Genomic DNA, 262,726 nt, shown 5'->3' with positions numbered 1-262,726 from the left:
ATAAAAGATACAGCATTATGTTTTATATTACGTTTACTTATATTTTATTTATAGTATGTTATATTTATACCTTTTAAAAATCTTCTACTCCACAAGCAAAGAAAGGAAATACAGCATTTTTTTAAGGCACACTTGACTCCCATTCCAATGCCCCAAAGAGGAAAGAAATCCTGGGCCTGCTGATTAATTAAGCTAAGTTAAAATTTATTAATTGAGTCAGAAACTTTTAAGAGTCAATACTGTCTCTCATTTGCTTAAAATTTTTTAAAATCCTGTAACATTTTTGTTTTAATTTATTTGCTATTAATTTTACAGTGCTTGGGCATGCTTTTCATTTTAATAATGTGTCACAGTAAAATGAAGTTTCTCAGTGGAGAAACTTAGAAATGACTGGGTAAGAAGTGTGCTTCATAAATGGGGAAGGAATGAGTAAGTAGACACTTATCATTAGAACTGGTTTTTGACAACTACTTGAAACATTTCTTAAGTAGTTGATTCAATTTGTGATTTTAAAAAACACAATTTAACACTTAATGAAAGGTTGCGATAATCATGAAGACTTCTGGAATGGCTTTCCTTCAGCTTCCCCAATATTAACATTTTACTGCATCCATTTATTTGCTTTGTTTCATATATACATTTTTTTCCGAACTGTTTAAAAGTGAATCCAGATATGATGTCCCTTTAAAAAATACTTCAGTGTGTTTTTTTCTGGCATATACCCACATTACAAGTATCAAAATCAGGAAATTAGCACTGAAAAAATATTATTATTTAATCTATATAACTTATTCATATCTCACCAAATGTCCCAATAATGTCCCTTTTAACAAAAGAAAATCCAAAATTATGCATTCAATTCAGTTGCCACATCTTCTTAGCCTCCTTTAAATTAGAACCATTCCTCAGTCTCTCTTTGTGTTTCACAACATTGACATTTTTTAAGAGTATAGGCCACTTATTTTGTAGAATGCCCCTCTATTTGAGTTTTTCTGATGTTTTCCCATGGTTAAATTTAAGTTATGCACTTTAAACAGGAATACCAAAGTAGTGGTGGTGAATACTTTTCAATGCATTATATAAGGAAGCAGCTGCTGTCCAATGGTTCCATTATTGGCAATGTTAATTTAATCATTTGGTTATTTTTGTACTGTCAAGTTATTAATTTACTCTTCATAATGACTAACTTGCAGGTAGATATTTAGAAATTATATAAATATCCTGCTTTACTCAAAATTTGCCCATGTTTTTACTATCCATTGATGATTCTTACCTGAATCACTTATCATTACCATTCAGTAATCACTACTTTCATTATTCCTTATACATTTATTAGTTTGCTTTCTATAATAAAGAGGTTCTTCCCCCCTCCCCATTTCTTTGCTGTTATTGTTTCACAATTTATATCAGCGTGGACTCAAGGATTCTTACTTTGTTCAATGGTTGATCATGCCTTTTTATCAGGGTTTGGTTTTTTGGCGTTTGGGTTTTGTTCTCAATGCTTATGCTGTCCCAGATTTGGCCAATGGGAGTTCTGTCAAGGTGGCTCCAGACCTCTTTGGACATGCTCCATTATTCTTTTAGTACTTTTGCATTTTGGGCACAAGCTGTTCCAAGCACCTGTTGTAGTTTGTCTATGCCAGCCTTGAGAATCATTCACTTTTCCAATGAGCTCTGGTGCCCTTTGATAGAGAATGGTATTTAGACAATGAAATCCAGGTACAAAATGTGTTTATTGCTACTAGGATGTTCCTAGCCTCCTAGAAGACAAAGCTACAAAATAAACACACACACACACACACACACACGTACCATAAATATACCTAGAAATATTTCTTACCTTTTATGCAGGTGTATAGGACTCCATGGTGTGGTCCACCCCATTTTATTCAGCTACTGTTCTATGTTATTTTCAATGTTTTTCAATTACAAACAATAACAACCTTGTGCCTATGTATTTTCATATAATGGAGGTAGGAGTGTATCTTCTGAGTAAATACCTGGATGTCAGATTGCTGGGTCAAAGGTAAATGCATATATAGATATGTCACTTATTGCCAAATTCTTTTCCATAGGGGTTGTGCCAATTTGCATTCCCACTAAGCAGTGTGGGAGAGTATCTATTTCCCCACAACCCACCCTCATATGAGAATGTGTTGCTATTTTTCATTTTTGCCAATTTTGAGAATGAAAAATGCCATTTCAGTATAGCCTTAACCGGCATTTTTTTTTAATCACAAATGAGGTTGAACATCTTTTCATATGCCAAAGGGCACTGCTATATCTTTTTTTGTGAATAGTCTATTCATGTCTTTTGACCATTTTAATGGGGTTTTCTGTCTCAAAAAAGTAAAATTTAAATATGTATTTGGGGGGCACATTCTAACCACTGGACACAGTTTCGGGTGCTGCAGATACAATGATAGACAAAATCACTTGCAAAAACTTTACTCAGCATAATTATAGCTGATATTGAAATACAAATAGTATTTAAATCCTTGGTTGATGATTGTTCTGCTAGTTTGAAATAATTTTGAAAAAAAATAAAATCCTATAGATTCATTCACATTATCCAAATATATTTTAAGTTAAGATCCTTTTACAACTTTTTACTGAAGGGTCAAAAGGATAGTATCAAGGAGCTGAGCCCTTGCTTTGGGTAACATGTTCAAAGGCCTGCAGAAGACAAAAGGAAAAAGCTTTCAAGAAAATATGCAAATAGTGTTTGAAAGAAAGTAATGCCACTCTCTAATTTTTTTTCTTTTCTCATACAGTTGTACATCTTCAGGATGATCCACTTAGCAGATAGCTCTGGACAGACAGAGGATTTCTCCCAATGTGTAACACACTGCAGTTTTCCACAATGGTGGCATCAAGCCTTTTATAACTTCTTCACCTTCAGCTGCCTCTTCATCATCCCTCTTCTCATCACGCTAATCTGCAATGCAAAAATCATATTTACTCTGACACGAGTCCTTCATCAGGATCCCCACGGTACGTATTTCTTAGATTTGGTGTTCGTTGTGGGTAAACAGATTTTAACAGCAATGTTCACAGCAGAATGGCATGTACAAGGTGCCAGATACTGTTCAAAGCAGTTTGCATATTTAATACAGTAACTCCAAGAGCTAATACTTATATTATACTTTTACTATCCTCAGTTTACAGATGAAGTAATTTGGTATCTCCCAATGTTCCAAAGTTGTACCGTGAAATTAAAAATGAAATAACAATTTTCTCATTTTACCCAAGATACGAATTGGCAAATTGCTCCTGCTGGGCCACCACAACACTACGCCAAACGCCTGATTTCTAGAATACCACAAAGCACGCCTCATCAAGTGGTAGTCAAAAGACTTGCTAAGGTTAAGCTGTTCCATTTCCCACTCAGATCCCCTCTTCCACACAACATAACTGTATACATGTATGCATGTGTGTTTTGTGTGAAATACTCTTGAATATGGAGTTGACTCTTTCATCTGAATCTTCACAGCTGTGGTTGTACCTTTTTTGCTTCAGTAATCCAGAGTAGTCTCGAAAACTAAATTTATAAATTTGCAAATTAAGCGTGGCTATATTGGCCTGACGTCCAAAAGACATGTTTTCAATGGCATGGTGCATACTTAAACGTGGTACAACTTAACAGGAAAATCATCTTAATTACTGTAGCATGATTACTAATCTCAGCAGATATTTTCTCAAGGAAATAATTGTGGAAATGCTCTATAATAAATACTTGAGCAGTTCCCAGCACAAAATGGGTATTTGATACTTCTTAAGTATACAAAAACATTTGCCCTCAAAATCTTATCCCAGAGAAATTCAGTTCTATAAGGGATATCTAAGAAGGCCATATGGAGAATAAGAAGATAAATCCCAAATAGGGATTAATCGGAAGAAATGTGAGCTAGGCAGAAGCAGAGAAATAAAACAGCAGAGGCAAGGAGCAATAGTTCAATATTACTAACACAGATTTAGTTAATTAATCTTTTCTCTATTCAACCAATATGTATTAACTACTCAATATTGCTGGAAATGGTGATAGATGTGGATACCACAGTGGATAAAACAGCCCACTAACTATCCTGCTTTCATGGAATCTACAGTCTTGCAGAAGACGGTATAACAGTAAACCAATAATGATATGTGATGATATTTCAAAAGAGGTCGAAGGACAGTTATAGGAGGTTGAACATTTTTTCAGATTCAGCCCCTGTGCTAAGCCAAGATGCTTCCTTAAATGTGTCCATTCCTATTGATTGCTTTATTACTTATACCATTAGAGTTTACAGATACTGAGGATTAAATGAAATAATGTGTGAAAAGAACAAGGCCCATAACAAGGTACACAGTAAATGATAATTAGGTTTGTATGACAGAAATCCATAACCTACCTGTTCTCAATAAATTACTGACTTTAACATTTGTAGTCAAAAATTAATTTTACAGTTAAAACATCATGCACGCAAATGTTTTCATCCATATTTCCATTCTTTTGTGATCAGTGAATAAGAAGTTGCAAAATGGTTGCTTCTGAATAGCATGATCTATGTCCCTCATGAAACATACAGCATGGGAAAGGCATTTTTTGTTTCAAAATAGCAGTTCTGGCTTATGAAATACAAGAACAGATTTTGAGCACTTTAAAACTGCAGTTAAGAACTATGTGCTAAATTTCATGCAGGCAGCCTGTGAGTGTCAAAAATTCCATTAAACCCTAGTGAATTTACACACACACACCATATGTGACAAACACACACACCTCACATACACCACACAGATGCCACACATACAAGCTTCACACATACATCACCCACATACCTACATGTGGACTTTAAGTGATTTACTGATATGAAAAGGGAAATAGTTTTGAATATCATAGAGAGAAGCACATGGTTGAGAAAGATATTTTGGACATACACTTTCATCCATACGTGATTCTTATTATCTTTACTGTCAGAGATAGTAAGTATGGTTCTGTGTAAACACACAATTCAATTTAGCTCAACTTTAGTCTACTCTCAAATTTATGTTTTAAGAGTTTGAGTACCCATACATTTCAAATCCAAATTATTTGGTGGAAATTTATTTTTAAGAACACTGCTATCTTTTAGTCTTTTCTATTTGTTATGTGACATAGGGGAAAACTTGGAATATTAAACATTAAAGAAAATTTTCAAACAAATTTTCATTATGAAAAATATTGGAATTTGTTCCCTATTCCATTAATTAGTTTGAATTAGTGAATCTCTCTTTCTTATTTCCATGTTGGTTTTGTAATAAAACTGGTCTTTAAATATCTACTTTTTTCTCTATCTAACAGAATTACAACTGAATCAGTCCAAGAATAATATACCAAGAGCTCGGCTGAGGACCTTGAAAATGACAGTTGCATTTGCCACTTCGTTTACTGTGTGCTGGACTCCCTACTATGTTCTAGGAATTTGGTACTGGTTTGATCCTGAAATGTTAAACAGGGTGTCAGATCCAGTAAATCACTTCTTCTTTCTTTTTGCTCTTTTAAATCCATGCTTTGATCCACTTATATATGGATATTTCTCTCTGTAATTGATAGTCTATGTAGGAAGCCATATAAAGAAGAGCAAGGTGGTGAATTTCATCAAATGGGAATAATAAACACAAAGGTTGCAGCACATTTACGGATAAACAGTTTAAGATTATATTAACATCCTTTTTCTTTTTGAAAACACATTGTCAGAAACTCAAATGCAAATAAAAATCACAAACACAAAGAAAAAGAAAATTCAAGAAAAATAATAAAATATTCCCTCATAATCATAAACTTCTGAATTAATCTGTCCCCTTTCTGGGCTTCTATAACACATTTACATAGGTAATGTGTAATCTTATTACTTTCTCCTTGTCTAATTATATATAAAAATTTTAAATAGCCATGGCCTAAGGCATCGAGATTCCAAAAAGTAAGGCTGAGGGCTGCCTGGGTGGCTCAGCTGTTTAGTGCCACCTTCAGCCTAGGGTGTAATCCTGGAAACCAGGGATCGAGTCCCATGTCGGGCTCCCTGCATGGAGCCTGCTTCTCCCTCTGCCTGTGTCTCTGTCTCTGTCTCTCTCTCTCTCTCGTATAAATAAATTTTTTAAAAATTTTTAAAAAAGACAAAAAGTAAGGCTGGGAAACTACAACACAGCTTTAACCTAGGCATGCCTTTAAGAGTTTTTTTTTCCGAGTTCCCTGGGTGGCGCAGCGGTTTAGCGCCTGCCTTTGGCCCAGGGCGCGATACTGGCGACCCGGGATCAAATTCCACGTCGGGCTCCCGGTGCGTGGAGCCTGCTTCTCCCTCTGCCTATGTCTCTGCGCCTCTCTCTCTCTCTCTGTGACTATTATAAACAAAAAAAAAAAGAGTTTTTTTTCCAAGGAGCCTAGCAGCAGTTATATCTTATGTTCCAATAATATGCAAAGCACAGAAAATATCCCTGTCCATAGGATCAATTTTCCTTCCTCTGGTTAAAAAAATGCAACAAATATAATTTTTTGTTTGATTTCAAAAGCATTCTGAAGTTTTAAGTATTCAGCAACCAACTCACCAACCATTCCACCAATGTGATAAAACTTACAAGTAGTTCTCCTTTATCCCAGTCTTTATCCCAGTGGAACAGTGTGAAGCGCCTTCATAAAAAGAGGAGGGGTAGAGAGATTAGTATTTGGACAAAGGTTAGAACACTCCTCTAGGCTGCAGTCAGTGGAGTTCGTGGTGATTAACTGTAGTAATAACATTGTTTTTAATACAATCAAGAAAAGATTGATTATGTTTTATATATAACATGCACTCTATTTTAATATGAGAGATTTTTTCCATCTTCTGATTTTACTAAATCTATAATCCAAAAGTCACTGAGAAAAACAAATAAATCAAGCAAATGCACAAGTGAAAAGATATTTGATACATAAGAAGCACACTGAAAATGACAGTGTGCTTTAATATATACAGGTCAAAGAAATCAACAAAGTATTGAGACAAGGAAAAGAAAATTTGTAAATGGTAAGTAACACCTACTGATATTCACATTAAGTGATGGTTTTCAAAATATATGGGCACAAAACTCTTTTAATTCAGGCCTGTTTCTACCTGTTCCATGAAAAAAGGGGAGGATGAAAATTAGGAAACTGCAATATACACAATGAAAAATGTTTATAAAGGACTCTAAAGAAATTCAGCCATCCTTTAACTTCTTCCTAAAAAATAGGTAAAATACTATTATATTCATATGAGGTATGTAGTGCCACCCAAAGACAATATGTAATTTCCAATTTTCTAGGGCATAGAGAACTGTGGAAAGTAAATTACTAATTAGACTAATGTAGTCTTTCCTTATTTTTCTCTTCTCATACATATTCTTCAGTGTAGTTGTGTGTGTGTGTTGTGTGTTTCCACAGCCTATATTATTTTCTAATTTCCACTTCCACTAATCTGTTTGTCACCATTCAGCTCCTTCCTTCTACTCTTTCATTCATATCTTCTTTTTTACTAAGCCCATACCTTTAATTCATCAATCCATGTGCCAACTCCACAGTTGAATTGGTCAAGGTTCAATTCAAGGCATCGAGAAACATATAATGTTTTGAAATGCTCAAAATTAACTTTTAAGGCATGTATATTGATGCCAAGATTTAATAGTTCTACCAAATGACACAATATTGGTAAGTCACAACAAAACCAATTTTCTTCTTTAATCTTTATCAGATACTTATTCCTAATTTGATACAATTCTTACTTCCAGACTTAAAGGCAAAACAACAAACATATAAACATATATAAGATATAATTTAAGGGCTTTATTAGATATGTGTTTAATGAACACATGTCAGCTTGACTCTTAGAATCTCCAGAAATTGTTCTATTTAGATATGCTCTCAGGCATTTTTTGATACTAACTAAAGGGCTATTCAAAATTTGGTGCAGGGGTTAGTAACCTATGGTCCATGCACAAAATTATATTTCAATGCAACTGTTTTTCTTTTATTTCTATTTGTATTATTTTATGCATTTAAAAAGATTATCCTAAAAGAGGTTTATAGGCCAAACCAGACTGCCAAAGGAGCTCATGTCACAAAAAAGGTTGAGTTCCTTATTGATTTTGTATAAAAAACGGTTTTTACAATAAAATTTTATCAGAATGTATTCATTTGCTTATAAGCATGCATAATAATATTAATATTGGATTATTTCAATTTGATTACTCACCACTTCAGATTTAAAAATTTTCCTAAAGCTCAATATGTAATTAAAAACTTTTCAGAAATAAGTATATTATATAAATATAATATAAATTGAATTGTAATATAAATTATAATATGGATTTAAATTAAAATTTATAGCTCAAAAGGTAAATGTGGCTTTAAATTAAAGATATATACCATTCAACAGAGACTATTCAATACATTTGATATTCCAGTCATTTACTCAATTTCCAATCATAACAAAAGATGAAGATTCCTTGTAAAAAAAAAAAAGGATATATTCTGTAGAATGAATTCAGAATTCTATCTGGGTTGTCTCCTTTATGTAGCATATAAAATTGGGTATAGTTTGGGTTCCTCTTGCAAGTCAATTTAGTAAACAAATGACATAAATGAATGACAATGAATTGAACAAAGACTGCACTAATTCAATTTCAGCCCAAGAAACAGAGCTATAACAGCTGAGAAGGAAAAAAATAAACTATAAGAGAAATGGGTGTCATAAATATTACTTTCCAAGGTATGGTATATATCAGTGTAAATGAGCTAGGAATCTCCTTAAAGTGACCTGGTCTCAGAATTTACTTTGTAGTCATAAAGAGATAATACTTATGGACAGTTTAATATGTTTAGAATTTCACCTATTTTACCTGTAGCCTGGTTTCACATGTTGAGCCAACGCTTTGAGCTTGTCTAATTACTAAAAACTGTGTGCATAGAAAACTAAATAGAAGAATATAGTTGAGTTTGATCTCTAAAGTTAATTTAAATCTTCAATTTAATTGTTAGAGTTAAGTTCAAAAATCAAGTTTAAAACTATTAGCCTAATTTTTACAGTTATATAATTTATAAAATGTGTGTATAAGGGGGATGCCTGGGTGGCTCAGCAGTTGAGCATCTGTCTGCCTTCGGCTCAGGGTGTGATTCCGGAGTCCTGGGATCGAGTCCCGCATCAGGCTCCCTGCATGGAGCCTGCTTCTCCCTCTGCCTGTGTCTCTGCCTCTCTCTCTCTCTTTGTGTCTCTCATGAATAAATAAATAAAATCTTTTTTAAAATAATAATTAAATTAAATGTGTGTATAGGAACCATAGAAGAATATAATAAAAAGTACTGATATCATTATTTCTGAGTGATGTTTAAAATCTTCTTTCTTGTGAATTCCTTTAATTCCAAATTTCCAAAGTGAACATATACTGCTTTTGTAATGAGAAAAAAAAATAAATGTTTTATGAGTGTGTGCTTGTATGACTTTTACATGCCACTCTCACTGTTAGAATGCTTTCTGCTGTAATAAACGTCAGACTAAAAGTGACACGTTTTCATCTCAGGTTATAGGACGTTCTTAGGTAAGCATGCAAAACTAGTTAACTCGGAGCTTGAAGTCGTTTTCTCTGCCTCCACTGGGCTTTCCTTTAGAAGCTAATTGCAATTCTAAGTCTCAAGGTCAGAAAGAACGCATGGCTTCCCCTTTCCCAGAACTTTAAGCACTTCATCTTAAATTGGCTAGAATAGGAACACATGGCCAGTTCTAAACTAGTTACTAGCAAAGGAGAGGCCAATTACCTTAAATAGCTTAAAAGTATGTTTTGTTTTAGGGAGTCAGGGCTCATTTCCCCTAATATTAAGCTATCAGATAAAAATAATGTCCTTCATTCTCTCCCTCTCTCTGTCTCTCCCCCCTTCTCCCCTATTTCGTTCTCCCCCCCACCCAACTCTTTCTCCCTCCTCCCCCCCTTTTTCTCTCTCTCTCTTCTCTCTCTCTCTCTCTTTCTCCTAATAGCAGAAGGAGAATGTTTTGGAGGTCAGAAAGCAGCAGTAACTTTACTATCAAAATAAAAGTGAAACTATGTATATCACAAAGTTTAAGTAGCACAGTGCACAATTGAATACAAAGCATATAGACTAAATATAGTTATTGGAACATACTAATTACATAGTAATTGTAGCCCTAAGGCGAAAGATTTTATTGTTTTTCACAATCTGAATCCAAACCCTTTAAACTCCAGTAGTTGGAAGCTTCAATAGAAGCAGAGGGTAGCTTCTGCCCAATTATTTACTTTCTTGGGAACTCTTGGTCCCTGTTTTTTGTTTTTATCGCTTATTCCACTAAGAAATTTTCATAACTTTTTTAAAATTCTTGTGATCACTTCAGATCCAGAGAATAATTGTCAAATAAATTAGTATAAATATGTGGCAATCTGAAGCAGATTTTCCATGAAGCTAATAAAACTTAACTTCAAGTTCCTTATTTATTCGGTTCCCTTCTGAGGCCCTGGGAAAGATGTCTTCACAATGTCATATGTTTTCGCAAAATTCACAAAAACAAGATATTATCATTGTAATGGGTTAAGACTATCTCCTTCCCTTTTTATTCCTCTCTGCCCCACTCCTCCTCCCCTCAGATGAGGCAGTATTAGAATGTCCATGGATACCTTCACAACCCAGCCAAGAGTGAGTTGAAACAGGAATATATTAATATTGAAACTAGAGGGATATTATGTGGCTCTTGGTCACTTTCATGTACACACAGTTAAGTCACTGCTAACCACCACAGCAAGCCCGTAGGCATTGTACTAGATAAAATATTGGTAGCCGTCATACTGATTTATCTGTCATAGTGACAGGAAAATGTAAGGTCAGAGGTCATATCATGATGTAAATGTATCTGGACATATGGCATCAGAACGATGTGGGTAGGGGAGGGAAAACAGGGTATAAAATGTACAGAAGCTGATCTATGGAAAATTTTTCCAGCCCTCAGGATGTACACCCTAAAGTATTTCCCAATAAATCACAACTTTGTGCAATCTACTCTGAGGGCAGATGGAATCTGTGATTTGCTTCTAACCATGCTTTCTTATGGCAAAGCTCACAGGATATGATTCCCTTGGTTATGTTACATCATCTATCTTAGCTGACTGGAGCCAAATATTCCTGCTGCTCTTGAAAAAGCCAATAGCCATGCTATGAACTATCTTTGCAGAAGTTACATGGCAGAGAATTGTGGGCAGCCTCTAGGACTTACGGGTGGCATCCCATGAAAGCTAGGCATTCAGCTTCAGTCATACAGATGCAGGAAAATGAATTCTGCCAACAAACCTGAACAAACTTGGAAGTGGACTCCTCCTTAGTCAATCCTCCAGGTAAGAGCACAGCCTGGCCAACATTTTGATTGTAGTCTGATAAGACTGAACAGAGGAAACAATGTCACTCCAGGACTGTGTAGCCACAGAAGTTATGATATAAGAAATGTGTGTTGTTGGGGCCTAGTCAGGTAAGCATCTGCCTTCAGCTTGGGTCATGATCCCGGGGCCCTGGGATTGAGCTCTGTATCAGGCTCCTTCTCAGCGGGAAGTCTGCTTTTCCCTCTGCCCCTTTCCATGCTCATGCTCTTGCCAGTGCACACTGTCAAATAGATAAATAAAATCTTTCCAAAAAAATGTGTGTTGCTTTAAGTCACTATGTTTGTGGTAATTAATTCTGCAAACTAATCACTTTACATGTAAAATTTGAAGAAAAAGATTTGGTCCTTATCAAATCCTAGTCACTATGGAAATTCTCTGCTAAGAAATACACTCAACAATGAAGCATATACAATTATAAATTCCCTTACGTTTTTCCTTTTTGATTTAAAATATACAATGCATCTGAGTTTCTGTGTTGGTAGGACACAAAACTATATGCAGTACTAAATACATCAAGTATATCTGTTTTATTCATCTTAAAGTATCAGATGTCATTATTAATAAAGAATTGTGAAATTGAAAGAAAACTTTTTAAAACTATCCATATATAAAAAATATATAAAAAAAAATAAAAAAATAAAAAAAATATAAAACATTATTATACAAAAACATAATCAGGGAATATGTAGCCAAAATAATTTAGAGGAAAAAGTATTTTAGATTATGGCAAGCAAGTAATGATTAAAATTATTTCATTATTTTTATAGATTGATGTTTATGGTGTCAGCTTTTTGTAATTTGTGATTTCCTTTCTCATTCTAACAATATTTTTCCTTTTATACCCAATTATGTATTACAGAGAGCTCTCAAAATTGTAAAAACTTCAGGCCCCCAGAAAACATGAATCCTCTGATAGGAAAGAACTAAACCCCTACACTCTTTATTTCTTTTCTTTTTTTAAAGTACGCTCCATGCCCAGCATGGAACCCAATAGAACTCACAACCTCAAGATCAGGACCTGAACTGAGATTAAGAGTGAGATGCTTATCCCAATAGATGTAGTTCCCAGAACTAGCTCCACAAATTCTTCCCAAATCTACTGCAGAAAACAATCTCATAACCAGCTATTTGACAAAATACAACCACCATCACAATAGCATTTTCACATTCAATAGAAATAGATCTCAGAGAAATACAAATGCAGAAATTGATAAAGATCCATCAGAGGCAAGCTGTCTCAACTTCTCATTACTAAATCTATAAACCTTCCTCAAGAACATCCTGTTCTCTGTATTCTCCTATTACAGTGGAAGACTTGTCCCTGCTCCTCTTAAAGGTCAATCCATCTACCCTCTGTTCTAGATACCATTCCCTCTTACCTTCCAAGGACTTAACTTCTTCAGATCTCTCTCCTAGACCATCAATCTTCCTTTCTCTACTAAACCATTCCCATTGTCATATAAAAATGCTTTATCATCTCACATCATTGAAAATATCCTCAACTAGGGATACCTGGGTGGCTCAGTGAGCCTTTGGCTCAGGGCATGATCCCGGAGTCCCGGGGTCAAGTCCCACATCAGGCTTCCTACATGGAGCCTGCTTCTCCCTCTGCCTGTGTCCCTACCTCTCTCTGTGTCTCTCATGAATAAATAAATAAAATCTTAAAAAAAAAATCTTCAACTGTACATTTGATTTCAGTTTCAGCATTCACAATCCACTTTTCTATTCTTCATAGAAAACTTCTCATGAGGTGTACAAGCCTGATCATTCCTCTTCCTTAACTTCCCTTTTAATCTTCATCACATTACTTGGATTCTGTCCCTTCTACTCCAATGAAACTCTTGTCAAGGTCACCAAAGATCACCCTACTATCAAAGCTGATGATGATTTCTCTTTTCTTAACTTACTGTAATGCTCATCAATATTTAAACAATTGTCCACTCTCTGTAAGGAGCTTGGGTGAAGGAGGACTTCATTATCTGGGAAAATACTAAAGTCGGGGGAAATGGAAAAGAAGGCCTGATTTGGGAGAGATCACATGACAAGGAAGTGGGTCAATAGATTGCCAAGTACAAGGGAGCTTTATGGAAGCTGAACTGATGTCTAAAGGTCATCCTTTTTCCTTCAACTGAGTAAAGCACATTGCCCTCATGGAAGTGACCTATTAATGCTTTTCTTATCATTATCTAGTGATATCCTTCCATTTTCAGATATCTGCATATCATCCCTAGATCATTCATGAAAAGTCATCCTAAAGCAGTGCTGAACCCCAATCTGGATAACCACTTTGTGTGGAAATCCCGCTTTTATCAGTCTAGTACATTTTTAATTCCCCTGAAAAGGAGGAGAGGTTATTTTTTTAAGAATTTGAGGAGAAAGTCCAGCATCAGTACTTGAGTGGAACTGGACAGTGATGAAATCCTACACTTCTTTGCTTCCCAGTTGAGACACTTTTCTTAGTTCTGTGAAGTCATCCCCTCTCAATTTTCTTTCTATGTGACTCATAGTTCTTTCTGTTTTGTGTTCCTTCTCTTCTACCTAATATTTATATGGGCTCAGAACTAGGAATTCTTGGTTTGTCTGTCTGTCCTCTCCCCCTTGGGAGGAAGAGAGAGAGCAACTATACACACATGTGGAAAGCATACATTAGAGGAAGCAAGTTAGAGCAGTGCAAAGCATGGTCATAAGTCTGGCAGCACCACAGCACACATATCATCAGGGATTTTGTTAGAACTGCAAATTCTCAGGCCCTACCCAGGCATACTGGAGAAGAAATACTAGGTGGGACCCACAATCTGTGCTTTAACAGGCAATCCAGGTGATTCTGGTATGTGCTAAAGTTTCATGGCCCTGGGCTAGAGGTTCTGGCTATCAAGTCAAAGATGAGAAAACAAACCAAAGATGAGAAGGAGGATGATCTGAATATTGTTTCAGTCAAGAAAAAAGAAAAAGGTGTAACTTTGGGAGGCAATTGAATGTGATGGCAAGGTATGAGTGTGGCTGAATTTGGATCTCTGGATAGGGCTCTGAATGTCCTCTTTTACAAAAGGAATTTTTTTTTTTTTTAAATGAAGGTGACTTAATCCTCCCATTAGGGCAGAACCTGATGCATTAGCAGAACATTGCCTAGAAAGCCTCACTTAGGGATTTTTAGGTTTGTTGTCTGTTTTCTATCAATATTATCAGAAGGTTAAACTTAGGAGCATCACTTACTATGTTTTATCTCCATCCACCGTTGCATAAGTAATTAAGCCAAATAAGAAAAGGGTCTTAGAAAATTATATTTCCATTTTTAATCTGTGACTTATCTATTTATTGCTCTGCAGGCAATATTTTAAAAATATTTCAGGAAAATGTGATATGCACATATCCTAATTCATAGGCCACTTAAGAGAATAATTATTCACATTTTGAAAAGGTTTATTTCCCTCACAAAGGAATTCCTCTGGTCTCTTCTAAATGGTTAGCTTCAAGCCAGTTCAAAACGTGATACAACACCTTTGGGCAAAGAAGCCTGCCTCAAAACTCAGAAGGCTAGCTGCTTTCCAACTATGTTCATGAAGGCCTGACCTTGGGACTCAGTATTTCCTTTTCTTTTTGATAATTATTAAATGGGTGATCCAATTGTTGGGATCTGAGTATAATACTCTAGGAAAATACTCAACAGGGAATAAAATTGGGTTCTAGTCCTGGCTCTGATATGAATCTATTCAAGATATTTATCCATTTTAAATCATCCTTGATAAAACAATTAGGGTTGTATATGTAGATAATTTTTTAAAAGATTTTATTTATTCATGAGAGACACAGAGAGAGACAGAGACACAGGTAGAGAGAGAAGGAAGCTCCCTCTGGGGAGCCTGATGCAGGACTCGATCCCAGGATCACAACCTGAGCCAAAGGCAGATGCTCAACCACTGAGCCACCCAGGTGCCCCAGTGTAGATGATTCTTGAGTGTCCTTCCTTTTTTTAAAATTTTTTTTTTACTGGAGTTCAATTTGCCAACATACAGCATAACACCCAGGGCTCATCCCGCCAAATGCCCCCCTCAGTGCCCATCACACAGCCACCCCAACCCTCCACCCACCTCCGCTTCCACCATCCCTAGTTCATTTCCCAGAGTTAGGTGTCTCTTATGTTTTGTGACCCTCACTGATATTTTCACTCATTTTCTCTCCTTCCCCTTTATTCCCTTTCACTAATTTTTATATTCCCCAAATGAATGAGACCATATAATGTTTATCCTACTCTGATTGACTTACTTCACTCAGCATAATACCCTCCAGGTCCATCCATGTCGAAGAAAGTGGTGGGTATTTGTCATTTCTAATGGCTGAGTAGTATTCCATTGTATACATAGACTACATCTTCTTTATCCATTCATCTTTCAATAGACACCGAGGCTCCTTCCACAGTTTGACCCTACTCTTCTGCCATCTTGCCTTTACCCTTGAGTGTCCTTCCTGTGCTAATATTCAATGACTTAGGAATATAAAGTGAAAAAATGCGTGTAAAAAACCCTCTGTAATTATAAAATACAACATAGATGTTAAATTTATGATGTGAACTCTTCAATTTACAGAAATCCAATTGGCACTTAAGTTTTCAGGAAGATATTCATAACATTGTATGCGTATATAATGATCAAGATGGGGAAATATTAAATGCATTGTCATATCTTGGATTGGATCCAGAACAGGAAAAAAATGGCATTAGTGAAAAACTGGTAAAATCCAAATAAAGTGTGTGGTTATTTAAAAGTGTACCAATATTAATTTCTTTGTTTTGACAAATGTACCATGCTATTATTATGGGAAGCTGAATAAAGTGTATGCAAAAATTCTCTGTCTTACCTTTGCAACTTTTCGAATTTTGAAAATTGAAATTTCTAATATTATTAAATTATTAAAATTTTGCCAGATTTTAAAATAAATTATTGTGCTACTGTGCTTCTGAATTGCCTTTCTGACATTGAATTATAATCCAAATTCTGTAACTCTGTGGGAGAGAGTATTGTTTCTGTTTCTTTCTTTTGTGGTGAGTTCTTCCTTCTAGTCATTTTGCTCAGTGCAGGGTGGATAAAAACAAGTTGTACTGGAAAAAGGAGAAAAAGGAAAAAAGGGGGGGACAAACAAAAAACAAAAAATAAGAAGGGGTATCCTCTGATTCTGTATACTTTAAGTCCCTAGACTTCCCCTGGAACTTTCCAGGGCGGCTTGGTCAAGAACTTGCTCTTCCCCTGTCCTTCCAGCTGGTCTTCTGGGGGAGGGGCCAGCTGTGCTGATTCTCAGGTGTGTGCACCTGCGGCAGCTGCCCTGCCCTTTGCCTGTCGCAGGCTCCGTCGGAGCTGCTTATCCTGTGAGGCCTCTGCTCCCTGGTGGCCCGCTCCGTCCCAGGTACAAGGTGACACCAGGAGGAACAACGGTGTCAGCGGCCAGCTCTCCAGCCCTGGAGTCAGCTCCCACAGTAACAACCGCAGCTCCCAGTCCGCAGGGGCCTGGATGCTCAGGGGCGGGGGACACTGATCTGCACAGCTCGGGGCCACCTGGGGCAGGGGCGTCCTCGCTGTCCTGTGCCCTCCTGGCCTCCGCCTGTTGGGGGCGGGGGTGGGGGGGGAGCGCCGGATCCTGGGCTGTGTCCCCGGTGCCCTGGGATGGGGGCCTGCACCGCGGGAATCGTGCTCCCAGCAGCGCAGCCCCCTCCGCATGGAGCTTCCGCCGGAGCTTGCTCCCGGGTCCAGCCGAGCCCGCGCTGCCTCCCTTTAGGGAGCTCGGCCGCGGGGTGTGGGGCTCTCCCCGGGGCGCAGGTATCTGTTAGTACCCCCGGGAGCCCGAGGGCATCCCCGCCCTCCTGTGGTCCTGCTCCAACTCCCTGAGCGCCTCTCCCTCCGGGAAGGTTGGTGCAGCTCCTGCTTCTCCAGGTCGGGGCTCTCCTGTCCTGGGGGCTCTCGCCGTGGCCTCAGCCCGGCTCCTCGCGGGGCCCCTCCCCCTTGGGTGCTTTTTATTTCTTTATTTTTTTTTTTTCGTCTTCCTACCTTGATAGAAGTGCAAACTCTTCTCACTATAGCATTCCGGCTGTTCTCTCTTTAAGTCTCAGACCGAATTTGTAGGTTTTCAGGATGATTTGAAAGTTACCTAGGTAAGTTGGTGCGGACAGGTGACCTGAGGACCCTACTCTTCCACCACCTTGCCCTGCCTCCACATTTTTACTTTCTTAGTCCAAGTTTATCTTTCCTTTCTCACAGCTTTCAGTAAAACTTTTCTAACATCGATGATGTTTTTTGTTGCTTTTGTGAAATGTTAAAAAAAAAATATGGTGGTTTGATTTCTGTGATTTCCTGACTCTCTTCCTTCTCAACTTTGATCCACAAAAGACCCACTGTTTATTTCTGTTGTCCCTGTGCTGCATACACATATACATATATATGTATGGATGGATGCATAGTTATATTCCAAAGGCATAGCTACTGGTGGCTCTGGAAAAAAGCATAAAGGATTCAAGAGACTTCATGACTGCAGAATTTAGATCTAATCAGGCCAAAATTAAAAATCAATTAAATGAGATGCAATCCAAACTGGAGGTCCTAATGATGAGGGTTAACAAGGTAGAAAAACGAGTGAGTCACATAGAAGACAAGTTGATGGCAAGGAAGGAAGCTGAGGAAAAAAGAGAAAAACAATTAAAAGATCATGAGGATAGGGTAAGGGAAATAAATGACAGCCTCAGAAGGAAAAATCTATGTTTAATTGGGGTTCCAGAGGGTGCCAAAAGGACAGAGGTCGAAAGTGTATCTGAACAAATCATAGCTGAGAACTTCCCTAACTTGGGAAGCAAAACAGGAATTCAGATCCAGGAGATAGAGAGATCCCCCCCTAAAATCAATAAAAACCATTCAACACCCTGACATTTAATAGTGAAACTTGCAAATTCCAAAGATAAAGAGAAGATCCTTAAAGCAGCAAGAGACAAGAGATCCTCAAACTTTATGAGGAGAAGTATTAGGTTAACAGCAGACCTCTCCACAGAGACATGGCAGGCCAGAAAGGGCTAGCAGGATATAGTTAGGGTCCTAAATGAGAAGAACCTGCAGCCAGAATTCTTTATCCAGCAAGGCTCTCATTCAGAATAGAAGGAGAGATAAAGAGATAAAGAGCTTCCAAGACAGGCAGGAACTGAAAGAATATGGGACCACCAAACTAGCTCTGCAAGAAATATTAAGGGGGATGCTGTAAAAGAAAGAGGAAGTCCAAGGAAACAATCCACAAAAACAGGGACTGAATAGGTATGATGACACTAAATTCATATCTTTCAATAGTAACTCTGAATGTGAATGGGCTTAATGACCCCATCAAAAGGTGCAGGGTTTCAGACTGGATAAAAAAGCAAAACCTATCTATTTGCTGTCTACAAGAGACTCATTTTAGACCTAAGGACACCTACAGCCTGAAAGTAAAAGGTTGGAGAACCATTTACCATTCAAATGGTCCTCAAAAGAAAGCAGGGGTAGCCATCCTCATATCAGATAAATTAAAGTTTATCCCAAAGACTGTAGTAAGAGATGAAGAGGGACACTATATCATACTTAAAGGATCTATCCAACAAGAGGACCTAACAAACCTGAATATTTATGCCCCGAATGCAGGAGCTGCCAAGTATATCAATCAATTAATAACCAAAGTGAAGAAATACTTAGATAATAATACACTTGTACCTGGAGACTTGAACATGGCACTTTCTACAATCGATAGATATTCTAAGCAACATCTCCAAAGAAACAAGAGCTTTAAATGATACACTGGACCAGATGGATTTCACAGATATTTATGGAACTTTACATCCAAATGCAACTGACTACACATTCTTCTCAAGTGCACATGGAACTTTCTCCAGAATAGACCACATACTGGTCACATATCAGATCTTAACCGATACCAAAAGTTTGGGATCATACCCTGCATATTTTCAGACCATAATGCTGTGAAACTAGAACTAAACCACAAGAAGAAGTTTGGAAGGATTTCAAACACGTGGAGGTTAAAGACCATCCTGCTAAAAGATGAAAGGGTCAACCAGAAATTAGAGAAGAGATAAAAAGATTCATGGAAACTAATGAGAATGAAGATACAGCTGTTCAAAATCTTTGGGATACAGCAAAAGCAGTCATGAGGGGGAAATACATTGCAATACAAGCATCCATCCAAAAACTGGAAAGAACTCAAATACAAAAGCTAACCTTACACCTAAAGGAGCTGGAAAAGGAACAGCAAATAAAACCTTCCACCAGCAGCAGAAGACAGTTAATAAAGATTCGAGCAGAACTCAATGAAATAGAGACCAGAAGAACTGTGGAACAGATAAACAAAACCAGGAGTTGGTTCTTTGAAAGAATTAATAATATATATAAAACATTAGCCAGCCTTATTAAAGAGAGAAGAGACTCAAATTAATAAAATCATGAATGAGACAGGAGATCATCACCAATACCAAGGAAACGCAAAAGATTTTAAAAACTTATTAGGAGCAGCTCTAAACCAATAAATAGGCAATCTAGAAGAAATAGATGTATTTCTGGAAAACCACAAACTACCAAAACTGGAACAGGAAGAAATAGAAAACCTGAACAAGCAAATAACCAGGGAGGAAAATGAAGCAGTCATCAAAAACCTCCCAAGACACAAGAGTCCAGGGCCAGATGGCCTCCCAGGGGAATTCTATCAAATGATTAAAGAAAAAACCATACCTATTCTACAAGCTGTTAGGAAATATAGAAAGAGATGGAGTACTTTCAAACTCATTCTATGAGGCCAGCATCACCCTAATTCCAAAACCAGACAAAGACCCCACCAAAAAGGAGAATTATAGACCAATATCCCTGATGAACACAGATGCAAGAATTCTCAACAAGATCCTAGCCAATAGGATCCAACAGTATATTGAGAAGATTATTCACCATGACCAAGTGGGATTTATCTCTGGGATGCAAGGCTAGTCCAACACTCGTAAAGCAATCAATGTGATTGATCATATCAACAAGAGAAAAACAAGAATGATATGATCCTCTCAAAAGATGCAGAGAAAGCATTTGACAAAATACAGCATCCATTCCTGATCAAAACTCTTCAGAGTGTAGGGATAGAGGGAACATTCCTCAGCATCTTAAAAGCCATCTACAAAAAGCCCACAGCAAATATCATTCTCAATGGGGAAACACTGGGAGCCTTTCCCCTATGATCAGGAACATGACAGGGATGTCCACTCTCAACACTGCTATTCAACATAGTACTAGAAGTCCTAGCCTCAGCAATCAGGCAACAAGAGAAATAAAAGGCATTCAATGTGGCAAAGAAGAAGTCAAACTCTCCTCTTCGCAGATGACATGATACTGTACATAGAAAACCCAAAAGACTCCACCCCAAGATTGCTAGAACTCATACAGCAATTTGGCAGTGTGGCAGGATACAAAATCCATACCCAGAATTCAGTGTCATTTCTATACACTAACAATGAGACTGAAGAAAGAGAAATAAAGGACTCAATCCCACTTACAATTGCACCAAAAAGCATAAGATACCTAGTAATAAACCTAACCAAAGAGGTAAAGGATCTATACCCTAAAAACTACAGAACACTTCTGAAAGAAATTGAGGAAGACACAAAGAGATGGAAAAATATTCCATGCTCATGGATTGGCAGAATTAATATTGTGAAAATGTCCATGTTACCCAGGGCAATTTACACGTTTAATGCAATCCCTATCAAAATACCATGGACTTTCTTCAGAGAGTTAGAACAAATAATTTTAAGATTTGTATGGAATCAGAAAAGACCCCGAATAGCCAGGGGAATATTAAAAAAGAAAACCATAGCTGGGAGCATCACAATGCCAGATTTCAGGTTGTACTACAAAGCTGTTGTCATCAAGACAGTGTGGTACTGGCACAAAAACAGACACATCGATCAATGGAACAGAATAGAGAATCCAGAAGTGGACCCTCAATTTTATGGCCAACTAATATTCGACAAAGGAGGAAAGACTATGCACTGGAAAAAAGACAGTCTCTTCAATAAATGGTGTTGGGAAAATTGGACATCCACATGCAGAAGAATGAAACTAGACCACTCTCTTACACCATGCACAAAGATAAACTCAAAATGGATGAAAGATCTAAATGTGAGACAAGACTCCATCAAAATCCTAGAGGAAACACAGGCAACACCCTTTTTGAACTTGGCCACAGTAACTTCTTGCAAGATACATCCACGAAAGCAAAAGAAACAAAAGCAAAAATGAACTATTGGGACTTCATCAAGATCAGAAGCTTTTGCACAGCAAAGGATACAGTCAACAAAACTCAAAGACAACCTACAGAATGGGAGAAGATATTTGCAAATAACATATCAGATAAAGGGCTACTTTCCAAAATCTATAAAGAACTTATTCAACTCAACAGCAAAGAAACAAACAATCCAATCATGAAATGGGCAAAGGACATGAAGAGAAATCTCACAGAGGAAGACATAGACGTGGCCAACATGCACATGAGAAAATGCTCTGCATCACTTGCCATCAGGGAAATACAAATCAAAACCACAATGAGATCCCACCTCACACCAGTGAGAATGAGGAAAATTAACAAGGCAGGAAACAACAAATGTTGGAGAGGATGCGGAGAAAAGGGAACCCTCTTACACTGTTGGTGGGAATGTGAACTGGTGCAGCCACTCTGGAAAACTGTGTGGAGGTTCCTCAAAGAGTTAAAAATAGACCTGCCATATGACCCAGCAATTGCACTGTTAGGGATTTACCCCAAAGATTCAGATGCAGTGAAACGCAGGGACACCTGCACCTCGATGTTTCTAACAGCCATGTCCACAATAGCCAAACTGTGGAAGGAGCCTCGGTGTCCATCGAAAGATGAATGGATAAAGAAGATGTGGTTTATGTACACAATGGAATATTCCTCAGCCATTAGAAACGACAAATACCCACCATTTGCTTCAACGTGGATGGAACTGGAGGGTAGTATGCTGAGTGAAGTAAGTCAATCGGAGAAAGACAAACAGGTTATGTTCTCATTCATTTGGGGAATATGAATAATAGTGAAAGGGAATATAAGGGAAGGGAGAAGAAATGTGTGGGAAATATCAGAAAGGGACACAGAACATAAAGACTCCTAACTCTGGGAAATGAACTAGGGGTGGTGGAGGGGGAGGAGGGCGGGGGGTGGGGGTGAATGGGTGATGGGCACTGAGGGGGACACTTGACGGGATGAGCACTGGGTGTTATTCTGTATGTTGGTAAATTGAACACCAATAAAAATTAATTTATTAAAAAAAATAAAAAAATAAAAAAAAAACAATCCAATCATGAAATGGGCAAAAGACATGAACAGACATTTCACAGAGGAAGACATAGACATGGCCAACAAGCACATGAGAAAATGCTTCGCATCACTGGCCATCAGGGAAATACAAATCAAAACCACAATGAGATACCACCTCACACCAGTGAGAATGGGGAAAATTAACAAGACAGGAAACAACAAATATTGGAGAGGATGTGGAGAAAGGGGAAGCCTCTTGCACTGTTGGTGGGAATGTGAACTGGTGCAGCCACTCTGGAAAACTATGTGGAGATTTCTCAAAGAGTTAAAAATAGATCTGCCCTATGACCCAGCAATTGCACTGCTGGGGATTTACCCCAAAGATACAGATGCAGTGAAACGCCGGGACACCTGCACCCCAATGTTTCTAGCAGCAATGTCCACAATGACCAAACTGTGGAAGGAGCCTCGGTGTCCATCGAAAGATGAATGGATAAAGAAGATGTGGTCTATGTATACAATGGAATATTACTCAGCCATTAGAAATGACAAATACCCACCATTTGCTTCGACAAATGGATGGACCTGGAGGGTATTATGCAGAGTGAAATAAGTCAATCGGAGTAGGACAAACATTATATGGTCTCATTCATTTGGGGAATATAAAAATTAGTGAAAAGGAATAAAGGGAAATGAGAGAAAATGCGTAAAAGTATCAGTGAAGGTAACAAAACATAGAGATACCTAACTCTGGGAAATGAACAAGGGGAGGTGGAGGGGGGTTGGGGTGACTGGGTGATGGGCACTGAGGGGGGCACTTGGCAGGATGAGCACTGGGTGCTATATGTTGGCGAATTGAACTGAAGCAAAAAAAAAATTAAAAAAAAAACATATAAATTCATTGCACTATAGTTTGATGAACCAGTAAATTTTGTCAGCATAACTGTCATTAGCACAGAAAGCTAGATAATTTCAAATATATATGTTTGACTTCATGAACACCTGAAGTGACGGCTCATGTAAGCACATGTTTTGTCCCTAAATTTGCATGAACTTACTTTAAGGTACTAAGTACACTATGTATTTCTGAAGTCTTGTACACTTAAATATAAAGAACTAAATATAGCCACATTCAATTCACATTCCAAAATAATAAACTCCAATTAATTTGCAAAAAAAAAAAAAGAAAGAAAGAGAAAGAAAAGAAAGAAAGAAAGAAAGAAAGAAAGAAAGAAAGAAAGAAAGAAAGAAAGAAAGAAGAAAGAAAGAAAGAAAAAATCTGCCTTGGCATTTATCTTTACCTGATCCTGGCTCAGGTCAAGAAATTGGGATTGAGCCCTGCATCAGGGTCCACCCATGCTCAGTGGGAAATCTGCTTGAGGACTCTTTCTCTCCCTCTTCTTCACTCTCTCCCCTTGCCTGCTAACTCACTTGGGCATACTGTCTCTCTAACAAATAATCTTTTTTTTTTAATTATTTATTTATGATAGTCATACAGAGAGAGAGAGAGGCAGAGACAAGGCAGAGACATAGGCAGAGGGAGAAGCAGGCTCCATGCACCGGGAGCCCAACGTGGGACTCGATCCCGGGTCTCCAGGATCGCACCCTGGGCCAAAGGCAGGCGCCAAACCGCTGCGCCACCCAGGGATCCCTCTAACAAATAATCTTTAAAAGAAAAGAAGGCTAGAAGTGGGGTGGGTAGGATGGGTAAAATAGGTGAACGGAATTAAGAGTCACAAATGTCCAGTTATAAATAAGTCACGAGATTAAAAGTACGGCATTATAAATATAGCTAGTAATGTTGTGTTAACATTCTAAAAGAAAAAGAGAATAAACTAGAGAGAACATTTAACAGATTATGATTTCTTGTAAAGAACCTGAGCCAATCCCCAGGTCCTCTAGTCATTTTGATTGTCTGATGCTCATTCTCTATTAATTCTTCAGGAAGAGTTCATGATAATAGTGTCATCAAATATTGATACCATATCAAGTGTTGATGATAGTTTATACATTTTTTATGTGAGAGTTGCTTTTACTAGATATGAAAATCTTCAGCACACATTTTCCCCTTGAATATCGTAAATATGTTGTCCTACTTTCTATTGGCAAAAAGTCTATCAAAAGTCTAGTGACATTCCCATTTTCTTCTATTTTGCAAATGTAATGATACATTAAAATATGTTAAATTGGGGTATCCGTTATACTTTTGAAGTAATTCACACTATATTTCGTCAAATCTAAGATGACCTCAAATTTAAGAGTAGCATTATTTTCTGTATTGATGAACAAGGAAAAAAATATATTCCAATTTCAGGAATATTAAAATATAAAGAAATGTGGATTGTGGATGAAATTCAAACTACTCATTTTCTATTGCTGTATAACAACAATTTACTATAAACATAGTACTACAATAGAATCTTGAAAGAATGGGACATGGACCAAGTTCCTTTTAATGATTATGTATGAAAGGTACACAACTAGGTTAAGAAACCTGAATAACAGCATAGGTGAGCAGCATGAAGTTTCAGGTATTTGGAAATGTTCTATTTTGAAACGAGAATGAAGAGGCGCAAAGGAAAATGCAGTTTTGCCTGGGCCCTCTCTCGACAGTAGTGAGGAAGAAATTCTAAATTCAAAAAAATTCTAACTATAAAAAAAAAAAGCCATACTTTACAGAAGATGCTATCACACAAAGTATATGCTAATTTTTAAAATCCTACAGACGTTACTTCAAAAGTACAGTTTATTTAAAATGAAAGGTAAATGTCGAGTACTACTAATTCTTGTTCTCTGAGAAAGGGGAAAGAGGACCCAACGGAAAACACGAGGTGAGAAGGTGAAGACTTGATGCGGCAGTGACTGGGTCCGCGACCTTGACCGGGTCGCGCGGGCCGTCCGCGACCTTGACCGGGTCACGCAGGCCGTCCGCGACCTTGACCGGGTCACGCAGGCCGTCCGCAAGTGGAAGCGAACGGGGCCACACTAGCATTCACGGCTCTAAAAATCACGACTCTATTAAATCCGTGACGGTGCCCGGCCTGTAGCAGACGCCCAGAACCATTCGTTAAACGTATATAACGTCTTTCAATGGAATCCCAGGAATCCTGAAAATCTGGAGCTACCTATTAACGTTCGGGGTTTTATTTGTTAAATGAAGGGGCTTCCTCTTCTTGCTATGAAGCCGAAGGATTCTGCTTCGCAATCCCAACACAGCGCTGGGCCCTGGGAGCTCCGTGCTCGGCCACGGAACTAGACACCGCGTCGCGCGTCCCAAGGGCCGCGGCCCCCGGTGACCCCGCACCTGCGCCGCCGGGGCCTAGCTGGCCCCGCCCCCGCCACACCCAAACCGGAAACCGGGGCCCGCCGCGCGCTCCCGGGCCCGCCCCCTCCGGTGACGTCACCACCCGCCCCCTGACCTCGCGGCGCCGCCCCCTTTCCTGCCTGCCGGGAGCCGGCGGCGCGGCGGCGGCGTCTCTGGGAGGCGATGGAGGCGTCCGCGCCGGGGGCCGCCCCTCAGGGGGAAGAGGCGTCCTGCTCTTCGTGGGCGGCTGGCAGGTGAGAGGAGCGGGGCGCGCGCAGAGCGGCGAGGGGCGGCGGGCGGCAGCCGGGCGCCGGCTCTCGGCTGCTCAGGCTCGGGCGGTAGGGAGCGCGCGCGAGGCCGCGGAGCCGGGCCGCACCAGCCCTGGGGGCGCGGGGAGCGCGCGGGGTGGGTGTGGCGCCGGGGGCTCGGGCCGCTGCGGCTGCCGGCTTCGCTGAGGAGAAGGGCCCCTGTTCGGTCTTGGCGGCGCCCTCTCAGCCTCAGTCGGGGTCGGCCATGCTCTCGTCACCGGACGCGTGTGGGGACGGCGCGCGGGTGTAACCGAGCGGATAGAGAGCGCTGGCTCGGTGGAGACTTCGGCCCGCGCCCGGGCGGCTCGGCGCGAGCCCGACACCTTCCCTCCTTTTTTTCGGTAAAAAGAAAAGCTCCGAGAGCGCCGCCGTGCGGGATCCTGCACCGGGATCCTCCTTTGAGAACTATTTACCAGAGGGAACTTGGTAAGGATGAATCAGAGGCGGTCAGGACACCCGGAGGCCTCTGTTGACTACAGTTAAAAAAAAAAAAAAAAAAAAAATCCGGGAAAAAAAAAAAAACCCACGAGTTAGTCGTTCTTATTTCCCAGTCGGTGTTAAGGTTTCTCACGTCTCTTGCACTTCTACAAAATCGGGGAGGTTGGGGGGGGGTGGGGGAGGCGGGAGGATGTTCGTGTGGTTTCTTTTCAGTTATCTCGTAATTAATAAATTGGTTAGTTACATCCTGCCCGCCACCAGGATGCAGTATTCCAAAGATAGAAGTAATGGATATAGGATTTTTGAGCTAATGTGAGACTGTCCGTAAACCTGTAGCTTTTTCGCTGGTTCAGACTGAAGAGATGCTTTTGGTGCCGTGATGATCACTGCCTGCCGAGGCCAACACTGCCACCTTTTACTTGGGGGATATTATGTAATACAAACAGAAACGTCCCTTTATTTAAAGGATTTTTTGATTGCTATGTAGACCTTATTACAAAAATGACTTTTGAAGCATTCCAGTAAGGCAGAATTTTCTCAAAAGTAAGTGCCAGCCATATCATTAAGTGACAAAGCTGGTTAGAATGTAGCTGTTACCATGTTCACCTAAGAGCTTTGCCGGCTAGACTGTTGTCCTCCATGCAAGGAAGACAGCTCGTGGAAGTTGTACCAGGGATAAGAAAACTGTGTGGGAAATTTTCATATTGCATTACTATGCCAAAAACAGGGCATATTTGTGTGTGTGTGTGTGTGTGTGTGTGTGTGTTTATCAGAGAAGTGATCTCCTAAACACACTGGTTTGCTGTGTTTGCTTTCATAATTGCAATCAGAAGTATTTCTAATAATTATCCACGTATCACTTAGCCAGAAGCTGATACTATTTGATGACACCAATCAGTGTTTGGTAAGATAAATGATAACATTTTGATTTGCTCTATTTACAAATGCTTGGGCTAATGTATCAATACCACACTTAGAAAATTGGGTTCCAAAACCTAGATTTCATGCTTTCACATTATTTTTAGAATTGTACAGTTTGATGATTAGAGCTTCCCGGAACCTGGAATGGATTACACTTTTGCCAAGATAATATCGATCTTAGCTGCCACTGTGGCTCAGGCCAAAATGCCCCACCTCTGCTTGGGAACCATTTCTGTTTCCTAATGTTCATCCTGTTTTCATTTTTATTTGTATGCCATGCTGTGAAAAAGTTGAGCTGTGGTAAATGATACATTACTATATCTTATCATGCTAGTATCCTTTAAAAAAAAAAAAAGAAATTATTTCTTTAACGTCTATACCCATCATGGGACTCGAATTCATAACCCTGAAATAGAGTGGCATGCTCTACCAACTGAACCAGCCTGCCTCCCCCCTTTTTTTAATTTTTAAAATTCATTTAACAGATGCTTTTTGAGTGCTTTCTTTATGCCTCCTATAAGAGGCAGAAGACGGTAGAGCATGGTGATCAAGAGCTGGACTGCTTAGGTTCAGATTCCGGCTCTTCTATTTACCTATTCTGGAATGTCTGGCAGGTTATTTAAATTAACTTTTGTGAGCCTCAGTATTTTTCCTCTGTTCAGTGGAGTTGGTAATAGTGCCTATCTCATAAAGTTGTAAGGGTTAATGGAGTTAATACATCTAAAGCACTTAAAACAATGTGTAACACGGTATTTGCTCTTAAATAATGAATGCCAGGTACAGTTTTAGGTATTTGAAACACATTAGTGAATTCTTCACAGATCATACATTCTCTTGGGGAAGGCAGACAATAATTAATGAGGGATGCCTGGGTGGCTCAGTGGTTGAGTGACTCCAGGCGTGATCTCAGAGTCCCGGGATTGAGTCCCCCATCGGGCTGCCTGCATGGAGCCTGCTTCTCCCTCTGCCTATGTCTCTGCCTCTCTGTGTGTGTCTCTCATGAATGGATGAATAAAATTTTTAAAAAAAAAATAAATAATTGGGCAGCCCCGGTGGCATAGAGGTTTGGTGCCGCCTTCTGCCCAGGGCGTGATCCTGGAGACCCGGGATCGAATCCCACATCAGGCTCCCTGCATGCAGGAGCCTGCTTCTCCCTCTGCCTGTTTCTCTCTCTCTTTCTCTCTCTCTCTCTCTCTCTCTCTCTAACATAAAAAATCTTTTTAAAAAATTAAATAAACAATTAATGATAAGTAATTTGAAGAAAATACAGCAGGGTAGTGAGTTAGGGAGTGACCTAAGGAGAAGGGGAGACGTTTCATTGAAAGTGTAATCAGGAGTGGTCTATGTAATACTGTGAGTCTATATTTTAATTGAGACTTTTAATTGATAAAAGAGTCAGCTATTCTGAGATGTAAAAGAGGAACATTTCCAAGCAGAGGGAATAGGAAGTGTAAAAACTGAAGTGATAGCATGCTTGGATTTTTGAGGAACAGCAAGGAGGCCAGTGTGGCTGAAGACAGTAAGAGGGAAAGTAGTGGGAGTTGTGATTGAAGGGGTACACCTAGGCTCTTTGAACATAGTAAGGTGTTTAAATTTTATTCAAAGAGTTACGGAAATTTACTGAAGGATAGTTCGAAGAGTTACGGAAATTTAGTGAAGGATAGTTGTAAGTTGAGGAATAATGTCTGACTGTATTCTAAAAAAAATAGGCTTTAATACAGAGCATGAACTGAAGGGGGAGGGCAATAGTAGCGCTAGAGAGACTAGTTAGGAGGCCTTTGAGGTAGTTAAGATGACATATAATAATGGTTTGGCCTGAGAGTGTACTAGCACACATGGAAAAAATGAAGGAATGGGCTAAGAAGATCTCTAGATTCTGGAACTGAGCAAGTGAATAAATGGTGGTACCAGAAACTGAGTTGGTAAAGACCAGAAAAGTATAGATTAAGCAGGGAGAGTTGAATTCTGTTTTGGGCTTGTTATATTCATGAAACCAATTAAACATCAGAAAAGAGAAATTGTTCTAGCAGATGTGGAAAGTCTGAATGTCAGAAGAGAGATTAAACATGGAGAAATATGTTTAGATATATCATCAGTATGGTAAATTCCATTGAATGAGATTATCTAGAAGAGAGTATATTAAACAAGGTATATGGGGCACTCCAAAAAAATTGCTAAAATACAGATCCATCAGAATGTATGTAAAACAAGATCTGATAACACCTGAGAATAAAACTGTAGGCTGTGATTTTGTAGTATACACAGAGTAGGTGGTCAGTGAATTTAATTCTGACCTATTTTTAAAATTGAAATAAAGGGATGGAAAATTAAGATATATATCTAGTTTGTGAAATTCTCTTTAGTAACATGTATAATTGAATATTAGATTATAGAATGTGAATATTGAATAACCATACTTGCCCTTATAAGTTGTGTTTTATTTTTTCAGTACAAATAAAAATTTGTCCATCATGTCAGCAGAATCTGTGGAGATTGATGATGCATTATACAGGTGAGAACCTTATGGAAACTGAGTTTCCTCATTTATTGTTCAAAGTAATGGAATACTATATTTGAAAATATCATTAGGCCTATGCAGAGTTTTGTAAATATATCCTAAGAGTTCCTCTGAGGTTAAAATTAGAGTTTTCTCTGTTTTTTTTTTTTCTATAGTTTGAAAGCTTGAATAATATTTAAATCTTAGTTGCTTTAGGTTTATGTCATATGACTAAGAATGATTTTGTTACCCACTGTAAAATATTCCTCTCGTTTTTGAGCAGGAGTACATATTTATGTTCTAGATAGTGCAGGGATCTCATGAAAAATGGTCCATTTTGCTTCAATTATACGGTAACATCTAGAAAATATATTTACTTCAGTGTAATCTTGTTAACGTTACATGCTTATACTATATAATGATATCAAAATACTTTTATTAGAATTAAAGATAATTAAAAATACATACATTGCTAGCACTTTTTTTTTTTAAGTTACTGATTTATTTAAGTAATCTCTACACCCAAAGTGGGGCTTGAACTCAGATCAAGAGTCACATACATGTTCTTCCAACTGAACCAGCCAGGTACCCCTATATTGCTATCACTTCTAAGGTGTTCTTTTAATACTTCAAGTTGTTTGTATGGAAAATACTATAATCTCAATTTAAAAGTTTTTGAATGCTTGGGTGGCTCAGCAGTTGAGTGTCTCTGCCTTTGGCTCAGGTCATGGTCCTGGGGTCCTGGGGTCCTGGGATTGAGTCCCATGTCAGGCTCCCTGTAGGGAGCCTGCTTCTCCCTCTGCCTATGTCTCTGCCTCTCTCTGTGTGTCTCATGAATAAATAAAAATCTTAAAAAAAAAAAGTAAATAAAATTTTTAGATTTCTTCTCTATATAATTATGAAAAATATTTTATGTATATAGAGTTTGGAACAATGGGCTATTTTTGAAATCTTTTTTATATTTTTTATGTGGGATTCAGAGTCAATTTTGAGCAGTTTATGAGGAGCTAATATATACCACCTAGTCGGTGGATTTCAGTGTGTTTTGTACTGTACACTTGGAAAAAGAGATAAAAGACTATAAATAAACTTAGCTTTGTTTTATGAAAATTTTTTTTGCCCTAAGGTTTCCTGATTATAAATATACCTTAGAAATCACCTTAAGTTTGGATTCTTAATCTATAATTATGATCTTAACATCCTTTTGATCATATTTTTGGGGTAATAAATGGCAGTTTCTTGGAATAGCATTAGCTAGTTTTATTCATTGTTTACTTACGATCTTTGTAAAACTTTATATCCCTCCAACCTTATAATGGCTGATTAATGAACATAATTTTCAGTAAACTAGAGATTAAGTTTTCCATTTGCAAATTGTGTAAGTAGGCTGCAGTTTGCTTGAGTGAAAAATACAGAATATAGTAGTTTATATATGATCAGGTATTACTGGATCATAAAGTAGTTCTATTTTTAATTTTTTGAGGAACCTCCATACTGTTTTCCATAGGAGCTAGACCACTTTACCTTTTTACCAACAGTGCACATTACATGGGTGATGTGCTATTTCTCCACATTCTTGCCAACAACAGTTGTTATTTTCTGGCATTTTGTTTTTTATAATGGCCATCCATTACAAAAGATTTCATTACTTAGGATGCAGCAGTTAGCATGCCCATCATGTGGTTTCAGTTCCCCTTATTGCCATGTCCCATAGGGATAATGCTGGGCCTAAATGGATTCTTTGCAGATAAAGGGTTTACATCACAGGTGAGATACACTGCATTTGGGGGACCCACCATTGTATGTCAAACAGTAAGCAAGCCTGCTCTTTGTCGTAGAGAATCACCTCATCCCTCAACTTTATATGCTGCAAACAAGACCCTCAAGTAAAGAACAGTCAGGACCGTGCTTGCTAGGCATATCTAGAGAGACATGTAGGAGTGTGAATGACCCATGAAGGAGTGTCTTCCAACATAAATAAATTTTTTTTTCAGTTTTATTGAAGTAGAACTGATATATAATAAACTGTACATATTTAAAGTATACAACTTGACATGTTTTGACATGCATATATGTTAATGAAATCACCACCATAATACACCAAAATGTAGATACTGACAATATCCATCACACCTAGACATTTTCTTTGTGCCCCTTTATAATACCTCCGCCTTTCTCTCTCCACCTGCCATTTCAGGCAACAACTGATGAGTTTTTTGTCACTGTAGAATACTTTGCATTTTCTGGAATTTTATATTAATGGAATGGTACAGTATGTACATATTTGAGGGTGCTGGCTTCTTTCAGCATAATGATTTTGAAATTCATCTATATTGTTTTACCAGTAATTTGTTCCTTTTAACATATGGACATATTACAATTTTTTTAACCATTTAAAAAAAAATTTTTTTATTTAAATTCAATTTAATTTACATATAATGTATTTTTAGTTTCCAAGGTAGAATTCAGTGACTCATCAGTTTCCTTATAGCAATAATGTTTCAGCACCCCAGTTGAAGATTATCTATCCTCATTGAATTCACTGGGTATTGGGACACCTTGGTGGCTCAGCGTTTGAGCATCTGCCTTCAACTCAGGGTATTGATCCTGGAATCCTGAGATCAAGTCCCACATCAGGCTCCCTGTTGGGAGCCCACTTCTCCACTTCTCCCTCTGCCTATGTCTCCACCTCTCTCTCTGAGTCACTCATGAATAAAATAAAATCTGAAAAAAAAAATTTTCCTGGGTGTCTATCTTTGGCAGAATTCAGTAGAGTAAATATCTGTTGATTTATTTTTGGAATCTTCTCTTTTAATCTATGTTTCACTTTACAACAGTGTCACACTGCCTTACTTACTATAGCTCTATCATACATCTTGGAGTCTAGGAGTCTGATTCCTCCAACTTTGATTTTTTTGAAGAGTTGGTTTGGATCTTATATGTCCTTTGAATTTCCACATACATTTTAGAATCAGCTTGTCAATTAAAAAAAATCCTACTGGAATTTTGTTTGAGTTTATGTTGAATCTGTAGTTCAATTTTGGGAATATTGACAATTTAAAAATATTGAATTTTAAGATCCATTAATAAACGTGGTATGTCTGTCAATTCATTTCTTTCTTTAGTCTCTCCTAATAGTGTTATATAATTATCGGTGTGTGATTTTTCCACAGCTTTTATCAACTTTTTCCCTAAGTAATTTTTATTTTTATACTATTATAAATGGTAGTCTTTAAGTTTCAGTTACCAATTATTCATTACTTTTAAATTCAAGCTCAGTTGATTTTTAAATAATTATTCTTATCCAGCAATCTTGCTTCACTTACTTGTTTTAGTAAGTTTTTTTTAGACTCCATAGGATTTTCTACACAGACATATGTGGTTTGAAAATAAAGAAGTTTTACTTCTTCCTTTTCAGTGTAGATATATGCCTTTCATGTCTATGTCTCACCTTATCACACTGATTAGAAGATCCAATACAATGTTAAATGGAAGTGGTAAAGGTGGACAACCTCACTTTGTTCTTGATGTTTGTTGGAAAAACGTATATTCTTCTATGAACATTCATTTAACTGTGTTGCTAGCTGTAGGTTTTTCATAGATGCCCTTTCATAGGTTGAGGAAATTTCCTTCTATTACTAGTTTGCTTAAAGTTTTGTTTTTTGGTGTTTCTTTTTTAAGTCAGAAAAAGATATTGAGTTTGTCAAACACTTCTGCATTCATTGAAGTGATTGTATGCATTTTCATTTTAGTCTTTTAATATAGTGAATTACAAGGATGGCTTTAGATTATTATATGACCCTTGCATTCTGATTCTAGGATAAAACTCATTTGGTCATGATATATGTGTGTGTGTGTGTGTGTGTGTGTGTAGAGAGACAGAGAGCTGATTTTATATATATGATTGTATATATATGCTTGAGAGATGCTGTATTTGGGGGCAAGTAGACCACTATGATGCCTTTCATACTGAACTCAGGGTTCAGCTTTATATATATATAATTCTGTTAAGAATTTTGCATCTGATTACATAAGACTGATGAATCACTGAATTCTACCTCTGAAACTAATAATACTCTATATGTTAATTAATTGAATTTAAATTTAAAAATGTGAAAAAAAGAATTTTTGCATCTGTGTATGTGATGGATTGTTGTGGAGTATTTTTTAATTCAGTGATTTTGTCTTATCAGGGTAATGCTGATCTTACAGGATGAGCTGCGAAATATTTCTTCAAATTTCTAAAAAGTGTGTGTAGAGTTGGTATTATTTCCTCCTTAGATTTTTGGTAGAAATAACAATAGAGTTATCTAGTCTTTGTGGGAAAGTTTTTAACTACAAATTTAACATCTAATAGACATGGTAACATTCAGGTAATATACAGTTGACCCTTAGCATAGGCTTAAATTGCTCAGGTCCACCTATATGTGGATGTTTTTCAATAAATATACTGGAAATTTTTGGAAAATTTGCAATAATTTGAAAAAACACAAACCACACAGCCTAGAAATACCTAAAAATTAACAAAAGGCATGTAAATGTATAAAATCTATGTAGAGACTAGTCTGTTTTATCCATTACTACCACAAAATATACACATGTATTATTAAAAATAGTTTATCAAAACTTATGCACACAAACGGAGTATACATGGTACCATTTGTAGTCAAGAGAAATGTAAAGAAACATAAAAATGCAGTATTAAGTCATAATGGCAAAACTAATATAACACTGTATGTTAACTAATGGGAATTAAAAGAAAAACTTTAAAAATCACAGCTATATAAAATTAACTGTAGTGCCTACTTGTACTAGTGTATTAAATTTGAAGCCACTTCCTGTTGCTATTGTGGTAAACTCAAGTGTTGGCGAGTATCCCCTTAAAATACCAGGGGATGCTACTCGTCTTAGTGTGAGTGGCCTCTCTCTTCAGTAAATTTTGTATTCTAGTAAAATGATTTCACAGTTCTCACCTATTTTTCAATGTGTTTAGTGGAATACTGTAAACCTTGAATAACACTATGGGTCTCATAGAGAGTGTCACCAGCAACTCTAGAAGCACTCCCTAAAAGTAGAGAAAAGTCATGACATTACAAGAAAAGGTTAAATTACCTAGCATACCATAGATTGGAGTCTGCATCTATGGTTACCTGCCATTTCAAGACGAATAAATTCAGCATAACGGGGAAGGAAATGGAACTTGGGAAGGGAATGTGGGAATCTGAAGCTGCCCCTCCACCAGCAGACACAAAAACCTTGCACTTCTTGTAAAATACTTTTTTTTTTTTTATCTTGTATTGAAAATGCAGCTTTTTATGTGGGTATGCGAGTTGCTCTAAAACATGCTTATATACTCTAATATGATTTGAGAAAAGGCAAACTCCATATAAGACAACTTAAAACAAACAAGATGAAAGTAAAGCTGGAGAATTTAATGCCAGCAAAGGATGGTTTGATGATTTAGAAAGAGACTTGGCTTTAAAAATGTCAAGATAAGAGGAGAAGCACTTGCTGAACAAAAGGCAGCAGTTAAGTTCCAGATGCCTTTTAAGAAAATCATTACGGAGGGGATGCCTGGGTGGCTCTGGTTGAGTGTCTGCTTTTGGCTCAGGTCAAAAGAGAGCAGACTCCCTGGAGTCTTGGGATCAGGTCCCACATCAGGCTCCCTGCAGGCAGCCTGCTTCTCCCTCTGTCTGTCTCTGCCCCTCTCCCTGTGTCTCTCATGAATAAATAAATAAAATATTTAAAAAAAAATCATTATGGAGAAAGAATATACCTGAACAGGTTTTTAATGCAGATGAAAGTGGCCTATCCTGGGGGAAAAAATGGCATAAAGATTTATAAGTAAGGAAGAGAAACAAGTACCACGATTTAAGACAGGAAGGGATAGGCTAACTCAACTATTTTATGTAAATGCATTTGGGTTTATGATCAGGACTGCCCTTGTCTATAAAGCTGCTAAGTATTGCCACCTCTACCTCCCCACCCCTGCCCCTGAGCCTTAAAGGGAAAAAGTAAACACCAGCCACTAGTCTTTTGGTTGTACTACAGAAAGGCCTGGACAGTAAAACTCTTTATTCTGAATTGCTTCTGTCGATGTTTTGTCTCTGAAATTAAGAAGTACCTTGCTAGTAAGGGGCTGTCTTTTAATATTCTTTTGATATTGGAGCAGCATGCTATTGGCCCCCCAGAACCCTGAATTCAGTACAAAAGTCATCATAGTGGTCTTCTTGCCCCCAAATATAGCATCTCTCAATCAGCCTTTAGATCAGGGGGTCATAAGGATCTTTAAGGCTTATTACACATGGTACCCTATTAAAATGATTATTAACGCTATGGAATAGAACTCCAATAGAACATTATGGGAAGGATTACAGTGTTGAAGATACTATCGTTAGTATAGAAAATGCCATGAAAGCATTCAGGCCCAGAACAGTAAATTCCTACTGGAGAAAACTATGTAGAGACGTTATATGTGACTTCATAGGATTTATGACAGAGCAAATCAAGGAAATTAGGATACGGTAAAAATAAAAAAGGAAGGGCAGGTGATGGGTTTCAAGATATGGAGTTTGGAGAAATTCAGGAGCTAATAGACACCCCAGCAGAGGAATTAACAGAAAATGACTTGATGGAAATAAGCACTTCCAAAACAGTGCCAGATGATGTGTAAGAAGATGTATGAGAAGCACTGCCAGAAAACAAATTGACGTTTGACGGTCTGGCAGAAAGGTTCTCATTATTGAAGACTGCTTTTGACTTTTATGACATGGACCCTTCTATGATATGGGCACTGAAACTAAAATTATGGAAGAAGGACTGGTACCATATAAAAACATCTTTAGAGAAATGAAAAAGCAAAAAGCAGACAAATCATGATGTATTTCCATAAAGTTACACTGAGCATGCTTGTATTTCTTGCCTACCCTTCCCCTTCCTCTACCTCTTCTACCTCTGCTCCCTGAGGCAGCAAGACCACCCCTTCTACTACTCCTCCAATATGAAGACAGGAAAATGAAGACCCTTATGATCTGTTTCCACTTAATAAATAGTAAATGATCACCATGCTGCACAGTTAATAAACTGATTTGTTGTGTGTGTGTATCTTCATTTGAGAAACTAATAGCTATACAGCAAGAACTGTATGAGACCTTTTGGTGTCATCATCATCAAAGTATTCATTGTGTAGAACATCATGTACAACCCTCATAGAAGTGGATAGCCTATCCTTGCATAGGCATAAGATGAATATGTAATACAAAATTAATGTGTTATCTTACCATTTCATATCTTTGCTTTCAAAAAATTGTCTTACTGGGAGATTCCTGGGTGGTTCAGCGGTTTAGCGCCTGCCTTTGGCCCAGGGCGCGATCCTGGAGTCCTGGGATCAAGTCCTGTGTCGGGCTCCTGGCACGGAGCCTGCTTATTCCTCTGCCTGTGTCACTGCCTCTCTCTCTCTCTCTCTCTCTCTATCATAAATAAATAAATCTTTAAAAAAAGAAAATTGCCTTACTGTACAGTATGACCCCCCCCATCATTGGAGAAACTGCTTATCAGCTTCTCATTACAAGTAAGTGGGATTTTTAGAAAATGTAACAATGTTTCTAATACCATATAGGTGTATGACTACAATAATACATGCCATGAAAATTTTGTAAAGAGGGTGCCTGGGTAGCTCAGCCAGTTAACCACCTGCCTTCAGCTCATGATCCCAGGGCTCTGGGATTGAGTCCTGCATTGGGCTCCCTGCTCAGCAGGGACCCTGGTTCTCCCTCTGCCTCACCTCCCAAACATGTGCACGCGTTCTTTCTCTCTCTCTCTTTCTCTCTTTCTCACAAAAATAAATTAAGGGCATCCTGGGTGGCTCAGTGGTTTAGCGCCATCTTCAGCCCAGGGCGTGATCCTGGAGACCCGGGATCCAGTCCCACATCAGGTTTCCTGCATGGAGCCTGCTTCTCCCTCTTCCTGTGTCTCTGTCTCTCTCTCTTTCTCTCTTTCTCTCCTTCTCTCTGTGTCTCTCATGAATAAATAAAATAAAATCTTTAAAAAATAATAATAAATAAATTAAAAATCCAAATTTTTTGTAAAGATTTACTTATTAGTATATAAGCTAGGCTACCAAAAGCAATCTTGTTGCTGCTACTTTGTTTTTAATACATGGATTGTTAAGCCTATAAGTACAGATTCTGTTTCTCGGTATCTTTTTATTTTTCATCTAGTGTTAATACATATAACATCTACAGTGTTTTGTACAGTAAGACAACATTGATGCAGGTACTGATGATTCATCTTGTAAACAGGATAATAATTTACAGTATAATACAGTATAGCACTGTAAATGTATTTTCCTTATGATTTTTAATATTTTCTGTAGCTTCATTGTAAGAATACAGATTATAATATGTAGAACATACAAAATATGTTAATTGACTGTTTTTTGTTATTGGTAAAGCTTCCAGTCAACAGTAGGCTATCACTAGTTAAGTTTTTGTGAGTCAAAAGTTAGACACAGGTTTTTGACTGTGTGGAGGGTTGGTGCCCCTAGCTCCAACATTGTTTAAGGGTCAAGTGCATTTTGAGAGAGCTTTGATAGTTTGTCTCTTTCATAAAATATATTTATATCTTAGTGGTTGAATTTAGTGGCGTAAAATTGTTTGTAATTTTCCCTGAATATCCTTTTTAACGTCTGTAGAACCTGAAATGATGTTCCTTCACTTATTTTTATTACTGGTAATTTTTCTGTTTTTTTTCCTGATCATTCTGGCTAGAGGTTTATTGATTTTATTTGAATCCCAAAGAACCAGCTTTTCATTCAGTTGATTTTTCTGTGTTATTTTCCTGTTTTGTATCAGTGATTTCTGTCTTTTGGGGATTTTTCTTCTGCTTACTTTGATATTAATTTGCTTTTCTTTTTCTAATTTTTTTTATTCCAATATAATTTACATACAGTGAGTGTTAGATTAGTTTCAGATGTAAGTATAATGATTCAGCACTTTTCATACATTACTCTGCTCATCAGGGTAAGTGTACTCTTTAATCTCTGTCACCTAATTTGACCCATTCCCTCCCCCCTCCCTTTCTGGTAACCATCCATTTGTTCTCTATAGTCTATTTCTTTGTCTCTATTTTTCCTTTACTCCTTTGTTTCTTAAGTTCTGCATGAGTGAAATCATATGGTATTTGCCTTTCTCTGTCATTCTGTTTATCTTTCCACTCTAGTTCCATCCATGTTGTAGGAAATGGTATGATTTCTTTCTTTTTCATGGCTAAATGATACCCCATTTTTTTTTATGAGTACCACATATTCATTATCCATTCATCTATTGATGGACAGTTGGGCTGCTTCCATGATTTGGCTATTCTAAATAATAGTGCAAGAAACAGAGGTGCATGTATCCCTTTGAGTTAGTGTTCTTGTATTTTATGTGTAAATACCCAGTAGTGCATTTAGTATTGAAAGATAGTTCTATTTTTAACTTTCTGAGGAACCTCCATACTGTTTTCCATGGTGGTTGCACCAGCTTGCATTCCCACAAACAGTGCATGAGGGTTTCTTTTTCTCCACATCCTCACCAACACTTGTTTCTTGTGTTTTTAATTTTTAGCTATTCTGACAGATGTAAGTTAATATCTCCTTGTAGTTTTGATTTGCATTTCCCTTATGATGCTTAACGTTAAGCATCTTTTCATATGTCTGTTAGCCATCTGTTGTCTTTAGAAAAAAAGTCTGTTCTTGTCCTCTGTCCATTTTTAAATTGAATTACTTGGGATTTTTTTGACTGTTGTATAAGTTACATATATATTTTGGATACTAGCCCTTTATCAGATATGTTATTTGCAAATATCTTGTCCCACTCAGTAGATTTTTGGTTTTATTGATTATTTCCTTCACTGTGCAGAAGCTTCTTATTTTGTTGTAGTTCCAATAGTTTATATTTGCTTTTATATCCCTTGCCTTAGGAGACATATGTTCCTATGGCCCATGTCAGAGACATTACTGCCTGTGCCCTCTTCTAGGATTTAATGGTTTCAGGTCTCACATTTTGGTCTTTTTTTTCCATTTTGAATTTATTTTTGTGTATAGTCTTAAGAAAGTGGTCCAGTTTCATTATTTTGCATGTTGCTTTCCAGGTTTCCCAACACCATTTGTTGAACAGACTTTTTCCCATTGTGTATTCTTTTCTCCTTTGTTGAGGATTTACTAACCATATTATGGTGAATTCATTTCTGGGTTTTCTATTCTGTTCCATTGGTCTGTGTTATTATTTTTGTGCCAGTACCATACAAATTTGATTACTGCAGCTTTTGTAACATTACTTGAAGTCTGGAATTGTGATACCTCCAGTTTTGTTTTTTGTTTTTCAGGATTACTTTGGCTGTTGGGGGTCTTTGGTGGTTCCATATACATTTTAGGATTGTTTATTGTAGTTCTGTGAAAAATGTGGTTGGTCTTTTGATAGCTAATTAAATCTGTAGATTGCTTTGGTAGTGTAAACATTTTAATAATATTTGTTCTTTCAATCCATGAGCATGGAATGTCTTTGCTTAATTTCAGTTTCTTTCATCAGTGTTTTGTACTTGTCAGAGTACAGGTGTCTTACTTCTTTGGGTAAGTTTATTCCTAGGTTTTTATTATTCTTGGTGCAGAAAACAATGGGATTGTTTTTCTTAATTTCTCTTTTAGTTGCTTCATTGTTGGTATATAGAAATGCAATTTGAGATCATCAATTTTTGAGACCTTTATTCTTTAGTAATATGTCTATTTCATGCTAAAAACGTCCCTCTAAACACTGTATATGTATCTAATGGATATGTCTTCATTTGTACTCAGTTCAGAAAACTGTAACTTTTTAAATTTATTTTTAGAAGTGTATTATCTGGATTCTAAATATTGAGACATTTTTCAGAGATCTATTAATGTCGGTCGCTTTTTTAAAGATTCATTCATTCATTCATTCATTCATTCATAAGAGACGCACAGAGGGAGGCAGAGACATAGGGAGAGGGAGAAAGAAGCAGGCTCCCCACATGGAGCCTGATGCAGGACTCAATCCCAGGATACCGGGACCATGACCTATGCCAAAGGCAGACACTCAACCACTGAGCCACCTGGGTGCCCCTCTATGGTTAATCTCTATTTCAATTCCTTTGGTATCAGTGGATAACTTTAGTATAATTTCATATTTTTTTTAGTGTTTTGCTACAGAATATGATCCATCTTATCATTGTTCTATGTGCATTTGAAGAGAATGTGTATTCTGTTGTTTGTTAGATTGTCCTGTCAATGTCAATTAAGTCAGATTGATAGTTTTTCAAGTGTTCTATATCATAACTGATTTTCTGTCTAGGCTTTATTACCAGTTATTAAGAAAGTAGTGTTGTCTGTCATTTTTGTTTGAACATTTCTCATTTCAGTTCTGTTTTTGCTTTGTGTAGTTTGAGCATCTGTTATTATGCGTAAACTTTTATAACTGTTATATCCTCTTAATGTATTGACTCTTTTATCATTTTGAAATGGCTGTCTTTATCCTGGTAGTTTTCTTTGTTCAGAAATCTATTTGTCTAATATTAATAGAGCCATTCCAGTTTTCTCCTGATTATTGGTAGCATGATCTATCTTTTTATACTCATTTACTCTTATTTGTGTATTTAAATTTGGCTCCTTATAAATAGAATATAGTAGGATTTTTCTTTTTATTCAGTCTACCAATCTTGTCTTTTAGGACATGATTGTCTTTTAAGACATTGGGGTCTTTAGACCATTTACATTTAATGTGAAACATTGGTATCAATTTGCTTTCTCATTGATCTCTTACTGATTTTCCAATTTTTCCTATTTTTTTGACTAGTTGAACATTTATTATTATATTTCATCTCCTTTGTTGGCATAATACTATACTTTTTCCTTGTTTAATGATTATGGTATGTAGCATATATCTTTAATATATTATAGTGTATGGTCAAATAATACTCTATCACTTCCTGTGTGGTATGGGATGTTAAAACAGTATACTTCCATTTCTCTTATCCCAGGATTTGACCTATTGTTTTCTTACATTTTACTTTTACATGTGTTAGACATTTACAGTGCATTATCGTTTTGGGCTTAAACAGTCAACTGTCTTTAAAAGAGAATTTATAAATAGCAGAACAGTGTTTTTGTATTTATTCATATATTTGTCATTTCTGGTATTCTCTGTTCCTTGTGTAAGTTAAGATTTCCATCTGGTATCATTTCCCATCTGCCTGAGGATTTAGTGTAACATTATTTATTGTAAAGGTCTGTCAGCAATGAATTCTTTCAGCTTTTGATTGTCTAAAGAAGTCTTTACTTTTATAAAATTGAGTATAGAATTCCAGATTGACAGTTTTTTCCTTTGAGTGCTTTTAAAATGTTGGGCCACTGGTTTGTTTTGTTTTGTTTTGTTTTGTTTATGATAGTCACAGAGAGAGAGAGAGAGAGAGGCAGAGACATAGGCAGAGAGAGAAGCAGGCTCCATGCACCGGGAGCCCGATGTGGGATTCGATCCCGGGTCTCCAGGATCGCGCCCTGGGCCAAAGGCAGGCGCCAAACCGCTGCGCCACCCAGGGATCCCTGGGCCACTGTTTTTGATCTGTAGTGCTTCTTGAGAGAAAGTTAACTGTCATTCTTATCTTTCCTCTGTAAATAATGTGTCCTATTTTCCCTGATTACTTTTAATAGTTTCTCTTCATCCTGGTGTAACGAGTATGATATACCTTGGTGTAGTTTCCCTCATATTTTTTATTCTTGGATTTGTTCACATCGTTCTGTGAGTTGATTGATTGTATTCCTGGAAAAATTTTAGCTCTTAGATCTTTAAATATATTTTTATCTCTCTTCCTCTCCGATCTTTTCCAGGAACTCTAATTTCACATATATTAGGCCTAGTGAAGTTGTTCCACAACTCATTTGTGCTCGGGGTTTCTTGAATTTTTATTCAGTCTGTGTTTCATGTTGTAAAATTTCTGCTGTATCTTCAAGCTCACTTCTGCAGAATTGAATCTGTTGTTAATTCCATCCAATATATTTCTTCATCATAGATAATATGATTTTCATCTCTAGAAGTTTGCTGCTCATGCTTTCTTCTTTCTCCTTGAGCATATATGGATTATATTTATAATTATTTTTATAATTATTTCAATATATTTTTCTATAAAGTCTATCATCTATGTCATTCCTAAGTCTGTTCTGTTGTCAGTTTTTCTGTTCATTATGAATTGTATTTCTCTACTTCTTTGCGTAGCTGGTTATTTTTTAATGTATGCCAGACATTGTGAATTTTACCTTTTTTGGGTGCTACATTATTTTGAATTCCTTTAAATATTATTGAGCTTTGTTAAGAGATACAGTTAAATTGAAAACAATTTTATTTTTTCGAAGCTTGGTTTTAAGCTTTGCAGGTGAGATTAGAGGAGACTTAAGTCTGAGGCTAATTTTCCCCCACTATTGTTATAATATCCTTCTGAGTATTCATTCTATCCAAATTTTCCTCTTGGCTGACGAGGAGCACAAACTACTTCTGGCCCTGTTTCAACAACCATCATTGTTTCACCATCCCCTCTCAGGTGGTTCTTTCCCCAGCTCGAGGTTGCTTCTTCTTTTTTTTTTTTTTTAAGATTTTATTTACTTATTCATGAGAGACACACACACACAGAGAGAGAGAGAGGGAGAGGCAGAGACACAGGCAGAGGGAGAAGAAGGCTCCATGCAGGGATCCCCATGCAGGGATCACACCCTGGGCTGAAGGTGGCACTAAACCGCTGAGCTACCTGGGCTGCCCTCAAGGTTGCTTCTTCATGTGCATTTGCTGATCTTATCCAGCTTATATACTCAAAAAAGAAAACCCTCTACAAATCTCTGGTGCTCTCTCTGTGCATCTGCTTTCACGTTTTAGCCTTCTTGAATTCACAGCCCTGTCTTTTCAATTCATGGAGACCACCAGGTTCTGTTTGAGTTCCCCTTCCTGAATTGCAGCCTGGAGACTCTTCAGGCAATAGCTAGGACATTCATAAAGTTCACCTCATTTGTTTTTCTTCTCTGAAATTGCTGTCCTCAGATGCCTGTTCTCAAGTGTCTGAAATCTGTTGTTTATTTATATTGTCCAGTTTTCAGTTGTTTAAGGCAGGTGGAAGATAAATCTGATCCTATAACTTTTCGTGGCCAGAAGTGAAAATATTAATGTATTTATTTTTTGTTTTTTGTTTTTGTTTTTTTTTAATTTTTATTTATTTATTTATTTATTTATTTACGATAGTCATACAGAGAGAGAGAGAGGCAGAGACACAGGCGGAGGGAGAAGCAGGCTCCATGCACCGGGAGCCTGACGTGGGATTCGATCCCGGGTCTCCAGGATCGCGCCCTGGGCCAAAGGCAGGCGCCAAACCGCTGCGCCACCCAGGGATCCCCTATTTTTTGTTTTTAAAGAAGAGTTAGTAAATCTTTAGAAGTTTTCTTTTTTTTTACGATTTTATTTATTTATTCATGAGAGACACACACACAGAGAGAGAGAGAGAGAGAGAGGCAGAGACACAGGCAGAAGGAGAAGCAGGCTCCATGCAGGGAGCCTGATGTGGGTCTGGATCGCAGGTCTCCAGGATCACACCCTGAGCCGAAGGCAGGTGCTAAACTGCTGAGCCACCCAGGGATCCCCTATTAATGTATTTATTATGTATCTCTTATATGCCATTCTTTTTCGTGCTTTTATTTTCCTTTTTTTCCTGTTACAGAATACTTTTCCTTTTTTGATTATTTTTTAACTCCTATTAAGTCTTCAAAATCCAACTTGGATGAAGCTCATTTGTGAAGCTTTCCATGACCTCCGCTGATAGAGATAATTACTCCCTCTTCTTATATCAGACTCCCTTAGTTTCTGATACTTCTATGTATTGTCCTTAATAAAGAATTATTTGATTATTTATCGTTTTCTCTCAGTAACATGTCCCAGGCATTCTGCTAAGTATTTAATATATTTTGCAGACTTAATATGTTAAGTCTTATTTAATTTAATCCTCATAGTACCCATATGAGTTTGTTATTATGGACCCCACACAGTGCCAGTGTCTGGCTTGAGAGAGAGATATTAATAAATTTATGAATGCATGATGAAGATAATTGAAATGCATCCAGAAGAAGGTGATTAGAGTTGTTGAGGGGGATTCAAAATGATGTCATGCTTGGAATAATTTAAAGAACTGGCTATGTTTAACCTGGAGAAAGAAGACTCTGGAACCTGAATGCCATCTTCAAATGTTTGGAGAGCTGACACATCCAAGAGGAATTAGACAAGTTCCCTATGGCCCCAAGGAAGTAAAATTGGGACTAGTAGGTGAAAACTGTAAGGAGATATCATACCTTCATGAAGGGAGAATCTTTAATGAATAGGGCTCTTTAAAAATAGATAGCCTGGGTAATTTATTTCTACTGGATACTTTCACTGATATTTTGAATATCCACTCAGTAGAGTAAGCTGTAATATAACAATGCTGGACTTGAGGTTATACTCTAGGCTCTTTAAATTCCATCTCTACTACTTACTAACAATATGAATGTCGTAAGATTTTTAGCATCGAATTCAGAGTTCCTGACTTTGTCTAGCACAATGTAGGTACTTAATTAGTACCCTTACCCTTGGTGGCCAAACATTGAAAAGGTAGTTAGGAAACTGCTGAGAATCTGTCTGAGACTTTATAATTCTTTGTAAAACTTTGGTTCATATGTCTTTTGTTTTATCCTTTTGTCTATAAGTTCTTTGTCATTTATAACCAAATTTGTGTCATAGCTATTCCTTATTTACATAAATAATCTTCAAAATAATTCATGAGAACAAGTTGAGATGAAAACATTTTTTAACATAATTCCTGTGACTCTGAACATAGAAAAAAGTAAGTCCTCTTCTAAGTAGAGCACAGCAAGTGTGTTGTTTTTGTTCTTATATGCCAGTTCATTTCCTTAATTTGGCAAGTTGTTTTTGTGTGTCTGTAACGTGCCAGGAGAATACAATAGTAAATAAATAAAGCAAAGGTTGCCTTAAGGAATCTATAATCTCCTAGGAAAAATAGAGAAATAGTGAAATATATTGTGATAAATGTTGTAATACATTGTAGGATGTTATGGATGCACATAAAAGATGATCCAGCACTATCTTGAGGAAGTCTAGGGATGTTGGGAGACACATCATGGGGGAAAATAACGTATAAGCCAAAACTGGAGGATGAGTAGAAGTTTTTCAGGCAGATAATATTGAGGAAGAGAAATACTCCAGAAAAATGTCTAATGGCCAAAGACAACATACCACATTTGGAGAAGTGAAAACCTTGAGTATACCTAGAATATGGAGTTTGATAGAGGAGTGACAAAAGATGAGACTAGAGAGAGCCAAGCAGAGACTAGATTATGAACAGCCTTGTGACTTATATTAGAATCTAGACTTTATCATGAGGGAAATAGGAAATCATTAGAGTTTTTAAAGCAGGAGAATGACTTGACCAAATTTGTATTGCAGAAAGATTATTCATGTTAGGAGGAAATTAATAGGGTATATATAAAACTGAAAAGCCAAGAAATAAAAATATAAACATTATTGAGAAAAGGGTAAATATTCGAAGAAACAACTAAAAGAATTGAGAATGATTGCCTTTGGTGTATAGGAATCTGGGTAGGGAAGAGTTAGGTTAGGGAACTGATTTTTTGTTTGTTTTATTCCTCCAGTAAACCTTATTAGAATGATTTGACTTTCTTAATCTACATGCAGTGTACTATAGTGATTAAGAGTATGGATGCTAAGGCCAACTGCCTGACTTGAATCTTATCTCCATTATTTATAAATTACTTAATTTCTCTGTGCTTAAGTTTTCTTTTCTGTAAAAATGGACTATTAATAGTACTTACAGAATTTTGTAAGATTTAAATTAGTTAATACAAGTAAAACATTAAAACAATGTGTAGTGTATAATAGACACTCGGTGTTAGCACTTCTACATGTCAGTACTTTTAAGGTACAATATACAAGAATAGACAAATTTACTATTACATTGGTGGAGGAGTTTAAATGTTGCTTTTACTAATCAAGAAGCAGACAAAAAAATCAAAATGGGTATAGTATTCATCAATATGGTTATTAAAATTAATATAATGCACATATAAAGAATATTGTATCTAACCAACTGTTGAGGACACATTCCATTTAAGAGTACATGGAACATTTGCAAAACTGACTAAAAACATTCTCCAATATTAAAAAATGAAATCATATAGATTGTGATGTCTATTCACAATACACATAGGCTAGAAGTTAACACAAAAGATAACCAGAATATTCCCCCAGGAAGTTAGAAGTTTAAAAATACACTTCATATTAACCCATAAGTCAAAAAGAATCATAATTAAAACTGGAAAATAATAAAGAAGTACTATGTATCAAAACTTGAGATGCTGTTTAAAATGAGTTCAAGTTTTACATAGTATTTTAGAAAAGAAAACCTGAAAACTAATGAGTTTTTATTTCAGGAAATTAGGAAAAAATCGAAGACACCAGCCAAGGGCTAGCCCTGTAAACAGGCTAATGACCAGACTTACTATGTTAACTTTTTCCTGTTAAGGATGTGAAACTACAGGGACTTCGATATACTGCAGGAGGACAGTTATTGGTACACTTCAGAAAAACAGTTTGGCATTATTTAATAAAGTTATCCCTGTATTTCCTCTCCTAGATATATTATGCTATTATCTATCATCTGTCTATCCATATATCTGTAGAAACTGCTATGTACACATTTGTATTATGAGACATATCTGAATACCCATAGTCTAAGAAACTGTCCAAAACTATAGAATAGGGACGCCTGGGTGGCTCAGTGGTTGAGCATCTGCCTTCACCTCAGGGTGTGATCCTGTGATCTGGGATCGAGTCCCATGTCAGACTCCCTCCGGAGAGCCTGCTTCTCCCTCTGTCTGTGTCTCTGCCTCTCTCTCTGTCTGTGTGTCTCTCATAATAAATAAATAAAATCTTTTAAAAAATAAAAAATACAAATAAAAAGAGAAGTCTAGCTTTTATTTTGTGAGAATGAGGAATGAAATAACAGTTTCTGTTTATAAATTGTCTTCTGACTAGGCGAGAAATGACTTTTCAGTCTTTTAAATTGAATATAAATAGCTGAAATATGGAAATAAGTATCTACATACTAAACAAACATGCATTAAACTAGCATGAAGATTGCAAATTCCAAAAGAAATACTTCTAAACCAAGGAGTTCAGTTATTTATATTTAACCCATTTTCAAATGATTCTTGTAAGAATCCATTGGAATGACCATTATCTTCAAAAATTTGGTACAGCATCAACTTTATCACTATTCTTTCAAATAAGCTTTCTGTTGCCTTTATTATCATATCTGACTTTTTAAAATAGCCAGTGTGTGTTTTTTGAAATTCTCATGCTGATGCTGCCTTGTGGCTATTCGGATGGATGGCTTAACAGGATCTTGTACATACTTTAACAGCATTTATATTTAAAGTAATTTTTAGGGGCACCAGACTGGCTCAGTTGATAAAGCATGCGACTTTTGATCTTGAGGTTGGAAGCTTGAGTTCTACATTGGGCGTAAATACTACTATAAAAAGAAAGAAATAAAATAATGTTAGAAAACCGCTGTAAGTCATTTAAACTCCAAGAAGGGAACCATTTTTATTTTTTATTTTTTTTTGTCTCAGAATTCCTGTTTATAAAGACTTAAAGGGGAGGTAGGAAACTCAAATGCCTATTATGGCCCCTGACGTAATAAACGAAGGGAACAGGATGAGGATGTGGCAAGTCTAGAGCACACAGTCTTCCCTATCAAACAGGACAACTCCTACTCAACTCCATTTGCTGCCATGAGAGAAGGTGGTACTAGATCTTCGGTTTTTTCCAACTATGTACTATATTTGGCAATTAATTTAGAAATGTTAGCACTGTGCAAGTGATCCAAAACACATCTGTGGCAGGACCTAGTTGCTAGACTATTAATTCCCAAGCAACTTTAAGGGATGTGTAATTTTTGTGAAATAATTTATTTTTATTGTGTTTTACCTATAGTCGACAGAGGTACGTTCTTGGAGACACAGCAATGCAGAAGATGGCCAAGTCCCATGTTTTCTTAAGTGGTATGGGTGGTCTTGGTTTGGAAATTGGTAAGTAGTATTTTTATTCATGATTTTATATGATACTTTGAACAACGTAAACTAAAGAATTTATTTTCCCATAAAGGAGATTAGATCCAAAATCTTTTTTTTTTTTTTTTTTTTTTTAAGATTTTACTTGAGAGAGTGAGAGAACATGAGCAAGGGGGAGAGGCAGAGTGAGAAGCAGACTTCACACTGAGCAGGGAACACGACCTCAGGCTCAATCCCTGGACCCTGGGATCATGACCTGAGTTAAAGGCAGACACTTAACCAACTGGGCCATCCAGCTGCCCCTTAATAACACTGTTTCATGATACTGTTATGTTCTTCCACAAGGAACCAGCAATGATTCTCTTGCTTCTTTTTATAATGTTAATAACCATAAATGATCATTTCTGTATCTTTAATTCATATATGATAGAGCACACACATACATTTATAACATGTCTGAGATAATACACTAAAACTTTAGTGTATTATACCTTGGTGTGGTATGATTATAGAATTTTTTTTTTCCTTTTTGTTCATCTGTATTTTCTAAGGAACTTATATTTTTTAGGTAGTAAAAAAGTTAAATTATCCAGTCAGAGATGGGACCAAGCTCCATCAAGACTAATATACGTTCCTAATATTAAGCTATCTCTTTTTCTTTTTCCTTCATAGCAAAGAATCTTGTTCTTGCAGGAATTAAGGTAAGTGAGTAAATGTCCTTGGTTAAAATAATTGTTGTGGTTTTTATTTTATTTATTTATTTATTTTTGCTCATTAGTGGTAATATTGTTTACACTTTGGCCTACTTCTTGCTGCTTCTTCATTTACTAGCAAAATTGTTTTAGTGCTGTATTTTCCTCTTTTGACAATTTCAAAACTATGTGACAATAAAATAGTTTTAACAAAACCCCATGTACCCATCATGCAGCAACAATTACCTGCTCATAGACACATTTGTTCCATGTTATCTCTTTCCCATTTCCCACTGTTCCCCAACCATCAAATTATTTTGATATAAAACCCAGACATACATAGGGGAAGGTAAGGAAAAAAAGATGAAAAATGAGGAGGCAGCAAATAAGATGGCAACCATAACAGACATTGAACTCTAGGAAACAATTCACTTCACATTCCCACTTCAGTGCCTTGTTGACTCTTGGTTGGAGGTCATCCTCAGTTCCTTGAAATGTGACAGCTCACACTATGGCAGTTTGCTTCATCAGAGTAAGCTAGCAAGAAGACAAGAAAGAGAATGTTCTAGTAAAACAAATCAGTCTTTTGTAACCTAATTTGGATATTCCATTATCTATGCTTATTTGCTAAAAGCAATTCAGTAGTTTATGAATTTAAGGAAAGGGAATTACACAAAGGCCTGAGTAACAGGACTTGGGAATCATTGGGGTTCTCTTACAGCCTAATTCAATCATCAAATATCTAGTTAGAATTCAGATTTTCTAATTTGTTTTGTTCTAATTAGGATTCAAGTCAAGTCCATACACTGAAATTGATTTCTTTTTATCTATAGATTTCCTTTCCCTGATTTTTTCCCATTACAATGTACTTGTAAATAAAACCACATCATTTATCACATATACCTCTACTCTTGTATTTCCTGTAAACTGGTATTTCTATCCAGAGATTTCAAATTCAGATTTGATTATTTTGGCACTCCTGCTTCACAGATAATTTTATGTTTTCTTGTTGGTAGGAAATCTTAATCTGTTGCCCTTGTTTTTGTGGTTATTACTAGCTCTTAATGATCATTGCCTAGATTATTTCATTAGTGATAATGATATTCCAATTCTGTCATTTCTTTTTGATTTATTAGCTGGAATAGTATTTTAGACCGTTTTCCATTCATCACATATTTGGTTTCACTAAAGTGTAGTTTGTACATGTATAAAAGGCAGGATAAATACTTGATTTTTTTTTTTCACCCTTTGTTTACCAGGTTTCAGAGTCAGTAGTTTCCTGTCATCCCCCAATAGTGACTAATGAACTTGTGTGGCATGTGTATATACATGAACATCATGATAAACTACTTACGGATTTAAATATACATGATTTGTTTTGATCCAGTATAGTTGTAATTCTTAGTGATGCTTAAATTGTTTCATCTTTCCTTATTGGACTCTTCGAGTTCTTGAGTCCTTTTGATACAACCCTAGTAGTCTTTGTCACTAATGGTAAAGTCTCTTGAGTGGACAGAGCTAGAAAATTCATGAATGAACACTGAAATTCCAGGTTTCAAGTTTAGGATGATAGCATGTCTACTTCTTTGATGATTTCATGATTTGTCTACTACTTTCATGATTTGTATTTCTATCTCTTCTCTTACTCTAAGAGTTTGAGTCTTAATGATATGGACTTAATTATGTATTTGCTTTATCCTATATTACATGATACCTACTTACAACATAATTTCAGCATAACAATTTCAATATTGTTAATATAATTATTGAAAATGCTCTATGATTTTCAGAGAGAGTCTGTCTTTTTTCCAGTGGATAGTCTTTCCTCCTTTATCGAATAACCATAAAGTTGAGGGTCCATTTCTGGGTTCTCTGTTCTGTTCCATTGATCTATGTGTCTGTTTTTGTGCCAGTACCACGTATCTTGATGATCACGGCTTTGTACTAAGCTTGAAATCCTACATTGTGTTGCCACTGGCATTGGTTTTCTTTTTCAGTATTCCTCTGGCTATTCGGGGTCTTTTCTGATTCCACACAAATCTTAAGATGATTAGTTCCAACTCTATGAAGAAAGTTCATGGTATTTTGATAGGGATTGCATTGAACGTGTAAATTGCCCTGGGCAGCATACACATTTTCACAATATTAATTCTTCCAGTCCATGAGTATGGAATATTTTTCCATCTCTTTGTGTCTTCCTCAATTTCTTTCAGAAGTGTTCTGTAGTTTTTAGGGTACATATCCTTTACCTCTTTGGTTAGATTTATTCCTTAAGTATCTTATGGTTTAGGGTGCAATTGTAAATGGGATTGAGTCCTTTATTTCTCTTTCTTCAGTCTCATTGTTAGTGTATAGAAATGCCACTGATTTCTGGGCATTGATTTTGTATTCTGCCACTCTGCCGAATTTCTGTATGAGTTGTAGCGATCTTGGGGTAGAGTCTTTTGTGTTTTCTATGTACAGTATCATGTCATCTGTGAAGAGGGAGAGTTTGACTTCTTCTTTGCCAGTTTGCATGCTTTTTGTTTCTTTTTGTTGCCTGATTGCTGAAGGCTAAGACTTCTAGTACTATGTTGAATAGCAGTGGTGAGAGTGGACATCCCTGTCGTGTTCCTGATCTTAGGGAAAAGGCTCCCAGTGTTTCCCCATTGAGAATGATATTTGCTGTGGGCTTTTTGTAGATGGCTTTTCAGATGCTGAGGAATGTTCCCTCTATCCCTACACTCTGAAGAGTTTTGATCAGGAATGGATGCTGTATTTTGTCAAATGCTTTCTCTGCATCTATTGAGAGGATCATATGGTTCTTGGGTTCTTGTTTTTCTCTTGTTGATATGATCTATCAGGTTGATTGTTTTACGAGTGTTGAGCCAACCTTGCATCCCAGGGATAAATCCCACGTGGTCATGGTGAATAATCTTCTAATGTGCTGTTGGATCCTACTGGCTAGTATCTTGTTGAGAGTTTTTGCATCCGTGTTCATCAGGGATGTTGGTCTATAATTCACCCTTTTGGTGGGGTCTTTGTCTGGTTTTGGAAACAAGGTTATGCTGGCCTCACAAAACAAGTTTGGAAGTCTTCTATCCCTTTCTGTCCTTCGGAAAAGCTTTAGTAGAATAGGTATGGTTTCTTCTTTAAATGTTTGATAGAATTCCCCTGGGAAGCCATCTGGCCCTGGACTTTTGTGTCTTGGGAGGTTTTTGATGACTGCTTCATTTTCCTCCCTGGTTATTGGCCTGTTCAGGGTTTTTATTTCTTCCTGTTACACATTTGGTAATTTGTGGTTTTCCAGAAATGCATCCATTTCTTCTAGAGTGCCTAATTTGTCGGCATATAGCTGCTCATAATACGTTTTTAAAATCGTTTGTATTTCCTTGGTTTTGGTTTTGATCTCTCCTTTTTCATTTGTGATTTTATTAATTAGTCTTTTCTCTTTTGTTTTTAATAAGGCTGGCTAATGGTTTATCTATCGTATTAATTCTTTCAAAGAACCAACTCCTGGTTTTGTTGATGTGTTCTACAGTTATTCTGGTCTCTGTTTCATTGAGCTCTGCTCAAATCTTTATTAAGTCTCTTTTTCTGCTTGGTGTAGGTTTTACTTCCTGTTCTTTCTTCAGTTCCTTTAGGTGTGACGTTAGCTTATGTGTTTGAGTTTTTTATAGTTTTTTGAGGGAGGCTTGTCTTGCGATATATTTCCCTCTTAGGACTGCTTTACTGTATCCCAAAGATATTGAATGATTGTATCTTGATTTTCATTAGTTTCCATGAATCTTTTTACTTCTTCTCTAATTTCCTGGTTGACCCATTCCTCTTTAGTAGTATGCTCTTAAATCTCCATGTTTTTAAGTTTCTTCTAAATTTCTTCTTGTGATTGAGTTCTAGTTTCAAAGCATTGTGGCCTGAAAATATGCAGGGGACAATCCCAATCTTTTGGTGTCGGTTGAGACCTGATTTGTGACCCAGTATGTGGTTTATTCTGGAGAAAGTTCCATGTACACTTGAGAAGAATGGGTATTCACTTGCATTTGGATGGAAAGTTCTGTATATATCTGTGAAATCTATTTGGTCCAGTGTATCATTTAAGGCCCTTGTTTCTTTTGTGATGTTCTGTTTAAAATATTTGTCATTTGCTGAAAGTACCGTGTTGAAGTCTCTACTATTAGTGTTTTATTATCTAAGTTAATCTCTCTACTTTGTTTATTAATTGATTGATATACTTGGCAGCTCCCACATATGGGTAGGTATATACATATTTATCCCCACATACCTTTCTTAGATAAAGTGCCATGTTTGCCTCCATTTTCTCCTTATCAGTTAACAACATATCCTGGGATTACTTCATAATGTTAAATATATATATTTCATCCTTTTTTTGTCCTATGTGGGTATACATTGTATGGATATATTACATATTATTAGATCCAGTTCTTTATTGGTAGATATTTTTTGTTACCTTCCATCTTTTTCTGTTACAAATAGCGCTAAGTTAATACTCCTGTACATAAGTCTTTTTGTATCTTTCCCACTGTGTCTTTGTGATAAATTCTTATAAGTGGGATTGCTGTGTCAAAGGATAAAAGTACACGTTTTGCTAGAGATACCAAATTCTTTTCCACTAAGGTCATGCCAGTTTACATGCCTATCAATAATATAAGAATACCTGATTCACCTCACTCACCAGTAGAGTGTATTGCCAAACTTTTGGATTTAAGCCATTCTGATGAATGAGGAAAGGTATTTCATTCTTGAACAGGATTGACATTGCTTGAATACTTTAAGGTATTCAAGCCCTTTAAAGTATTCAAGCAGGTTGAAAAGAAATAATGCATTTCTTTTTCAGTATACTGCATGTTTTTCATATACCTTGCTCCTTTCTCTGTTACATGTCAAAAATGTTCTTTCCAGTTATTTGATTATCTTTCTTACTTTGAGCATGGAACATTTGAAAATAATTGTTCACGTGAATTCTTTTGATTTTTGTATTTTGATTAGTATAACATACTACTTTCCTAAATTAAAATTCTCTTATGGTTTAAAGTAGTTTTTCCGTTAATTTTCCTGGGTTTACAGATGAATATGGTCACACCCTATGTGAATGAATTCAACTTTATATCCTTCCCAATTCTTAAGCTTTTAATTACTTTCTAGTATCTAATTACACTGGATAATTCTAATTCAGCATAAATATTAAAGATAGCTGTCTTATTCCTGAATATAACAGAGATTTTTCTCTTTTTCAAAGGCACTTACCATTCATGATACAGAAAAATGCCAAACATGGGATCTAGGAACCAACTTCTTTCTCTGTGAAGATGATGTTGTTAATAGGAGAAACAGGTGCAGATAAGATATTTTGATGTATTATTGTAGAATTTTTTTTTTTTACTCTTGCAATTACTTAGAATATTTTCTGTGTCTAGAACTCCAGTTCACTCATAGTTGTTTGACTCATCACCATAAATTCACATCACCATAGACAATTAAGTGTTAACATATACTGATTTAGTTATTTATATTTGTGAAATTTTTAATATGTTTATATTGCTACCTAGAAATGAATGTAAGATTATTAAAAGTCTTTTTTATTGTTGAATTATTAAAAGACTTACTGAGTTTGGAACCATAGGGGTATGCTTTGAGATTACATGGCTTATGATGGAACATGACAGTATGCTACATCTCAACATTGTATAGTTATCTATATAGATAAGTAAGTCTTCTTTCTATCTCTATATTAAGTTTCCATTGAAATTTTCTAACATTCATGTTTCTCTGATATCGTCAAAGTGTCCAAGTATGAGGGATTGGGAGTATTGAATGGAAGAATAATAAAAGTCCTTTTTTTTGCTTTTTAGGGCTGAAGCTGTACTTCAACATATTGCAGAACTAAATCCATATGTTCATGTCACATCATCCTCTGTTCTTTTAAATGAAACCACAGATCTCTCCTTCTTAGATAAATACCAGGTTGGTACTCTATTTTATATTAGATATTGTTGACAAATTATAAGGCAGATTGTTAGGTATTATTGTAGTATAATTAATTAAATCTAGTGTGTTTAACAGAACAAAAACTTCTAGGTTAAAAGACTTCCTTTTAAAATAATACCTTTCCAATGCTTCATTTTAGGGAAAGGACTTGAGAACTGACAAAGTCAGCTTCTTTCAGAACAGTGCAAAACTCTGGTTTCTAGCATGTATTTCTTTCTCCTATATCTGTATGTCAGTTGGAGTTTAGCTGTTCTAGGCTGAACTCAAATTGCAAAGTCTGTTTTGCTCACCTGTCTCTCTTGGGACCAGGAGGCTACATAGAACATGGTATTGTGGCAATAAAAGAAATGCAAAAAGGCAAGTCCAGCTATCTAAAGCACATTGTAAGGTTCCATTCATTTTACTTCTGTTAATACTTCACTGGCCAAAGTAAGTCACATGGTCAAGCCCAAAGTGGAGAAGCAGGGAAGTATATACTCTGCTCTTCTTAAAGCCATGGACAAAGGATCATGTATAATCAATTGCAGAGGAATAAAAAAATGCAGACAATATTCAGTCTACTTTAGTTAAGGTTAACTAAAGTTAACCTTAAATAATAACAATTCTCAACACCTTAAGTGTTAAAAAGTGATTAGGTTGACCCTGATTTTCTCTGTGATTAAATTATGATGTTGCCCATTTAGGGAGAAGCACTCCCTTGTTTCACTGCTACTCAATATATATATATTTTTTCGAAGTTTTGACACTGTATTGCCATATGTGTGTGAGTTTTTCCTCCCAACCAGGCAGTTCTCCGACTCCATGGACACCTAGTTCAGTGTCCTACAGTTCAGTTCAGTTTTGACACTCTACCTGGAGAAGATAGCTTCATATCCTTAAGGGTTCATTCCCACAAAAGCCTCTTTGCTCCCTTTCTGACATCAATCACAAGTCCAGGTTGTTATTACCCTTTGCTTCCAAGGACTGGCTATAAATTGGAGGTTCCCACGTATCCCTCCTAGGGTCAATTAATTTGCCAGAGCAGCTCACAGAATGCAGGAAAACAGTTTACTTACTAGATTGGCTTATTATAAAAGCTATAACTCAGGAACAGTCAGATGAAGAGATACATAAAGCAATGTCTGCGGAAAGGGGCACACAGCTTCCATTCCTTCTCCAAGAATGCCACCTTCCTGGCACCTCCATGAATCTGGAAGCTCCCTAAGCCCTTAGTTCAGGGATTTTTATGAAGGCTTCATTATGGAAGCACAAGTGATTAAATAATTGATTTTTAGTGATTAAGAAAATTTCTAGCCCCTGTCTCCTCCCTGGAGGTCTGAGATACAGGGCTGGAAGTTCTGACCTTCAGATCACAAATTTGGTTCCCCTGACAATCAGCCCCTATCTTTAGTGGGCTTCTAAAAGTCATTTCATTAATCTAAACTCAGGTGTAGCTGAAAGGGGCTTGTTATGAATAACAAAAGATGTTATTTCACCTTTATCGCTCTGGAGCTATTTCAGGACTTGGAACAAAACTAAATACTATAACAAAAGATGCCTCTGTAGCTCTTATGTGGGAAATTATAAGAGTTTAGGATCTATACGCCAGGAACCTTGGATAATGACCGAAAGGTGTATTTAATATTATAATTATAATAATATAACACCAATTTAAAAGCCAGTGTAGACTTCCACTCTGGACTATATAACTTGAAATCAATCTTCTACAAAGATGTGTAATAGACTTTCTAAATAGAATTGTTCAATAGAGTTCCTTTTAGTTTTTCAGTTTTTTATTAAAATATAATTAATGTAGTGTTCTATTAGTTTCAGGTATACAGCATAATAATTCAATAATTCTGTGCATTACTCATTGTATGCCATGATATATGTAGTCACCATCTGTCACCAAACAATGGTTTTACAATATTAACTATATTCCCAGTGCCATACTTTTCATCTTTGTGACTTATTTTATAACTGGAAGTTTGTACCTCATAATTCTCTTTACCTATTTCACCAATCCATCTCCACTCTAGCAACTACCATTTTGTTCTTTCTATTTAAAAGTCTGATTTTTTGTTTGTTTCCTTATTCATTTCTTTCATTTTTTTAGATTTCACAAGCAAGGGAGATAATATAGTATTTGTCTTTGATTTATTTCATTTAGCATAATACTGTGTAGGTCCATCCATGTTGTTATAAGTGGCAAGATCTTATTCTTTTTTATACCTGAGTAATATTCCACTATATGTTTTCCTCAGTATGCATCTTCCAGTTTGCATTCCCTCCAACAACACAAGACGATTTCTTTTGTTCCACATTCTCACCAATGCTTGACATTTCTTACCTTTTTGATTCTAGCCATTGTGATATATGTGAGGTGATACTTCATTGCGGGTTGTTTTTTGCATTTCCCTGATGATGAGAAATGTTAAGCATCTTTTCATGTGTCTGTTAGCCATCTGTATGTCTTTGGAAAATGTCTATTCAGGTCCTCTGTTCAATTTTTTTAATCATATTGTTTGGGATTTTGATGTTGTATAAGTTCTTTATATACTTTGCATATTAACCCCTTATCAGATAGGTCATTTGCAAATATCTCTCCTTTTTAGTAGGCTGTCTTTTCATTTTGTTGATGGTTTCCTTCACTGTGCAAAAGCTTTTTATTTTGTTACAGTCCCAATGGTTTATTTATGCTTTTATTTCCCTTGCCCAAGGTGACATATCTAGAAAAATGCTGTGGTTGGTGTCAAAAAGATTACCACTTCTATTTCCTTTTTTTTTTTTCCTAAGATTTTATTTATTGATTTGAAAGAGAGAGGAAGAGAGGGAGAAAAAGCATGCACAGAGGAAGAAGGAGAAACAGACTCCCTTCTGAGCAGGGAGCTTGATGCAGAACTCCATCCCAGGACCTTGAGATCATAACCTGAGCCAAAGGCAGATGCTTAGCTGACTGAGCTACCTAGACACCTCTACTTTGGTTTTCTTTTAGGAGTTTTGTGGTTTCAGGTCTTACATTTAGATCCTTATCCATTTTGAGTTCATTTTTGTGTTTGGTGTAAGAAAGTGGTCCATTCTGATTCTTTTGCATGTAGCTGTCCCAGTTTTCCCAGCACCATTTGTGGAAAACTGCCTTTTCCCTACTGTATATCCTTGTATCCTTTGTTATAGATTAATTGAACATTTATTTTTTTTAATTTTTATTTATTTATGATAGTCACAGAGAGAGAGAGAGAGAGAGAGAGAGAGAGAAACAGAGACATAGGCAGAGGGAGAAGCAGGCTCCATGCACCGGGAGCCCGACGTGGGATTCGATCCCGGGTCTCCAGGATCGCGCCCTGGGCCAAAGGCAGGCGCTAAACTGCTCCGCCACCCAGGGATCCCAATTAATTGAACATTTAAGCTGGGTTCATCTCTCGGCTCTGTATTCTATTCTCTTGATCTGTATGTCTCTTTTTGTGCCAGTACCATAGTGTTTTGATTACTACAGCTTTGTAGTCTATCTTGAAATCTGGAATTGTGACAGCTTTGTTTCTCTTTCTCAAGATTGCTTTGGCTGTTAAGGGTCTTTTGTGGTTCCATAGTGTTTTTTAGTATTTTTTTGTATAATTTGTTGTAGTTCTCTGAAAAATACTGTTGGTATTTTGATAGAGATTGTATTATATTTATAGGTTGCTTTGGATAGTATGGACTTCTTAACGTTATTAATTCTTCCAATCCATGAGCATGGAATATCTTTCCATTCATTGTATTGTGTCTTTAATTTCTTTCTTCATTGTTTCATAGTTTTCAGAGTAAAGGTCTTTTACTTCTTTGGTTAATTTTATTTTTAGGTATTTTGGTTTTTTAGTAGAGTTGTAAATGGGATTGTTTTCTTAATTTCTCTTTCTGCTACTTTATATTGGTATATAAAAAGATTTCTGTATATTAATTTTGTAAACTGATTTTAGTAAATTCATTTATCAGTTCTAATAGTTTTTTGGTGGAGTCTTTAGGGTTTTCTGTGCATAGTATCATGCCATCTGCAAATAGTGACAGCTTTACTTCTTTCTTACCAGTTTGGCCACCTTTTATTTCTTTTTCTTGTCTGATTGCCACAGCTAAGACTTCCAGTACTATGTTGAATAAAAGTAGCCTTTATAAATAAATGAATTAAGTAAGTTAAATAAGTAAGTATCTTAGCTCAAAATAATGTAAGGGAAGTGCTCAGAGACCAAAAATGAATGGGTAGCTAAAAGAAACCAGTGAACTGCTTATTGGCTATGGTCACTTTCAGTCAGGGGTTGCTGGTTTCAATAACCACATTTATTGAGAATTAGTGGTAACATAGAAACAGAAGATACAAAATAGGTTTAGAGAAATGGTTTTGAGACCTACCCCTCTTTGTAAAGTTAGAACCTGAGAGGGCTGTATGCTCAGTGAAAGTGTGGATGAGAACAATCTTTGCCCATCAGAACAAGAAGATTGCCTGTTTTCTCTTGAGCTCTGGATGACAATATAATGATCTTCTCTGGGAATTCACAACCATATGCCTGTACTCACCTGAGTTTGAATGTAACTTTATAATTCTTTGTAATCTAAAATTTTCCAAGCTGAGAAATAAGCACTAGTATTAAGCTAGTAATACCCTGGAATGCCAGAAAGAAATAAAACTAAACAAATTTAATAATCTACCTTCAACTAAGCCATAGTATATTCCAGTGTATAAAGCCCCTTTGAAGATGAATTCATGATATAACCTGCTGTTTTATAGCAAGCAATAAACAAGCATGCTTTTTGTTCCAGGGGGAATTATTACTTTATTCCTCAGGCTTGCACAAATCAGATATAATCCTGAGAGATGCCCCAAGAATGGCCAAGAGCCTTGATTCATTGCATATCCAGTTGATACATGTATAAAAAGTAAGAGACCCATGGAGGAGAAATACCTCTCTGCAGGAAGCACACTATATTCTGAGCTAGATAAATAGGAATAAATCCACACCTGGATATGTGTAATGAAAGTGAGTTATCCAATTCATGGAAACTAGTTAGCCTCAAGAAAAAGTCTATTGACAAACAAGTGGATAAAGAAGATGTGGTGTGCATGTATGTATATATGTACATATATATAGGTATGTGTGTGTGTGTGTGTGTGTGTGTGTGTATACACACAATGGAATACTACTCAGCCATCAAAAAAATCTTTTGTGGGATCCCTGGGTGGCGCAGTGGTTTGGCGCCTGCCTTTGGCCCAGGGCGCGATCCTGCAGACCCGGGATCGAATCCCACGTTGGGCTCCCGGTGCATGGAGCCTGCTTCTCCCTCTGCCTGTGTCTCTGCCTCTCTCTCTCTCTCTCTGTGACTATCATAAATAAATAAAGGAAAAAAAACCTTTTGCAGCAACATGGATGGAACTATAGGGTATTATGCTAAGTGAAATAAGTCAATCAGAGAAAGAATTATCATATGATCTCACTCATGTAAAATTTAAAAAACAAAACAAAGATCATAGGGAAAGAGACAAAAAAATAAAACAAGATGAAATCAGAGAGGGCGACACACCATAAAAGACTCTTAATCATAGGAAATGAAGTGAGGGTTGCTGGAGGGGAGGGGAGTGCGGGAGGGGTACATGGGTGATGGACATTAAGGAGGGCACATGATATAATGAGTACTAGGTATTTTTTTTTATTTTTTTTTTAAATTTTTTTTTTTATTTATTTATGATAGTCACAGAGAGAGAGAGAGAGGCAGAGACACAGGCAGAGGGAGAAGCAGGCTCCATGCACTGGGAGCCCAACATGGGATTCGATCCCGGGTCTCCAGGATCGTGCCCTGGGCCAAAGGCAGGCACCAAACCACTGCGCCACCCAGGGATCCCTGAGTACTAGGTATTAATAAGACTGATGAATCAATGATCTCTATCTCTGAGACTAATAATACATTATATGTTAATTGAATTTTAAGAAATAAAAATCAAAAAAAAATCTGGACTGAGAATCTAGTTCTGTCACTTGATAGATGAATAACCTTGGAAAAATTCTTGACCTATTTGAGTCTACATTACTTAAGATAAAATTTGATTATAAAAACTCTAATTACCTCACAGGGTGATGATAAGAAATCAAGCAGTAAAACTTATAATTTGCTATTTTAAATAACAGAACTTGGTGGTTTCACTAATGATACTGTCATAAAGCAAAAGTCATTATATTATGAATCTGTTGAATATATGAAGTAAAAGTAAGCTAAGTCCACTAATGTAATAAGTAATCAAAACTGTATGATACTGGCACAAAAATAAAAACATAGATCAATGGAACAGGATAGAAAACCCAGAAATGAACTCACAATTATATGGTTAGTTAATCTTTAACAAAGGAGAAGAGAATATACAGTGGGGAAAAAGTCTGTTCACCAGTGGTGTTGGGAAGCCTGGACAGCGACATGCAAAAGAATGAAACTAGACTATTTTCTTACACCAAACAAAAATAAATTGAAAAGGGATAAAAGACCCAGTAATGAGACTTGAAACCAGTAAGTTCTAGAAGAGAGCACAGGCAGTAATGTCTCTGACATTAGCCATAGGAACATTTTTCTAAATATATCTTCTGAGGCAAAGAATATAAAAACAAACATAAACTATTGGAACTACAACAAAATAAAAAGCTCCTGCATGGTAAAGGAAATAACAAAACTAAAAAGCAACTAATGTAATATGTTATTTTTCCTTTTGCTATTCCATAACTCTGAAGGTTTTAATCTTAGAATAGAATACAATCGGATACTGTTCTTTCATAAAGAAAACAATGTTTTTAGCATAATGCAAACTTAAATGATTCTGATTTAGAAGTATATTTTACCAAACTAATTGTTTATCTTCTTATATTCTTCTTAATAGTGTGTAGTATTGACTGAGATCAAACTTCCATTGCAGAAGAAGATCAATAACTTTTGCCATTCTCAGTGTCCTCCAATTAAGGTAATAGTGTCATTTAATAATGACTTGTAGTTAAGCAAAGAAAGAACACTTTGTTAGAATTTGTAGCTTTTCAGTGGGTTATTTAAGAAGTCTTTTTACATAAGGACAATCACAGTAGTATTTTCCTCTTTAATTTTGGCATCACATTCATTTCCTATTTTTAAAACCAGGATCTAAATTTGACTTATAGAAAATTGCTAAAAGGAAGAATTAAGGTTACGAATGGAAGGGATAGTAAATATTGAATTCATCATCTAAGTTTAAATATGGCATCATAGTGGTTTTCAAGAGGTTCATTGGTTCTTGTAACAGATATTCATTGAGCATGTGCTACAGATAGAGTTGTAGGCCTTAGGAATACATTAGTGAATAGGACATACAAATTTTCCTACTCTAGAAAATTGGCATCCAGTAAGGAAAATACATAATAAAAAAGCAGATAAATAGATAGTTTCAGGTCCTATGAATAAAAACCTAGGTAAAGAGTATAATGTCTGCATGATGTTGGGATGGGGACCAGTGCTGGTTCTCTGAAATTGAAGGTCAGGGAACTCCTGTCTGAGGAGTTCAGACATCTGAGTAGAACCCTGAATAATGATAAGGAGCCAGCTATGGAAAATGTCGGAAAGAACATTCAAAACATGAAGAATAGCAAGTATAAAGACTTGCAAGTGTAAAAATTTGCTTAATGTGTTTAGGGAACAATGAGAAGCAAGCAAGACCAGAATGGAGTTTGGGTAAAGAAGAGAGAGAAGTAGGAGTACAAGTTACCAGACAATTAGGTTCAGAGAAGTAGTTAGCGGACTACTTTGAGGAGTAATTTAGATAACTTTGAGGATAGCTGAGTTTTGTTTTTTAGATAACTTTGAGGATAGCTGAGTTTTGTTTTTTTTTTTTTTTTAATATTTTATTTATTTATTCATGAGAGACACAGATGGAGAGAGGCAGAGACACAGGCAGAGGGAGAACCAGGCTCCATGCAGGGTGCCTGACGTGGGACTTGATCCCAGGTCTCCAGGATCACGCCCTGGGCTGAAGGCGGCACTCAACTGCTGAGCCACCCAGGCTGCCCCAAGGATAGCTGAGTTTTAAGCCCATGAGTTTTGACCTGATTTATATTTTTAAAAAATCACTCGTAATGTGCTGTATAGAAAATAGTCTAGAGCAAAAGTTTTCAAAGTATGGCCCATAGATACTGAAAATTCTTGAGATCTTTTCATGGGGTCTCCAAAATGAAACTATTTTCATAATAATATTAAAATGTTACTTGTTTTTTCTCTCTGATTCTCTTATGGGGCACAGTGGAATTTTCAGTCTAGATGATGTGTAGTGATATTATTGTTTTGACAGCTAATGGAATATGTGTATATTCTTATATTTTAAATGTTTCTCAGTTTTAATTTCTAATATAGTAGTTATAACCCAGATAAATAAAAGCTCTTTCAGTCCTCAGTAATTCTTAAGAACATGAAGGAATCACGAAACCAAAGAGAGAGCTGTTGAGTTAGAGTAGAGACAACTAGACCAGTTGGAGGATAATGCAGTAGTCCAGATGAGAGGCGCTGGTGCCTTATTCAAAGAGAGGTAGAAATAGATTGTAAGAAATCATTGAATTTTAGATATGAGAATCGATGAATGAATACAAGTTGTGAAGGAAAGAATGATCAAAAATGACTTATAGATTTTTCTGGAGTAATTGAGTCTTGGTGACTGACATTTGGAAGACCAGAAATAGGTTTAAATCGGAAAAAAATCATGTTTCCTGTTCAGCTACATACATATTACCAGCTCCACCTCCTTTATGGGGTTACTTATTCCTTTAGAAAAAAACTATTTGTTCCTTTGAGATAGGCACTAAGCCAACAGTCATTACTCTATTAAATAGATGTGCTAAAAGTTTTTGGATTGTAGTGTTTACGTAACATTTACATTCTGTAGAACATTTCTGCTGTGGTTCACAATTTAAACAAATGAATAAGATATAGGATAAACTTAGGATAGGGCACAGAAGTTTTACAAAATAATTACACTGAGTTATGAACTAGTCTTTGTTTATATAATTGATAATACTTAGTCCTACTTGAAAGTTGTTTTCAAAAGAAATTGTCATCAAGTTTGCAGCTTTTAAACTTAAAGTTTCTAAATTTCTGCTCAGTTTTGTCTCATAAAAAATGCTGTGTGTACCTATTTTGAGAGTAAAGGCGGTGCATGATCCAGTAAGAGGTAATCTTCTGTTAACTCTTTCACTACCTTATGTAATTAAGGTGGCATAAATTACTTTAATGGGCTATGTTTTTATATCCAAATATGAATAAACTTTAGTTTTTGTTAAAAAATCACTTTATACAGGATCATATGTGTTATGGAATAAGAATTTTTCCTTTTATTGTTAACTCTCAAAATAACTTTGAGCACAAGTTTCTTTGCAGATTCTTACAGTGGAGAGAGTGTATGTGTTATAAAAGTCACTTTTAATAGAGCAATGATTAATGATTGTGTTCAAGAGTCTAATTTTTACCTCTCTTGACTTTGATGTATACTGACAGCTCCTCAGCCTCAGTTTGTTGCCTCGATTTTCAGCTTTTAGCTCTGTTCTATTTTTCCATTAACTTTACTTTTAACAAATGGACACTCTTTTTTTTATTTCCTCAAATGAAAAGTAAAAATTCGCTGCTAAGACCATTGAACCAAGATGTTTCTTAAATACTTTTTTTCTTAAATACTTTTTTCTTAAATACTTTGCTTGATTTTTTAAGGCAAGGAAAGAATTTTTGTTACTTAAAAATCAGAGAATGTGTAATGATGATGTGCTGCATCTTCTAATTGTATAACACTAGACATCCAGTCCCAAATACCAGTATCCTGATTCCTGAACCAATTTACAGACAAATAATGTATTCTATTTGTGATCACTTTATATCCGAAAGGATAATCTTAACTATAAATAAAGTTGTCGTGAAAAGGTTTAAAATAGTAGACATGCGGGTTTTTTCTTTATGTGAATAGATAAACTTGTTTTTATCATTTCATAGTTCATCAGCACAGATATACATGGAGTTTGGTCACGATTGTTTTGTGATTTTGGTGATGAATTTGAAGTTTCGGATACAACAGGAGAAGAGCCAAAAGAAATTTTCATTTCAAATATAACACAAGTATGGTTGTATATATTTATTATTATATATGTATATGGTTGATTTTTTTTAGATTGATGTGAATACAATTTTTTAAAAGGTGATATTAGCAAAATACTGTAACATGCAATATTTTTCATTTGTTTTATGGTATTTTAAGGTAATTTATAAAAGAATATGTTAATTTCTTGATTGCATTATATTAAAACCAAATTTAAGATTTAAGTTAGGATATTAACAGAGTATCTGGATTCCTTCTAACATTATTTAATAATCAATACATCAACATTTACTTATGTCATAAATTTTTAACTTTAATTTGTTTATGTTGTGCTCCTATTGGACATGAAGTGTGATTCAGTGTTTACTGAACTGTATTTATTGTGTTAGATCACGGAAGTACTAAGTATGTTATAAGCCACCTGGCCCAACAATGGACTAATAGGAAGATGCATGATTAAGTTAGAGGCAAAAGCTTTTCTAAAATTTGTTATATTTCTAGAATATTTGGAGGAGGAAAAGAGGTATAAAAATTACCCTTCAGATCAGAAAGTATGAACTTTCTAACCACGTTTTCTTCATATAAGCTTAAGGTATTTATTCCGTAAAAGAATTGAAAAAATCATCGTGATCAATTTTTGCCACTTGTTTTTTAGTCTAAATCATTACATTTATTTGCATTCTTTCTAATCAGTTTACATTGAAGCTCAAAAGATGCTAAATAAAAGGGAATGATAATATACCTTGACCTAATAGTATTTGTGCCTCTGTCTTTATGGTTGATTTTAATCCAGCCAGTGTAATGTTGCCTTTTCACCCCTTTTTAAGAAAAATGCATTTAAAAAATCATTCTGTGTATCTCTGCTTATGGAATGACTTATTATTCAGCCTTTAACCTTTGTACTTGTGTTTAGTTTGTCCCTGAGAATACCATACGGTTAGAATAGGCTCTAGGATATAGTATGGATTCTTGTATTGCATTGGTTTTTTCTTTTATTGAATAGTGTGCAAAGTATTAAGGTTATCCATAAAGAATTACAAAATACAGTAAGTGTTCCTGTTTAACTTAATCTGCAATTTATTCTTTTTTTTTTTTAAGATTTTATTATTCATGAGAGACACACAGAGAGAGGCAGAGACATAGGCAGAGAGAGAAGCAGGCTCCATGCAGGAAGCCTGATGTGGGACTCCATCCCAGAACTCCGGGATCATACCCCGAGCCAAAGGCAGACACTCAACCTCTGAGCCACTCAGGCGTCCCTATTCCTCCTTTTTTAATAAAACCCTTACAAATTTTATTCTTCTTGAAATATTGGTAAACCCACACTAGGTTAATTTTATCTATATGTTTATGATCATAATTTATTTCTTAGCCAAATTATTAAGCCACAGCAAAATTTTTAGAATCTTTATAATTATGAAACAGAGAATGACAATTTTAGATTTTATGTAGATTAAATAAATATTACCTTATTCAAGCAGTGTTTTGGATTATATACAGTTAGGAAATTTCTGGGCCTTTGACCTATCTCATCCATCCTATTTGGTAAAATAAGCCAGTTTCTTATCCTGGTAAGCTGGGCTACACAATATTTTCCTTTATAGTGTTGCAAGCTTTAAATTACCAGTTTTCTGACTTTAAGTCTCTCTCCTTTCTTATATTTCTTTGATCTTCAAAGTTAGACTCCTCTTTTTTGCAGAATTTTTGATAACGTGACTTTAAAACTTATAAAAGACATTCAAAGTTATTAAATATATGTCACAAAAATCTTTGTGAAATATTTGAACTCCCATGTAGAATCTCTCTTAAACATAAAAATTCTATTTTAAACATTCATAATAAAATAAGTTGATCATTAGTTTGCAGTAATCTTAAAAGGCTTGCTTTTACTAAGAAAGGAAAGAAAAATCTTAGTAGTTTGATTGTTTCAAGAATGTTAGATAAAATGGTCCCTTTTGTGTAAGATTTGAAATTTGTACAAAAAAAGGTATACGTGAACTTGTTTTTAGGCTAATCCTGGCATTGTTACCTGCCTTGAAAATCATCCTCACAAGCTTGAGACAGGGCAGTTTTTAACATTTCGAGAAGTTAATGGAATGACAGGCTTAAATGGATCTACACAACAAATAACTGGTAAGTTCATGTGTTTTACTCATTCACTTATACTTATTTTTCAAAACTTTAATAGTTCAGACAGTCTACTCAATGTTGAAAATACAACATCAACTCGGACAAACGTGATCTAGTTTTTGGCCTCAAAACATTCAATCCAAGTGAGGAGATGTTAACATTAAGCAGTGATGGTATATATAGAGAGTACAGGCATTCTGTGAACTCTAAATATAGCAAGGAAATCTACCGGGTCTTGGACCAGCAGAAATAGGGACAGAGTATCTTGATTAAAATTGCATGGACTTAGGAAGGTGGTGTAAAGAATATTCTGTGCAGAGACAATAAAAGGCAAACAATTCAGGAGACTAAAAGATACAGTATGGCAGGACTGGCAGTGGGAGTTGAGATAGAAAAAGTCTTAAGGCATTTAAGAGGAAATTTCATAATTTTATTAGTAGGTAAGCAAAGATTCTAACATGGGCCACTTATTTATTCACTTAGGGAATTCAAGGAAGCTAGAAAGTTTTAGAAGATAATGAGGACAGTTTAGGCTCAATGAGTAGGGTGGCAATGAACTTTTCAAGTGGAGACATGTTTTTGCTTATGGTTTGGATAAAAGGAATGAATGAATGTTATTGCAGGCAAGTTTGTGGGTTTGCTGGCAAAAAGTTGAAGGAATTTGCTTTTTTTAATAGACTGAGATCATTTCCCATAGGAGAGGAAAGGTGCCAAGGTCAGAGATTGAGGAGAGTAAACATTTTTTAAAATAGATTATCAGACTTCATTTAGTGCCCATTTGAAGTTGAAGATAGTGAATTTTTAGCAGTTAATCTGCATAGTTTGTGATTTTCCTACAGCCATGTTTAGAAGAGTTAAAGATACTGCTAAACATCTTGTAACTCAAAGTTAGAATATTTACACCTGTTAGCTAAGAACAATTCAGGTTTTTTTTAGGATATTTGAAAGTCTAATTATATAATTACTGTATAGACCAATAAGTGGATTACCGTCTTTTCTTGTAATGACTGCAGAATGGATCCTTAGGAGAGAAGAGAATCAGTCCCTATTTTGAACTCTTTATAGTAAAACAATTTTGGATCTAGAGTTAATGAAGCATCTTTGGTAACAAAATTACTGGATTTTGTTTCCCAGACTATATATAGATATGCAAAATACAGGTTAGGTCATTGACATTAAAGAATTTTTATCTGTTTTTATAAAAATTGACTAAAGTAACCATTTAGGTTTATTGTTATTTTAGGGTCTGTGTAATGCAGGATTGTGATGGTTCAGAGTCTTGAGGAAGGCTACATGTGAAATGTTCCATTTGTCTGCCTATCTATTCATTAGCCAGTACCATACTATATTTTAGTATTAATTGTATATAATTAGTATCAATATTACTTATTGATAATAAGTTTTATAAAACACCTCTCATTACTATTATCCCCCCTCTGAGTTTTCTTGGTTATTTTTAAGTCATTAAGTTCACACTGGAAAAATAGTCTGTCCAGTTTTCCACACTGCCTGTCCCCTTTATTTATAAAATTAGAAGATCCCATTATAAGTATATTTTTAAATTTTTATAAATTAGTAAAAATTAATATCTTTGTCATGATAATCTTCAAATTTAAATATATCAGTAAATAATTTTCTTATTTTTCTTTTAGTGGTATCACCATTTTCTTTTAGCATTGGTGATACTACAGAACTGGAACCTTATTTACATGGAGGCATAGCTGTCCAAGTTAAGACTCCTAAAACATTTTGCTTTGTAAGTATTTTTTTTTATTTAAATATATTTATTTGCAGAAGAATGACAGAAAAGAAAAAAGTAATAGAAAAATCAGTTAACCAGTTGATTTAGGAGTTGAACAGATTTTTGGTTTGTAATTTATACCCACTTTGAGGAAAATGGGATTAATTTAAGGAAATAAATTTATATAAAAAAAATTTTTGGCTAGAATACCAGTGCATATGATTGAGGTATATAAGTTACCTTAGAGGAACTATACTTTGGTGAATCACAAAGAATTGATCATACTTCTTACTCCCTAAGACAAAAGATAAAGCTAATATGTATTTGAAAGATTTACCAAGCATTGAAACAGTTACTACATTGTAAAAGTAAAAGTAAAAGGAATATTTCTTTTATTTATCATACTTTTCAGTTCAGGTTTTTACATTTTAATTCTAGAAAGTGTATATATGTTGGAAATGTAAAATAAGACCTATAAACTGGCATTGAAAGGAAAATGTAATTATCTAAATAAAAAGAATATAGTAGCTACTCTGTACCGAGGAACTAAGGAGTCTCTTGCCACTTAAATACATAGGCTACTTCTCAGTATAATCTGTGTAGTACAGCTCTTATCGTTTTTTTGCGAGTTCTCCAGGTTTAAATTGATTGCCTTTTCTTTTCCAGAATAATTATTAACCGTAGTCCTCTACAGGGCTTTGTCCAAGCCAAAGTTAGAACAAAACAACAGATTAATACAGTTCATCAAATCTGCTCCTACATGATTTCTTCTTGCCCCAGTTTTAATTTTGCTTCAGGTTTATGCCCCAAGTAAATTTCAGATTAAGTGGGTGTTGTGGGGGAATGGTTGGTTTGCTGGCTGGGTTTTTTGGCCTTTGTGTGTTCTTTGCTCCACACGGAAAATTACAGTTGAGTATTCAGGTCTTGTCAGGCATAACACATCTTGATAATTTGATAGCAGAACAATATGATAGCTTTTTGACTAAAACAGATTTTGCCTCATATATAGGTGTTTTCACCAATTCTTCCTAAATACACTATGTGCAGCAGGTTCTCTAACTGCATTTAACTTTTTTTTTTTTAAGATTTTATTTTGTTTATTCATGACACATAGAGAGAGAGAGAGACAGAGACAGAGACACAGGCAGAGGGAGAAGCAGTCTCCATGCAGGGAGCTTGATGTGGGACTCGATCCTGGGACTCCAGGATCAGGCCCTGGGCTGAAGGCGGCGGCGATGAACCGCTGGGCCACCAGGGCTGCCCACAATTAACATTTAAACAATGAAGCATAGCAATTGAGACAAGGGGTGATGGGCAATGGTAGCTCTTTCACATTTCAGTTAAACCATATTAGCCCTACCATAAATAGTTCAGACTTTTGGGAGAGATGCACTGCTTTAGTGCTCTGTATATTTTGTTAGTAATCACTCACTTGCTCTGAAGTAATAGTTTATGTTTCTATTAAGGAACCATTGGAGACGCAGATAAAACATCCAAAGTGCCTTATTGCGGATTTTAGCAAACCTGAGGTAAATAAACTCTTTGTAGGTTTGAGAGAGGCAGCAGAGTGGGGGTTGGGAATTGGTAAGAGACATTGTAAAGTTAAAAGTAGGGAAACCATGTACATACTTTTCTGTCAGGTTTTTTATAGTAAAGGTTGTATTCACATATCTAGAGTTGACTCCCAACTATTAAAAACAGGAATTTGTATCAAGGAAAATTTTTTAAAATAATAGCAAAATGTTTTACTTTTATAATGATATGTTAGCTTTAGTATTTAAAAAAATGATTTCAATAATTTATGCAAAGTGATCTTATTAAAGATTTTCTGAACCATGTAGAGTTTTATATGATACATGTTTCTTCCTAAAAACCTTGGAAACCTTTATTCTATTCTTTTAAATCCCTGGATATAATTTTGTAGCAGTGAATATATGTGTGATAAGAATTATATTAACAGTTTCTAAATTTGTAGATGTTGATCAGGAAAAAGGATTAGGTAATATTGATCTCGTACAAATGTTTTTTGTTGGTGTTTAGTTGATATTACTCTGACTTTCATATGGATAATGTACTAAAAACTGGATATACCACTTGGGGTTGACATGTGAATCTGTTGCTTAAATATAGCTTCATGGCCTTGAAGTCAAGTTCTTTAACCTCTCTCTGAGCTTCAGCTTCCTCATCTGTTAAATAGAGAAAATAATAGTATTAAGCTAATTAATTTATTGTAAGAGTTAAATAATATTTAGTGTTAGCACAGTGCCTGTCTGGCACATATTATATTCTCAATAACTTGACCAAATTTTAATGTTCTAAATAGGCATCTTTACAGATTCACACAGCAATGCTTGCCTTGGACCAGTTTCAGGAGAACTATAATCGCAAGCCAAATATTGGGTAATATTTTTTGAAATGACTTTTTTTCCTTATTATAAAAGCAATATTTTGAAAATGATAGCTTAAAAAATTTAACAAGCAACTAAAGCCCTATCTTATAGCTGCAACATTATAAGAGACACTAAACTGTATAAACATTATTATGAGCTCTGGTCTTTTTTCTGGTGGGAATGGAAAGATGAATTTATAAAAATGGAATTATGCTAAATAAGAATTTTCCCATTTTGAAGTCTTCTGAAGCTACAGCTTTTTAAAATAAAAAAATCTGAGAATTACTGAATTATGAGTCCACTATGTATTTTCTACTTTCTAGCCTATCAAAACAGAAGTATTGTTACAAAAATATTTTGCCTTGTCTATTTAAAACTAAATCCTATTTATATACTACCTATCCTTAGGTAAACATGATTGTTAATTAATGTATTTATGAATTAGTTACCTTCAAGCCAGGGAAGCACTTCATGCTAACTGGCTGGCAAAATTCCACTTTATTTTATCCTTACATATTTCTTAAATTTTAGTTTTGAATATGACTTGCTATTTATAGCATTTGAGAAAATTGAAATTGTGGTACTTTATTTTGAATCCTAGGTGCCAAGAAGATTCAGAAGAACTCTTGAAACTAGCAACATCTATAAGTGAAACCTTGGAAGAGAAGGTGAATATTCAAAGTTATAGCCATCAAAAAAGGTGTAACATATAAACATTCTATATATTAATATATTAATATATTATATTAATATATTCTATATTATATTAATATTCTCATCCCAGTTTTGCTGCTTATTGACTCTGATAGTAGGCAAATTACTTGAATTTGTTCTGCTTTAGTTTTTAGAAGAAAGAGTATGTGGCATATATTAATTACTATTTGTTGCTGCTGCTGCTGTATTTTAAGACAGCATTAATATTAATATTATCTTCTGATTTACTTTGTTAACCCACTGAAACTCACTATATAAAGTTGTAGGTGTTCCTATAAATCTTTTATCCACTATATATTGATATCTCTTAGTCTCATCTTGCATATTATGTTTGGACATTTCACTTAGAACATTGTTTTTTCATCTTATGATGCCAATGCTTGCTGGCCAATAGTTTCATTTTAGCAGATAACAAAGTAGAAGTATTTGTGCAATTAGTTGAAAATTTTTTGTTATTATACTATAAAAATGAGGAAATGAAAAGTATTAACATTAGTGGTTAAGTATACTATCTCATATTTTATGTGATTAAACAAAGAAGGAAATAATGTATTGAAAACAGTGAGTCATTAACCACAAGTTAAAGACCTTTTATGCATATTTAGTGGTTACAGAGAAGTGTGAAAAGCTAGAAATAGATTGATGAAGTATGTGATTAAAAGGAAGGATAGGATTAAGGATTCATCAGGTTTATTGAAATAAAACTTAAATTCCACCCTTTTTAGATACAGAATTAAACAAAATTGTGTATGAGATTAAACTCTACACAGTTAAGTCAAAGTGTACAGTCATGTATCCACTGCTACCATCAAGATATAAAACATTTTTGTAACGCCAAAAAATTCCCTCGTACCTCTTTATGATCACCTCCCTCTCCCCCCAATGCCAAACCATCCATCCAGTATAGTTTGGCCTTTTCCTTAGAATGTCATGTAAATCATGCAGTATGTAGCCTTTGAGTCTGGAGTCTTTTCCTAAATGTAATGATTTGAGTTTCATCCATGTTGTTGCATTCTCATTCCTATTTATTGTCGAGTAGTATTCCATTGTATAGATGTACCACAATTTCTTTTCCCCTGTAGCAGGGGACATTTGGTGGACATTTGGGTTTCTAATATGGACAATTATGAATAAAACTCCCACAAACATCCATACAGATTTTGATATGGACATATGTTTTCATTTCTCTTGGGTAAACACCTAGTAGTGTATTACAGAGTTAAATGATAGATGTATGTTTAATTTTATAAGAAACTGCCAAATTGTTTTGCAGAATAGCTGTAGCATTTCCACCAGAAGTGTATGAGAGTTTGAATTGCTCTGTATTCTCTCCATAACGGTATATATTATCTGTTTGTTTGATTTTAGCCATTTTAAAGTGTGTGTGTTAGTATCTTCTTTTGGCTTTAATTTACATTTCATTGATGATTATGAATTTGGTATCTTTTCATGTGCTTATTGTCACTACTATGTCTTCTTTGATAAGCTGTCCTTTCAAATCTTTGTCTACTTTTTTTTTTTAAGATTTTATTTATTTACTCATGAGAGACAGAGAGAGAGAGAGAGAGAGAGAGAGAGAGAGAGAGAGAGGCAGAGACACAGGCAGAGGGAGAAGCAGGCTCCATGCAGGGAACCCGACGTGGGACTCGATCCCACGTCTCCAGGATCAGGCCCTGGGCCAAAGGCAGGTGCTAAACCGCCGAGCCACCCGGGCTGCCCTGTCTACTTTTTAATTAGATAGGTTGAGTAAGAGTTCTTTTTATATCCTAGTTATCAATCCTGTATGGGATACATGTTTTACACATATTCTCTTCCAGTCTTTGGGTTGTCTTTTCATTTTATTATAGTGTATTTTTTTTTAAGATTTTATTTATTCATGAGAGACAGAGAGAGAGAAAAAGAGAGAGAGGCAGAGACACAGGCAGAGGGAGAAGCAGGCTCCATGCAGGGAGTCCGATGCAGAACTCGATCGCGGGATTCCAGGATCATGCACTGAGCCAAAGGCAGGCACTAAACCACTGAGCCACCCAGGGATCCCACAGTGTATTTTTAAAGAGATGATTTTAATTTTGATAAACTTAAAAGTATAAATTTTTTGTATGTGGTTTGTACCTTTTTTTAAATCTAAGATCACAGCTTTTGTCCTTTTGTATTTTCTTCAAGAATTTTTATAGTTTTGTGAGTTCATTTTTGCATACCATACAAACTATAGGTCAAGTATACGTAACCATAACTTATATTTTGAATTAATTTGGTATAGTTTTGTACTTCTGGAAGTTTATTTTTTTTATACTTTACTAGGCATAGATTAAGATTAATTTTTTTGGATATAAATATCCAACAATTTGGGCAGCCCCGGTGGCGCAGCAGTTTGGCGCCGCCTGCAGCCCGGGGTGTGATCCTGGAGACCCAGGATCGAGTCCCGCGTCGGGCTCCCTGCATGGTGCCTTCTTCTCCCTCTGCCTGTGTCTCTGCCTCTCAGTCTCTCTCTCTCTCTCTCTGAATAAATAAATTAAAAATCTTTAAAATAAATAAATAAATAAATAAATATCCAACAGTTTTAGCCCATTTGTTGAAAAGATAATTATTTCCTTATTCAATATTCTGGGTATTCTTTGTCAATAATTTATTGAACACATATGCATAGGGCTACTTCTGAACTCAGTGTTATCTTTCATATCTTTCATTGGTTATTTCTGTCCTTTTGCTGGTACCATCCTATCTTGATTACTACAGTTCAGTGCTAAGTCTTGAAATCAATTTTGGTCTCTAGTATATTTCTTTTTTTTTTTTTTTAAGATTTTATTTATTTATTAGAGAGCAAGATAGAACAAGCAGGGGAAGGGGCAGAGGGAGAAGGAGAAGCAGGCTCTCCACTGAGCAGGGAGCCTACTTGGAGCTCAGTCCCAGGACTCAGGGATCATGACCTGAGCTAAAGGCAGACGTATAACCAGCTGAGCCACCAAGGTGCCCCTCTAGTATATTTCTTAGGAAAAGCTCAGAATTTCCTTTTTTTTTTTTCTGAGTTCTTACCTATTTTAAATATTTTGGGTAGCCTCCATACTTGAAAGACAACTTGGCTGAATATAAAATTCTAGGCCCTTCCAAGATCTATAAAGAACTTATTAAACTCAACACCAAAGAAACAAACAATCCAATCATGAAATGGGCAAAAGACATGAACAGAAATCTCACAGAGGAAGACATAGACATGGCCAACACGCACATGAGAAAATGCTCCGCATCACTTGTGATCAGGGAAATACAAATCAAAACCACAATGAGATACCACCTCGCACCAGTGAGAATGGGGGAAATAAACAAGGCAGGAAACCACAAATGTTGGAGAGGATGTGGAGAAAGGGGAACCCTCCTGCACTGTTGGTGGGAATGTGAACTGGTGCAGCCACTCTGGAAAACTGTGTGGAGGTTCCTCAAAGAGTTAAAAATAGACCTGCCCTACGACCCAGCAATTGCACTGCTGGGGATTTACCCCAAAGATGCAGATGCAGTGAAACTCCGGGACACATGCACCCCGATGTTTCTAGCAGCAATGTCCACAATAGCCAAACGGTGGAAGGAGCCTCGGTGTCCATCGAAAGATGAATGGATAAAGAAGATGTGGTCTATGTATACAATGGGATATTCCTCACCCATTAGAAACGACAAATACCCACCATTTGCTTCAACATGGATGGAACTGGAGGGTATTATGCAGAGTGAAATAAGTCAATCGGAGAAGGACAAACATTATATGGTCTCATTCATTTGGGGGATATAAATAATAATAAAAGGGAATAGAAGGGAAGGGAGAAGAAATGGGTAGGAAATATCAGAAAGGGAGACAAAACATAAAGACTCCTAACTCTAGGAAACGAACTAGGGGTGGTGGAAGGGGAGGAGGGCAGGGGGTGGGGGTGAATGGGTGACGGGCACTGAGGGGGGCATTTGACGGGATGAGCACTGGGTGTTATTCTGTATGTTGGCAAATTGAACACCAATAAAAAATAAATTTATTATTTTAAAAAAATTGAAAATACGAAAAAAATAAAAATAAAATTCTAGGCCTTGTTGTCTTCAATGTTATCTTACTTTGTATCTTATTGTTGAGAAATACGATGCCAGCTTAATTTTCTTATTCTTATAAGTAGTCTGGTCTTTCTGCTTTGTGACTTTGTATATTTTTTCATCTGTAAAGTGTTAATAGTTTTACCTGTTTATATCTCAGAATTGATCATTCAGTCCGTTTTCCCAAGTATATACTATGAGCCCATTTTGATACATAGATTCAGATTCTATTTCTTATCCCTTTGAGGGGAGGTGTTTGTTGATGGAATAGATTATTTTTGTACTTAGTTATTAAATTTCTGATTTGGGTGAGGTTTTTTTTGTATGTTCATTTTCCCGCATCTCCCAAATATTCATTAAGGATATGTATATATATATAATTCACTCAGTCAGATTTTCTCTGCCTTATGATTAGTTTGGAGGAGAAATTTTCAGTAGCTGAAATGTTTTTATTCTAATTTTGTTTCCTTCTTATATTAGTTTGATATATAAATTGGTTTTTCTGCATATTTTTGGTGCAGGGTAAGGGTTTTGGATACTTATTCAGATTGCTACTTCTAAAAATCCCTATTCTCTTAAGGTAACTGGAAAGGGGTTTCTTTAATGGTTGGGTTTTTGGGGTTTTCCCATTCTTTAATGGATGGGGTTTTGTTTTTGTTTTTGGTGAATAGGTATTAGTGTCTTGTGAATCTCTGATTTCTGTCAAATCCTTAACTTACTCTCTTACTTATCTTAACCTTCTATGTCAAAGGATATCTCCCTCTTTTTATTTACATCATTCTCTCCCAGATAAGTTCTTTCACCATAGTCAGTGCTGAGATCTGCTAGATTTCATAAGTGGTTCAGTATTTTTTGCACTTTGTGTAGGGCCTTCTGTTTTCTCAGAATGATTTGTCACTGTTAAAACTTTCATTCTCTTTTCTTTGGTTACACATTTCCTGCTCTCTGTGCAGCCTTGCAACAGTATGACATCCAAAAATAGTTTTGTTGGAGTTTGGTACTTTTCTATTTATAGGTAATTTGAAGTTCATAATATTCTGTTTCTTAGTAATACTAAAACCCTGCCACCAGTATTTCCCCGAATTTGGTTTTTTGTTTGTTAATTAAAAAATAATAGAATCTTGGGAGATAGTGTAACCTAATGATAAGTTAGACTTTTTGAGTTCAGATTCTATTCTATTAGCTATAAAATCTTAATTAAATTCCTTTTTCAAAGTTATAGTTTTCCAATTTGTATGATAAAAATTATATTTCCTAGGACTGTTTTGCAAATTACATGTGAATTTAATATACAAGTCCCAGTAGGTGCTCAAATTACCTGCTTCTATTCACATTCTCATCACTGTTTTTAATATTATCACTACCACCAGTATCTCTGCATTCACAAATGGCACAGCTTAAATGAAAACATAATCTAATTTGAGTTTAGTGCTAAATAGTTGAAAAATAATGAAATCTAGAACACCGAAATAGAGTGGGTGGAATAGTAAGTAGATACTAACTTCTTTTTGTATCACAGATATCGTTGAGAATGTAATAAAAGCCCTTCCTTTTCCTCCTAAATGCAAAAGTTTTATTTTACATACAATTTCAAATCCATTGAGTCCTATTTGAATCTTAAGGTTAAGATTAAGGTTACTAATGTTGAAAGAATAGAAAGAGAAGCCAGAGCTCATGAAGAGATCTTCCTCACAAAGAAGAAATTATACCAATAGTTCCAGAATCCAATTCTCCAGTATTTCCTTAAAAATACTCTTAAATAGGGATCCCTGGGTGGCGCAGCGGTTTGGCGCCTGCCTTTGGCCCAGGGCGCGATCTGGAGACTCCGGGTCGAGTCCCACGTCGGGCTCCCGGTGTATGGAGCCTGCTTCTCCCTCTGCCTGTGTCTCTGCCTCTCTCTCTCTCTCTCTCTCTCTCTCTCTCTCTCTCTCTCTGTGACTATCATGAAATGAATAAAAATTAAAAAAAAATTAAAAAAATACTCTTAAATAAATCTTATTTCAAGAAACATCGTGTCAGTTTTTAAGTATGATAATGAGAACTTCATAATGATTGGGTCTTAAATGAGTATGCAAAATAACCATTCTCAATTTTTTTTTACTAACAACCTATTGCCTCATTATTTTTGACCCTTTTACTTTTTATTTACCACTTCAAGCACAGACTGATAGCTCCTTATCATTTTTATAGATTATTTTATCTTTATTTTCATTTATTTAAGATTAAGGGTTTCCCATAGTTTTCATTAAATGAAAACAATTTTTTAAAATTCTGGTTTTTTATAGATGTTGATTGACATCACAGATCTGGTCTTTAACAAAAATTGTGAATGCTAGATATTCCCGTTAATCTTAAATCTTGCCCTAGTGTAACATAGAGATTCAGAAAGCAAAAATATGGGCAGTTACTGGTAAAGAGAAATACTTAGGGTAACTAACATACAGTAAGATTGTAAGATTTACTGTAAGATTGGAACTTTCTTTAGCATTTAAAATCTGTTTAGCAGGGAAATTGAGTAACTTTTTTAGAAGTTATAGTAATTTAGTAATTCTCATACTAAACCGTTGAAATTATGAGTGTCTGTGTAAAAATTGTTAAGATTATTGCTTTTCATGACTTGTGTTTCAGCCAGAAGTAAATGCTGACATTGTGCATTGGCTCTCTTGGACTGCTCAAGGTTTTTTACCTCCACTTGCTGCAGCAGTAGGAGGTGTTGCCAGCCAAGAAGTATTGAAAGCCATAACAGGAAAGTTTTCTCCATTGTGCCAATGGGTTAGTTTTGTATTTTAATATTTTTTATACTTATGATTAAATTTTCCAACCATACAATGAATATCTGTTATGAATTAAGTTTTTATTTTTTGTTCTGAATTATTAATATAAAAGCAATCTTAAATATTTTTTGATGCGTGAGTTAGATGTGATATGCCGCCAAAATTTAATTCTCTAATCAAAACTGACAAGATCATTGGTTGAGGCTATTGGACTATAACCCAAAGTTGCATTCTAGGGTATATTTCCCTGATTTGTTAGAGTGAAGGAATGAATTTTCTACTATTATACTTAGTTTCTAGTACTATTAGCTTAGTATTCATGGGATAACAGTTCCATGGAATCTTTGGGCATCAGGAATCTTCTGAATCCCTTCCTAGGTTTAAACTTCTAAAGGTAAAAGCATAGAAGTAGTGTAAGTTTGAGAACTCTATGGGGTAAAAACATCTCAAGAAGGAATAAAAAAGAATCCTCTCTATTACTAAAAAGAATAATTGGCAGAGGGTATCAAAGGATACTATTCAGGCCTTTTCTTTTTTGAATCCCCACATTTTGTATATAATATTTATCTATTTTGTGTTTTAAAAAGTATCTACATAATGCTATTTTGCCTCTGAATCACTTGATTTATTTTAAGAGTACAAGTTAAGTTGTAGATGTCTGATTTAGATATAGCTGTTAACAATATGAGGAAGTATGTTATTAACAATTAGATTCTATATTATTGTAGTTAAATAAACAACCATTTAGTTATGTCCAAATTTAGCCACATAGTTACTAAATGAAAATGAGAGTGAATTCTTTTTTTTTTAATTAACTTTAATTTCTTTGGTATTTTTTTTAATGCTATAATTGTGGCTTCCTCGATCATTTCCTCTATGGTATATGTAATAAATGACATAATATACCGAAGATGGAAAATAAAATTTGGTACTTTCTTATCTAAAAATAATCAGATTACTTATTCAAATGTAACTGAAATTGAATGAGGCTTCCAGAGTTTTTATGGAATTATAAATAGATTTGGAGGTGAAATTTCCTTATGTGTGCTAAAATTGAAAAATGGGTGACATGAATCAAACTAGACTTTTTAACAGTTCCTTCAGGTTTTAATAAAGTAATATAGGAATGTATATTGTATAAAAAACAATATTTTTTAATATATTGTTTTACTCAAGGTTGGCATTTTTATCATTTTTTTCTTAATGATTTTTAAATACAGAAGAGAAAATTTTTTTTAGCAATTTAATGTTTATACATAGTAAATTGTGTTTTTATCTTCTACTTTAAAGTTATACATTGAAGCAGGAGATATTGTCAAATCCCTAGACAAAATTGAACGTGAAGAATTCCTCCCACGGTAATTCTGAAATTTTTCTTTTTCTCTTAGTTGAATGTTTGCAAGAGACAGCTACATTAGAAGAATTTTTACCCGAATATCCATTTGTTTCAGATGTCTTTTCTCGTAATTTTTTTCTCTACTTAGAGGTTAATGTAAAAATAATGTAATAACTTTTTACCTTTTTATAAATAATGAATATGAAGTTTTAAATTGTGTGCCATGAGAATAGTTAGCATTCAAAATACTATTCTGAATTGAGATGAAAACAATTGCTATCTGCAACTTTTATTTATATCAGTCATTCTTCATCTTTTTGAGTCACAAATCTCTGAGAATCTGATAAAAGCTTATAGAATCACTCTTCCCAGAGTTTTGCCTCCAATTTAAATGTATTAGCAACTCCAAAGCCCTTCCATAAACTTCTCTAGGAAGCTTTATTAAAAATCCCTACCTGGGGGCAACCCCCAGTGGCCCAGCAGTTTAGCACCACCTTCTTTAGCACCACCTTCGGCCCAGGGCGTGATCCTGGAGACCTGGGATTGAGTCCCATGTCGGGCTCCCTGCATGGAGTCTGCTTCTCCTCTGCCTGTGTCTCTGCCTCTCTCTTTCTCCGTATCTCTCATGAATAAATAAATAAAATTGTTTAAAAAAAAAAAAACCTACCTGGGATGCCTGGGTAGTGCAATTGGTTAAGTGTTAAGTGTCCAACTCTTGGTTTCAGCTCAGGTCATGCATGATCTTAGGGTTGTGAGATCAAGCCCTCCATCAGGTCCACATTCAGTGTAGAGTCTGCTTGACATTCTCTCTCCCTCTCCTGCTTCTACTCTCCCCCCCCCCCCATCTCTCTCTCTCCCTCAAATAAATAAATCTTAAAAATAAAAATTACTCCCTTACTTGATCTCAGGATCATGAGATCTAGCCTGGCCTCAGGCTCTGTATAGGGTATGGAGCCTGCTTTAGATTCTCTCTCTCCTTTTCCCCCTCCGTTTATGTGTGCACACACTCGCTCTCTCTTTAAAAAACAAAACAAAAAACAAACAAAACCCTACTTTGGGAAATTGTCTTTTCTAGATAAAGTCACCTTTACTTAAGTCATTTGGATAAAGGATGTTAAATGGAAAAAAAAAAACTGAGTTCTTAATGGAGTTTTTGTCTTTCAAATAAGATAATTTTCTTTTAGATTGGAGGAAACTCAGAGTATTCTATTTAAAATTCAACATTAAATTGGTATTAACAATAGTAAAACTAATTCTAATAATGTTTTTTTTATGCTTTTCTGGTTTTTGGTATATTTTACTTTCCTCAGAGGAGATAGATATGATGCCTTACGAGCTTGCGTTGGAGACACTTTGTGTCAGAAGCTACAAAAGTTGAATATCTTTTTAGTAAGTATAAATAATGATGAGAATAAGTAGTACAGTCTAACTGCTATTGTCTATCATCAGATTCATTTATTAAAGCAAATTTGAGTCTAAGTATAATTCCTGACAGAGTAGACATTTCAGTAAAAGTGTAAGACAGGCCAAATCCATTCTGCTTGCCTATATTTGTAAATAAAATTTCATTGAACACAGTCAAACCCATTCATTTACGTATTGTCTGTAGCTTCTTTCATGCTCTAATAGCAGAGGTGAGTAGTTGTAAAAGACACCATATGTCCTACAAAACAAAATATTTACTATTTGACCCTTTACAAAAAATGTTTGCTAACCTCTAGTATAATGAATACATTCAAAATTAAAATGTATGATAGTTTTGAAAATTAAATTATTTTCTAGAAATACATTCAAAATTAGATTTGGGATAGGATTTTTTTTTCATTGTTTAAATTTTTTTCCTAGCAAATAAAAGAAGATATAGATATAATCTGTCTTTTTAAATGTCTTAATTCATACATTGGCAGGATCTCTCTCCCCAGTACCATAAAACTCCCTTTTCCTGCCATTTATGGTTTTTTTATTATTATTATTCAGTCATGAAAATACCGCTGATTTTATAGTAATAGTTTTTTAAATAATGTTTTGAATATCAACAGCTGTTGCTGAGCTTTTACATGCACATAGAAAGTCTTAGAATAGATAGCTTCATCATATGAATTTTGAAAATTATAAACAAGAAATCTTTTCCATCAAAATATTGTACTGGTGTTTTGTGGCATTTGTTTCTGTCTCATGTAAATAATTAGCTCAATTGTTGGCTTTTGTTGGAATATTAAAATGTCCTCTGTTTAAAGGAATGGTAAATATTACACTTTTCCTAACTTGATTTATACCTTTTTTTTCTTTAACTGAAACAGTTATAATAGCATACACAATAAACTAGCTAGGTATTTTAAAGTAAAATGAATCACAAATGTTCAAATTATTTTAAAAAGTATATATATTACAAATCGGTATTTGAAGAAGATTAAGATGACATTTCCCTTTATTTTTTTTTTGACATTTCCCTTTAGTAAGTAGTCCTAATTGTGTTTAATCTGATACATTTTATTTTTCTCCTCTGTATAGGTAGGATGTGGAGCCATAGGCTGTGAAATGTTAAAAAATTTTGCTTTACTTGGTGTTGGTACAGGCAAAGAAAAAGGAATGGTAAGATACAAATCCTTGAGAGTTAAAATTTTTTTGTTGCTACTCATTTTTGTACTGTATATGACTGCATAGATCTGAAATAAGTAATTTTTGAGACAGAATTACAGTAGAAATCGGAAGATTCTGATTCTGCTCTGACCACTTTTCAAAATTATGTGACCTTGTGGCCAATTACTTTTAATTCTCTCTACTCTGTTTCTTTCTAATACTATGAAACTGGTATCTTTGCTTCTTACCTCACAATATAATTATGAAGATCAAATGTGAAAGAGCGAGGCATTTGGGTAGCTCATTCTGTTGAGCATCTGCCATCTACTCACGTTGTGATCCCAGGGTCCCGAGATCAAGCCCTCATTGCACACCCTGCTCCCAGCTTCTCCCTCTCCCTCTGCCTGCTGCACCCCCTGCTTGTGCTCTCTCTCTCTCTCTTTCCTGTCAAATAAATAAAACCTTTAAAAAAAAATGTGAAAGGGCTTTGCAAACTATTTAAAGCACATTAGAATTGTTATTTCTATTAATATTCCTTATTATTAAGTAAATCTTTAAGATGGAAGCTAACATTAGTGGCAGAGTTCTCAGATACAGTTTCAATTAGTGATTATCAAAAGAAAAGGGAATAATGTAAATATTGGTGTACAATTTAATTTCTTAAGATGATAAATGAGTTAATTGGGAAGCCGTGTCATATTTAAATAAAAATATATTTCACTAATTTGTTTTGCCTTTAATATATAAACTAGCATCCCAGAGTAGTGATTTCATAGATTCATCATGGTAACTAACAGTAAGTAATGAAATGCCTAAATTTATGCCCCAGTTCACATAGTTTAGTAACCTTGGCTTAATATTCCACTTAAAAAAGGTATTCATTGCTATCACTGTTATAGACAGATATTCATACGCACATATTTCTCCTGCCTTCGCATTTCTGAAATTGTGTTTCACAAACTACTATTAGTTCTAGGGGTTTTAAAACCATACCTTTTAAAGGTATTACTTTAAAAAACTTCTTGGTTACCTAAGTTTGAGAATCACTTGAGTATCTTAACTCCTTGGAAATTCATAATGCATACAAGCATATAAAGGTACTATAGTAAACAATCCTGCTTTCAGGTGACAAAAACACAGTAAGTTAATGTGCACTGATCTCTGTCCTGCAAATACATAGACTTGCTATATAAATTATTCTTTTTTATAGTGTTTACAAATGTAGCCAGCTAACTGGAAAGAAGGAAAGAGAAATCCCCAGGTTCAAGAATCAAGAGAGAAGTTTATTCCTGAGCTAAAAGCTGCAGTTACTCACAAGTGTTTCTATATTGAGCGTATGTCCAAAATATTAAATAGAAAAGGAAATGGGACACCTGGGTGGCTCAGCAGTTGAGCATCTGCCTTTGGCTCAGGGTATGATCCCGGGGTCCTGGGATTGAGTCCTGCATCGGGCTCCCCAGTGGGACCCTGCTTCTCCCTCCACCTATGTCTGCTTCTCTGTGTCTCTCATGAATAGATAAATAAAATCTTTTAAAAAAAAAATAAGAAAAATAAGTTTCAAATAATCAAGATCTAGTCAGATCTTGTAAAAACACTAACATAAGTGACAAATGCATTATGAATACTTTTCAGATTATTTTGGGTCTGTTTATTTTGATCTTGCATCCCTTAGAATATCTGCAAACTTTTTCTTAAACAGATTCCAACTATTTTAGGTTTGTGAACCAAGGATCTCTGTCTCAAGTCAGGTCAGCTCTGCCATTAGGACATGAAAACAGCCATAGACAGTACTTAAAACAAATGGCATGACAGTGTTCCAACAAAATTTATTTACAAAACAGGCAGGCTGCCTGCAGTGTAGTTTGTAGACCTCTGCTTTAGCAAGAGTTCCTTTCAAATTGAAACATTGCAGATATTCTTTCCATTGATTGTTGCAATTGAAAATAAATGTTTAGAAAGAAGAGCTAACTTCTCTATAGTTAATCCATCACATGTTTCTAAAATGTGGTGTTTAGTCTCTTATTTTGGTTATGAATAATTAGAAAAAAGTTTCAAACAGGAACTGTCATCAGTTTCAGCTGTTTTGTTTGACATGTTCCTAGGCTAAACATTAATTGTAGTTAAACATAATATAAAAATATTAATATTGGTAACCATTGGGATGTTTGTATTCTAATTACTTGTACAGCTAAGATAATTCAGAATAACTTGGAATTGTTTTAGTCTTTCTGAGCAAAGCAAAATAGATTTAAATTTTTTTTTCTTACACAATTTCAGCTTTTTTCTTTTCTTCACATTAGGTTACAGTTACAGATCCTGACTTGATAGAAAAATCCAACTTGAATAGACAGTTCCTATTCCGGCCTCACCACATACAGGTTTGTTGCTACTCTGTTTCAAATTTAAGTCATCTGTTGTGCTACACCAAAAAGAAGAGAGTTTCCTTTTTATAAATATGGTACTTGAACAAGTATAATGTGTTTTTATTTTATTAGAATCTCTTATATTATCAAACATGGGGAATGACATTTGGGACAAATATAAAATTATTTTCTGATGTAAAAACTTTTTTTGCATTGATTTTGGATTTAAAATCTAAGTTGTGAATCATGGGCAGTATTTTTTTCCATTTTATAATGAAGGTGTGTCTGCATATTTAATCTTAGAAACTAAGGATGTAAGCAAAAAAAAGAAACTAAGGATGCAGAGACTTTAAAACTTTAATGGATCCCACATTTGACACATTTTGGAAGGGAGTCTTTATTACACAATAAGTGAAGTTTGGCACTTAGAATTTTTTGCTTTTTGATCTTGCTTGACCATTAAACATCCTCTTTATTGTAAAATCATGCTGGGTTTCAGTCTTTCATAGAGATCAAAATATTTAAGAAAAGGATTTTAGTCAAACATACTTTTTACTTTAGAAATGTTTTTGCACTTTATTGCTCAACAGTGCATCGATAATCTTGGTAAACTAAGGAATGTCATTAACAGAAAAGTAACTACTAAAGTAGGTGGCATAATTGCCTCACCAATCCAAACACACAAAAGAATTAACAGTGTCTGTCAGGAACCAAAATATATGTCACACAATTCATTCACTCTGCATTTTACTTACAGAAAAACTTTTAAAGCCTGTTTTTTGCTTGTTTGTTTTAATTTTACTCTGATCCAACAGAGTTTACAATTTGTGTACTTAACAGCATTAAGAGGTAAAAACATGTCAGGATAACTCATAAAACAAACATATATAATAATTTTTAAAATATTTCCATCTAGAAATACTAATATTTTTGTAAGATTTCAGTACCAAAGTGTTAACTTCCCATACCTCTTCTGCAGTTATGATTTCTAATATTTTACTGAACATGTTCTGATTTTTTCCTAGGCACTTAGCAAGTTCAGACCTTAATACTAGGAAAAACACTATTAATAATTGATATTTTAAGAACTCTAAAGCACATAGTAGTTAAGATAGAGGCTGTTTAGATTTCCATTAATAATGTATTAATTATTCAGACTAATCTGGATTATTAAATGTAATATGACTATAATGAATGTAATTTCCACAAATGAAAGTGAAAGCTGGCCTCATTACTCTCATATAAAATATGTGGTAAGTTCACTCACGGCCTAGTTTTTCTGTTTAACACTTATTTCTTCTGTTTTTATTTGTTATTTGTTTAGAAACCTAAAAGCTATACTGCTGCGGATGCAACCCTGAAAATAAATCCTCAATTAAAGATAGACGCACACTTGAACAAAGTATGTCCAGCCACTGAGGCTATTTACAATGACGAGTTCTATACTAAACAAGATATAATTATTACAGCATTAGATAATGTGGAAGCCAGGAGATATGTAGACAGGTATGTTCTTGAAATGCAGGCTCATAAAAATTTTTTCTTTTGTTTTCACTTTTTTCCACACCTATTTATTAAAAAGTTACCCAATTTTCTGATCATTCTTTGTATTTCTGTCAAATCCTTTTTATGATTTTCCATTATACCTAAGATAAAATTCAAAATCTTTAACATGGCCTAAATGTTTTTCATGGAGTGTCTGCCATCTGCTACCACTTTAGCTTAAAATTTACCTATCTTTGCTGGCTCCGTCATTCTGGCCACACATTGCTTCTTTCAGTTTTTTATAAGGCATCCAACACTTTTTCACCTCAAAGACTTGTACATAATCTCCTTCAGATTAGGAAATTGTTTATCTTGTTTTAACAATCTTGACTCCAAATCTACCTACTTTAGTTTTTGTTTTTATTTTTGTTTTTTCCCAATCTTTCAGTTGCATCCCGAATGTCTTTATTTAAACAGACTTTATTCAACCACTAAGTTCTGTAGATTCTCCTATGGTAATCTTTCACAGCACTCTGTTTTTTCTGTCATAGTGCTTATTTTTATTGATACACTAATTGGTATTTGTTTCTTCACTAAATCACTTATTCAGGGACCATTTATTTTCCCATCACTGTATCGTCAGTGCCCAACATATGTCATTCAGGAAATATTGTTAAATAAGTAGATGAATGAGTGACTATAATGTGTACACCTTACATAATTTTCCTTACCTCTTTATATGACTCTCTAATGTTAGGGTTAGAGAACAGATTTATTAACAGAAGAAAATTTACCAGTGGAGAGTGTAGTGGAAAGTTGGTAATCTTGGGCAGAGGAAGAATAAAAACTTTAAGAAATTAACATGTATAGAATATAGGTATTGAACGTATTAAGGAGGAAGATTAATGTTGTTTGGGAGAAAAATAACATTGAGAAGATGCAGTAGAACAGAATTTGTAGGCAGGAAATAACCAAAGAAGAAATAGGAAGCAAGAGAAGAAGGGATGCAGTACATTAGTTAAGAGTTAACCTAGAGTAAAAGAAAGTTGAAGCCAAAAATTTAGTAGTAGTCAAAGAAGAAGAAACAGACAAAAAATTACGAGGTTGGGCAACAAAATTTGTGGGAGGAGCGGGACAGAAATGATAAATGCATTATTTGGTGGTAATGTATCTGTTTCCTGAGATACTACGTCCAGAAGTGATCAGTGTGTGAAATGATTAACAGAAGGTGGTGAGATGTCCTCTGCTTACATTGTTATTGCTCACTTAAATGTTTGTTACCTGTTATCTTTTCAAATAGCCGTTGCTTAGCAAATCTACGACCCCTCTTAGATTCTGGAACAATGGGCACTAAGGGACACACTGAAGTTATTGTTCCTCATTTAACTGAATCCTATAATAGTCATGTAAGTGAACTGAGTTTTTGAAGTAAATGTTTATCTTCTTTATATCTCATAATTTTTATATATCATTTTTTTTCTCTTCATTAGCAGATTTGATTTAGCTTTCCTAATCTGTTAATCTGTCAGTAATTTCCTTGCATATATGCATATGCATTTTTTTAAAGAGAACTGAACTTAATTTTTAAATCATCAAAATTTTGTTTCTGGTGTTTTGCAATCTCATTCTTGTCTTTACTGTTTATTTCTCAGAGGTGCTTGATTGGTTTTCTAACAACCTTTGAACTGGTGACCCATCCAAAATCTTATTGAAGACTCAGTTGTTCCATGGGAGGAAACCAAGCCATCTATATATGTAAAGCATATAGATGTCACTTTTTTTTAACCTCTGCAAGTGATTTTGATATACTGCCAAAGTTGAAAAACACTGGCCTGGGAAACATATATAGTCTTTATGATTTTAAAAAAGATAAACCCAAGTTGTAAAATGGAAAGAATTTTTTTTACAAGTGTAAATATCACTTTATTTCATAATGTTTGCTTTAGTAAAATTGTTAAATTTTTATAAAATGTTTTCCCATTCTCATGAAATCCAAAGTTTATATAGTAAGAACATTATAGTAGACAAAATTCTAAGTTTATTTTGAAGGAAATTAGAGAAAATCATGATATGCTGAAGTCATATTGGAAGATTTTCAAAATAGAGAATGTTGTTAAAATTCTAAAAGTTCTTTGTGTTATTCTACCACATTTTTCCCAAGCCTCTTACTATATTGTCTGACTTTATATTTAGAAAAAATAGAATTCTCTTCTGGCTTCCCTCTTTGGTTTATAAAATATTTTATGGTATTTCACATAAACAAACTGAAATATAAATCTCTAAGTAAGAAGAGATAAAGTGAGTCATTTTAGATTGATTAAACCAATAAACCTGGGGCACCTCGGTGGCTTAGTGGTTGAGCATCTGCCTTCAGCTCAGGACGTGATCCTGGGGTCCTAGGATCAAGACCCACTTCGGGCTCCCTGGGAGCCTGCTTCTCCCTCTGCCTATATCTCTGCCTCTCTGTCTGTGTCTTTCATGAATAAACAAATAAAATCTTTAAAAAAAAAATACGCCTAAGCCAAATGTAATAGAAAAAGGGTCTTTTTAATGGTATTTTTTTACATGAGACAGTATAGACATTTACCATTTCTTTTTTCTTTCTTTTTTGAAAGTTATTTTTAATGGTTTAAATTTTTTTAATTTAATTTTTTAAATTGTTTTTTTTGTTGTTGTTTTGTTGTTTTTTTGTTTTTATTGAATTCCAGTTAGCTAATATACAGTGTAATATTAGTTTCAGGTGTACAATATAGTGATTCAGCACTTCCATACACCACCCTGTTGTTCATCACAGGTGCACTGCTTGATCCCCATCACCTATCTAGCCTATCCCCACATCTGCCTCCACCTGGTAACCATCAGTTTGTTCTCTGTAATTAAGAGCCTGTTTCGTGCTTTGCCTCTCTCTTTTCTCCTTTCCCATTTGTTTGGTTTCTTAAGTTCCACATAAAAGTGGAATCACATGGTATATATCTTTCTCTGCATGATCTATTTCTCTTAGCATAATGCTCTCCAGCTCCATCCATGTCATTGCAATGTCAACATTTCATTCTTTTTGATATGTTGTTTATTTAAAACACACTTCTTATGAAACTGTATGAAGCATCAAGGACATACGATCCCTGCTCCTAAATTTTTTTCTCCTTGGAGAAAGAAACTCATGGTATGCTGAGCACAATTTTGGAGAATTCTTGAATTACTTTTCAAAGTAGGGAATGTTGTAGTTTTCAATGTCACCTTAACTCTTGTAGAAAATATTAATTATATGTGAGAACCTGCCATAAGTACCACATGGTACCAAATAAGTGCACAGGTAATAAGTTGTAATAAAATTCATGTTTTTTTGTGACATTGCTATTAACAAATGAGTAAGTGTCAAAAAAACCCATTTTTCCCTCTTACTTGCCTAAGAGAAAGAGGATTTAAAAATATTGGATTCATTTATTATTTCATTTTTTAAATGGTCATAAAACACTCAAAACCATTTTTTAATGGTCTTAAAACATTCAAGTAAATTCAATCAATGAAAAATTGCCATTGATTTTCTTTTTTTTCTTTTTTTAATTTTCTTAACTATCTATTGTCATGTTTTACAAATCAGCGGGATCCCCCAGAAGAGGAAATACCATTTTGTACTCTAAAATCCTTTCCAGCTGCTATTGAACATACTATACAGTGGGCAAGAGATAAGGTAATAAAGATCTTTATTTTAAGAAATTTTAATTTGAAGTAGAAAAGATGTTTCCAATTTTAAAACAGACTTCTATTTGTAACTTTTTTTTCCTTTATAGTTTGAAAGTTCTTTTTCCCACAAGCCTGCATTGTTTAACAAATTTTGGCAAACCTATCCATCTGCAGAAGAGGTGCTACAGGTAAAAATCAATACATTTTAATATAATCTCAACACTGTCTCAGTGTAATCTTATTTGCAAATTGCCTATAGTTTGTTTCACCTCTTTAAAGAAGGATTATAGCATCATTATTATACATAGTAAGTACATGAGGAATCTTGAAATTAGCAAGTCACAAATAACCCCATTTTTTAAGTTTGTATGAACAGGAGTTCATATGATTCAACCTAAGAAAGATGTAATAATATTGACAGCTACAAATAATAAAATAACTTGTTAAACTCTTTGGAAAAAAACTGAGGTGAGTTCTAATGAAAATTTCATTAGTGGACAGTAATCTCTCAGACTTAATAGTCTTCATGATGAGGGCAACTTTAAAGATATTTTCTTACTTTTCCTTATTCCTATATTAAACAGGCTAACTTTTTAGTATAAATAAAATGTTATTTATAAGCACTTATTATATTAAGTACATATGTAATACCAACAACTTAGCAGCTAGCTAGACATGAGGATAACTTGTCAGATAAGAAATTACAGTTGAGGGACGCCTGGGTGGCTCAGTGGTTGAGCGTCTGCCTTTAGCTCAGGATGTGATCTTGCAGTCCCTGGATCGAGTCCCACATCGGGCTTCTTGCATGGAGCCTCCTTTCGCTCTGCCTGTGTCTCTGCCTCTCTCTCTCTGTGTCTCTCATGAATAAAAAAATAAAATCTTTAAAAAAAAAAAAGAAAGAAATTACAGCTGAAATTTCATGTGCTGTCCTTTTCCATTCTCCCTCCAAAAAAAAAAGAGGAAGAAGAAAAAGGCAGGGACATGGAAGGGAGCTCATGGTAAAAATACTAAAATTATAGGTCACGTGAGCTGGCACTTCAAACTTTGGCTAATACTTCTCAGGAATAGGAGCGCCTGGGTGGCTCAGTTGGTTACATGTCGGCCTTTGGCCAAGATCATGATCTTGGGGTCCTGGGATCAACCCCCACATCAGGCTGCCAGCTCAGTGGGGAGTCTGCTTCTCCCTCTCCCTCTGCTTCTCCCCCTAGCTTCTGCCCTCTCTCTGTCTCTCGTGTTCTCTTGCTCTCTTTCCTCAAGATAATCAAATACAAAATCTTTAAAAAAAAATACTTCCCAGTAATGATATGGGTGAGTGATGGGTATTGTGTGTTTAATTGGAAATGTATTTATTTTGTTTTTTTCCCTTCATTCTAGAAGATACAAACTGGACACAGTTTAGAAGGCTGTTTTCAAGTTATTAAGTTACTTAGCAGAAGACCTAGAAATTGGTCCCAGTGTGTAGAGTTAGCAAGGTTAAAGTTTGAAAAATATTTTAACCATAAGGTAAGTATGCATTATAACATATTAATTGATAATTTAATTGCTACCAAATTAATTTCACTGGACCAAACATCTTTTTCATTCAAGAATCTTTTCAGAAATAAGTAGTAAATTAAGTGAAAACAAGCACAGGGCACATAGCTAGTTGCTCTTTGAATGTTAAAAGAATACACATATTCCATCCATTAGTTTGTCAGAAATACATTTACTTGATCCTTATCTTTTCTGTGTGCAAATTGGGTTTCTGGTAGAGGTTCCCTTTAGAGAATAAGGAATACATTTCACTAGTAGTCTAAAAGTTTATTATTCAGAATAAAGCAAGAAACTGAGAAAATAGAGATACTGTCAGAAATTTTGTTGAATTTTGCCTTGCCCACCGATACCCAAAATTGTATTTTATGTCTGTTTTGGTCTGTTTCCTCATTTGTCAAATGGGCATAATAAATTGGCATGTAATTCATAGGCTAGTGTGAGCATCAAATGAGTGAATTACATGTAAAGCACTTTGAGCAGAACCTAGCCTATAAGTGCTCACTAAATATTAGCTGTTATTCTCCCATTACTTAAAATTGCTAGAATGTGTCCTGCACTCTCTTGAGTCTCTCCCTCTCTTTAGGCTGTTACCTATCAGAATATAAGTAAGTTTTTCTTTTTTAAAAAGTCTTTTGATTTCACTTATCCTTGCTTTTCACTTCCTTCTGGTCTCTGCTGCTTAGAAGAGTGATCTTATACTTGCTATTGCTACTTCCTCATTCAATAGATATGTCTTCTTTCTCCACTGCTGTTCAAATTATTTTTACCATAATTATCAATGACTCCTTGTTTCAAAATCCAAAGTACTCTCTTTAGTCCTCTTACCTTTTATACCTTTTTTTAAAAGCTTTTTTATTATGGAAAAATTTAACCATAGAAAGTGGAAAAAATAGCATAATGAACCCCCATGTAATTTTCACAAATCTGTCACCCAGGTTGAACATTTACCAACTTGTAGATAATCTTGTTTTATCCATATACCCTCCCAACATACTCTCCCCAGATGGTTTTGAAGGAAATCTCAAACATCATTTATCATTTCAAAATACAAAATACTGTATATTTTTACTGGTTTCATTTTTGCTTTAAGGTTTAGCTCTTTGAAAGGAGCAGAATTATGTAAAATAAGTCACCATTTGTATAAAAAGTGATTAAGTAATGTATATGTTTGCTGTAGATGCAAAAAAAAACTGTATGTTGATAGAAAATAACAATAGAGGTTATTACAGGTATGAGGGGCAGTGACAAGGAAAATGGAGATAGGGAATATAAGGGTAGCTGGAAGCTTCAGTGTATATCTTCTTGTGCATTTTTATTTATTTTTTTTTTACCTCAGATAATATTGAATAGTGATTTTTTTTAAATATTCTTCTTTAGGCTCTTCAGCTTCTTCACTGTTTTCCTCTAGACACAAGATTAAAAGATGGCAGTAAGTGTGACCAAGTCTTGTGAAGAACATTTAATATAATTTATTTCTAAGTGTCTATAATGAAAATAATATCTGTATATTCTGTTAGGTTTGTTTTGGCAGTCACCAAAGAGGCCCCCTTCTCCAATAAAATTTGATTTAAATGAACCTTTGTAAGTATTTGTTTCTAGTTTTGTATGCATCCTTTATTGTAAATTTCTTAACTATGTATTTGTTTATAGTGTAAAAACCTCAGGCTCTGTAAATGTTAAATTATTGCATCCCTCTTTATCTAAGAGTTATTTAGCATATTAGTCTGTCCAGCAAAGCCAGCCACAGTCCTTCACATATATGTGAATCTGTTTATTTAGATAGTAAAATAACTTCATTATTTTTATCTTAAGTGAAAGCAAAGTATTACCTCTTTGACTTTATCCATAAGAAAAAACCATAAAATAACAACAAATGTTTTCCTGTTAAGTAGAGCCAGTATTTAAGGACCTTTAGTGATACAGAAGGAAAAATGATTACTACTGTCTCCCTAAATTATCTCAAATTAATTTTTAAAATAGTTGAGTTTGAATGAATACCTGTATACCATATCTATATTAGATAGACATTTATACACACACGCACAAACACCCATATTTATATGTATATATTTCAATTAAGCACTTAATTTGTCAACCTTCCTTTCAACAAATAATTCTAATTTAGTTTTCTCATCTGATGCTTATGTTAGGCTTCCAGTCCCCTTATCCTGACTACTTCTCCTTTAAAACTTCCCTTGTGTTTTTAAACGAACTCATTTGCTTAATTTGAACCTAATATATGTTCTTTTACACCAAATTTCTCATTTTTTATGAGTTAAAATGAATTTTCTTTCACTAGTCTAATTTTTCTACTTTTTGCCACTCCTCTCCCCAAAGTAATCATGATCATCTTCTGAATATTACTACTTAGAAGGATGAACATTTAATGTTTCTTAAAGCTTCTGTAATTCTTTTCATCTAGACCAGAAGTTCATTGCCTAACTTTTAAATATTCCTGTAACGAAAATTCTGTGATTATTTTTCTTCAGCATTTCAAAAGATATAGTTTTGGTGAATTAAGCATCTTTGAAACTGTGCATTCACACTTTGTCGTATTTTTAATTTCAAAAGGCACTTCAGTTTTCTTCTGAATGCTGCAAAACTGTATGCTGCAGTCTATTGCATTCCATTTACAGAAGAGGTAAGAAAGATAACCTTCAGGCTCTAGGAACTGATACAAAACCAGGTAAAAACTTGATGACTTGCCAGCTAATTGCATCATCAAAATATGTTTTTATGTTACAAGAATCATTCTTTAACGTAAACTTCTTGTTTTGTTGTACTATCACATGTTGAGGTTTCTTAACCTTTATCCTACCTATTTCTTTAGAGATCTTTATTGACTATTATCTAAAGCATCTAATATAGTTTTAATTGAAAGGCAGATCTGCCTTAGTGATTTTTTCTTCACAGATGCAAAATAGAACCAAATAAATTGCTATACTTTTAGGTAGGCTAAATGGGCAAATACGAACTAGAGCCATAATTAACACTGGCTATTTGGATCCAGATAAAAATGCCTAGTGTAAATTAATCCTTTTTGGAGTTAATGGTAAAATATACCATAAATGTCTGGTTAAAATAGTGTCATTCAGTCTGGTATTCTTTTTCGAAAAAAAAAGTGGCAATTCTGTGATAAGAATGTAGGTGACATCAAAAGCAGTATGTCTCAGTTTTTCCTAAGGAGCTTAAAAATGGATATAGATCTGATAGCCTTAATAAATTCATCTTAGTTCATCTTGAACCATTAAAATATTTTTCTACTTCCGAAGGTATGAATTCCATTTACTTACATATTTCATTTATTGAGTCCGTATTTATCAAGTATAACTTTGTGCGGGGAAGTTTATAAAACAGTGACGAGATGGTTCCTGATCGCAGAGCACTCAGTCTGATACAACCAGTCCTAAAACTATCTTTTTAAAAATTTATGGAAAGAACTAAGATTTCAAGTTCATTGAGTAGTAAGGAATTTTTTGCACACACCACCCTTGCCTCCCAGCCTTTATATGAATGGTATTTCTATAGAATAAAGGTAAATGTCACAAATGGATATGGTCTAAATAGTCATATGATAAATTATTCAAATTTAGTATGATAAAGGATCTCTTTAGGATTTTTTAGCTTTAGAATTCAGAATTTTAAAAAACAAATGTTCACAAGATAACTCTTTAAAAAAACAGGACTTATCAGCAGATGCCCTCTTGAATATTCTTTCTGAAGTAAAGATTCAAGAATTCAAACCTTCTAACAAGGTATGTTTGGAAATTTATTCACTCAGCAAATAGTTACTGAACTTTTACTTGTATCAAGTCTCATTCTAAACCTGGAGAATCCCACAATGAACAAAACAAAATTCTTGCTCTTATGAAAGTATAGTCTGTTGGGTGAGAGGCGGACTATTAAAAAAATGCTATTATTGTAATACTGCAATATGGGCATAGTGCTAAGAATTAAAAACAAGGAAAAGAAGTAAAGGGTGATGGAGCTGGTGTCATTTTTTGTGGGCTAAAGGTAAAGCCTCTGATATAGTACCATTTGGGCAGAAGCCTAAAGGAAGTGATAGAGTGATCCATGCTATTATGTGGTGAAAGAATAATGCACACAAGCAGGAACAAGGTCAGAGAAAAGCCCTGAAAGACTTTGAAGGAGGATTCTTCTGAAGGAGAGTATGTAAGAAGAGTGGTAGACAGTGAGATAGGAGAGATACTTGGGGTTATGATAAGTATTTAATATTTTATTATAAGAAGCCAGTGAAGTATTTTAAGCAGAGGACATAATCTGGCTTATATTTAAAAGGATGATTCTGGCTGGTGTGTTAAGAATGACTATATAGGGCATGAGAAAGGAAGCATGAAAAACTATTAGGTTATAGGCAAAAGATGATGATGGTTTGAATGAAGTAGTAGGTAAAAGGTAATTTATGATAGCGATTGGAGTCTGGTGTATGTTGTCCTGACAGGGATTGGAATTGGAGTGTAAGAGAAAAAAGATTATTATTTTCTTAGTTGAAATAAGAAGCATGGATAGCAGCTCCAGGTGAGGAGGAAAAGAAATTAAAGGAAGTTTGAGCAGAGGGAAAAATAAAGTGTGAAAAAAACTGCTCAAGGGGATGGGAAAGTCAGTTATTAGAAGACGTAGTAGAATTTTGAAACAGCATTGAGAATCCATTTAATGTTAGTCTACTTAATGTATTACATAAATGTGGCTAGAAAAAAGGCATTTAGATGCCTGAGTGCTGCCATAGAATAGCTGAAAAATTGGATATAACTAGGACTGGAATTTTATAGGGCAAATATGTTGGAAGGAAAGAGATAAGCAGTATTAATAAAGATGGAATGTGAAATTTAGGCTGGATAAATAGAAAAGTTTGAAAATACTAAGTATTTTTCTTTTTCACATGTTCATTATATGCCTTTTTGTAAACACTCTAAAAATCATCTACAAAACAATCTTTTGTTCCCCTTATACTCTAGTAATATTGAAAAATATGGAATAATGATTGCCTCCCTATAAAATTCAAGCAGGAAGTGATGTGTGCAGCTGCCATTCTGCACTTCTTTTTAGGGAAAAGGAAAATTTGTAGCTGTTTGATTTTATACAAATAAATGGGTGTGCTGAATGAAATGTTCATGACTTACAGCTTATCAAGAATAGAAGAACAGAAAGGTAAACAGAATTCCTATGTAAAGGAGTTTCTAGTTATGAAATGAATAAGTCAAGGGAACAGAAAGCACAGCATAGGGAATATAGTCAATGATACTGTAATAGCATTGTATGGTGACAGATGGTAGTAACACTTGTGATCATCACATAATTATAGAGAAATTGAATCACCTTATTGTACACATGAAAGTAACTTAACATTGTCAAGTATGTTCAAATGTTTTTTTTTAAAAAGTAAGTTCCTAACGCATGTTTCTAGTAAACAGAACTGCTAGACAAGCCAAAGAAACATGTATCAATAACTTCACTAATCTTTATTGCTCTTCAGTGTTTTATGCGTTGAATTGCTTCTTTCTCTATCAAAGTTTTGGGGTAATAAATTATCCTGAGCCATTTAGCTACAGTTTTAGTTTTAACATGAATTATGAGCTTTTCACACCTTCCTGAAGCAACTCACACCAAAGCTTCAAAGTCTAGCCCTTGTTAAAAGATGCCAAAAATACCAACTAGATATTCTGGAAAACAGAAGTTTCTGTTTCCTTGACTCTTTACTATTTCTTAAATACTTAAAATAATACTTAATCTATAAAAATGTAAGTTGAATGTGCACTGTACAAAAGAAATAGTTTTTTTTTTTTTTTTTAATTTATGATAGTCACAGAGAGAGAGAGAGACAGAGACATAGGCAGAGGGAGAAGCAGGCTCCATGCACCGGGAGCCCTATGTGGGACTCGATCCCGGGTCTCCAGGATCGCACCCTGGGCCAAAGGCAGGCGCCAAACCGCTGTGCCACCCAGGCATTCCCAAGAAATAGTATTTTTAATTAGCGATGATGCAGATAGTTTTTTTTGTATGAAATTGTTATTTACTGCCCTTGTGGAATGTCTAGTAAGTAATTTCTTAAAGATAAATTACTTAGATGGTGCTGCTCTAAGCATACATCTATATGAAGGAAGACTTATTCTTTCGGAAACAACTTCTTATCAGCAATCAGTAATTATTTAAAGGATGTCCATATTATCTATTTTATGGATTTCTTTGGAGACAGAAAACAGCTCTGCACCAGTTAGAGCTATACAATTTGGTTTGAAGTAGATTTCTCAGAATTGCAGACTCTTGATAAATATTAACTTCATTCTACTGTGGAATTTTAAGAGATCTATATAAATACAGATCTTGTAAGCTATTCAGTAAATATTTTAACACGAGATAATTTGTTTTAAATATATTGAATTTCTCTCAGTGAACAAGATAAAGATCACTTTTCTAGGAGTTGACATTCAGTGTAAGGAAATACATAATAAATATGTAAATAACATTACTTAGCAATGGAAGCTGTAAAATGCTCTGGGCCATAGTGATTAATATGATTAAACTAGCAGGGGGCCTGGTTGGCTCAGTCGGTTAAGTGACTCTTGATCTTGGCTCAGGTCTTAATTTCATGATTGTGAGACTGAGCCCTGTATTAGGCTCCATGCCTGATTTAGTGATATCAAAGCCATCACTTTCATATCCTTCAATAACTTCATTTTCCTGGATTTTTCTTGTATATTTCAGTTATTTAAAACATTGTATAAAAAATAATGTGATTAAACTAGGTAGAGGGAATATCTTCTCTGTGTGATTTATTTGGTAAAAAAGATATGGAAATCAGACTTAAGTACAGGCTATGATAACAATAGTGAATATATGTCCATGTATTTAAAGGTTGTTCAAACAGATGAAACTGCAAGGAAACCAGACCATGTTCCTATTAGCAATGAAGATGAGAGGAATGCTGTTTTCCAACTAGAAAAGACTATTTCATCTAATAAAGCTACCACAAGTAAGAGGAAATCTTTATAAAAATGCTTTGAACTAGAGGGAATTTATATGATCAATAAACTCTACACCCAAAAGCTTATGGGACTAAATAATAACTATAATAACAATGTTAGTTGATTTCACGATCATATGAAAGTCACTGTTCATCTTTAACTATGACTAAATTCATTATTTGTCACCTTTTGCCCTACCTTCAATTGCTATTCAGAAATGTATTATCTGCTTTATTGTCATTGTTCTAACTGGTGTAGTCCTTGGGATTCTACTGTATGATTCCTTTTTAACTCATGGCCAGCATAAAGAGCAAAAAAATGGAGTTTCCATATAGACCAACACAAGCCAGTTTTATCACTTTAAGGATAAAAAGCCATAGACAGATTTCTTCTGGCTTATTAGTCTCCTTAGTTATACATGGGAAATACATCTTGACCTGCATACATCCTTGCTAAATGGTTTTAAACATAAGAAAACCAAAGTTGTATTCCTTAAAAACAAAGCCATTAGCTATGTTTTTAGAACTGCTTACCATGCTTTATTACATAAATCAGCAGTTTCCAGACCTTCAGGATTTTTATGTACAAACCAGTAAAATTCAGGAAATAACCTAGGTTAGCCAACTGTTTATTTTGTAAATAAAATACAGGTATGTTACAATTCTAGGAAAATACCATTTCTTACTTTCTCTTTTTTATAACAGATCAAACTACACCTATCTACAAATGATTTTTTTTCTAAAGATTTTATTTATTTATTCATGAGAGACACAGAGAGAGATTGGGGGCGGGGCAGGGGGAGGGGCAGAGACACAGGCAGAGGGAGAAGCAGGCTCCATGCAGGGAGCCTGACATGGGACTCAGTCCTGGGTCTCCAGGATCACGCCCTGAACCAAAGGCGGTGCTAAACTGCTGAGCCACCCAGGCTGCCCTACCTACAGAATGATTTTTGAAATCACTAATCTAGAAATATTACAAACAGATACATATTTGTATTAGACTCACTGACCCTGTACTTAGTTAACAGGGCAAAATGTTTAGAATAGTATTTATGGAAACAATTTTAGTACAGTACCCAATGTTAACTTTATTTGTAAGCCACTTAATAGCAGATGTGATATATGGCTTTCTTATTTTCTGTTTTTTAGAAAGATTTTTTTTTAATATAGAAATTTCTCTGATTTAGTGATATCACAGCCATCATTTTCATATCCTTCAATAACTTCATCTTTCTGGATTTTTTTCATGTATTTTGTAAAGGAATATTTAAGGATAACGAATCCACATTGTTTATTACCTAATAAAACCTTTACAAATTACTACAAAACTTTATTTTTCTGGTTATGATCAGGTGATCTTCAGATGGCAGTGCTTTCATTTGAGAAAGATGATGAACATAATGGACACATAGATTTCATTACAGCTGCATCAAACCTTCGTGCCAAAATGTATAGCATTGAACCAGCTGACCGTTTTAAGACAAAGCGCATAGCTGGTAAAATTATACCTGCAATAGCAACATCCACTGCTGCAGTTTCTGGCTTGGTAAGTGTATTATTCTTTAAATGGAAATACTTCTTTTTCATTGCCTCTTACCTGTTTTCCCTACTATGCCACACTAGCCAGTCACTCAGAGATCTTAGAGAAGGAGGGATCCATACTGATCTTATAATTTTAAATATCAAGGTATTTCTGAAAATAAGGTCATCCACATTTTGAAGCTTTATAGATATATAGATATTTTAATATAATAACTAACCTCTGTCAAGATAGAGTATAATTATTATTACAAGCAATAATACTCTTAATCATTCTTGTATTCTCCATACAAAGCACTCTATTTTTCTTGAATAAAGTGAACTGCTCTAATGGTTGGTCTTTGATTGTATTAGACTTTAGTTCTTTGCCTTAAAAAATGTAATTCCTGTTAGTGATTCAGATTTCTTACAGTTTAATCTTTCCTTAATGATTCAGAATCTTTAGGCTGGCCCTAGTTGTTATGCTGTACTATAGTGTTATACTTCAAAGCTATGTAATTATCTCCTGTATTAAAGGATTTTAGAGTATTATATTTCTTGAATTCTCATGTCTTCCACAATAGGAAGATTAAATGATTAAATTAGTCATTTTAATAACTGTTCAACCCATATAGAACAGGTGAAAAGTTTGAAAGTATAAGATATGCAAAAAGTGGACAGATTTATAAAAAATTCCTATTATTTCAATCTAGTAGCTGCTTTTACTCTTTACAGAGAAACGCTTGAGAAGAATTTAGGAAAATTAAATAAATGCATTTGTTTATTTATTTAAAGATTTTTATTTATTTATTCATGAGAGACAGAGAGAGGCAGAGACCTAGGCAGAGAGAGAAGCAGGTTTCCCACAGGGAGCTGATGTAGGGCTCGATCCCAGGGCCCTGGGATCACAACCTGAGCTAAAGGCAGACACTCAACTGCTGAGCCACCCAGGCATCCCTAAATAAATGCATTTAAAGTCATAAATAGTTTGGGGCTCTATATAATCAGATCACCTTCTTTTATCTAGGTTGCACTGGAGATGATCAAGGTAGCTGGTGACTATCCATTTGAAGCTTACAAAAATTGTTTCCTTAACTTAGCTATTCCAATTATAGTGTTTACAGAGACATCTGAAGTAAAAAGAACTGAAATCAGGTATGCATGAAAGTCTATTTCTCTTGCATAATGAAAATGAAATAAAATTTTTACCTTCTAAAAGGAAAATATCATAGTTTCACGTCTCCTTTTCTTATGGACATAGTAATCTTTGGTAAGACTAGGTCAAAATCCCATCTTCATGAAGCATTTCTTTTCTTTTTTTTTTTTTAATTGAGACATAACTGACATGCATTAGATTAGTTTCAGGTGTGCAACCCAATGATTCAACACCTATATGTATTAAGAAATGATCAGAATAATAAGTCCAGTCAACATCACCATACAGAGTTAAGCATAGTCTTTCCCTTGTGATATTTTAATCTGCTCTCTTAGCAACTTTCAACTATACAGCATAGTATTATTAGCTATAGTCACCATGCTGTGTATTATATACCCATGACTAATTTATCTTAAAGCTGGAAGCTCATACCTTTTGACTCTTTTCACCCATTTTGCTCATACCCCAGTCCCACCTCTGGCAACTACTAATCTGTTGTCTCTATCTCTGAGCTCAGTTTCACATTGGTTTCTTTTTTTTTAAGATTCCGCATCTGAGTGAGATCATAGATATTATTGTCTTTCTCTGACTTATTTCACTTAACATAATGCCTATGTTGTTCCAAATAACAAGATTTCAAAAGAAATCTTGGGAGTACTGATATGTCTTGGAGTTACTTACTCTCATTTTCTTTGGATAAATATCCAGAAGTGAAATTGCTGGATCATATGGTAATTCTAGTTTTAATATTTTAAGGAACCTCCATACTGTTGCCAACACTTGGTATTTCTTGTCTTTAATATTAGCCATTCTAATAGTTGTGAGGTGATAACCTCATTATGGTTTTGATTTGCATTTCCCAGGTGTTTAGTGATGTTGAGCAGTTTTTCATACCTGTTTATATGTCTTCAGGTTCTTTATATATTTTGGTTACTCACTCCTTATTAGATTCATGATTTGCAAGTATTTATTTCCATTCAGTAGGTTGCCTTTTCTTTTTAATTCAATTTATTACTTCTGGCATAGCAGGTAACATGAGCTTCATGTTTGCATTGTTTTCTCTTGCCCTCCAAGTCCCATGGGGATAATGCAGAACATCCAGGTTGATACTATACATGCAATAGATCTGTTACAGCTAAGGAACACTGAGCTTAAGAATACCCCAATTTTATGCAAAGACTGCTGGCAAATCTGACCACTTGTGCCCAGCAGAGAGGCATTATCTTTATTGCCTTGTCCAGGAATCAGATCTGTTCTCTGACCTGAAGAGCGACACTATTTTATCATTCAAGGCTGTTTCCTCTGAAAACATCCCTGAAAGGATATTTCTAGATAAAAGCTATCATAAGACATGTCATGAGTGAAAAATTGCCTCCCAGTAATGAGTATAGAAAGCCTGGATCCCTAGTCACTTTACAGAACCAATGGAACATCCCTGGTTTATTTACTTCTAGATTTCTTTTATGTAAGATTATTAATTTGAACAATTAACCACTGTTCATTTTGTCTGCCTTTTCATTTTGTTGATGGTTTTCTTTGCTATGTAGAAGCTTTTTAGTTTGATGTAGTCCCATTTGTCTACTTTTGCTTTTGGTATCAAATGTAAAAAACTTATCACCAAGCCTGATGTCAAGAAGCTTACTTACCACCTTTGTTTTCTTCTAGGAGTTTTATGGTTTCAGATCTTACATGCAGGACTTTCATTCATTTTCAGTTAATTTCTTTTTTAAGATTTTATTTTTAATTAATCTCTACACCCAAAGTGGGGCTCAAACTTAACCCCAAGATGAAGAGTCACATGCTCTTCTGGCTGAGCTAGTCAGGCTCCCTTTGAGTTAATTTTCATATGGTGTAAGATAGTGGTCCAATTTTATTCTTTTGCTTTATGTGAAGCATTCCTGACTAAACTGCCATAGAACACTCACAACAGTTAATCTGCTACATTATTTAGCATTGTACTTTGTTATGGTTTCATCTGTTTTTTCTTAATTCAGATGAGTTAGAAGGCATTATAGTGTCTTACTGATCTATCATAAGATTTAGAATCTGGTTCCAGAAACTATGTGACAGAACAAAACAATCCCCCTGGACTTTCATTTTTCACTTTCAAATTGACAACAACCAGAAATTTGAAAATATCGGTCTTGGCAAGAGTGGGAACCACTCTCCTCATACATTACTACTGATAAGAGTATAAAATAGTATATCCCATAATAAGAGAAATATAGTGCATTATTTCAAATTTGTAGACACATTTGCACTCATCTCAGATGATATATTTATAAGATGTTCATTGTAGCATTGTTTATCATAGCCAAAGACTGGAATAACCCAGCTGTTCAGTAATAGGGGACTGAAACATCCACAGAGAGAAACCCATGTAGCTGTTTAAATAGAGAACTCTCTTGCCTAAGAGATACTGATTTATTATGAGACACTGGAAGGATCAACAAGGTACTGATAAAAATGGCTACCTTGTATGGTATGATAGGGAAATAAGTTGTATTTTTCTTTTTCCTCTATGTTATTATGTAGCTAAGTAACAAATTATGAACTTCTGGGGCTTTTTATTATTACTAAAGGAAAAAAATTAAAATGTTTTTGTTCTGAATATTTTTTCTACAACAGAAACGGAATATCATTTACAATTTGGGACAGATGGACAATACATGGAAAAGAAGACTTCACCCTCTTGGATTTCATAAATGCAGTCAAAGTGAGACACTTATTTACTTAGTTCATTAGTTGGAGGTTTTCATAAATATTCAGAAGTTTGTCAAGTGTCTTTTTACTGGTTGTAATATATTGTCACCCAACCTTTTATATTTGGACATGGCTTTGACTGCCATCTTTTGGGTATTTACTTTTAGGAGAAGTATGGAATTGAACCAACAATGGTGGTACAGGGAGTCAAAATGCTTTATGTTCCTGTAATGCCAGGTCATGCAAAAAGATTAAAGTTAACGTAAGTATTGAACCTCACATCAGAAGATTCACAAGAATTAAAACATAAGGGGGATGCACACTGGAAAATCAAATAGATTTACCTCTGCTAATTTAACTAGACTTTGTTAATATCACTGTCTCCTAAAAATCAGAATCATTGTTGATAGCATCAGTGTTTTACCAAGAGCAAGTCAGATGACATGTTAACTTGTATTAAATAAATAAAAATTAGCATAAAATTATTTGTCCTATGCATCTCTGCATAATGGGTGGTTTAACATATGTAAGTTTTAACTATGATTATCAATTAATGAGAGTAATCACTTTTTAATTACTATAATCCAGGCTTATTGATCTATATTTGAAACAGCAAAATTGCTGTTACATAGATAAGGTATTAATTTGCCTTATATTATTTTGTCATTAGGATCCCTGAGTATCTTTTGGATATATTAATAGTATATTAATGAGAATAGAGATGAGAATAGAATGTGTGGTCCTGAAGCATATTGATTAGTAGAATTTAAAATTTGTTGCAAGTAATGCCCAATAGTGTTTTATAAGTTGGCCAGTATTTGGAATCTCCAGCATGATATACTTTGTGAATGATATTTTTTATTTATTATATCTTCATTTACCAGCTGTTTACTAAGGACATTTATTAAGTACCTATTAAGTGGCTAGAGAAGCTTGGCTTCTGAAAGACCTGGATTCACATCCATGCCCAGCTACTTATTTTGCCACATTGAATAGCTTACTGAAAGTTTTTGAAGGGATCCCTGGGTGGCGCAGCGGTTTGGCGCCTGCCTTTGGCCCAGGGCGCGATCCTGGAGACCCGGGATCGAGTCCCACGTCAGGCTCCCGGTGCATGGAGCCTGCTTCTCCCTCTGCCTGTGTCTCTGCCTCTCTCTCTCTCTCTCTCTCTCTCTCTCTCTCTCTGTGACTATCATAAATGAATAAATAAATAAATAAATAAATAAATAAATAAATAAATAAATAAATAAATAAATAAAAAAGTTTTTGAAACTTAGTTTTCTGTCCACAACTAGGAATGATTGTCCCCATAGCTGTTGATCATTAAAATAGTAGTAAAGACTAGCAGTATAATAGCAACCAAGAGGTAGTCCATAAATGTTACCCTTGTAAATCTTTTGTTAATATACATCTTTATTAAATAGCCTGTGCCCTCAAGGAATTCACAGTCTATTATGAAAAAGAGACATGTTAATCATTAAAATGTAATTGAATAATTTGTATAATAAATATTTTTACAGAATACCTTAGGCACTACTAACTCAATCCTTCACTTTAGGGTAGATTTCATTTGAGCTACCTTTGAAAAAGGGTATTAGGCAAAAGCAATAGTTTATGCAAAAGCATATAGGTAGTAAAGCATGCATGATTTATTTGGAAAATCAGTATTTCGGAATAACTTAAGGATGAGATGATGAGAATGGTAGAAAGAATGAGAAGTTATAAATGGGACAAACTATCTTTGTAAAATGGCAAGAGCTATTATTGACATTTAAATAGATTACATAGTTCAAAGCCTGATATGAGATAGGTACATGGCATATGATACATAATATTATTAGGCAAGAGAGTAAAATCAGATTTGCATCCTAAGAGTGTTCTGGCAGCAGAGTAGATTGGAGGTAGGAGAAAGCTGGCTCAAAACTAATCCAGTAATCAAAGGAAATACAGATGATAACTTGATTTAAGATAGTATCAGTGACAATCACAACAACAGGTTTTTTTTTTAGTAAATAAGATATACATGGGATATAAGGGAAAGGTAAAGCTTATGTCTTTCATTGTGATTAGCTTGCATTTGAAGATTTAAATCTAGTTTGCTTTTTACTCTTTACATAGAAATGCTTAAAGAATTTATGATGCCTCCACACTTTATAGGAAATATGAGGATAATTGACTTTTAAAATACATTGCTTACATTTTGGTTTTGGGCGAGAGCGTTGTCTTTTAGCAAATGGTCTGTTTTCTTTATCAATATTAACGGTAGTCCAGACTGATTCACTATTACATAAATGAATGTCTTGAGTTTAGAGCTTTTAGTAAAGAAAAATTGTAACATATGAAAGCAGATGAATTATTAGATTTTAAAATAAATGTGAAGTCCAGACACACAGGTCCAGATTCTCTGGGCAACATTAAACGGGAAGTCACTCTTTCATTTTACAGAATTTACCAAATTATTTGTCCTTGATTATTTTTCTTAGAATGCATAAACTTGTGAAACCTTCTACTGAAAAGAAATATGTGGATCTTACTGTGTCATTTGCTCCAGACACGGATGGAGATGAAGATTTGCCTGGACCTCCAGTAAGATACTATTTTAATCATGACACTGATTAACGGAAGTTGTCTTAAATTTTCTCCAGGACTACTTGATTTTGGAAAGATTGCACTTAATTCAGGAGTGAAAAAAAATCAATTCATAATACTATGAATTTCTCTTTGATGAAGCCTTAATTTAAGGGAAACATCAGTAGAAAACTACAGTGAAGAATTTTAAAGCATTTTGGAATATAATATACACTTGTCTAGTGCTTCATATGTGGATATGATCACAAGCAATTTTGAACTGGAATGATGTTTTATAATGCTTACAAAAAATTTGTGTATTAACCTCTGTGGATGAAAAGAAGGAAAAAAAATGCGTTCGTCACCAGAAGAGATAAAAGATCAAAAAATTGAAAATAACAGTTGCAGCCATCCAAACAGTTTAATCTTTATTTTGTGAATTTTTTTGTTTGTTTGTTTACTATACAAGACCCAGTTTTCCTATACAAAAGTGTTTGGCACCCTGCACCTCTTATAGTTTAGGCTTTTGAGTTTAACACCAGGGGGGAGAGGGAGATGGTAGCAGTGGATGAAGAGTAGCCATTTTAAATTATACAGTTACAGTTTAATGTCCTGGTAATTTAACCAGAGTTTGTTAATATCACTGTCTCCCCAAAATTAGGATCTGTATTAATAATAGCGTCAGTGTTGTAACCCATGAGCAGTAGATCAGATGACACATGTTAACTTGTATTAAATGTTAACAGTATTATAAGAACTCTGACAACCCTCTTAGAGGACCCATGAATGTGAACAGATAAATGTGGCTAATCATTTGATTCTTCAATATGCCTTCTAACGTGGCTATTTTATTTATTTGGAGCTCTAAACATGATTGTCATAGTATATAAGACTGAAAGGTTTTTTTTTTTTTTTTTGACTGAAAGGTTTTGTAAAGGGAGTGTCCTTAGAAGTAGATGAAAACTAGAAATTAAAAAAAAATCATTACTAGTTGAGTCTTGACTTTTTTTCTTCCAGCAACCTATTGGACAGAAAAAAAATATTTTAAGGGAAACATATATTTTATCCTGCATTCCCAGAAAGGGAGTTGACAAAGATAAAAATTTATTTTTTTAGGTCTTTAATGGTAGAAACTCTGTTTTCTGATAGGAGATATTGCAGTAAATTTGTATAAATGTTTTCATTAAAATGATGTAAAATGTACTCAACACTGTAAACTTGGTAAAAGCAGCAAGTGTTTCATTTATTTCTAAGGCTGTCATGCATTCTAAAGCAATTGGCATTTTGTAACCACAGGAAGTCAGTTCTCTAGCTGCTTTTCATCTGATCCCTTGTCCAGGCTACTAATAGATACTTTGATAAACTCGACTAGAGTCACATCAGTATTACTCCCATTTGGTATCTTTTTATACTCTCCGCTTAACTTTCCTTTTATTTCATTTATAAATAGTTGAAATTACTTTGTCAACCAGCTATATTATTTCATTCTTTTGTAAAAGTATCAGCCAATTGGGAAAATATATTTGGGAGTGGAATGTGAATTTGTTTGAATAAAAGGATATTCTGCATTGGAGGCAAGGATAGGTGGATGGGATGAGTTTAAAGGAAATGGATACCATTGATATAAGTAATTTTTCTTCAAGAATAATGTTTAAAATTCCTTAAAATTGAATTCAGGAACATCAAAGTCAATGGCTTAGAACTCTTGGCTAGCAATAATAAAAGGACTTTTCCCCATTTTCACTCTGCTTTGTATGATAGTAACTGATGTTTTCCAGGGAGTCTTTCAGTAATCCTCAACTGTGATCTGATGGCTTACTCTTATTTAAATCTCCACATCTCTTCAGAAGTAAATTTGGAACCCTGCTACCAGTTCTTATTTATAGTAATCAGTGCTTTAATAGATACAAACAAAACCAACATGGATTAAGTTCATTTTGCGATTAAGCCTGGAACATTTTTTTAAACCATTTGTTTTCTTTTTTCTTTTTTTTTAAAGATTTTATTTATTTATTAATGAGAGAGAGAAAGAGACACAGGCAGAGGGAGAAGCAGGCTCCATGCAGGGAGCCCAATGTGGGACTCGATCCCAGGTCTCCAGGATCAGGCCCTGGGCTGAAGGTGGCGTTAAACCGCTGAGCCACCCGGGCTGCCCAAGCCTGAAAGATTTTATCATTGCTTTTTCTTTTCCTGTAGGTAATGGTTATTACCATTAATTTCTATTTAGTTCTACTAAGCTGGAAAGCCAGGGCGTGAAGTTAATGATATTTTTTGTCATTATCTATTTTATTTCTGTACCATGAGATCACTTTTGATGATTAAAATACCAGGTGTAAAAATTATTTGATTTTGTATGGAACCACTGAGTGATTTTTTTTTACTACTAAAAATAAATTAAGAAATTTGACAGTATCTTTGTAAATCCTAGTCCATGGTTGACTCCAGAGATTTCCAATTTTGCTAATCATTTTCTGAGTAACATTGCTTTGGTATTTCCTAATTTTCAAGTTTGCAGTCATGGGGATATAATAGTCGCTGTGTGTAGAGGAACATTACTTCAAAGTACTTTTGGCTCCTGGAGATTCTGTTAAAACAGTTGAGAAAATAGTGACTGTAAAACCTAGAAGGTCTGGTAAATATCACACTGTTGGTTGGGGATATCTAAAGTATATTCCTTTTAAAAAAAAAAGATTTTTATTTTATTTATAGTAGGCTTCACGCCCAATGTCAGGCTTAAACTCATATATAACCCTAAGGCCAAAGAGTCACCTGCTCTACTGACTGAGCCAACCAGGCACCTTTACAAAGTATATTCCTTTTTGGAGTTCAAAACTTGTTTGGTACTCATCAGTAATTTCCTCTAAATTTTCCCAAAGGTAGAACTTAGAAATAGATGTATATCTTTGTTTTTATTTTTTGTCAATTACAACACTCCTTGTTTAGAGTCCACTGTTTTATAATTTATAATTAGTAAAATGAAGACAGAAAATTGTTCTCCTGAGATCTTAAGGAAAAATCTTTTGACCTGATAATTTAAAACTATAATGAACAGTTAAATTATAAAAATTCATTGTAATTGTAAATAAGAAATCATTTTGTATGCAGTCAGTAAGTATGGATTTAACTATTTTACTTTCAACAATTTCAAAACATAAATCAGGAAGTTGAAATCTTGGGGATCAGAGTAAGTAATAGGTAATTTTCAGTGTTCATTTTTCTCTTGCTATTTCTTAGCTTTGTTTAAGTTCAGAAATATATATTCAAATATATATATATATACACATATACACACACACAAGAGTATATAGAAAATAAATACACAGTTTAAGGATTAATTTTATTTATTTTTTTTTAAGGATTAATTATAAAGTAAGGGCTGGTAACTACCTGTCAAATCAGTAGAACATTGGCAGCAGCTCAGAAATGTCCCTCGTAGTCCCTTCTCAGTCACAACCAACTTCCCTACACATATCCTTTGATAATACCACTATGCTACCTTTTGTGATAATTCTTTGTTTCTATTTATAGTGTTAACTACCTATCATGTACTTAAAACAATATAGTTTACTTTTTGATTGTTTTTGAACTTGGTATAAATGGAATCAGACTTTTTTTTGTGGCTGCTGCTCTCATCATTCAACATGGGAATCATCCATGTTGTTGCTTACAGCCACACTTTATTCATCATTGTTATGTAGTTTACCTTTGCATTAATACATCACAATTTATTTATTCATTCTATTGACTATGGGATGTTTTTAGTTTGGGGCAATCACAGTTGCTCAATGAACATTATTGTATGTATTTCCTAGCGCAGCTAAGGTATATACCTATATATGTAGGAATGGAATTGCTTGCTCTTAGGTATTCACATCTTAAGTTTTATTAGACCATAACAGAGTATTGCCTTAGCAGTAGAGATATCCTGTATTTGCTTACCCCATTCAACACTGGTATTAACAGATTTTTTTTTTTAATTTTGCCAACCTGGTGGATTGTACAGTTGTATGTTATTGAAATTTTACTCTGTATTTCCCTAACGACCAGTGAAATTGAGCACCTTTTTCTGAGTTTGTTGGCCACTTTGACTTTGTTTTTTGCAAACTGTCTTTTCAATTCTTTTGCCCATTTTTCTGCTGTATTAGCAGTCTTTTCCCTCATTGATCTATAGAAGATCTTTATAAATCCTGTTTTTAGTTAGCTACATATTTCCAAATATCTTCTCCCACTCTGGCTTGCCTTTCCCTCTCTTCTTCATGATGTTCCTTGCTAAAAAGAATTTCTCAAAGGTTAGGTACTAGGAAGTATCAGTCTTTTGTTTTAAGGTTAGTGTATTTCGTGAGTTGCTTAAAACAGTGTTCTCTATCCAAGGTCATGCAGGTACCTCTCTATATATTGTTTTATAAAGGCTTTAGCTTTGCCTTTCACGTTTTCAGTTTTCAATTTATGAGGAATTAATTTTGTGTATGCTGGGTGTGCCTCACCATTTATTGAATTGTGAAACATGTTCTTTTACCAAGTATGTTCTTTTCTGCAGTACCACCAAAGTATATCCATTTATGTGTACATCTCTGGATTTTTTATTTCTCCTTTTCTATCCCTGTGCTAGTAATTTCATCACTGTAGCTGATTTATTGATTTTTCTATTTGGCAGAACAGGTCCTCCGAACTTCTATAAAAGTGTCTTGGTTATTCTTAGCCCATTGTATTTTCAGTTCTCAAATTTCTAATTACAAATATGCAAATTCTGTCACTCGTAGCTTCTTCAGCTGTCTTGCTGAATTTTCAATCTTTTATCTACTTGAACATGATCATAAAGCATGATTATTTCATAGTCTGTGTTCATTCTCAAATCTGGAACTCTCCTGTGGGACTGTTTTTATTTTTCTTTTATTTCAGCTAATCATTATCTTACATCCTGTGTGTATGGTGATCTTTAATTATATGCCAATATTCTATTTGAAAAGTTGCTTTTAAAAATAACTTGATGTCCCGCATTGTATTTTCATCCTCCACATAGGCACTTAGCCACTAGTAACTTGACCAATTCCAGAGTCGAGTTTTTATGAGTTACCCATATGACTCCAAGTTGAACTGTAGACCACTATTGCTCTTACTTCCTGTTTACCCTTATTCCTACAGCCTTTCAGAGTTGGCTTCAAAGTGTAGCTTATTCTTTTTCTCTGTTTTCTTGCCTTTTAAAAATTTTTTGTACTTTTTTTATTCTATATATGCCAATTACTAATTATTAACCCTCAACTCTAGACACTTTATTGTACTCTAGAACTTTGTAAACTGCATTTCTTTTTTGCCATTTGGCTTTCTTTAGGTTCCACAAATAGGTGGCACTAGGAGGAGGACTGGAATGCTGGAGAAAGGGAAAAGAGACTTTTAGCTTTGCCATTTGCTTCCTAATATTGTCAGCATCACCTCAACAGTGGCTTTTCTTCCAGTAGTTTCTGATTGGTTCTTAGGCTCTAGTTTTTCTCTGGCACTCTGCAGGGTATCTCTTCTAGGGTTCAGGTTCTAATAATGTCACCCACTTCCCTTTAATAACTGATGTTTTCAATTCTCCCAAAATCTGTTTAGCCAATTCTTTATGTTAAATTCTTCTTTAATATACATGATACGGTTTTTCTTTTGCTGAGCTATACCCACTTTTTTTCTCTTCTCTAGTTCAGTGGCTTTTGTCTTTTGATGATTAACCTGTAATATGCACATTCAGATTAAGCCAGACTAAATTTAATCATTATCTTTACATTTTGCTGATTAAAGTTTCAAAAAAATGGCCATGGCAGTATTTCCAATCCCACATGCTCTTCTAGAAGTTTGCAACCTCCTCCAGCTCTTCTTTGAACCTGAATAAGACTTTATGACTGCCCTGATATAACAAAATGCATCATATGTAACCACAACTTTTGAGGTTAGGTCATAAAAGGCTATAGGTCTTCTACTTCTACTTTCCCCTCTTGGAAAGCCCACCCTTGGATTCCAGACATCATGTCATAAGGAAGCCTAAACTAACCCACATGAAGAAACTGAGGTCCCCAACCCACAGCCAGCATCAGGTGTCCGACATGAGTAAGCAAGTTCAGAGGATTCCAAGCCCAAAGCTTAATGGAGTAGAGACAAGCCATCCTTGCTGTGTCCTACCAAATTCCTGACTCACAGAATCCATAAACATGGATAGTTTATTCTAGTAAGTTTTGGGATTATTTATTAGGCAGTTACTATGTTCTAATAACTGAAACAACTCTCATTCCCAGATTGCTTACTATGATCATGTATTTTATTTCTATTCACTTTAATTCAGTAGTTATTTACATAAATGTCTTTTAATATGGCAAGACTATTTTGTCTATGTAGTCGGTGTTTGTATTTACCCATACATATATTTCACCTCCTTTGCTCTTTATTCTTTTTTTCTATCTCAGGCTTACCATCTGAACTAAATTTCTACCTGAAATGTTTTAGAATTTCATAATTCTAAAGTGGTGAGAGTCCACTGGTGGCATACTTACTCATGGTTTCTTTGAAAATATTTTGCCCTCATTCTGCAAAGATACTTTTGCTGAATGTGAAATTCTAATTTGGGCTTCATTATCTTTCATTGGAGATATTTTTCTACTGTCTTTGAACTTCCCCTGTTGCTCTTGAGTCAGCCATCAGGTAAGTTAAACATTGAAATCTCTTGGGTAGCGCTGGTGGCTCATCAGTTTAGCGCTGCCTTCAGCCCAGGGTGTGATCCTGGAGACCCAGATCGAGTCCCACGTTGGGCTCCCTGCATGGAGCCTGCTTCTCCCTCTGCCTGAGTCTCTGCCTCTCTCTCTCTCTCTCTCTCTGTCTCATGAATAAATAAATAATATCTTTAAAATAAATAAAGGGAGAAAAAATAAATCGATCTGCCTTCATTTTACGAAGTGTAATTATTACGTATCTGGGTATGGATTTCTTTTATCATTGTTGTTTGGGATTTGTTCAGCTTTCTGAATTCTAGATTTGAGTCTTTTATTACTTCTAAGAAAATCTTGATACTACTCCTTCACATATTGCCTCTTTCCCCATTCTTTTCTGTGGGGATTCTCATCAAATACCACAGACTCTGCCTTCTTTTTTTTTAATTTTTTTTTTAATTTTTTATTTATTTATGATAGTCACAGAGAGAGAGAGAGAGGCAGAGACACAGGCAGAGGGAGAAGCAGGCTCCATGCACCGGGAGCCCGACGTGGGATTCAATCCCGGGTCTCCAGGATCGCGCCCTGGGCCAAATGCAGGCACCAAACCGCTGCGCCACCCAGGGATCCCCCCAGACTCTGCCTTCTATGTTTAAAACGGTCTTTTCTATATTTTCCAGTTGTTCTTGTTTCATCATGCTTTATTCTGCACCATTTCTTCTGACCCATATTCTACTTTACTTCTCTTCATCTGTTTTTTATGTTACAACCATCCATTTTGTTTTTAATTTTTGTCTGTATTTTTCAGTCCTAGAAGTTCTGTTTGGTTCTTTTTTCTTGTTTTTAATAGCTAGATTACATTTTATAGTTTTCTGTCCCCTGTAGAAATTTTCTAATATCTATTATTTAAACTATAAGGACCATCTTATGGCTTTGTCTGCCACTTTCAGTTACTGTAGTTTCTATTGTTTCTCCCAGCTGACTTTGTTGGTGGTCTTTTAAAATTTTTTTTTAAAGATTTTATTTTATTTTAAAGATTTCATTCATGAAAGACACACAGAGAGAGACAGAGACATAGGCAGAGGGAGAAGCAGGCTCCATGCAGGAAGCCCGATGTGGGACTCGATCTCGGGACTCCAGGATCACGCCCTGAGCCAAATGCAGACACTCAACCACTAAGCCATCTCAGCATCCCTAATGGTCTTCTTTTAGACTCTCCACGTTGGCTAGTTCCTCAACTTTGATTTCTGTGTCCCTGGTCCATTCCTTTTCACTTTATTGCAGTCAACCACATTGCCTCATCATCTTCAGGAGTCTGTTTTTTTAAGCATTGTATATTAAGCACTGTATACTCTTACAGAATGCAAGAGAATTTACCCTTAACATTTTAAGATTTTGCACATTGGAACTCTTCACTCTCTTATTTCTTAACAATATTTGGCCTAACCTCTCAATTGTAAGGCCCTTGAGAATAAGAGATTTGATATAGTTCTTTTATAATCTTTGCATCAGTTACACATTTGATATCACAGGAGATTTTTTTTTTTTAAGATTTTATTTATTCATGAGAGACACAGGCAGAAGGAGAAGCAGGCTCCTTGCAGGGAGCCTGATGTGGGACCCGATCCCAGGACCGTGGGATTATGCCCTGAGCCAAAGGCAGATGCTCAACCACTGGGCCACACAGGGGTCCCTATCACAGGAGATTTTAAAGAAGTAGTTTGCATACTTGGCTATAAATAGCACACTTTATTGTGTGTGATAAAAATGCAGATTTCTGGATCAGTATTCCCCAGAAATTAACTCTCTAGTCTGAGGGAGGCGTAGGATTCTGCATACATTCCAGCATCCCATATAATTCATTGAACTGGTTTGCTAGGACTACTGTAATACCACAGACTAAGTGGCTTAAACAACAGAAATTTCTCACACTTCTGGAGGCTAAGCCTGATCAAGATGTTGATTTTTTTCTGAGGCTTCATGGTCTTGTAGATGGTCATCTTCTCCCTCTGCCTCACATTGTCTTTCTTCTGTGTGTGTGTGTCCTGATTTCCTCTCCTTTTCAAGACACATCTATATAAATTGTTGGAGCTAAGAGGACCTAACTTATTCATTTTTTTTCTGATGAGGAAACCAAATAAAACAACCAAATAACTAGAACCAGTAGTACAATATAAGCCATATCTTTTCATTCTTACTTGATTGCACAAGTGATTCTTAAATTTTATGACACCAAAATCAATTTAGAAGCTCATTTTTCAAGAAAAAATTAGTAAAAAAAAATTTTAATTCGGTAGATCTAGCATGGGGCTGAGGAATTAGTATTTTTAAGGATTTCTGTGCGATTATAGTAAGTCCCCTACTGTGTTGTACTTGTGGAATGGGTGATTACATACCCTTTTACCATCTTTGTAGATTGATGTTTTTATAAAACATGGGTTGATTTTAAGCTAGCAAAAAGGCAACATCTGGGGAAAACATGGAAATTGATCATTTTTATTTCTGATAAAAGAAAATGGCCTAGAGTTTTTCCATTAGAAAAGAGCTTCTAGTACATTTCATGTCTCTGGTTTCTAAGTAGATAATTCGAATGATTTATATTTGATAAATATTGGTCAAATCAGATTTGAAACCTAGTGAGGCTTTTTTGGAATTGTGAGAATTTAGGAGAATCTGCTGTGGAAAATTGTATAGAGGGAAATGTATTTAATTGAAGCCTAGGAAAATAAAAACTTCATTTAGAAAGGACCATATATATGTTTCCAGCTTATATCATTGCATAGGAATGCATATATCTATGAGTTACCCTCACAGCCATATTCTGTAGTTTCCCCATAAATTGGTTTCATTCAAGTAAGATGATGAAATTGTATGCTACAGTGTTTAATTTTGGTATTCAGGTAAGTGACTTGGTAATCAGGATCAGGAAAATAGAGGTGTAATAATTTTCTTTACAAGCAAGATGTTCATTTTTTAAAACAAGTTATCAAGATATATAAAGGTAGTTTTCCTATTTTAATTTCACACAATATGTAGTTTTTCTATCTTTCCCTTCTTTCTGTGGTGGGTTCTTAGCCTAAAAATTGTGGCTAGAAACACTTAAAGATCCAATATCAAGCCAGAGGGCAGTTCTTTATTTTCTTATGTGAATTGATTTTCCTTTTGTACTTGGAACATTGGTAGTGTGTTTAATAAATGTTAGTTAATTAAATAATGAATATTCATATGTTTTTTTATTTTATTCATGACTTGTGATTTGGCTTCTAATAAATTTTTCTCTAGGGAACATTTTTTTCTTCCTGACTAGCTTAATATCAAGTTACCTACTCTACCATATTTTAAAGTGCTTTTAGTTTTGCTTGTTGTTTTTCAGATTTTAAGTAATCTCAACACCCAGTGTAGGATTTGAACTCAGAACCTTGGGATTAAGAGATGCATGCTCTACTGACTGATCCAGCCAGGCACCCTAAAAGTGACTTTTAGTTTAAGCTGTTAATTTATGAAGGTGGGAAAAAATAAACTGAGGAAATATCTTTGACCATTCTGGTTCCAGCATTGCTTTTCCTTTTGATGTCAGAGAAAAAGTTGAATGCTGACATGGGTTACCATCAAAGATCAAAGAAAAAGGGGATCCCTGGGTGGCTCAGTGGTTTAGCGCCTGCCTTCGGCCCAGGACATGATCCTGGAGACCCAGGATCAAGTCCCACATCAGGCTCCCTGCATGGACCCTGCTTCTCCCTCTGCCTGTGTCTCTCTGCCTCTCTCTCTGTGTGTGTCTCTCATGAATAAATCTTTTTTAAAAATCTAAGAAAAAACTTTTCTTTTTGTTAGTATGTTTTTGGAAACACTTTAATTTTCTCTAAGTCTCCAGATTTTAACCCTTAGTTGCTCTACAACTCCCATTTCCTAACCCGAGGCAAATTAAACCTAAGGGCTCCCGCATCCCCACTGTGCCTCAATCCTGTGATTTCAAACTGCTAAAACAATTTAACGGTTTCCAAACTTTCCTTGAAGCTTAAGCACTTTGTCAAGAAGGGTTTTGGTCTTTTTATAATTGGTTTAAGTCCTTTCTCCACTCTCATTTACTCTTCCAGTTCACTCTTCCATCATCTTTCTGCTTTTCAAAGAAAATACATTACTCTATAGAAGATAGGCTGATTATTGAAGTCTCTCTCCATGTGATCATCTAATTCAATCTGTTCATATGTCTCTCTCTTAGTGTTTTAACAAGGGAATCTGAAATGCAGGATTGGTTGAGTAATTTGTTTCTGATTACAAAGCAAACTGAACCAATTCAGCCACCAGAGCAATAGTGATCTGGTTGACTCTTTCTAATACCATTGACATTTTACATGAACAGCCCGTTTTTGGTTATTTCTTTCCATTCTTTATTTTTTTTTTTTTCCTCTTCTGGCCCTGCTCTGAGGATGGCTCTGACTCAAGGTGCTGCACTGTAGCAAAGAGGGCAGCACAAGCACCTAACACCCCCCAAAGAAAGCTCATCCTGGCCAGAGAACCTAGGAAAAGTGGACCCTGTGGCCTGAAGAATAGGTGGACAGGGTGGGTGGGGTTTCCAGGGAGAAGGGTTGGAATTCTTGTTAGTTTTTTTTTTTTTTAAGATTTTATTTATTTATCAAGGCGTGATCCCGGATACCCAGGTTCGAGTCCCACATCAGGCTCCTTGCATGCTGCCTGCTTCTCTGCCTGTGTCTCTGCCTCTCTCTCTCTCTCTCTCTCATGAATAAATAAAATCTTTAAAAAAAGAAAAAAGGGATCCCTGGGTGGCGCAGCGGTTTGGCGACTGCCTTTGGCCCAGGGCGCGGTCCTGGAGACCCGGGATCGAATCCCACATCGGGCTCCCGGTGCATGGAGCCTGCTTCTCCCTCTGCCTGTGTCTCTGCCTCCCTCTCTCTCTCTCTGTATGACTATCATAAATAAATAAAAATTAAAAAAAGAAAAAGAAAAAAAGAAAACCCCATCTTTATCTAGAAGACCAGGAAAAAGGACCTTTGGTAGCTGGAAAGTGGAGAAAACTTCTAAAGAGGTGAGAGAACTGAAAAAGCATCCCCTAGTTCTGATGAAGTGAACATAAGTTCCACATTCACCCCTAAACTGTGCATGCACAGAACATGCAAAACATATAATGAGGGCTTTGAGAAGTAAAAACTACTGAACTATATAACATAGATAGTTTATGTAGTTTATTATATATGTGTAAGTTTATATACTAAAGTATAAAAACTGCCTACTTCCCAGGCCAATCCCTACTATATACATGCATGAAACAGACCCAAACCAACATAAATAACAAAGGCTTGAAAACTGAACTGATGCAGGAACTTATTCCCACAAAAAATAAGATAGAACTGCTTCAGTCTAATCCGTCTGTTCAGGATGATTGTCTGCTTTAAACAAACAAACAAACAAAAAAACCTAGGGGCGCCTGGGTGACTCCAACTCTTGATTTTGCTCAGGTCATGATCTCAGGATCCTGAGATCAAGCCCTGAGTCCGCACCACGCATGAAGCCTGTTTAGATTCTCTCTTCCTCTCTCCTGCCCTTCCCCACCCCAACCCCCTCTCAAAAAAAAAAGAAAAATGCAGAAGACCCAGCTAAGGCAGGCCCAAACTCCCAACCTACAGACAGGAAAGGATGGGGCAGGGGGCAAGTGGTGAAGAGAAAGAAAGGAAATGTGAATATCTGTATACAAATATCTATCCGTGGAGATGTGACTCACTGAGGTTTTTTAAAAAGGCTTCAGAAATAAACATGAGTTTGGATTCCAACTTCATTTACTAGTGTTTCTGACTTCAATTCTTTAGTCTTGTGTGAAAACTACTTAGGTGGTGATTTTCTTGATCATAAAACAAGGATAATAATCATAAGATTATTGGGAGGAATGAAATGAGACAATTCATATATTCATGGCACTTCACATGGTGCCTATCACAGAGTAAGTACACAGTCGTCCAGGCTCTAATTACTTGCTTTGGTGCTTTCCTGTTTGTAAGAGTGACAGTTTTCCTCTAGGAAGAAGGGAGGGTTTCTTTCTCCTTCCCTAATGTTATGCTTATTCATTCATTTATGTATTCCCCCAATATCCATCAGTTTCCACTCTGTGCCAGGCCCTATACCAGTTCCTTAAAAGACATTACCAAAATCCACTCAAGAAAAAATGGATAATCTGAATTGTCCTACATCTATTAAAGAAATTGAATTCATAGTTAAAAACCTTCAGCAAAGAACTCTTCAGGCCCATATGGCTCATTGGGTATATCCTACCAAATATTGAAGTAAGAAAAAATACCAACTCTACACATATTTTTTTTTAATTTTTATTTATTTATGATAGTCACACGCACAGAGAGAGAGAGAGGCAGAGACACAGGCAGAGGGAGAAGCAGGCTCCATGCACCGGGAGCCCGACGTGGGATTCGATCCCGGGTCTCCAGGATCGCGCCCTGGGCCAAAGGCAGGCGCTAAACCGCTGCGCCACCCAGGGATCCCTACACATATTTTCCAGACCACAGAGAAAGGCTGCCTAGCTAATTTTTTTATGGCAGCATTACATCAATACGAAAAATAGACAAAATAGAAGGGAACTTTCTCAATCTGGTAAATCATCTTTTAAAACCTGCAGCCAACATTATACTTACTAGAGAAAGGTGGATGTTTTGTCCTTGAAAACAAAGCAAGATAAGGATTCCAATCGAATCATTTGTATTTATCATTGTTCTGGACATCGCAGCCAGTGCAGTAATACACAGAAAATAAAACGTATCCAGATTGGAAAGCATTAAAGCTGTCTCTATTTATAGCTGGCATGATGTCTGCATAAAAAGTTAAAAGGAATCTAGTGCTGCCTTGGAGACTCAATCGGTTGAGCACCGACTCTTGGTTTGAGTTCAGGTCATGGTCTCAGGGTCCCAGATCAAGCCCTATATCAGGCTCCATGCTCAGCACTGAGTCTGCTTGAGATTCGCTCCCTCTCCTCTGCCCCTGCTCTGGCTCCCTCACACTCTATCTAAATTTAAAAAAAAAAAAAAAAAAAAAACTTTAGAAATCAATGGAAATGTAGCAAATGAAATCTTGGAATTCCAAGATCAGTAAACAAAAAATATATTTCTATATATTACCAATAAATAATTGGAAGCCAAAATGTTAAAAACAGTATCGTTTGGGGATCCCTGGGTGGCTCAGCAGTTTAGCGCCTGCCTTTGGCCCAGGGCACAATTCTGGAGTCCCGGGATCGAGTCCCGCATCAGGCTCCCGGCATGAAGCCTGCTTCTCCCTCTGCCTGTGTCTCTGCCTCTCTCTATGTCTATCATGAATTTAAAATATATATATATATCATTTACAATAGCACCAAGAAATTAAATAGGTATTAATCTAACAAAATATGTGCCTGCAGGATCAGTATGCTAAAAACCATAAAGAACTCTAAAAGAAATCAAAGATAACCTAAATAGCTGGAGGGATATATTATTTCCCAGTTAGAAGAAAATAATGTCAAGATCTCAGTTTTCCCTGACCTCATCTAAAGCTTCAAAATCCAAAACTCTGGAGGATTTTTCTGTAAGTATGTTGATTCTAAGACTTATGCTGAAAGGCAGAGAACTAGATTGGTCCAAACAATTTTGAAAAGAACAAAGTTGGATTCATATCTTCTGATTTCAAGAACTAATGTAAAGCTACAGTAATCAAGATAGCATGGTATTGGCAAAAGGATAAGAACATATATCAATGGAAATTTATCCACAAAAATATGGTCAGTTGATTTTTTTTTTTTACAAAGGTACGAAAGCTACTGAATGAAAAGATTATCTTTTTTTAAGTAACTGCTCAATTACATACCTAAAGGCAAATAAAATCAATTTTCCCATTAAAATTAATTTCAAATGGCTCACAGACTGTGAAACAAAACTATGACACTTCTAGAAGAAAACATAGGGAGAAAAATCTTTGTGATCTTAGGCAAAGAGTTCTCAGATAAAACACCAAAAGTGTCTGTATACAGAAGCAAAAACATCATTTGTACTTCATTAAAATTTAAAACATGCTTTGCAAACGGCACTGTTAATGAAAAACAATATTTGCAAATTATATCTGACAAATGAAATATTCAGAATATGCACTGAACTATCAAAATTCAACCATAAGAAAACAAAACCCCAACAAAAATGTGGGCAAAAATAGATATTTTACCAAATAAGGTATGTGAATATCAAATAGCACATGAAAAGATGCTCAATGTAATTAACCATTAGGGAAATACATTTTAAAACCTGAGGGAGGACACCTGAGTGGCTCAGTGGTTGAGCGTCTTGCCTTCAGCTCTGATTATGATCCCCAGAATCTGGGATCGAGTCCTGCATCTATGCAGGACTATGTCTCTATCTATGTCTATCTATGTCTATGCCTCTCTGTGTTTCTTATGAATAAATAAAATATTTTAAAAATAAAACCACAGAGATACCACTTATTAGAGTTACTTTTTTTTTTTTTTTTTTTTAATGACAATTACAAGATTTGTGGCTGGCTCAGTTGCTGGAGCATGCAACTCTTGATATCAGGGTCATGAGTTTAAGCCCCATGTGTGGTGTAGAGTTTACTCAAAGTTTTTAAAAAATGTTTTCATAACAATACCAAGTGCTGATAAGGATGCAACTACAAACTCTAACATCAATGGCAGATATGCAAAAAGAACTTGTGAAGAGTTTAGCAGTTTCTTATAAAGGTAAATGTACTCTTTCCATATAACCCAATAATCTCATTCCTAGATATTTTACCCAAGTGAAATGAAGACTTATGTTTACATCTGCATATGAATCTGTGTATGAATATTTATGTAGTCTAGTAATAATTGCCAAAAACTGGAAACAACCCTAATACATTTTAATTGTTGGGTGGATAAACAAACTAGTTCTTCCATATAGTGAAATACTATTCAGCAATAAAGAACAAGCTAGTAATAAATACAACACTTGTGTGAATCTAGACAATATGAAGAATGAATGTAATCAGCCTCAAAAGTTTTCCATACTGTGATTCCATTGATATGACATTTTGGAAAATGCAAAACAGATCAGTAGTTGCCAGGGATTGTGGGTGAGAAGGGTTAACTATAAAGAAAGAACATTAGGGCATTTTTTTAGGTGATGAAACTTTCTGTATCTTGATTCTGCTGGTGGTTGTCAAAACTCATTAGACAGTATACCAAAACAGGTGAATTTTATTACATGCAGGTTAAATTTTTTTAAAAAAGAAGTATAGCTGTGTACATAAGACACATCACACTTCAATTTTTTTATTCAATTCCCAGCTTCTCCTTTACCAGAAGCTCCAACAGGGCCATACTTGATCCTTAACACTAAGAATTTCTAGCCCAAGGACTTGAGGTTTCCTTCTCCTAACAGCTCTGAGACATGTGAGAGAGCCTGAGCTAACTACTCAGGTATTGGAGAATACGTGAAGAGAGTGGTTCAGCCAGCTCCAGCTGACTACCAGCAACAGATGTGTGAATGAGACCAACCTGAAACATACAGCCCCAGTCAGGACACCGGCTGGTTACAGTTGTGTTAGTGACAAGTGAGACTAGCAGAAGAACTGCCCAACTGAATACAATCCAAATTGTCAATGCACAGAATTGTGAGCAAATTAAATGGTGGTTGATTTAACTACCATGTTTTGGGGTGGTTTGTCACACAGAATTAGATAACTGACATGAAACGAATTATATCAGATTCACTGCCACCCTAAACATTTTTTTTTAATTTTAGAGATGTTGCAGGAAATCCTTTGGTCTCTGAAAAAAAAAAATCAATAATTACTTTTTACATTAATGATTATATTAATAGTAGATTTCTATAAATGGTGTTTTCCTGCATTACAGGAATACATAATATAATACATAATACATAATATAATACATAATAACTGCCTGCATAATATATTATTCTGGGGATATCCGTAGTGATATGTTCAGCCTTCGTAGTTATATTTTAGAGAGGTGTTCAGAAATTAGTATACAGAAAAGGTCAAAGATGTGATAAGAGGGCTGAAGGAACCAATAACATATAGGACAAAGAGAGACTAAGGGAGGGACATTGTGGCTGCTTTTAAATATTTGATGGGATTTTAAAAACCCTGAGTTGTTTCAAAGCCAGAAATTAGATTATATAGAAGTTAAAGAAATACTTCAGACTCAAGGAAGAATCCTCCAATATGAGCACTGATCAAAAGTGAAGTGTGCTGCCTCAAAAACCACTGAGGCAACCATCATTAGGAATTTCCAAACAAGCTGAATGGTCATATCTTAGAGACATTTTCTATCCTGAGTTTGCAGGTGATTCCCATATAGATTGAGACACTGTACTAGATAATTTCCCTAAAGTTCCAACTCTGAGTTTATTTATTTAGCATCACAAGATTCATAATATGTTTTCAACATTGGACTTTTAAAGTTGCTGGCTTTTAAAATTTAATCAGACTTTTCAGATATGCCCTGATGCAGGTAAGCCAAACTAAGTTGTTTTTCCTCATAATCTGTAGGAACTGGGACTTATTTTGGTAACTGAGTCCAAACAAACTGGAAATATTTTATCTCTCCTGCCCACAGCTTTTGTCAAATAATCATATGTATCAGGGATTGTTTCAAAGGCTGGAAAGAAAGTATCACATTCAACCTGCCCTGCTTTGCCAAAAACAACTGCAAACAGGGCCAATTTCATGGTCATGTGAACTATGAAACTGCCTAGGATCCCATTCTTGGTTTAATGATCTATTATCACTGTTTTGAAATTCTTAATAATGTATGAACAAGGGGCTTCACAAATTCTGTAGCCAGTCCTGACTACTCCCTCCTTGTTATCTTACACTCAGACTTATGCTTTCATAATGAAACAAGATTCTCTCTCAAGTCATCTACTGCCTAATGGCCAATTCCCAACCTTCATCCATTTTAATCTGACTAGAGCATCTGGTATTGCCGACAGATCATACTCTTAAATCCCGTTTGGTTTCCATGGCTCTATTTCCATGACTCTGTATAAGGATGGTTTTCATCTTAACTTGTTTGATAAAGCCAAGTAGAATGATGGATGAAATTAGTAGTCACAATATATGCCTTATGGCTTTTCTTTCTCTAGAGTGGGATAGTACTCATCCACCAGAATATATTGGTACTCCCTTAATTTCACAAGGTCGGTGACAAAATGACTTACAAATAGATTTAAAAGCCGAACTTCATTCCTACCTGATTGGTATTACAAAACATATATGGTGGTGGGGGGGGGGTGGAGGCGAGGGAAAGTTGTTGTTTTGTTTTGCTTACACAGCAATAAAATAAAGACATACCAAGGGTTTCATCAGTTGAATATATAAATGGTCGTAAATTTCCTCGAGTCTCCTTCATGAAATAATCAATGACACTGAAAAGGTTTGGGAGTGTAACCTGTATGAAAAGCGAGAGAAGGCTCAGTGTCATCCATGTAAAGAGAGAGTAAAAGAAAGCTCATGTGAAATTTAATGAAGATTGATGTGAATTTCCTGACCTCTAGAAAAACATAGCAATACCTCCCTTCAGTGAGGTACTGAATGGCTAATGTTTCCGACCCATGCATTTTCCTTCTCTTTTATAATATCTAATTCCCTGTTGAGAAATTTCCCCCTCCCCATGGGGTACATTTTGGCGGACAATAATTAGGCACTCTACTCTTTCCTAGTTATTGCATGAGAATGTGACTCAGGGTAGACCAGAAAGTGTTCCCTTCCTGGAGTTTGAACTTGAGTAGAGGAACAAGGAAGGATAGCAGATTCCTAATCAGATGGTTCTTACTACAGTTGACCCTTGGACAATAGGAGTTAAGGATACCAACCCCTGTGCACTCAAAATCCACATTATAACTTTGACTCTTCCCAAAACTAGACACGAATAGCCTACTGTTGACCAGAGGCCTTACCAATAACATGATCGGTTGATTAATACATATTGAGTATGTTATATGTACCTTATACTCTATTCTTAGAATAAAGTAAGCCAGAGAAAAGGAAATGTTATTAAGAAAAATCACAAGAAAAATGCATTTACAATACTGTTTGTACTTATCAAAAAAATCCACATGTAAGTGGACCCATGCAGTTCCAACCCGCATGTTGTTCAAGGGTCAACTGTACAAGTGACTGCTTCCTAGTCCCTGGAGATCTTCTAGCTTTCCAGTCATTTCATGTGCTTCCCATGTTCTTAAATCTGTCTTTGCTTAAGTTAGTTATTTGGTTTCTTCTGATTGAAACCAAAGAACCCTTAAAGCCAGAGAATTTAGCATTTTAATATCTCACTGTAACAGGATAATTTACTAGGCTAAAAGTAGCTGAAATGTGTTGCCACCCCCAAACCAATATTTTCATACAAGTAAAATCAGGTTAAACCTGAATATCCCTGGTAAATTTGAAAGAAAATAAAATGACAACCTGGTTGAGGGGTAGGATAGGGGAAGTGAAAGGGGAAAGAACAATCCAGGCTGTTAGCTTTCATTAAACTGGATGCTATTTCGGCTAATTACAGATAAAGGAGCCCCAGTTCACCAGTCCGACCTGGTGTTCTTCTTCCTGACCATTGCTTCCAGTCAGTTGGTTATTTGGCTTATTCTTCAGCAATCCAGTGGTTTGTTTCCTTCATTACAATTTTTGAAAAAGCCCTGGCAGGCATGGACATGAGAGCTGAGAAGCTCTAAAAGGCATTTATGGCAAAGATGTAAGTGGAACATATGAGTCAGCAGCTTCCCTCCTCTTGGCAAAAGTCAGGACTGCATTCTAAGAAATAGGTTCTAAACATAAAATAAAATTCAACCATGCTGCCCCTTTTGCTATCTGAGCAACACAGTGGGCCTGGAGAGACAGATGCACTAAGCTCAGTTTTAGAGGTGTTAAGATAGATATCTTCAAAACTCATGAGTTCCATGTGTGTGATATAACTTTCCTGGTCCCATTGCAGCCTGAGATCACACGACTGTAGTCCCTTTTCCCAGCACCTGGACCACAACCCACATTACTACCTTTACCTGCATAACAGTAATTGCCTCAGGGCAATGATGAATATTCAACTAGATGATGTATGTAAAGTACTTATTTCTCTGCCTAACCCAGTGACCTAGTGATTATGATATCATATCATTAGCTCCATGGTAAGGTGACTGGGGTAGAAGAGGGGCTGCCGACTAGGAATAGAGCATTTCTTCATGATTATGTTGCTATTATGAGAGAGATTTCCAAACTGCATGACAGGTATTAGAGGACTGGGCACCCACAGATTTTTTCCCCCATTAGAAATAAGCACATTGAAATACGTAGAGTTAGAGGATATAAAACAGATATTTAACAAAAAAAAATTTTCCCCTCTCTGAAATAATTGTATTGATAAAGACTACAGAAAAACAAACATAGAATCGTTAGCACTCTCTCTTCAACAGCGCCTCATCTACCTGCTTCTGGATCTCACTTATCACCCTGGTTATCTGTCATTTTCAGGGCACTGTGTTCCTAGGCAAGGGCTTTTCTATCTTTCCTTAAATTCTATAAGGTAGAGTTGGGGAAAAACAAATTCCTCAAAGACAAGGAAATAGCTACTTACAGGTCTTTCCAGTTCAATGGTGTAGTTTTTTCCTACACTCATCACTTTGTAGTGCTTGATTCTTGGCAAACTAAAATGAAAAAAAAAAAATCTCCATTTGGATCAACTCAAATTAAAGTGAATATAAAATATCTCCTGTAGTGTAAACCCTATGTTTCCATTTCCGTAGTTAGGGGAAAAAAAAAAAAAAGGTGGAGGGTAATGATGGTTTTTATTTTGTTAGTTAGCTGGTTCTCCATGTCTGTTTTTAGGGAGTTATATCCTAGGAATATAGAAACCTGGGTCATTGAATAGGAGAATGGATAACCGAAAAAAAGGAAACAAGAACTAAAAATCTTTCAGGCAAAAATCATTTTTTATGCCAGTAATTTACAAAGCAAGGCAACATTATAAAATCCTGCATAGGCACATACAAATCAGATAGTTATTCTCTAGATTAACAGGGAAGTAGAAAGAATTACTGAAAGAAAATTACTTTCTACTCTACCCTCATCACTATTCCTATCAGAATTCCCTGGATGGCTGTTCTTTCTGCTAGCTCATATACCACCTTGGACACTGCTAACTCTGGGGCTGACTCACAGATACAGAAAATGCTCTGTGAGAATGTAAAGCACTAGATGAGCCATAGCGTCTTCCTCTTCTATGGTCACATAGAGCTCTAAATTATTACCACCCTAAACATGGTATTTTATCTATTAGCCTTTGTCTTCCAGCATGAGGCACACAGTATTTATGTAACTGAATTTTTAAAATATTACAAGTCCATCTTATAGTGCTATTTGCTACTACTGATTTATACTGAGAGCAGAAGTCAGTAGGTTTGCCTTGAATTCCTTTGATTCATATGACAACAGTGTCAGGACCAAGACATCTTGTAATGTTGAAAGTTAAAAGTATTTATTACACTACCATTGGCTTGAAAGAAAAACTAATTCAACATCTATCCAATTTACAGAAGTAGTCTAAAGCTGTCTGTCAGGTTAAGTTTGTTGGCAGGGCCTCCCACCTTCTTTTTCATCCCCCCGTCTCTCCATTTCCAGGTCACATTCCTCTAGGACTGGATTACACTTCTTTTCAAGGGACTTTTTCCTCCTCTACCACAATATCCAAATATTCTCTCAATTGACTATCACATTGGAAAACAGCTTTTATTTATTCTATTCCAGTGGCTTATTCTAGGACTTTATTTTTAAAACATGGGATGAAATCTAAATAACCTTCTCCCCCCTAAATAACCTCTCTCCTAAGAAAAAAAAAACTAAAAATAAAAAGTATTCTTTATGTTACCCTGTAAGTGGTGACAACGATTGTTGTTAGTAATAGCTATTATATCATCATCATCATTATCCATAACAAGGCTATCGGAGGAAAAGTAGGAAACAAAGATTAACAGAGTTTCTTGGAACTTTGACTAAGACGACTAAGTTCTGAGGCAGAAAGTAAGGTAGAAAAAAATTCCATTGAAATCACTTAGGCTTTGAATCTCCCCTTAGACTTTTGTTTTTCTTTCATATTTTGTTTTGTTTTTCCAAAGAAATAAAGATAGAGGAAAAAATGAGATTGATAAAATTTGCTAGATTGAGGTTTCTTGATTATGATCTCAAAAAAGAAGTAACTTGTCATTTAGCAAGTGTATGGCCTTAAATGTTATATAAATACTTGGTTTTAACTTCTGACCTCAAGTTTTGTAAAGGAATTAATTTAGGGTCAATATGTTCTAGTGTTTCCTTGGCTAATGACTTTACAAAGTATATATATTACTAGCTTGCCATGTGGTCACAACAATTTTAAGAAAGCCAAACCACTAGGTTTGTTGTAAGAATAGCTCTATGTCTTTTGAATTCACACATCACTGCTCTGGGTAAAGTGAGATGATATTTTACATGGAGAGAGGAGTCACCTGCTAATTTGGTACTATGTGACTTTTGCTTTTTCCTGAGAACTACGATCTTCCCTCCCACAGCTGATTTGTCTACAGATGGAGATAATTTTACTTTCAAGCACTGTTTTGTAAACTAACCTGTCCTTTTCAGCTGGTATTTTACCAGACACAGTCACCTAAACTTGTGTGGCTGCACATTTCTCCTACAACCCGTAAGAGAATGAATTGGTTTTGTGGGTTGTTACTCACCTGTGTTCAGATGCTTCCTAATCATCTAGATTTTTTGCCAAAGTCTTTACATTAAGCTCTACAGTCTAACAAACTAACATCCTACTACTTTCTTCAACTGCTACAACTTCAGAAGATATGAAATCTAGGACTTCTCAAATTTCTGTTCGGAAGCATTAGACAATACATATGACAATCCCTAATATCAGATATATCTGGCTCATAAGGAAAATTGGTGCAGCAACAGTTAAAATTTTTCATATCCATTCCAACCATAAACTATTCCTAAATAAGCACATACCCACTCTAGCGTTAGAACATGCTACTTTGACCATTCCTCTCTCTCCGCTTTCTAAATTTGAACTTTTGGGAGGAGGAGGATTAGTTTTATGAAATTTTATGTTTTTTGGACCATCAGCTGTATAAAAGCACAAATTTCTATATGAATTCAAACTGGCAGTGACTTTCCTAAAATTAGAAATAGGAAATTTGATATAAACTCCCTTGCCAGACTCTTTCTTATGAGTTTAAATTTGACTTAAATATAATACACATATAAGTAAAAACTGTGATGTTCATTTCATATCCTAAGTATAGAAACTCATTGAGTTCGGTCACAAACCACATCTACAGCAGAAAATGCTGTTATTTCTGATAGTTCATGTTTACGGAAAATGCAGTGCAAAAGCTGGGCTAATTTAAACCATCCTATAAAGAGCTCAGGCTGCTATTGTGCAGAAAACACATGGTCTTAAAGAGTCATTAGCTCCTAGGGACTTTGTTCATTTCATACAGAATAATAATACAGGGTTCACATGCTAATGAACTGAACACTCAATCCAACCAAGAAAAGAATAAAATGAAGGGGAAAAGTTAATCATCCTCTTGCATCATTTAGCTTTCCAGCAGTTAAATTTTTAAAAACAAAATCTGAGAAATAGATTTTAATTCAGTTATATATGCTCTTAATTTTTAAAGGTATATTCAATTCAATTTCCTAAGCCCTGAAAAAGAACAACCTCCTTGACCAGGATGTACTCAACAAAAAAATTCACTTTTCTCCCAGGACTTCTAATGTAATGGCAGTCACAATTTTTATTTCTTTTGGATTTGTTTCAAAATAGCCAATTGAATTATAAATCAAATAAATTAAAATTGAGTAATCTGTGATATTCTATCATATTAGTTGAAAATACATTAACTCCAAATATCAGCCTTTGTAATAAAAAATCATGAAACAGGGGACCCCTGGGTGGCTCAGTGGTTGAGCGTCTGCCTTCAGCTCAGGGGTCCTGGAATCAAGTTCTGAATCAGGCTCCCTGCATGGGGCCTGCTTCTCCCTCTGCCTGTGTCTCTGCCTCTCTCTGAGTGTCTCTCATGAAGGAAGGAAGGAAGGAAGGAAGGAAGGAAGGAAGGAAGGAAGGAAGGAAGGAAGGAAGGAAATAAAGGAAAGAAAGAGAGAAAGAAAGAAAAAGGAAAGAAAGAAAGGAAGAAAGAGAAGGAAGGAAGGAAAAAAAGAAAGAAAAGAAAGAGAGAGAAAGAAAAAAGAAAAGGAAAGAAAGAAAGAAAGAAAGAAAGAAGAAAGAAAGAAAGAAAGAAAGAAAGAAAGAAAGAAAGAAAGAAAGAAAGAAAGAAAGAAAGAAAAGAAGAAAAAAAAGAAAGACGGACAAGAAGGCTAAGGTGACATAGATATTCATTGTGGAAACACACACACACACACACACACACACACACACACACACACAGACTCTCACTTCACACACAGAACTGGGCCCTGATCTACTATCTATCATTCTTGCCACCTGTTCAGGGCACACGGCTGTTGTATAAAGACCAGCCTCTGTTTATATGGAGTAATTGGCAAATGATGAAACTTGTTGGACCATGGCTCTTTTTCCTGCCTTTATTCACTGTCAGTGTCTTCATATTTCATATATTTAGAATTATTGATATTTATAGTGGACTGGTAGATAGATTCATTGACAGATATGTTACAGCTAAAATAATTAATGGAATATTATCCCCAGAAAGAATAGCAAATTCAAGAATCAAAGTTCTGGTTATGCTTTTATATGAAAGATAATTACTTATTGAACATTTCGTTTAGGACAAAAACCTGTATTTTAATTTCATTATCAGTTGTCAAAGTGTTAACTAACCCAGAGTGCCTATTTATTGAAATGCAAGATTTCATAGACTTAGAGCTGGAGTGGACCTTGGCAGATCCAACCACCTTAGCTACACGGAAAAACCAACTTTTGCATGTGTCACTGACTTCATCAAAGGTAAAACCATTTTACTAGAAAGAAATTAACCTTGACAAGAAGTTCCCATGTGGTCCTTTTTATAGATGTCAGGTTATGTTACCTCTTCATTCATCACAGTTCAGAATCCTCTCGTGTCATTCAGAGTATATAACTCTTGCCCTACAGTGACCTGGGGGGCTCAGAGTGATCAGTCCCTCCCCCCACCTCTGAAATCTCATTTACCACTATTTGCTTGTTCACTGCATTGCAATCACAGTGGCCTCTTTTTGTTTTTGAATAAACCCAGCTCTCTTCTGCCTCTGGACACATGTATTTAATGCCTGGAATGCTCCTGTCCCAAATATTGGCATGGTTTCTTCCCTCACTCCCTTCAGGGCCCTATTTAAATGCTAGTTAATAAAGCAGGCCTTCCCTGACCACTCTGTATTAGGACAATAGTGGGGCCCCTGGGTGGCTCAGTAGGTTAAGTATCTGCCTTTAGCTCAGGTCATGATCCCAGGGTCCTGGGACTGAGCCCCATGTTGAGCCCCATGTCGGGCTCTGTGCTTCTCCCTCTCCTTCTGCCTGCCGCTCCCCCTGCTTGTGCATGCACTCTCTCTTTCTCATTTTCTGTCAAATAAATAAAATCAACCAAAAAAAAACAAAAAACAGTAGTAATCAGAAAATGTTTATACATCATCGCTGAGTGTTCCCGTATCTGTCCTATTTTTTCCATAGATCTTATTACTATATATATGATTTTTCATAGCTGTATTTATTTATCACCCATCTTCCCTTATGAGAATGTAAACTCCTTAAACCAGGGATGTTGTTGTGTTCACTACTCCATTCTCAGTACCTAGAATATTACTTGGCCCCATAGTAGATGCTCAATAATATTTGTGAAACGAATGAATGAATGAACAACAGAACTATACCCAGGATCAAAGTAATTCACCCGTTTTTCTTTTTCCCTACTGCAAATATTACCCTTGGCTCAATCTTTAGGATTGTTTCCATAACATTCTTTGCCTATTCTTATGTTTATCTAGTCCCAACAAAAACACATAGCAGATGCTGATCTTGTGTGACTTTGCTTTTTAAAGTGATACCATGCTTTTAACAATTCCATACTTTTTAAATTAAACATACTCTATCTCCTGCCGGATGGTGATGGAGTAGCTTTTACTGTCACTACCAGGTCTCAGGATCATATTTCCCAAAGAAGGGTTCTTCTCAAGCATCTCAATTGCTTCTTTCCGGGACACTGAATAAAAACATCTACAGAGGTGAGACAAAAAATGGGATTTTTTTTTTTTAACTGATGAAGATCATTACTTGAAAAAATGCTACCAAAGTAACTCTAAGAGCTGCAGTTATTAAGTTTTCTTAATTCCCAGCTTTATTATTCCTATTACAACTGTTATTATAATCTTGTGCCATTATTAAATATACCTTATGCTTAAGGCCTTCCTTCCCTCATCCCTCCAAACCTCTTTCTTTAACTAAAAAAGGCCTGAAAAATTATTTGTTGGTCAGTATGTAAGCATCATTATCACTTGAACAGCTAAGCCAGGAATTAAAAGTGTATCCCCAGCTCATAATCTCAGTTTATATAAGCTCTTGGATAAATATTTGTTGACGGTTTCCCTTCAGGGATGCAAAGCATTTTTTTTATATATATGCTTCTCTTGTATGGTCTCAGTTTTAAATAACTGATTTTTTAATTTAAATTCAATCAGCCAACATATAGTACATCATTAGTTTCAAATGCAATGTTCAATGATTTGTGTTTAATACCCAGTGCTCATAATATCACATGCCCTAATGTTAATGCCCATTACCCAATTATAAATAGCATATTTAAAGGTATGTCTGCATTCACTCCTTTTGGTATAATATGGCTTTCTAATGGCATTGGTGCTATTTTTATGTGTCACATTTTTAAGAGAGCACTTCTCATTTTTATAGTAAATATCATAGCCAATGAAAAGTCTGTTTTATCAACAGAGAAAAATCTGGCAGGATTTGCAATACCCCAAAATGTTAACAGTGAATATCTCTGATTGGTATGACACAGAATGATTTAAATATTATTTTTATCTATATAATAAAAATATTTTACTTGTTTTACTGAGGAAAAAAGGAAAAGAAGCACTCTTTGTGACTTTTAATCTGTCAGGCTATCAGATGTCACTGATTTCAGCTAAGAGTGATGGTAGGCGGGTTTCAGCCATTACAGTCCAGCAAGACTATGCCTAAGAACCTGATGTTGTGATGGAACCAGGACAAGTTTCACCAACAAGAAGACCACAATTCCAGGAGGAAATGGCTCACAATCTTCGTCACCCTTTCCAGCAAAGTAGGAGTAAAAAATAAAGGTGTTGCTGAATTCAGCCTCTTCCTTTTCCCAACGATACCTTATATACTTTACACAGGGTCTTCCTCAAGTTCAAGCTCAATGACCGCTCACTGATTGGACAATTGAATAGAACATTCACATACTTAAAATTCTTTGGTATAGTTTTCTGACAGAAAATCAGTCATTCATAGAGTTGCATGATGGAAAAAAAAAAACATCTTTTCCTTCTTTCTACATAGCAGAAAGGTTTAGGTTTGAGCTTTGGAAAGAATATCTATTTGGTCTACAGATGTGGGTGGAAGGGGATTTCCTGTGTGGTAAGAGGGTTGGCTCAAACCTGCATTTTGCATTTTGTTGATCATGACACAGAAGAGGAAATATGGCATCGACTCAGAGATCTAATGTTTATCCACATGACACCTTACTGCCCATGCTTTATGAAGCTCAATGGTTCACTCTCTTTGGTAATCAGAAATTAGTATTAACAATCTGATAACAAACCCCATAGTTAAGTGGCCCACTTACACTGGCATAGGGCTCAGTACATCCACATAATCTTCAACTGGTTCCTTCTCCTTTCCCATAGCTGAGCTTGGCATCTGCTCTGTCTCAATCCTCCTTTTTTTCTCTCTCTCTAGGACTTCATGCAGTCGAATTACTTGCCCAGGGAGGAGTGACACGTGTAGGGGGACGGACAGCTGAACCCAGTGAAAATAGTAGGCAAACAAGAAACAGCAGAAAAACGAACTGGTATTAGCAAAAGGAGAGTCCTGTGGTCCCCAGGGCCTTCAGTTATCTGACACAGATGGGTGGATAGGATGGTGAATGGAGGGTCCTGGTGTCTTAAAACTGCCTCCAAACCAGCCAAACAGCTTTGACCTGCACACAGTGCCTAACCTTCTTCCTAGAAGTGTTCTGTTCAGCCTGGCACACAGCAGAGTACACCCACCTTGCACCACAAGCTAATTCAAGTAATGACAAACCTCTCAATTTTCCTTCTGTGCTCACTAGTTCTTGGTGCCAGGGAAGTCCCAGAGCACCTGCAAGGTGCCTTGCTTTCCCACGGCCAGCCTGGAATTAGCTCCACCAGCCATATCATAATGTGGAATTGAGCTAGAACTCATTGTTTAGATAACTGAGAACTGGTAATAAGAGGTCTATATTTTGGCAAATCTGTACATATATTTTAAACTTTCATTCCCACATTAGGATGATGATACTGCTCTACTTAGTTTTTTTCCCCACCTTTTCTAGATATGTATTTTGGATTGAGCAACCTATGCCCTCCTGATATTCATACCCCTGATTTATCTCACCGCATGACCCACTTACATGTTCTTATTAAATCTTATTATATATATATATACATATACACACATATATGTGAAATTTGAAATAAAAACATAAGGGTATATAACACAAAGTTTTAAAGACTATTCTTCTGGATAATTAAGCTAACAATCACTATAGTTAGTTATTTCTTTATATATCAATCCAGAAAAAAATAATAGAACGAGGAGAAACTAATGAAAAAGCTACTGCTTAATAATTGTCTATTATGTCCCAAGCATTGTACTATTCCAAATCCTCATAGCAATACTATAAGATCGGTATTGTTATCCCTACTATACAAGTAGAATTTAAAAAAAGGTTAAGAATAACTAGTCCAGGGTCACATTACTAGAAAGTTGTGGACTTAACCTCCAGTTTATTTAACTCAAAAGCAAAGTCTCTGCTCTTTTGACTACAGTCTGTGTTTCTCAAACTTCTGGTAAAGTTCTAATAATAGCATGGTGTGAATATACACAGAGTGTTCAGGGAACATAGTGAAAAACATGTATAGGGCAGCCCGGGTGGCTCAGTGGTTTAGCGCCACCTTTGGCCCAGGGCCTGATCCTGGAGACTCAGGATCCAGTCCCACGTCAGGCTCTCTGCATGGAGCCTGCTTCTCCCTCTGCCTGTGTCTCTGCCTCTCTCTCTCCCTGTCTCTCTCTCTTTCTGTGCGTGTCTCATGAATAAGTAAATAAAATCTTAAAAAAAAAAAAAAACGTGTAGAGCACAAAATTTAAGACTTTTCTTCTCTTGGAAATTCATGTGAATTTATTTTGTATTCTGAACATACCTATGTACATTTTAATATGAAAATAATGCTGGGATCCCTGGGTGGTGCAGCGGTTTAGCGCCTGCCTTTGGCCCAGGGCGCGATCCTGGAGACCCAGGATCGAATCCCACGTCTGGCTCCTGGTGCATGGAGCCAGCTTCTCCCTCTGCCTATGTCTCTGCCTCTCTCCCTCTCTCTCTCTGTGACTATCATAAATAAATAAAAATTAAAAAAAAAAAGAAAACAATGCTTTTTATCCTTACCTCAAAGAAAAAAACTAAAAGCAAATTTTTTTTTGCCAAAACATCAAGTATAATTAGTGTACCAGGAAGACGCACCCCAAGGTTTTCCAGTAGTTTTAGTGTTCTCCTTGGTACCTATTCACATACCTTTGGGGGTACTTGAATCCCAATGTAAGAAGAGACACAATGACACTTTTCCATAATACTGATGCAGGTTCCCAAAAAGTTTCTTTCTTTTCACAAGTCAACATAATTCATATTTATGAAAACGACAGTTGCTACAATAGCTTCATTTAAAATAATGATAGATATCCTGCTGCAACACTTACCTGTAAACAGTAGGTCTCCCTATTTATCTCTGATAAGGTGCCACAGAGTTGAACATGTAAGCATCCCTTTGTCCTAAGACTCACCAAACAAACATTTAAAGGTGAGTTTTCATTTTGATGGGCTTTTCTGTTAAATTGTTTATGTTATTCATAAAATTCATCTCTTAGCATTTTATAAATATGTATTAAATGAATAAGAAAGTAATTGAAAAGTTTTTTAGAAGATGTAAGCTATAGATATCAGCATATACAAAGGACCATTGTGTCAAAGGACAAGACCAAAAAATAGATCTCCCTGATGACCTGTTATTCTCTAGCTAGCAAATGGCCCTGTTTATTTTCTATTTATGATTATCACAATTTCAAATCATCTTTCTCATTTTCTTTCTTCCTTTCCATCCACCTGATAAAAATATAAATTTCATGAGTAAGTATAAGGGTTTATACCTCTCCTTTTCAATTCTTGTATCTCTGACTCCTTTCACTCTATATGATTCATAGCCAATGTCCAGTAAATATTTGTTGAATTAATGAATCAATCACAAGTAATGTCCTTCCTACTTACCTCTGTTACTGTAAGAATGAAGCCTCTCCATTCTTCCCCACTTTCTGTGTTCTCTGTCTAAATAGGAAGACAAAAATATAAAGAAGAAAAGACATGAATGATTAACACTAATACTTTTATTAACTTCAAAAACTTTAGAATTTCATGATTGTTTTATAAGACTCAAAATGTATAAGCCATCAAAACCCAACACAATTGACACAATGCATATTTTTCTATTGAAGCACATTGTTTTAAAAAGTCAGTTGTAATTTTTAAAAGCAGTTTAAATTAGTTGAAAGGAAGAAACAAGACATTTTCCTTTTTGTTTAAAACTGTTAATGTGTATTGGTAATGAAATTTCAGTATTATTTTCTTTTGTCAAAAGAATATAGCTTTATTCTGTTTGCTTAATAAACAAGTAAAATTATATAAATTTACTTAACTCAAAAAAAAGTAAATGTTAGGACACTTATTTCCAAATATGTCAATTAATGGTTGATTCCCCCTGTTGGTATTTAACACTAACTGGCTTTAAGTTTGGGACAACAAGGTAAGTTTGGGACCAATGTAGTTAATCCTTAAAAATTTGCAATTCTTAGCTCTAAATCCTACTAATATAGCCAACATTTATTAAGTATTTATAAGAGGCATCTACTGTTCTAAACATTCACAGATATTAACTAATTTAATCTTCATGGCAACTCTGCAAAAGTTTTAAAATTTTTATTTCATAGATTTGCTCATTTAACATATTTATTGAGTGCGTTTAAGTGTTGGACACTCTTCTAGGTACTGGTTTATGTCAGAGAACAAACCAAAAATCCTTGTTCTGATGAAATTTGGGGCCTAGCAAGGAATAGTGAATCATAAATACAATAGTGAGCAAGTGTTGTTATAGCATCAGAAGGAAATAAAATGTATGGCAGGCGATGTAAAAGACACTGGGAATGGCATGAGAGGTTAGGGGAGGGGCAAAGGGTTGCAATTTTAACAAAGTGGTCGAGGTAGGTCTCAGTAAGGAGGTTACATCTGGGTAAAGACTGACTTCTGGATGAAGAAACCAAGGCACAAAGAGGTTGAGTGACTTGCCTATGATTACACAGCTAATGAATAAAACAGCCAGAATTCAACTCTAGGTGTCTGATTCCAATCCTGCTTCAGAATCATCTGGGAAGCTTGCTTAAAACAAAGATGCTAGGGCCCAGGGCTAGGGGTAGGGCCTAGATTTCCTAAGTACAAGTGACTCCTATATACAGTCGTCCCCCTTATCTGTTAGGATACATTCCAAGACCCCCAGTGCAGGCCTGACATCACAGTAGTGAACTCTATATATACTATGTTTTTTCTAATACGTAATGCCTATGATAAAGTCTAATTTATAAATTAGATACAGTAAGAGATTAACAATGCAGTAAGACAATTATAACAATATTCTGTAATAAAAGTTATGTGAATGTGGTCTTTCTCTCAAAATACTTTATTGTACTAGGGCACCTGGGTGGCTCAGTCTTTTAAGTGTCCAGCTCTTGATTTCGGCTCAGGTCATGATCTCAGGGTCATGGGACTGAGCCCTGCATTGGACTCTGTGCTCAGCATGGAATCTGCTTAAGATTCTCTTTCCCTCTCTCTCTGCCCCTCCCCCTACTTGTGCTTTCTTTCTCTGTCTCTCTAAATAAAATTCAAAAAAAGATTTTATCATCTTATACTGTACTCACCCTTCTTCTTGTGATGATGTGAGATGATCAAATGCCTATGTGATGAAGTGATACGAATGACATAGGCCTTATGACGGAGTGGTAGGCTATTACTGACCTTCTGACAATGGGTCAGAAAGAGACCATCTGCCTCCAGACCACAGCTGACTGCCAGTAACTGCAACCACTTTATGCAGAGACAATGGTACAGTACAGCTCATGACCAGTGCTTGCAAGAACAACTCCAACATCTTATTCAATTACAGGCTGTGCTCTATACGTTATTACTACAGTTGTTGGTTGATTTTACTTGGCCCACTTTGAATGTCAGTTCAAGAAAAACATTTTTTCTATGTAAGTACTGGGTGTACAGTGATGAATTTAACAAATCTCTGCTTGTGTGGAGTTTAGAGTTTTGTGAGATTAATACCATATTTCACAAACTGTGTATATCTAACACAGTTCTTTTTGAAGTTTTTCTGTCACGATAATGTTCTTTATAATTTTTTTTTCCTTTTCTAATACAGAATCCAATCCAGGATCACACACTGTATTTAGTTGTCATACTCCAGTTTCCATAATTGGGAACAGGTGTCCGGTGTTCCTTTGGCTTTTTTTTCCAAAGCAGTGCCCGTTTTGATTTTTGCAGACTATAGGCCAACTTGCCTTGAAAATATGTCTCGGTTTGTGAAATACAGGTTTGTCTAACTCAACATGTGCCGTGTTGGACGTGGCTCAGATTCACCTGGAACTCAGTGAATGTCAATTCAAGAACAACTTTTTAAAAACACCAGATGGGATCTCTGACTTTGTTGGAGGACAGAAGGATATGGTTTCAATGTGCTTGTATACTAAACAAGTTAACATACCCTCTCAAATCTCTATTTAGAAAACTGCAGTTTTTGGCAAAAGGCAAGAAATACATTTTTTTTTAAGATTTTATTTATTTATTCATGAGAGACACACACACACAGAGAGAGAGACAGACAGATAGACAGGCAGAGGGAGAAGCAGGCTCCATGCAGGGAGCCCGACATGAGACTCGATTCTGGGTCTCCAGGATCACGCCCTGGGCCAAAGGCAGGCGCCAAACTGCTGAGCCACCCAGGGATCCCCCAAGGCAAGAAATATTAACAAAGTATAAGACTGGGCAGCTCTCCTTATAATTCCTCTTTATTTCAGCCACTGGGTTGTGAAGGGCCAATGCTTTTTATAACCACAGCTTGTTTCCAACTAATTTTTACTCACCTTCAGTTGCACTTCCTCTTTTGGCAAAACAAGGGTGAATTTCGCACAATTCTTTTCAGTTGAATTCTGGTCAGTAAGGCACGTGAGGTCTATTATGTCTAACTTGTCAACATACTACAAAGGTAAAGGAAATCTCATTAAATTATTTCAGGGGTAACATACATTAGGTAGCAGGCGGGAATATAAGTAATCTCTTCCTCTCAACTGATTTATACCTTGCATGATATCCTGGTTTTCAACTGGGCATTGCAACCCTTTGAATCCAGAGGGCATTTGGAAAATGTATTATGTGGTGGTCCACTGGACCTGACTCTTACAGGTTTGCAAAAGCTGATTTTTTTAATGTTTAGGAATTTTGCAAGCCAGCGACTACACACAGCCATTATTAAAAATTAAATTATATAAACATATAATTATTTTTAAAATAAAGATACTTAAAATTCAAAACTCAGTATTTTCTAATTATATTACTAAAGTGTATTCACTATGCTCTCTAGGTAATTTACATCTTCATTTCTGTTTGTACTGTACCTTCCCAATTCGGCAAGGTCACATTGATAGGCTGAAATCAGCTATGGTGGGAGTATTTACATCATGGAAATTGGCAAACCTCACAAATTAGGGCTTGATTTACTTTAAAATTGTTAATAATTTTTAACAATTGTTAAAACTTTTTACAATTACTTTACAATTGTCAGTTGTCCTAGAGGCCAGCAATTTATTGTTTTCTGCAAAGGCTAGATAGTAAATGCTTCTGGCTTTGTGGACCACACAGGGTCTCTGTTGCAAATTCTTGTTGTTATTTTAATACACACTTTAAAGATGTAAAAACATATTTTTAGCTGATAGACTGTACAAAATCAGGCCACAGGCTAGATTTGGCTCAAGGGCCACAGTTTGCTGGACTCTGATTGAGACATAAGAAAGTAAAGGAGAAAATGTTAATAATACAGATGAAACTTTAAAGTTTGTTTTGTCTGAAACTTTTTCATTGTTAACAGAACAAAAGATTGACAAAATATTCTTCAATAACTCAAAAACTCTTGTTACTCCACAAAGATCTTGCCCCATCGTTGAAAAATAGGTGAAGTTCTGATATGCATAAGTATTGCTTTGCTTTCCTCTTATTCATTAATGTAAACAAAAATATCAGCCAATATTTGTGTGAAATGTCATATTTAATGACAATACATTTATTAGGGAAATGGCAAATTGGACAACTCCATTTATCAAATCATGACTGAACTGCAAACATAGTTGCCTGTGGATCCGAGTTCAGAAAAATCAGTGAAAATAGTCTGTGAGAATCAATTGCTTATATGGAAATTACAATAAAGAATATTGTGCATTTTATTTTTTTAACTGTGTGCTACACATTCCTTATATCAGTCATGTTTATAATAAACTTATGTACATATATTCATACATATAATTCTTTCCAGAATGCCGTTGTTCGATGCTTATTACATGCCACTGGTTATGAGGATCCTATTAAGAATTTCCTATCTTATCCCAGTACAATAAAAATATTTCTTCTGAACGATTGTTATATATGGACTGGTCTGTACTCAACTGGCCAGACTTGCTTTTTAGTATTAGATCAGAACCACCTCCAGTAACTGTAGTAGAGTTTTCATCATAATTTTTTTTTTCCTGAATTAGCCTCATTCTTGACTTCTTTTTATTTTCCTCTGTTTTGCCCAATATAACTTATTTTGCCATGTTATTTTATGTCTCCTTATTTTATTTTTCTGAATAAAGTAAGGCATAAAAATAAGTAAATTTTTTTCCAGACTGATTCCTGTATTGATGAAGTTGAGGGCAATTTGGGTTGACCTATTTATTTTCAATGAACAAAGAGCAGTTAAAAATGGAAGGAAAAGTATAAGAGAAGCAGGACAGAATTTCAAATTACACAGAATCTTTTTCTGATAGATTGTCTAGATCAAGCTAAGTGAATTTTGCTGAGACAAAGAAGGAAGCAACAGAGGAAGAGGTGGCCAAATTAGATAGAGTGCCATAAACTGATCTATTGATTAGAAGGAAGGAAGTTATATCTTTTTTTTTTTTTTAAATTTTAGTGTTGAAAAGAGCCTTAAAGGTCATCTGTTTAATCTACTGCCATCTGATGTTTGAATCTCCTTCAGGGTATCCCCCCATATAGCCATCCTGTCTGTACTGGAGTATCTCAACAACATGAAACTCATGCCTCCCATGCCACGCTGCCTGCTAGTAAGCATTTCCTTGTATTAAGGCATGGTTTTTCCTCCAGAGAATTTCCAACCATTAGTCCAGTCCCCTTTCGCTGCAGTAACATGAAACAAATTCATGGACTCTTTCACATGACTCCTGATGGCCTTTCAAATGTTTAAAAGCAGCTTAAAATTCTTTCCTCCTATCAGCTGAGTATCACCAGTTCTCACCTATCTCTCCTATCTCTGTGCTACCTCCTGACATTTTCACCCAAAACATTTCCTAAAGCTTGCACTCTCTTAACAAAATTGGTAGATGGACAATTCTGCAGTATTTCATTGTAATGGTCTTCTTGGCATAATGGTTAAGAATGCTAGCTCAGGATCAAGATCTGGATGATACCCCTTTAATTAACTGCTTAATCTTGCACAATTTCTGCATCCTGAAACTTGACTACAGTGATGATTAAATAGTACCCACTCCGTGGAGTTGTTATGAGAACTGGATGACATATTACATATAAAATACTTGAATCCTTACTCAGTGCCAGCTGCTCTCTTCAGTCCTTGCATTCACTATCTCATTTAATCCTTTTGCTGACCTCATGACCTGGGCTACTCTTTTCATCCTAATTTTAGAGATGTGAAAATAAGCATGTTGGGCAAGATCTTTCATGTGGTATTCTAGGTTTATTTCTATCCCTTCACCACACAGTGCTCTGTACCAGAAGACAGACCGAGGCGGACAACATCAAGGACCCCTTACCCTCTGACTTCCCACTGGGTTGGACTCTGGTCAGAAGACCGAGGAGGGTGAGCTATTTATCATCCTATGCGATTGTTTCCTCAGTCAGAGATCATACCCTCTCAACACACTCATCTGCGTACACCTCCCTTCACGGTTCTCCCACTTTTTCTTCCTCTCCTGGGCTTTATAGTGTGGGCATCATGACTAGTCTCCGAGTTCCGTTCTCCCCCTTGTGGTTTTCCTACATCCTGCCCACCACTTTGAATATAGCATCTTCATGAAACTTTCTTCAAAAATGCCCATTTTGAGGGGTGCCTGGCTGACTCAGTTGGTAGAGCGTGAACTCTTCACCTTGGGGGTTCGAGCCCCACATTGCGTGTAGAGATTATTTAAAAATAAAATCTTTAAAAAAAATGCCCAACTGGAGACGTCATCTGTTTCCTGCCAGTTCCCTGTCTGATAGACTGAGACACAGAGTTTAGGTGACTAGCCCCAGAGCCCACAGTTAACGGGGGCAGGACCAGCATAAGCCCCCTGGAGAGCTGGCTGCAGGCACTAAGCTGGGCTGCCTCCCGCCAGGTGGTAAGACAGCAATAACTGCACTCTCCCCCTACGGGACTGTACAAGGTACAAGCTGGGGCTTCAACAGCTTTGCTCACATCAGTAGGAAGTTGGAAGGCACAACAGAGGAATTAGTTTTGTTAAAATTTATTATGGTATTTGGGGACATCTTTATACAAATCTTGTCTATCCAGAACTCTGGATCATTTTAAGTTTGTGGTTTTCTCTTTTCTTTTCTTTTTTTTTTTTTTTTAATGACTTCTGGTTAGTTTACCACCACTAATGGTACCAAAATGCCTGCAGATAGAATACATCACAAAGGCTCTTTTTTCCTATTCTTTCATTAGGTCTGGACATGTAATAATGATGTGCTAAGAACTGTGGGCTACTACATCCATGGACCAAAATGTTTATATTTAAACAAGTGACTAGATCATAATATCCCCTAGGGGCATAGCAAGGTAGGCAAGCATTTGGCATGAAAATACATTTTATTTGTGGAAAAAACTGAAATACACAGTTGTCAATGTTTGTGGGGAAGTTGAAATATAAGTCAATTATTTGAAATGAATACTAATAAATAAATCTCAGAATCTATTGTTATTCTCATGCTTAAGCTCTTAGAAGTCCTTTTTACTTATGTTTTTGTCTCCCTATAGGAAAATTAAATTGTGACATATTTTATATTACAAGGCCTTGGGGGTCATCTATTTCCTTTCAGATCATAACTGCATGCTACAACAAGACAAAAAGATGGGGGGAAATTAAGGCTATTTCATGGCTTTAAACAAGTTGTATCCAGATATCTGGCTAAAATTTTCAGATTTTGGGGTGCCTCGGTGGCTCAGTTGGCTAAGCTTCTGCCTTCAGCTCAGGTCATGATCTCAGAGCCCTGGGCTCCCTGCCCAGCGAGAGGCCTGCTTCTCCCTCTCACTCTGCCCCTCCCCCTGCTTGCTCTCTCTCTCCCTCCCTCTCAAATAAATGAATAAATAAAATCTTTAAAGAAATAAAATTTTCACATTTCAGCTAAGCTTCTATTATTGGGATCAGAAAGAAAAAACACAAAGACATGAGTTTATGCCTTCTCTTAAGGTGCCATGGAAATTTTACTGTGGATCTTATAGGTCTTATAGCTGATAGCCCCCACAGACATAATGTTCTTATTTGAATTACTTTGACTAGAATATCTTTACTCTCGGAAAACAGAAAACCCCAAATGAATAAAACTATTGACAAGTCTATATTAGGAAAAAATGAATCAGCTGAATATGTTTAACTACTTACTTTTGGGCTTTTTTTGTCAGAATAAAAGAAAAGCGTAGTTCCTCTCAACTCTGTCCAATAATGTTTATACTCCTGTGGGAAAGAAATTATAAGCATTATTTCATTGGTCTATATTCAACTAGTTTCCTATTAATATTTTTCTTGATAACTTTATTAATTGCTGTTGGATATAAGGTTCCTTTTTATCTTGAGATAAGTCACCTAATTTTACGGCTTAATTTTGCATCTAACTCGATCAAATCCTTCACAAGTTTATTTTAGTATAAGGTGAGAGGTAAGGATGTAACTTGATTTGTGTTTATTTATTTTTTTTGATTTGTGTTTAAATAGATCATTTTTCAAAACTTTCCCCATTGATTTAAGATACTTGACTTTTTATGTGGGTTTCAGTGGAAGCTTGCACCTGTAAGAGGGGTCATTTAAGGGACCAGGATAGGACAAGCATTAAATGTCTACGTTGAATGGCTTGGTGAATGTAAAGCACTTAGCAGTGTACATGGCTCATATTTTCAGTTCTAGAAACAGTATATGTTTATATAAATAAAGGCAATGTGAACAGTTCATAGTCATAAAAATAATTTCACATCATCAAAGCTAAACTTTGAAGTCCAAATTTCATTCATGTGGTGAACATTTCATTATTGCTGCATTCACATTATTATGGGGCTATGGAAATACAACTCTTTAGTTTAAAAAATTTAAATAACCTAGTCTCATTTCACTCAAGCGAAAGTTTATTTAAATGAGAGGAAATTACATTTTATATGAAGACTGGCTCTATTACCGAAGAATGGCAAGGGGGTTTTGAGAATAAAATCCTTCCACATCTATAGACCTTCATAACCAGCTGTTTCCAAAAGTTTGTTTTTAAAAATTCCAGTTTCATAGACATGTTGGTCATTCCTTCCTTTAGGGTTTAATAAGCTCAATTTTTATGCCATGTTGGATTATCTTGACTTATATTAAGGCTTAATAAAAGAGAATTACATGACTTCTTTTGCTTATGAAATGTGAAGACACTTTTATATATTATGGTATTTTGTGTCTCTTTAAATGGTGACATACTGTTTATCCTTTTTTTTTGACCAGCAAAATAAAATGTTTGTCACCTCTTCAGAATTTACATACTTCTTTTCTCAAATAATGGCAACTCTATAACCCATCTTGTTTTTATTTGTCTTGGCTTCCCTGAAGCTCAAGATTAAATTCACTTGAATTACAACAACCATCTTTCCCATGTTCTTAGTAGAACTATTTTCTTTTTTCTTCATGACTGATAAGATGCTATTTTAGTTAGCTTCTGTGTAACAAGCCACCCTAAAACTTAGTGGACTAAAATAGCAAATGTTTTCTATTTCTCATCATTCTGTGGCTGGCGGATGATTCTTTTGAGTATACTTCACTGTGACTGGTCTAGGGTGGCCTCACTCACTTGCCTGGGGTTTTAGCTGGGATTGCAGAACTGAGAGGAATGTATTGGCCTTTGTTCCCCAGTTCCTGGCATAGAGATCTTAAAACTCTTGGAATTTCCTGAGTGACGGGAGTGTTGTTGTTATTCATAATGAGTCCCTGTAATACTTGAATTTATACTAAAGAGGTGACTTAGGATGGTGCCCCTGGATAGCTTCAGGATAGGTCTGGTGGCCAGAAGAACAACTGATAAAAGGCATGGAATTTTCAGCCCCACCCACCCACCTCTAGGGAAAAAGGGAGGTGGGCTGGGAGATTTAGGTTTCATAAAAACTCTTGGGGATCCCTGGGTGGCGCAGCGGTTTAGGGCCTGCGTTTGGCCCAGGGCGCGATCCTGGAGACCCGGGATCGAATCCCACGTCGGGCTCCCGGTGCATGGAGTCTGCTTCTCCCTCTGCCTGTGTCTCTGCCTCTCTCTCTCTCACTGTGTGCCTATCATAAAAAAAAAAAAAAAAAAAAAAAAAAAAACCTCTTGAACAATGTGATTTGAGGAGATTCCTAATTAGTGAACACATTCACATGCTGAGAGGGAGATGTAGCCCAACTTAATAGCAATCGAAGCAAGTGTGCTTGGGACCCTTCCAGACCTTGTTCCACGTACCTCTTCATCTGCCTGTTCTTTGGTATCCCTTACCAGGAAATGTAAATAAAGTGTCTTCCTGAGTTCTGTGGGCCATTCTAGTAAATTATCAAATCTTAGAAGGGTCTCACAGGAACTATTTTTCTTTAAGATTTATTTATTTAGGGGAGCCTGGGTGGCCCAGTCAGTTGAGCGTCTGCCTTCGGCTCAGGTCGTGATCTCGGGGTCCAAGGATTGACCCCCTCATTGGGCTCTCTGCTCAGCAGGGAGTCTGCTTCTCCCTTTCTCTCTGTAAATTTGTTCTCTCTCTCTCTCTCTTCTCTCTCTCTGTCTCGCATGCACGTGCTCTTTCAAATAAATAAAGAAAAAAATATTTATTTATTATTTTAGAGAGAGAGAATGCTGGCAGGGGGAGGGATAGAGGGTGAGGAAGAGAAAGAATCCCAGGGAGACTCCCCACCAAGCCCAGAGCCCGACACAGGTCTCTCTCCATCTTCCGACCTTGAGATCATGACCTGAGCCAAAATCAAGAGTTGGATGTTTAACGGAATAGGCCATGCAAGTGCCCTGGGAATTCTTGATTTCTAGTGAGTTGGTCACAAGTATGGGAGGCCTGGGATTTACAGCTGGTGACTGAAGTGGAGGGCCGTCTCGTGGGACTGAGCCCTTAATTAAGCTATGGAGTCTGCACTACATCTGGAGAGTTTCAAAACTGAGCTGAATTGTTGAACACCGTCTTGGTGTCCAGAGAATCAGAGAAGTGGGGGTTGGTGGTGGAAAACACCCCATTGAGACAACTGGAGTCTCACCCCATAGGGTCTTGTTTCCAGTCAGGTAGCCTAGACTTATTCACATGCTGGTAGAAGGATTCCCAGGAACAGGAGAGAGCCAGACCCCACGTGCGAGTACTTTCTAATCTGCTTTTGTCACATTTACCAAAGCATGATACAGTCCAGACTTCAAGGGGTAGAAAAATAAATTCAGTCTCTTTATGGAAGAGCAGAACAGTCACATTTCAAAGGGAAATGCATACAGTGCGGCTTGAACAAATCAGTAGTATTACTGTAGCAGCCTACCTCAGGGGCAGAGCTGGAACGTAGGTCAAGTTTCTTTGTCCAAGCCCAGTGGTCTTTCCACTCCATCCCACCTCCTAACTGACAGCTGGCTATAATGCACCATAAGGAACCTGCTGATGCCTCCTGAGCCAAGAACAAATTAACATAGAAAAGACCAATTCAAAGGGGCATAGGATTGAAGGATCAGCCAATAGATGGCCCCCAAAGGAGCAATTATGAAATTAGGCAAAGCGATTCTTCTTCTTGTCTGAAATCCAGATGCCCAATGTTTATCTAATGCATCTCAGAGTCAAGCAGTTTAAAAAGGCCAGAGAACAAACCTTGCTTTCCGCCCCATCAGAAATCTTTTCTTTCCCTCTTTGCACATATGATACAAAGTGTTTGTTACTGGCATTGCAATAGTACACTGCCTTGTTTCTCTGTTGCCCTCTGACACACTGATCTATCCAGCACAGTGCAGGACAGTGAATTATCCCCTCCCCAGATGGATGAGTTTGGGGGACAATATATTCAACTCAACTTCTTTCTGTCGTCTCTGGGCTCAGCCTACTGGAAGAGAATATTTTGCTCTCGTCCTGCCATGGGGCAAAGGGTCTCCAAGAGGAGCAAGCTTGTGGTTCTTTTTCTTTTTTAAAGATTGATTGTTTGAGTGAGTGAGTGAGTGAGTGAGTGATTCATGAAAGACACAGAGAAAGAAGCAGAGGGAGAAGCAGGCTCCCTGTAGGGAGCCTGACATGGGACTCGATCCCAGGACCCTAGGATCATGACCTGAGCCAAAGGCAGATGTTCAACCACTGAGCCACCCAGGTGCCCCAAGCTTGTGGTTCAAAACTGAGTCAGGAAGTGACTCAAGGTAGCTCAAGCCTACCTAAATCTGGGATAAAGTGTTAGCATTGTTTGGGTCATAAATATAAACCACATATCAATAGATTTTTTTGATGATAAAAATGCCTAACTGTTCTTTGTGGGATTCCTCTGTCTTAATTTTTAGCTATTTTCATACTTGGGAGACAAAAAAATCCCCATAAATATAAAAATGTACAAAGCAGGGGAAGTGGGAGTAACTGCTAATGGGGTTTCTTTTTAGCATGATGGAAATGTTGAACTAAATTGTGATAATGTTGTACAATTTTGTGAATGTATTAAAAGCACTGAGTTATAAAGATGATGATGATGATGACGATGATGATGACTACTACTACCGTGGCTCCTGTATGAGAGTGCACTGTTAAGGGGCCAAGGATACAGGGAGACCCCAGACCTCTGCTCTTGCTTCTTATTTAAGGATTAAATGGAATAATACTGTATGTAAAGTACACAGAACCTGGGGCATAGCAAGTGTTTCATAAATGTTAGTCATTTAAAAAAAAAAAGCATTGCCTGATCACTCATATTATTAACAGGTACTTAGCATTTTTCATTATTTATTTGATATTTTTGCACATGGTGATGTGTATGTGTATGACAGTGGTGTCATCTAAAAAAATCTCCCAAATAGGGATGCCTGGGTAGCTCAGTGGTTGAGCGTCTGCTTTTGGCTCAGGGCATTATCCCCAGGGGTCCTGGGATCCAGTCTCACATCAGGTTCCCTGCATGGAGCCTGCTTTTCCCTCTGCCTGTGTCTCTGCCTCTCTCTCTCTCTCTCTCTCTGTCTCATGAATAAATAAATAAAAACTTTAAAAAAATAAAATAAAAATAAAAATCAATTAAAAATCTTCCAAATAGAACTTTTTCAGTGGGATTCTGTATGAGAAGGGGAGGATATTTTGTGAGTCAGAATAATGAAACGCATTGCCATTCACTAATATTATGAAACGGTGCTTTCATGTTGTCTTAAATAGAGAAATAAAAAACTACATTGAGAAACTTGGCTTGAGAAGTTGCTAATATATCCTGTCTCTATGATTAGGCAGATGTTCTGTAAAAGCCATGAAAGCATCTAGGTACTCTGTTGAAAAATACTTGAATTTTCTCAGGTTTGTCTTTTGATTAATAATAAAACAATTCAAATTTGAGGAGGGAAGCTTTTCTTTAATCATATCTATTTTTAAGGCCTCACATTCTGCTCTACTGGTAAGCCTCTGCAATGCAAGGAGCCAGCCAAAGCTACACTGTATTTTGGACCTGCAATTGGGTGAGGGAGAGTGAGAAGAGATCAGAATCCAGGCATTTTAGTGATTGTGGCGTTTTACTGGTGTATGGCATCTAAGATCAAGTTCAAACTGGAGATTCTATGATTCTTGGAGGAAAAGAAAGCAAGAGAATACGTTGAAGTCAAAGTGTACTCTGTTGATCGTCTTCATTAGCCTCATGAGTACTGAACTGCCCTAAGACAGAAAAATTAAAATCACCAATAGACAGTTTTTTTCTGTATGTACATCCATCTGTGCTTCTAACAAAAATTACAGAAGTGTTCAATCATGAGAGAATGATATGAACTGAGTAGAATTAGCCAGGGAAAAATAAGGATTTTACTGGTTGGGCCCCTGGGTGGCTAAGTCATTTAAGCATCTGACTCTTGGTGTAAGGTCAGGTGGTGATCTCAGGGTCAGGGGATGAGCCTTGCAGAGGGCTCCATGCTCAGCAGGAGTTGGCTTGTCCCTCTCCCTCCTCCTCTGCTCGGTCCTTCAGCTCTTACACGCTCCTGCTCTCAAAGAAAATCTTTAAAAATAATGAAAGCTTACAAAAAAGAGTTTTGCTGGTAAACAAACCAAACATAGATTCATGTGAAAGATTAAAGAGGGTTTATTAAGTGGAGGAAGAACAAAGCTCTGAGTTGAGAGTAAAAGCAGCCTGGAGAAAAAGATTTCAAATAGCAATAGGTCCTGTGAACTCCTACCACAGCCCCACAGCCACAAACCTAACAGATCAAACTTGTATTCAGAATGCAGAGATCACAGCCTTGATTCAGTTTCTGATAAGCTCTTTTGAACATACCAGTATAATCTGAGTCATCTATAAATACAATGTCAATAATCAGTCCCTAGGTATATATTTATATCTATAGAGATATGCAAATATTTTAAAATTAATTTCAAAGAATACATTTTTGAATGAAATGCATTTAGCAGGGTTTTTTTTTTTTTATGTTTTAGCAATCATTTGTGTTGAATTTCTGAAGAAAAGGAACTGAGGGGATCCCTGGGTGGCGCAGTGGTTTGGCGCCTGCCTTTGGCCCAGGGCGCGATCCTGGAGACCCGGGATCGAATCCCACATCGGGCTCCCGGTGCATGGAGCCTGCTTCTCCCTCTGCCTGTGTCTCTGCCTCTCTCTCTCTCTCTCTCTCTCTGTGACTATCATAAATAAATAAAAATTAAAAAAAAAAGAAAAGGAACTGAAATAGGATTTTGAGTTTATCACTAGCTTCATAATTATTAGCTGACCAAGGTCACTATCTCATTTTTATTCAATTAAACAAATATTTTTGAAAATCTACTGAGTTTACTATTGATCTCAAGATGATAACGTTTCTTTTTTTTAAGACTTTATTTATTTATGAGAGACACAGAGAGAGAGATGCAGAGGTACACACAGAGGGAGAAGCAGGCTCCATGCAGAGAGCCCAATGTGGGACTCGATCCTGGAACTCCAGGATCATGCCTGAGGCTGAAGGTGGTGCTAAACCACTGAGCCACCCAGGCTGCCTGCTAATAAGAGTTTCTAGTGATTAGGTATCCCTAACCTTTGGAAGCCCAAAGCCCACAATCAAATGGAATTAGTTTAGTTTGAGAGGCAGCATGATGTTAAATGCTTTGTAATGAAATTCAGTCTAGGCTCCTTAACGGATGAGGAACCTTGAACATAACCTTCGTGCTACAACTTATTCATCTATGAAGTGAATAAAATTTCCACCCTGAAGAAGTGGAATACCATGGATACCGTGAGGACCAGAGCAACAGGACATTAAGAGCCTAGCATAGTATCTATCATACGTCAATACCCATTATTATATAGTCCATATGATCATCACAGCAATCCATTCAGTTATGCAAAGGAGTAATAATCTATTTTACAAAAGAGGAAACAGATGAAAAGATCTACAGGAACTGCCCAACTTGCATATTTGGACTGATATATTTTTTTAAAGATTTTATTTATTTATTAATGAGAGACACAGAGAGAGAGAGGCAGAGAGAGAAGCAGGCTCCATGCAGGGAGCCCGACGTGGGACTTGATCCCGGGTCCCCAGGATCACGCCCTGGGCTGAAGGCGGCCCTAAACCGCTGAGCCACTGGGGCTGCCCCTTGAACTGATATTTGTATCTCCTGGCTCTCTAGTGCTCTTTCTTATTGATGGAACTAGTAAAAATGGGTTATAATGTTAAGTTACTCTCTATCCTCTGTCCCTAATAAAAAGTTCTGATTCTTTTTTTTTTCTGTGAGCAAGTAAAGTGCCTTTGTGCAATGTAGGATGCTGTATAGTGGCTCCAAGGTGGGGCACATAAACTCCAGAGGCGTGCAAGATAATTCCATTGGGGAAGGAAGTTTTAGGATACCTAACTAGGGCAGCCCCGGTGGCTCAGCGGTTTAGTGCCACCTTCAGCCCAGGGCGTGATCCTGGAGACCTTGGATTGGGTCCCTGCGGGGAGCTTGCTTCTCCCTCTGCCAGTGTCTCTACCTCTCTCTGTGGGTTTCTCGTGGATAAATAAATAAAATCTTTAAAAAAAAAAAAAGGATCCCTGGGATCCCTGGGTGGCGCAGCGGTTTGGCGCCTGCCTTTGACCCAGGGCGCGATCCTGGAGACCCGGGATCAAATCCCACGTCGGGCTCCCGGTGCATGGAGCCTGCTTCTCCCTCTGCCTGTGTCTCTGCCTCTCTCTCTCTCTCTCTGTGACTATCATAAATAAATAAAAATTTAAAAAAAAGGATACCTAATTATATTTCATTTATCTTTCTTAATTCCTTTTCTGTATATATTAAGCAATTTTCTTGAAGTATTAGTACAAGAATACACATATATAATTTCTAAATAAATTAATATTCTTATATTGAAGATCTGTGCTTGAAAATGTTTTCTTGAATGTGATATTTAAAAAAATTTGGAGGTTACTGGCACAAAGGAGATAGCCCTAAAATTTTTCTTAATGAGTTGGTGGCAATTAGAGGACTAGTCAGAGAGATGTTATTCTGATACTATTATGGGGACAACATTCTAATGTTCAGGCTAATAAGAAGACATATTATACATGTTGTTTTTGATTTCAGCGTATCACAGATTGAATAAACTATGAGATATTGCCCAAGCTCTCTCTTATTTTCTTTCCAACAGTTCCAGGAAATTGAGAATTATCCCCACATGCAAGAACTGTGTTTTCATCGGTTTCTTAATAGATCTTATTATCAAATCTTCTGGATCAATCCAAAATTTTATTGCTGTGGTTTAAGTAAGTAAGTCTTCCCACATCATCCTTTCCACGACGATTATGTATTTTAAATGGATTCTTGACCTGGGATCCATGGTCTTTCTGGAATTGCATCTAAAATGGTGTCTGTTGGCACCTTTTCCTGGGGGCAAAGTTCCTTAAATTCTTAAAAGTGCCCCTGTCACAAAACAGCTAAGAAACACCTAAATGTGTGATCTCTGTTATATCTTCTTTAGCTTAAATGTTATGAATTTCTTCAGCAAAGACCCTTACTTAAAGTTTTTGTTTTTGTTTAAGATTTTATTATTCATGAGAGACGCACAGGCGGAGACACGGGCAGAGGAAGAAGCAGGCTCCCTGAGGGGAGCCGGAGGCAGGACTCCATCCCAGGACCCCTGGATCATGACCTGAGCAAAGGCAGAAGCTCAACCACTGAGTCAGGCACCCACATGCTCCCCTACTTAACATTCTGCAGAGCAACCCAACTTCCTCTAGCCCATTTTCTTTAAAGACAACCCTTTTATGTACCCCAGGCTCACCCTCACTTTCAATGGTTCCCTGGCACTTTGCTGCTGCTTGCCTAGGAATCCCAGTATTTTCCTTAGCTTTTTCTCCCAGCTTCTATTCTCTACCATTGGAGCCCTGTGGCTCTCCTTTGAGCCATATTACTGGTTGACCCTTGAACAATGTGGGAGGTCAGGGACGCTAACCCTCCTGTACAGCTGAAATTGTGTATCACTTTTGACTCCAGAAAAATATAATTACTAATAGCCATTGTTGATTAGAAGCCTTGCCAGTGGGAGGCCTGGATGGCTCAGCAGTTGAGCGTCTGCCTTCAGCTCAGGCTGTGATCCCAGAGTCCTGGGATCTGGTCCCACATCCCACATCAGGCTCCTCGCAGGGAGCCTGCATCTCCCTCTGCCTATGTCTCTGTGTCTCTCGTGAATAAATAAAATCTTTTTTTTTAAATAAATAAAATCTTAAAAAAAAATAAAAAAGCTTTGCCAGTAACACAGTTGTTTATCACATACTTTGTATGTTATATGTATTATATATTGTATCTTTAAATGGAGTAAGTTAGAAAAAAGAAAATGTTATTGAGAAAATCATCAGGAAGGAAAAGTACATATGCAGCACTGTACTGTATTTATCAAAAAAAAAAAATCCAAGTGTAAGTGGACCCTTGCTGTTTAATGGTCAGCTGTACTTATGGACTCAAAACTGATTTTAGTATGTTAATAAGAATAGGAAAATAATGAAATGGAAGGAGAATGAATCTAACCTTTTGTGTAAGCCAGGTATTTTATGTTATCTCTGAAATCCTTGAAACCCCCCTATAAGGAAACATTATTGTCATTTTCTTGCTCTCTTCTTGACAAACAAGTAAAAGATACATTGCTATGAATTCAAGTGGAAACACAAGCAAATTTCATCAGAAATATTTATACCTATAGTTTATTCTTTCCATTTCAAAACATGTTCTCTAAGAAAAGGTAGAGTAGCAATCAGGTAAAGAAGTCATCACCCCTTACTATAAACTAAGCTTCTTGAAGGGATTTTGTGTTATATTCTTAGAAGTCAGTTTGAGGCTTGGTACATAGGAGACACATGATAAACAGTGCTTGAATGAATAATTTAATTGAGCACCTGCTGTGTCCCAGGCATAGTACCTTGTGTTGTGAGTCGTATTTTTCTCCTTTTAATAGTTTGAGAAAATTAAATCTCAAGGAGACATAATAACTTGTACAAGATCACAAGCTGTTTAAGTGACAAAACCATTAGGTAAAGACATGTTTTACTGATTGTCTAAAATCCTTGTTCTTCTGCTAACCACACCAATGGAATGCCTTCTTTCGATATTTTTTTAAACCCTGATATCAGAAATAGTTATTACGAACACTTTGATAAACATTTAATAACCAAATTTAAATCAGAAATTAGAAATTTTGTTTTCCCAAGTCCCCTTTCCTGGCGAAGTGTAACAATGTGGCTAACCTGTTGTGACAAGATAAAATTCACTTTAGAAACACATTGGAGGAATGAAAAAATATTCTAATGTAACTGCCAATTTTACTAATACATGCTTAACACCCATAACAGTATAAACTACCACATCTTTGCAAAAACCTTGAATGTGCTATTACAGACATTTTCACAAACACAATTTTTCTGTTAATAAATCTTCAGAAAAATATACATTATTATCATTATTAAACATTTCTATGACGTTCTTTTTTTAAAATTTTTTTTAATTTTTATTTATTTATGATAGTCACAGAGAGAGAAAGAGAGAGAGGCAGAGACATAGGCAGAGGGAGAAGCAGGCTCCATGCACCGGGAGCCCGATGTGGGATTCGATCCCGGGTCTCCAGGATCACACCCTGGGCCAAAGGCAGGCGCCAAACCGCTGCACCACCCAGGGATCCCTCTATGACGTTCTTGAAACAGTTTTTTCTATTTAACTATTAAAATTTCATAAAATTGACCTAACTAAATTATTTTTTTTGTTAATAACAAGCTCTTTCATGTTTATTTCTCTCATTAAATTTTTTTTTACTATTTAACTGTTAAAATTTCATAAAATTGACCTAACTAAATTATTTCTTTTTTCATTAATAACAGGCTCTTTCATGTTTATTTCTCTCATTAATTTCAAATTCTCCATAATTGGTATTTTAAAGGCACTGATTTTAACTAATTGTAAGTTTTCATTTTTACAATTAAAAAATATGAATTGCTTTTTGAATTTTCTTACAGTGAATGTATTTATGTAGCTTAGTGTACATATTATCCATACTGCACCCACATATTATCTTTTCAAGTCACTATCTTAATGTTTTTAGAATATATAACTATACATAATGCTAAACAGTATCAATTTTATAATTCTCATAAATTTTTACAAAAGTTTAGTATTTTTTTTAAAGATTTTATTTATTTATTCATGAGAGACACACAGAGAGAGGCAGAGACATAGACAGAGCGAGAAGCAGGCTCCTCACAGGGAGACCGATGTGGGACTTGATCCCTAGACCCAGGATCATGCCCTCGGCCAAAGACAGATGCTCAACCACTGAATCCCCCAGGCATCCCAAAAGTTTACTATTGAAAAATAATTTTATTATTATTTGTAAACTACAAACACTGAGAGTAGGAGCAAAAGGTTTCATTTCAGTCATAATATTTTATCTTAATGGTACACGTCATCATGGAAGCATACTAATAAGTTGCAGAAAAAATATAGGAAATATTTTATCTTCTAAGCTGAAATCTTCTGTAATATTTAAATAAATTCTTTGGGGGAATTAGCTTATTAAATTTTTTTACATTATTAACCTACTATTAGAATGTTATAGATAATATATATAGACGTATGTGTTTAAGCCATACCTTGTCTTTAAATTATGCAAAATCAGCATCATATTTCTGAGCTCAAGGAAGAGGATTTAATCGCAACAGACACAAGGAGGCCCTTGTCACATCATATCAACTCATCATGAAATAACTTATATTAATATAAATGTTGCTAGTTTAACATTATCGTCTATGGACTTACCTGGTATTCTGACCTCTTGACTAACAAAAACCCTTCAAAGTACAAAGGTAGAGCAGTAATCTTTAACCTTTCTTGGAAGATCCTGCGGGGGGCTGGTTTCGGGGGCTTCTTAGCCATCATACCCTCTTGGTGTGTGGTTTGATTTCAACTATATCCAGTCTCAAACAAAATGAGATCTCCTTTGTGTGAGAGGAAAAAAGCAACTGTTCAAAGAGGAAGTCCCAACTCGATATTTAACCACCAACAGTACACACACACACACACTTTTTTTTTTCCTTTGCTTTTTGTGAAGTGAGAAAGAACAGGCATAGACCAACTTTGAAAGGGCAGTTTCTGTGTCACTTTAGAATTACTTAGGATTACTGTCGCAAAATAAACAGAAGATTAACATCACCAGGGGATGAAAAGAACCAATGTGGTGATTATGGACTTTGGAGGAGTCATCAAGGTCACATTTGTTTTCTTCCACCTTTTCTTTTTTATTGATTGCTTTCCATTTTTATCCCCAGGAGACATAGCTTTAATTAACTCAACTTAGTTAAAAATTACTTCACAAAATAATTTTATTAGTACTATTTCTGTTGTAAACCTTTTAGGACTGAGCTTTGCATATATATATATATATATATATATATATATATATATATATATTTTTTTTTTTTTTTTAATGGAGTTCCTTATCCCATGACCATTTTGATGGTCCACCAAATACAAACCACTGTTATGGGAATATGGGACTTTTTCCTTTTTTTGTCAATAAGAATTTTGAATCTGTGAATTACCAGTAGATATTTAGCAAAATATGTCTGGCACAGGAAGAATATTTCAAACTTTATTTTGTCCTTTTATGCTTTCTGAGTTGTGTATCACTGATGCTATGATGCATAGATGGGGTCTCTACAGTTACCTAGTGAGATTTAAAGACCTACACTGGGGCCAAAATGCATTCAATAGTTGCATGTGGAAAAGGGTCTGTGAGAGACTGGATTTGGCCCAGCACTGTGCAAGGGATGATGGGAGAAGGGAACACTGGAAGGAATACGAGTATGTTTTGCAGAGATCCTGATAAGTTCCACGATTTCTTATTTCACCCTCTGTATTTCAGGTTTACTCTAGATTTAGTATAGCCCAGGCCTGAGCATTCTCCCCAGTTAGACCAGCTGATTCTTAGAAATCAAAATAAGGCAGGAATCTCCAGTCTGTTCCTCCTTTCCTTATGGTGACATCACATGGTTTTCCCAGCCAGTATGGGTTCCACTGGATATGCATCTGTAGATATGTGCAGCCAAATTGTCTATAGCATGAGGTACAACAGTATAGATGGCTTATCTGTAAACTAGAGCAGAATGTTTAATACATCATCAAAATGAAAATGTTTGAAGCAGAAATTGGGAGTTGAAGATTCAAAATTATTCCCTTGCTTTTGTATTAAGTCAAAGCCTGCTTCCTATTATTACTCAAACCATCCAATGATAAAATACAAGTTCAGCTTTTTTTTTTTTTTTGAGACAAAACAGTAGTACCCTTTAGTCTCAATGTAATAGGAAGATGAACTGAATGACAAGGGAAAACCTCCTGATTTGATGAATGACCTAATCCACCTTCTTGGCAGCTGGTAGCTGGTATAACCAGGGAGGAACTGAAAGGAATGATGGGAACTGAGAAAGGAAAGAAGAAGGGGAGGGAGATGAGATGTATATTGCAAGGCACCAGTAGGTGGAATATGAGAAAAATAGTCATTGGCTTTATGGCCAGAGAGTTTCATGGGAGAAAAGAATCCCTCTAGAAAAATGTAAACATAGCAGTATTTCTGAGACATAATCACCTAATTATGTCTCTCTTTTTTTTTTAAGATTTTATTTATTTATATATGAGAGACGAGAGAGAGAGAGAGAGAGAGAGAGAGAGAGAGAGAGAGAGAGACAGGCAGAGCGAGAAGCAGGCTCCAGGCTCCATGCAGAGAGCCCGACATGGGACTAGATCCCGGGTCTCCAGGATCACACCTTGGGCTGAAGGCGGCCCTAAACCGCTGAGCCACCTGGGCTGCCCATGTCTCTCTTTTTAAAAAAACAAGAAAATTAAAGAAAAACTAGTTTATCAGCCTCTCTAGTTTGCTTATTTGCAACTCACATTGTTAATAGACTAATGTTCAAATTATGTCTTCCTAAAAAAACCCTAAGATGCAAAAATCCTGCTGAATTATTAGCCAGTTAGACCTGTCCAGTTCCCAACATCATAGTACAACTGTATCATTACAATGGAAATCTTAGGTGGTGAATAGTGAATTTGTAGAGAAGGAATCATAGTAGAAATCAAATCAAATCTCAATTTGAGTGTTGAGAGAAAAGCCAATTTTGCTACCAACTGGTTCTGAGACCTTGAACAAACCATTTAACTTATCTGGGCTCACAGCTTCTTCTTCTCTCCAGCTGCAATAGGTTTCTCAATTGTCTACTTTTCACATTTTTTTCTTCTCTGATTCATTTAAAATGCAGTCTAATCAAGTCACTCCCCTGCTCAAAACACTTTGATGGATTCTCACTGCTTTTGAGATTCATTCTTTCATTTTTATCTTTTAGCACTAAATATAGAGCACCAAACAAGCTGCTCTAGTAACTTCAGTTGTTCCCAACTGTCTCAATACCTCATGGTCTTTCCCATTTCCTCATACTTTTCCAATCACTGTACATCTTGTTTGGATGCCTTTCTTTCTTCTTGTTAAAAATGACAACTTCCTACTCATCCTTCAAGACTTCCATTGAATATATCCTTGTCTATGAAAATTTCCTGATTTCCTGAAGACTTTCCCATCTCTAAGGAGAAAGTTTATTGCTCTCATCCTACATTCCATAGCATCTTGCGGATTTTCTATTTCAATATTTGTTCTGTTGTATTTTAGCTATTGGTATACGTTCTGTATCAACAGGAAACTGAGTTTTCCAAATACAGGGATTGTGCTGAAGTTGAAGTTGATAAGAAGTAGATTGCAGTAACCATTTGTTAAATGAATAGCTTCAAGCTAGAAAATATAATTCTAATTTTGGAGTTCTTAGCCTTCATTGTGACAGAAGCTTTTTTTTTCTGATATGCATGACCATTGGTTGACATAGGATTCTCTCATTGCCATGTAGAACAATCATGTTACTTATCAAACTATTGGATGTTCACTAAGTCCAATTATTATTACAGCCATCATCAGTATCTGTGTCACAGGAGTTTGTTATACATCGGATACATGGCTAATAAAATCCAACAACTTTGAATGGAGTATAAGATTAACTCATATAACTCCATTAACTCATATAAAACCAAAAACCAAGTGTTCTTTTGAGTCATTTATGTTATAATGCAATTCAACATGCATGCATGCACGTTTTTACATCAGTTAAGGCTCTCTAAAGTACTTTACTTATTCCAATTGATTCAATCAGTAAATCTGTACAGGAGCCTCCAACTCCTCTCCTATATTTCCAAATTACTGACCTCTGTTTCACTTAAGGTTTATTGATGCTCTATTGCCATTTTCATCAAAATTCATTGCAGTAAATTTTGAAGATGTTTGAATTGAAAACATTTATGTTCACAATCCATAACTGACGAATACAGCTTTAATTTTAATGACTATGTGGAATACTTTGTGCCATGGCGAGTCATTATTACTCAAAAAGATATTTCTACTAGGCCTTGTGGGACCAAAAAAAAAAAAAAAAAGGTGAAGAATCACTGTTGCAGATGTGATATTAGTAGGTCTGTCAGAGTGGTTTAATTTGCTAACACAATGTTTAGTACAAACAGTTGTGTTGAGGATGCAACTTTTCTAGTTATATGTCCTCACTATTTTGTAGTGTAGGGCATTATTTACTGAGAAATATTTCTTGGATGGCACATAGATATAGGACACATACTGGTTTCTAAATGACAGAAGTCGGGATCCCTCGGTGGCGCAGCGGTTTAGCGCCTGCCTTTAGCCCAGGGCGCGATCCTGGAGACCCGGGATCGAATCCCATGTTGGGCTCCCGGTGCATGGGGCCTGCTTCTCCCTCTGCCTGTGTCTCTGCCTCTCTCTCTCTGTGTGACTATCATAAATAAATAATAAAAAAAAATGACAGAAGTCATAGCATAATGGTAGCTTTTTTTTTTTTGAATTTATTTATGATAGAGAGAGAGAGAGAGAGAGAGAGAGGCAGAGACACAGGCAGAGGGAGAAGCAGGCCCCATGCACCGGGAGCCCAACGTGGGATTCGATCCCGGGTCTCCAGGATCGCGCCCTGGGCCAAAGGCAGGCGCCAAACCACTGCGCCACCCAGGGATCCCCATAATGGTAGCTTTAATAGAAACTCAAAATTTTAGGTAAGATGATGGTTTGGAGGGTAGAGCAATAATGACTTTGGTTTTAACCATGTCAAGCTCAATATATCGAAAGCTTAGGTCTACATTTTTCTTCCCTTTCCCTTCATTTAAAATCCGCTACCATTGTCTTATGGGATAAAGTAGATTGGTGCTCAATATGCATTCCAGCTCCTTCCAGTGTGCCATTCTTTACTGCAGAGGCTGAAGAGCTAAACACTACACATCCAGACATTTCTACAGCTGGAGTTGGGATGCATTCAATATTAGCAAGGAAGAATGGAGTCAGAATTTATTCTTAATTTGGCTTTTTTTTCTAGAGGGAAGCGTGATCAGTAGACAACTAATCTTTCTGTGGCAATACTACCTAAAGTCCCAGGATTCGATCAGTAGTTTCATGGTGGTGATAGTCAAAGCATGGAACATCAGTTTTCTGATACCTGTTATGTCAGGTATGGTGTGTTCCTGGAACCGGAAGCAATAAGGAGGCTTCCTGGTCACAGAGACTTCTTATTTGTTGCGGCTTCCTAGACGTGGCAGTTTTGCAACAGCAATCACTTCCTGATTGTGCAGTGTCAGTGTGGTTCTGGAGACTCCAGCATCAGCATTAGCTTCTCAAGTTTTCTTTTTAAAGATTTTATTTATTTATTAGACACACACACACACACACACACACACACACACACACACACACACACACAGGCAGAGACACACACAGGCAGAGGGAGAAGCAGGCTCCATGCAGGGAGCCCGACGTGGGACTCACCCAGGGTCTCCAGGATCACGCTCTGGGCTGAAGACAGCACTAAACCGCTGAGCCACACAGGCTGCCCTCAAGTTTTCAATTTGCTTCCTGAGTGTACATGCAACAGCTGGCTCTTGGTTTGGTTCTGCAGTGTGTCTTGGGGAATCATTCCTGAAAGCCCTAAGTACATTATTTCTCCACCCCTCCCAACAATTCTGTAAACTAATAAATGCCTATTGGTAGATTTTTTTTTTCCTAAATAAGCTATTGAGTTCTATTCTATAGAACTGACCACTGATCTATATAGTTTTGCCTGCAAGACTGTAGCCTGCAAGCTACAGTTTGGACATTTTATTGTTTATGAATCTCTTATGTTTCTTATGAAACTCAGGCACTTGAGTTGACAAACATATCCCATGTTCTATAAAGATTTAAATTAATTTATTTTTTCCTAAAAATGAAAAACTCACTTATATAAGTTTTAGAAAAAAAAGTCTTTAGGCATAAGAAAAAAATGAAAATCACATGTTATTCCACCATACAGCATTAGCACGGTTTAGATGGGTACCATCACATTTTTGGCACTTTTTCTCTATTTGTGTATTTTATATAATTAGATTAGTACATGCTGTTTGATAAAACTGCATTTTTCATATAAATATATCTATACCGTTTTTCATATGATATATGAACATTCATTATTTAAGTTTTTGCCTAGTACTGCTGGGATAATGTGTTTGCAAGATTAAAATTATAGTGCAAAAAATAAAAATAAAATTATAGTGCAGAAAGTATATTATTAAGCTTTTGAGAATGTAATTGTGCTTTTTAAATTTTTTTATTTTTTAATTAGTTAACTTTTTAAAAGATTTTTATTTATTCATGAGACACACACACACATAGAGAGAGAGAGAGAGAGAGAGAGGGAGAGAGAGAGACGTAGGCAGAGGGAGAAGCAGGCTCCCTGTGGGGAGCCCAATGCAGGACTTGATCCCAGGGCCCTGGGATCACAACCTGACTGAAGGCAGATGCTCAACCACTAAGCCACCCAGGTGCCCTGTTTATCTCTTTTTTTAAGAAAATGATTGACACATTACCATTAGTTTCAGGTGTACAACATCATGAATCTAAATGTGTTTTAAATGACAAAAGCTCCTTTTTTAAGAATTTTATGCTGACTAGAAGTAAACTATAGACTACAAAATGGAGATCCAGAGACTAGTGTACTTGTTGTTCCTCTATTTACTTATTTAAACTATTTTTTGTCAGGGTAGCCCCAGTGGCCCAGCGGTTTAGCGCCTCCTGGAGACCCCGGATCTAGTCCCACGTCAGGCTCCCTGCCCCCCTCTCTCTCATGAATGAATAAATAAAATCTTAAAAAAAAAAACAACCTATTTTTTTGTCAGTAAAACTCTACCCCCAAGATAGGGTACAAACTCACAACTGGAGATCTTTGTTAAGAGCAACAATGTATATACAATAGAATTCAATTGCAACTCAGAATAAAACACTTGGCACAGAGTAACTATTAAGCCATTTGCACAGCACTCTAAAATTAAGAACTCATGGGGACATTTAACCCACAAAAACTAAAATTGTTTTTTGTGAACGTTGCTGCCATCTACCTGCATATTGCAAGCACACTTTACTAATGTGGCAATTAGAGTCTTAGTAGAGTCTTTCTGAGGATAACTTTGTCAGAAAAGGCTACTTAAGGTGAATATACTTAACACATGCAATAACATTTGACAATAAAGACTTTTAAAAATTGAAATGTTATATTAAAAATACACTTCAATAAATAAATACGTTTATTTCACCTTAGCAAATTTTAAAAGTTATAATTGCAACGTCTATAATTTTTACAAATTGATTTTTGGAGTGTAATTTTTTTCTGACAAAATTTTCTTAATTAGCTAACTTGTACTTTTGACTTTTGTGGAATAATTTTTATGCAAAAATTCTGAGAACATCTGCAATTTTATTAATGCCACTTTGCCCTATCACTTTACTATGAAAAGTTTGCAGTTTTATGTAGTCACACAAATGTGTGTATCATACAGCAGTTTGTCTTTGATGTCTGGCTTCTTTTACGTAGTGTAATGCTTTTGAGATTCATTCGAGTTGTCGCATGTATCAGCAACTTGTTTTTATTGCTGAGGAATATTCTGCTATATAGATGTACTCTAATTTGTTTATTTACCAGTTGATGGGCATATTACCAGTTTGGGTTTACTATGAGTAAAGCAAATTTTAAGTTTTAATAGCAATTGTGTTAGGATTTCTAGAACAAATTAATTTTTAGAGTGCCATTTTTACGGTCTAAGATATTCTTTAAAATAGTTTTAATAATTACTAATTTAAAATTATCTACATAAAATCCTAAGTACCTAAAAGTTTCTACTGCCTTTCAAGTTTCTGGATACTTTATTTCCCATCTACACAACTAATATACATACTTCCATAGACACACACACACACACACACACACACACACACACACTCCTTACTTAGCTTACGTAGTTGTGATGAAAAACTTCAAGATTTAGTCAGTTGCCATAGAGGTTCTGAAGGAGTGATCTGGAAGTATTTTGGGGAGGCAGGGAGCCTATAATGACAAAGCTGGGTTTTATAAATATTAGTCATTCAACTAGCAACCTTATTTTTTGGATGCTAAAAACATGGTGAAGCTATTAGATAGTGGGACAAATGCAGAGAGAGCTACAAAGTTTGTTTAGGAATGGTGGAGTCTCCATAACTTTGGTTTTCATAAAGGTGCTGCTCCATTTTCTCTGTAGGACAGACCAGTTCATCACCAACACCCTTTGTGCACTGCATTTTACACTGTATCATGTTTCTCAAAATACCTCTGAGAGTTACTGTTTCCAGTGGAAACAGGGAGCATCATTTTACAGGTGGAACTTTTCTATCTGTGATTATTATTTAGCAAATAATTTTGCTAATTATTTAGCAAAAATTGCTAAAATTTCTCACTCAGAGATAAAAAGAGTAGAGTGATTAAGTGCTCAGTTCTAGAGTCAGAATACCAGCGTTCATCCCCAGTTGTGTCCTGGAATCGTATTTCAATTTGGAGCAGGTTACTTAAGCACTGTCCCGGCTCTGCCTGTAAAATGGGGATATTAGTTGTCTTCTCGTAATAGGAATGTCCTAAGAAATGTTACTGCATGGAGAGCATTAAAAAAAAAAAAAAAGAAAAAAAAAGAAAAGAAAAAAATATTGGCATATAATGTGAACTGAATACATGAAAGTTTTTATTATAATCTATTCCAAATATGACAACACCAAAATTATATTCTGTAGTCTGACTGGCAAAACTTCTGCTAGATCAAATAAAAAACTCCATAATGACACCAGGCATTATTCATTGAATTCTTTTTTTTTTTTTTTTAAAGGGAGACAGAACATGAAGACTCCTTTTTTTTAAATTTTTATTTATTTATGATAGTCACACAGAGAGAGAGGGAGAGAGATGCAGAGACACAGGCAGAGGGAGAAGCAGGCTCCATGCACCGGGAGCCCGACGTGGGACTCGATCCCGGGTCTCCAGGATCGCGCCCTGGGCCAAAGGCAGGCGCCAAACCGCTGCGCCACCCAGGGATCCCTGAATTCTTTTTTTTTATTATTCATTGAATTCTTACTATATTCCAGGCATTTCATCTGGATATTAAAAGGAATTAATCCAGTATTTCTCTCTCTCTCTCTCACACACACACACATAGGGGACTTGAGAGAGTTTAACTTGTCCACAATGGCAGAATCAGTGGAGTAGATTGGAACCCAGTCTGATCTCAGAGTTAACATATAACCTCTCTCCCCTACCAAAAATAAATAAAAACCCTTAAAAAAAAAAAACTTAGCAGGTGAGATAACATTTGTCAAATCATCACAAGTCGAAAAACTCTATTAGCTCAACTCTCGATTGAGTTAATAAGTAGTTTGTCTAAAATTCCCACGCGAGTTTTTATTAAGTCCCCAAAACAGAACACAAGTTTTATAGAATCATGGAACAGCCAAGTCTTCGGAGCATCCTATGTCACTAAGGAGACACTTAGAACGGCGCCACAAGTGCCCTAGATGACGTAACAGATGGCGGAGTGGATGCCAAGTGTCTTAATTAGGGCTGATTTCCAGGCATTATACCTAAATGACATAGTATTCACCCAGGTCGCTTTTTGCCAATGCTTCGTGAGAAAATATTACCCACTTATTTGGGGGGGAAAAAAAACACATCGTCGTCATCATTATATTATTATTACTTTTCAAAAAAGGCCTCACGTAAAGCGCGCTGCACGCAGGGCGCCCGGGGAGGGCCTCGATCCCGCGCCCAGGACCCGCCCCGCGCCGCAGGCCGACGCCCAGCCCCTGAGCCACCCAGGCGCTGGCGGGGGCCGGCGCGTCTGCGCAGGGAAGTACTTTACTCATCTCTCTGTGAGCAGCTCTTCTCCTCGCAGGTATTATTCTCACTCCGAACCAGAGCCCTCCCCGGGCTTCTCGGCGGGCTCAAGGGCAAACAAAGGCTGCTGTGGAGACCGTCCTGCCCAGGAAAACCGCAGCTTCCCGCTCCGCCGGCCCCGGCGCCGACTCCGTGGGCCTGCGAGGGGCGGGGCTGCAGGGACGACCGGCGACGGGCGGGCCCTCAACGGCTGCGCCGCGGGCGGTGCGGCCCGTCTGCGCATGTGCAGACCGTTTCAAACTGCGGAGGCTGCTGGGTACCGCGCTCCTGAAGGGCCGAGCCAATGGCTGAGGCGTGTCGGTAGCGCGCTTGCCTGTCGCGGTTCCCTCGGTCTTGCCACCTCCCACCTTACGGCCGCTCCTGGGGCGCGGTCCCGCCGCTCTCGCTGTGACCGGTCAGCGCCCGGCTTCTTGGGAGTCCCGGCCCGCGGGGACGCCCGCCCCACCCCGGGGCCGAGGGGGAACATGGCTGCCGCGTCGGGTCTGGTAAGTGCAGGCCCCTGCTTCTGGCGAACGGGAACTGGGTCGCTCCGGGCGGGGGACCCCCAGACGTCGAGCAGCTAGCTGCTGTGGCTCCTTGGAGTTAATTTCCTTGTATGTGTTTCCTCAAAATGTCTTTTTTTTTTTTTTAATTTTATTATTCATGAGAGAGGCAGAGACACAGGCTGAGGGAGAAGCAGGCGCCACGCAGGAAGCCCGACGCGGGACTCGATCCCGGGTCTCCAGGATCACACCCTGGGCCTGAGGCAGGCGCTCAACCGCTGTGCCACCACCTGGACTGCCCTAAAAATATCTTTTAATTTTGGTTGTGATGGCATCTTTCTCTTCAGAGAATTTTGTGGTTCCCCCCACCCCACCCCGTTTTTTGTTTTTGTTTTTGTTTTTTGTTTTTGGCTTAACTCTACTTCTTAGCCCTCCAGATAATTTTCTGTCCATACAAGTATTGGGATACCTCAAAAGTCTGGACTTCCTGGTCTGCAGGAGCAGATTATTTGTGAGTTATGTCACTGATACAGTTTTCCAAAAGGCAACTCTTGAAGAGGTGCTTAAGGTGGGAGTGAACTAGAGGGGCACCCGGTTTTTGTTGGTTTCCGCACTCCGTTTGGTATTCACTATTCTGTATCTATCACACTTTGCCTGTGGTTACTATGTATTTTACAACCCATAGCAGCCCCTGTCCTAGTGTATTTTCTCCTTTGTCTCTCCTTTTAAGAAAATCTTCGTCCGTGATCCCCCCCATTTATGTAAAGTTGTATGCTTGTATGCATGAAGATGCATGAAAGGATCCTGTAGAGGGTACTTTTTACTGTGAGCACATGAACATTGTTTACATTAGGTGGAGTTTTAATTTTTTTTTTAATTTTTATTTATTTATGATAGTCACACAGAGAGAGAGAGAGAGAGAGAGGCAGAGACACAGGCAGAGGGAGAAGCAGGCTCCATGCACCGGGAGCCCGACGTGGGATTCGATCCCGGGTCTCCAGGATCGCGCCCTGGGTCTAAGGCAGGCGCCAAACCACTGCGCCACCCAGGGATCCCTAGGTGGAGTTTTAAAGAATAAAGCCATTTTTATTGGAGGAAGAGGAGGGGAATACAATTTACCAAATGCCCACGGTTCCTATTTTTTTTTTTTTTTTTAAGTTTTATTTTTTTTTAGAGCAGTCTTAGGTTCTTAGTAAAACTAAGAGGAAGGTAACAGAGATTTTCCAGACCCACTCACCTGGACACATGCATAGCCTATTCTCAGTATCCCCCACTAAAGTGGTACATTTATTACAATTGATGAAACTACATTGACAAATCATTATTGCCCAAAGTCCGTCTTGGTGTTGTACGTTTTGTGGGTTTGGACAAAAATTTAATGATTTGTGTATATCATTATGGTATCAGATAGTGTTTTCACTGCCCTGTATATCCTTTGTGTTCTACCTACTTTCCCTCCCGGCACAGCTCTGGTAACCACTGATCTTTTTACCAACTTGATAATTTTGCTTTTTCCGGAATGTCATATAGTTGGAATCGACTTCTTTCATTATACATTTAAGGTTCCTTTATGTCTTTTCATGGCTTGGTAGTTCATTTTTTTTTTTTTAAGATTTTATTTATTCATGAGAGACACGGGGAGAGAGAGAGAGAGAGAAAGAAAGCGAGCGAGCGCGCAGAGACACAGGCAGAAGGAGAAGCAGGTCTATGCAGGGAGCGTGACGTGGGATTTGATCCCTGGTCTCCAGGATCACACCCTGGGCTGAAAACGGCGCTAAACTGCTGAGCCACCTGGGCTGCCCAGTTCATTTTTTAGTGATGAATAATATTCCATTGTCTCGATGTGCCATGCTTTATCCATTCACCTAGTGAAGGACATCTGGTTGCTTTTAAGTTCTGGCATTTATAAGTAAGGCTGCAGTAAACATCCGTGTGCAGATTGTTGTATAGACAACTGTTGTGTGGACAACTCATCTGGGTAAATACCAAGCAGTTATTTCTAAGTATTTCTAAGACGATTTCTAAGTCATGGTAAGAGTCTGTTTAGTTTTGTAAAAAGTACCAAACTATCTTCCAAAGTGGCTGTACTATTTTGCATTCAAAAATAAGTAAGTTTCTGTTGTGCCATATCCTTTCCAGCATTTGGAGTTGTCAGTGTTCCAGATTTTGGGCATTCTAATAGGTATTAGGTATTAGTGGTATCTCATTGTTTTATTTTGCTTTTGCCTGATGACATGATGTGGAGCATCTTTTCTCCACATCTGTACATCTTCTTACATGTGGCATAAGGTCTTTGGCTCATTTGTTTTTTTTAATTTGGGTTGTTTGTTTTCTTATTGTTGAGTTTTAAACATCCTTCCTATATTTTGGATAATAGTCCTTATCAGATGTGTCTTTTGCAAGTGTTTTATTTATTTATTTATTTACTTATTTATTTATTTATTTATTTATGATAGTCAGAGAGAGAGAGAGAGAGAGAGAGAGAGAGAGAGGCAGAGACACAGGCAGAGGGAGAAGCAGACTCCATGCACCGGGAGCCTGATGTGGGATTCGATCCCGGATCTCCAGGATCGCGCCCTGGGCCAAAGGCAGGCGCCAAACCGCTGTGCCACCCAGGGATCTCTGCAAGTGTTTTCTTCCAGCCTGTTGCTTGTCCTTTCATTCTCCTTTTTTTTTTTTTTTTTTTTTTAAATTTTTATTTATTTACGATAGTCACAGAGAGAGAGAGAGAGAGAGGCAGAGACACAGGCAGAGGGAGAAGCAGGCTCCATGCACCGGGAGCCCGATGTGGGATTCGATCCCCGGTCTCCAGGATCGTGCCCTGGGCCAAAGGCAGGCGCTAAACCGCTGCGCCACCCAGGGTTCTCCTCATTCTCCTTTTTAATTTTTTTTAAACTATGATCAGTGTTTTATTTGGATCAATGTTGGCATGGATTTAAAATCTACCATTAATAGTAATAGCATCAATGATATTGTTAATAAACTTATTTTTTCAGTGTGATCTTTGCCTTTTATGAATTTCTTCTTTCTTGGAGATGTTGCTTTTCAGAATTTGAGAAGCTTAGACTGTTTGAAATTAGTCTCAGTTCTCATACTGACTGCATTTCTTGTTCTTCATGCCTCTAGTCAACCTTCTATAATCATTATCCTTGTATATCTCACCTTCAAGGAAAGACATTTTTATCTCCTAAGTTTTCGATCTTACTAATTTGGCATATCAAAAACATATCAAAAAAAGGTGTTTGGTGTATAGTGCACTAGGCAAGGCGCTGGGAATATAAACTAGCTTAATACAAAATCTCTGCTCTCAGGTTTAAAAAAATCTAATAATAGAGGTCTTCATCTTTTTTTTCTTTTTAAGATTTTTTTTTTAATTTATTTATTCATAGAGACAGAGACAGAGAGAGAGGCAGAGGCACAGGCAGAGGGAGAAGCAGGCACCATACAGAGAGCCCGACGTGGGACTCCATCGGGAGTCACCAGGATCACGCCCTGGGCTGCAGGCGGCGCCAAACCGCTGCGCCATCGGGGCTGCCCCTAGAGGTCTTCATCTTGTTGAATAATTCAATCCAAAAGCCTTTAGGAGGGGTCAAGCAAGCTTGGTAGGGGGTCCCTACTAAAGATGGGAAGCTACAGTGGCCTGAGCTGAGTGTCTGAGCCTGAGTGGAGTCTGGAGGGTGGCTCAGCTCAGGGTGTTAGAGTGTGAGGGGGTTAAAAGAGTGTTTATGTGCAGTGGAGTCATTTATATTACACTGGGCCAACTAAAAGTGAGGCTCAGTAAATATTTGGTATTGGTAGTACATTTTAAAGTGTGCTGCTCATCCCATTACTACCCAATTTTCAACTAGAATTGATTTTACTATTAAAAGATAGGATCCTAAGTATCTCAGATATGTTCTTGACTTCCCAAATCAGCGTGTCTATATAGGTGTTTTATCATTTCTGTTGTTCCCAGTGATGGGGTTGTTTCCTTGTTGGAGTTAATGATTTTCTTTCTGGAAGCATTCTAGGATTTTTTTTTATTCTCAATTTTTCAGAAATTTCACTATTATGTCCTAGGTATGGATCCTGGTAAATTTATCATGCTATCTATTCATGCCCTATAGATTTAGGAAATTTGTGTATTTTCTCATAGTATGTCTCTTTTTTCTTTGTTCATTCCGGAATAACAATTGGTCAGAAGTTGGACCTTCTGATTTTTGCATCTTCTTTGTTTTATTCTTTTTTCCATTTTCCACTTCCTCTTCATTTTTTGTCCTGTTTTTTTTCCTCTCCCAGAGATATCCTTAGCTTTTTCATAATTATTGCTTTTTAAAATTTTAAGCCATCGTGTTTTTAATTATTAAGAGTTTTTCTTGGTCTCTATTTAGTGTTTATAGTATACCACTTTTGTTTTATGAGTTCAGTATTTCAAACTCTCTTGAAGGTATTAATTAGAGGTTTTTTTGTTTTTTGTTTTTTTTTTTAGTAGTGGATATGAGGTGATCCAAATTCCTTTTTATAGTAATATAATGGGCATTTGGCAAAACTTGCTGAATGAATATATTTTCACCAGTTTGATGATTCACTTTTCTTTTAGGATCATCTCAAAAATGACTATAGAAGAAGATTTTGCCGACCTTCCAGGTGAGTTATATATTTAAACTTTTTTTTTTTTTTTTTAAGATTTTATTTAGTTCTTCATGAGAGACACAGAGAAAGATAGAGGCAGAGACACAGGCAGAGGGAGAAGCAGGCTCCATGCAAGGAGCCAGATGTGGGACTCGATCCCTGATCTGGGATCATGACCTGAGCGGAAGGCAGATGTTCAACTGCTGAGCCACCCAGGCGTCTGTATATTTAAGTTTTTAAGGTCATTTTTATTTCCATTTTCAGAAAGTAATTTTTAAATGAAGAAGGGAAAAATTACTTCTGTCTAGCATAATGATTTCTGTGCCCACTGATTAAGTATAGTCTACTTAGTGATTTTTTATTAACAGAAATGTTAATGCAGGCAGTGTATTGACCCCAGTGGCAGTGAGAAGACAGAAATTTACCTGGTAAATTATGGATCAGGAAGAAGCAGTCTTAATTCTGACTAAATGACAACCATGGGGAAAGCACTCTATAAAGTGGACGTGAATGGTAGTATTACAAAGATGCAGCTTATTTGGTAGGGCTAAAAGAAAACGTGGGTGTACGTTATAAAAGGGCAATAGAAAATCTTTGTGGTGTGGAACTGTACAGATCTTGACTGATGGTGATATCTGGACCTACAGATATGATCAGTTGCACAGTACTAAGTATGAACATAAACACAATGAATACAGTTGACCCTTGAACAACTCAGGGGTTAGGATTGCTGACCCCTACACAGTTGAAAATTCTTGTATAATTTTTGACTCCCCTAAAACTTCTAACAGCCTACTGTTGCCTGGAATCCTTACCAATAACATAAATAGTCATCACATACTTTGTATGCTGTATATTATATACTGTATTCTACAATAAAATAGGCTAGGAAATAGAAAATGTTATTAAGAAAATCATAAGGAAGAGAAAATACATTTACAGTACTGCACTCTATTGATGCTGCAAGTTTATGTTGTCTGTTTACAAGAGGAATCATCTATCATGTGCATATTAATGCATATGCATATCATTATGTGCATAGAGTCTTACAAGGTACAAAATACTGTAGATGTTATATATGTTATTAGCAGTAGACATCAAATATGAAAAAATGTGGAAAAGAAATTCTTATTTATAGTAGGTATAGTAGTGTAGGTAGTGATAAAAAAGCAGCAGTATGATTGCTTTATGGTAGTGTGGTATAATTGATACGATTGTTTCATGGTAACCTAGTCTATACACTAATGAATGAATTGTTACGAAATTTTTATGGCATACAGTATTATAGTATGGAGTATGATATGGAGTTGGAAACATTCTTAACACTTTTATAAAACCACTTACCTGTAATGAGAGATATATTGTATGGTAATATAATTCTTTGAAAGGAAAGTTGCAAGTCAGTACGATAACATGATTAATTTTATATTAAATATCATTCACCTTATGCCTACGTAAGGATAGGCTACCCACTTCCATGCAGTTTTGTGCATGATGTTCTACACAACAAATACTTAGACCATGATGATGACAATTACATAAAATGCTTCATACATTTCTTGCTATATAGTTACAAGATGTCACATGAAGACACATATACAGTTTATTTTAATTATATGGCATGCTGATTATTTACTATTCATTAAGTGGAAGTGGATCATCATAAAGATCTTCATCCTCATCTTCTTCATATTGAGTAGGCTGAGGAGAAGGAGAAAGAGTTGAGATGATCTTCTTGTTTCAGGTGTGGCCGAAGCAGAAGAGGTGGACGAGGTAAAAGGGGAGGCAGGAGAGGCCGGCATACTTGGTATAACTTTATGCAAATACATCGTAATTTCTATCTGACTTTTGCTTTTTAATTTCTCTAAAATTGGTTTTATATGGTACCAGTCCTGCTGTTTACCTTGAGTGTCTGTATTCCTGTATCATAGAAGATCTATGTCATAAAAGAAGTCAAAAGCAGTTTTGAATAATTGGAACCGTCTATCAGATTGTCTAATGTCAATTTGTTTTGTGGCAGTGCTTCTACATCTTCTGCTACACCTTTTGGTACTGGTTTAGAAGTGCTGATATCCATAAAGTCATCTTCTTTTGATTCCTCTGGTGTAATATCTATTAGCTCTTGAATTTCTCCAAGATCCTTATCTTAAAACCCTTCACCTCCCACCTTTTTCTTTTTTCTTTTCTTTTCTTTTCTTTTCTTTTCTTTTCTTTTCTTTTCTTTTCTTTTCTTTTCTTTTCATTTCATTTCATTTTATTTATTTATGATAGTCACAGAGAGAGAAAGAGAGAGAGGCAGAGACACAGGCAGAGGGAGAAGCAGGCTCCATGCACCGGGAGCCCGATGTGGGATTCCATCCCGGGTCTCCAGGATCACGCCCTGGGCCAAAGGCAGGCGCCAAACCGCTGCGCCACCCAGGGATCCCTTTTTTCTTTTCTTTTCTTTTCTTTTCTTTTCTTTTCTTTTCTTTTCTTTTCTTTTCTTTTTCTTTTCTTTTTCTTTTTCTTTTTCTTTTTCTTTTTCTTTTTTTCTTTTCTTTTTCTTTCTTTCTTTCTTTTCTTTCTTCTTTCTTTTCTTTCTTTCTTTCTTTCTTCCTTCCTCTCTCCTCTCTCTCTCCTCTCTCCCTCCCTCCCTCCCTCCCCCCCTCCCTTCCTCCTCCCTTCCTCCTTCCTTCCTTCCTTCCTTCCTTCCTTTTCCCCCATATCCACCATCTCTTTCTTGATTTTCTTGACTGGCTCTGTCATAAATCCTGTGAGGTCATGTACAACATCTGCACACAGTTTTCTCCAATAGGAATTTGTTGCTTTGGGCTTGATGGTTTTCATAGTGTTTTCTATAACAATAATGGTATCTTCAATGCTGTAATCCTTCCAGACTTTCATAATCTCTCTGTTGGGTTTCTGTTCCATTGCGTTGATAGTCTTTTCCCTAGAGAACCATGTGTAGTGAGTCTTAAAGGCCCTATGACTCCCTAATCTAGAGGCTGAATTAGACACATCATGTTGGGGGCAAGTATACCATTTTGACTCCCCTTCAGTGTTGAACTCCTGGGGTTCTGGGTGGCCAGTGACATGGTTCAATATCAGAACTTTAAAAGATAGTCCCTTACTGGCAGAGTACTTAATGACTTTAGGGACAAAGCATGGATATAACCAGTCCAGAAGAAGGCTTCTTATTGCCCAGCTATCTTGGTATAGTACAACCCCAAATCTGGCAGCTGGTGTTTATCTTTTCCCTTTAAAACTGGGGTTTGGCAGCTTTGTAGATAGTCCTGATTATAAACCTGAATGCGTTTGCACAAAACAGTACAGTTAGCCTATCCTTCTTTCTCTTAAATCCTGGTGCTTGCTTCTTTTTCTTACTAATAAATGTCCTTTGTGGCATTTTTTTTTTCTAGAATAGGACAGTTTTCTCTGCATTAAAATGTTTAAGCGGATGTATTTTCTCAGTGATTTCCTTTTTTTTTTTTTTTAAATAGATTTGTTTGTTTTAGAGGGAGGGAGAGAGAGAAAGCATGAGCAGGAGGAGGGGCAGAGAGTGGGAGATAAGCAGACTCGCTGTTGAGCAGTGAGCCTGATACAGGGCTGAATCCTAAGACCCTGAGATCATAACCTGAGCTAAAATCAAAAGTTGGATGCCCAACCAACTGACTATCCAGGTGCCTCTTCAGTGATTTTTTTTTTTTTTTTTTGAGAGTGCGACAGTGGTGGGGGCAGTGGATAGGCAGAGGGGGAGAGAGAGAACTTTTTTTTTTTTTTTTTTTTTAAGATTTTAGGCATTTATTCATGAGAGACATACAGAGAGAGGCAGAGACATAGGCAGAGGGAGAAGGTGACTCCCTCCAGGGAGGCTGTGTGGGACTTGATCCCAAGACCCCAGGATCACAACCTGAGCCAAAGGCAGACACTCAACCATTGCCCCACCCAGTGCAGCAAGACAGAATCTTAAGCAGACTCCACACTTCGTGCAGTGGTGCAGGACTCAATCTTACGACCCTCAGGTTATGACCTGAGCTGTGGCATTTGGGAACTTGTCTGCTGCCTCTTGTTCGGCAGAAGGTTCTTTTCCTGTTATTTTAACTTTTTTAAAGCCAACTTCCATTCTGAATTGTCAAATCATCCTTTGCTGGCATTAAATTCTCCAGCTTTAGATCCTTCACCTTCCTTTTGCTTTAAGTTGTCATAATAGTCTTTGTTTTTTCTCAAACCATTATAGAGTCTTTACACCTTCCACATAAAAGCTGCATTTTCAGTATAAGATAGAAAGATATTTTTCAAAATGCAAGGTTTTGTACCTGCTGGTACAGCTGCAAAGATAACTTCACAAATTTCCTTTTCTTTTTTTACAATAGTCCTTATGCTGTATTTATTTATCTTGAAATGGTAGGCAACCACAGCTGCAGACTTCAGTCTATGGTATATGTCAAGTAATTCAGCTTTTTCTTGTAATGTCATGACATCTCTCTGTTTCTTGAGAGCACTTCCAGCATCACTTGTGGTACCTCATTGGATCCCCATGTGTTATTTAGGGTTTATGGTAATGGACTAAACATAATGAAAACTGGGAGAACTGCGAGAGATCACTTTTTACTGCAATACATGATTTATTGGAGAAGATGAACCCTCAGAGATGATTAGTGTTAGATGACATTTTAAGGGGATTCTCACTAATACTTGAGCTCACCACAATAGCAGCAGGCAATAGTAGCAATAAAATTATTACAGTAGTATGGCATGCTCTACAGTTAATTTTGTACAGTTATGATTTAATACTGTATCTTTGCATTTGTTTATATCTCTTGACTACAAATAGCACCATGTATGTTCTGTGTGTCTAAATTTTGATAAATTTTGATTTCTAATAATAGATTCGTATTTTATGGTAGTAAATGATAAAATAGACTAGTATATACATGTATTTTATGCATTCATGACATACCTAACTTTTTGTTAAATTTTTTTCATATTCATAGGTTGTGTGGTTCATCTCTGGGTTTTTTCAAATTGTTGCAAATCTCCAAAAAATTGTGCTGTTTTATGTTTACTGAAAAAAAATCTATGAGTGGACCCATGCAGTTCAAACCCGTATTGTTCAAGGGTCAACTGTATATGTAGACCTGGAGAAATCTTTTTTTTTTTTTATTTTTTTTTTATTTTTTTTAATTTTTATTTATTTATGATAGTCACACAGAATGAGAGAGAGAGGCAGAGACACAGGCAGAGGGAGAAGCAGGCTCCATGCACCGGGAGCCCGACGTGGGATTCGATCCCGGGTCTCCAGGATCGTGCCCCGGGCCAAAGGCAGGCGCTAAACCGCTGCGCCACCCAGGGATCCCGACCTGGAGAAATCTAAATAAGATTAGTAGATTGTATTGATACCAGTGTCCTGGTTATGGTAGTATAGTATAGTTTTAAAAAATGTTACCACTGGGGGAAACTAAATAAAGTGAACAAGAGATTTCCTCTATATTATTTCTTACAATTGCATGTGAAACTACAATTAAAATTTTATACTGATTCATAAGCTTCTGTTAAGGTTAATAATATTAAATCAAAAGTACATTTGAGAACTTGAAGGGAAGACTGTTACTTGGAACTGTTAGGACCAATGAACAGAGGTTTTTTTTTTAATTTTTATTTTTAAAATATTTAATATTGAGAGATACAAAGAGGCAGAGACATAGGCAGAGGGAGAAGCCGGCTCCCAGTGGGGGAGGGACCTGAGCCAAAGGCAAACAGTCAACCACTGAGCCACCCAAGTGCCCCCAGAGAGTTTTTCTTAAAGAAGTGTTTTAGTACTGATTAAATTTGTTACAAAAAATTTATATTCTTTAGATATAGTAGTAGTCTAAAATGGCTTTAGATGTGGCTCCTTCCTAGATAACAAGGAATCTAATTGTTAATGGAGATAATGACATACTGCTTTCAGATATTTTTCTGGAAACTCTTGGACTCTCAAATACTTGTTTTGTCCTTAGATAGTAAAGATGATATTTTTCCATTAAGTAAAATAGCATTTTATAATGAGATATGAAATTTTCAAAGTAGATGGTAACACAAATAGCACATATCTTCTGGAAATGATGTGTAACATTTTCCCTTCATTTCTTCTTTTATTAGAGCCCCTGCCATTAATACGAAGGAAGGCCAGAACATACTGGAAATCTTACAAGACTGTTTTGAAGAAAAAAGTAAGGTGTCTTCGAGTTGGAATTTGATGGTTGGGTTGGATGAAAATATAAATTTGTCGTATTGATACTAAATTCAGCAAGTGTGTTCTTCTAACATTTAAATATAAGTAAAATATTTTCCCAGAAATTTTGAGTACACGAGCAATCCTTTATGTACCTTTTGTTATAATACAAACATGAGAATAATTTGTCATTTCTTTTAGTTCACACTAGATTCCTGTACTGTGGGAGTCCATAAATAATTATTATACAAAAAAGGAAGTATTTCATGTAATGGGAATAAATGTGCAGGGTTCTTAGGATCCCTAAGAGAGAATATTTGATGATTTGCAGTTCTTTCTACAGAAACAGTGAATTATGACAAAAACTTTTTGAAGTGCTGGTCAGCATCAGAATGTATTGAAATAATAGATCAAAGAAACAGACATAGATAGTGAAAAAAATATTTATTTTATATAAGCTCTGAAGAGCTGGCACACATTTCTTCAGGAATGTTGTTTGCCTTTTTCAGTTCCTGATACCTTTTAGGAACACTTGAAATGATGTCTGTACTTAATTTTTAACTAATTGTACTTAAAGAGTCAACAAACTTCTTCACGTTTCATGTAGTAACCAAAAGATTTGATAGCATATTTATTAAATTTTTTTTTTTGCTTTTTTAAAAGGTTTTGCTAATGATTTTAGCACAAACTCTACAAAATCAGTGCTTTTTTCAACACCTAAAACAGGAGACATTTGTATTCAGTCACCAAGCAAAGAGGTAAGTGAAAAAAGAGCTAGTACAGCTTTAATATTTTAATGAATGAAGTGTTACACAATATAGTTGTTCCTATTTTAGTTGTTTGTAAGTCTTATTCTTAAAAGGGAATCCTATATTCCCATTGACTTTTTTACAATTTAGAGAGATTCTGTGACAAACTTTTTTTTTTTTTTACGATTTTATTTATTTATTCATGAGAGACAGAGAGAGAGAGAGGCACAGACACAGGCAGAGGGAGAAGCAGGCTCCATGCAGGGAGCCCAATGCGGGACTTGATCCCAGGTCTCCAGGATCACACCGTGGGCTGAAGGCAGCGCTAAACCGCTGAGCCACCCGGGCTGCACTTCTGTGAAAGTTTTGACTTGACGTTTCCTGTGTTTGAAATCAGAGGTCTGGGTATAGAATTATCAAATCATAGCACAATCATTTTTCACCTCTCCTAAAATAGTAGTTAAATTAGATTTTTAGAAAAGTGGGCAGTGCTGAAGTTCCCAATTCAAGGTGGCAGATTTTGTTATTTTCTGAGAACCAAAGTTACTCTATTGCTATAAGGAGAATCAATCTTTTATAGATTATATTTTAAGAGGATAAGTTGACTTAACTGTACAAAAAGCGAACTTTCAAATAGAGTTTGTAAAGCTAATGAATAAAGACATGTTATTCAAAAGTACAGTACAAATTGGAGGGAAAAAATATGTAGTGCTATAAATAACATTCACTATAAATTTCTGTAAACACTTAATTATACAATTGATCCTTGAACAACACAGAGGTTAGGGTTGCTAACTCACCAATGCAGTTGAAAATCCACGTACAACTTTAGACTCCCCAAACACTTAACTACTAATAGTCTGCTATTGACCAGAAACTTTACTGATAACATAAACAGTTAATGCATATTTTGTATGTTATATAGCTATCATATACTATATTCTTAGAGTAAAGTAAGCTAGAGAGGCACTTGGGTGGTGCAATTGGTTAAATGACTGACTCTTGGTTTTGGCTCATGTTGTGATCTCAGAGTTGTGAGATTGACCCCCACATTGGGCTCTGTGCTCAGCACGGGATCTTCTTGAGATCCTCTGTCCCCTTCCCCTACCCCTCACCTGCTCTGTCTCTAAAATAGATAAATACATCTTGTAAAGAAAAATAAATGAGCTAGAGAAAAGAAAATGTTAAGAAAGTTATAAGGAAGAGGAAATACATTTATAGTACTACATTTATTACAAAAAATTGTGAATAAGTGGATCCTCACTTATTCAAGCCTTTGTTCACGGATCAACTTTATATAGCCTTTGGTTGCATGAAGATCCAGTTCTTTCAGAATTGAGAGATCTTTGTGGTAAATTATATAATACTGATTTTTAACAGTTGAATCAACTTTAAAATTTCTGGGATGTATTTGGTTTGGTCATAAAGTATTAACCTTTCTTGATTTGGTTTGCTAATATTTGAGGTATTTACATCTATGTTCAGGAACAGTATTATCTTTTATTTTCTCAGAATGTTCTTGTAGGGCTTTGGTATGAAAGTTATGCTAGAGGTTTCACTGCTAGGTAGGATGTGACAGATTGCAGTGGACCAACATTTCTTCTGTAAAAGTTGGTTAAAGAAAAAGAATGAAATGCAAATAAATCCTATTTTTAGAGACATGGAGAGCTATGGAAAGAACAAAGGCTAGATAAAATTCCAAAGAGAAGAATCTGGAAGATAAGTTGATGATTATTAGTCATTTTCTTTCCTTTTTTTTTTTTTTTTAAATTTCTATTTATAGAATAGATATATAGATAGTCACATAGAATGAGAGAGAGAGAGGCAGAGACACAGGCAGAGGGAGAAGCAGGCTCCATGCACCGGGAGCCCGACGTGGGATTCGATCCCGGGTCTCCAGGATCGCGCCCTGGGCCAAAGGCAGGCGCCAAACCGCTGCGCCACCCAGGGATCCCGTCATTTTCTTTCCTGAGAGTATTGGCTCATTTGGTGCAAAAACTGAGGATTTTATGCTGGCTCACACAGAAAGAGTCTACTGTGGGAAAGGACCACTTTTGTCAGCTATGCTGGGATGGCATGGCAAGCTGGATCCCAGGGATATTCCAAATGGCTAGGCCCTTTTCCTTTAGAGAACAATTGTAAGTTCTGGGGGTGGTGCAGAATCCTGGGCCAGAAAAATGGAGTGAGATATATAGTCTATCTATGCTAAGAAGGGAAAATCCTGTCATAGGAAAAGGTCCCACCACAAGTAGGCATTTGCCATATTTTGAAGCAGTTGGAAGTAAGAGGCTAAAAAGTTGAACAAGAACCCCCAGAGGATGAGACTGAATGTCTCCCAGTATTTCTAAGGTGACTCTCCTGGCTCTCAGTTTCCCAGAAGACCTCATTCTGAAGAACAGAGCAGACTACAAATAGACTGAGTCTCACTACAGTTTCATCCCAGACTGACCCAGCTCAGTCCTTGAGAGTAGGAATCTGTTCATTTCAATCCAAGCTGCCTAAAAGGAGATAAAGTTTCTTTTTACCCTATAGAAAGATTTTGGGAACTCTATTAACTTTTTAAAATTAAGCTTTTAAGATAATTATAGATTTACAAGCCACTATAAGAAATAAAGGGTTGCAAACCTATGTACTTTTACCTAGATTCCTCTAAAGGTAATGGTCTTGCAAAACTGTAGTTGGAGTGTCACAACCAGGGTACTGACATTGATACAGGCAAGGTATGGAACAATTCCATCACTACAGGACCACTATAGCAACACTTACTTTTCTCTGGCCCTAACCCCCTCCTTAACCCCTGAAACCTCTAATCTGTATTTCTACAATTTTGTTATTTTGAGAATGTTAGTTAAATGGAGTTATATGTGTATAACTTTCTAAAATTGATTTTTCCACTCAGGATAATTCTTAGGAAGTTTATGCAGGTTTTTGTGTGTATCAGTCATTTATTTCTTTTTATTGTTGAGTGATATTTTATGGTGTGGTTGTACCATAGCGTGTTTAACCGTTTGTGCACCTGTTTCTAATTTATCATGAGTTTTTGTGGCAAGATTATAAATATCTTCTTAGTGTATGTAGACTCGAGTAATTTGTCATTTTCAGTTTTTTCCTGAAATGTCCTTTCTACATCTCTCTGCTCTTTGTTTTTTGCTCTTGACTACCCTTAGGCCTGTGAGATAGGTGTTGCCATGTGATTTTCCTTTATTATCCAGAGAGTCCCTTCTCTTTTCTCTAGTAATGCAGTTCATATTTCTTGGATTCCAAATACTCCCTTTTTTCTTGCCCTGTTTTTAGTGGTCCTCCTCATTTAGTTGCTTCCTGATAATTTAAGACCTTAAAAATTTGAAAATACCGTGATTTTATGTGCATGATGGGTAATTTGAGTGAGTACAGAATTCTAAGTTGGAAACTATTTTCCCTCAGATTTTTAAAGGCATATTCTATTTTCTTTTAGGCTTCTCTTCCTGTTGAAAGTACCATTCTGATTCCTTGATCCTTTGGGAGTCACTGTTTTTTAATCCTTGCAGGCTTTTAGGATCTTAGGATCTTGTCATCTGCTTTTAGTTACTTGAAATTTCATGATATTCCTTGATGTTAGATTTCTTTAACCCTTCTTATTAAGATTTCTTTTTACAGTTTGTTTCCTGCAAGTACCTTTTTTTGTTTACCTTGTTTGTTGCCTTTTTATACTAGAGCCTTTTTTTCAGTTGTCTAGTGAATCTTAGTGGTCTCTTCATATTTAAGAGTGGAAACCTAAAATGGTGGTTGGAAGTTCTGTTTTTGTAGTAAAATTTGTGCCTTGGTAGATTTTACTGTGCTGTGATCTGTCTGGGCCATGTCATTGTAGATGTCCAGGTGTTAATAATAATCTACAGGCTTTTTAAACTTGGCTTGATAGGTTTTTCAGACAAATCTCTCCTGCTTCGAAGTCTGATAACTACAAATCTTCTCAGCCAGGTGGGGCAGAGGGAAGGTACATTTTGAATGCTTTCACTTAGTAACTCTGTTTTTACTCTTGCCTTCAGCTGTGTCTGAGTCTAGAGGCTCTCCAATTCTGGGACTCAAGAGAGTAAACATCTAATATGCCAGGGTTGGGAAAGGAAAGACTATGACTCTGACTGATTCCTATACGTACTTTTAACAACTCTTCTGTTTGTAAGTCCCAGTTGGAACCTCTCTTTTAGAGGTGCCTTATATGTTGAATTAATGGTCTTAAGGGTTTCTCCATAAACATAAATCTGTATCCTGTGCTTTCTCCATTGCTAGCATGTTTCTGCTCTCTCTGGACTGATTACTTGCTGCTGATCTGCTTTCCAACTGAAGAAAAATTGGTTGACATGTCCCATGTAATCCCTTCTCTTTTCATACTTCTGGGTTTGTACATTTTTAAAAAATCCTAATGAGGTTTTAAGAGGAACAAAGTATAGTGAAAGTTTGCTTTTGTTTTCTTTATGTAATTGAGTTCCATAGTATATTCACTGAACAGCAGTGCAGTGGCTTCCTCATTTATATATTTCCATATTGGTAGATTTTTAGGTTGTTTCCATCAATTCATTATTACAGTGATGTAGTGATGTGCATCTTTTGTTCATGCCTCCTCATGCACATGTTGTAAACTGAAGTTTCTAGGATATGCACATTTCAGTTTCAATGAAATTGTTAAATATTGAGACGCCTGGGTGGCTCAGTGGTTGAGCGCCTGCCTTAGGCCCAGGGCGTAATCCTGGAGACCTAGGATTGAGTCCCACATCGGGCTTCCTGCATGAAGCCTGCCCTCTGCCTCTCTCTCTGTGTCTCTCATGAATAAATAAATAAAATCTTAGAAAAAAAATTGTTAAATATTTTCAGTTTTTTCTGCAAGATGCTTTACCAGTTTTTTTCCCCCATATGCAATATATGAATGAGATTTCCCTTTTCTAGATTTTTAAAATTTATGACGATTTATTTCAGATTTACAAAAGAAAATATGCATTATGTAAAGCATTAAAAATAATATAAATGAACACTTACGTACCCATCCCTCAATGTAAGAAATATCCATACTTCAGCATCAGTGTGTCCCTTTCTGATCCTGTTCTTCAACCTCTCCTCCCTGCACAGAGGTAACCACTATCTTGAATTTTCTGTTCATCATTCCCCTCCTTTATTTTATAATTTTACCACATAATGGGTGTGTTGCTGACATTTGTTCAGCACTTTCTCCCCTACCTCTGACAGGTCGACAGGTCCCATTATCATCCACATGTTGGTGCTTCACTAGAAGGACTCCTGAAACTCATCGTATAGTTGTACTTGTGACTGAGATTTATTATAGGCATATAGTGAGGATATACAGCCAGATCGGGAAAGGAAAAAGACACACCAAGCAGTCTGGAGGAACCATGTCAAGGGTACCTGTGGGGATCACAGAAAACGTGTTGCTTCCAGCAGTGAAATGTGTACAGTCTTTCTGCCCAGGGAAGCTTTCTGAGGCTTACCCCATTTTTATTCGGGACTGGTTACATAGGCACTCTCTGCCCACCCAAATCCTGTTCTCTCTGAAGAAAAAAAAGCAGATGTTCACTGTAAATCACATTTTTATACAGTCTAAGCAGCTGCCTAGTAGGCACAACCTTATCATTTGGTAATGGGGGAAACATTCTGAAAGCCAAGTCCCCAGTTGCCAACCAAGGACTGCCCTGTGAGCTGCTTTAAATGATCAGGCCTGCTATGTTAATTCCTCCATTGAGTGAATCTCTAAAATATATGTATATATATAAATATATGTATGTGTGTATATATATATATATATATATATATATATATATAGTTTCACATGTATCTACTTTGAACTTTATGTAAATAGGACTGTGACATACTTCTATGACCTGATTTTTTTTTTCGTGGTTAACTGTCATTTATTCTTATTGCTGTGTCTTAGTCATTTCATTGTTGAATGTGTGATGTTACAGGACTATACCATAATTTACCCAGTTTACTATCAGAATAGTTCTTTGTTATCCAGAGCAGCATTGTTTCTGTGTTAGGTTATTTGAAATTTCAACTTTACTAGATAATGCCACATTGTTTGTTTGTTCTTTCTTTTCTTTTCTTTTCTTTTCTTTTCTTTTCTTTTCTTTCTTCTTTTCTTTTCTTTCTTTCTTTCTTTCTTTCTTTCTTTCTTTCTTTCTTTCTTTCTTTCTTTCTTTCTCTTTCTTTCTTTCTTTCTTCTTCCACATTGTTTTCTAAAGTAGTTACTTAAGTATACAACTCTACCAGCTGGTTTATTGTTTTTAAATACTTGCTTTTTTTCCAATTTAAAAAACAAATGTATTTAATCAGAATTACTAATTTTTATTAGATCTAATGGTGTCTATCTCTTAGGCTCAGTGCCAGAAATCTCATCTGAAGTCAGTTCCAGTTTCTTCAAGGAAGAAAGAAAGTGAAGGTGTCAACAGATCAGGTTGGTGGCATCTCCATGGATGTTATTTGCTTAGACATTTAAAAGGAGATTTTGAAGGTGTCACGTGTGTTGGCTTGAGTGATAGGTTCACGGGTCAGTGTAGACAGAGTGGTCAGTGTTTTGTTTTGTTTTTTTAAACACGAGTAATACGCTTTGAGTATTCCTTTGTTTTAGTGGTAAGAACATTGATTATTAGTATATGGTAAGAGACATTAAAGTGGTAAGAACATTGATTATTAGTATATGGTAAGAGACATTAAATAAAAATTATTGCATAGACTATAGTTTTAAGACTTTTCAAATAGATTAGTCTCCCTCCCCTCTCCCAATGAATAAATGAATTAATCCAAGAATAAACCAATGAATATTAAATCACACATCTATGGGTCAGGAATTGAGAAGCAGCTTAGATAAATGGTTCTGGCTTGAAATTTTTCATGAGGTGTCAGTCAAGATGTTGGTCAGTGTTGCAGTCATCTGAAGGCTTAATGGGGGATAGGGATATATTTCCAAGATGACTCATGTGGGGCTATGCAGGCAGGAAGTCTTAATTCCTTCTCACATGGACCTTTTCATGGGCTTCTTGAGCATTTTTTTTTTAAATTTTATTTATTTATGATAGTCATCACAGAGAGAGAGGCAGAGACACAGGCAGAGGGAGAAGCAGGCTCCATGCAGGGAGCCTGACGTGGGATTCGATCCCGGGTCTCCAGGATCGCGCCCTGGGCCAAAGGCAGGCGCCAAACCGCTGCGCCACCCAGGGATCCCAACATATTTTTTTTTAATTGAGATATGTGACATGTAACATGTTAGCTTCAAGTATATAACATTCAATATTTGTGTATACATGGTTAGTGTTCTTTTTTTATTCTTTTGTTCATTTCCTTTTATTAAATATATGTGCTGCAACTTTTAAAAGTTGGTTTACATTTTTTCAAATCAGAAAAATTTTGCTCATTTGAAGTAAGCCTCAAAGATTAAAAAAGTAAAGCTACTAATTGTTATTTCCATTGTCCTGCTGAGGTAACCTTTGAATGAAAACATATATAAATGTATGTGTGTGTGCACAGAAGAGGTTGTACAATTTTTTTTACACTAGCAATGTGGGAAAGTACTTTTTACCTGATAGATCATTTGCTTTTTTTTTTTTTTTTTTTTGCCAGTTTGATTGGTATTACATGATCTCATTGTCCCTCTAAAATATCTGTGATATCCAGGGAGTGCCTGAGTGGCTCAGTTGGTTGAGTGTCTGCTCTTGGCTCAGATCATGATCCCAGCATCCTGGGATCAAGCCCCACATTGGGCTCCCTGCTCAGCGGGGAGCCTGCTTCTCCCTCTCCCTCTGCTGTTCTTCCTGCTTGTGCTCTCTGCTCTTTCACTCTGTTAAATAACTAAAATATTTTTTAAAAAAGATATCTGTGATATCAATTGCATTTGAGTACTTTTTAATTTATTTATTGGCTATTTGAATTTCCTTTTATCTGAGTTGGCTATTCATATCCTTTCACGTTAGTTTTTTCTTGTTAATGAGAGGTCTTTGAGTTGAGTATCTGTATCTGTTGATTTGTGTGAGAGGTGTTTGCCTTTCCAATGATCCCTTGACTTTTACAGATTTTGTTTTATAGTATCTTAAACCATATGGTGAGTAAGATTTTTAATTTTAATTGTCAAATTTGTGACTTCTATAGTTTTTGACCTTCTTGTTTTGGTTAAAAGGTCTATCTTATTCTTTTTGTTTTTTTTTTTTTAATTTTTTATTTATTTATGATAGTCACTCAGAGAGAGAGAGAGAGAGAGAGGCAGAGAGGCAGAGACATAGGCAGAGGGAGAAGCAGGCTCCATGCTCCGGGAGCCCGACGTGGGATTTGATCCTGGGTCTCCAGGATCGTGCCCTGGGCCAAAGGCAGGCGCCAAACCGCTGCGCCACCCAGGGATCCCGGTCTATCTTATTCTAATGGTAGAGTAGAGTCTTAGATTTTCATCTTTTTTTTTTTTTAAGTTTTTATTTAAATTCCAGTTTGTTAACATACAGTGTAGTATTAGTTTCAGATATATAATATAGTGATTCAACAATTCCATACAATACCTGGTGCCCATCAAATCCCCATCACCTATTTCACCCATCCCCCAACCCACATCCCCTCTGGTGACCATCAATTTGTTCTCTATAGTTAAGAGTCTATTTCTTGGTTTTCCTCTCTCTCCCCTTTCCCCCCCATACGTTCATTTGTTTCTTAAATTTCAGATATGAGTGAAATCATAGAGTATTTTGTCTTTCTCTGATTTATTTACTTAGTATTATACTTTCTAGATCCACCCATGACTACATTTTGTTTTGTTCATTTATCCACTGATGAATATTTTGGCAGTTTCCACTTTTTGCTTATTCACTGCTGTGAATGCAAGTGTACAGATACCTCTTGCAGTCTCTGCTTTCAATTCTTTTGGAGACATACTCAAAAAAGAAATTATTGGATCATACAGTAATTGTATTTTTAACTTTTAGGGGAACCACTAAACTGTTTTTTATAGTGGCTGCATCGTTTCTACATTTCCACCAGCAGTGTATAAGGGTTCCAGTTGCTCCATATCTTCAACAATACTTTTTTTTTTTTTTTGCATGTGTGTGTTTTGTTGATAATAGCCATCCTAGTGGGTATGAAGTTGTATCTCATTGTGATTTTGATTTGTTCATCATTGTTATTAGGAATTTTTTTTTGTCATTAGGGAATTTTAAATTAATAATTAGATACCACTGCACACTGTAAGAATGGCTAAAATCCAAAATCCAAAAACCTGGTTCTTCTTCTTTTTTTTTTTTAATTTATTTATTTATGATAGTCACAGAGAGAGAGAGAGAGAGAGAGAGAGAGAGAGGCAGAGACACAGGCAGAGGGAGAAGCAGGCTCCATGCACCGGGAGCCCGATATGGGATTCGATCCCGGGTCTCCAGGACTGCGCCCTGAGCCAAAGGCAAGCGCCAAACCGCTGCGCCACCCTGGGATCCCTGGTTCTTTGTAACTCATTTTTTTGAGAGTTTGTCTTTTTATTTGTTTCAGGAGAGTTTGTAGTTGATTGTTAAAACATTTTTATGATGGATATTTTAAAATTCTTATTAAATAATTTTAACATTTGATTCATCTTGTTTATTTGTGCCCATTGATCATATTTTTCTTGTTCAGGTTGTGCTTTTCTGAGTTTTGGTATGCTCCATCATTTTGATTGTATTCTTGACATTTCGGTTAATATTTTAGGAAACTCTCGATTCTATTTAAATCTTTTGTTATAGTATACAGTTGCCTTGTTTTGGTTTAATGTGTAGGTTATTGCTTGCTTCTGTGGATTTTATTTCCAGTGGCAGTTAAGTGTTTAGAATCCTAACAGTGATATTTTGGTCTGTTTCATTTCCTGATGCTGCTGAGATTCCCGCTCAGTTCTTGGAGGTGCTGTGTCAGATGAATGGAAGATGTTTCAGAGTACCCCATGTCTTTATTCACTCAAGTGAGGGTTGGGGTGAGAAACTATTGAGATTGGATCTTCTTAAATGACTGGGTAGAGGACAAGATGGGGGGGTGTAGGGTTTTCTTAAGTTCTTCCTGCCTCAGGTTAGACTGCCCATAGAGGCCCCCCATGTGAAGTAAGGCCTCGGTTGTTGATACTAACAGTGGTTCAAAATGTCACCTTGGTCTGTGCAGCAGTGGCTGGGAAGGTCAAAAGTTTCACTTCTCTGCAGCTATTTGTGGATCATTTGGCCTGCTATCCTTGATTGTTGAAGTGGAGACTGGGTTGGTCCAGGAACAAGGTTAGCCTAGGACTTTGCTCTTTTACTACTGCTGTCCTGTATAACTTACAGAGTGGGACCTGGCATGGCCTGAGGCTTTCCTGCTTTTACAAGGCCACTATAGAATGGAGTATTTAGTGGGTTAGGTTGTGGAATTAAGAGTTGGGGCTCCCTGCTAGAGGTCCTTGTTGAGTTTCCCTTCTTCAAGTCTTTTGGCCAGAGAATGGAGGATTTTTTCCCCTATGCCTGTTGGTGGTTCTGGGTTGCATACCTCTAGAATCCAGTCTAGGGGGGTATATGGGAGATAAAAGGACAACCTAAAGGATTCACCATATTGTCTTTTGTTGCTTAAAGCTTGAGGTTCCTAGCAAATACACCTTTTTCTTTCCAGCTTTTAGAGTTCTGTTATTGTTGTTGGATAGATAATTACCAGGAATTTAGTTTAGTTGTATTTAGAGGGAAAAGCAGAGAAAACTGAGTATACTGTCTTGTTCCATAACCTTCTAAAAGATGTTTTTTGATTGTATTTAAAATTTTTAATCTTTGCTTTTTAAAAAAATTAATTAAGTAATTTATTTTTGAGAGGGAGAGAGGCAGAGTGCATGGGGTTCAGGGAGAGAGAGGCAGAGGGAGGAGGAGAGAGAAACCCAAGCGGATTTCGCTATATGCTGAACCAAATGCGGGACTTGATCTCACCACCCTGAGATCATGACCTGAGCTGAAATCAAGAGTGAATGCTAAACCAACTGAGATACCCAGGTGCCCCTGATCTTTGCTTTGTAAGAATGTGAATCAGTACAAATACTCCTCAGCAGTTCTACTTTTTCTTTGATATTTGAAGGTATGAGGCTAAGAGAATATGTATGCTCTTTATATAAAGGTACATGTATATATGTATGTGTATGTATTATATACACAAATATTCTTTTACATATAAAAATATTTTTACATATGTATCTTTACATATATTTACACACAAATCTTATATATCTCTGCATATATCTGTTATGGGTCTGTAAGTGTATATATCTGTATATGTGGTTATCTAGCTGCCATAGTTTACTGACTTTTAACCTAAAAAATCGAATCTCATAATTTCTCTAGCATTACTTCATTATTTTAACTGCGTATAGATTTATTCAAATCTTGAGTAAATTGACTATCCATATAATTGTGAATTTTCTGTTTGAGAATTTTTGCCATTTCAAAACTTAAGAGCAAGGAGCAAATACATCTTTATATTCATTGATTTCATAAATTAGAACTTGTAAAGCACTTACATATTTTAATCATAGATCTTTGATTATAAACTTAATGAACTGTGAGTCTTCTGAAAACTATTTCTAATTATTGCTATTGAATTTTAAAACACATTTTGTTCTAATATTTGAAAAATTTTAATATCTTCATATAATTTTCTTCTAGCTCAAGACCATGAAGTTCATCAGGAAATTTTGGCAACTGATGTTGGTTCTAAAAATACACCTGGCTTAAGAAGAACGTCAAGTAAAAAACTCAGAGATCACCACAGTGAAGCCAGTGAAAAATTTCACTTATCTGTTGGCTCACCTTTAGTTCTTTTGGATGCAAAAGCTTCTGTATTGCAAAATGCTGTTCCATCTGTGGCCCAAAAGGGAGAGACCTATACTTCTGAAAATTCAGTAAATATATTGCCTTCAAGTACAGAAATTTCTCTTAAAACCAGAAAAAGGTAAATTTTTTACCTATTCAAATAATAATGTGAATCCTACTTTGAAAATTTTAAGTTATTTATTTTTAATGTATTTTATAGTAAGTATTGAGGAATCTTAACATGAGAAGAGCATAACATACATCAGTTTATATTCAGTTTATATTTGATACAGAAAGCTTAAGGTATGCTTCAGAGAAGTTTGTGGGTAAACATTTCTATAGGCTGGAAAAAAAAGTATTTTCTTCTGATAATATGTGTTCTATAACTTCCTAAGAGTATTTTCTCTGTGTCATTTGTAATTACAGTGGTAGGTATGTGTTGGGTCATTTGTAGGGTAGCAGAAGGTAAGTATTTTGAGGGTAAATGGTGGTAAATCTATGTCTGTTTCTTGGGGCTTTCATTTTGGCCTTTAAGAGGCAAAGTAGATCATTCAAAGTCCTTTGCTACTGGGTACCTTTGCAATGAGTGTAACTGTCTGCCTAGTGTCTTGTGTAATTCTTGAAGCCAAGGAGTTAAGTACATTCTAAGATTTTGCTATTCAAAATATTCTGTGGCTCAGGATCAAGAACAGTGAATGCATTATCTGGCAATTTTTTAGAAATACAGAATTTCAAAGCCTACCCTAGACCTACTGAATCAGAATCTATATTTTGATAAGATTCTTCATATTATTCAAAATCTCATGAAATGTTTGAGAACTAGTCCTCTAAGATACATATTTCCTTGGTCTATCTCTTACTTTTTTCCATTGACAAATAAGAAATGTAATTTTCTTTGTATATTTTAAGAGATTACAGATCAGAACGTGGAGATTTTAAAGGCCTAGTGGAAAAATTTTTTTTTAAGATTTTATTTATTTGTACATAAGAGAGACCAAGAAAGAGGCAGAGACAAAGGCAGAGGGAGAACCAGAGGGGGAGCCTGATGCCGGATTTGATCCTAAGACCCTGGGATCACCACCTGAGCCAAAGGCAGACGCTCAACCCACTGAGCCACCCAAGTGTCCCGGCCTAGTGGAAAATTTTTTAAGTGGTCTGTATTGTCACTGAAAACTTTATTGTTCAGGAAAACTTATAACTCAGCAAACTGTGAGATTATACAACTTGCCTTCCTTTTAACCTTCAAGGTTAAATTTTGAAGATAAAAGTGTTTTGAAGAAAGGAGAAATAGCAAATAAAGTATCAGAAATAGAGGATAAAATATCAGAAGAAACACAAAAGAGGAGATCATCAAGAATATCTCAGAAAAGAGTACAAGACTCAGAAGATGAAATTCAGCCACAAACTAAAAAAAGTTTTTCAACATTGTTTTTAGAAACTGTAAAACGAAAAAGTGAATCCAGGTGAGTTACTAGGAAGCTGCCTTTGAGGCAATTTTATTTTACATTCTGTGAACAATATCAAGGATTCTTAATGCTATTTAAATAAATTCTTAATGCTAAATGCTATTTATATAGAAGTTAATCTTAATTGGTACAAATTTTAATTGAAATTATGCCTAACTCTCACAGCAAATCACTCCCAAAGCCATCATTAAATATCTACTAAATTAAATGTGAAAGACAATAAGTTTTTTCAGCTTTCATTGCTTTTGGTCATTAGCACTTTCAAATCTGTATGATACCAAAGAATGAAGGCAGTATTTAGAAACAGAATTATGTCATGATGTATTTCACCATTAAGGGCTTTAACATTTTTATTTTTCTTCTGCTTGTGTTAATAAATTTTAGTCTGTTTTGGCCTCCTTAAAACCTTTAGAGGTTCTTCAGTGTCCATACAGTGATCTTCACTGTGGCTGCACATTACAGTTAACTACAATTAATGTCAGCTAGGGTTGAGAACCACTGGCGTATATAAACTTCAGATTTGTCAGCTGGTATTTACAACCTTCACTCTCCCTGGTTAACTGTTTCTGCCAACTTGGTCATACACATTTGCATTTGTCTGTTTTGGCATACCATTTTCCCCTTGTCATATGCTAGTCTTTTTCTTTTCTGGTGACATCTGCTTCCTGGGTCATGGATGGCTATCTTCTTTTTTTTTTGGCTATCTTCTTTCTATAACCTCACATGGCAGATGATAGCAAGAAGGCTTTCTGAGGCTTCTTTTATGAGGGTATTAATTCTATTCATTAGTGTTCTACCCTCATGACTTAATCACCTTGTAAAAGCCCCATCCCCAAATACTATTCCACTGGGGATTAGGTTTCAGTTTATAAATTTTGGAAATATACAGACATTCAGTCTATAGCAAGTGTCAACGTTGTTTCCTAAGGATATCTTCAGTTTGACTAATCATGATGTTTTGGAAGTCCCTTGAAGTAAAATAGAGGTGCAAATTTAGAGAATTCTTATTGGCCGGTTTAGGAAGGCTTAATTTTTAAATTCTTAGCATTACTTCTTTATATACAAAAACTTAATAGATGAGTTATATACAGTAAGGCAAATTAAACCTGTTTATAACAGATTGGCTATATCTTTAAATGTTGAAAAGTAACATTTCTGTTTAAATATTCATACATTGTGGTTTTCTATTTATATTGACTTGGTTTTCATTAGATTTTCTAGACTTTTCTAATCATATAAACTTGCAAAACTCTACCTGTTAGAAGATAGTATATTTCTTAGTGTGTATATATATATATGTGTGTGTGTGTGTGTGTGTGTGTGTATATATATATTTATATATATAGATAAATCTTATGTAAAACTAGTTTTACATTATAAAATGTAAATTTTATAATTTGAGATTATAGAGAAGTAGAGAAGGCATTTTCATTTCATAATCTTTTTGTATATTTTATTTTTTTTATTTTTTATTTTTTTTATTTTTATTTTTTTGTATATTTTATTAATGAAAAGATAGAAGAGACAGACACGATAATGCTTAAGCATCCTGACTCAAGTGGAAAAGGCAGAAACAGGAGTACATATGCTAGCTTCAGAGTTTGGGTGTTTACCCTAAGTTTTTACTTATGCATATCTCACTTTAGTAGGTGTTTTGCTTGAGGCTGTTGTTATAAAAACGAAGGAAATGGAGAAGAGTCCATCAGATTACTATCCTTTGAATAATTCCTTCTCTAGAAAGCTTTCCCAACTAATTGGAAGAGATGCTGTTTAATTCCTATTAGATTACCTTTCTAGATAGTTTTCATTTATTTCTATACTGTGATTGCAATATTAAAACTTATTTGAAGGCGTACGTGAATTATCAAACTTGGAATGAATTTTTATATTTAGTGCATACATTTGTAGTGTTTTCTTAGACTATTAGACTTGAAGATGCCTTGGAAATGACATTGTTTTGGATGTGAAGAAATCTGGCCCCTAAGAGACATCTATACAGGCATAGAATTAGTATAACAGTATAAATAATAATGGCATGCATTTTTGGACTGTAGATCAATGTATCTGGGCTGTTTAACACATCTGCGGGTTTCAACTATTCAATATATATACTGGGTTGGGGGAGCCTTAAATTAGTTGATGTCTATGCTTCCTTCCAGCTCTGAACTTCTGTGATTTCATTAGTGTTTTAAATGAGTATAATTGGGTATTACAGAAATGTAAAAGGAGAGGAGGATTTTCAAGGGTAAGAGAAAATTGAGGAGATGTATACTGTTCTTTAAAAGATACATAGATTATATTTCCTATTTAGATTATTTTCTTCACAAAGCAAAGGTAAAAACTTTATTTTTCGAGCTATTACTTATTGTAACATCCTGTTTAGTCCTGTTGTTAGGCATATAGCAACTGCTCCACCTCATTCATCTCCTTCAAATGACCTAAAGTTGTTAGAGGATGAATTTATAATTGATGAATCAGAAAGCAGTATTGCCAGTCAACCTTGGATTACTATACCCAGAAAGGCTGGGTCTCTGAAACAGTACACAGTGTACCCTGCAGAGAGCTCTGCACTCCTTCAAAGTAAGAAGTCAAAAGAAAAACATCACAGCGTGTCACCTACAGCTTTGACAAGTGACAAACATTCTGGCACAGCTTATGCAGTAGAGACATCTCAGCCCTCTGAACAAAAAAGACTGGGTAGAAGTTGTGCTTTGACAAATGAACTGGAAAATGATTATAGATCTACAAAACATGAAATGTATTATGAGAATGCAGAGAAATCATCTGGAAAGAAAAAGACTATACAACAACAAGAGAGAGGAAAATTTAAGGCCAATATCCTTGAAGAACAGGTTGATATGGAACAATCGAAAGGTAACAATATAAATGTGTCACATATCACCCAAGATAAATTACAGAGAAATTCAGATAGAAATATGGAATGAGTGTGAAAAGGTGATAAATGTTGGTATTTCCAATAAACAGGTGCTGCCTGTGGGTAAGTGTTTTATATTAAGTATAACTATGAACAGTATTCCACAACTTTGTTTTTATAATATTTCTGTTTAGCTTTGGGAAGTAGGCAAAGTAAAACTAAATCTGTAGGCTCTTTTCTAGCATCTGTCTTTTACCTACAACTAAATTCTGAGTCACTTGAGTTTTGTGTAGCTTCTAAGATGGTAGTATATATATATAAAGGAAAAAGTGAATGGGAAAGACTCATAAACCAGGTAGTTACCAGAATATGAATAAGACAACATCATATATTCTTTGAGGTTTATTGAAATATATACTGGGGGAAAAAAAAACAAGATTAGTATGGGGCTATTTCTTACAGAATAAAATTCATACTCTTTTATTCCATCATTTTCTCATTAATCTAACAGTAAATTGCTAGACACTGTATTTAGGTAGTGAAATTACAAAGATTACTGAGACACAGTTATCACCATTAAAAAAATCGATCTAGTAGTGTTTGTAGACTAGCAGATATACACATATATTCATAGGCCACTAGTAGAATTAGAGACCGTTATCCAAGTAATATCTCAATAGATATTTTTATCTTGTTTCACTATATTACTTATCCAAGCTGGGAGACTTGAGAATAAGAGGGGATGTCAGGACAGGAAGCATAAACTGAGATTGTCTCAGACAAAGCTGGAGTATGGTTATCCTCTTTATGTCATTATTGTATAGTGATTAAGGTTTGTAATGATGAAACTCTCATGAAGAAAAGATCCATTTATATTCTTTATACTGCTTTCTAAGTAATAGAAAAGGTAATTATTCTTACAGGTTTCTTTAGAATAGTTAATGGAATAGGAAACACTTAATAAATGTATTAGATATTTTATATGTACATAATATAATTTAATCCTTCTTGATAATCCCATATGTTAGGAGATAACACTCAAGGTTAAAAATACTGGCTGAGGATCTGTCTCCTCGTTAGAGCCTATATTTTTTAAGCACTATCAAGAAGTTTTGAAATAAGTGGAAGTGTTTTTGGTAGTCATTTGAAAAAGCTATTAGTTAACCAGAAAACTCTCTTCACTATAATTGTGTTTGTACCTAGAGGTTCTAGATGACTATAACATATTGCTGATAAAGAAGGGAGAAAGAGGTAAAGTACGGTGTTTAAGCTAGTTTTTATGAAAAATTCCACTTTAATTATTACTTATTCAATTACTTTAGCTTTTTGTATAATCTATAACATAGACTTTAAATTACCTGAATTAATGGTTGTCACACATTAGTTTTGTCTGTTCGTACCTTTGTGTATTTGAAAAATTCTGCTTAAAATAAAGGGAGAAAAAAGCCACTGTTTTTATTTTGTGGACCTCTCTTGTAAATGTCCAAATGTCCCAGGTTATTTTTTAAAAATATTTTTATTTATTTATTAGAGAGAGAGAGCATGAGCCAGGGTGGTGGTGGCAGAGGGAGAGAGAGAAACAGACTCCTCGCTCAGCAGGGAGCCCGATAATCAGGGCTAGAACCCAGAACCTTTGGAATCGTGACCTGAGCCTAAGGCAGATGCTTAAGTGATTGAGCCACCCAGGCTGGCCGGCTGGCTGGCCTGCCTGCCTGCCTTCTTTCCTTTTCTCAGGAGGTGGCTATTTTAAGAAAATAAAAAGAACCTGACTAAACTGAAGTTACATTATAGGAAAGTTTTTTTTTTCTTATTAGTCCCTTAAAATATGAATTCACAAAATTTGAAGCTACAAAAATTTTTATTTATCCTAAGTTCTTAGGAAAAAAACATTGTATCAAGAAAGTATACTTGAAGGATACTCTGTTTAATTAAATGCCAAATTCTTCCCATTGATTTTCATGTATATTAAATTCTTCTTTATCTAGATTGTTTAGTGACTATAATTTCTGATTACCAGTTGTATTAATTTTCTATCACTGTCATAACAAATTACCACATACTTAGTGACTTAAAAAACATACATGTATTTTATAGTTCTATGGGTCACAAGTCTGAAATAGATTTCATTGGGCTAAAATCAATGTGTTGACAAGGTTGCTTTTCCTGTGATTCTGGGTGAGAATCTGCTTCCTTGTCTTTTCCAGCCTCTTGAAGTTGTTTATATCCTTGTATCATGATTTCCTTCTTTTATCTTCCAAGCCAGCAATACCAGCCTTCTTACATTTCCATTTTCTTTTACCTCTTTTACCATTGCCCTTTCTGACCACTACTTTTAAGAACACATATAATTAGATTGGACCAGCCTAGATAATCCAGGATAAGTCTGATTCTCGTATTTTTTTGTTTGATTTCCTTCTATGTCTTTATTGACTTCTTTTTCTCATTTCACTTATAAATTTTGGTGATTCTTTCCATATTCCTCAAGTTTAATAGTTTGCCCTTTGTTCTTCCTTTATATTCATACCTTGAGAAAATTATTCCTTTGCTTCCGTCTGAATTATTTTCCCAAATTTACCTTCAGAGTGAAAGTCTGGTCTTGTATTTCCTGTATTTCCAGATTTCAACCCGAATTATGTTCTCATTTTTTTGAAAAGTTCTGTACAGTTTCATATTTAATTATGTGATTATGTATAATACCTATCTGCTCCTTTGGTCTTACAGACTTTATGTAATTTGTTTACTCCATGAATATTTCCTACTTAATAGGGGTTTAATTCTTTTTTTGGATCAGAAGTCTTTTCTCAGATGCTTCATAAATGCTGGTTTCTTGATTTATTTGATGATCAAGAAAATTTTTCATTCTGTCTACTAACATCTAATATTTTAAACCTCTTCCTGAAAAAAATTTTCCATTTTGGTGGTTGTGCCCCTCTTTGCTGTAATATTTGTATTGAAATACCTTGTATTTCCCTGATTTTTCCTTCTTGTTGTCAGCCACAAAAAACAAAACTAGAATTGATCCCACCTTTCTGTTAGATTCTTTTCTTACGTCATTGGGATGAAATGAAGTTACTACTGGTACCAGACCTTTACATTAGCTATGATTGCTTGCCATATTCATTGTTTCTTTTCAGTCTTTTTTTTCTTTTTCTTTTTTTTTTTTTTTTTTAATTTATGATAGAGAGAGGGAGAGGCAGAGACACAGGCAGAGGGAGAAGCAGGCTCCATGCATCAGGAGCCCGATGTGGGATTCGATCCCGGGTCTCCAGGATCGCGCCCTGGGCCAAAGGCAGGCGCCAAACCACTGCGCCACCCAGGGATCCCCTCTTTTTTCTTTTTAAATTCTATTCACAAAAATAATGTTTTTCCTTCATATAGGAACATCTTTTGAAACTTCATTTTAGGGCAGCCCGGATGGGGTTTAGTGGTTTAGTGCTGCCTTCAGCCCAGGACGTGATCCTGAAGACCCGGGATCGAGTCCCACGTCAGGCTCCCTGCATGGAGCCTGCTTCTCCCTCTGCCTGTCTCTCTGTGCCTCTCTTTCTCTGTGTCTCTCTCGTGAATGGATAAATAAAATCTTTTAAAAAAAGAAAAAAACTTCATTTTAAATCTCTTCTTTCAAAAATTAGTTTGACAAAATCATGACTATTCAAAACAGAAAAACAATGGTTACCTTTTTTTTTTGATTTGGGACATTGGTCAGTAGTTGGAAGAAGCCACATACTTTTCCTTTTCAGAATGTACTCAGAATTCAGAATGTACATTTTTTTGGGCTCAGAAGTATATGTTCTCAAGCTATGTGAAAGGTTTACATTTAACTGACAGAAACAGATCTTATTGAGAACATTTGACTTAAAAAAAAAAGGAGATGAAAGAAGCCTACAGAATAAATTTAAGACATAATTGAAAGGGTTTTTTTTTTTTTAATCTGTTGTGATTTTCTGAAAACTCTGGTTCCATAGATTGTAATTTTTTTTTTATTTTCTTTAGGAAGCAAGAAAAATAGCACCAATGTTCCTTATACAGTGTATCAGAAAAAAGATAAGAAATCTAAAAAGAAGCATTTTCCTAGTGGGTCCAAGAAGAATAAGCTTATACCTGATGAAGTGACTTCAACTATTACAAGAAGTCGAAGAATTTCCCGGCGCCCATCTGATTGGTGGGTGGTAAAATCAGAGCAGAGTAAGTATTTTATTTAAATGATGTTCTTGGAGAGCTCCGAAAAGTCATTGTATAGGAGGCTTTATGTTTGATTTATAGTCCCATTTTCCACAGAAAATTTAATGAGGACAAAGTTAAATTGGGTCATTGATAGAAATATTAAATCAATTAAAGTATAAAGATACTGGGCTCTACTATACACTATATTCTAGATATAAGGATATAGCTGTGGAAAAATAAACTGTTCTCATGGGACTTACATTTAAGTAAAGGAAGACCAGCAATATAGATGTATAATTCATGCAGTGATAGGTAATAAAGAAAAATAAAGCAGATAAATGATAGAGATGAGAAGTAGATGGCAGAAGTAGGGGTAGGTAAGAGAATACTGTTCTTATAAAAGGTGTAATAAGAGTCCATTTTGATCTTTCAGAGAAAATATCTTAGAAAAATGAAGAGGGGAACCATACAAATAACTTGGTGTGTAACATTTCAGACTAAGAGAACAGTATTTGTAAAGGTGCTAATGGAGCATACTTGGCATGTTTGAGGGATTCAAGAAGGCCAGTATGGCTAAAGATGAGTAAGCCAGGAGAGATGAAGTCAGAGAGGCAGACTGGGATAGAGAGTTTAGATGAAGTGTATTGGGAAGCTGCTGGAAGATTTTAAGCAGTAAAGTGACTTGGTTGAGTCTTCTTTTATTTATTTATTTATTTATTTATTTATTTATTTATTTATTTATTTATTTATTTATTTATTTATTTTTTATGATAGTCACACAGAGAGAGAGAGAGAGAGGCAGAGACACAGGCAGAGGGAGAAGCAGGCTCCATGCACCGGGAGCCCGACGTGGGATTCGATCCCGGGTCTCCAGGATCGCGCCCTGGGCCAAAGGCAGGCGCCAAACCGCTGCGCCACCCAGGGATCCCCTTGAGTCTTCTTTTAAAAGATTTTCTTACTGCTATATGGAGAAGAAACTAGGGCATGGGCACTAGGTAAGAGATTGTCAGAGGGAAGAGATGAAAAGTGTTTGGATTTGGTACTAACGGAGAGAGAACCAGGAGTCTAGGATGACTCAGACTTATTTTTGCCTGAACAAATAGAATATTCGAGCTCTATTGTTTACTGAGATGAGGAAAAGTATGAAAGAAGCAGATATGGGAAGGATGTCAAGATTTCAGGTTGTAATAAATTAATTAGATATCAAAGTAGATATATTGAGGAAATAGCTTGGTAAATGAATTTAAAGTTAGGGAGAAGGATTTGGGAGGATGTATAATTAGGGACCTAACAATATATAGATGATTTTTAAAACTTTAGGACTGTTTGAAATCACATAATGACACAATGAACCTGGAGAAGAAAGCCAAGGATTTAGTCCTGAGAGACTAATCAGGAGTCAAGACGAAAAGGTAGATCCATCCACCAAAAGAAACTAAACAGGAACAGTTAGTAAGATTAAAGGAAAATGAAGAGCACTTAGGTTTATGGAAGCAAAGTAATGAAAGCATTTTAAGGATGAGTGATGAACTCTTAAATACTGCTGATGGCTTGAAGTGGATGAGAGTTAAGAAATGACAATAGAATTTTGGCCACATGGAAGTTGTTGGTCACTTTGATAGAAATGGTTTCTGTGGAATGATAGATCAAAAGCCTGATTCAAGTGGTTTTAAGAGAATAGGAAGTGAGGAAGGAGAGATAGTAAGATAAGGGAGCATAGAGATGTGGGGTCAAGGAAAGGTCTTTGTGTTTTTGGTAATTTACAGGATGTTACATCAATTTATCTGCTCATTTAAAATAACCTCATAGAATGTAGGGGAGGGAGAACCCTCTTGTACTGTGGTGGGAATACAAACTGGTGCAGCCACTGTGGAAAACGGTATGGATATTCCTCAAAGAGTTAAAAATAGCTGTGATCCAGCAATTGCATTACTAGGTATTTGAACCCAATGAAATACTAATTCAAAGGGATACATGCACTCTGATGTTTATAGCAGTGTTATTTACACTTGCCAAATTATGGAAGCAGCCCAAGTGTCCATCACTTATGAATGGATAAAGAAGCCTGGAGGTGATCACCTAGACACCGTCTACCTAGTAAGTACTAAAATTCCAGACTCCCTGAAGGAAAGCAAGTATTTGACATAAACCGTATTTTTTGCAAAGCAGTTTAGGCGCACTAAGCCACATTTATCAGTTAGGAAATAATGGGAACCCTCCAAAATTTGAGTTCCCACAATCTAGTCAAGAGGTAACTTTGCAAGCAGGTCTTTCTAAAGATGACATTCTTCGGTCTGCTATACTATCTCTTCTCTGTACGACGTGAAACATTTATTGTTTTGGAAACATTTTTAATCTTTTAAAGGAAGTAATCATGAGAAGATGGTAGAAGATTAAAAATGAAAAAAGAATATTTACATTTGCAGAATCTGTTGTCTCTGGTATTTAGATCAACAAGTGAGAGTAGAACAAATAGGGCACTACATCTGAGGCATTGTTGCTATGAATTTTTGAGTCATTGGGATCCTTGATAGTAGAAAGAGAAATTCTCTTGTAGCCTTCCTTGGATTTTGGACTTAGATCTGGGTTTAAATTACGATTTCTCCACTTTTCAGTTATTTTGTTCAGTTTCTTATTTTGTAACATTATTACAAATCCTTCTACCTCCGTAGAAGGAGTAAGTGGCATGTAGTTAGTATATAAAATATTATCAACTGTTACTATTTTTTTTAAAGATTTATTTATTTATTTTATGATAGACCTAGTGAGAGGCAGAGACACAGGCAGAGGGAGAAGCAGGCCCCATGCTGGGAGCCCGACGTGGGACTCGATCCCGGGACTCCAGGATAGTGCCCTGGGCCAAAGGCAGGCGCCAAACTGCTGAGCCACCCAGGGATCCCCTCCTGTTACTATTTTGATGAACTCACCTTTCTGCCCCAGGTGTCTGAAACTGTACTATGGCAGATGAGCATGTAAATATATAGGTAAATAAAAATCTACAAAGCTTGGATAAGTTTTCTAGAACTCTGAGACTTACCAATACTTCTTCTGATAGAAAAAGTCTGAAGCTCAAAAAAGCAATATGACTTGGAACCTAAAGTCATAGGCCTTTGTGCTAGAACTGGAAAACAGTAGAATTCAAGTTTTCTGGCTGTTGATCCATTGCTTATTTCCCTAGTAAGCAACCAAACTGCCTATATAAATGTGGCCCCGCTGCTTTTTCATGTATGTTGAGAAACATTTATCGAGTGCCCACTCTGAGGCAGGAATGGTGTTAGGCAAGGCCCAATACTAGAGTGGAGCAAGTGATGAGTAACAAAGAATGAGAAATTTGCAGAAGCACTTGGTCTCAGGGTTGTGTGAGTTCAGATTCAGTGTTTGTATGACTCTGAGAGTGAGCACCTTCTTAAATTTTCCAAACTCATTAAATTTTTTTATGATGAGAACTTTAAGTTTTACTCTTTGGTATTCATTTTGTAATATATACATATATAAAATTATTATATTGTGTATCTTAAACTTATACAATGTTATATGTCATTTATATCTCAGTAGAACTGGAAAAAAAAATTGCTTCACCACAGTCCTGCTCCTGGTGTTAGGCATTCGGAATGTAAAAGAGCAATTTTGATCTTAGGGGTTGTCAGTATGCTGGAAGAGAAAGATAAGTAAACAGTTAGATGGCTAATAAATACTATCAAAGAGTTGAGAGAGAGCTACTTAATTTGGGGATGGGAATTCGAGAAAGCTTCCTGAAGGATGAATTAGCAATCAACTGAGTGAATGGGGTGAGAAGGAAGGATGGAATGTTTTCAGTAGAGTAGCATCTGGAGATTAGAGTTTAACCTTTTAAAAATTGTTTTATCAGAGTTATTTGGAGGGCTTGTTAAAACACAGATTATTGGGCTCTACTCAGAGTTTTTGATTTAGTAGGTCTGAAGTGAAGCCTGAAAATTTGCATTTCAAACTAGTTCTCAAGTGATACTGATCCTGCTGGTCCAGGGAGCAACCTTTTAAGATGCAGTGCTTTAGAGAAATGCAAGTAGTTCAGTATTGCCGGATTTTTTTGGTTTGTTTATTTGACAGCGAATGTTAAACATTTTTGATTAATGAAATAAATAGGTGTAGAAATAAATAATTGAAAATATTTGGGCTTAATCCTTAAGTTACAGATAATCACTAAAAGATTTTAACAACATTGTCATGATCCAACTTGTGTTTTCCTAAGATGATTCTTGAAGCAGTGTGAAGAATGGATTGAAGAATGGCAAGACTAGAGAAAGGGAGACTAACAGGCTGCTTTAATAATCCAGTTAAGAAATGTTGAGGATCCCTGCAGGAGAGCTATGGAAGAAGTAGATTTGAGAGATAGTAAGAATGTAGAAATGACAGAATTAGGGGATTGATTGTGAGTAGGTACAGGAGTCTTCAATGATTCAGATTCCTGATGTAGATATCTGGGTCAATAGTTATGCTTTTCATTAAGATAGGAACTAAAACCAGAGGGGAAGATTTAGGAAAGAGTTGTAGGTGAATATTATACCAGTATCTACATAGTAATTACAGTTTAAGGGTAGAAGGGTCCCTCAAAGTAGGTGCATAGAGTGAGAAGCTGAAGCTGGAGCCTTGGGAAATAACCAGATCTTAAGGATGGCCCAAAGAGTAGTGGGTAGAGACACAGAAGGTGGTTTTGTTTTCTTTTTTTTTTTTTTAATTTTTATTTATTTATGATAGTGACACACACAGAGAGAGAGAGAGAGAGAGAGGCAGAGACACAGGCAGAGGGAGAAGCAGGCTCCACGCACCGGGAGCCCGACATGGGATTCTATCCCGGGTCTCCAGGATCGTGCCCTGGGCCAAAGGCAGGCGCTAAACCGCTGCGCCACCCAGGGATCCCCAGAAGGTGGTTTTGGAAGCCTGTGATGAATTTAAAGGGGTTGGTGCATATACCTAAAAATTGAAAAGCTGTACAGTATATGTATTTAATTTGAAAACAAACATAGCCTATGAGATTGGTGTGTGTGTGTTTACATCTAAGTAAATAATGTTGGTATTTCAGTGAGCTCAATAATCTAGATAAACATTATGCTAACTTTAGGTTATCATTGACTCTTTCAGGTCTTGTTTATAGCAATTCTCCGAGAAGAAATGAATTGTCATTGTCTTACAACTGTAGACAAAAACTTGCTGAAAAACCAAATCAGTCATCTAAGAATACTAAGGAAAAAACTATCCCATTTAAAGAGCGGGAGATAACTACTTCAGGCAGCTCAGGAGCACAGGAGTTTTTAAATGCTAAAGATTCTGGAAGAATTACTGACCATGATGAAATTTCTGGTTGTTGCCAGAATGAGTCATTAGAAAGTGATGAGGAAGACCTGGTTACGAAGAAAAATCATTCTGGGTAATGTCTGTTATGTATACAATATAGTTATTTTTGTTGTTTAGCATTTAATAGTTTGTCAGTGTCATTTAATCATTTGTGAAGAAGTAAGAAGCTCTGCTGTCTGACAAACCTGGTTGTAAATCCATGCTCACCTGTTAGTTAGGGGTTGCCCCAGGACAAAGTAGTACTCTGCATTTGTTTCCTCATATTAAAATGGGGACTATTATGTAGTACATGGCATGTGAGTGATACATTTAAAAAGGTAAGTATTATTGTCACTTAAAAGTTTTTTAAGTTTTTTTTAAGGTGGTAAAAGCACATAAAATTTACCATTTTAGTTATTTTAAAAAATGTATTTTGTATTTTAATTCCAGTATAATTAACTATCTTAGTAATTTTTTTAAAAGATCTTATTTATTTAAGAGAGAGTTAGAGAGCGAGCGAGCGAGCAGGAGCAGGGGGAGGGGCAGACAGAGAGGGAGAAGCAGGCTGAGCAGGGTGCCAGAGGCGGAGCTCCATCCCAGGACTCTGGGATCATGAATTGTTTTTTTTTTTTAATTTTATTTTTAATTTTTTTTAAATTTATTTATGATAGTCACAGAGAGAGAGAGAGAGGCGCAGAGACACAGGCAGAGGGAGAAGCAGGCTCCATGCACCGGGAGCCCGATGTGGGATTCGATCCTGGGTCTCCAGGATCGCGCCCTGGGCCAAAGGCAGGCGCCAAACCGCTGCGCCACCCAGGGATCCCTGGGATCATGAATTGAGCGGAAGGTAGATACTTAACAAGCTGAGCCAACCAGGTGCCCCTTAGTCATTTTTAATGTCTAGTTTGATTTGCTTCCTTTTGAGTCAGGTTAATGTGGTTTCAATAATTGGGAATATATCTTAATACTTCTTCTCCTCAGGTGATAATAGTCAACATACTTTGAGTGCTTATTTGTGCCAAGTATTTGCTAGGAACTTTCAATGAATTTTCATCAGTCCTAACAACCTAGTGAGTTAGGTATTGTTCTTGCATATTTTTGTTTATTGACATAGTATTTATTCTTTTATTTTTCAACAAATAATATATATATATGAGAAACTTGCAAGGTGCTAGGGGTGTATGAAAATAAATGATCATAGTGCCCTAAAGCATAGTAGTATATGTCATTGTAGTACCAAAAAAAAAAAAAATCCTATACACATTCTAACTTTTTCACACCAGTTTCATACAACTTTTCAGTTTCTTTATATTTCAGGTTAAAAAAAAAAAAAGTAAAACCCCTGATTCCCTCATGATTTCACTTAAGAAATAAAACATAGTGACCACTGAAATCCCATGTATACTTTTGCTGAGCCCATTCTCATGGATATTTTTATACTTTTTCTACATGTACATGTATATATGAACAGCAGTGGTATGGTTTTAAAAGTTTATAAAAATGGTTTCATTAGTATACACATCCTTCTGTGACTTGCTTTTTTTCCAGTTCATTTTTAAGATTATTCATGTTGATAGATGATTTATTTTTATTCCTTTATAAAGAGTGGAGGTTGGCAAACTTTCTTAAAGGGCCAGAGAGTAAATATTTTAGACTTTGCTGGCCAAGAGGCAAAATGGAAATAGTTATCTAGATAAATAACCATTTAAGATATAACTTTTGAAAATATACAAACCATTAACTCTCATTATATATATATATAATAAAAAACAAGTGGTTGGTTGATTTATAGTTATTACCTTGTATGGTTATATGAAAATGTTTAATCTCTCCCCTTTTTTTGTACTCACTCCTTTTTATTGCAAGTAATGTACCACTTTTTATTCATTCATTGAAGGGTGAGCATTTGAGTTGTTTCCACTTTTATTTTTTATTTTTTTATTTTTATTTTTTTAAATATTTTATTTATTTATTCATAGAAACACAGAGAGAGAATGAGAGGCAGAGACACAGGCAGAGGGAGAAGCAGGCTCCATGCAGGGAGCCTGACGTGGGACTTGATCCAGGGTCTCCAGGATCACGCCCTGGGCTGCAGGCGGTGCTAAACCGCTGCGCCACTGGGGCTGCCCCACTTTTATTTTTTAAAATGATAATTTTTATTTATTTTCAGATGTGATTCTTTTTCTTCAGGTGTTAACACTGTGTTATATTTTCAGGTATACAATGTATTTAGTCTCTTGATAATTCATCACTCTGAAAAAAGATTTTTGCCTGTACATACATTTTATACATGTTTCCTTGAGCAAATGTGTAAGAGATTCCTTGTAGTAGTATATATAGGAGAAATAGAATTACTAAGTTTTAGGGTATGTACATGTTTAACTTGTCCTAATACTGCTGCATCATTCTCAAAATTGGATGAGCCGATTTATAACCCCATAGCAAGGTATGAGAATTCGTTTTTTTAAAAATTAATTTGAAAGAGAGAGTGAGCGAGCAAGTGAGAGCTCAAGCAGAGGAGAGGGTCAGAGGGAGAGGAAGAAGCAGACACCTTGCTGAGCAGGGTACCTGACTCAGGACTCTGTCCCAGGACCCTGGGATCATGACCTGAGCCGAAGGCAGACCCTCAACTGACTGAGCCACCAGGTGCCCAAAGGTGTGAGAATTCTTATTGTCCCATGTACTTATTGAAATGTGTTGGTGTTAGACTTGTTATTTTTTGACAGTGTACTGGGGTATATTTCTGGATTTAATTTGCATTTCCCTAATTATTAGTGAGGTTAAATAGTTAAATATCTTTCATTTGCTTTTTGTTCATTTTTAAATGAATTGCCTCTTTGTAAGTTGCTTGGCTCAGTTTTCTATTTTTTAGAAACTCTATTTTGGCTTGTAATCCTTAATGGGTATTAATGTCTTTTATACAAAAGACATAATTTTATTTATTTATTTATTTTCAGAAGACATAATTTTAATGTACAGTTAAGGCTGTACATTAAACAGCCTTGGGGGTTAGGAGCCCTGACCCCCACACAGTCAGAAATTTGCTTATACCTTTTGTCTTCTTAAAAATGTAACTACGTACTTACTGTTGACTCGAAACCTTACTGAAAACATAAACAATTAGCACATATTTTATATTTTACATGTATTATATGCTATATTCTTAAAATCTAGAAATAGAAAAGAAAGTGTTATTAAGAAAATCATAAGGAAGAGAAAAAACATTTTCAGTATTGTGTATATTGAAAAAAAATCATGAGTAAGTGGACCCGCACCCTTTAAACCTGTGTTGTTCAAGGATCAGCTATAGAATTTATCAGACTTTTTGAACATTTGCTTTTTGTATTGATTCCAAGATCATAAAGATCTATTTTTCTATATTTTCTTCTCAAAACTTTAACTTGCGGGATGCCTGGGTGTCTCAGCAGTTAAGTGTCTGCCTTTGGCCCAGGGCATGATCCTGGAGTTCTGGGATTGAGTCCCACACCAGGCTCCCTGTAAAGAGCCTGCTTCTCCCTCTGCCTATGTCTCTGCCTCTCTCTCTTTGTGAGAGAGAATAAATAATAAAATCTTTAGATAAATAAATCTTTCATGAATTAAATAAATCTTTAAAAAAACTTGCTTTTTTAGTATTTACTTCTTTAAATCATCTGTAATTTATTTAGGAAATTTAAATTCTTTTTTCCCTATGTAGATAATCAGTTTATTGAATAGTATGTTTCCGCCCACTGATTTGTTAATGACCTTTCTGTCTTTTATCAGATTTCCATATTTATATCAGCTTGTTTCTTATTTATTTGCATAAGATTCCTGAGAAGTGTATAGTACAGGTATTAGCTCCATTTTTATAAATGAGGAAGGTCTACATAGATTAAATAGTGTGTCATTAGATACCTAGGCCTTCTAACTAGTAGTCCAGTAGTTTTTACTTGAATGTATTAATAAAATAAATCCAAGTTTTATTAAATAAGGCAGATGAGCCTTAGTTATAAGTTGAGAGAAATGTTAAGGTAAAAAGTGATTTACGTTGAGTTATAAAATTTGAGCTAGTATTCCTACAACAAACCTTACCTTTTGTGTAAAATGAGGAGTTAGCCTAATTAGAAATATCCAAAGTTGATAGTTGCTAAAATGTTTGCTGAAGAAAACCTATTAGGTATCTGAATTCATAGACAGATCTTTGAGACATTTGTTTCATCAGGATATGTGATCATTAAGCTACTTTATACACACAGAAGAGCAAACGTGTTTTGGTATTCTCCCTGACATAAGGTGAAAAGATAAATCTTTGTGGTTACCCAGTGGTCCTTATGGAAACTTCAAAGAATATTTGGATATAAAATACATATTAACAGTTGTATGGTTCTGTATTTAGGAAAGTTAGACAAAAAAACTGGTCAGAGAAAACTGGGTATTACATTAAAATATGAATAGATCATGGGTGCCTACAGGGAGGCAGATGATTGGTCCCTTTTCATGATAATATTTAAAACATGCATCAGTAACAGTAAGCTCTTTTAGAAGGAAGGAGCTTGGGGCATCTGGGTGGCTCAGTGGTTGAATGTCTGCCTTTGGCTCAGGTTATGATCCCAGGGTGCTGGAATTGAGTCCCACATCAGCTCCCTGCAGGGAGTCTGCTTCTCCCTCTGCCTATGTCTCTGCCTCTCTGTGTCTCTCATGAATAAATAAATAAAATCTTAAAACAAAAAAAAAAGGTGCTTATGTCAAAAATGGCTTAACAGATGCCAGAAGAGATTAGGATTTATAATATTTTTTGTTCATCATTGGTAAGCTCTTTAAAAACTGTAAATCTTAATATACATTTATATGTGTATACTTAAACATATGTACATGTATAAGTACAAGGAAAATGTTAAGTTTTGGCATCAGTTTTAACTTGAACTTATTGTTAAATAAAATTATAATTTGTATTAACCTGCCCTTATCATTAAATAAGATAGTATATAATTTGTATTGATTTTACCTTTTTTCCTTTTTTTAAAAATTCAATTTGCCAACATAGAGTATAACATCCAGTGCTCATCCCATCAAATTGATTTTACATTCTTAATAAATTGTAAGAATTGATTTGATATATAAACATATTCATTACTTTGTGTATACATTTGTATTTCTCCGTAATTGTTTTATTTAGTGTAGTGCCAAGATTTTTCAACCTCTAAGCAATCAACTTTTGTTTCCTCTGGCCATAGGGATATATGAATGTAGGTAGTCAAGAACTAGTATCTAGCTAAGGCCCTGTCCAAGTACATGTAACATAAACCTTTTAACGTTTTCATAATGGCTAACATGAATTGTATATTAGCATCTGAAGGAATTGCTTCATTTTTAGTCTGTTTAACTGATGGTCATTTAAAAATGTATGAGACAGGAGTAAATTAAAACTATGTTTAGAAACCAGTTTTGTGGGGATCCCTGGGTGGCTCAGCAGTTTGGTTCCTGCCTTCAGCCCAGGGTGTGAACCTGGAGACCCGAGATCAAGTCCCATGTCAGGCTCCTTGCATAGAGCCTGCTTCTCCCTCTGCCTGTGTCTCTGCCTCTCTCTCTCTCTCTCTCTCTCATGAATAAATAAATAAAATCTTAAAAAAAAAAAGAAAAAAGAAACCAGTTTTGTATCTTTTATCTTAGGAATTGTCCATGGATCCAAAAATTAATTATTAACATAATTCAATATTAATCTAAAGTCTTAAAGCTAACTAAGGGGTTTGAAAACACAATTTAGCTTGATACTTTGAGTTCTTATAATTTATGGCACTATAAAAATTCTGGGATGATTGGGTAGCTCAGTTGATTGAACCTCCAGCTCTTGTTTTGGGCTCAGGTCATGATCCTGGGGTCGTGGGGTAGAACCCCACCATGGGCTTTGTGCTCAGTGAGGAATCTGCTTCCCTCTGCCCCTCCCCCCACTTTGTGTGCTCTCTTTCTCTCAATAAAATAAATTTTTCTTTAAAAAAAAAATTAATTGCTTTTTTAAAAAAGACGTTACCAGGGCACCTGGGTGGCTCAGTCAGTTAAGTGTCCAACTAATGCTTTCAGCTCAGGTCATGATCTCATGGGTTGTGGAATCGAGCCCCACATGTTGAGTGGGGAGTCTCCTTGAGATTCTCTCCCTCTGCTCTGCTGCCTCCCCCCCCCCGTTTGCGTTTTCTTTCAAATAAATAAATGAATGTTAAAAAAAGACATTATATTGTCTATTATTATTATTTAACTTAGTTGGGCACATAATTTTATATTTTGTAATGTTCAAAGATGTTATTCATACCATTCGTACCAGGAGAGGAATTTTAGGAATTAAAACTTACTAGGATTTTTGGGAGAAAATAAATTTAAACCTTTTTAATACTAGAATATTATGTGATATACCCATATACATACACACACATACACATGTTGAAATCAGAGAGGAGTTGGGTAATAGTTTTTAAGCCGAAATTGATTAATTTGTCTAAGGCATCTAGCTTTTTTTTAAAATTAAGGCAGCTTCCTGATTAGAAATGTTGTGAGTTACTTCTCTACAAGTATGTGACGATATTGAAACTTTTAAGTGTTATTTTTTATTTTTTTATAACCATGAGCATTAATAAATGCTAACTTCCTTCTTCCCTGTTAAAACTTTTGGGAACAAAAGTTTAAGGGCTAGAGGACTTAAATCATAAACAGTTTCCACTGAGTTTCTTTCATTTAAATTTATGGAATCACTTAATTTCTGTATTATTTCTATAAGCTGGATGGAACAGAAGCTCATTACAGTAGACTTAAAATTCACTCATGAAATGTGCACAACTCAATGGTTTTTAAATATATTCACAGGAAGGTGCAAACCATCAACATAGTCCATTTTGGAGCATTTTCAGCACTTCACAAAGAAGCCAGTGCCCTTTAGTTAGCATTTCTGTAGTCCCTCTTCCACTGCTTTAAGCAGCCACTAATATAATTTTTGTTTGTATAGATTTTACATTTTGGATTTTAATCTGAATGAAATCCTGTAATATGAGTTTTTTGTATTGGCTTCTTTCTGTTTGGATATTTTCTTTCTTTTTTTTTACCCCATGGGGCTTGAACTTAGGACCCTGAAATCAAGACCTGAGCTGAGATCAAGAGTCAGTTACTTAACCGCCTGAGCCACCCAGGTGCCCCCTGTTTGGATATTTTCAGGTTTTATTCATGTTGTAGCATGTATCAGTACTTTATTACTTTTTAGGACCAAATATTTTATTTTACGGTTTTGCCATGTTTCGTTTATTTAGTCATTCGTTGATGGACATTTGGGTTCTTTTAGCTCTTGTGAATAATGCTGGCATAAACATTTGTGTAACAGGTTTCTATATGAACATATGTTTTCATGTCTCTTGGACATATACCTAGGATTGGAATTGCTTAGTCATATGGTAACTCTATATTTAAATTGTTTGAGGTACTGCAAGACTGTTTTCCAAAGCATCTGCACCATTTTACATTTCTACCAGCAGTGTATGAGGATTCCAGTATTTCTACATCCTTGCCAGCAGTTGTTATCATCTGACTTTGATTCTAGCTATCCTAGTTGGTATGAAAGTGGTATCTCATTGTGGTTTTCATTTGCATTTCCCAGATGACTAATGATGTTGAGCATCTTTTCGTGTGTTTATTCGTCATTTGCATGTCTTTAGAAAAAGATCTGTTCAGCCTAATTTTTAGTCGGATTGCCTTTTTTTTAAATTTATGTTGTAAGAAAAAAATTATGCTGTAAAAGATCTTTATATATTTGGATACAAGTCTCTTGTCAAATAAGGGATTTGCAGGTATTTTCTCCTTTGGGTTGTTTTTTTTGCTTCTTCATGGTGTCCTTTGAAGCTCATAAGCTTTTAATTTTTATAAAGTCCAATCTATTTTATCATTTTGTTGTTTATACTTTTGATGTCATATCTAAGAATCCCAAGTTCATGAAGATTTGCCTCTATCTTTTCTTCTAAGAGTTTTATAGTTTTAACTCTCTTACATTTAGGTCTTTCATCCATCTTGCTAATTTTTATATATTCTGTGAAGTAAAGGTTTCACTATTCTTCTCCATGTTGACTATCCAATTGTCCCATTAGTGTTTGTTGAAAAGACTTGTTTTCCCCATAGAATGGTCTTGACACCATTATTGAAAATCAGTTGACCGTAATATATGAGAGTTTCTTTCTGGGTTCTCAATTTTTTCCTTCTTGATTTGTGTATCAGTTCTGGGTCTAGTACTATACTGTTGTGATTACCATTGCTATGATAAGATTTGAGATCAAGAGGTATGAGTCCTTTTTATTTTTCCTTTATAGAATTGTTTTGACTATTATGCGTTCCTTGCAATCCCATATACATTTTAAAATCAGCATGCCAATTTCTACGAAGACTTCATTTGAGATTCTGATACGGATTGCATTGGATTTGTGTATCAGTTTGAGGGAACATTGCCATTTTAACAATAAATATATTGATACATGAACATGTGATATTTTTCCATTTATTGAGATCTTTAACTTATTGCAAGAGTGTTTTCAGAGCATAAGTTTTATACTTATTTTGTTAAATCATCCCTAAGCATTTTATTTGTTTTGATGGTATTGTGAAAGGAATTGCTTTTTATTTATTTATTTATTTTTTAGAAGATTATTTATTTATTTGCTTATTTATTTATTTATTTATTCAGAGAGAGAGGGAGGCAGAAACACAGGCAGAGGGAGAAGCAGGCTCCATGCAGGGAGCCTGAAGCAGGACTCGATCCTGGGTCTCCAGGATCACACCCTGGGCTGAAGGTGGCGCTAAACCGCTGCGCCAACGGGGCTGCCCAGGAATTGCTTTTTAAATTTTATTTTTGGATGTTCATTGCAAGTGTATGGAAATACAATTAATATTTGATCTTGTATTATGCAACCTTGCTAAAGTCATTTATTAGTTTTGATAGCTTTTTAGTGGATTTCATAGGATTTTCTGAGTACAAAAACCATATCATTTGTGAATAGAGATACTTTTACCCTTCTTTTCAAATCTTGTATTTATTTATTTTATATTGCCTAATTGCCCCGGCTAAAGTCTTTAGTACAGTGTTTAATAGAAGTGGCAACAGCAGACTTCTTTGTCTTGTTCCTAAATTTTAAGAGGAAAGCATCCATTCTTTCACCATTTAGTGTGTTGCTAGCTGTAGGTTTTTCATATATACTCTTTATCAGGTTGAGGCAGTTCCCGTCTAGTTCTAGTTTGTTGGGTGTTTCTTTCATAAAAAGCTATTTGATTTTGTGGAATGCTTTTTTTTTTTTTGCATCTTTTAATATGATATGATTTTTGTTTCTTACTCAGATGATATATTAATTGGTTTTAGTATGGTAGACCAAACTGCGTCTCTGGTATAAATCCCATTTGGGCACGATGGGACCAATGGGACATATAATTCTATTTATACATTGCTAGATTTCTTTTGCTATTATGTTATTGAGTTATTTTGGTCTCTGGTTTTCTTGTGACGTCTTTGTTGAGTTTTGTTATCAAAATAATCCTGGCTTCATAAGATAAGTTCTCTTCTGTCTTTTGAAAGAGTTTGTGAAGAATTTGTATTCTTTGAATGCTTGGTAGAATTCATCAATGAAACCATTTGGGCCTGGGCTTTTCTTTCTAGGGAGTTTTTTTGATTACTGATTCATTCTCTTGTTACAGGTCTTTTGGGATTATTTCTTCTTGAATCAGTTTTGGTAATTAGCGTATCTTTAGGAATTTTTCCACTTCATCTAGGTTATCTAATTTGTTGATGTATAATTGTTCATAATATTCTCTTATAATCCCTTTTATTTCTTTAGACTCTGATCATAGGACCTAGACCAATAGTAGAACCTTCAGAAATAAAATATCAAAGAATACTCAAAAGTTTGCATGCTCTTTAGTTATGTCGTATGCAAATTTCTTCCTCAAGTATAATAAGAGTAGGCTGTTAGAATGAGTCAAGAAACAAAGTAAAACATAGGGCTTAGAAAGGTGAGAAAAGTTGTAGTATAGTTTGGGAATAGTATATCCTATATGCATATATAGGAGATAAACTAATTAGATGTTAGCTATTAAAGAGGTGAGCCTGAGTGCCTCTTAGCCCCCTACTGTTCCTCAATAGGCTGGATAGGGGTGTCAAAGAAAACAGTTTCAGTTGTTTGTGGATTTTCAAAAAAAAGATAAATGTGTAAAATACATTATATCCTGCCTGTAGGTAGTGTCTCCCCGTGTTCTCCTGTCATCACTTCCATCTTAGGCCAGGTGTCTACCAGTTTTCTTATCAGAATTATTCTTAGTAGGTCCTAGAATCAAATTTCTTTTTCCTACTCTAGTAAGTCCTAAGACCTGAACAGGATTATCTGATATTTGTTACAGCCAGTATTATATTCTCTACTCATTGTGTATTGTTTCTGGAAGAATATTTTATGGAGGAATGAAAACAATTTTACACTTTACATTTTTACAGAGGTCTAGGAAATCCAAAGAAGCAAGGTAATATGACCACACAAAATGTTCATCTGAAGTCTCAGATCAAGGAATTTACATGCAAGACTCCAGCAGAATCTAACTTGGATTCTGGAGAGCCTAAGACTTCAGTTTTGGAAGGAAGGTATGTATATATCTGAAGTCATATACCCTTTTTTAAAATGAAGGAATGGTAAATTATAACAGATTCCCAAGACTTTTAAGTGATGGCTAAGATTTCTTTACTGTTTGGTGAGTTATGACTAGTAGGCCTATCCTGGATTCATAATAGAAGGAAAGGAATCTAGGACTAGGATAAGCTGAATTATCTCTGAGCAATTTCTGGACCATATTTTAAATTCCACTTGTTTTTTACTGTATTTTTTAACTAAGACAAGCTGATTTATTTCTAATTTTTTATGATTTAATTTTTATCAAGGGGTGTTGCTTGAGTTGACTTAAAATTTATAACTGATTCATGAAGCTTAAAAGGTTATAAAATTCAGCATTTGTTTTCAGCATTTGACGGTTATAAGACTAAATTATAGATTGTTTTATGCATCATGTACATATATATTTGGTGACCTATAACATCAATGTTAGTTTTATAAGAAGGAAACCTTTGGCAGTTTTGGGAGAAAAATGACCATCAAGGTACATAATTAGATATATGTATTATAAATGCACAAATTTATGGTTTACTTTTTTATCTTAAAGTGGACCTTTCAGGATTAAGAATTATTTAACATCTGGAAAGAATAATTCCGATGTGGATGACAAGGAAGTTTCGGGAAGTTCAAGTAAGTTATTATTTATTGTCTGTTGTCTTGATATTTATGGCATTATGCATATAGAGTAAGGTGTGCTGTGTTTTATATAAATTATGACCAGTGGCAAATGTGAATTGAGTACTTACTCCTAAGAGCCTTACCAAATGTTTAGAGATTTGTAAGACCTTACACCTAGGTGACAGAGGGAGGAAGAGAAAGAATGACAGAGTGACAGTCCTTTCTTTGAGGTAGAACATAATATTTGACACTGAAAATATCTACTCTAGTATTTATTTATTTATTTTTTAATTTTTATTTATTTATGATAGTCACAGAGAGAGAGGAGAGAGAGAGAGAGAGAGGCGCAGAGACACAGGCAGAGGGAGAAGCAGGCTCCATGCACCGGGAGCCCGACGTGGGACTCGATCCCGGGTCTCCAGGATCGCGCCCTGGGCCAAAGGCAGGCGCCAAACCGCTGCGCCACCCAGGGATCCCTCTACTCTAGTATTTAAAAATGTTCAGGGGTGCCTGGGTGGTGTAGTCAGTTGGGCACCTGACTCTTGGTTTTGGCTCAGGTCATGATCTCAAGGGTAGTAGTAAGAGAGAGCCCAGCATCGGGCCCATGCTCAGTACAGAGTCTGCTTGAGACTTTCCCTGTGCCCCTGCTTGCCATGTGCTTTCTCTCTCTTTCTCAAATAAATACATCTTTTTAAAAAAAAAAAAATGTTAAGCTGATACGGGAATAAATGAAGCAAGATAAGCCATTTATTAATTATTGTGGGTATATGATGGGTATATCATCTGATTATATCATTTTTTTCTGCCTTAAATATGTTTGAAACTGTAAAGTTTTTAAAGTTTTTGAAATGCCTCTTAATAGTTTTGTAACTTTTTATGCTGCCAAAGAAAGTGTGCTTGAAATATGATGTTTTACTATCTATTTTTTCTTCCTGATTCACTAATTCATTTTCCTTTTATTTATTTTTTTAAATTGGAATATCATTTTTTTTTTGAGAGAGAGACAGAGGCCAGCACACATGGGTGTACCCACGAGCAGGGTTGGTTGAGGGGGGTTGCCAGGAGGAGAGACTCTTTTTTTTTTTAAGGTTTATTTATTTATATTTATTCATTCATTCATTCATTCATTCATTCATCAGAGACAGAGAGAGAGAGAGAGGGAGAGAGAGGCAGAAACACAGGCAGAGGGAGAAGCAGGCTCCATGCAGGGAGCCTGACATGGGACTTGATCCCGGGTCTCCAGGATCACACCATGGCTGAAGGCGGCTCTAAACTGCTGAGCCATGTGGGCTGCCCCAAAAGGAGAGACTCTTAAGCAGACTTTTTGGAGCTAGACGTGGGGCTGATCTCACAACCTTGAGATTATGACCTGAGCTGGATATAAGAGTTGAATGCTCAACTGACAGAGCCACCGAATGCCCCACTTTTTCCTTTTAATTTGCATCTCTTGAAATGCTAGAAAGGTAGAATTTTTTTTTTTTAAAGATTGTATTTTTTTTTTAAAGATTGTATTTTTAAGTAATCTCTATACCTAATGTGGGATTTGAATGTAAAAACCCTGATAGCAAAGAGTCATAGCCTCTACCAACTAAACCAGCCAGGCATCCCCTTTGCTTTTTCCTTTAAATTGTTTTTTTCCCCTGTGTTTAGATTTATTTTATTATTTTTCTCCTCTAAGTTGAATGCTTTCTATAATTATTTTTCTATTTTTTATTTGATAATTTTTCATTTGAAAAAAAAATTTCCTGATTATAGTTTTGGCTTCAGTTTTTAGCTTTTTATTAAAAAAATTTTAAAAGGATTTATTTAATTTTTTGGAGAGAATGTGAGCAGGATTGGGGCAGAGGGAGAGGGGAAAAATCTGAAGCAGACTTTGTGCTGAGGGCAGAGCACCCACTTGGAGCACGATCTCACAACTCTGAGATGACCTGAGCGAGAAAGAGTTGGACTCTCAGTTCAGTGAGCCACCCAGGCACCCAATTTTATAGCTTTTTAAATGTTTTTTTGTTGTTGTTGTTTTGTTTTTCTTTTAAAGATTTATTTATTTTAGAGAGAGAGAGAGAACATGAGCAGAAAGGGGGCAGAGGGAGAGAAAATCTTCATCAGACTCCTCGTTGAGTGCAGAGCCTAGTGTGGGTCTCGATCCCATGACCCTGAGATCATGACCTGAGCCGAAGTCGAGAGTTGGACACTAAGCCAACTGAGCCACCTAGGCAGTCCCAAATGTTGTGTTCTTATTGTAGTGTGCCATAAATTACAGTGATTTTTCTTTGACCTACGAGTTTTTTTAAAGAGTATATTTAATCAAGAACTTGGTCTCCAGAGTCTGGAACTTGGGGTTGAATCTAGCTCTACCACTTATTTACTATGTTATCTTGAGTAAAAAATTTCATTGCTCTTACATTTAACATCCTATCTGTAAAATGGGGATATCATTGCCAATCCCTTAGCTTTCTTGTTTAGTTTACTTATTAATTTATTTTTAAAGATTTTATTTATTTATTCCTGAGAGACACAGAGAGAGAGGCACAGACATAGGCAGAGAGAGAAGTAGGCTCCATGCAGGAGCCTGATGCAGTAGTCGATCCTGGGATTCCAGGATCACACCCTGAGCCAAAGGCAGAGGCTTAAATGCTGAGCCACCCAGATGTCCCTCTTGTTTAGTTTAATATCTGGTTTGTGGTAGAACATAATGTTGGCTGTTGTCCTAAAGTGTTTTGTTCTTTGTTAAGAATTTCTAGTTTCATTTCACTGTTCTAGGGTACTTTGGCTTGTATTATAAATTTTTTGAAAAATAGATCTTTATTAAGGTTTTCTTTGTGTTCTATAGTATACTTAGAACATATAAAATTCATGTAAGAATTTTATAATTCTCCCATAGGGTGCTTGAAAAAAGAATATTCTTCTGTGTACATGTATGGATTGAAAAATATCCACTTGTTTTATTGATATAAGTGGATATATATTTTTGAATATATGTAGCACTCTTAAATATTTTTTTAATTTTTAAAGATTTTTATTTATTTGAGAGACAATGAATGAGCACGAACGGGAGTGGGGTGGGTAAGGGAAAGGGAGTCTGAATTCTCCCTTTGAGGGAGACTCCTCATTGAGTAGGCGGCCTGAAGACTCGGGGCTCTATCCTAAGACCCTGAGATAATGACCTAAGCTAAGCCCAAGGCAGATGCTTAAACCCAAGCACCTCGGAATTTCTTAAATATTTATAGACTATTATGATTCTTATGATAACTTTAATGATTTTGGGTTGAGCACCTGAAAGAATGGTCGTGTCATTATGTGATTTGGAGACTACTAGGGAAGGAGTGGATTTGGGGAAAAGAACAGGATCTTAGAATGGAACATGTTACATAGATATTATTTTGATCCTTTATCTTTATATCCTTGCTTGTGATTTGTGTAATCTGCTGAAGACTGCCAGAGTTGCAGTAAAGTGCTTCTCCTGCAGTGGTCTGCTTTTTTCTCCTTCTGTCTTCTGTAGTGTTTGCTCTGTATATTTCAGTGCTTTTACTAAGCAGGTAAGCATTTATATGGAATGTAACTGCTTAAGTCAAATTTATCTTCTTGATCTTGTTACAGTGCTTTTAACTTATAGTCTGTTTTGCCTAATATTGTGATGCCTGCTTTCTTTTGGTTCTTATTTTTTTGTTTTTAACTTCTTCTGTCAGTATTTTCTCCTTTAATAAATGTTTAATACATTTGTACTTACTGTCAGGACAGATAGCCTTGATATTTCTTTTTAAAGTTGGTAGACATTCTCACATATGCTAGCGAAAACTCAGGAAAAAATATATATATTTATATATATTTTTTTACAACCAGTTGAATGGTAAAAATAATCTTTGAGTCATAATCTTTTCTTCCTTTAAACTAGCTGGCTATTGATCTTTTGCCTCATAGCTAATGCTCATGAGCAGAAATTCAAAAGCAGGCTTACTTCTTGTTTTCTTTGTAGGTAATCTGTTCTATCTCCATGCTTATTAAGATTCTTAAATGTTTGAAACAGAAGTTGTTTTTTTTATTGCTCTTTTTTTAAAATAATTTTTTTGGGGCAGCCCCAGTGGCGCAGTGGTTTAGCGCCACCTGCAGCCTGGGGTGTGATCCTGGAGACCCAGGATCGAGTCCCCCGTCAGGCTCCCTCATGGAGCCTGCTTCTCCCTCTGCCTGTGTCTCTGCCTCTCCTCTCTCTCTCTCTCTCTCTCTCTCTCTCTCTCTGAATAAATAAAAAAATCTTTAGAAAAATGTTTTTTGGAAATTATTAAATTTATTAAGTTATTAAATTTTGGAAATTTTTAAACTCTCCCTGAAATCCCATATTTGTTTCATCCAGTTTCCACAATTGTCAACATTTTATATTTGTTTCATTTTCCTTCCTGCCTCCAGTACATCCATGTTCATACACACTTCTGTTAGACCTTAAAAAAATTTTTTTTTAAAGTAGGCTCTGCACTTTGCCTGAAGCCCAACGTGGGGCCTGAACTCATGACCCCAAGGTTAAGACCTGAGCTGAGATCAACTTGGATACTCAGCTGACTAAGTCACCCATGCACCCCTTAAAATTATTTTTATCGAAATAGGTATACAACAGAATGATTCAGCATTTTTATACTTTATTCAATCTTTATCATATGCGTACTCTTAATTCCCTTTATCTGTGTCATTCATTGCTCACCCACCTCTCCTCTGGCAACCACCATTATGTTCTTTGTATTTAAGAGTCTGGTTTTCTTTATTCAGTTGTTTTGTTTCTTAAATTCCACTTGTGAGGGACTGTGAGGGACACCTGGGTGGCTCAGCAGTTGAGCATCTGCCTTCAGCTCAGGGCGTGATCCTGGGATCTGGATCAACTCCCAGATCTGGCTCCTTGCCGGGAGCCTATTTCTCCTTCTGCTTGTCTCTGTCTCTCTTACGTGAATAAGTAAATAAAATCTTAAAAAAAAAAAAATATCCACATGTGCGTGAAATCATATGGCATTTATCTTTCCCTGACTGACTTGTTTCACGTAGCATTATACTGTCCGTCCATTCCATCTATGTTGTAGATTGCAAGATGTCACTATTTTTATGCCTAAATTCTATTCTGTGTGTGTGTGTGGTTTGTATACATACGTGTTCTTTATTAATTCACTTATGGATGAACATTTGGGTTGCTTCTGTATCTTGGCTGTTGTAAATAATGCTACAGTAAACATAGGGGTGCAATATATCTTTTTGAATTAGTGTTTTTGTTTTCTTTGGGTAAATACTGAGTAGTGGAATTACTGGATCATATAGTAATTCTGTTTTTAATTTTTTGAGGACCTCCATATTGTTTTCCACAGTGGCTATAGCAGTTTGCATTTCTACCAACAGTGCACGAAGGTTCATTTTTCTCCACATCCTTGCCAACATGTTTCTTATCTTTTTGATTATAGCCATTCTACCAGGTATAAGGTTATAGTTTATAATGGTTTTGATACGCATTTCCCTGATGGTAAGTAATATTGAGTATCTTTTCATGTGTCTTTTGGCCATCTGGATGTCTTTTTTGGAAAAATGTATATTCAGGTCCTCTGCCCACTTTTAAATTGGATTATTTGGTTTTTGGTGTTGCATTGTTTAAATTCTTTATATATTTTAAATATTAACCCCTTAATGGGTTATATCATTTGCAAATAATCTTCTCCCATTCAGTAGACTGCCTTTTCATTTTTGTTGGTTTCCGTTGTTGTGCAAAAGCTTTTTATTTTGGTGTAGTCCTAATAGTTTATTTTTGCTTTTGTTTGCCTTGCCCAAGGACACTTATCTAGAAAAATGTTACTGCAGCCAATATCAGTGAGATTACTGCCTCTTTTCTTTATGGTTTCAGATCTCACTTTCAGATCTCTAATCCATTGGAGTTTATTTTGTGTAAGGTGGAAGAGAGTGTGGTCCAGTTTCATTTTTTTTTTTTTTTTTTTGCATGTAGCTCTCTGGTTTTTCCAACACCGTTGATTAATATGCTGTCTTCTCCCTGTTGTATATTCTTGCCTCCTTTGTCATAGATTAATTGATTATATAAGCATGAGTTATAAGTGGGCTCTCTGTTTTGTTCCATTTATCTATGTGTCTATTTTTGTTCCATTATCATACTGTTTTGATTTACTACATCTTTGTAGTGTATCTTGAAATCTGGTATTGTGATACCTCCAGTTTTGTTCTTTCTCAGGATTGCTTTGGCTATCAGCCTTTTCTGTACTATTTGAGAGCAAGTTGCAGACATACTATGTGTAAGTATATGCAGATATGATGCAAGATAAGAACATAATCACAGTTTAACCATCCAACTCAGGAAATCAACATTAATATAACGCCAGTATTCCTTCACTGATTCCATGCAGATTTTACGAGCAGTAGAAGCAAAACACATGTATGTGTTTTGGTTCAAGATCCAATCCAGGATCATAGATTGCATTTAGTTCTCCTGTTCCTAAGTTTCCTTCAGTAAGGCACAGTTCATTAGGCATTTTCTAATTTTCCTGACCTTTACATTTTTGTGAGAGAGTACAAGCTTTTTATTCTTCAGAATGACTTTGAAACTGAGTCTTTCTGATATTTCCTCGTGCTCAGATGCCAGCCATGCATATGTGACAGATGTAGTACAGAAATGATGCTGTGTTCTTTGTGCATCACATTAGGAGACAGTGTTTACCCATCTCGTATTAATGGTGTTAATCTTGATCACCTGTTCAAGTTATTTTCTCTAAGATATGGTTCTTTTATAATTAGTAAGTATTTTGTGGTATGCTACTCTGGTGCTATTACAATAATGTGTTTCTTTTTAAACCTTCACAGCAATCTTAACATCTGTTCAAGACCTTGACTTGAATCATTAGCCCCTAATGATGAAACCAATTTGTGCTGTTCTATTTTTCCTAATTCCTCTCTGTTAATTAGTGGTATTCTGGAAAAAAAAGTTTTTCTTGTCTCATTTCTTTATTTATATAATTATGGGCTGCTACTGGGTTCCTATTTTATTTGATGGATTGTAATCTATATCATTTATTCTGATACTCATTGTGCCATATTTGACCAGTAGGCTTCCTTTCAACTGAATACTGTCTTGTTTTTTGGCATAAGGTATTCTGGCCTATTTCTCCTGTTTCAACACTGGAATCACTTATTTTCTCTTACGGAACCTGGTTCTTTTTAGTAGAGAATAGCATTTAGAAAGTCGGTTCTGGGAAGTTGGTGTACTCTCTTGTTACTGGGATATCATTGCTTCTAGGCTTTCTCAGTGGACTGTCCTCAATATATGTACTTATTGCTTCATTCCTTCTCTGTTCCTATCTGCTGCTTCCCACAGCTCATTGCTGTGGGATAATTTTCAGCCAGTGACTAGCTCTCTACCTTTTCTACTTGGGATTGCATGAGAAATTAGATTTTTTTTTGTATATTTTTTTATTGGACTTCGATTTGCCAACATATAGTACAACACCCAGTGCTCATCCTGTCAAGTGCCCCCCTGAGTGCTTGTCACCCAGTCACCCCATTCCCCCACCCACCTCCCCTTCCACATCCCTTTGTTTGTTTCCCAGAGTTAGGAGTCTCTCATGGTTTGTCTCCCTCTCTAATTTTTCCCACTCAGTTTCTCTCCTTTCCCTTACAGTCCTTTTCACTATTTCTTATATTTTCCATATGAGTGAAACTATATGATGATTGTCCTTCTCTGATTGACTTGACTTCAGCCAGCATAATACTGTCCAGTTCCATCCACGTCCAAACAAATGGTGGGTATTTGTCATTTCTAATGGCCGAGGAATATTCCATTGTATATATAGACCACATCTTCTTTATCCATTCATCTGTTGAAGGACGTTGAGGCTCCTTCCACAGTTTGGCTATTGTGGACATTGCTGCTATGAACATTGGGGTGCAGGTGTCTCGGCTTTTCACTGCATCTCTATCTTTGGGGTAAATCCCCAGCAGTGCAATTGCTGGGTCTAGGGCAGGTCTATTTTTTACTCTTTGAGGAACCTCCACACAGTTTTCCAGAGTGGCTGTACCAGTTCACATTCCCACCAACAGTGCAAGAGGGTTCCCCTTTCTCCACATCCTCTCCAACATTTGTTATTTCCTGTCTTGTTAATTTTCACCATTCTCACTGGTGTGAGGTGGTATCTCATCGTGCTTTTGATTTGTATTTCCCTGATGGCAAGTGATGTGGAGCATTTTCTCATATGCTTGTTGGCCATGTGTATGTCTTCTTTGGTGAACTTTCTGTTCATGTCTTTTGCCCATTTCATGATTGGATTGTTTGTTTCCTTGCTGTTGAATTTAATAAGTTCTTTATAGATCTTGAATACTAGACCTTTATGTGAAAAGTTATTTGCAAATATCTTCTCCCATTCTGTAGGTTGCCTTTTAGTTTTGTTGACTGTTTTCTTTTGCTGTGCAGAAGCTTTTTATCTTGATGAAGTCCCAGTACTTCATTTTGCTTTTGTTTCCCTTGCCTTCATAGATGTATCTTGGAAAAAGTTGCTGTGCCCAAGTTCAGAAATGTTGCCTGTGTTCTCCTCTAGGATTTTGATGGATTCTTGTCTCCCATTTAGATCTTTCATCCATTTTGAGTTTATCTTTGTGTATGGTGTAAGAGAATGGTCTAGTTTCATTCTTCTGCACGTGGCTGTCCAATTTTCCCAGCACCATTTATGGAAGAGACTTTTTCCAGTGGATAGATTTTCCTGCTTTGTCGAATATTAGTTGACCATAGAGTTTAGGGCCCATTTCTGGGTTCCTGTTCTGTTCCATTGATCTATGTGTCTGTTTTTGTGCCAGTACCACACTGTCTTGATGACCACAGCTTTGTAGTACAACTTTAAATCCAGCATTGTGATGCCCCGGCTCTAGTTTTCTTTTTCAATATTCCCCTGGCTGTCCAGGGTCGTTTTGATTCCACATAAATCTTAAGATGATTTATTCCAACTCTCTGAAGAAAGTTCATGGTATTTTGATAGGGATTGCATTGAACATGTAAATCGCCCTGGGTAACATTGACATTTTCACAATATTCTTCCAATCCATGAACATGGAATATTTTTCCATCTCTTTGTATCTTCCTCAGTTTCTTTCAGAAGTGTTCTGCAGTTTTTGGGGTATAGATCCTTTATCTCTTTGGTTAGGTTTATTCCTAGATATCTTATGCAATTTTGGGTGCAATTGTAAATGGGATTGACTCCTTTATTTCTTTTTCTTCAGTCTCATTGTTAGTATATAGAAATGCCACTGATTTCTGGGCATTGATTTTGTATCCTGCCATTCTGCCGAATTTCTATATGAGTTGTAGCAATCTTGGGATGGAGTCTTTTGTGTTTTCTATGTACAGTATCATGTCATCTGCGAAGAGGGAGAGTTTGACTTCTTTGCCAGTTTGAATGCTTTTTGTTTCTTTTTGTTGCCTGATTGCTGAAGGCTAGGACTTCTAGTACTATGTTGAATAGCAGTGGTGAGAGTGGACATCCCTGTCGTGTTCCTGATCTTAGGGGAAAGGCTCTCAGTGTTTCCCCATTGAGAATGATATTTGCTGTGGGCTTTTCATAGATGGCTTTTAAGATGCTGAGGAATGTTCCCTCTATCCCTACACTCTGAAGAGTTTTGATCAGGAATGGATGTCAAATGCTTTCTCTGCATCTATTGAGAGGATCATGTGGTTCTTGTTTTTTTTGTTGTTGACATAATCTGTTACGTTGATTGTTTTACAAGTGTTGAGCCAGCCTTGCATCCCGGCGATAAATCCCACTTGGTCATGGTGAATAATCTTGTCAATGTACTGTTGGATCCTACTGGCTAGTATCTTATTGAGAATTTTTGCATCTGTGGTCTTCAGGGATATTGCTCTGTAATTCTCCCTTTTGGTGGGGTCTTTGTCTGGTTTTGGAATTAAGGTGATGCTGGCCTCATAAAAGGAATTTGTAAGTATTCTGTCCCTTTCTATCTTTAGGAACAGCTTTAGTAGAATAGGTATGGTTTCTTCTTTAAACATTTGATAGAATTCCCCTGGGAAGCCATCTGGTCTTTTGTGTCTTGGGAGGTTTTTGATGACTGCTTCAATTTCCTCCCTGGTTATCGGTTTTTCATTCCTTCAGGTTTTCTGTTCCTTCTTCTTCCAGTTTTGGTAGTTTGTAGTTTTCCAGGAATGTGTCCATTTCTTCTAGATTGCCTAATTTATTGACATATAGCTGCTTATAATATGTTTTTAAAATTGTTTATAAGGGTCCCTGGGTGGCTTAGCGGTTTGGCGCTTGCCTTCGGCTCAGGGCGTGATTCTAGAGTCCTGGGATTGAGTCCCACATCAGGTTCCCTACATGGAGCCTGCTTCTACTAGCTTCTCCCTCTACCTGTGTCTCTGCCTCTCTCATGAATAAATAAATAAAATCTAAAAAAAAAAAATCGTTTGTATTTCCTTGGTATTGGTTGTGATCTCTCCTTTTTCATTCATGATTTTATTAATTTGAGTCTTTTTTCTTTTTAGTAAGGCTGGCTAAAGGTTTATCTATATTATTAATTCTTTCAAAGAACCAACTCCTGGTTTTGTTGATCTGTTCTACAGTTCTGGTCTCTATTTCATTGAGTTCAGCTTGAATCTTTATTAATCCTCTTCTTCTGCTTGGTGTAGGTTTTATTTGCTATTCTTTCTCCAGTTCCTTCAAGTGCAAGGTTAGCTTGTGTATTTGAGTTTTTTCCAGTTTTGAGGGATGCGTAGTGTGATGTATTTACCTCTTAGGACTGCTTTTGCTGTATCCCAAAGATTTTGAACGGTTGTATCTTCATTTTCATTGGTTTCCATGAATCTTTTAAATTCTTCTCTAATTTCCTGGTTGACCCATTCATCTTTTAGCAGGAATCTTTAACCTCTACGTGTTTGAGTTTTCTTCCAAATTTCTTCTTGTGATTGAGTTCTAGTTTCAAAGCATTATGTTCTGAAAATATGCAGGGGACAACCCGAATATTTTGGTTTCGGTTGAGACCTGATTTGTGACGCCGTATGTGGTCTATTCTGGAGAAAGTTCCATGTGCACTTGAGAAGAATGTGTCTTCAGTTGTGTTTGGATGCAAAGTTCTGTATATATCTATGAAATCCATCTGGTCCAGTGTATCATTTAAAGCTCTTGTTTCTTTGGAGATGTTGTGCTTTGAAGATCTGTCATTTGCAGAAAGTGCTGTGTTGATGTCTACTATTAGTGTATTAGTATCTAAGTCTGTCTTTACTTTGGTTATTAGTTGATTGATATACTTGGCAGCTCCCACATTAGGGACATAGATATTCATGACCATTAGGTCCTCTTGTTGGATAGATCCTTTAAGTATGATATAGTGTCCCTCTTCATCTCTTACTACAGTTTTTGGGATAAACTTTAATTTATCTGATATGAGGATTGGTACCCCAGCTTTCTTTTGAGGACCATTTGAATGGTAAATGGTTCTCCAACCTTTCATTTTCAGGCTGTAAGTGTCCTTAGGTCTAAAATGAGTCTCTTGTAGCCAGCAAATAGATGGGTCTTGCTTCTTAATCCAGTCTGCATCTTTTGATGGGATCATTTAGTCCATTCACGTTCAGAGTTACTATTGAAAGATACGAATTTAGTATCATCATTATACCTATTTAGTCCCTGTTTTTGTGGATTATTACTTTGGTCTTCCTCTTTCTTTTACGGAGTCCTCCTTAATATTTCTTGCATAGTTGTTCAGTGGTCGCATATTCTTTCTTTTTCTGCCTATCTTGAAAGCTCTTTATCTCTCCTCCATTCTGAATGAGAGCCTTGCTGGATAGAGTATTCTTGGCTGCATGTTCTTCTCATTTAGTACCCTGAATATATCCTGCCAGACCTTTCTGGCCTGCCAGGTCTTTGGAGAGGTCTGCTGTTATTCTAATATTTCTCTCCATATAAGTTAGGGATTTCTTGTCTCTTATTGCTTTAAGGGTTTTCTTTTTATCTTTGGAATTTACAGGTTTCACTATTAAATGTCGAGGTGTTGAACGGTTTTCATAGATTTTGGGGGGGACTTCTCTGTCTCCTGGATCTGAATGCCTGTTTCCCTCCCCAGATAAGGGAAGTTCTCAGCTATGATTTGTTCAAATACACTTTCTGTCCCTCTGGGTGCTCTATGGAACCCCAATTATACGTAGATTTTTCCTTTGAGGCTATCAGTTATTTCCCTTAACCTTTCCTCATGGTCTTTTAATTGTTTTTCTCTTTTTTCTTCAGCTTCCTTCCTTGCCATCAACTTGTCTTCTGTGTCACTCACTCTTTCTTCTACCTCAGTAACCCTCATCGTTAGGACCTCCAGTTTGGATTGCATCTCATTTAATTGATTTTTAATTTTGGCCTGATTAGATCTAAATTCTGCAGTCATGAAGTCTCTTGATTCCTTTATGCTTTTTTCCAGACTACCAGTAGGTTTATAATTATGCTTCTGAATTCGCTGACATTGAATTGTAATCCAAATTCTGTAACTCTGTGGGAGAGTACTGTTTCTGATTCTTTCTTTTGTGGTGAGTTCTTTTTAGTCATTTTGCTCAGTGTAGAGTGGCTGTATGAGTGGGCTGAGTCACGATTATTGGCCACGACCTAAGTAAATTTCACCCTAGATGATTCTGCTGAGGTTAGAGACCAGAAATTGAAAACAAAGATCAGAACGACATAAAACAAAAGGACCACTAAAGTGAAAAACAAATTTTAAAACAAAGCAGTAAAAAATAAAAGGCCAGGAATCGTAAAGAAGAGGAAAAAAAAGAAAAGCAAAGGAGGAAAAAAAAAGAAGAAAAAAAGGGGGAGGGACTGGGAGATGGTGGTGGTGACGAAGTTGTAGTGGAGGGAGAATGTAGTCTACCTGAGGGGTTCTAGAGAGTAATCCTCTTATGTCTGAATATATTAAGTTCTGTATGTTAGAAGATGCTCAGTTCCAAATTCATATAAACCAGAAATACTTGTAGAGGGCCCCCACTTTGACCAACAAAACAAATGAGATAAAACGGGGGCAGAATGGGAATGAGGAATGTTACAGAATGAACCAGCACGGTACACCACTTGGTTCTGGGTGCGTGCTGGTCATGTTTTAGAAGGTATTAACTTCCACCATTGTAGAGCAAAATGAGGCAGAGAAAACAAAAAAACAAAACAAAACATATCTTGTCTGTCTCCCAAAATTAAGTTGAGTATGTTGAAGGGAATCTAGAAGTGGAAAATATATCTAGGACCTGTAATTGTAGAAATATGAAAGGCAGAATCTTAAAAATGAAGAGTTGCTAAACTATTGTAGTTAAGGTGGGGAAAAAAAAGGAAATTTACAGACTGACACAAAAACGAGTTGTACTTGAAAAAGGAAGAGGAGAAAAATAGGAGGGGTACCCTCTGGTTCTATATACTGTAAATCTGTCGACTTCCCCTGGAGCTTTCCCGCACTGCTCAGTCCAGAACTTGCTCTTCCCCTGTCCTTCCAGCTGGTCTTCTGGGGGAGGGGCTGCTGTACTGGTTCTCAGGTGTGTGCACCTGGGGGAGCTGCTCCCCTCTACCCGCCTGGTGCTGGGTTCAGTGGGAGCTGTTTACCCCGTGAGTCCCCTGTTCCCTGGTGCCCCCCTCCCCCCCCCCCAGACACAGGGTGACACCAGGAGGAACACCACCACTGGTGGGGGCCAGGTCCCCAGCCCTGGAGTCAGCTCCCCTAGTAACTACCACAGTCTCCCAGTCCACACTGGCCTGGGTGCTCCTGGGTCAATGCGGAGGGCGCTGACCTGCACAGCTTGGGGTGCCCGGCAACAGGAGCGTCTTCGCTGTCCTGGGCCCTCCCCGCCTTTGCCTGTCCGGAGCACAGGATCCTGGCTGTGTCCCCCCGGTGCCCTGGGATCCAGGGCCTGTGCTGCTGGCATCGTGCTCCCGGGGCTGTGGCTTCTTGTTAGAAGCGAAAACCCCTCTCTGTAGTGTTCCTGGTGTTCTCTCTTTAAATCTCAGGTTGAATTCGTAGGTGTTCAGGCTGGTTTGAAAGTTATCTAGGTGAGTTGGTGGGGGCACGTGAGTTGAGGACCCCCACTCCTGCCATCTTCCTATTTCCCCAGATTTTTTTTTTTTGTAACAGTTTTTTTGAGATATATGTTGAGATATCCGGATACCATAAAATTTACCCATTTATGGTATATAATTCAATGGTGTGTAACCATCACCGCAATAAATTTTAGAACATTTTTATTATCCCCAGAAGAAACCCCATATTCTTTATCTTCAGCAGGCATCTTTTATTCCCTCCCTCTCATACCTTGTGTGCCTATGGCATCCAGTAATCTACTTTTAATTTCTATAGATCTATGTAAGATTTGCCTGTTCTGGATAGGGAAATTGGATTTTATGATCGCTCAAGTTTCTTCTTACCCAGCAATTTTATAAAGTATCTAATTCAGCCATTTAATTTTTTTTTTTTTTTTTAGAGAGTGTGTGTGTATACACGAGTGGGGTGGGGAGGGGCAGAGGAAGAGAGAAAGAGAAAATCTTAAGCAGGCTCCATGCTTAGCATGGAGCCCAACGTGGGGCTTGAGCTTATGACCTAGAGATCATGACCTGAACTGAAATCAAGAGTTAGTTGCTTAACTGACTGAACCAGTCAACCAGGTGCCCCAGTTCAATAATTTTAAATAGTCTTTTGCTATCACAGACTCATTTAAAAATACAACGAAAGCTTTGACTTACTTTTTGGAAATGGATATTACATGTAAAATTGTATTAGAAATTTTAGGTCATTCATAGACATTAAGTGTTCCAGTGACATGTGGCTCAGAGCATGTGATCCCAGAACTTAGTAGCTTGATTTATCTTTTATTGTTCTATGGGATTGACGTAGCTTAGTTGGGCAGTTCTCACTTGGGCTCTCTCATTCATTTATAGTTAAATGCAGGCTACTGAGGCTGGAGTCATTTGAAATCTCAACTGGGTTGGAAGTCCAGGGTGACTTTTTTACTTACATATTTAGCACTTAGCTGGGGTGGCTGGAACAGTTGAGGGCTGACCAACTATATCTTTTTCTCCACATGGCCTTCTCCTGTGGTTAGTTTGGGTTTCTTCACAGTATGGCAATTTTGGGATGGTCTTCATATATGATGTCTATCTTTCTCCAGAGTGAAATTCCAAGAGACCCAGGTGGTACCTGCATATCTTTTTAGGACTTAGCCTTTGAAGTCCCAGAATGTCATTTCTGCTGTGTTTTGTTAGTCAAGCAAGTCATTCAGATCAGAGATGCAAAGGAAAGGAGACTAGACTGTTTCATGATAACATTTGTGCATAGGGATAGAAAGAATTAATGGTAGCTATCTTTTTTAAGAATTTATTCATTCAGGAGAAACAGAGAGAGAGAGAGAGAGAGAGAGGCAGAGACAAAGGCAGAGGGAGAAGCAGACTCCATTCAGGGAGCCCGATGTGGGACTTGATCCCAGCACTCTGGGATCACATGCTCTGAGCCAAAGGCAGACGCTCAACCGCTGAGCCACCCAGGCATCCCAATGGCAGCTATCTTTAGGTGCTATTTACAATACTAAAGTTGAAAACTCTGGCCTAATTGACACACTGCTAAATTTAGCATACTTGTACTATTTTAGAACTTGAAAGATCATATATTACATTATTAGCATGTCTATTCATTATTACACCCTACATTTTCGTGTATCAAGTGACTTATTTCACCTGAAATCCAGAAAAACCTGCTTATTTTTTGTTATTTTTAAGTGTTAGGTTCTTTCGACATGCACACGGACATGGTAGCAAAATCTAGAGAAATGTTACACTGTTTTTCATTAGCCTTTATTCCTCAGCAGTAAAAAGTAAAAGAAGTAATAACATGTATTGTCAGGTTAAATTTAATTAAAGTACGTATATTGAAATTGACCAACTAACACACTTTAATTCAAGATGGAATTAGCAGCCTTGCCCATGATATATCATTTGTATTTTGCAGGTGACTCAAGTTTAAAACTGCCTCCTATAATATCAGAACATAAAATACATCACAAGTTAGGTAAGACTGTTTGTCTTTTAATATCTTCATATTATAAAACCTCTGTACTAAATAGGACTTGATTTTTCTCAAGCGGGGGGATGTGTTTGGATTGACAGATAAAACTATTTATTTCGTTTTCATGACTTTCATAAGTCATCACAGGCCAGTGATGTTCTTTGTTGTTCATTTATAAAGCCTGTGTTCCTCTCACTCCTGTATTAAGGAGCATGATTTCACCTAGGCTAAGAAGCTAGGGTGGAGAATTCTATAAAATTATAACTGCTAAGCAGATGATATCCCTGAAAACTCCTGCTTTTATCCAGTTTACTTATAAACAAAGCAGTAGCTGGAATAAGTAGGCAAAGATGGGAGCTTGGGAACCCATGGAGAGGCCATGGAGAATTAAAATTCTGTGGTTCCCAATGAGAAAGCTGCCAGTCATGATTCATGGCACCTCTCAACTTTGTGGGATTGGAGTGACCTTTTATGTTTCTCTCAATTCCTGAGGTTGTGAATGCTCCTGCACTTGTACCTGAAGAGAACCACTAGAAGAGAAGCTCCTCAAATGGCTTTAACCAAAAACTCACATCTTATCAGTATTTTGTGGGCCCATATGAAGAAAGACCATTCTGACTTTTAGTACTTAATGCTTTCTTGGAGGGGAATGATAACTAGTCAGGAGTGAGCAGACAAATAAAAATGTTCCTGAGCAGGGGTTTTAGCAACTAAAGAGAGGAAAAGCAAGCCTTATGCCTAAAAACAGTAGGCAACTGCTGGTAAGCTAGAATTTTTGCAGTAGGTTCTTAACAATTTTAATAATAAAAGAAAGATGATCATTTCAGAGATCATTTCAGTTACAGCATAGAAAACTTTCTGGTACTGAAAATCCTATTCTTTTGATTTAAAAAGTAGATGAAGTGAATGTAAAGGTAATCACTGTTATTTAGAGCTGAATTAGTAACTGGTGTTGATATGGAAGAAATTCCTCAGAGACAAAATACAAAAAGTTGGAAATCATAATGGGGAAAAAGGTTTACCATGGAAATAATAAGTAGGCAGCTGAGAAAACTTGCAAGTAATAGGATTGCCAGAAAAGAGAAATAGGTGGAGGAGAGAAAAGAGTTAAAAGAGGTATGTTAAAGAAAACTTCCCTAGATTAAGGATGGTTTGCATGCACAACTTTAATGACTAGCACTGTTATTCCATGTAAAATTGGAAGGATAAAATGACATCCATAGCCTTTTTAAGAAATGTGGTACAATTCAATAATCGTATACCTAGCCGAGATACTTTCCTTTCCAATTAGTGAGTTTATTTTGCAGAAAATGCAGAGATTCAGTGGACTCTATATCCTCCGCGTAGAATACTTATGTGAGGTTTTCTAACCAAGTATATAAATCAAAACTGAGTCCAGATAGAGGAAACAGTGGTGAGGAATAATTCTTGTAATATATTGGTTAAATTTAAATAGTGTGTATTTGTTTTCTGTTGCTGTGTACTAAATTACCACAGTTCATTGGTTTAGACAACATATATTTCTTTATCATCCATATTTTCTGTGGGTCAGAAGCCCAGGCACACATTAGCTGGGTCCTCTGTTCAGGAATATCACAGGCTTCAATCAAGTGTCAGCATGGGCTGTGGTCTCATCTGAGGTGTGAGATTGTATTCCAAGCTGATATGGATGTTAGAATTCAATTCCTTGCAATTGCGGGACTAAGGTACCTGTTTTCTTGATGGCTTTCAGCCATAGGCCATCATCTTCTAAAAGCTACCTGCAGTTCCTTGCTATATGACCTCTTCCATCACCTTGACTCTTCAGAGTCCACAAGGAAAAATTCTCTCTGCTTCAGCTAGATGGTGTCTTATATGTATAATATCATATATTGCCATATATATATATAATCATCATGTGATCATAGGACTGATTCTCTGTCATTATTGCCGTATTCTGCAGATGAGAAGAAAGTCATAGTTCCCACATACATCTTAGGGGAGGAGGGGATTATTACTCAAGGATGTGAATCATCACAAAATAAAAATGCAAAATTTTACATCATACATATAAACATGGAAGGGAAGCAAAAATGTAGTGCTTTTTAAATGTACTGGAACTTAACCATCAACTTAATATAGACTTCTATATACATAGAATGTTATATGGACCTCATGTTAATACTATAAATAAAAAACCTCTAATGGAAACAAAAAATAAAAAAGAACATAACACTAAAGAAAGTCATCAAATCACATGAAAAAAAAAAACAGAGGCCACAAAAACAACTAGAAACAATGAAAAAAAGAGCAGTAAGTACATAACTATCAATAATTGCTTTATATGTAAATGGACTGAATGCTCTGATCAAAAGACATGGATAAAAAACAAGACCCATCAATATGCTGTCTACAATAAACTCATTTTATACCTAATGACACATACAAATTGAAGCTGGTATCAAAAAAGACTCCATGCAAATGGAGGTAAAAAAAAAAAAAAAGCCAGGGTAGCAATAACTGCATCAAACCAAAAATAACTTGAAAATAAAGACTACAAGAGACAGAGAAAGGAATTACATAATTATGAGGGATCAGTTCAACAAGAGGATATAACAGTTTTAAATACAAATGCACCCAACATAGGAGCACTTAAATATATAAAGTAAATATTAACAGATACAAAGGGAGAAACTGAGAGTAAGAAAATAGCAGTAGACTTCAGGGGCACCTAGGTGGCTGAGTTGGTTAAGTGTCTGCCTTTGGCTGGGGTCATGATCCCAGGGTCCTGGGACTGAGCCCCATGTCAGGCTCCCTGCGCAGCAGGGAGTCTCTCGCTCTCCCTCTGCCCCTCCCCCTGCTTGTACTCTCACTCTCTCAAATAAATAAAACCTTTAAAAAAAACAGCAATAGAGATCAACATCTTGCATCAATGAATATTTCATCTAGATGGAAAATCAATAAGGAAACAGTGGCTCTGAATGACACATTAGACCATCTGGATTTAATAGATTTATACAGAACATTCCATCTAAAACCAGCAGAATACACATTCAAGTACACATGAAACAATCACCAGAATAGATCAAGTTAGGCCACAAAACAAGTCTCAATAAATTCAAAAATATTAAAATCATATCAAGCATCTTAGGAAAGCAACAATAAAGATCACACTGAAAATACAGACTAAAAAAAAAACAAAAAAACAAAAAAAAAAATCAATGAAACCGTGAGCTGGTTTTAAAAAAGATAAACAAGTTGATAAAACCTTTAGCCAGACCCATCAAGAAACAACAAGAAAACTCAATTAAATAAAATTAGAAATGAAAAAAGTTACAACCGATACCATAGAAACACAAAATGTGGGACTCCATCCCGGGACTCCGGGATCAGGCCCTGGGCTGGAGGCGGCGCTAAGTGTTAACCACCCGGGCTGCCTTATATATTAAATTCTTAATCAAGTTATTGCTAAATTATCTTATGTCAGTTTACTTTTCTACTTAGAATATATATGAATTTCTGTGTACCTTTAACATCATTCACCTTGGGTATTACCAAGTTTTTTAATCTGTGAATCTAGCAGCTTGTTTTTTGATTGGTATTTCTTTAACTCTTAGAACAAATACATTGTAAAATTTTGTTTTTCTACTGTTTTGTCTAGAAGCATTAGTGTTCTAGAGGGTAGTATCAGTCTTTCCACTAGAGTAACATTCAGTTAAACGTGTATATGTGTACAATTTTGTGTCATCTTTTTACAGTATTGCCTTCCAACACACCAAATGTTCGCAGGACCAAGAGAACACGATTGAAACCTTTGGAATATTGGCGGGGAGAACGAATAGATTATCATGGAAGGCCATCAGGTGAGAATTCCAATTTACACTTTAATATCTGATAGTAAAAAATAATATTGAGGATGCTATAGTTTATGTATATTACATACAAAGCACTGTCTTACATATTTATATAAATTACCTCATTTTATCATTATCCTCCAGAAATGAGGCCAGAATAAATTCAAGTACAGATTGCTCTGATTACTTTAGAGATGCTTCTCTTTTTCTCTCTTTGGTAGCAATTTGAGGTGAGTGTGTGGCTTTATAGAGTGTTATTCCATACTGTTGAACAAGGTTAATTGCACAAAATAAGTCATTAGATCAGAATGTAAGAAAATTAGTAACTGGCAAAGGTTAAGTATTCCCCTTTACTATTCTCACCCCATTTTCTCATCATATTTATCTACAGAAATATAGACAGTGGGCAAGAAAGATATTTCCTTTCTATGATATATTTAAGTCAAAAAACTAAGCTCACATGGGGTTTATTATAAATATTTCCTTGCTGGCTTTTGTATAAGCTCACATGGGGATTATTATAAATATTTCCTTGCTGGCTTTTGTGTTGTTTTTCAACCTGACTGTTGATTTCAAGCAACAGAGATCATTCTAATCATGTTTCATCAGTGTATCTAGAATTTGGATAGTAGAAATATAAGTGGAATTGGTTGGTATTTGTGTTGTTTGAGTTATTAGCTGTAGAATGTAGTAATAGTAATATGTTCTTTGGAGTCTGAAAGGAAATGTGCTATAATAATTTAAATTTTGTTTCAATATTTCTACTTTCTCAGGTGTAATACTTTACCTTTTTTGTTGTTAACTTTTAGGTGGATTTGTTATCGGTGGAATACTATCCCCAGACACAGTATCATGTAAAACAAAGTCAAAAGGAAATATTGGAAAAGTCAACAAAATGGCTAATAGGAAAAGGATCTGTCTTGATGATGAGGAAAGAAGTATGAACTTATTCCTGAAAATATCTTTTAGATTTTATTTTAAATAATAGTGCTCTGAGAAGTAGCTCTTTATAAATTTTGAAATTTATTTGTAAAAATGTTAAAAGTCGTACTTTAGGGTGCATTCACTTTATTTTTTTTATTAAATTTTTTATTTTAATTCCAGTATAGTTAATACACAGTGTTATATTAGTTTCAGATGTACAGTATAGTAATTCAGTAATTCTAAACGTCATTACTGGGATGCCTGGGTGGCTCAGTGGTTGAGCGTCTGCCTTTGGCTCAGGGTATGATGCCAAAGTCCTGGGATAGAATCCCGCATCAGGCTTCCTGCATGGAGCCTGCTTCTCCCTCTGCCTGTGTCTCTGCCTCTGTCTTTCTCTCTCTCTGTGTCTCATGAATAAATGGGTTCAATCTTTAAAAAAAAAAAAAAAAAACTAAATGTCATTGATGCTCATCATATTAAGTATACTCTTAATCCCCTTAACTACTCACCCTCCTCCCACCTACCTCCCTTCTGATATGCTTTATTTTAAATGAGTACCCTCAGTTAAAGTTACTTTTTTTCAACAAAGAACATTTTCAAGTTGAAGCATACTGCAGAATGCATGGTTCTAAAAGATATATAGAGAGATGTCTGGGTGGCTCAGCGGTTGAGCCACCTGCTTTTGGCTCAGGGCGTGATCCTGGGGTCTGGGATCGAGTTTCAGCATCCGGCTCACTGTGGGGAGCCTGCTTCTCCCTTCTGCCTATGTCTCTGCCTCTCTCTGTCACTCATGAATGAATAAACAAAATCTTTAAAAAAGTGTATGTAAAACATTCCACCCAAGAAAAATAGAATCCACATTTTCTTCAAGTACACATAGAAGAAGAATCCCCCTGGATAAACTACATAAAAAGAAACATAACAAATATTTCAAATTTAAGAAGACTGAAATCATACTAAGTATATTTTCCAATCACAATGATATAAAGCTAAAGATCAACAATAAGACAAAGCTGGAAAATGAGTGTAAGCTTTTAAATATTTAGTATGTGAATATTAAATAATACACTACTGTGTAAGCAAGCATTGGGCTAAATAAATCAAATGGTAAAACTGGTCATTTCTTTCAATGTTATTGATTAATCTGGTCTGTTTTATTTATTTCTGATTTTTGTTATTTCCTTTTTCTTCTAAATTTCAGCCAGGTGTTTTTGTAGTTTGTTGTGGTATAATGTCAAATTGTTTCTTTGAACTTTATTTCTTAATATAAGCATAAATTTATTTCTTAATATAAGCATAAATTTCACTCTTAACATCTGCTTTTGCTGCATCCTATAGGTTTTGGAATATTCTGTTTTTTCTCTTGTTTTGAATTCACTTTTAAATGTCCACTTTTTTTCCAAATCCTGAAAATAAACTGAGTTTGCTCTTTTAAAAAATTATTAATAGCATAATCTAAAACACATCCTCATGAGTAAATTTCCCTGTCATTGAAGCTCACCTCTCCTGCTCAAACTGATTAAAATAGGCATTTTAATGAATTTTAAAGTGTGATGAATTTGAAGTGTGATTTAAAGTGTAATGAATTTGAAGTGTGTTACATACTTAAACCTCTCTAAGAAAATATTCAAAACATTCTTCATGATGCAAGAATATCAAGAATTGTCATAATAGGTTTATAGAAAATAAGTTTAGTATGTTTCTTCATTAAATCATTCTGGTTTTTAAATTTTTATCAGAGAGTGGTCATTTATACATAGGAAAATAGGAAGAGATTGTTAGCCTGTGGCAGGTTTTTTTTTTTTTTAAACAACTTGTCCGTAGCTGTGTTTCATACCAGACTTTTTTTTTTTAATTTACAAGAATTTTAAGTAAGTAGTTTGTATTATAGTGATACTTTTTTTGCAGAGAAGAAATTCATGGTAAATCTGAATATACCTTTGGGAGATCCGTTGCAGCCAACAAGGGTCCAGGACCCAGAAACAAGAGAGATTATTACCATGGGTAAGATTAAGGATAATGAAAATGCTTATTTAACAGTAAGGACAAATTGCTGGCTTTTTCTTTTTCTTCTCAGCTCTTTTAGAGCCCAAAGTCCAGTAAAGTACCTAATTCTAGTAAGCAGCCTATGTGAGGACTACTCTGGAGGAGCTTTGATAGCAAACAATGTCTAGGGGACAGAAAGCACAATGCATTTGTCATCTGGGATACAAGTGCTATCATCAGGAGTGTTGCCTTCCCTAGTAGAATCCAGGCTTTCTTTGGCCAAGATGTCTGTCACATACGGACAGGTGCTTTTTTTTTTTTTTTCTTCTTCCATATTTTATATATTTGAGAGAGAGTGTGAGTGAGCAATGGGGGGGGGGGGGACGACGACTGCACAAGCCAGGGGAGAGGCAAAGGGAGAGAGAGAAGCAGATTCCCTGCTGAGCAGAGAGCCCAATGCAGGGCTTGATCCCAGCACCCTGGGATCATGACCTGAGCCCAAAGTAGACACTTAACCGACTGAGCCACTGGGACAGGGGCTTTTTATGGGTAATTATTACAGTTTAGCTGGTGGTAGATCACAGAATACATACCCTTACTGTGAGACCCGGCAGGGATTGTGGGCAGGTTTAAACAGCCTTTTGGGCCATGGTATGCCAATAATAGTACCTGGGAAATCAGACCTTTTAGGGTAATGACAAGTAAAAGCATTGACCTTCCACACAAATGCCAGGCTTAACGTTAAGGCCAGCACAGGGTCCTAGAGTTTTATCTAATAGGCATTAAAAATACATTGTCTCCAAGACCATGATTGATTGGTTCCAAAGGATGGGCTGTAATGTGGTAAGGGCAAGTAGGGGGACACACAGCTGTTTACCAACAGCCACTATTTACATACAGGAAGTATTTAAATGTTTTAGCTGTTTTGACCATACCAATGAGTTCTGAGGACTATGTATGTTAAGTCAGATGACAAATAGGTCAAAACTACAGAGGCAGTAATGGTATTCTGACTTAAAATTTTGGCTCTGAAATAGGTTCCATTTGTCATCTTAAGTAGTAAAGTTATTTTTATGATCAGATTGTTTATTTGGCAACAGATGTAGAAGTACAGAAAATTTTGCTTAGCTCTTAACTAAAAACATTGTATCAAGTTAGAAAAGTTGTGAGTGTGGCCAGGAGTTCACAACTTTTTATCTGTTTCTTGAGTCTATGTATTTTCTATATCCTGTAATCTGTGAGATTACTAACATTCCCAGATATCCAAGGAAACAGAAGTTGATTGTAGAAGAATGTTTTAACTCTGTATTTGGAGAGGTGTAAAAGGGAAATTCAAAATTGAGATAGTGATTGGTAAGCAACAGTAAGAACTCTTGCTTAACTTGATAAAAATCTTGCTATTTAGGGGTGTCTGGGTGGGTCAGTGGGTTAGGCACCTGCCTTCAGCTCAGGTCATGATCCCAGCATCCTGGGATTGAGCCCCATTTTGGGCTCCCTGCTCCGGGGAGAGTCTACTTCTCCCTCTCCCACTGCCGTGCCCCTTGCTTGTATGTGTGCATGCTATCTCTCTGTCAAATAAAGAAAATCTTTAAAAAATAATCTTGCTATTTAATAATCAGTCAAGCAAGCACAAAATATTATCATGATGATACATGTCTTAATTGTAGGCTATGTTAAACTGTTTAAAGATGAGGAATTCTTGTTTTGTAGCTAATTTTGTTTTCTGAGCTAAAATGGAAATAATAATACTGCCATTATTATTTTTAATAATTTTTTAATTTAAATTCTATTTGCCAACATAATAGTATTACACCCAGTGCTCATCCCATGAAGTATCCTCCTCAGTGCCTGTCACCCAGTTACCCCAACCCTTCCAACCTACCTCCCCTTCCACATCTCTTTGTTTGTTTCCCAGAGTTAGGAGTCTCTCATGGTTTGTCTCCCTCTCTAATTTTTCCCACTCAGTTCCCCTCCTTTCCCTTACAGTCCCTTTCATTATTTCTTATATTCTTCGTATGAGTGAAACCAAATGATGATTGTTCTTCTCTGATTGACTTAACTTCACTCAGCATAATACCCTCCAGTTCCATCCATGTCAAAGCAAATGGTGCATATTTGTTGCTTCTAATGGCCGAGGAATATTCCATTGTATATACCACATTTTCTTTATCCATTCATCTGTTGAAGGACATTGAGGCTCCTTCCACAGTTTGGCTAATGAACATTGGGGTGCAGGTGTCTCGGCTTTTCACTGCATCTGTATCTTTGGGGTAAATCCCCAGCAGTGCAGTTGCTGGGTCGTAGGGTAGTTCTATTTTTAACTCTTTGAGGAACCTCCACACAGTTTTCCAAGTAACTGTACCAGTTTGCATATTCAGCAACAGTGCAAGAGGGTTCCCCTTTCTCCACATCCTCTCCAACATTTGTTGTTTCATGTCTTGTTAATTTTCCCCATTCTCACTGGTGTGAGGTAGTATCTCATCATCTCATCATGCTTTTGATTTGTATTTCCCTGATGGCAAGTGATGTGGAGCACTTTGTTTCTCATGTGCTTGTTGGCCATGTGTATGTCTTCTTTGGTGAACTTTCTGTTCATGTCTTCGGCCCATTTCATGATTGGATTGTTTGTTTCTTGGGTGTTGAGTTGGATTAAGTTCTCTATAGATCTTGGATACTAGCCCTTTATCTGATAGGTCATTTGCAAATATCTTCTCCCATTCTGTAGGTTGTCTTAGTTTTGTTGACTGTTTCTTTTGCTTTGCAGAAGCTTTTTATCCTGGTTAAGTCCCAGTAGTTCATTTTTTTGCTTTTGTTTCCGTTGCCTTCAGAGATGTATCTTGCAAGAAATTGCTGTGCCCAAGTTCAGAATGGTGGTTGCCTGTGTTCTCTAGGATTTTGATGGATTCTTGTCTCCCATTTAGATCTTTCATCCATTTTGAGTTTCTCTTTGTGTGTATGGTGTAAGAGAATGGTCTAGTTTCATTCTTCTGCATGCCATTATTACTAATAGCTAAGACCTACCTAATGCTTATTTTGTGCCAGACATTAATACTTTATGCACATTAATTTATTTGATATTCACAACTCTAAGTGGATGAACTATTGTCCCATTTTATAGAAAAGGAGACAGAGGCATAGAAAGAGAAGTGCCTTGCTTGGTTGCATAGCTTGAGAGACAGACAAAATTTGACATCTATCATTCTAGCTCGAGTAAATGACCTTAATCATTTCTGTCTTTGTAAGGCAGGTTTATATCTAGGAATAGTTGTGTTGTATATGTGTTTATATGTTATATCATTGAGCATATTACTCTATTGCTTTATATTTATACTAGTGTTTTTCCTTTAGATCTTTTAAGACCACGAGATACATATCAATTTTTTGTTGAGCATGATGAGTTGAAAGTATATAAAACACTGGATACACCTCTTTTTTCTACTGGAAAATTGATATTAGGACCACATCAAGAAAAGGGAAAGCAGCATGTTGGCTCAGATATATTGGTGAGTGTATTTCTCCATAGTTTGTTTCTCTGTTGTTATAACTCTGATTTATTAGACTTGGTGAGGCATTAAAAATGCTGTTTTCTCAGAAATGATACTATTGTAGTGCATAGAGAATTTTTTTGTTAAATCTGTTTAGAGTCCATCAGCCAGTGGTTATTTAAAAGTACCTGTTCTGTGCATAGCAGTGTGATTTGAAATTCATGTTTAAGGAATGTTTTTAAAATAACTGTAGAATATAGGTTTGCAAATAAATCATTAGAGCTGATGAAAATTAAATCTAAATTTCATTTCACTGGTCATGCCTCTTAGCAATAATGAGGTTTTAAAAGTCTTCTTCAAAATCAGGTGATTAGCAGTAAACTGAGGACCAGGAGCTACTAGTTACTTCAATAAGTACTAAATAATGTATTACTATATGTGGCAGTATTACTGGCTGAAATTATAATGAGGTTTAAGGTGAGTCCGTCTTTCTTATTGGAGATACACACCATTGATGTTAGAGATATATATGGTAAACTTGTACATTACAGTATTTGAAAATCAAATTTTAAAAATATTTACTATTTAAAAATATTGAGTCTAAGGTACATTTTTTTAGTAAGCAGCATTTCAGGAACCTGTGATATAATGGATTATTGGAATTTTTACATTCAAAACAATTATTTTACTGATAAAATGAAAGTAAACTCAAGAAAGAAAAGAAGAAAACATCAAGGTCCTTGAGTTATATTAACAAAGAAGGGCAAATTGAGGCAAGAAAAGAAGGTACACATGAAAGTCAGTGAATAATTCATTAATACATTAGTATATCTAGAGTCTGGATTTAAAATACTTTAAAATATGCTTTAATCCAATCTTAAGTGATATAGATCTCCAGGTGCTATTAAAAGAGTAAAAATAACACATTTAACTAACCAAAGTAATGACTTCTGCATAATTGTTAAGGAACAATTAGTAAGATAAACATTATGAAATATCATTGAAATAATGCAGGTTACCCATTAAATTGTAATGCTTTTATTATACAAAAGAAAATTTGAACAGTAGATGTTTGAAAGTATTTAACCGGGCTACTATTCAAAGGAATCCGCATTAAAAACAAACATATTTTGTATTTACTAAGCTAGTAGAAATTATTGGAAGAATATTTGTATCCTTTGATCTATGAATCTCATTTCAGAGTATTTTCCTAGAAAAATAATATAAAGGTTAGGGAAGCTGGACATATATAGGTATTTATTATAACATTGACAAAAATTAGAAACCATCGAAAAGTGTTGCAGGAAGAAATGGTTATATTTTATATTTTGACAAGTCATTACATGATAATAACTAGTTATATAGCACTTAGATGTTCCAGGTACTGTAATAAGTATTTTTATACCAGTTTAAGCATATTGTTTTTGAAGACTAGCCATATAAGAAGACCTTTAAGATAAGTATTTAAAACTTACAGAAAATAGAGAATTCTCTATTTTGTTTTGATTAGAATTTAAAAATGATAATGGAAGGAACTGTAGAAAAATAACATATTATTAGGTGATTATAGTTGATTTTTATTTCTTCTAAATATTGTTTTTAACTTTTTATAATGAAAATCAGAATTAAAATGTTTTGTTTTAATAATGGTATCTTTTTAAACATGAAGCACATTTTTAAATATATGCTTTTGAGAAACAAAAGGGACTAGATGGAGAACAAGCATAGGCCATTAACTCTTTCCTTCAAACTCAGTGTGAAAGAGTGTGTATGAGAGAGATAATAGCAGTAGTAGATTTGTTAAAATCACCACAGAAGAATAACAGATTAATAACTATGGAAGTTGGTTGTGGAGCTCTCCAAAAAGACAAGTAGAGATTAGGAAATGGAAAATATCAAAGTGTAGTGATGTGGAGAACAGAAAAAAAACAGGAGAAGAAAGGAAAAAACACAAATAAGGAAAGTGGTGGAGGTATTTGAAAAATTAGACAGTAAATGTACCAGAACTAAAAAACAAAAAAGTGAGAGCAAAAACACTTAAAGGAACCAGAGTTCCTTAGAGAACTAAATGCAAGCCTGGAGCTGAGCTCGATTTTTTTTTTTTTTTTAAGATTTATTTTTTTATTTTAGAGAACTTAGGGGGGGAGGAAGGGCAGAGGGAGAGAGAGAGTCTCAAGCAGGCTCTGTGCTGAGTGTGGAGCATGACGCAGGGCTTAATCCCATTAACCTGAGATTGTGACCTGAGCTGAAACCCAAAGAGTCAGAGGCCTACTTGACTGGGCTCCCCAGGTGCCCCTGAGCTTGAAATGTTTTTATCATGACTGCTAGCAGACTTATCAAAGACCATTAGAATTGGGTCATAGAGTCTCAGGATCCAACTTGAAGATGCTCTCACTGGACAAAGATGTGAAAACTTGGAATCAATAAAAATAACTTGTGGATTGCTACATATCCATAATATCTAAATATATGAATTTGAAGACTACTACAAAAAGAAAAACTAATTCACCACTTTTAGAGAATTCTAGGAGGCTAACTCATTTTGACAATGAATATGGTAAATAAAGGGAAATATAATCAAATATTTATTCTACCATTTTCCTGTAGACTGTACTTTATATAACCAAATAAAAATGAGGTGAACTTTGTTCTTGTTAGAAATATTCCAATTAGGTCAGCCCCGGTGGCCCAGCGGTTTAGCGCCACGCGGGGTGTGATCCTGGAAACCCCGGTTCAGGTCCCACATCAGGCTCCCTGCATGGTGCCTGCTTCTCCCTCTGCCTGTGTTTCTGCCTCTCTCTCTCTCTGTCATGAATAAATAAGTAAAATCTTAAAAAAAAAAAAAAGAAACATTCCAATTAATAAATGAAAAAGGAATGTTAGAATATAATATCACCATTTTGCAATTCCTGATAAATTGTTGGATCTATGTAGGCATTAAGCATCAGTGTCTGCTAACATCTAAAAAGAAGACAACCAGACCTTCATTATGTGCCTCTTGATGGAAGAATACAATACTGTTTATGAAGTAGTCTTGCCTCTTCCATCTCCTTAAAGGAAAGCAAAGCACACAAACAAAAAACAAACCAGAAAAAAACCCCCTAAAACAAAAACAAAAATATCGGAATTTGGTAAAGACTCTAATATCTAACTACCAATTTATAGGAAATAAAGAATCGATGACCTTTCAGATGACACCCTGGGGTTGTAATCAGCAAAATTCAGTTGTGCAAAGATTTTTACAGCAAACTTTGCTGCTTGATTTCTTGAATAAATAAGTTGAAGGGAATAAAAAAAGAACCAAGTAGAACCTCTAGATCAATGTTTCTCAACCATGGCACTTATTGACATTTTAGACTGAATAACGCCATGTTGTAGAGGGGCTTCCTGTGCATTGTGAGATGTTTGTAGCATCCCTGGCCTCTACCAACTAGATTCTAGTAGTTCTCCTCTAGTTTTAAGAATGAGAAATGTCCCCAGACATTGCCTCTTACCTCCTGAAATTGAGATATTACCCCCAAATTGAGATCCACTATAGATTAAGCAATTTAAGAGGACGAACTCTTAAAAATACATTTAAGAGACAATTGGAAATTTTAGTACTGACTGGGTAGTTGATATTAAATATTCATTTATGTTTAAGTGTGATAACACTGTTGTCATGTTTTTAAAAAGGACCTTGAGGGGTGGGGTGCCTGACTGGTTCTGTTGGTAGAGCATGTGATTCTTGATCTTGGGGTGTGGGTTCAAGCCACATACAGAGTATGGAAATTACTAAAAAAAATTAAAATTAAAAAAACTAAAATTAAAAAACACCTTGATTTTTTTTTAGTACACACTGAAATATTTACGGATGATTTATGATGCTGGGGTATATATTTGCAAAGTAATACGGAATGGGGGAAGTAAAGAGATGGAACAGGGAAGATTGTTGGTATTAGATATTCATGGGAATTCATCATTCTATTTTTTTGTATATCCGAAGCCTTCCTACTAAAATGTTTGCAGAAGTGGAGAGAGGTATACTTAGCTAAATTGAATAGACAAAAACTTTTAAACAAAAAAAAAAAAAACATTAGAAATACATGCTTTCCTTCCTGGGTTTGTTACCTTTTTGTCTTTTAAATTGAGGCAAAAATTTTTTAGATGTAATATTTTTTGTTTTGTTAAATTACAGAGTATCTTTGGAATCATCTGAGGGCTTTTTTCCTATTTAGGGAGTTAGCATATCATAGTGGTTAAGAGCATGAATTCTGGAATCAAAGTGTCTGAGTTCAAATCTCATTTCTGCCATTTACATTGTGAATTTTGGAAAATTACACCTCTCTGTTGCCTCATTTTCTTCATTGTATAAAGCTATTAAAATAGTACCTGTTTCTACTTACATATATTAAGTAAATGCGAATTAAATGTTCAGAATCCTGGCTGGCAAAGAGTAAGTGCTATATAAGTGTTATCTGCTATTTTCCTGGTATTTTAGGCTCAATTTACAAAGTGTTAAGAAAGAAAAAAAAGGGGGAGTAATTCTCTGAGGCAAAATATTCTTGATGGCTGAATCTCAAAATTTGAATTTGAATGTTTGAAGGCTTTAGTTTTTTAGTTGCTCAAAACCAGATCATTACCAGGATGCTACCTATGTATAAAATGTAAAATTTGCCATGAATATGAATATGGAAGCCTTTATGGTTGAGAGTTAGATTATCCTCTTTTACTTTCTTAATGTTGATGCTTGTTTAAATATATCATTTATTAGTTTTGCTTTTTGTTCTCTCTGGTCTTTCAGATTGAATTACATGTCCTAAGTATGTAACCTTTTAAAGAGGTGTATATAAAACCTAACTATTTTTGGAGAATAGCTAAGTGATATTATTTATAGTACTGAATTTTCATAAGCTGGTAAATAATAAGAACAAAAGCAATTTCTTCCTGGATTAGTTTTCTGTTGCTGTTTTAACAAATTGCTATAAATTCAGTGACTGAAAACAATATCCATTTATTTATTATCTCATAGTTCTATTGATTAGAATCCTGATTATCTTGGCTGAGTATTCTGTTTAGAGTATCACAAGACTGGAATCAAGATGTTGGGAGCTCTGTATTCTCTGGAGACTCTTCTGCTTTCAGGTTTATTTGGGTTGTTGACAGAATTCAGTTCCATATTGTAGGACTTAGGCTCCCATTTCCTTGTTGGCTGTTGGCTAGAGTATCATTCTTAGCTTCTAGAAATAGTCTGTATTTCTTGGCTCATGGCCCTCTTATCTTCAGTGCCGGCAACAGCAACAGTGTGTCCTTTTCATACTTTAAATGTCTCTGGCTTTTCCTCTGCCTCATCTCTCTTCTGCTTCCAAGAGAAATTCTCCAGTTTTAAGGGTTTGTGTGATTAGAATAGGCCAGACTAGTTAATCCAGACCAACCTATTTCTCAATCTCAAAGTCCCTTTTGCCATGTAACGGAACAAGTTCTGGAGATTAGAGCATAGACATCTTTGGAGGGCTGTTATTCTGCTTACCACATTTCCTATAAGCTTCATTGTAGTGTGTTTTGGCGGTTCAATTTGAAATGAGATTTTAATTTTTAATTTTACAGGTTTTTTATGTTAACTTTGGTGACCTTTTATGTACCTTGCATGAAACATCTTATATAATAACAGCTGGGGATTCATTCTATGTTCCTTCAGGTAAGAAAAATAAAGACATTTTCTTTCATATAGCTAAAATATTTATATAGTTGCTCATGAGTACCATGTAGCTGGAAGCCACAGTAGTCAAAATGAAACATCATTTGACTCATGCCAGTACATATTTTATCATTAGGTAAGTATGTTAGTATTTGGGTACATGTAAATTGAACAAGAGTTGCTTCTTGAAAAATATAAAAATATTTAGCTGTGTCCAAGGTAGGAGGAAAATTATTTCTGCTTTATTATCTCTAAGACATTATGTAGTCAAACAATTTTTAGTAGATTATTTTAAACATACAGAATAGTGTGCTTCATTAGCCATTGAAGAGCATGTCTCTGGAAAGAGGATTTTTTAATTTGTTCATTTATTTATTCATCATTCAACAAAGGTGTTTGAGTGTCTGTCACACACTGCTCTAAGAGTATAGGATACATGAGTGACCAAAACGGGGGAAGAAATCCCTGCCCTCATTGAGCTTACTTACATTCTAATGAAAGGACACTATAATAATAGTAGTGTTTATATAGTCCTTAATATGTACCTGCACTCTTGTGAACATATTATACTTATTATAACTCAGTTAATATGTATCAGTTTCTCGAACTAGGGGTGGTGGAAAGAGAGGTGGGCGGGGGGTGGGGGTGACTGGGTGACAGGCGCTGAGGGAGGCACTTGATGGGATGAGCACTGGGTGTTATCCTATATTTTGGCAAATTGAACACCAATAAAAAATAAATTTATTAAAAAATATGTATCAGTTTCTAATATAAAAAGTCAGGGTGTGTCACAGTGCTCAGTGCTATAAACCTGCCTTCTGTGTAGCTGTTCTGTATTTCACTTTTGCTCTTATTTATTACCTAAATAAGAGAAGCATTTGCTCTTTTTAAGCTTTGAGATTCAATTTTACTTAACAGTTTAATTTTAATACTTTATGCGCATATGTCTGGTTTAGGGGAATCCACACAGTTTCAGAGACCTAATTTTCAAGACCTAAAGACCTATAAAGCTGGGTCAGAGAGAAATTTTCTCTTGCTTCATCCTCGTCTAATTCATCTTTGCGTTCATTATCAGAATGATGTAAGACTTTCATTTCTTTCAAACCTTATCCTCATCACAGGTGATGGTGAACTCTTGGATTTTTATTTCATGAAATTAAATAAGATTTACTTTAGGTTAGATGAACTGATTTAAAAAAAATTGGTACTATATACCATAACTGCCCTATTGATGCCTAAATATTTAATCAAAAGGGAATGATTTCTATGGAAATAATTTTGTTTTTTTTTTCTTACCGCTTTACTTGTAGGTAATTATTACAACATCAAAAATCTCCTAAATGAGGAAAGTGTTCTTCTTTTTACTCAAATAAAAAGATGAAAGATGAAGCAAAGTTTAAATACATGTGTGTATATATATATGTGTGTGTGTGTGTGTGTATACACACATATAAAAAAGTTTGTACAATTGAGACATTAATTGTGATATTTTAAAATAAAAAATTGATTCAGTTTTGTGTCCTTTTATCTGATAAACATTTCAAACTCCCATGTGTCTTCTGATTTTTTTTTTACAAATATATACATAGCCTGTAGTGATGACCATACTCATAGTATTTTAATAACATGAGAATCACTGCTCTCCCAATGAAATATAGGACATTTCTTTTTTAGAAGAGATTTGATTAATATGTTAATTCATTTAAAAAACTTTTCTGAATGTTATTTTTAACTCCCCAACAAAATAACCCAGTAATAGAGAATTGTGATTTACAGGAATAGTACATCTGTATTACTTTTCTAGGACTTTGTAACAAAATAGTACAGACTGGGAGGAAGAGGCAAGATGGTGGAAGAGTAGCTAACATTTCATCTGGTCCCTTGAATTTAGCTAGATGACTATCAAATCATTCTGAACACCCATGAATTCAAAGTGAGATGTAAGAAAGGAATAGCTGGAACTCTACAAGTAAAAAAGTGATCACTTTCTGCAAGATAGGAGGTATGGAGAAGTGAATCAGAAGTGATATTTCAGAAGATAAACATGGGGAGAGGGAGCCTCCTTAAGCTGGCTATTGGAAAGTGACACAGCCCTGGAGCACAAAATTGGAACCCAAGAATTCTGCAGTCTGAGACATCCCTGCCTGAAAGGTGCTCAGGTGATGAAATGGGACAGAATCCTGCTTGGGATAGTGTGGTCTCAGGATCCCTGGAGTCACAAAGAATGGAGGTGCCTAAGCTGGTAGAGTTGCAAGCATTGGAGTGGATGGAGAAAGTGGCTATGGTCAGTGTGCCTGGGAGGGAGCACTTAGCTTGGTTCACTATAAACTCTGAGCTGCAGCCCAATCAAGTGACCTTTCTCCACATAGGGGCCCTGTAAAGGACAGTGTAGAGCAATGCTCTGCCTTCTCCCAGGAGGGGCAGAGTGGGTGCACTCACAACCTGGAGACTGTTCTCTGGTACAGGCTCTGCAAAGTGCAGAGATGGGGGAGGGGACCCTCCTCCTTCCCCAAGGAGGATTGGTGTGGTGTGCACCATAGGAGTCTACAGAGCTTGGCACACACAGACCTGAAGGCCATTTGTCCCTAAGGGGAAGTGTTTACAGAAGAGAGGGGCCTACGATCTTTTGGCTCTGGGGCTGGAAACTGGGGTGCACCATTTTTGTTTTGGTCCCCTAAAGAGGCACAGAAGGCACAGAACAAAGGCCACAGAGAGCACCCAGAGCTTACACTGTGCACAGCCCCCTGATGAGGGGTGGTACAACTCCACCCAGGCAAAGACACCGGAGAATCAGCATAGCAAGGTCTTCCTCCAGAAGACCAGCTGGAAGAACGGGTGAACAAGTTTATGGACCTCAGGGAACTGCAAAACTCCAGCGCTAAAGGAAAATATGATTTGCTTGTCTTTCAGTTTAAAATTTTCCATTTCTTTTTTTTCTTTTTTCCCTTTTCATGTAGTTCTCGTTTTATCAACTCTTTGATTTTGGTCTTTTTTTTAACTTCCATTTCTTATATTTTATGGGTATATTACTCATTTTTGGCTTCCTTTCACTCTATTCTGTTTTATTTCTGTGTGTGTGTGTATATATATATATATATTTTTTTGCTTTCTTTATTATTTTGGGGCTTGGTGTCTTCTAAAACAGGCCAAAATACACTCACGACCTGGTAGGTCACCTTGTTTTTTCTACCTTGTGAGATTATATTCTCTTCCCCTCCCCCATTTTTTTTTCTTCTCTTTTCCGTTTTTGGTTTCTGACTTTGGATTTGTCTAGTGTGTTTTGCTTGGGTCGCGGTTTATATTTTTTTATTTTGTTCACTTGTTCATCTATTCTTCCCTGGATTAGAAGGAGGATTTAACAACAAAAGAAAGAACCGGAGCTAATACTCTACCACAGATCTAATCCATATGGATGTAAGTGAAATGTCAGAGCTGGAATTCAGGATAACAATTATAAAGTTACTATCTGGACGTGAAAAAAACATGAAAGACACTAGAGAATTTCAGTACAGAAATGAGATCTAATCAGGCCAAAATTAAAAATGCTGTGAGATGCAGTCTAAATTGGTTGCTCTAACAGCTAGGGTAAATAAGGCAGAAGAGCGTAATATACAAGACAAGTTGATGGAAGTTGAAAAAATATTAATGGACCATGAGGGGAGACTTTGAGAAATCCATGATGCCATAAAATGAAAAAAATGCTAGAATATTGGAGTCCATGAGGGAGAAGAAAGGGACAGAAGATATATTTGAGTAAGTCATAGCTGAGAATTTACTGAATCTGGGGAAGGAAACAGGAGTTTAATAAGAGTTAGAGGCCCCTCCCCAAATCAAAAGTAGATCAATACCTCAACATACAATAGTGAAGCTTGCAAACTTCAGAGATAAGGAGATCCTTGGCATCAGACCTATCCAGAGAGACCTGGCAGACCAGAAAGTGGTATGATATATTCAGGGTATTAAAAGAAAAACTTGCCACCAAGAATACTTTATTCAGCAAGGCAGTCATTCAGAATAAAAGGACAGGTAGAGCTTCCAGGATGGACAGAAACTGAAAGAATATGTGACCGCTAAGCCAGCCCTGCAAGAAATATTAGGGGGGATTCAGTAAGCAAAGAGAGCTTACATAGACCAAGAAAGAGTAACAGACCAGAAAGAAACAATCTACAGAAACAGGAACTTTACAAGTAATACCACAAATTCATATCTTTCAATAGTTACTCTGAATGTAAATAGGCTAAATGCTCTAATCAAAAGTCACAGGGTGTCATATTGGGTAAAAAAGCAGGACTCCTCCATGCTATCTATAGGAGACTCGTTTTTGACCCAAAGACGCTTGCGGACTGAAAGTGAGGGGTTAGAGGACCATTTATCATACTATAGACCTCAAAAGAAAGGTGAGGTAGCAATCTTCGTATCAGACAAATTAGATTTTAAACCAGACTAGTAAGAGATGAAGAGAGACACTACATCACACTTAAGTGGTCTATCCAACAAGAAGATCTAACAAGTATAAATATTTATGCTCCTATCTTGGGAGCAGCCAATTATATAAACCAATTAATGACCAAATTAAAGAAAAAGAATAACAGTAGGGGGCTTCAACACCCTAGTCACAGCAATGGACAGATCATCTAAGCAGAAGATCATCAAGGGCTTTGAATGACACACTGGGCCAGATGGACTTCACACACAGAGCATTCCATCTTAAAGCAACAAAGTACATATTCTTCTGTAGTGGACATGGAGCATTATTAGATTTAATATTTGAGCATTTTCTTCTGGTAGCTCCCTAAAATCTTAGCAAAAATATCTGATGGTTAGAATATACTTTAAGGGACACCTGGGTGGCCCAATGGTTGGGCCTCTGCCTTTGGCTTGGGGTGTGATTCTGGGGTCTCGGGATCAAATCCCACATCGGGCTTCCTGTGGGCCTGCTTCTCCCTCTGCCTCCGTCTGCCTAGCTTTCTGTGTATTTCATGAATAATAAAATCTTTTTTTTTTTAAAGAATATACTTTAAAACAGGTCTCAAAAGGATTCAATGTGGGTAATAAAAACATTTTAATAAAACCATTTTAATAACTTCTGTCAGAAGGTTACTACAATTAGTGGAGTTGTAAAAATAATATTTCAATGAGGTAAAATTTTATTTATTTTATTTTTATTTATTTATGATAGTCACACACACACAGAGAGAGAGAGAGAGAGAGAGAGGCAGAGACACAGGCAGAGGGAGAAGCAGGCTCCATGCACCGGGAGCCTGATGTGGGATTCGATCCCGGGTCTCCAGGATCGCGCCCTGGGCCAAAGGCAGGCGCTAAACCGCTGCGCCACCCAGGGATCCCAATGAGGTAAAATTTTAGATGTTTAAAGAAAACTTGTTTAGGATTATATGTTTAGTCATGTTGCCTGATGAACCAGGGGGAGGGAAAATTCTAGATATCAAATTCTTATTCTAGTGAGGCGGATCAACCCTATAAAGATATCAAGGAATTGTTAGTAGCCTGGGAGATGTAATTTAGCAAATGAAAGATGTTGAACTTGAATAGTTATTTTAATATTTTTATCGTGCCATCTGCATTTAATTACAATCCAATTGTAGCTTATACACAGCTGCTTAATTCATTCAGTAATCCAAAAGTACTTACTGGACACCTGCTATTTTATGATTAAATGATATAACTAAAGTTGTTTGTAAACAATAAAGTGCTATAAAAATGCAAGGTAATGGTATACAACTCAATAGCAAAAACCCAAATAATCCAATTAAAATGAGCAGAGGACTTCAATATACATTTGCCCAAAGAAGGCGTAAAGATGGCCAACAGGTACATAACTAGGTACTCAACATCATTAACCATCAGGGAAATGCAAATCAAAACCACAGTGAGATATCATCACCTCACGCATGTTAGGATAGCTATTACCAAAAAGACAAGAAATACATGTTTGCAAGGATGTGGAGTTAAGAGAACTCTCATATACTATTTGTGTGAATGTAAATTAGTTCGATCGCTATTAGAAACTTTATGGGCTTTCCTTAAAAATAATTAAAAATTGGGGTGCTTGGGTGGCTCAATCAGTTAAGTGCCTTTGGCTTAGGTCATGATCTCAAGGTCCTGAGACTGAGCCCTGCATCTGGCTCTCCATTTAGCAGCAAGTCTGGTTCTCCTTCTCCCTCTCCCTGTGATCTCTCTCTCAAATAAATAAAATATTTTTAAAAATTAAAAATAGAACTACCATATGATTTAGCAATTCCACTTCTGGTACTTATCTGAAGAAAACAAAAACACTAATTCAAAAATATATGTACCCTCATATTCACTGCAGCATTATTTACAGTAGCTAAGGGGAAGAAACTAAATGTCTATTGATAGATAAATGGATAAAGAAAATGTAGTATATATATACAATGAAATATAATTCAGCCAAAAAAATAGAAGGAAATCTTGCCGTTTGTGACAGGTAACATGGATGGACTTTAAAAGAGGTACCATATAACTTCACGTATAAGTGGAATCTAAAAACAAAAACAAGCTCATAGATGCAGAGAATGGATTGGTAATTGCCAGAGATGATGGATGGGAGGTGAGAAAAGTGAGTGAAAGGGGTCAAAAGGTAAAAACTTCCAGTTATAAATAAATCATGGGGATATATTGTACAGCATTGTGACTATAGTTAATAATACTGTATTGCATAGTTGAAAGTTGCTAAAAGTAGATCTTAAAAGTTCTCATCACAAGAGAAAAATTGTAATGTATGATGAGAGGTGTTAACTAGACTAATTGTAGTGATCATTTTGCAATATATACGTATATTGAAACACTATGTGGCACACCTGAGGCTAATATATGTCAGTTATACCTCAATTTAAAAAATGCAAGGTTATGGTAACACACTGATGCAAGATTAATAACAAAGGAAACCGTTCTGTCAGGAGAAGGGGCAAATGGGAATTTTTTTGTACTTTACACTTAATTTTTCTGTATTCCTAAAACTAAAGGATAGAGTCTCTTCATGATGATGATGATGATGATGATGATAATAGTAATAAGCAGCAGCAAGAGAAGTTTGTTGTTGCTATTGAATACAAGGCAATCTAAATTTAATCATGCCTGCTAGCTAAAAAAGATAAGGTTTAAGAAACAAACTTAGAATTTCTGGTTCAAGATAATAGACTAAGCATCATATTTTCCCCTAAAATGGAGCAGATTGTTGAGCAGTTCCTGGTTTGGGTATTGTTTCCTGAAAAAGAAGTAGAACAGAGTTTGTGTCCTCAAAAATAGATACAGAGGAAAATTAAAAGAATAGGCAGCTGAATTTATGGGTTAAAATGCCGAATACCTTTGTGTCCTTATTTTTTCAAATGGTATGTCTGTTGACTAGTTCTCAAGCCACCCACCATGCAAGGAATCCTGCCTTTGACAAATGTCATTCCCTACATGAAACTCATTTTTCTCTTGAAATGAAAGGATTATTAGGGAAACAGAACAATCAAACTGCAGAGGAAACCCACACAGGGTGGAAAAAGTATGAAAAAGATCAGGATGAACTGACGCAAGCACAAGAGACAGAAACAATTCAGGTTGAGACAAGAAAATGTTAAAAAAAAAATACCCCAAAAATTCTAGTGTCTTTAGAAGTATTAAAGACGAAATTGAATCCATAAAAAAAGCATCACTGTTGTTAAAAAGAAAAAGAAAAAAAGTGTCAGGCAATAAGAGAAATCTCAATATTCAGTAGGCATGCTAGATACTAGAAAGGACATGATTGAAAAACCAATTGGCAATCTAAAAGAGATATAAGTATACTAAAGAGAATATGGTAGAAAAGTTAAAGGATGTGGTAGATAGATGTAGCAGGTCCAGTATTAATAGAAATTCCCTAAAGAAGGAACAGAAAGTGGAAAGGATGAAAAAATAATGGAAAGCAATTTTCTTGAGCTAAAGAAAAAGAAGAGTCTTCAGATTGAAAGAATCCCCTAAGAGCCAAAAAGAAAAGAAATTTGAAAAGTTGCATCTGGAAACATTTTGGTAATACTTTTTGAATTATTAAGAATAAAAAGGAAATCCTAAAAGCTTTCAGAAAGAAGTAGAACAAGATCCTTACAAAGGAACAAGAATCAACTCAGACATCTAATCCACAATAGTGGGCTGTATAAGACATAGAAAAATTCCTTCCAAGTATGAGATGAAATGACTTTGATTTTAGAATTTATACCCAGCCACATAATCAAGTGAAGATAAAATAGGTAAATTGTCAAAATGAAAACATTAAAAACATTTGTGACCAGTGGACATCAATGAAGAAAACTGAGAATGTACTTCAGGAAAATTTTTTTTTTTGCAAAGATGAATTCAGAAGATACTGGAAATAGTAAGAATTGGTAGGTCTTAAGAGGCACGTTTCTTGGGATGTTACTCTGCCTTGATTCTACTCTGAAAATTGTAATATTATTAAAATTCTATTGTAAAGGCTGTTTGTTTTTAGTTTTAAAATAAATTTATGTAGAAGGCCCAGAGATTTAATTTTAGTTACAGATCATAGTGTAAACCATCATAAATTTAACAACGCAAAAAAGGATATCAAAAATACAATTTAAATTTATAAATTCTCATTAAACCCAGTGGTTCTGTGTGACTTTCTCTTAGGGCCTGTGTTGGGCAGACAACAGACAAAAATTATCCATCCAGATTGCTTCAACCATCATTTTTATGCAGGTAAATGTTGAGTCTGTATTTTGAGCTCTTACTTCACTCTTGGACTCTAGTCTATGTTTCACACTGTCAGTTGAATGTCTTGCTCTGAGTGTCTTACTAGAATCTCAAACTCAACATGTTTCAGTCTGAATCCATCATGCATTTCTGGTTAAATGCCCAACAAACTTTTATGACTACCCTATCTCTAATTAACAGTACTTTAGCTACTTAGGCTTGCAAACTTAATCTTCCTAGATGCTTCCTTTCTCTCATACTCTTGCATATGATTGTTATAAAATTCTATATTTCTATTTTTGTCATGCATTTCAGATGATAAGATAGAGCCTTTGTATCTGAACTTATCCCAGCCTTTATTGTTTCTTGTCTAGACCATTGCATCAGCCTCCTAAATCTGCCTCCTGCCTTGTCTATAATATCTCCTTTATTATAGCCATAGTACCTATTATTATTATATTAATCATCCTCGAGTATAGACATAATTTGGTTATTCCCTTGCTCAAAAATTTGCAAGGCCATTTAATAGTTTCCTACCACCTATTGCAGGGGTTCTCAAATTTTAGTGTGACAAACAACACATGGAGAGGTAGCTACAAATGCACTTGTGGGAGGCTCACTTGTAGAGATTCTGATTTATTTAATCAAGAATAAGGCTCAGGAAACTATAACAAATGCTCCAGGTGAGTTGTTGAAATGTACTTATCCTTTGGAATGCATGGGAGATGAGAGACTCGGAGTTGTTGTACATTTATCTTTATTTATCCGGAGACCGCTGTTAAATTAACCCATTCAGTCAACAAGCTCTGAATATCTGACTTCCTATCTATTCCACTGTGGTCTGGGTTTCCTTTGGTGAGATTCAGGCTCAAGTTTTAGCTAAGTCAGCAGTCTGTACTGACACACCAGCCTCATTTAAGAAAAGGAGATATTAAAACAGTGACAGTATTTTTTTAAGCTTTTAAAAATTCATGTTTGGTTTTTTTGTTTGTTTTGTTTTGTTTTGTTTTGTTTTTTTATGACATGAGCTCTCTAGGAAATGTACCTCACCCCTGCAGTTTTCTTCTAAGTGTACTCATTTGGGAGCAAACTGCAATCACTCATAAGAGGCCCCTTTGATGTCAGGAGTCATCACTTGAGACCTTGTGATGCCGTGAACAGGTCCATTTGACTCATCAAAAGTTCAATGCAAAGTGCATAACTTGGAGCTCACTGTAACCTTTATTGATTTGCCTAACCATAAAATCTTGTTGTTATTTAAAAAAAATTTTGGACTTATCCAAATTCTTTAGCTTTATAATAATCTTCAGTTATTGGTTTCTAGAATACCCTTTTTACTTATCACCTTCCTACACATAAAAACACTTTAATGAAATGAGATTATTCCAAGTTCTCCAAACATCAAATATTCCAAACTTCATTGATTTTCTTAATCTTTTATCTCCAGCTAGATTATACTTCCTTTTTTTTTATGGGAATAACTAAAACCTTTATTAGATATGGTTTTCCAATAACAATGTGAAAATTGGAATTATCAATTCAAAGAGTACTGAGTCTGAAATTTAAAAAAGTAGACTAGATATTAAGGGATAAAAGGTAAAGGAAGACAAAAATGTTTAATACTATTCAATATATCCCCTCTGTACACAATGTTGCATCTATACAACTACTCCATTTTAATTTTATTGATTTTATAAAATAGTGAAATCCCCTTAAGCAACCTAGGGTATACAGATGGAGATTACACTTCCTATTAATTGCTGCTGGTTCCTCTCATTGTTAGGGGTCTGTTTGAATACCACCCCATCGATGGAACATTCCCCACCTCCTGACCAGATGTGAGCTCTTCTTTCTCTAAATTTCCATAGTAACAGAACAGTATAACTCTGCATAAGATTAGACCTAGGGATTTTTTTTTTAACCTTAGTGAACAAAGACTGATGAAGAAATTTCAAAAGTCAAGCCTAGTGTTCTATATCTTAAAAGGCAGAGGCTTAGATTTATCTCTAAGGCAAAGTTCACTTTGTTCTGGAGTGTAAGTGGGACTCAATGAAGCACCAGCCATGGATCCAGATTTTGCTTATGTTACAATCCACATAGTGTTTCACAGAGAATAGTTCTTGATCTTAAAGAAAGAGAGAAATATGGATATGTTTAGATTTTAATGTGACATATAAAAAATGAATGGCAAATGTATATCAGTTTGTTAGGTCTGCCATAACAAAGTACCACAGAGTATGTAGCTGAAAGAAGAGAAATTAATTTGCTCACAATTCCAGAGGCAAAAAGTCCAAGATTAGTGTGTCAGCAGGGTATATTTTTTTATGAGGACTCTTGGCTTGTAGATGGCTGTCTTCTCCTTGTGTCTTCACATGCTCTTTCCTCTGTGTGTGTGTCTGTGTCCAAATTCCTCCTCTTATAAGGATACCCATTATATTGGGTTAGAGCCCTCTCTAATGACCTCATTTTAATTTAATTACCTCTTTAAAGATTTATATTCAAATGCAGTCACATTCTGAGGTATTAGGGGTTAGGGCTTCAACATATGAATTTTGCAGGGTCACAGTTCAGCTCACAGAAGTGATTATAAGACATTACCATTGAAAATGAGAGATTAATGAAAATAGTTTTGATGACAATGCCATTGTCTTATTTTTTATATTTTAAGATTTTATTTACTTTTTTGGTATATTTTTTATTGGAGTTCAATTTGCCAACATATAGTATAACACCCAGTGCTCATCCCATCCAGTGCCCCCCTCAGTGCTGGTCACCCAGTCACCCCAACACCCTGCCCACCTCCCTTCCACTACCCCTTGTTCGTTTCCCAGAGTTAGGAGTCTCTCATGTTCTGTCATCCTCACTAATTTTCCCCATTCATTTTCTCTCTTTTCCCCTATAATCCCTTTCACTATTTTTTATATTCCCCAAATGAATGAGACCATATAATGTTTGTCCTTCTCTGATTGACTTACTTTACTCAGCATAATACCCTCCAGTTCCATCCACGTTGAAGCAAATGGTGGGTATTTGTCGTTTCTAATGGCTGAGTAATATTCCATTGTATACATAAACCACATCTTCTTTATCCATTCATCTTTCGACGGACACCACTGAAGGCTCCTTCCACAGTTTGGCTATTGTCGACATTGCTGCTATAAATATTGAGGTGCAGGTGTCCTGGTCTTTCACTGCATCTGTATCTTTGGGGTAAATCCCTAGCAGTGCAATTGCTGGGTTGTAGGGCAGTTCTATTCTTAACTCATTGAGGAACCTCCACACAGTTTTCCAGAGTGGCTGCACCAGTTCACATTCCCACCAACAGTGCAAGAGATTTCCCCTTTCTCCACATCCTCTCCAACATTTGTTGTTTCCTGTCTTGTTAATTTTCAGCATTCTCACTGGTGTGGTCTCATTGTGGTTTTGATTTGTATTTCCCTGATGAATGCCATTGTTTTAAAATTTTGTTTTATTTAAATTAACCCCTTCAAGTATGTATTTCAACAATATGTTCATTATCTTTATTAGTCTATATTATCTAAGGACCAGAATGTCCAATTTTTAATATTAAACTGTTCAGAATATCTCAAAAAAAAAAAACCCCAAACCATGAAGAGTTATCTCTTTTCCAATACTTGATTTTCCTCACTTTTTAGGTGTTACACATATTTAAAACCATATCCAAATATTATGGCAGAATATAGTTAACATTTCCAGAGTTGAGATCCAGAGAAGCAGGACTTGCTAAATCTGTCTGTCCAAATCTGTCTGAGGCCATGGACCATTCCCTTTATTAGTATACAAGGTTGCATATTCTCCCCTAAATTCATGTCCAGTTGGAACCTCAAAATTGATCTTATTTGGTACTAGGCTCTTTATAGATGTAATTAAGGCAGAGATGAGAGAATGGTAGATTACGGTGGGCCCTAAATCCATCAGTAAGTCCTTCTAAAAGATAGAAAATGACACCCAGAGACACACAGAGAAGGCCATGTAAAGATGGAGGCATAGATTGTAGTTATTCTAGTTAAGCTAAAGAAAGGATGTCAACAGCCACCACAACTGGAAAAGGTAAAGAAAGATCCTCCCCTAGAGCCTTCAGTAGGAGTGTGGTCTGTTAACATGTTGATTTCAGACTTGTAGCTACTAGAACAGTGAGAATAAATTTCTATTGTTTTAAGTCATCAAGTTTGTAGTGATTTGTTACAGTAGCCTTATGGACAGTTACCCGATTCCACTGCTTTCAGTTCTTTTGGGTATATACATAAGAGTGGAATTGCTGGGATATTGGAAATTTTATGTTTAACTTTTTGAGGAACCACCAAATTGTTTTCCACAGAAGATGCACCATTTTACAGTTTCACATTCCTGCCGGCAAAGCACTAGGGTTCCAATTTGTCTATATCCTTGCGAACACTTGTTATTTTGTGTATTTTAAAGAATTATAGCCATCCAAGTAGATGTGAAGTGGTATCATTGTTTTCTTAGCTGTGTTTTTTACATCAAAACAATTAAACAATTAATGAATTGCAATTGGGCAACAAAGTTAAAGTAACTTTTTGGCAACCAATGGATTTTTTATGATCAAAGTTAAGGTGGTTTGTAAGATAATTTAGTTTATCAAAATATTAGTAGCTTCTGCATCTCCTCTGACTCATTGAGAAATCACACATCCAGACTCCCCACCATGTTAGAAATGTCTTCTCCCAGTGATCCACTCTAAGCACATTGATACTGCTGCGCCTCTAATTCCATAAGGTGCTCCAATAACAAGAAATCACCAATATGTCCAATCACTTAGTTAACTTCACTAAGCTAAGGAATACCTAGATAGCTGGTATAATATTTCTGGTGTGTCTGTGATGGTGGTTCTGGAAGAGATTAGCATTTCATTGGTGAAATGAGTTAAATAGATGGTTCCCACTCCATTGTGAGTGGGCACCTTTGAGGATCCACATAGAACAAAAAAGCTAAAGAAGGGCAAATTCTCTTTCTCTCTGCTTGAGCTAAGACATCCACCTTCTACTTTTGGATATTGGTGTTCCTGGTTCTCAGGATTTTGGATTCAAATTGTAACTTCTACCATCAACTTCCTGATTCTCAAGACTTCAGACTTGGAATGACACACTATTGACTTTCCTGGTTCTCCAGATTGCAGATGGCTAATTGTGGGACTTCTCAGCCTCCATAACTACAGAGAGCCAATTCCTGTAATAAATCTCTTATCTATATCTACATATATCCTATTGGTTATGTTTCTCTGGAGAACACAAGAGTGTGCAAGAACGTACATGGGGAGAGAACAAAACTTTCATTAAAGTTGTCTTATTCTGTTTAGCCTGCTGTAACAAAAATACTATAGACTGGGTGGCTTAAACAACAGAAATTTATTCCTCAGAGTTCTGGAGGTAAGAAACTCCAAGATTAATACACCAGGAGATTCAGTATCTGGTGAGGTCCCCCTTCCTGTTGCAATAGAGTTCTGTTTCCTGTGTCCTCCTCATGGAAAGAGAATGGAGGAGGGGAAGCACACTCCCTCCTATCTCTTTATATAAGGACACTAGTTCTATCATGAGGGCTCCACTCATGACTTAATTATATACCAAAAGCCTCACCAAATAGCAACACATCGAGGAATTAGGATTTCAACATATGCATTTGGAGGGATAAAAACATTCATTCCACAACAAAAGTGGACATCATGAAAAATAAAAAAAGTTGTGCTTTGGTAAACATCATTAAT

The 262,726-nt window shown here is 36.0% G+C and overlaps 4 protein-coding genes across 8 annotated transcripts in view; 3 read left to right on the top strand and 1 right to left on the bottom strand.

The window, feature by feature from the left end:
* GNRHR (gonadotropin releasing hormone receptor) overlaps positions 1-5,568 on the top strand; it is a 13,737-nt gene extending 8,169 nt beyond the window's left edge. The window contains exons 2-3 of one of the 2 annotated variants that reach the window (XM_055342422.1): positions 2,775-2,994; positions 5,324-5,568. In XM_055342422.1, the coding sequence (XP_055198397.1) occupies positions 2,775-2,994; positions 5,324-5,568 (465 nt within the window). The remainder of the gene's footprint in view (positions 1-2,774; positions 2,995-5,323) is intronic. The other variant, XM_055342433.1, reaches the window with a different exon arrangement.
* A 20,589-nt stretch (positions 5,569-26,157) lies between these two features.
* On the top strand, positions 26,158-118,062 carry UBA6 (ubiquitin like modifier activating enzyme 6). The gene is made up of 33 exons (XM_055342445.1): positions 26,158-26,286; positions 30,149-30,211; positions 49,291-49,385; positions 50,040-50,068; positions 55,299-55,393; positions 55,912-56,023; positions 62,913-62,993; positions 66,026-66,148; positions 68,138-68,261; positions 69,911-70,014; positions 71,466-71,528; positions 72,323-72,399; positions 72,991-73,057; positions 79,800-79,943; positions 81,236-81,303; positions 82,592-82,670; positions 83,793-83,873; positions 86,162-86,239; positions 87,549-87,730; positions 89,010-89,115; positions 91,311-91,400; positions 91,501-91,581; positions 92,768-92,896; positions 94,304-94,355; positions 94,444-94,507; positions 95,498-95,567; positions 96,610-96,681; positions 99,800-99,917; positions 101,261-101,454; positions 102,454-102,581; positions 105,211-105,298; positions 105,453-105,547; positions 107,766-118,062. The coding sequence occupies exons 1-33, from the start codon at positions 26,216-26,218 to the stop codon at positions 107,899-107,901; spliced, it is 3,159 nt and encodes a 1,052-aa protein (XP_055198420.1). The 5' UTR covers positions 26,158-26,215; the 3' UTR covers positions 107,902-118,062.
* A 5,495-nt stretch (positions 118,063-123,557) lies between these two features.
* On the bottom strand, positions 123,558-165,501 carry STAP1 (signal transducing adaptor family member 1). Of its 2 annotated transcripts, XM_055342577.1 has the most exons (10): positions 165,465-165,501; positions 157,863-158,041; positions 145,819-145,890; positions 141,034-141,147; positions 138,110-138,166; positions 135,398-135,570; positions 133,663-133,791; positions 128,152-128,221; positions 125,880-125,976; positions 123,558-124,329 (listed from the first exon to the last, which is right to left on the bottom strand). In XM_055342577.1, exons 2-10 carry the CDS (start codon positions 157,980-157,982, stop codon positions 124,280-124,282), a joined length of 882 nt encoding a protein of 293 aa, XP_055198552.1. In that variant the 5' UTR covers positions 157,983-158,041; positions 165,465-165,501; the 3' UTR covers positions 123,558-124,279. The 2 variants fall into 2 exon arrangements, with proteins under 2 accessions (XP_055198552.1, XP_055198560.1); XM_055342585.1 differs by lacking the exon at positions 165,465-165,501 and having other exon boundaries at positions 157,863-158,092.
* An 845-nt stretch (positions 165,502-166,346) lies between these two features.
* On the top strand, positions 166,347-249,780 carry CENPC (centromere protein C). 3 transcript variants are annotated; one of them, XM_055342565.1, is made up of 19 exons: positions 166,360-167,913; positions 172,490-172,536; positions 178,642-178,712; positions 179,378-179,472; positions 185,827-185,905; positions 191,112-191,397; positions 192,506-192,721; positions 195,108-195,598; positions 199,590-199,781; positions 204,879-205,164; positions 215,548-215,691; positions 216,264-216,346; positions 232,307-232,366; positions 236,101-236,205; positions 237,006-237,134; positions 239,029-239,124; positions 242,455-242,609; positions 248,178-248,268; positions 249,579-249,780. In XM_055342565.1, exons 1-19 carry the CDS (start codon positions 167,062-167,064, stop codon positions 249,647-249,649), a joined length of 3,549 nt encoding a protein of 1,182 aa, XP_055198540.1. In that variant the 5' UTR covers positions 166,360-167,061; the 3' UTR covers positions 249,650-249,780. The 3 variants fall into 3 exon arrangements, 2 of the variants coding, with proteins under 2 accessions (XP_055198546.1, XP_055198540.1); XM_055342571.1 differs by lacking the exon at positions 239,029-239,124 and having other exon boundaries at positions 166,357-167,913; XR_008666791.1 differs by lacking the exons at positions 239,029-239,124; positions 248,178-248,268; positions 249,579-249,780 and adding an exon at positions 239,198-239,411 and having other exon boundaries at positions 166,347-167,913; positions 242,455-242,565.
* The last annotated feature ends 12,946 nt before the right edge of the window (positions 249,781-262,726 follow it).

This window comes from Nyctereutes procyonoides, unplaced genomic scaffold (assembly GCF_905146905.1).
Source record: "Nyctereutes procyonoides isolate TBG_1078 unplaced genomic scaffold, NYPRO_anot_genome, whole genome shotgun sequence".
NCBI lineage: Eukaryota > Metazoa > Chordata > Mammalia > Carnivora > Canidae > Nyctereutes > Nyctereutes procyonoides.
This window is presented reverse-complemented; position numbering and strand designations above follow the sequence as displayed.

What these genes read in the sequence shown, in the direction of transcription:
- UBA6 (XM_055342445.1), top strand. Translation starts at nt 26,216, where the DNA reads ATGGAGGCGTCCGCGCCGGGGGCCGCCCCTCAGGGGGAAGAGGCGTCC. An exon ending in CTCAGTGTCCTCCAATTAAG is followed by an intron (nt 62,994 to 66,025) that starts GTAATAGTGTCA and finishes ATCATTTCATAG; the next exon opens with TTCATCAGCACAGATATACA. An exon ending in ATCTACACAACAAATAACTG is followed by an intron (nt 68,262 to 69,910) that starts GTAAGTTCATGT and finishes TTTTTCTTTTAG; the next exon opens with TGGTATCACCATTTTCTTTT.
- STAP1 (XM_055342577.1), bottom strand. Translation starts at nt 157,982, where the DNA reads ATGATGGCTAAGAAGCCCCCGAAACCAGCCCCCCGCAGGATCTTCCAA. An exon ending in TCAAGAGGTCAGAATACCAG is followed by an intron (nt 145,891 to 157,862) that starts GTAAGTCCATAG and finishes TCTTTCCCACAG; the next exon opens with GAGTATAAACATTATTGGAC. An exon ending in AAGAGGAAGTGCAACTGAAG is followed by an intron (nt 138,167 to 141,033) that starts GTGAGTAAAAAT and finishes CTTCCTATTTAG; the next exon opens with ACAGAGAACACAGAAAGTGG.
- CENPC (XM_055342565.1), top strand. Translation starts at nt 167,062, where the DNA reads ATGGCGGAGTGGATGCCAAGTGTCTTAATTAGGGCTGATTTCCAGGCA. An exon ending in TCTCTTAAAACCAGAAAAAG is followed by an intron (nt 191,398 to 192,505) that starts GTAAATTTTTTA and finishes TTAACCTTCAAG; the next exon opens with GTTAAATTTTGAAGATAAAA. An exon ending in GGTGGTAAAATCAGAGCAGA is followed by an intron (nt 199,782 to 204,878) that starts GTAAGTATTTTA and finishes TGACTCTTTCAG; the next exon opens with GTCTTGTTTATAGCAATTCT.